Source organism: Macaca thibetana, chromosome 1, assembly GCF_024542745.1.
Source record: "Macaca thibetana thibetana isolate TM-01 chromosome 1, ASM2454274v1, whole genome shotgun sequence".
NCBI lineage: Eukaryota > Metazoa > Chordata > Mammalia > Primates > Cercopithecidae > Macaca > Macaca thibetana.
Genome location: NC_065578.1, coordinates 197,074,326 through 197,330,578, shown reverse-complemented (window position 1 = coordinate 197,330,578; position 256,253 = coordinate 197,074,326). Strand labels below are relative to the sequence as shown.

General features: G+C 42.7%; 2 protein-coding genes and 3 pseudogenes across 2 annotated transcripts; 4 read left to right on the top strand and 1 right to left on the bottom strand.

Moving 5' to 3' along the window:
• Positions 1–7,935: 7,935 nt before the first annotated feature.
• Positions 7,936–8,483, top strand: LOC126941930 (60S ribosomal protein L12-like; annotated as a pseudogene).
• A 93-nt stretch (positions 8,484–8,576) lies between these two features.
• On the top strand, positions 8,577–12,198 carry LOC126941991 (carbonic anhydrase 14-like; annotated as a pseudogene).
• Positions 12,199–29,302: 17,104 nt separating this feature from the next.
• On the bottom strand, positions 29,303–197,732 carry TMCO1 (transmembrane and coiled-coil domains 1). The gene is made up of 8 exons (XM_050768808.1): positions 197,729–197,732; positions 69,602–69,824; positions 69,110–69,187; positions 60,359–60,418; positions 55,162–55,208; positions 53,395–53,462; positions 42,725–42,869; positions 29,303–29,888 (listed from the first exon to the last, which is right to left on the bottom strand). The coding sequence occupies exons 2-8, from the start codon at positions 69,669–69,671 to the stop codon at positions 29,790–29,792; spliced, it is 567 nt and encodes a 188-aa protein (XP_050624765.1). The 5' UTR covers positions 69,672–69,824; positions 197,729–197,732; the 3' UTR covers positions 29,303–29,789.
• LOC126941971 (60S ribosomal protein L26-like) lies at positions 115,309–115,783 on the top strand (annotated as a pseudogene).
• On the top strand, positions 123,017–207,905 carry UCK2 (uridine-cytidine kinase 2). The gene is made up of 7 exons (XM_050768714.1): positions 123,017–123,449; positions 186,563–186,722; positions 187,588–187,684; positions 192,507–192,649; positions 199,470–199,567; positions 202,201–202,249; positions 203,959–207,905. The coding sequence occupies exons 1-7, from the start codon at positions 123,351–123,353 to the stop codon at positions 204,096–204,098; spliced, it is 786 nt and encodes a 261-aa protein (XP_050624671.1). The 5' UTR covers positions 123,017–123,350; the 3' UTR covers positions 204,099–207,905.
• Positions 207,906–256,253: the final 48,348 nt, after the last annotated feature.

Here is a 256,253-nt window from a genome sequence, read left to right as displayed (position 1 = left end):
TTCAAAGGCACAAAGATGCCACAAGGAGCAGAAGGAATGCCAAAAGAGAAGCACCCTTCTGTGTTGGAGGGCAGATTTGGGGGTAGAAAGAAATAGAAAAGGAGTGGAATCATTGCTAAAGGGGTAGAAGATCCAAGGAGGAAACTGCCTACCTCACAACTTGCTGAAAGCCAAACTTGGGTGCCCCTAAAGCCCCCTCCATTTCCACATTTCCTTCCCCAGACAACCAGTGGAGGAAAAGAAAAGCATCTGGATCCCCTTCGCCCGTCTCCAGGTCTCCCAAAGGAAGAAGTCCTTGGGAACCCATACTGTGTGATCCAGGGTCCTTCACTGGCCTCTCCCTCAGGTCATCCAGTTGCCAATTTGTTGCTTTGGCTTAGTTTCACCATTAGCAGTACTCTTCTTGGACACAACCTCCAGAGTAAAAGAAAATGCCGGACATGACGGCTCACAGCTGTAATCCCAGCACTTTGGGAGGCGGAAGTGAGTGGATTGCCTGAACACAGGAGTTCCAGACTACCCTGGGCAACATGGTGAGACCCCAGTCTCTACTAAAACTACAAAAAACTACAAAAAAAGCTAAGTGTGGTGGCGCACACCTCTAGTCCCAGCTACTGGGGGGTTGAAGCATGAGGATCACTTGAACCCAGGGGCAGAGGCTGCAGTGAGCCGAGATTACAACATTGCACTCCAGCCTGGGCGACAGAGCAAGACTCCATCTCCAAAAACAAAAAAAAAAAAAAAAAGAAGAAGAAAGAAAGAGAGAGTGAGAGAGAGAAGGAAATAGGGAAAGAAGGAAGGAAGGAGGGAGGGAGGGAAGGAGGGAGGGAGGGAAGGAAGGAAGGAAGGAAGGAAGGAAGGAAGGAAGGAAGGAAGGAAGGAAGGAAGGAGGGAGGGAGGGAGGGAGGGAGGGAGGGAGGGAGGGAGGGCGGGCGGGCGGGCGGGCAAGAAAGAGAAAAGATCTTTAGGGAGTACCAGCTCTTAGTCTGTCCTCTAGAACTATTAATACATCAAACACACACACACACACACACCACATTTATTTTTCTTTCCTGAACAATAGTATGTTTACTAATCTTGTAACTCCTTCAGTGGGGAGCCAGAAAACCATCCACACAAAAAGAAAGGAAAAAATTATTCAGAATCCTGTTCCTGCCCGTTTTAACGGGGCCTTTCACTTAACAATAATTTATAGATTGTATTTTATTTGAAGCCTGAGTGTCCTCACATTCTTCATATACAGAATATAATTTTCTCACTGAAGACCTAACAGGTTTCCTAATCTAGGCAGCCTGACACTAGAATTAGGTCCTTAATGAATATTTGTTGAATGAACACGAGTCAGGTGTTACAAACCAGGACTTTGAAATTGCCATGCTGATGAGGATGTCCCCTAATGCTAGTTAGGCATCTCTGCTTGGATAATCTAGTCTTTTTGATTGTTAACAACTTTTTAGGCTATAATACTCATATTTTCAAAAATAGGTTTAATTTATAAACCTGAGGTAATACGAAAGAGTATGTGAAAGTGGTCTAAAAATTAGAAAGCACTATACAGTTGCTATTATAATAAAAACGTTCATAGTTTGTAGTGCCTTCCTGTTTTTCTCAAATGAAATTCAGGGTCATTGACTCTGGAATTTGTTCTTGGAGTTGATAATTAGCTAGAGACTAAAGGGTACTGACCTTACAGAAAAACTTAGAATCTGTCTGTTATCTGAGACAGTAGCATTATATAGAAATTATTCCAACTCTTCCAAATGTATAAGATATAAAAATGAGAGATTCAGAAGGTTTTTTTTAAAAAAAAAAGGATATGATTTTTGTGTTCTAGGAAAGGGTCTCACTCTGTCATCCAGGCTGGAGTGCAGTGGTGTGATCACTGCTAACTGCAGCCTCAAGCTCCTGGGATCAATCAATCCTCCCGCTTCAGCCTCCTGAGTAGTTGGGAAGACAGGTATGTACCAGGATGCCTAATTTTTCTTATTTTCTTTTTTTTAAAGACAGGGTCTCACCATCTTGCCCAGGCTGGTCTCGAACTTCTGAGCTTAAGCAATCCTCCTGCTTCAGCCTCCCAAAGTGTTGAGATTACAGGTGTGAGCCATCGCCTGTATATACTGATATGTATATCAGTGGTTGTGTCAGTGTTTTTTCTGGGCACACACCTATAGTCCCAGCTACTCAGGAGGCTGAGGTGAGAGGATCTAAGGGGGAAGGATTGCTTGAGCCTAGGAATTTGAGACCAGCCTGGGCAACACAGTGAGACCCCAATTCTAAAAAAACTCAAAACTTTAAAAACTCAAACAAAGAGGCCAGGTCCAGTGGCTTACACCTGTAATCCCAATACTTTGGGAAGCCAAGGTGGGAGGATCACTTGAGGCCAGGAGTTCGAAACCAGCCTGGGCAAATAACAAAACCCTGTATCTACACGAAGTAAACAATAAAAAAGTACCCAGGTGTGGTGGTGCGTAACTGTGGTCCCAGCTACTTGGGAGGCTGAGGTGGGAGGATAGCTTGAGCCTGGGAGGTCGAGGCTGCAGTGAGTCATGATCACACCACTGCACTCCAGCTTGGATGACAGAACAAGACACTGGCTCAAAAAAAAAAAAAAAACCACACAAGCAAAAACCCAAGCCATTCTGGCATACCATTTAAGTTAAAGGCGTTTGAAAAATAACAGGGATGCTGAAGTGAGAGTATCACTTGAGCTCAGGAGGTTGAGGCTACAGTGAGCCATGATGGTGCCACTTCACTCCAGCCTGAACAACAGAGTGAGACCCTGACTCAAAAAAAGAAAAAAAGAAAAACAGCAGGTGCAAAAAGATCACTCTAACCTTTGTGCTGTTTCTTTTCCTTTCTTTTCTTTTCTTTTCTTTTTTTTTTTTTTTTTTTTTTTTTTTTTTGAGATAGGGTCTTACTCTTTTGCCCAGGCTGGAGTGCAGTGGCACTATCACAGCTCACTGCAGCCTCAACCTTCTGGACTCAAGCGATCCTCCCACCTCAGCCTCCCAAGTAGCTGGGACTACAGGCATGTGCCACCACACCCAGCTAATATTTGTGTTTTTTGTAGAGACAGGATCTTGCCATGTTGCCTAGGCTGGTCTTGAACACCTGGGCTCAAGTCATCTGCCCACATCGGCCTCCCATAGTGCTGAGATTACAGGCATAAGCCCGGCCTTGTGCTGTTTCTTAAATGCAAAAAATGAAATTCCCATGTGAAAGAAGCAGCATCCTTATTTTTAAGGACAAGAAGTCAAGACCAAGAGAATTCTGTACAGAACTTGTTAAAATAACTCTTACCTTTTAAGTCCTCCCACATAATTTAGTTGCTTCATCATAACTTACCACTCTTTGTCCAATTCAGTATATAAGGAACTGACTCGAACTGCTTCTTTTCTTGTGTGCCACCTAAAACTTGCATTAAATATATTTGTGCCAGGTGCGGTGGCTCATACCTGTAATCCCAGAACTTTGGGAGGCCCAGGCAGGCAGATCACCTCAGGTCGGGAGTTCAAGACCAGCCTGGTAAATATGGTGAAATCCTGTCTCTACTAAAAATACAAAAATTAGCCAGGCATGGCAGTGTGCACCTGTGATCCCAGCTACTTGGCAGGCTAAGGCAGGAGAATCGCTTGAACCCAGGAGGCAGAGGTTTCAGTGAGCCAAGATCGAGCCACCACACTCCAGCCTGGGTGACAGAGTAAGACTCTGTACAAAAAAAAAAAAAGGAAAAAGAAAAAAGAAAAGAAACAGGACACACACACACACACACACAATTTGGATGCTTTCTCCTGTTAATCTGTTTTATGTCATTTTCATTCTCTAGCCCAATCAGGAGTCTTAAGAGAGCAGAGGTGGAGTTTTGCTGTACCTACAAGCTGAATTTGCCCATATGGCTTGTTTTCTTAGGACAGAATCCTAGACGTGGAATTGCTAGGTCTAAAGATATAATTATTTTTAAACTTTTTGATACCAATTTGCAAGCAGCCTTAAAAAAAAAAAAAAAAAAAAAAGGGCCAGGTGTAATGGCTCATGCCTGTAATCCCAGCACATTGGGAGGTCGAAGCGGGCGGATCACCTGAGGTCGGGAGTTGGAGACCAGCCTGGCCAATATGGTGAAACCCCATCTCTACTAAAAATACAATAAATTAGCCGAGCATGGTGGTGGGCACCTGTAATCCCAGCTACTTGGAGGCCGAGGCAGGAGAATCGCTTGAACCCAGGAGACAGAGTTTGCAGTGAGCTGAGGTCGCGCCACTGCCCTCCAGCTTGGGCACGACAGAGCGAGACTCCATTTCTTTAAAAAAAAAAAAAGAAAGAAAGAAAAAAGAAAAAAAAAAGTCTTGTCCAACAGAGCAGGCAGCCTTTGGCTAGAGGTATTGAGGTATTGTTTACAATTAATAAAATGTACTCATATTAAGGGAACAGTGCAATAAATTTTGACAAAGGTATGTAATTACTTCATTCATGATATGCAGGGAGTTTTTTTATTATATGACTCTGTAAATATTAATCACCATTAAGCCAAGTAGTCTATTTTAATTATATTTCCTTTTTTGCACAAATTTTTTTATTTTTCCAGTTCACAATTGCTTCTGATTTTCTTATGAATACTTGACTAAGTCCTTCCACACCCTCCAACAGCTCTGTAAAACAAAGTCAATATATAATTTCTATATGGTCAAACCTATTAATTTATGTGGCTTTTTGTTTTGTTTTCCTTGAAGATACCTGTACTGGAGTTTTCCGACCTCCTCATCTACTCTGGATTGCTTGTTCTCTCCACCTGCTCCCCCACAGTTGCCCTGGGACTTGTCTTTGCTGTCATCCTAAGCATTCCCTTTGCTCTCTGCCCTGCCAATACCCTGTTTCTGGTCTTCCATGTCTTCCTCTTTCTTGGTATACTCTTTTTTTTTTTTTTTTTTTACCTTTTGTATCTGAAATTTAATGGCATTTTATTATTATTATTATTATACTTTAAGTTCTAGGGTACATGTGTACAACGTGCAGGTTTGTTACATATGTATACTTGTGCCATGTTGGTGTGCTGCACCCATCAACTCATCAGCACCCATCAACTCGTCATTTACATCAGGTATAACTCCCAATGCCATCCCTTCCCCCTCCCCCCTCCCCATAATAGGCCCTGGTGTGTGATCTTCCCCTTCCCGAGTCCAAGTGATCTCATTGTTCAGTTCCCACCTATGAGTGAGAACGTGCAGTGTTTGGTTTTCTGTTCTTGCGATAGTTTGCTGAGAATGATGGTTTCCAACTGCATCCATGTCCCTACAAAGGACACAAACTCATCCTTTTTTATGGCTGCATAGTATTCCATGGTGTATATGCGCCACATTTTCTTAATCCAGTCTGTCACTGATGGACATTTGGGTTGATTCCAAGTCTTTGCTATTGTGAATAGTGCCGCAATAAACATACGTGTACATGTGTCTTTATAGCAGCATGATTTATAATCCTTTGTGTATATACCCAGTAATGGGATGGCTGGGTCATATGGTACTTCTAGTTCTAGATCCTTGAGGAATCGCCATACTGTTTTCCATAATGGTTGAACTAGTTACAATCCCACCAACAGTGTAAAAGTGTTCCTATTTCTCCACATCCTCTCCAGCACCTGTTGTTTCCTGACTTTTTAATGATTGCCATTCTAACTGGTGTGAGATGGTATCTCATTGTGGTTTTGATTTGCATTTCTCTGATGGCCAGTGATGATGAGCATTTTTTCATGTGTCGGCTGTATGAATGTCTTCTTTTGAGAAATGTCTGTTCATATCCTTTGCCCACTTTTTAATGGGGTTGTTTTTTTCTTATAAATTTGTTTGAGTTCTTTGTAGGTTCTGGATATTAGCCCTTTGTCAGATGAGTAGATTACAAAAATTTTCTCCCATTCTGTGAGACATCTTCTAGTAGGAGCTTCCTGAGAAAGGGCACAAGGAAGGTAAATCATGTGAGACTGCCCAAATGAAAAATAGTTGTTCTCTCACATATGATTGATGATCTAGGTATGCATAGATAATTATAGTATTCAAGTTGAAAACAACATTCTTTTAGAATTTTGAATGTAGTATTCCATTATCTTCTAGTTTACAATTGCTATTGAGAAATCTAATGTGTAGGCAGTTTTTTATCTGCCTTTCCAATGTTTTTTGAGAACCCATTCTGCACCAGGCATTCAATTAGATGTTAGGAGTATACAAACCTGAATACTCCTGAATACAAACCCGAATGGTAAGAACTTAATAAGTAGCTATTGTATTATGTAGCCAGTTTCTTTCTTTTTTTTTTTTTTTTTTTTTACCTTGAGTCACAGAAAAACACAATAGAGAAATCAGAAGTTTAATGAAAGTGCTTTGGACAATTTCTAACATAAATTACAATGCAGAACTTTTAAAAAATCCCAACCTAGCCAATCTCTAAATGTCCCATATCCAATCCATTATCAAGTGTTAACATTTTTACCTTTAAAATAGATCTTCTTAAAGTATAATTAAAAAAAAATAGATCTTGATTCAGCTAAGCTATGAGGACGCAAAGACATACAGAGTGATATAATGGACTTTGGGGACTCAAGGGGAGGGTTGGGAGAAGGGTGAGGGATAAAAGGCTACACGTTGGGTACAGTGTACACTGCTTGGGTGATGGGTGCACTAAAATCTCAGAATTCACCGCTATAGAACTCATCCATGTAACCAAAAACCACTTGTACCTTAAAAGATATTGAAATTTAAAAAAAGAAGAAAAGAAGAAAGACCTTATCTTTTTACCTTAAATAGGAAGAAATCACAACAAAGAAATCCATGCTTTATTATAAAAAACAGAACAGAGATTGCGCACCATGATTAGTCAGAAAGTAGGTTCTCTTTTTATCTCTGAATTAATTAGTTTTCAGATCAGCTGCATTATCAAAGGCAAAAATAGCAACGGCATATACAGGAAGTAAATGTATTTTCTATTATATAACGGTCTAGTCCAGGGATAATATGGTGGCCCCCAAAGTATTAGGGACCGAGGCACCCTCTGTGTTCTTGTTCTGACATCCTCACATGTTAACTTCTCCATGTTCCTTGAAAGGGTGTTCTTTTTCGGCTTCTGGCAGAAGAGCTTCTGACATAGCAAGACGTGGTGATTAGTTTTCGTATCAATAATCAACATCCAAAGTGATTCTGATGCAAGTGTCCTTGGACCACATTCAAAACAATTAAGCATTGTTTCCCATGTTATGACTCTCAGAACACTAATTTTGCAAGATGCTCCGTATAAAAAGGATTCTGTTGATAAATAAGTTTGGAAAACAGTACTTAACATATCCCCGTTTTGGAAATCACAATGATTATTAGGATATTTTGAACGTAAATAAGTGCTGCAGTAAAGAAATCTGCTCAATGGCCGGGCGCGGTGGCTCAAGCCTGTAATCCCAGCACTTTGGGAGGCCAAGACGGGCGGATCACGAGGTCAGGAGATCCAGACCATCCTGGCTAACACAGTGAAACCCCGTCTCCACTAAAAAATACAAAAAAAAAAAAAAAAAAAAAAACAACTAGCCGGGCCAGGTGGCGGGCGCCTGTAGTCCCAGCTACTCGGGAGGCTGAGGCAGGAGAATGGAGAATGGCGTGAACCCGGGAGGCGGAGGTTGTAGTGAGCCGAGATCCGAACACTGCACTCCAGCCCGGGCAGCAGAGCGAGACTCCGTCTCAAAAAAAAAAAAAAAAGAAAGCTGCTCAATGTTATACAACCCAATGTTTCTCAATCTTATTTGAACTCAGCATTGTTTTTTCAGGTGACTTATTAAACTCTGTAGGAAATGCTGTTTAAGAATCAGACTGGGGACCCTTTCGGCTTTCCGCTCGGAGGAGGCCAAGGTGCAACTTTCTTTGGTCATTCCGAATCTGGGTTCATCCGACACCAGCCGCCTCCACCATGCCGCCAAAGTTCGACCCCAGCGAGATCAAAGTCGTATACCTGAGGTGCACCGGAGGTGAAGTCGGTGCCACTTCTGCGCTGGCTCCCAAGATCGGCCCCCTGGGTCTGTCTCCGAAAAAGGTTGGTGATGACATTGCCAAGGCAACAGGTGACTGGAAGGGCCTGAGGATTACAGTGAAACTGACCATTCAGAACAGACAGACCCAGATTGAGGTGGTGCCTTCTGCCTCTGCCCTGATCATCAAAGCCCTCAAGGAACCACCAAGAGACAGAAACAGAAAAACATTAAACACAGTGGGAATATCACTTTTGATGAGATCGTCAACATTGCTGGACAGATGTGGCACTGATCCTTAGCCAGAGAACTCTCTGGAATCATTAAAGAGATCCTGGGGACTGCCCAGTCTATGGGTCTATGGGCTGTAATGTTGATGGCCGCCACCCTCATGACATCATAGATGACATCAACAGTGGTGCTGTGGAATGCCCAGCCAGTTAAGCACAAAGGAAAATATTTCAATAAAGGATCATTTGACAAAAAAAAATCAGATTGGGTAAAATTGGGAAGAAATCATTAAAGTTAGCAAGTAAAGGATGTTTAGTATCTTTAAATAGAGCAATTTCAGTTGAAGGGTGAGAAGAAGGCAGACGATAATAAGTTATGGAATGAACCAGAGGTGCAGTGCATACATTGAATGTACAACTATATTTTCCAAAAGGATAGTGAAAGAAAGAAAGGTGCAACACAGCTTCACGAAGAAAAAAGTAGCCAGGAAGAGGGAGAACTTGCAAATCCAAGAGAAATAAGAACTAACTGGGTCATCAAGTGGAATGGAGACTGCAGAGGGAGATGAAGAGGAAGGGCTGAGAGAAGCCGCAAGAGACTTGTTCTGGGGACCCAGAAACCCATAAGACCCTCCTGAAAATCAAATCCCTTGGAAATGCACAGAGACACAGAGATAGCAACAAAAAAAGGGGTAAATACACTCAACATGAGGAACTCACCTCTCTCTCTGCCTCTCTCCCCATCTCTCTGTCTGTCTGCCCTAGTCTTCTAGTCTCCAAACTCCCAGTCCCCTGTGCCCCTTCCTGGGATACCATGATGTTCTTCATCATCTTGCTAGAGGTGATTTGGATCCTGGCTGCAGATGAGGGTCAACACTGGACATATGAGTGCCCACATGGTCAGGACCACTGGCCAGCCTCTTACTCTGAAGTGTGGAAACAATACACAGTCCCCCTTCAATATCCAGACAGTGCGACGATTGACCCTTAGATGACTGCTCTGCAGCTCCATGGATATGACTGGCCTGGCACTGAGCCTTTAGACCTGCACAAGAATAGCTACACAATGCAACTGTCTCTGCCCTCTACCCTGTATCTAAGTGGACTTTCCAGAAAATATGTAGCTCCCCAGCTCCACCTGCACTGGGGCCAGGATGATCCCCAGGGGGCTCAGAACACCAGATCAACAGTGAAGCCACAGTTACTGAGCTCCGCATCATGCATTATGACTCTGATTCCTGTGATAGCTTGAGTGAAGCCGCTCAGAGGCCTCAGGGCCTGACTGTCCTAGGCATCCTAATTGAGGTGAGTGAGACTAAGAATATAGCTTATGCCAGCCTGGCCAACATGCTGAAACCCCATCTCTATTAAAAATACAAAAATTAGCCAGGTGTGGTAGTGGGCACCTGTAATCCCAGCTTACCTGGGAGACTGAGGTAGGAGGAGAATCGCTTGAACCCGGGAGGCAGAGGTTGCAGTGAGCTAAGATTGCACCATGTACTCCAGCCTGGGAAACAGAGCGAGACTCAAAAAACAAAAAACAAACAAACAAAAAGGATATAGCTTATGAACACATTCTGGGTCACTTGCATGAAATCAAGCATAAAGATCAGAAGACCTCAGTGAGACAGCTGCTCCCCCGACAGCTAGGGCAGTTCTTCCTTTACAATAGCTCACTCACAACTTCCCCTTGCTAGTAGTGTGCCCTGGACAGTTTTCAGTCCAAGGGCCCGGATATCAATGGAATAGCTGGAAAAGCTTCAGGAGACATTGTTCTCCACAGAAGAGGGGCCCTCCAAGTCCTGGTACAGAACTACTGAGCCCCTCAGCCTCTCAATCAGCAATGACCTTTGCTTTTTTCATCCAGGTGGGATCCTTGTATCCTACAGGTGAAATGCTGAGCCTCGGTGTAGGAATCTTGGTTGGCTCTGTCTGACTTCTGCTGGCCGTTTTTTTCATGGCTAGAAGGATCCAGAAGAAGAGGCTGGAAAATCAGAAGAGTGTGGTCATCACCTCAGTATGAGCCACCACTGAGGCATAAACTCCCTCTCAGATACCTTGGCTATGGATGCCTTCCTCTTGTGCCTCCAGGGGTGCTTTCCCCTCATGTCTCACCACCCCGCAGGGAACCTCTAAAATGGGGTGCAGGGATTGGCCAGGATCACTGTAGGAGTAGTAGGCACTCCTTCCTCTGGACATCCCCTATAGAGAAGTATGGACCCAGGCTCTCATTCCAGGAAGAACAGCAGAGCCTTCAGCCCCTCAAAACATGTAGAAGGAGATCAGGGGATCCCTGTGTTGTTAGTGCAGAGAATAAACTATTTAATTTTAGGGGAAGTTTGAGATGTACCCCCAAAGTCCTCCACCCCCTCACCTTTATGTCCCTTTCCCTAGATATATTGCAGGATCTACCCTTAGGAGAAAGAGTTGCTGTTGGGGTTGTATATTTTTGCTCAACATATTTGGAAACTAAAGTTTCTGGAGAAAAAAAAAAGAGAGAGAGAAGAAATAACTGATGAAAAGTCCCAAAGGCAGCAAGAAAGAGGTGGGGTCAAGAGGGCAAGTAAAAATGTAAAGAGAAGAAATACTGTTTTCGTTTCCTCAAAAAAGAGAAAAGGTGAAAATATGAGTACAGATATATGTTTGGAAGTGAAGGAGCAGGGCTGGAAGAGAGCTGGTTTTCTCTGTGAAGTAGGAAGGAAAATCACCTGCTGAAAGTAAGGAGAAAAGAAAAAGGAAGATAAAGTTTTGGAACAGCACTTCTGGGAAATAACAAACTTTGCTAAGAATTAGTAAAAAGGTTGTTGAGCAATACTCAATGCTGAGTTGAATATTGAGTACATTTTTTTTCCATCCTCGCTCAGTGATCCAGTAGGAGAACAAGCAGGTGCTTGGATTCATCTAGGGTTGAGGATTAATGGGGTAATGGGGCAGAGAAAGAGGAACAAAGGACCTGAAGGCCCTTGTGACATTGAATGATAACTTAGTTTTCAATAAAAGAAAAAAAGGCCGGCGCAGTGACTCACACATGTAATCCCAGCACTTTGGGAGGGGTGGATCACCTGAGGTCAAGAGTTCGAGACCAGTGTGACCAACATGGTGAAACCCTGTCTCTAAATACAAAAAATTAGCCAGATGTGGTGGCACATGCCTGTAATCCCAGCTACTTGGGAGCCTGAGGCAGGAGAATCACTTGAACCCGGGAGGTGGAGGTTGCAGTGAGCCAAGATTGTGCCACTGCACTCCAGCCTGGGCAACAAGAGCGAAACTCTGTCTCAAAAAGAAAGAAAAGGAGAAGAATGGGGAAAAGCTAAGGTTGGAAGCATCTAAGATATGTGTGTTCAAAGAGATTGTTCAATATTTCAAAGCTTTAGGTGGTGATTACATTAATTCTTGGGAATGAATTGTTGGAGTGAAGTGGAGGGGAAGTCTGCTGCAGTAAAGGATGTCTAGGAATTGCAAAGCTAGTTTAACAAGGTATATGATGAGCAATGGCTACTTTTAAATCTTGGCTCTGTCCCTTAACAACAAATGAATTTGAACAAGTTGCTAAACCGCTAAAACTTCTGTGTCTGTTTTCTTATTTTTTTTAAAAAAGGAGCAAATTATAACTAACTGGTAGGAGCAATGTAAGAAGACAACGTATGTAGACTGGGCATGGTGGCTCATGCCTTTATTCGCAGCACTTTGGGAGGCTGAGGCAGATAGATCACTTGAGGTCAGGAGTTCGAGACCAGCCTGGCCAACATGGTGAAACCCTGGCTCTAGTAAAAATAAAAAGATTAGCCGGGAGTGGTGGCGGGTGCCTGTAATCCCAGCTACCCCAGAGGCTGAGGCAGGAGAATTGATTGAACCTGGAAGGCGGAGGTTGCAGTGAGCCAAGATTGCCTCACTGTACTCCAGCCTGGGTGACAGAGCAAGACTCATCTCAAAAAAAAAAAAAAAAAAAAAAAAAAAAAAACAACATAGGTAAAATATCTGGCACAGTAGGCTCAATAAGTAGGAGCTGCTATTACTGGACTGGTCGACTATAAGGATGTCATAGACACCTGGAATTATGGCAGAAAAGAGAACAGAAAGGAGCTGGGCATGGTTACAAGCACCAGTAATCCCAGCTGCTCAGGGGGCTAAGGCAGGAGGATCACTTGAGCCCAGGAGTTTGATGCCAGCCTTGGCAACATAGTGAGGCCCTGTCTCAAAAAAAAAAAAAATAATTTTTTTAAAAAGAAAAAAGAATATAAAGGAAAAGATTAAGCTGTGTGTTTAAGTCCTCAACAAATCTGAGGGTCCGCCTTGTAAGTTGCTAAAGGGGAGTATGGAGATTTGAGAGAACCCAGGCGATGTTAAGTCCCTGGCGGTGCCTTCTGGGAAGTACTCTCTTCTCTATCCTCCGGATTCTCATCTTAAGTGGGTATTGAAACTTCTGCTTCCAACCATGATGAAATAACTGGAACCACACTTTCCTTCCTGCCTTAAACAACTAGAAAACTGGACAAAATATGGGAAACAATGATTTATAAACATTGGACAACAGGTAGCATAAGTGGTCATCTTTGAGAGAAGGGAAACAAAGTAAGCTCTTCAAGTTTCCCAGCTCTCTACCTAAAAACAGGAAAAACAAATAGAACACAGGTGTTTCAGAGTTTAGGAAGATCAAAGCAGCTAGAATTTGTGGGGCAGCGCCAGAAAGAAGGGAACTATTGGCCGGGCGCGGTGGCTCACGCCTGTAATCCCAGCACTTTGGGAGGCTTAGGCAGGTGGATCACAAGGTCAGGAGATCGAGACCATCTTGGCTAACACGGTGAAACCCCGTCTCTATTAAAAATACAAAAAATTAGCCGGGCGTGGTGGGGGGCGCCTATAGTCCCAGCTACCCGGGAGGCTGAGGCAGGAGAATGGCGTGAACCCGGGAGGCGGAGCTTGAAGTGACCCGAGATCACACCACTGCACCCCAACCTGAGCAACAGAGCAAGACTCTGTCTCAAAAAAAAAGAAGGGAACTATTAAAAAGAGAATTTTGGATATTTGAAGAGATTCCTCCCTCTATTCTCCCTCTATTTCCCCCAGCTTTATTGAAGTATAACTGACAAGTAAAAACTGTATGTATGTAAGGTGTACATTGTGATGTTTTGATATACATATATATATTGTAAAATGATTACCATGATCAAGCTAATTAACATATCGATTACCTCACATGGTTACCATTTTCTTGTGTGTGTGGTAAGAACATTTAAGATCTACTCTCCTAGCAAATGTCAAGTATGCAATACCGTATTGTTAACTATGGGAACCATACTATACAATTAGAGCTCCAGAATTTATTCATCCTGCATAACTGGAACTTTGTACTTTATGACCAACATCTCCCCATTTCCCTCCCTCTCAGCTCCTGGAAACATCATTCTACTTGTAGAATAGGCTGAGTACTGATCTGCAGTGTTCAGCAATGAGGAAACTACCCAGGGCAAGGGGAAAAACCACCAGAAAGAAGTAGGCAGGAAAATCCCTTGACCTCATATAGGACTGGGAATAGTTTGGGTTCCCAGCAGCCAGCGTGGACAGATCTTATAATATAGGGTATTGTGTAGGGTCCTCAGAAGGCTATTGCCTCAATAATGGGGTCAAATTAGCGCTAGGCTAGTGGCTGCTCTGGGCCGCCATAACAAAGCTTAAAAGCAAGCCTCTTGTGCCTCTGCACTCCAGCCTGGGCGACAGAGCGAGACTCCATCTCAAGAAAAATAAATAAAATAAATAAAAGCAAGCCTCAGAAGAATCAAACCAATTCCAAATAACTTATCTTGTCCCAGAACAAAACTCTTGAAATATTCAAAGTAATACAACAAAGTCTATCACCTAGTAAAGTAAAATCCACAATGTCCAGGAGCCAATAAAAAATTATCAGGCATGCAAAGAAGCAGGAAAAGATAAGCCATGATCAAGAGGAAAACCAGTCAAAAGAAACAGACCCAGAAAACACACAGATGATGGAATTATTAGACAAAGATGTTAAAACAGTTGTTGTACATATACTTCCTATGCTTAAAAGCTAAAGTGTAAACATGATGAATAGGAAAATGGAAGATACATAAAAGATCCATATCGAGATGGGTCTAGAGATGAAAAATTTAGTATCTGAAATTAAAAATAAACTGAATGACATGAACAGGTAGATACTACAGAAGAAAATATTAGTGAATGTGAAGACATAGCAGTAATTTTAAAGAAACTACAGATGAAACACAGATTAAAAAAAGACTGAGAAAAAGTGAATTGAATTAGTGGGCTTTGGGGTAATATCTAGTGACTGAACAGATATGTAATTAGAGTCTCAGACGATATAGCAGTTGGGAGGTAGAAAGAAAAAATGCTGGAAGAAATAATGGTCAAAATTTTTTCCACATTCAGCCAGGCATGGTGGCTCATGACTATAATTCCAACACTTTGTGAGGCCGAGGCAAGAAGATCGCTTGAACCCAGGAGTTTGTTACCAGCCTGGGTAACATTAGTGAGACCTCCTGTCTCTAAAAGTAAAAATAAATTTAAAAATTTAAAATATATTTTCCAAATTTGATGGAAACTACAAGCTTACTGGCCCAAGAAGTTCAATGAACTTCAAGCAAAATAAACATTAAGGAAATGACACTGGGCCGGGCACAGTGGCTCACACCTGTAATCCCAGCACTTTGAGAAGCCGAGGCAGGTGGATCGCCTGAGGTCAGAGGTTCGAGACCAGCCTGGCCAACATGGTGAAACTCTGTCTCTACTAAAAATACAAAAATTAGCCAAGTGTGATGGCACATGCTTGTAATACCAGCTACTACTCAGGAGCCTGAGGCAGGAGAATCGCTTGAACCCGGGAGGCGGAAGTTGTAGTGAGCCAAAACTGCGCCACTGTACTCCAGCTTGGGTGACAGAGCGAGACTCCATCTCAAAAAAAAAGAAAGAAAGAAAGAGAGAAAGAGAGGAAGGAAGGAAGGAGGGAGGGAGGGAGGGAGGGAAGGAAGGAAGGAAGGAAGGAAGGAAGGAAGGAAGAAGGAAGGAAGGAAGGAAGGGCGGACACATCCTAATCAAAAGACCAAAAAGCTGTGAAAAGAAAAAAATTCTAAAGGAGGTGGTGAAGAATACGCCTTCTTCAAAGATTATTCAACTTTTACAGCCTGATTTCTGCAAGTTTGGGAGAACAAGATTTGCTTTATTTTAACAAAAACTTTTTAGGCCAAACTTCCTGACGTTTCTTCAGCAATACTTATATTTCAAAAGCTTACAAGACAGCCAGGCGCCATGGTTCATGCCTGTAATCCCAGCACTTTGGGAGGCCGAGGCGGGCAGATCAGAAGGTCAGGAGTTTGAGACCAGCCTGACCAATATTGTGATACCCTGTCTCTACTAAAAATACAAAAAGTAGCCGAGCCTGGTGGCGGGCGCCTGTACAGAGTCCCAGCTACTCGGGAGGGTGAGGCAGGAGAATTGCTTGAACCTGGGAGGCGGAGATTGCAGTGAGCCGAGATTGTGCCACTGCACTCCAGCCTGGGCAACAGAGTGAGATTCTGTCTCAAAAAAAAAAAAAAAAAAAAAAGCTTACAAGACATTTAATCTGTTTGCTTCTTCTATTCAGTACCATGTGCCAATCAATAGCCACAGCCAGGATTCCTTTCTAGAGAGAGTACTTAAGCCTATTTCGTTTATCTCTTTTCTTTCCTGCCCCAAACCCTCTTTTCTCAATTTAGTGTCAGTTGTCTTGAAACTATCTGAAACAATTGGGCATGATTGAAAGAAGATCTTTGCCTGACTGAAATGTCTCAGTGACAGTCCTCTGAGCTACAAGTCTTGTCTCGGCTATTACAGTACTGAAGCAGTTGGCTTTTAGAAATCTTTAAGTCCCCTGGACTCTATTCCCTTCCTTTGCTTGCAAACCAGTAGATTCTGGTGTGAGCTCATCTCTTTTTTGAACATACCTAGCCACAAACAGCCAGCAGCAGCCAACTCACAGTTACATTCTGGCTCATTCCATCTACCTTCCTAGAAGTACCAGTACCATAAGAATTGTGTCTGCTTGTCAAGTTACCACAGCAACAGTTTTACCAAATATTTTGCCATGGCATAGGAAGAGGCTCCGTCTTTCAGTCAATGATATCAGTTCCTAACCTCCTGCTTTGCATCTACTAAGCCAATCCCTATGTTTTAGGTGTTGGATTTCTAAATTAGGGTAAGTTAAGCTAGTTTATTAAACAGATCCAAAATGTAATAGTTTACACACAATAGAAATTTTTTTTGCAATTTACCTAACAGTTCAGAGACATCTAAGTAAAATGTTCAAAATCTGTAGGAGCAGGGTTGGGGAAGAGGGGACTCAGCTCCACATGGTTACTGAAAGACTCAGGCTGCCATCTTCAACACATGGTTTCCAAGGAGGCTCCCAGCATGACCCTCCCAGTCATCCAGAGAAGAAAAACAGCAAGAAGTTTTCATTGGTAAGGCATGAAATGGTTCACATCACTTCTCTTCCCATTCCAGCAGAGATAACTTAGTTGAATGCCACAAAGAACTGCAAGGGAAACTAACTATGAGAGTGAAGAATGGATTTGGCGAGCCCGAGGGCCATCTCCATCATTAGTACAGGCACTGTATCAGAGTTCTCCAGAGAAAAAGAAACAATAGGACAAAAAGACAGGGAGAGAGATTTTAAGGATCTGGCTCATGTGATTGTGGGGGCTGGCGAGTCTGAAATTAGTAGGGCTGGCTAGCAGGCTGGAGATTCAGGATAAGAGTTGAAGTTGCAGTCTTGAGTCAAATTCCACAGGGCAGCAATTTGGAAACTAAGTTAAGGTTTCTACATTGCAATCTTGAGAATTCCTTCTGCTTTAGGAGACCTCAGTCTTTGCTTGTGAGGCCTTCAGTTGATTGGATGAGGTCCATACATGTTATGAAACGTAATATGTGTTACTCAAAGTCTACTGATTGTAAATGTTTATCACATCTAAAAAATAACAGCACAGCAACATCTGGGCTGGTGTTTGACCAAATAACTGGGTCCTATAGCCTAGCTAAGTTGACACAAAGTTAACCATCATGTGACCATCACAGATAACCAAATATTGACAATGGTTACCTTTTAGAATCCAAAGTAAGGGAAGGTGCTTGAGGACAGCATAGGGAAGGAAGAGAGGCACAGATTTTTGCTTTTCATTTTATACCTTCACAGATACTTGTATTTGTACCAAATGTGTATATTGCTTTCCTTTTTAAAATTGTTATTTTTAATAAGAAAGACAGAATTTTGTGGATTGAACATGTGAGACTGAAAAGAAAAAAGGCCTTTTTTTTTTTTTTTTTTTTTTGAGACAGTCTCACTTGCTCAGGGTAGTGTGCAGTGGTGCAATCTCGGCTCACTGCAACCTCTGCCACATGGGTTCAAGCGATTCTTTTGTCTCGGCCTCCCAAGTAGCTGGGATTACAGGCACACGCCACCACACCCAGCTAATTTTTGTATTTTTAGTAGAGATAGGGTTTCGCCATGTTGGCCAGGCTAGTCTCAGACTCCTGACCTCAGGTGATCCACCCTCCTTGGCCTCTCAAAGTGCTGAGATTACAGGCATGAGCCACAGCACCCGGCCAAAAAAAGGTTTTTTGAAAAAGAGGATGAAGCAATGGGTAGCTAGGAGCACATTGACCCTGCCTCTTGGTCCTCAGACAGAGGAGCAGAGAAACAGCAGCGTCTGCTCAACAGGGCTGTGAATTATCATGGATTATCAGATATATTTGTGTAATTACATTGACATTTCCCTCATAATAAGTTTAGGTTTTTAGTTCAAGTGGTGGGAGTATTCTATGATAAAATGGAAAATCTAGCAAGTCTCAGCAAAGAACAGGGGCTGCAGAGAACACATTGAAAATTAAACAGAGCAAAGGTGAGCCAGGAAGGAGGAAGGCTTCAGCTGACTGGAGACATGTGATAAGAAAGACAATGGTCCCAGGAGAATAGGGACAAGGGGGTCAAAAGGCATGCCAGAGAGACCCTCCCGGATGTACCTGCTCTCTTTCTCTACTATTTTTAAGATTTCTCACCTTGTCGAGGGGGAAACAAAGCCTTTTATTGTTTTTTGTTGTTTTGTTTTTACATGGAAGTATATTGAGAGGCTTGAGGAGTGGCAGAAGGAGAGTCTAGGAATAAAAAGATATAATAATGCTTGCTGTGCATTTACCAGGTCTGTGTCGTCATGCTCAACCACAGGGAGCCTCCTGTTGGCCCCATTAGGGCACCCATTCTTATTTATTTATTTTTGAGACAGGTTCTCATTATCTCCCAGGCTGGAGTGCAGTGGCACAGTCTCAGCTCACTGCAGCCTCGACCTCCCTGGGCTCAGGTGATCCACCTCAGCCTCCTGAGTAGGTGGAGCTATAGGCACCTACCACCATACCTGGCTAATTTTTGTATTTTTTGTAGAGACGAGGTTTCACAATATTGCCCAGGCTGGTCTCAAACTCCTGGGCTCAAGCAGTCTGCCCACCTCGGTCTCCCAAAGTTCTAGGATTACAGGTGTGAGCTACCGCACTCAGCCCAGGGGACCCATTTTGAAGTTTCCTCAGTGTGTGATCTGCTCTACCTGTCTCCCTTCCCCTGAACCGTGGATACAAAACACTTCATTTCCCTAAAAAGCAGGCAGGGCCAATTTTCGTCACTAGGTGGCATGCGCATATAAGCAGTGAGCTGAGTTGCAAAAAAGATGAAGGAAAACTAGAAAAAGTGAACTCATTCAACAACAAAGAAGGAACTTCAAGAATGAGGTAAACGTATTTCAATTTCCTTTTTGAAATCTTTATCACCAACTTGCTTTTTTTGGTGCCCCACAACTTCAGGCTGGGTACTTGGTAGTGATAGAACTATCCCTGAACCAGGTGGCAGCAAAAAGCAAAATATGGACTAAGAAAAGCCAACAAACCAAAGGAACTAAGGGCTTAATCACCCTTTCGGGCAGCCCACTTCTATCTTGAATGGCCCCTCTAAATCATTGTGCATATTCTTCAGTATTTTTATATTATCCAAAAGTCATTCCCCCCAGTTTTTTTTTCTTTTTGAGACAGAGTTTTCTCTGTCGCCCAGGCTGGAGTGCAGTGAGGTGATCCCGGCTCACTGCAACCTCTACCTCCCGGGTTCAAGCGATTCTACTACCTCAGCCTCTCAGGTAGCTGGGATTATAGGTGCGCGCCGCCACACCCGGCTAATTTTTGTATTTTTAGTATTGACGGGGTTTCACCATGTTAGCCAGGCTGGTCTCAAACTCCTGACCTCACATAACCCGTCCACCTCGGCCTCCCAAACCGCTGGGATTACAGGCATGAGCCACTGCGCCTCACCCATTTTTTCCCTTTTCCCAGGTTTGTACAGCCCCTAATTTGTCCCAGTGTTTATCCCACATGACTAGAGCAAATCATGACTGGACGAAGGTCATATTCCCTCACAGTAATTATTTTGAACACTTACTTTTTGTAATTAGGTATTCGTTTGAGATTTATTTCTCTCCACCAGATTGGAACTCCATGAAGGTGTGATTATGCATATTTTTGGTGACCACAGTATCCCCTGGCATACCGTAGGCACCTAACATTGACCAAAAGCCTCCTAGCCTTTGCAAAGGCTTGCCTTTTTCTAATCTATGTCCATCCTGCCACCAGAGTGATCTTAAAAGGTAAATCTAGTTATACCACTTCCTGCTTGTAGTCAATGGCTTCTCAGAGATTTCAAACTAAACCCTTTTACTTATCCTGAACTGGCCTCACTACTTGCCACCTCCCCACGTGTCCCCCATGCTCCACCCATCCTAAATTACTGTTTCCTGCCTCTTTACTTTTGTGTACATTATTCGTTCTGTCTCAAATGCTTTTCCTTCAGCTTTTTTTTTTTTTTTTTTTTTTTTTTTTCCCACCCAACTTCAATAAAGCCTTCAGAACTTGGTTTTTGTCACCTCTTTCAGAAACCCTTCCTGGACCTGAGTTAGATATCCTCTTCTATGCTCCTATAACACACTGTTCATCTCTACTTACCATACTTTGTTGGTTCATTCAAAAGCCATCCTATCTATACTCTAAGACGCTTGAAAGCAAGGGTTTTATATTGCAAACTTTTGCTGACACAGTACCCAAAGTCTTCACCAAATATAATCAATGGTTTCCTTCTTTCTACCTACCTCATCATAATCATTAATGTTTATTTCCCTTCCTCCTAGAGGAAACAGACTATGTGTTATTATTAATCCCTTCACCTACCCTGGTCCTGTTGAGTTGCTCTGACATAGCTGAGAAGAATCACAATGGGGAGGTGATATTCACATCGATAGGGTGTTTAAGGATTGCGGCATATCATTTATAGAGATTATGATCCCTGTACCTATAGTCCTGTCATTTTTTAGTAGACATGAGTACTTTGTGTTATTTGAAGTCTTCTGAATGTTTTAATTTTTATTGTGCATTAATAAATCCTATCTAGTGAGATAAGCAGGAAATGGGTTTTATTTATTTTTTATTGGAGGAGAAGGTTTAAAATTAAATGGTATACCTTAAATTATCCAGTGAACATGAAGCACAACCAAGACTAGAAGAAAATGAAATGTGTTCATCCACAAGTCTAGTGCTTTATCAGCAAGATTTTACTTGATAAAGCTTTCAGACAAATGAAAATAATCTTAAGCAAAATCATCTAATTCCAATCTAGAGTCATTATAAATTAATGATTACAGGGGAAAAGAGAAAAACAAATTGTCAAATGGTTTCTTAGTGTATATAGAAAGGATATGAATCTAAATTTTTTGAACACTTCACTAATCAACTGTTTTTAGTAACGTTTCCTTATAATTTACAAAGGATCTTTACATATATTATTTTCATTTCATTTTTGTAACAGTTTTATGAGTATGCAGGCCATTGCAGGAATTATTGTTCTCTTTTGTGGAAACCGACACTCACAGTAGCTACCAGTTGTAAGATTTCTGAGCAGATTTCTACTCAGCTCACCTTTGTGTCCACAACGCCCGTAGCACAGGGTCTTGCACAGAGGTCATGCTTTAAATGTGCTTGGTGAATGGGTGAACGAATGTATGCAATTATATCATGATACAAATGTCAGGTTCTTACACTTTCTGGTCTTCCAGAAAGTATATTTGAGAAGTCATACTCTTTGCTAATGCCTTTCTGGAAAATTGGTTGTTCTTGATTATTTTCACCAAGTTATTCATTACTACAATATAGTCAAAATCTTAGATAAGTACACCACATCTAATTTAAAGTGGTCTTTGGTGCTTCAAACTTGACTTCACCCAAATTTCCTTATTCTTCAAGTTCCAAAGAGAACTTTTATTTTATTTTTTTCCAATGGGTTGCTGCCTGCTGCAACCCATTAGTGAGTGGTAAAATTAGTGGATTATGACCAAATTTTTCGAAGAATGAAATAAAATATCAAAGTGCATATAAGAGGTAAGTATTGTTTCATGGGACTTCTATATCTGGAATGCAATAATAAAAATGTATTTCTTACTGTGGGGTTGTGGTCAAAAAAGTTTGAAGACCACTGTACTAAAGTATTGCCCCATTTTGCTTAAAAATGTAAAATTTTCTCTAGAATGGAACAATTTGTCACCAGATCAAGCTTTCAGACTTTTTCTACTTTCTTGGTATGTATGACCTGTTTAAGATCCAATTGACCGTTCAGCAAATGGCTGAAATAGCTATAAACCCAAAAATCACTTTTGTATTTTAAAAAAATTATATTTAAGGATTCCTGAGAAGCCAGATGAATTTTGGAGCCAAATATAAGTTTCTGGGTTTTAAAATGTGCTTAGCCTCCATCTGCAGAAGGCCACTTGAAACTTGAAATATCATCTCTTAGTAGATTTAAGTAGACTTACTTAAGAAGTTTATCCTCTTCCCAATTCATCTGGTAACGGTGGAATAATTTTTAAGTTTCTTCTAAGATTCAAAAAGTCTTGTTAAAATATACTATTTAGACAATGAGAGTAATGTGGGAAAGCTTTGTCAAAAAATGGAATAGAGACAGTGATAATCATCTAAATGATACTCTGAAGACCCCGACTCGTCTTATGTAAAGACATTTTGAAGATCTTTTGCATGTAGGGTAACAGGTCCAGATAGGATTCAAGTTAAGCAGTTTTACATTGTAGCCCCAGTGGAGACAGCCCTACTGGGTGCTGCAGTAGAAAGAGTGTGGACCCTGAAAACTAAGGATCTGGGTTCTTCCTGGTTCTGTTACTTACTGGTGTATGATCTTGGATAAATCATGATTTGTCACCATAAAGTGGAAATAATAAAAAGATATCCTATCTCCCTCATAGGATTCCTGTGTTTGAAGAGCAAATGCCTTCAACATGCCAGGCATAGTATCAATTGCTTTACAGAATCCATCAAGAACACTATGAGGTAAAAACCTATTTATCTGACATGATTAGAACCAGTAATTTGTAGGTTAATCTAAAAAGTTAATTACAGTTATGAAAAAATACATATACACATACTTTAGACATGTTTATTTTAACTTAAAACATACAAATATATACTTGTTCACTGTTGATGTAGGGCCAAGGCCTTTTCCTTGAGTATGAGTCTACTGATTGAAATACTGTTTTTTTTTCTGCATAAACCAAAACGAAACCCATCACCTCTGATTTCCAGTTTTGGTTTCTTTAAAGTGGAGCATGAATTAAAACACTAAGAAGTAATGCTGAATCTTTCTAAATTTTTTGTTACTTTTATTAGTCTTTGTATTTCTCCAATGGCAATTATTTTTAGCAACTTTTTTTATTGTTATTCCAAGTCATTCAGCTTAATTTTCACAGAATTAATCCTTCTTTTGTATTCATATTTCATAACTTCACATATTTAGTCCATGTATTTAATTACAATAAGTAGGATAAATTATGTTACACAATTGACAGCTTATTTTTTGTATTTTTCGTAGAGATGGGGTTTCACTATGTTGGCCAGGCTGGTCTCACTGTGTTGGCCAAGCATGGTTGACAGCGTTCAGTGTGATGTGGATGCTGGTCATCAAGCTTTTCACAGGGAACTGGGAGGATCCATCTGAAGACTCAGATAAGTGGAAATCAGATAAGGGAGCTTTGACTGAGTTATTAACTCTATTTTCCAGATGAGGCTATTGAAGCTTAGAAAGTTAATTGTCCATTTTTAAATGAATGACTCATATATGAAAGGCTCTAACAGAAATACAGGGAGGAGAAATCTAACTCAACCATGTAAAAGGTGATGCTAAGTAGGAAAAGTAGGAGAAGAAAATCAGGCAAATAAGAGAAAGTACATTTCAGTCTGAGAAAACAAAGGTAGTAAAGTCCAAAAAGAACATGAAAGGCTGAGCACTGTGGCTCACGCCTGTAATCCTACCACTTTGGGAGGCTGAGGTGGGAGGATCACTTGAGCCCAGGAGTTCAAGACCATCCTGGGCAACATAGTGAGACCTCATCTCTATTTTAATAAAAATAAAAAGAACATGAAAAATGCAGAATTTAAGAAATCTGCTTAGCTAGAGGACAAGATATAGTGGGGCAGGCAGGCGCGGTGGCTTATACCTGTAATCTCAGCACTTTGGGAGGTGAAGGCGGGCAGATCATGAGGTCAGGAGATCGAGACCATCCTGACTATCATGGTGAAACCCCGTTTCTACTAGAAATACAAAAATTAGCTGGGCATGGTGGCGGCCGCCTGTAGTCCCAGCTACTCGGGAGGCTGAGGCAGGCGAATCACTTGAACCCGGGAGGCGGAGGTTGCAGTGAGCCGAGATCACCTCACTGCACTCCAGCCTGGGTGACAGGGTGAGCCTCTGTCTCAAAAAAAAAAAAAAAAAAATCATTCCCACAGCAAGATGGAGGGTGAATTGGAGTCAGGAGAACTAGAATAAAGGAGACTACCTGGTAGGCTATTGCAGAAAAATTAAGGGGACAGTGATAAGGATCTGAGTCAGTGTTGGTGACATCCCCACATGGTATTCTCTTCCCAGTAGGTCTCCTCCCTTTAGCCAACAAGTGTGAAGTGTTAAGGGGGCAATGTCACTGCAGAGCATGTCCCTGCCAGCTTCACTATTAGCTAAAAATTAAATTGTTTCTGGTAACAATTTTACCTGCCCATCTTTTCACAAATTATGGGGCTTATGACTGGTGTTAAACCCATAAGAAAACTGTTAATCTCTGCTTTATAGCTTAAATATGCTTTTTTGTGCAAAGCCTAGAAACCCATCAAAATGCTATATAAAGTAAAAGAGAAATCTCTAAAAGTTGGAAATAAAACAAATGTATGTAAATGTATATTCTGCTGGCAATAATCTTAATCATTCCAGATAACTTGAAATCTCAGTATTTGGACTGTGAACTCATAGTGTGATATACCTTACACAATCCTCCCTGTCCTCTATCCCACAAAAACAAAACTTAACCTATTTTTATTAACTATGTTGTTGGTAATGTTTATGTTAATATTCTGAGACTTCTGAGTGTATATTCTTAGCTTATACTAATGAATAATTGTGTAATATTCTAATTATATCAGCCAGGTGCTGCAAATTGGAATTCTCAGTATAGTTTGATAAAGAAGACACAGACCAAAGAAATTAAGTAAAAATTCTTTTTTACTTAAAAAAAAGTATCAGTATAACTTCATGCTGTATTTTATATTAAAACAACAACAAATAATATCGATGTTAGTCCACAGAAAGGCCTAGAAACCTAAAAACCCAGTCTCAACATTCCTAGTGCTCTGATCGCAATCGCCAAATGCCATTTTCCAGTAAAGAGGAAACAAGCCTCTTTGGAGAAACTGTTTTCTTTTTTTTTTTTTTTTGGTATATAAAATGGCTCAAATCTTTATTATTTTTAAATAGTTTAAAACATTAAGCAGTTATTATGTGCCAGGCATTGTTGTAGGCACTTGAACAACAGTATTTTTTTAATTCTCAAAATAATTCTGTGATGAAAATGTTATCTCCAACATACATGTAAAAACCAAAAAAACAGGGTAGAAAATATTAAAGTAATTTTCTCACCATCATTTACTTACTAAGTAAATCAAACCTAGGTTCATCTGACTCTAAAGCCTTTTCTGTTGATGATTATGCTCTTCTAGTGCTTAAAAACAGCATTTTTTTCCTTTAAGAAGATAAAAATCCTTTTATGTGAAGGATTAGAAAGTTTGCTAGTAGAGAACTGGAGTGGACATTCTAGGGACTAGCTTGAGCAGAGGCATGGAAGCGTGACAGGTTACAGAGAATGCTAAGTCTAATAAACCAGCCCAGCTCTATAGCATAATGAGTTTTGGGAATTATAGTCAAGTATTATTAACTCATACTTCACTATTTCCAAATGTGTTGATTATCATCCTCTCATACTAAGCTGAATTTGTCATGGCATTATCTAAATGAGTTTGCAAAGCAAAAGAAAAAAAAATTGGAGAAACTGTTTTCAAGTCATGCAGGAAATACACAAGATGAGCCTTAGAACATCTTGTTATATCACTTAGCAAGGATGCTACCAACGACAACGAGGGGCATGCAAATAGACTCAGGAGCCAAATGAAAGAGGCTCTCACTGGCCAAAAATGGGCCAATTTGAGCATTCATAAGAGAAATAACTTCAGTGGACTGAAGTACATCAAATATATTTAAATGCACGAATAGATAATGACATACACATTAATTATTCACTATTGGAGGATATTAATAAACAGCTCATTATTTTGAAGACCAAGGAGTTAAGCATTTATTCTTAATTTTCTCCCAAAAAGTAGATGAGGGGAAGTTTCTATCTAGAGGCATTTTAGATCATAAATGAAGGAATACTAGAATTAGAATACCATCATTTTTAATACCTCATTAATTAATAGATCAAAAACTCCTCACATTACAGAGACAACCAAGAGTATGAAAAAACTAGCATGCAATCACCAAAATCCAAACTAAGAAAAACTCTACAAGGTGAACAACACTTCTTCAACAAATATTGTAAGAGGGCAGAGAGATGCTGATAAACCAATAGGTGAGTGAACCCAAACCTGCAGCTTCAGCATCACCTGGGAATTTGGTAGAGATGCAAATTCCCAGACTCCACAGCAGGACTTACAGATCACCAACTCTGGAGTGGCGCCCAGCAGTTTGTGTTTGAACAAGGCTCTAGTGATTCTGATACACTCTAGTTTGAGGACCACAACAATAGAAGAAATTTAGGATGCGTATCAGCCAGCTGCAATATTCAGTACCTTATTTGGTTCCTTATTCCAAAAAACTGCCAAAACTTTTTACATCTATAGACAACATATAATATTAAGAAACTGTCCATTTTCTTAGGTGTAAAAATGGTATTAAGATTATACATATTTTTTAAAGCCCTAAAATATTTACAGATGATAAGATTTGCTTCCAAATAATACAGGAAGGGCAAAAGCAGGTGGGGTTACAGATGACACAAATTAGCTAGGAGCCAATAATTGTCAAAGGTGGAGGATGGGTTACCTAGGTGTTCTTTATTCATTCATTCTCTCCCTCTCTCTCTCTCTCTCTCTCTCTCTCTATATATATATATGTATATATAATAGTATATTTTTGAGATTTTTTTATTCTAAAATTTTTTTTAAACTCAAACTAGAATAAATTAAAACAAAAGATTATGACTTAAGCAGAATTAATCCAAAAGAAGAGAAAGTATATAGTACTTTTACTTAAAGGGCAGTATTGAAATACATAAAATAAGTATAAATAGTCTGAAAAAAACCTACTCCATACTAGTTGTGGCAAAATGCTTTTGTTTAAGAAGTAAGCGAGATCTAGATGCTCTATCAATTGTCTGATGTCATTTTAAGTAACTGGCCCCATTGGAGAAAATGACTTACCTGGGAAGAAAGAGGTCCAGTCTGGTCAAGGGCATATGAATACCTACACATATTTGTTTTCCAATTTCCAAACTAGCTTAGCTTTTAGAATGTAACCTGTTAATAAACTCAGGTTTACCATCATTTTTAAAAGTTTACCACTTTAGCATATTATGATTGCAACCTGAGTAGACTAATGCAGGTATTATTAACGGCTGTTTTTTTTTCCCTAGACAGGAGACAATCCATCTCTTACATAGGGAAAATAACCAAATTATGTGTTATGAGAGAGGTTCAGAGGCCTGTCTTGAAATGTCATCTCCAGTGATCTGGTGATGCTGTGGACCTAGAGTGTCATCCAAATAACTAGTCTTGAAATTTCTTCAGGACAAGAAATTTTTAAAAAACTAATTGTGAGGCTGCAGTAGCCCTTAATAACTCCCTGAATTTAATTGTTGTGATAGGTTTACTTCCTCTGTAATATATCTTTGTTATTGTGCTTTTAAGAATAGAGTGAATATACATAAGCAGAATGGTTTAGAAAAAAATTCAAAAGAATTTTTTAATGATATAGGGTGAATAGATATAATCTCTCCTTTTTAACTTCTCCCTCTTATTTATTCTTTAGCATGGAAACATAATTTGTATATGAAAACCTGGTCCATAAGAAATCTGATTAGAAAGCACCAACTTCAAAGCCTCAGGGTATGAGTGATAGAGTGTGCTATACATTCTCACTTTAAAAAGGTGATGGCAGAATTCTGAGGAGGGTTTCATGTTTTACTTTAGATATTTCGTATTTGTCATTATTGTTATTATAAGCATAATTTTCTTCATTATCATTCAAATTATTATTTTGCTTAGAGTGGTCAATGATATGGAGAAAAGACCATTAAAAGTCATCACCATCCATTATCAGACATCACTCTGATAAAAGTAGTCTCAAAATAGGGACTTCTGTTCCCTTTCATCTGCTTTGAGCTCCTGCTGTGTTCCCACCCATGTTGACTACTTTGTAAAAAGGAGAAAAAAAAGACAAAGTCCAACTTTAGAGAGCTCTAGTTGAGGAGATGAGGTGATGAGAAGAGAATCACCACATACCTATGAGGAGGCTGTAATAGAGAGCTTGACAGCCTGGACTGTTCGGCTTTACACTGGTTGAATTCAAATCCTGACTGCCACTCAATAGCTCTGTGATGCGGAGCAAGTTACTAACCTCCCCTGCCCCAGTTTCCTCATCTGGTAAATGAAAGTAAGAACAGTAATTACCTTGTAGAGTTGTCTTGGGATAATCCTTAACTTAGATAATCCATAAAACACTCAAATTTATCCATATATACATCCATATATTTTATTTCTCTGTTGACCACTGTTTCTTGTATCCCATACCTTTGCCTTGGGCAGACTCTTCTTTTTTGTCCTTGAAATATAACCTTTAATAATTCAATTCTCTTAGTTTTATATGTCTAAACATGTCTTTATTTTGCCTCCAATATTGTGCATAAAATTCTAAGTTGACACTTATTTTCCTCAGCACTTTGAAGATATTTTTCCACTGTCTTCTGGACTTTACGGTGCTGATAAGAAAGAAGCTTGCTGTTGGTTTAACAATGATTACTTTGAAAATTATGTGTTTTTTTCTCACTGGTAGAATATTCACATTTAAGTAGACATTTGATGAATGTGCATATTTATTGATAAGACTCCACACAGGACTCCTAATTCCATAGATTATAGGGGAGGATCATGGTACAAACATCCTCCTCCCTTATGAAGGGGCATGGCAGAAACTGAAGGCTATTGTGACTAAAAGGAAGCTCTGCAAGATTAATAACATATAACTATAACCTTGCCTCCGAGGGGGATCTAAGACTGTCCCCACAAGAATCTGAGAGACTGTAAGAGGATATGAAGAGAACAGCTGAGGACCCTTATTTTTATTTATTTATTTATATTTAATTTTTTTTTCAGACATCAGTGTTACTTGCCAAGACCCTCATTTTTAAACTCCCACGAGTTATTACGTTCCTTTCCACTCTTGCTTTCCAATTCCTACACTAGGACAAGTCTGTATTTTGAGTATATGAGTCAAGTATGGCAAAAACTACAGTACTTTAAAAACTTTTATTTTAGTCCTTCCTGGCCCATGCTAAAACTTACATCTAGAAATATGGCAAAACAAAATGAAACAGATCTCTCCTTGTACATAAAATAGCTAAAAATTTGGCCTCTTTATTGATCTTATGTCATATATTTGGCTTGAAATAAAACAACAACAAAACAAACAGTTACAATTAAGGGTTATACAAACTAAATTTTTCTTCTAAATCTCTAAATGCGCTTAGAGAGCAACTCGCAGGGCATACACAGGGCCTTGAGAGTCGGTCCCACAGAAAATACTTATGTAAATGAAACAAGAAGGATGCTATTTGCTTTTCATTACATAAATATCACCTGAACTTAACTAATCAATCCACTTATTTGATAAAAATCATCTAGGACCAAAAGCACTATCAAGTTTGCTGGGTGCCATTTTCACTCTAATCATACCCAAAAGGCCTAGAAATAATTCGAAACTAGAAAGAGGCCCAAGTAGTAAGGCTACCTGTGGCTCTTGCTGAAAAACATTTGCCAGTCTGATGTGCGTGTGTCTAGAAAGAATGATAGAAACTAAAGAGTTCTGCTTGAGTTCAGGAGAACTTCCCAGAAGGAGGTGGTGGGCCAAGAAATCCACCTGCCTGCTTGGTGGCGGCTCGTGAAGGGGCAAGGCCGAGAATCTTCTGAATGTTCTGTGAAGAAAACAGAGTAAGGATAGGGTGTTAATATCAAATATACAGAAGATGTATTTTATGTAGCTCTCAGGCAAAGGAAACTCATATAGATTAAAGGTATCATTATGACCTGCAATAGGATGATTATCACTATGTTAATTTTAAAAAGGCCTACAATGTAATGAAAATCACAGAACAGTAAAAGCCTTCCTTACCTGATGAGACCTTGGTCTACTAATGAAAGTGGTTGATTTTTTTCAAGCAGACAATGATAAAAGGAGATAATCTTTTTAACAAGAAGCATATGAAGAATATTCATTAGCTATTTCTTATGGGCATTTTCTTTGAGTATGGGTCTGCTGGCTGGATTTGTCATTACTGCACTGTCTATAATTTTCAGTTTCGGCCAGGTGTGGTGGCTCACACCTGTAATACCAGCACTTTGGGAGGCCAAGGCAGGTAGATCACTTGAGGCCAGGAGTTCAAGACCAGCTTGGACAGGATGGTAAAACCCCATCTCTACTAAAAATACAAAATAATTAGCTGAGTGTTGTGGCGTACGCCTGTAGTCCCAGCTACTCGGGAGGGTGAGGCATGAGAGTCCCTTGAACCCAGGAGGCAGAGGCTGCATGAGCCAAGATTGCACCACTGTACTCCAGCCTGGGCAGCAGAGTGAGATTCTGTCTAAAAAATCAGTTTCAGTTTCTTTACAGTGTTGAAAGTACTTAGAAACCTGCAAAGCACTCTGAGTTCAGAATTCTCTTAAATTTTCAGCACCCCCCATCTTTTTCCATTGTTTCATCTACATCTAATGCAATTTTTAAAGAAACTCACTTTTATTCAGTTTTTAAAAATGTATTTCGTTCTCATAATAATTTTTTTTTTTTTTTTTTGAGGCGGAGTCTCACTCTGTCATCCAGGCTAGAGTGCAGTGGCGCGATCTCGGCTCACAGTAACCTCTACCTCCTGGGTCAAGCGATTCTCCCTGCCTCAGCCTCCTGAGTAGCTGGGATTACAGGCGCCTGCCACCATGCCCAGCTAATTTTTGTATTTTTTTTTTTTAGTAGAGATGGGGTTTCATCTCTACTAAAAAGTTCAATTGGCCAGGCTGGTCTTGAACTCTTGACCTCAGGTGATCTGCCTGCCTCAGTCTCCTAAAGTGCTGGGATTACAGGCGTGAGCCACCATGCCTGGCCAAAACCCCTCCCCGCCCCCCCTGCTTTTTTTTTTTTAAGATGGTGTCTGGCTCTTGTCGCCCAGGCTGGGGTGCAATGGCATGATCTCAGCTCACTGTGACCTCCGCCTCCCGAGTTCAAGCAATTCTCCTGCCCCAGCCTCCCAAGTAGCTGGGATTACAGGCATGCACCACCACGACCAGCTGATTTTTGTATTTTTAGTAAAGATGAGGTTTCACCATATCAGCCAGGCTGGTCTCAAACTCCTGACCTCAAGTGATCTGCCCGCCTCAGCCTCCCAAAGTGCTGGGATTATGGGCATGAGCCACTGCGTCCAGCCAATGTAGCGTTTTATAAGAGGAAAAAAATCTTAGAGATCCTGATTATTTTTGCCCAATTCCTTCATTTTATATCTGAAGAAACTAAAACTCAGAAAGGTATGATGGACGGCTTATCCAGAATTACAAAGCTAAATTAAGAGCACAGTTAGAATTTAAACCTATTGTGTTTTGACCCTAAATCTAATGGATTCTCTTACACAGTAGTTTCTATGTTAAAGTTTTGCTCTTCAGAACAAACTCCATTCTGTGGTAGGCAGGTTTACATGCACTATTCATCCAGTAGTTACTGAGTACCTACTGGATACTATGAGAATATCCATTCCCAGGCTTCTCTGCAAGCATACACACCCTCAATCCTTCATCATGAAGAATGATGACTATTATGGATAAGAGTGTGTATTGAGGTAACACTGTTAGAATACAACAGAATGTTTAAATATGGAGGATATAACTTTAAGGACTCATCTAAATTATATTTACCATAAAATATTTCAATACATACATTCCACAATACTATAGCTCGTGCTTTAAGAAGACATCTGAAACAGGTGGAGAAAAAAATCAATCGTTAGTACATTAGGATACTTCTCCTTAGTAAAGATGGAAAATGGTGTGACTTTGTATTTCTTTTTCTGAGACGTGGTCTTGCTCTGTCACCGAGGCTGCAGTGCAGTGGTGTGGTCACAGCTCATTGCAACCTCCACTTCCCGAGCTCAAGCATTCTTCCCACCTCAGCCTTCCGAGGAGCTGGGACTACAGGCATGCCACCATATCCAGTTAATTTTTGTATTTTTAGTAGAGTCGGGGTTTTGCCATGTTGGCCACGCTGGTCTCAAACTCTTGGGCTCCAGTGATCCGCTCACCTCAGCCTCCCAAAGTGCTGGGATTATCGGGGTAGGCCACCATGCCCGGTCTACTTTGCATTATCTTTTTTTTTTTTTTTTTTTTTTTTTTTTTTGAGGCAGAGTCTCACTCTGTCGCCAGGCTGGAGTGCAGTGGTGCGATCTTGGCTCACTGCAACCTCTGCCTCCCGGGTTCAAGCGATCCTCCTGCCTCAGCCTCCCAAGTAGCAGGGACTACAGGCGTGCACCACCATGCCCAGCTAATTTTTTGTGTTTTTAGTAGAGACAGGGTTTCACTATGTTGGCCAGGATAGTCTCGATCTCTTGACTTTGTAATCCACCTGTCTCGGCCTCCCAAAGTGCTGGGATTACAGGCGTGAGCCACCATACCCTACATTACTTTTATAATAAAAATAGCTCCTTAAAGCTCACCTCCAAAAAACCCATTACACAAAGCAGTAAAAAGACCAAATGATGTCACTAATTTGCAATTTCTTTAGTTAATTAATAAGTATTTCCTGAGCACCTACAATGTATTTAGCACTAAACTAGGCATTAAGGGAAATTGCTTTAAAGATAAAATTTGAAATAGTAAGACATACAGAATTAGCTGCTGATAAACATATTTGTCTAGTTAACAAATACAGTAATATAGCCTAGAAAAAATACACAAGGGATTCTTGCTCAGTTATTCTGAAGGGTCAAATAGATGAGTCCTTATAACTTTAGAGATTAAAAACCAACATAAAAATGTTGGATGCCCTTTATAGGTTTATTGCGATTTAAAGAAGATGATTAAAAAAATAAAAAATAAATAATATTTTGAAGAAATGAGAAACTGAACTGGTAGTCTGTTGAATTTCATTTACTAACTCAAAATATTTACATGACTACTGAGGGTAAGCCACTGCTCTAGACAGGAATATCTCAAATAGCAATAGCAGCAACAAAAAAGTGTTAAAAACGAGACACTTCAGTAGCCACAGTCAAAGTACATGGAAATTCAGGCAACTCTATCCTTTCCTTGTGGCTCTTGCCACAGACCCATTTTGGGAACACTAAATTAAATGTATCAGTGTTACATTACGCAAGTATTTGTATTTTAACACAAACGCTCTGCATTTACTGCATGAAATTTTATCCTTTAGTGAAATTCTAAACTAATCTGTTTAAATTCCTATAGTCTCACGGGTGAAACCTAGGTCTTCTATTTTTCTCAGATATATTTCCCCTGCTTTCCCATCAGTAAAATCTTTGTAGGAACTAAGTGATGGTCTCAAGATGCAAGAGCCACAGGTAAAAGGACCAGAGGTCACTAACATCTCTATAGTAGTAACATCCTACATTTCTACACACTTTAAAGTTTGCAAACAGTTCTAAGGACTAGATAGTAGTCCTTAGTTATCCCTGCTGTTGAGATGAGAAAGTTGATGCAGGGAGAGGTTACAAGTCAGAAAGTGAACTGATACAACTCAAAGTGCAGTTTTCCTTTATTAAGCCACCTCTCTGTAACAGACTGTTACCTTAGGAATAAGAAAGTCACATAAAGAAGTAAAAAATAAAATAAAATATCGTATAACAGGCCTATTTTTTAAAAATCACAATTACGTTGTTAAATGAGCAAATGCTTTCTCTCTCTCTCTCTATATATATACGCACACACACACACATATATACACACACGCATACACACACACATATATATATACCCATGCACATATAAAATATAGTTGCTATGCAAAAAACCCGTGGAATGTACAATGCAAAGAATGGACCCTAATATAAACTATGGATTTGGGGGTAATAATGATATGTCAGCGTAGATTAATCAATAATAACAAACGTACCACTCTGGTGGAGAAAGTTGATAGAGGGGTGTGCTATGCATATGTGGGGGCAAGGCATATATATGAAGTCTCTGTACCTTCCACTCAATTTTGCTGTGAACCTAAAACTGTTCTAAAAAATAAGGTCTATAAAAAGGAATATAAAGTATTTAAGAATATATAGTAAGATAATAGTTGTATTAATAATAGTTGTATACTTTTTCTCATACCTTGCCTTCGCCAACTTTCTGAAATACTGCTAAGTGGAATACTTTTAAAATAAAGAAAAATATTCTTGTGGGTGCTATTTTAAAGTGAAGGTCATAGTATGAAGCGAAAAAAAAGAATAACAACAATAATAATGGTTAACAGTTACTGAGAACTTACACTCTGCAAGGCATTGTTCTAAGCACTTTATGTGTATGTTCTCATTTAAATCCTCACAACTTAATGAAGTGGACATTATTATCCTTGCATGCAGATAAGAAAAATAAGATACCAACTGTCAGGCTATAATTCAATAAATAAACTCACTGAATATCACACTGTATAACAGGCACTTTTGTAAATATTATCTCATTACATCTTTCAACAATCTCATCCATTAAACTTAACCTGACTGCTTTCCTATAATCTCTCAATTTTTCTTTCTTTCTTGAGGTCAAGTCTTCAGGCCTTGTTAATTAGCAAGATTTAGTTTAGAAATATGCATTTAGGCCAGGACTGGTGGCTCACGCCTGTAATCCCAGCACTTTGGGAGGCCGAGGCGGGTGGATCATCTGAGGTCAGGAGTTCGAGACCATGGTGAAACCTATCTCTACATGCGCCTGTAATCCTAGCTACTTGGGAGGCTGACGCAGGGGACTCATTTGAAACCTAGGAGGCAGAGGTTGTAGGAGATCGTGCCGCTGCACTCCAACCTGGGTGACAGAGCAAGACTCCATCTCAAAACAAACAAACAAAAAAAAGAAATATGCATTTAGCTAAAAGTTAGGAGTTTTAATATATAATAAAGATGCTATGAAAGAAAATACAAATGCAAAATATAGTAAGATGCAATCAAGTTTTGGAAAAATGTAAAACAATTATTTTGAATTCCTGTCCAGTCCTGCGTAACAGGGTAACAAATGAAGAGTGTATACGCAGAAGAGAAAAACAAAGGAAAACCATCTTCCTGTAATTGTGTCTTCTATTGGCAGGAAAACCAGAAAAATACCACCACAGGATTTGTGTTCTTTCCTCTTTACAAAGATTAAGAACCAGTGATCAAGAAGAGGAAGTTGTTGGTTGTTAACTGGATATTTTGGGATGACTCAGGTCAATGGCGATAAACACATTCTGTGAAATGTTATTCCTTAGTCATTTAGCTAAAATAACACACCTATGGCAATCTTCAGTTCACTCTGTTAGTTTCTCTCACATCTGGCAACCAGTCTTCACTTCCAATTAATCACAATATCTCATTAATTCCCGTAATACAATCTTTACTGTATCAACAAAGCTCTGTATAAAATCTAATCACCTCAAAACGACCCTTTTCAATATCACCAGGGCTCTCACATTATATCTAACTAGACTATTTCGGAAAAATAATGTAGAGATTAAATATTTACTAAAAAAAAACCCCGACAGTACAAGTTTGATATCACTGAAATATTATTGGGTTAGCAATCAGAAAACTTGGCTTATAGTGCTGACAAACTATACAATAAAACAACAGGAATGATCTTTTAATTTTACCAAGTCTCAATTTCCTTACTGTTAAAAAAAGAGGGTTGATTAGATCAATCATTTTCAGACCCTTAAAGCCTTTAACAATTCTTTTATTTTTTAACTTTTAAAATAAATTTCTATTCTTTTTTTTTTTTTTTTGAGACGAAGTCTCACTCTGTCGTCCAGGCTGGAGTGCAGTGGTGCAATCTTGGCTCACTGCAACCTCCACCTCCCGAGTTCAAGCAATTCTCTTCCTCAGCCTTCCAAGTAGCTGGGATTACAGGCGCCTGCCACCATGCCCAGCTAATTTTGTATTTTTAGTAGAGACAGGGTTTCACCATCTTGGCCAGGCTAGTCTTGAACTTCTGACCTCATGATCCACCTGCCTCGACCTCCCAAAGTGCTGGGATTACAGGTGTGAGCCACCGCACTCGGCCCATCTTTTTTTTTTTTTTTTTTTTTTTTTTTGCACACAAGTCACAGAGATTAAAAGAAGCTTTTTGAAAAATAAAATGTGATGTAAAAAAGCCCAATACAGAAAACAAATAAAATAAGGTAGAAAACTGAAGCTCCCTTCTGGGTCCTTCTTAACACATATATTACAGAGTAGAAATAAACATTCTGAAAGGTAAGCACATCAAATCTGCACTAGAGTAATGTCACTTCCTTTGTAATGATCAATGAATATTTTCTGTTTTAGGTTGACCAAAGGCCCTCTGTAATAGAGGTCTTTTCTGCTGGGGTCAGGGGATTAAATGACAATCTCTTTCTCTCCCTCTCACTTCCTCCTTCCTTTCCTCTTTCTCTTTCTCCCCTATCTTTCCAATGAAAATGTCCCTAGATCTCTTTTAGCTCCTTCTTTGAGGATCAATCAAGGAGAATATTCTGAATTTTAGTTTAGTACAGAGACAAAATGTTTTATTTTTTGAAAATCTCATAATGGAGGGAATAACCCCAGTCGGCACTGTGAAGAGTGTCTAAAACTCAGAATAAACTACAGTCTTACTGGTTCGAAGAACCAAAAAGCAAGGTTCAGGAAAACCACAGCTACTGAAAATAGAGAAAGAATCCTGGAAAACAGAGAGACAATGAAACAGGAGCCTCACATTTTGCGTATAAACTCTGCCCCCAAATCTCTGCTTAATTTTTTTTTTTTTTTAAGACAGAATCTTGCTGTCACCCAGGCTGGAGTGCAGTGGCGCAAACTCAGCTCACTGCAACCTCCGTCTCCCAGTTTCAAGTGATTCTCATGCCTCAGCCTCCTGAGTAGCTGGGATTACAGACGTGTACCACCAAGCACGGCTAATTTTTGTATTTTTGGTAGAGACGGGGTTTCACCATGTTGGCAATGTTGATCTCGAACTCCTGACCTCAAGTGATCTACCCACCTCGGCCTCCCAAAATGCTGGGATTACAGGCATGAGCCACCACACCTGGCTCTGCTTAATTTTTAAACTATGTGCAAGGCAGCCTATAAGCAGCCCAGTTAAGACTAAAATAACTGACCTGAGACTTCAGCTGCCATCTACCACAAAGGAGAGTTTGGAGTTTGAGTGCTGCTATGGTTTGAATGTTCGTGTCCCTTACAAATTCATATGTTGAATCCAAACTACCAAGGTGTTAGAAGGTGGAGCCTTTGGGAGGTGATTAGGTCACAAGGGTTCTGCCCTCTTTAATGGGATTAATGTCCTCTTTAAAAAAAGGTACCAGAGAGCTGCCCTGTGCCTTCCACCATGTGAGGATGCAGACAGAAGGCACTCTCTATGAAGCAGGCAGGAAACAGGCCCTCACCAGACACTGAATTTGCCTTGATTTTGGACTTCCCAGCCTCTGGAAGAGTAAGAAATCAATTTCTATTGTTTGTGGTATTTTGTTACAGTAGCCCTAATGGACTAAGACAAATGCCAGGTTAACTGCCTGCCTAAACAAAAATATCAACACTTCTTCCAAAGAATAAAAGAATCCAGAATCTCTCCAACCTATCATTTACATTATCCAGGATATGATCCAAAATTACTAAATATATCAAGAAACTGGAAAATATACTGTTACTTAAGAGAACAGGCCGGGTGCAGGGGCTCACGCCTGTAATCCCAACACTTTGGGAGGCCAAGGCAGGTGGATCACCTGAGGTCAGGTATTTGACATCAGCCAGCCTGACCAACATGGTAAAACCCGGTCTCCACTAAAATTACAAAATTAGCCTGGCATGGTGGCGGGCACCTGCAATCTCAGCTACTCAGGAGGCTGAGACAGGAGAATCACTTGAACTGGGAGGTCTAGGTTGCAGTGAGCTGAGATCACGCCACTGCACTCCAGCCTGGGAGACAAGAGCAAGACTCCATCTCAAAAAAAAAAAAAAAAAAAAAGAGAACAGGCAATGGAGTCCAAATTCCAAATGCTGGAATTAGCACAGAAGGTGTTTTTGTTTTGTTTTTCAGACAGGGTCTCGCTCTGCTGCCCAGGCATGAATGCAAAGGCGTGATCACAGCTTACCTCAAACCTGACTTCCAGGGCTCAAGCAATCCTCCCACTTAAGCCTCCATAGCCCAGCAGCTGGGACTACAGGTACATGCCACTGTGCCCGGCTAATTTTTGTATTTTTTGTAGAGACGAGATTTTGCCCTGTTATCACTTGGGCTCAAGTGAGCCTCCTGCCTCAGCTTCCTAAATGCTGAACAGGCATGAGCCACCACACCCAGCATAGCAGACAAGGTTTTTAAAGCAGCTAAATAATTATGGACATAAAATATGGCTCATAATATATTAACAAACAAGAAATCTCAGGAAGAATGCCAAATAAAGCAAAAATTCTGAAACTGAAAAATATAATACCTAAAATTCAAAAATCGTTGGATGGGCTTACGGTTAACACAGATTAGAGGAGTCTATGAACTTGAAGACAGATCAACAGAAATTATCCCATCTGAAGAACAGAAAAAAACAAGAGTAAAAAAAATTCAATGTAGCTTCAGTGTTCTGTTGGACAATACCAAAAAAGACTAATATATAAGCAACTGGTGTTCCAGAAGAAGAAGAGAGAGAGAATGAGGCAGAAAATAGTTAAAGAAATAGTGATTGAAATTTCCCTACATTTAATGAAAACCGTTAAGTCTTAGCAGGAAAAACTTTTAAAAAAATACCCTAGGCACATCATAGTCAAATTTCTGAGAACCAATCTCAAAGAGAAAATCTGAAAGTAGCTAGAGAAAAGTGACATTACTTACGAGGACACAAAGATATGAAGAACTTTTCAGAAACGATGGAGGCCAGAAAATAGGAGAAAGGCATTTAAAATGCTTAAAGGTTAAAACAAACAAAAAAGCCAACCCAGAATTCTGTGTCCAGTGAAAATATCCTTCAAGAATGAAGATAAAATAAAGATATTTTCAGATAAATGAAGAGTAAGAGAATTTGTCACCAGCAGACTTGTACTATTAGAAGCACAAGAAAGAAAAATGAAATTGCTTCATGCTATACCGTGAGGTAAAGATTCGGGCAATCCTTCTCAGTGACAAGCTTCACTTCCTGTTACATCTCACCAACAGCTCTAGATTCAGTAGTCCCTAGATCCATTACAAACGTTCATGCCTCCATGTTTCCTATGCCAAGAACACTTAAGAATGGAAAGCTGCCAGGCGCTTAGCACTTTGGGAGGCCCAGGTGGGTGGATCACCTGAGGTCAGGAGTTCAGATCAGCCTAGCCAACATGGCAAAACCCTGTCTCTATTAAAAATGCAAAAATTAGCCAGGTGTGATGGTGGGAGCCTATAATCTCAGCTACTCAGGAGGCTGAGGCAGGAGAATCACTTGAACCCGGGAGGCAGAGGTTTCAATGAGCCGAGATCGAGCCATTGCACTCCAGCCTGGGTGACAGAACAACATTCTGTCTCACAACAACAACAAAAATAAACTCAGAATTGCTCTTTGTTGCTTAAAGTGAAATATATACATTGTGGTTTATTTTATTTATTTATTTATTTATTTATTTATTTATTTATTTATTTATTTTGAGACAGAGTCTCGCTCTGTCGCCCAGGCTGGAGTGCAGTGGCACGATCTTGGCTCCCTGCAAGTTCTGCCTCCAGGTTCACACCATTCTCCTGCCTCAGTCTCCCAAGTACCTGGGACTACAGGCGCCCGCCACTACGCCCGGCTAATTTTTTTTTGTATTTTTTTAGTAGAGACAGGGTTTCACAGTGTTAGCCAGGATGGTCTCAATCTCCTGACCTCATGATCCACCCACCTCGGCCTCCCAAAGTGCTGGGATTACAGGTGTGAGCCACCGCACTTGGCGCGTTACATCGTGTTTTATTAAGATATCAACCCAAGCCACAATTTTAAAATCTGAGACTTAACAAATTAAAGAGCAATATTCCACAGAGATCAAAGGATCTGTGCTAAACCAAGAGAGATCTGTATTGTCATTACCTTAGCTTTCACTAGGATAAACTCCTGCTATGGTTTGAATGTGTCCCCGAAAAGTTCATGTGGTGGAAGTTTAATCCCTCTGCCCTCATGAATAGATTCATGTCATTATCACGGGAGTGGGTTCCTTATCACGAGTGGCTTTGCTATAAAAGTAAGCTCTCTCTGGTTCTCGCTCTTGCCCTCTCACCATGTGATGTCCTCTACCACATTATGATGCAGCAGGAAGGCCCTCAGCAGATGCCAGCACCATGCTCTTGGACTTCCTGCAGAACTGTGAGCTAAATTGTCTTTATAAATTAGCCAGGCTGTGCTATACTGTTACAGCAATAGAAAATGAGCTAAGGCAGCTCTATTACAGAGACCATTTCAAAAATTTAAGTATATACCTCAGCTAAGCAAGAGTACAACTTATTGGTGGACATAATCATTTAGCTATTCAACAAACACTTCAAACTTAGCGTGTCTTCTAACCAACATACTCTTCTTTCTTCTATTCCCAACCTCTTAGTGCAACTAGTCCCCATTTGGTCACCAAAATCAGAGACCTGAAAGTCATCTTAGTTCTTCCTTTCTCCTTCACATTAAATCAGTAAGTTCAGCTGGTTTCCCCTTCTATTTATTTCTCAATCTTGTCCCATCCTTTTCATCCCTTTCTTCACTGTTATAGTTTATAACATAATGATTTTTTGCTAGACTATTATAATAGTCCTTGGTATTTCTGTATTTTAGTCATGCTCCTCTTATAGCTAACCTTCACAATGCAGTAAGTGCCAGAAATATGTGCCAGAAAAGGAAGCCTTGAAACTTGATTGCGTTTAAAAGGAAGAAGAGGGAGGCATTCAGAAATAAGGAAAAACAGAAGCAAAAAGTACATCTGAGTGAGTGTAACATGAAAACTATTAAGCAAGCCAGAATGGGCAAAGTGCTGTATTTGTGGGGATATGATGGGATATGAATTGAGAAAAATATTAAGCAACACAATGACAAAGATCTTGGTGAGCCATGAACTATAATTCAATTTCCCATTGATTCTCACATGCGAGGGTGATAATGGTTTGAATCTGTGTCCCCACCCAAATCTCATGTCAAATTGTGTGGTTTAGCACCATCCCCCTTGGTACTGTTCTTGTGATAGTGAGTGAGTTCTCACGAGATCTGGTTGTTTAAAAGTGTGTAGTATCTCCCTCCTCTCTCTCTTATTCCTACTCTGGCCATGTGACATGCCTGCTCCCCTTCTGCATTCTGCCATGATTCTAAGTTTCCTGAGACCTCCCCAGAAGTTGAGCAGATGCTAGCATCATGCTTCCTGTACCAGCCTGCAGAGCCATAAGCCAATCAAACCTCTTGTCTTTATAAATTACCCAGTCTCAGGTATTTCTTCATAGCTATGCAAGAACAAACTAATACACAGGGCAACAAAAACTCTTCTGCCACAGACAGTATTCAGAAGGAGGGGAGAAAAAGAGAATCACTTGTGTAACAAATACTGAAAATGTTATGTTCCTATTTACTGCCTGTGCAAACCTTTCCACTACAAAGCCTGCCAAATGGCAGTATGTTCAGAAACTGAATAATGCCTTAAAATAAAGAATTATTCAGCCAGAGACCTTAATTATCTTTTTTTTTTTTTTTTTTTTTTTTTTTTTTGAGACAGGGTCTCACTCTGCTGCCCAGGCTAAAGTCCAGTGATGTAATCAAGTCTCACTGCAAACTCAAATTCCCAGGCTTTTGTGACCTTCCCACCTTGGGTAGCTGGGACTACAGGCACATGCCACCATACCCAGCTAATTGTTAAATTTTTTGTAGAGATGGAGTCTCACAATGTTGCGTAGGCTGGTCTCAAATTCCTGAGCTCAAGTGATCCTCACGCCTCAGCCTACCAACGTGCTGGAATTACAGGCATGAGCCACAGCACCCCGCCACCCTTTCACTTTCATAGTTCCATCTCAAAAGCCACTTCATTCTCTAAACCTTTCTGCCTGAACCCTTCCCCACTAATCGAATGTTATAGCTCTCTTACGGGCCTTCATAACCCTTTTACTTCCTCAGTTCTCACTCTTTTTCACTATGAATGTCAAATTACCAAGTTGGCCAAATGTAAATTCTATAACCTAAACTTTATCTCTACTGCGAATAACCTAAAATTACCACATTGTTAAACTTACTTGTGCTCCTGAGCTGCTAAACGGTGCTGGTATATAACAAAGAAATGATACTGGGAAGACCAAACGCACTCTCTACTTTTGTAGCTTTAGGCAGTTGTAATAAAGAAGGAGCCTGAGAGCTCTAAGAATGGGATGTGGAATCCATGTTTGGTTTTATCACTGCTTCTCATCCCTAAGGATCAGTCTTCTAGACCTACAGCCACTTAAAATGGCTTTTGGAAGATACACTGAAATTCTAGAATGAGCAACTGAAAGAACTCAGTAACAATGAGTAAACATTTCTAATATTTTAAAAGTAAAAGCTAATTGGTATGACAGCAAGGAAAAATATACATATTAAATGGTAGATGTGATCACTCACCTGTCGAATTGACATAGTACAGAGAATATACAGGAAAATGAAGGAACAGTCTGTGGTATCATCTCCCAGCAGATTTCGATGAGACAGTCCTTGGATGTAAGAAAGAGGGGTAAAAGGAAGCTTTGCCACCACTCTACCATCAAATCTAAAAGAAAAAAAAAAAACCAAAGAATTGTTATTTTTGGAAGACTGACAAGTTTCTTACTTCTAAAGAAGAATCTGGGACAGAAATAGAGCTTTAAGTCTCTGATCTCTGAAAAACAAAGAGAGGGTGACATGATAAAAATACACATGAACCTGATGTGCCACGATGTAAGGAAGAGCCTAGATTATTCTCATAAATCTTTTCTTAAATTAGTGGTTCTCAATTCTTTTGGTATCAAGACCCCTTTATATATTGACAAATTATTTAGGACCCTAAAAACTTTGCGTTTATGTAGCTTATAGTTGTTAATATTTACTGTATTAGAAATTTAAAATGAGAAATGTTTAATATTTATTTACATTTTTTGAGACAGAGTCTTGCTGTGTCGCCCAGACTGGAGTGCAGTGGCACAATCTTGGCTCACTGGAACCTTCGCCTCCCGGGTTCAAGTGATTCTCCTGCCTCAGCCTCCTAAGTAGTTGGGATTACAGGTGTGTGCAACCATGCCTGGCTAATTTTTGTATTTTTAGTTGAGACGGGGATTCATCATTTTGGCCAGGCTGGTCTCCAACTCCTGACCTCAGGCGATCTGCCTGCCTTGGCCTCCCAAAGTGCTGGGGTTACAGGCGTGAGCCACCGCCTCCGGCCAGAAAATCTTTTATATCTTGTAAGTCATTTAATTATATGAAGTTGAACATGCATGAGACCTTAAACCAGCAGCAAATCTGAGAAAACTTCTGATAGTTCTTTTTTTTTTTTTGAGATGGAGTCTCGCTCTGTCACCCAGGCCAGAGTGCAGTGGCACCATCTCAGCTCACTGCAACCTCTGCCTCCTGGTGCAAGCGATTCTCCTGCCTCAGCCTCCCGAGTAGCTGGGATTACAGGCGTGCACCACCACACCCAGCTAATTTTTGTATTTTTAGTAGAGGCGGGGTTTCACCATGTTGGCCTTGATGGTCTTGTTCTCTTGACCTCGTGATCTGGCCGCCTCAGCCTCCCAAAGTGCTACAGGAATAGAAGCTTGTTATAAGGAACAGAAATTGGTGTCTAGGATAATAAAGAAAAAATTTGGGAAGAGAAAAAGGAAGGTGCAAAGAGAGAGATGATTTACAATAGGTGGATTATTTCTTTAAGTGCACTTACTCTGTGACTCCAGAGGGTAGGACCACTGCTCACGAGTACAGATATAGCGAGGCATATTTGGCCCAGTAAAAGGAATTATTTTCAAACTCTAAAAACTACTCCATAAAAGTACTAGTTATCTCAGAAACCACTAAGCTCCTCATTGTTGGAAATAAAGGATGACAAATTATCTGCTAGAGACATTACTGATGAGCTTTCTGTATTGGGAGAGAAGTTATATGTTAAATGACTTTTAAGATCTCTTTCAGGCCAGGCGTGGTGGCTCACGCCTGTAATTCCAGCACTTTGGGAGGCTGAGGCAGGCGGATCACCTAAAGTCAGAAGTTCGAGACCAGCTGACCAACATGGAGAAACCCTGTCTCTACCAAAAATACAAAATTAACCAGGCATGGTGGTGCATGCCTGTAATCCCAGCTACTCGGGAGGCTGAAGCAGGAGAATCACTTGAACCCGGGAGGCGGAGGTTGTGGTGAGCCGAGATAGCGCCATTGCACTCCAGGCTGGGCAACAAGAGCCCAACTCTGTCTCAAAAAAAACAAAAACAAAAACAAAAAACTCTTTCAATTCTAATATCCTGTTATTTCAACTTTATGTAAATGATTCAGGAAGAGATGCCAGAAAGAACAATGAGAAATAAGTAGCTATATCTAGTCCTTTTTCTGGCAATCTGGGAGTTCAAGTCCTTCCCTTCTTAATCTAACCTTAGATTTTTTTCCTTAAAGCATCTGCCAGCTGTTAACAAATTTTAAGAGTGTAAGGTTATTTTTGTTTGTTTCAAACAGGGTCTCGCTCTGTTTGAAGCTGGAAAGCAGTGGTGCAGTCATGGCTTACTGCAGCCTTGACCTCGTAGGCTCAAAGAATTCTCCTGCCTCAGCCTCCCAAGAGGGTGAGATTACAGGGGCATATCACCATGCCCAGCTACTTTTTTTTTTTTTTTTTTTTTGTAGAGCCGTGGTCTTCCTATGTTGCCCAGGCTGGTCTCAAACTCCTGGCTTCAAGTGATCTTCCTGCCTCAGCCTCCCAAATTGCTGGGATTATAGGAATGAGCCACCACTCCTGGCTTACACAATCTTTTAGTATCCCTTATAGTCTTCGCCAGGCGTGGTGGCTCATGTCTCATAAACCCAGCACTTTGAGAGGTCGAGGCGGGAGGATCACTTAAAGCCATGAGTTCGAGACCAGTCGGGGCAACATGGCGAAACCCTATCTCTACCAAAAAAAAAATTAGCCAGATGTCGTGGTGCATGTCTGTAGTCCCAGATACTCAGGAGGCTGAGGTGGGGATCACTTGAGCCCAGCAGGTTGAGGCTGCAGTGAATAGTGATCACACCACTGCACTCCAGCCTGGATGACAGAGCAAGATCTGGTTTCAAAAAGAGATGATCAAAGTTAAACTTGGAGAAATTATGTTAAAGACTGAATAACTTTTGTTCAATATAATCAAAACATGTATTAGACTTTTAATTTCATATGCCAGTTTATAAAAATAGATATACAGCCTTTAACTTCTAGGTACTGACAATCTAAGACACAATATTTTTTAAAAATGTACAGGGTACAAAGACCAGAACAAAAACATGAATACAGCACTAATATTGGTAAAATATATTACGTGAACCTCCACTAGTTTGGGAAAACAAAACAAGCAAATAAAAAGCTATTGTTTGCCAGCGTTCTGAATAAGAACGTTGATGAAAATAATATACATAAAAACGAAAAAATAAGGCTGGGAGCAGTGGCTCATGCCTGTAATCCCAGCACTTTTGGAGGCTGAGGCGGGTGGATCATGAGGTCAGGATTTCGAGACCAGCCTGGCCAATATGGTGGAACCCCCTCTGTACTAAAAATATAAAAATTAGCCAGGCGTGGTGGCACGTGCCTGTAGTCCCAGCTACTTGGGAGGCTGAGGCAGAAGAATTGCTTGAACGCAGGAGGCAGAGGTTGTAGTGAGCTGAGATTGTGCCACTGCACTCCAGCCTGGGTGACAGAGATAGACTCCGTCTCAAAAAAAAAAAAACCGGCCGGGCGCGGTGGCTCAAGCCTGTAATCCCAGCACTTTGGGAGACCGAGACGGGCGGATCACGAGGTCAGCAGATCGAGACCATCCTGGCTAACACGGTGAAACCCCGTCTCTACTAAAAAATACAAAAAACTAGCCGGGCGAGGTGGCGGGCGCCTGTAGTCCCGGCTACTGGGGAGGATGAGGCAGGAGAATGGCGGGAACCCGGGAGGCGGAGCTTGCAGTGAGCTGAGATCCGGCCACAGCACTCCAGCCTGGGCGACAGAGCGAGACTCCGTCTCAAAAAAAAAAAAACGGAAAAAAAAAAATAGCCTTCTTTCCTGCCAACATATCCTTTTATAAGAAACCTGATTATAATGAAACTTTCATATAATTTTCCTCCTTGAAGATACTCTACTTGACTTCTTTGACTTATATAGCTTGGAAGACCTATATCTCTCACACACACACACACACACACACACACACACACACAGCATCTAGTATTTTATCTTATATTGATGAACTGCAAAAATAATCTGGCATTTCAATACTGGTCCAAGGTCTAATAACTTAATCACCAAATATTTGATAAGTGCTTATTATATTATTAACTCTATTAAGGATAACATATCACATATGTTTGCATATAGCTTTGAAAACCTCCATTCTCTAAAAATTTCATAAATATCATAGCAGTGATATAGGCATTCTCTTCATCTTGTTCCCATCTTTACTGCAGTATCTTTGGTATTTTACCTTCAAGTATTTAACCCTCTTCTGGTTATTCTAATTCATTGCACATTAGAACTAGAGAACAGTGATAGAGAGAAAGGAAGGGAGGGAGGGAAGAGAATTTGGGAAAGATGACAATATTATTTGTCTGATCATATGATTATCTACCTAGAAAACTAGAGAATCAAATTAAAAGCTATGAGAGTTCAGGAAGATGTCCAGTTAGAAAATAAAATCACAAAAATTGATAACCTGCTGGGCATGGTGGCTCACGCCTGTAATCCCAGCACTTTGGGAGGCTGAGGCAGGTGGATCACTTGAGGTCAGGAGCTCAAGACCACCCTGGCCAACATGGTGAAACCCCATCTCTACTAAAAATACGAAAATAAGCCAGGCATAGTGACGCATGCCTATAATCCCAGCTACTCAGGAGGATGAGGCGGAGAATCACTTGAACCTGGGAGGTAGAGGCTGCAATAAGCCAAGATCGTGCCACTGCACCCTAGTCTGGTCAACAGAGAAAAAAAAGGTAACCTACTTACATACAGTAGTAGCAAACTAGAAAATATAAAATATTACTTATACTTATTTGGAAAGAAACTACAGAAAATATATAAAATAGACTTGGCAGAAATACCATCTTTCTGGATGGGAATACTAAAAATTATAAAGGTTATTTAATATCTCAAAATTAATGTACAAATTTAATAAAATTTCAGTCAAAACTCAGAAGGGATTATTTTAGAAGAAGCTGACACTTGATTGATTCTAAAATTCATTTGAAAGAATAAGTGCGCCAGGAACAGTGAACAACACAGTTAAAAGAGAGTAGGTAGTAGGCAACGATAAGAAAATAGTTTGAAAAACAGGCTGGGGCCAAAGCATGGAATGTCATGACAGCCAGGGTAAGGAGTCTCACTAAAATCAGTAATCAGAGTTGCATGGTGATAAGTGTGGACTTTAAAGTCTAAGAGACAGGGTTAAACAACAGCTCAACATTTACTAGCTTGGAGACCTTGAGCAAGTTAAGTAACTTAAGAGTCTCATGTCCTCATCTGTAAAACAAAGATTAGAATTCTTATCTTAGAAGACTGTTAAAAGTAAAAGGGAAGGCAGGGTGCGGTGGCTCACACCTGTAATCCCAGCACTTTGGGAGGCGGAGGCAGGCGGATCACCTGAGGTCAGGAATTCAAGACCAGCCTTGCCACCATGGTGAAACCCCGTCTCTACTAAAAATACAAAAATTAGCAGGGTGTGGGGGCAGGTCCCTGTAATCTCAGCTACTCAGGAGGCTGAGGCAGGAGAATCGCTTGAACCCGGGAGGTGGAGGTTACAGTGAGCTGAGATCACGCCACTGCATTTCAGCCAGGGTGATGCAAGGAGACTCCATTAAAAAAAAAAAAAAAAAAAAGTAAAAGGGTAATACATATAAAGAGTTTAGTACAGTCCCCAACATAGGTTACTATTTAATTAGTAGCAGATAATGTTACTAGGCAATGAGTAACAGGCTTCTGAGGATGGTTAACTTAACAATGTTGGATAGAGAGGACACACCTGAGGGAGTGCAAGCAGGCTACTGTGATACCAAGCAAAAAGTAATAGCAGAGGAGAAAAAAGGAAATGATCATTGAAACTAGGATGGGAGCTGGTGCTAGGATGAATGAGAAGAAAGGAGAAAGGGATGAATGGATGACTACACAGAAAAAAGGGACTGTTAACTGAGAGGAAGAGAAGGTTGAAAGGGTCAGATTTAATCCAGTACATATCATTCAATTTGGGACAGGACAGATACAGGGTAATGTCTAGTGAAAATAAGAGGGAGAGGAAGGGAAACAAAAAAAGTTTGAATTCCCGGTGATTAGAATTGAGTACCACTAAGACATATGGATGAGAGTGCTGCTTTCACAGAGAATACGATTGGTTCCAAGTAAGTTTCAAAGCCCATGGTTGACATTAGGGTTCATTCTTGGTGTTGTATATTCTATGGGTTTGGACAAATATATAATAACATGTTATCCACCATTATAGTATCATAAAGAATAATCTCATTGCCCTAAAGAATCCTCTGTGCTCTGCCTAGTCATCCTTCCCTTCCTCCTAACTCCTGGCAACCACTGATCTTTTCACTCTCTCCATAGTTTTGCCTTTTTCATACAGCAGGAATCATACAGTGTATAGCCTTTTCAGAAGAGCTTATTCACTTAAAAATATGCATTTAAGGTTTCTCCATGTCTTTTCGTGGCTTACCAGCTCATTTCTTTTTAGCACTGAATCATATTTCATTGTTTAGTTGTACCACAGTTTGTTTATCCTTTCACCTACTGCAAGACATCTTGATTCCTTCCAACTTCTGGCAATTATGAATAAATAAACATCTGTGTACAGGTTTTTGTGTGGATCTAAGTTTTCAGTTTATTTGGGTTCACTTTCACTTTTTATTCTACATAAGTGTTTAAATTTTTTAGAAGTAAGTTTTTATATATTACTCATATAAGAAAATCATTTTGTAAAACTCCATATATGATTTTCCCCCCCATATATGATTCTGACGCACACTCCTGGTTAAGGTCCACTGCCTAAGTTTTGGGAAACTACTGATACATAATAAACAAGTCATTTCAAATCATCAGGGAAAAGATGATTTATTCAACTATGTGATATTGACAATGGTTAAAACCTTAGTAAAGTTGGAAACCAAATACCAAAATAAATTATAGATGAAACAAGTATTTAAATATAACAACTAGGCTAGGTGCAGTGGCTCATGCCTGTAACCCCAACGCTCTGGGAGGACAGAGGTGGGGATCACTGGGGCCCAGGAGTTCAAGGCTGCAGTGGGCAATGACTGCACCACTGCACTCCTGCCTGGGTAATGGAGTGAAAACCTGTTTCTAAATAAATAAATAAAGTAAATAAATAAATAAATAAAACAGGAAAAATTTTTTTTCTATAATCTGATGAGAGGAATGCATTACTTACATAATGGAAAAGAGTAACATCTTCAACAACAAAAAATATTTACCAAAAAAAGAGTTTAATAGCCTCTATATGTAAAAAACTCTTGTAAATAAAAACATAAAAAATAAACGGCAAAAAAAAGAAGGCAGGGAGCAAGTGGAGGGAATGTACTAGGAACTTAAAATTGGAAAAACATAGTAAGTATATGAAAAGATGTTAAATCTCACACAAGTTATCAAAAAATGAAAAAATTTGAAAGAAATATTTTTCAACTATTCAATTGGCAAATATTAAGCAGTTATATCATAATTCCCAGTGATGATAAGTATAAGGAGAAAGATCCATTCACAAGTACTGATGGCAATAATCTAAAGATATAAATAAAATCTTTCTAAGGAACAATATATACCAAAGTTTAACTCAAGAAATACTAGGATATACCCTAAGGGAATAATAAGTATACACTGGTATACATATTATCTGAAAAATTCTATATGATGATTAACAAAAAATCAGTTAAACAGAGTACATCCTGGCCAGGCGCAGTAGCTCACACCTGTAATCCCAGCACTTTGTGAGGCCAATGCAGGCGGATCACCTAAGGTCGTGAGTTCAAGACCAGCCTGGCCAACATGGTGAAACTCGATCTCTACTAAAAGTAAAAAAAATTAGCTGGGCGTGGTGGTGCACACCTGTAATCCCAGCTACTCAGGAGGCTAAGGCAGGAGAATGGCTTCAACCCGGGAGGCAGAGGTTGCAGTGAGCTGAGACTGGGCCATTGCGCTCCAGGCTGGGCAAAAACAGCAAAAAAAAAAAAAGTGCATCCATTCAATGAACATTATAAAGACATTTCAAAAAAGAATATGTTATAGAAATTAATATACATACCATGTTTTAAAAATTGCCCACAGATTTTTGTGTGGACAAAAATTATAGCAGGTTACAAAAATCATTCTTGTGTATTAAAGTTTATATCCAGCCTGGGCAACATAGCGAGACCTCGTCTCTACAAAAAAAATTTTAAAAATTAGCCTGGGCCAGGTGTGGTGGCTCACGCCTGTAATCGCAGCACTTTGGGAGGCTGAGGCAGGTGGATCACCTGAGGGCAGGAGTTTGAGACCTGGCCAACATGGTGAAAACCTGTCTCTACTAAAAATACAAAAATTAATCAGGCATGGTGGTGGGAGCCTGTAATCCCAGCTACCTGGGAGGCTGAGGCAGGAGAATCACTTGAACCTAGGAGGCAGAGGTTGCAGTGAGCGGAGATCACACCATTGCACTCCAGGCTGGGCAACAAGAGCGAAACTCCATCTCGAAAAAAAAAAGGAGAAGGATAGATGAGTACTGAGCCAGATCTTTAGTGTCCAGAATGTAACAAATATAAGAAGAGTATTTGAATAGTTGGAATTCTACCAATGAAGCTTACAGTTGACTATAAAACACTGCAGCATTTGGTTTGCCTGGTAATTCATGGTGATATGTATCTGAGAAATGAGATAAAGTATGACAGAGTGCAAGAGTACTGGGTTTAGAATTTTAAGATAAAAATCATGAGATGTCCAGATATCTTAGACAAGGTATTTATTCTTCCAAAGGTACCTTCCAGCTCTGAAGGTCTGTGATATCAATAATGGTTAGTTAAGTGTAAATTTTATATTAAAAACACTTTGGACAACTTTTCTAATCCCTCATCTAGATAAAAATGACCATTCCCCTTCTTTCTCCCTTACTGTACCTCACACTTATTTCTATTGTAATACCCATCAGTGTACTCATTTGTTTACCTGTCTTTTCTTCCTATAAATTTTTGATTCTACTAAGGGCAGGGATCACATTTTTTTTTTTTTTTTTTTGGAGATGGAGTCTTGTTCTGTCACCCAGGCTGGAGTGCAGTGGTGTGATCTCAACTCATTGCAACCTCCGCCCCCCGGGTTCAAGCAATTCTCCTGCCTCAGCCTCCCAAGTAGCTGAGACTACAGGTTCACACCAACACACCCAGCTATTTTTTGTATTTTTTTTTTTTTAGTAGAAATCGGGTTTCACCATATTGGTCAGGCTGGTCTTGAACTCCTGACCTCAGGTGATCCACCTGCCTCGGCCTCCCAAAGTACTGGGATTACAGGTGTGAGCCACCGCACCCAGCCATTATATTCTAATACCTAGAACAGTGCCTGGCACAAAGTACACACTTAACAGGTTGGAAGGAAAAGACAGGCTTGGGGAGGAGATGCAGGGAGAGGGAGAGTCAGACAGAAAGGAAGCTGGAGAAAAAAAGTAAGAGGAAGGGAGGGAAAGGGGAAGTGAGGAAAATTCTAATACCTGCAGTACAGTTCAGATGAGCTTTAGAAAGGTAATAAATGGACCAGGCCAGGCTCAACGCCTGTAATCCCAGCACTTTGGGAGGCCTGGGTGGGAGGATCACTTGAGGTCAGGAATTTGAGACCAGCCTGGCCAACATGGTGAAACCCCGTCTCTACTAAAAATATAAAAAGTAGGCAGGCATGGTGGCGGCCACCTGTAGTCCCAGCTACTCAGGAGGCTGAGGCAGGAGAATCGCTTGAACCTGGGAGGCAGAGGTTGCAGTGAGCTGAGGTCATGTCACTGCACTCCAGCCTGGGCGACAGAGCGAGACTCTGTCCTGAACAACAACAAAAAAAGGTAATAAATTACTATCATCTTTGGGTATTTTCTGTCAAACGCAGTTTCACAATTACTCTGGTCTGCTATATGCTGGTTTAGACAACAGTAATTTACCTTATCATTAAACAAGATTATAGTTATTAAGACTCTATTTTAAGAGGCAAAAGATCTTTATATGACTACCTTCATTTTGAAGCAGCATGTTAGTAAGCAGCTGAAAAACACAGGGAACATATTACATTCTCTACAGAGAACCCATAATGCCTAAGCCTTATGTCTTATACATAAAATACCCTCAATATTAGGAGGATAAAAAAGTTATTGTGTAATTATATTTTATAAAAATTAAATTCTGGCTGGGCATGGTCGCTCACGCCTGTAATCCCAGCACTTTGGGAGACCGAGGCAGGTGAATCACCTGAGGTTAGGAGTTTGAGACCAGCCTGACCAACATGGCAAAACCCCATCTCTACTAACATCTCTACTAAAAATACAAAAATTGTCCACGCATGGTGGCGCATGCCTGTAGTAACAGCTACTCGGGAGGCTGAGATAGGAGAATCGCTTGAATGCAGGAGACACAGGTTGCAGTGAGCCAAGATTGTGCCACTGCACTCTAGCCTGGGTGACAAAGCAAGACTCCATCTCAAAAAAAAAAAAAAAAAAAAAAACCAAAAAACAAAAATTCCCTTGACTGTGATAATTGTTTTGAAGTTATATAAGAAAATGTCCTTAGGAAATATATAGAGAAGTAATTATGGGAAACAGGGCATACAGTCTACAACATACTCTCAAATGATTAAGAAAAATACATAAATAATGTATGGATGAACACACATATAATAGAGAAAGAAAAGGGAGAAAAAGAAAAAAAGAAGTGAAGCAAAACATTAACAATTGTGAATGTAGGTAGTGGATATACTATCCTTGCAACTTTTCTTTAAGTTTGAAATTACGTCGAAATAAAATATTACCCAAAAAGTTCATGCTAACCTATTTACAAATATAGAGTAATAGTTATTAGTCAAAAGCATATAAAAGGACACTCACATAGAATTGAACATTCCCATTAGGGCAGTAAAACAAAAGCCAATCGCAAACATGGATTTCATTCGAACCTGTAATGAGACAAACAAATTGTCATTTTATACCAAAAAAACCACATCTAAAGCATATCTCAAAAGTTTTGGTTTCATGTCATTTTTTTAAAAAGTACTCCTTAGCAGTTCAAGACCAACCTGGCCAACATGGTGAAACCCCATCTCTACTAAAAATACAAAAATTAGCTAGGCGTAGTGGCAGGTGCCTGTAATCCCAGCTACTTGGGAGGCTGAGGCAGGAGAATCTCTTGAACCCGGGAGGCGGAGGTTGCAGTGAGCCGAGATTGTGCCACTGCACTCCTGCCCCGGGATACAGAGTAAGACTCTGCCTCAAAAAAAAAAAAGTACTCCTTAGCAAAAAGCTATAGTTTTATGTTGGCTAACCCACCCTTCACCTCCAATTCCTCTTCTTGCCACCCAGTGAGGAAGAATATTGGGGTGACTTTGTGGCCCAATTCTGGCCAATGAGTTAATAAGTACTGGCAAAAGGCCTCTCAGTAAGTAAAAGAGAACTATTGCACAGTTCAGGTGTCCTGTGTTAAATATATAGAAGTGAAAATCAAGCTATATAATTAGCCTATCTATGCTTTAGGAAGACATGCTCAAATAAAGCCTACTCTTAATAAATAATGAGGAAATTGGTAATGAAATCACTCTTCCTTATACTTCATGGTATGCCAGATAGTGAGAACAAAAGGTCTCTTAAAGAACAGAAAAGCCAGGCACAGTAGCTCACACCTGTAATCCCAGCACTTTGGGAGGCCAAGGCAGGTGGATGGCTTGAGCTCAGGAGTTCAAGACCAGCCTGGGCAACATAGCAAGACCCCATCTCTACAAAAAAATACAAAAATAAACCAGGCATGGTGGCACACGCCTGTAATCCAAGCTACTTGGGAGGCTGAGGTAGGAGGAGCATGAAAGCCCAGGTGGCAGAGGTTGCAGTCAGTCGAGATAGAGCCACTGTACTCCAACCTTGGTAATAGAGCAAGACTCTGTCTCAAAAAAAGAAAAAAAAAAAAAGACTGGGCAGGGTGCAGTGGCTCACACCTATAATCCCAACACTCCGGGTGGCTGGGGCAGGAGGATCCATCACTTGAGCCCAGGAATTCAAGATCAGTATGGGCAAGATGGCAAGACCTCATCTCTACAAAAAAAACATTAAAAATTAGCCAGGCATGGTGTACTCCTATAGTCCCAGCCACTTGGGAGGCTGAGACAGGAGGATCCCTAGGGCCCAAGAATTCACAGTGGCAGTGAGCTCTGATCGTACTACTACATTCCAGCCTGGGTGACAAAGCTAGACCCTGTCTCTAAAAAAGAAACAAGAACACAAGACAGTAATAAAAGCCATTTATAATGTTCCAACTCCTATATTGGGATTACACATATCACCATAAAACCAAAGATTCAGCATTAACATAAGCAAGAAAAAGAAAATAAACTACTTCATTTGAAAAAGAGGGAACTAAGAACTGTGTGAAGAGGACAAATTATGACCTCTGAGACAGTCTAAAAAAGCTATTTATAGTATTAAAATGAAGTTTAAGAGCAGGAGCATATTTTCACTTCCATTTGGTCCAGGAACACCCATGATATTATTTATAGCCTTCACAAGTGATAAATTTCTGAAAAGGTGAGTGCAACGCACTTGATGTAAATCAGTCTTTTGCTAAAAACATTATGTGGTTAACCATGAAGTTAAATTTAGGTCTCTTACCATTGATAGATCTCTGTTGTTATTCTTCAGTTTCTCTTCTTGTCTCTCTGCAATGAATTAATGAGATGGTTAATACATACAATGCTGAGCACAAAGCAGCTGTTAAATAAACTGTCACTGGTTGGTGATTACAAAAGTACTCTATCTCAATATCATTTAATAAGATGATGAAAACACCGGGGATAGTATACATTTTGTACTCAGAAGATTCAAATTCAGCAGAGCACCAAAATATTTCAATTTAAATAAATACAATCTTTAGAGTTTTTTTGAAATTACCTCTGGCATTAAATGTCTTAACTCTGTACATTAATATATATGCTTATGTTACACCAATGGGAATTGCTAGTTAATTTGTAAATACAATGATTGTACTTAGATGTCTCAAATTAGTTATCCTTCTCTTAAATTTTCTCCCTTTTTTCAATTTCTCTAAAATGGCATATAGTCTAAAATTATAAGCCAGTTGATAGGATGAACTTAAAATTCAGGTTCTAGCTGGGCAATGCCAGCACTTTGGGAGGCTGAGGTGAACACCACTTGAGGCCAGGAGTTCAAGACCATCCTGGGTAACATAGCAAGACCCTGTCTCTACAAAAAATTTACAAATTAGCCAACCATGATGGTATGCCCCTGTAGTCCCAGCTACTGGGAGGCTACAGTGGGAGGATTACTTGAGCCCAGGAGTTTGAGGCTGCACTGGGCCATGAACGCATCACTGTGCTCCAGCCTGGGCGACAGGGTAAGACTCTGTCTTAAAATAAAAAAAACAAAAAACTATGCATTCTCTAAGTAGTGAACTTTTAGAATACAACATCTATGAAATTTGAGAAAATTTCATGGAAAGAATAATCTGGAAATATGCAGAAGATACATTTATATTTAGAATGATTTATTTTCCAAGGTGACTAGCAAAAGGGAAAATTAAAAGTCAGAAAAGGAATACTCCAAAAATGGAGCTACATTTCTTGTGGCTATTGGAATAAACTAGCAGCAATGATGACATCCATCTGACCACAGAGTCAGTAGACCTTCAGCCAATCCAAATAACACAGAAAACGGCCTAGAATGAATGTATAAATTCAGGGCCCCAAATATATTAAATTTCAAAAATTTCCTCTCATATTTAAATCCAGGTCATGAAGAAAAAAGGCCAGGTGTGGTAGCCCACATCTGCAATCCCAGCTCTTTGGGAGGCTGAATTAGGAGGATTGCTTGAGCCCAGGAGTTCAAGGGCAACACAGAGAAACCCCATCTCTACAAAAAAACTTAAAAATTAGCCAGGCATGGTGGTATATGCCTATAGTCTGAGTTATTCAAGGAAGCTGAGGCAAGAGGAGTTAAGGGTTGCAGTGAGCCATGAACATGGCACTGTACTTCAGCCTGGGCTGACAGAGAGTAACCCTGCCTCAAAAACAAACACAAAACAAAACAAAACTAAAAAAGAAAAGAAAAGAGATACTTATCTCACTCAGACAAGCTTCAGAATGTCTGCCCGCCCTTTCCCACCCACCTTCTGGGGATATCTGCCTGGCATCATAGCTAGTTGAAGGGTTAGCCTCATGAAGATTTATAACATCCTCTGTCCTACTACTGCTGACCCAAGAGGCAGTCAAACCATAGGCCTATGGCATAAAAAGATCGGCTGGACCAATTAGATTCCCCTCTCAGGAATTTATGCTAGAAAATTTTGGTAAAATAAATCAATTAACTATGGGAACAGAAATAGAAAAGTTACAATATAGTACTGGCTCCAAAACTTAATTTGCCTAAGAATTATATGGACAGCTTGTTTAAAAAAAGAAAAAGAAAAAAGTAGACTCCTGGGTCCCACATCCAGAGATCCTGATTCAGTAAAGTCTGGGAGTAATACTTGGAACCCTTCATTTTTCGTAAGTATCTCAAGCAATACTGATGTAGGTAGTCTATAGATCACACTATGAAAATATTGAGATAGAACCCCAGGACACAAGCATCTGGAGCGGATATTCCTAAGGGGTTGGCGGCAGGGAAGGACACAGGGAAGGTTAGGTGAAGGCAAAAGCTGAATGCCAAAAAAATTAGTGAAATCTTACAGTGAAGATCCCTGTCTGACTTTTTCTCAAGACTTGCTCTGCTTGTAGGACTTGCTTTACCACGGTTCCTGCCTTACTGTAACCACTTAGTTCAGCTTTGCCTGAGTTTCTCATCACGTATATCCTTCAAATAAACCCTTTATGACTTCTTTATTTGGAATGCAACAAAACAAACTATATAAAATTCATATGCCAAAAGTAAATTCATTTTTCTTCTATAAGAGGGAAATGCAAAATAGCCAAAACATTTGCTTCTGAAATTAAGAACTGGGAACATCAAATCTTCAATTAAAAAGCAAAAGACACTTCCACTGCAGATTAATGGTTCTTTCAAGGATGTTATCAAAGAGCTTCACCTAGTGAAATCAATGACATTTTGCTTCTCTGGAACACTGAATATTGCTGGCTGCTTCCCTCTTACTGAAAACTCCCTTCTTTCAGAGCAGTGGCTTTACTCTTTATGCCCCCTTTTCCCCCAGATACTATATATATATTTGTAAATAAGCTCAAGTGAGGAATCTGGGCTAAGAAAAAGTAAGGGTTAGATAATAACAAAACCACAGAGGATCCGTACATAAAAATACATTTAATTGGTCCTATAAACTTGCTGGAGATGAACAGCAAATCTCATTCTAGGCTTAACAGCAGCCAATTCAAAGGAAAACAAAAATCAGTTTGAGCACAGTGTCAGTAAGATAAAATAAATCAATTACTTATGAGAACTGCCACTTTTCCTGACATTGAAAACTAATAGAAACAGTTTCCACAATTTCTTATCGAAAGACAATTGTGTAATGTTGTGGATGTTTTTTAATATATTCCATAGTAATACTATAACAAAGTGTATGATACCTGGCTGAATTTTTCATAATAAGCCTAACAATGCAAATGCCAAGGCGAAATACAGTAAAAGCATTTTATGAAGTCCAAAATAATCCAGTTTAGGTTTACAGATTTCTGATAGTCTGGCTTAATCTAAGATTAAAATGTACAAATCTAGAGAATGGATAGATCATCTTTCAAGCAATTCCTCATAAATCTTACATCTCATAATTTCTAGTAAGATTCTGATAAGCAACTCTTCATAAATACTACTTCTTTTTTTTTGCAACAAAGTTTTGCTCTTGTTGTCCAGTCTGGAGTGTAATGGCACGATCTCAGCTCACTGCAACCTTCGCCTCCCACCTGCCGGATTCAAGTGATTCTCCTGCCTCAGCCTCCCAAGTAGCTGGGATTACAGGCATGCGCCACTATGCCTGGCTAATTTTTGTATTTTTAGTAGAGATAGGGTTTCGTCATGTTGGTCAGGCCGGTATTGAACTCCTGACCTCAGGTGATCCACCCGTCTTGGTATCCCAAAGTGCTGGGACTACAGGCGTGAGCCACCACGCCCAGCCATAAATACTATTTCTTATAACTTCTGATGAGATTTTTTTTTTGGGTGAGCAAACAATTCAGGGTTGCACTCCATGTTAAGATCATTTGAATTCAGATACTCTGTGTTGCCAATTTAAGGACAGAGGATAATCTGCCTTCCATTCTTATATCCTTCCTATTCTTTATAGCAAAGGTACTTGAAAGCGTTGTCCATGTTCAATGTCTTCATTTTCTCACTGTCTGCATTCTCAATGTCTGCATTCTCTCCTTCAGCTATATGATCTGGCTTCTGTCCCCCATCATGCCACTGAAACCATTTTTGCTAAAAGCACTAATAACCTCCATTTCTTAGACATTTACCATCATCATCAGGTCCTTCCTCCTCCCTGACACTCTCCTCTCAACTTCTGTGACACTACTACTTTCCAACTTATCTGGCAATACTTTTTCAGAACTTTACTTCTTCTGTTGTTCCTTAAATTTCTGTTCCTCAAGACTCTCGGCCGACACGGTGGCTCACGCCTATAAGCCCAGCACTTGGAGAGGTTGAGGCAGGCGGATCACCTGAGGTCAGGAGTCTGAGACCAGCCTGGCTAACTTGGGGAAATCCCGTCTCTACTAAAAATACAAAAATTAGCCAGGTGTAGGGTGCATGCCTATAGTCCCAGCTACTCGTGAGGCTGAGGCAGGAAAATCGCTTGAACCCGGAAGGCGGAGGTTGCAGTGAGCCAAGATCACACCACTGCACTACAGCCTGGGAAACGAGTGACACTCCATCTCAAAAAAAAAAAAAAAAAAAAAACAAAACAAGCAAACAAACAAAAAAGTACTTATCATCCTGCATAGTAATCACTTATTTTCTGGTCTATTTTCCTTCTCTAAACACAGTTCATAAAAATAGAATCTTTTTCTACTTTGTTTCTCCAATGCTGTTAGGGGTAACTGACAAATATAGAGTAAATGTTCAATAGCATTTTCCCATAGAATTAAGTAAACAGACCACTTAAAAAACATCCAGGATCGCTATACTAACTGAAAAACTAATCAGAACAGGAACTGACATAATCTAATTGCATGGAATTCTCCCCTGGGCTGTAACAGCAGTGACCTAGGTATACAGACACAGTTTCTGAAACAAATACACAATCTCACAATAATTTTTTTCCTAATTTCAGAATCAAGAAACATCATAACATATAAAAACAAATCATATACAATCCCTATGAATTGCCTTTTGGAAACAGAATTACTTAAATTCTAAGTTACACTAAAAAACGAAAAACATATGATATGTTCATTATTTCTCCAAGTATATCAAAATTACTCAGAAAATTTCCTACCCCTTGGTGGATTTCCATCACTAGTCAATACTCAGTAAGGAAGCCATGGAAACAATGAATACAAGTAAGACTTAAGTGGAAATAATCATCTCAGATATAAAAAAAATATGCTTTTACAAACTATGCCAAAAACCCTCAGCCAAGTTCAAAAGCCACAACTGTCATTTTACAAAACTCAAATTCCAAAGCTAAGAGCAAAAATAGAGGAACTGCTTAAATTTGTCCTGTATACCTCACGAAATGGGTAAGAATCAAGTGAGATAAAGAATGCCCGTGCTTTATAAACCATAAAATCATAGAAATGTGAGTTATCACTATTAATAATTTTATTATAGTTTCGTTATCTAAGAATTAATTTTTTTCCAAGAAAAACCAAATTTCATTTTGACTAATATCTCATCTTACCTATTTTCTTTTTCTGTTGTCGACCAGCTGACTCTGTTATTGTTTCCTTCTTCTTTTCCACTGTAAACAACATAGTAACATAGTAAAAATTAACTGGACTATACCAAAGAAACAAAGGATGCTTTATTACAGCTGAACCAATGAAAAAAGCTTGCAAGAAAGTTACACAGTGACTGATTATGGTCATGATTAAGTTAACTGGTCCACTCTCACAGCTACTGATGGTAAAAGGTAGATGCAACATTCTAAGAATGAAACAACAATTCTAAGCATCATTAATCAAATACCCATAAAGAATTGTATTGATACGATCATAATGAAAACAGACCATCAGCTGAGGATGATTACCTTAGCTAGCGTCAAAGCACAATTTTCAAATTCTGCTCTCTCAGATAACTAGGTTAATTGTAATTCCATTATCTTATGACAAATGGTAGAAATTTATTCACTCAGTTATTCGTTGCCTAAATAACTCTAAGCAGATGAAAAAAATATGCTCCCTACCTTCTAAAGAATACTTTAGTCAGGGGAGATAATCAAATGACAATTACAGTAATGTGACAAGATAGATATATGCACACTGCAGGAAAATCAGGAGAGCCAGAAAAGCTAAGACCAGCCAGACGCAGTGACTCACACCTGTAACCCCAGCACTTTGGGAGGCCTAGGCGGGCGAATCACCTGAGGTCAGGAGTTTGAGACCAGCCTGGCCAACATATAGTGAAACCCCATCTCTACTAAAAAACATACAAAACTGAGCTGGGCGTAGTGGCATATGCCTGTAATTCCAGCTGTGTGGGAAGCTGAGGCAGGAGAATCACTTGAACCCAGAAGGTGGAGGTTGCAGTGAGTCAAGATCGCACCATTCCACTCCAGTCTGGGCGACAGAGCGAGACTCTGTCTCTCAAAAAAAAAAAAAAAAAAAAAGACCAATTTTTCTGATGCATTTCAATTACTATCAAGATTACATAACAATAAGCTTTTGAAAAAGAAATAGTGGACCAGGCGCGGTGGTTTACACCTGTAATCCCAGCGCTTTGGAAGGCCAAGGCAGGTGGATCACGAGGTCAAGAGATCCAGACCATCCTGGCCAACATGGTGAAAACCCATCTCTACTAAAAATACAAAAATTAGCTGCGCGTGGTGGCACATGCCTGTAGTCCCAGCTACTTGGGAGGCAGAGGCAAGAGAATTGCTTGAACCCGGGAGGCAGAAGTTGCAGTGAGCCAAGATCTCACCACTGCACTCCAGTCTGGCGACAGAGCGAGACTCCATCTCAAAAAAAAAAAAAAAAAAAAAAAGGAAAAGAAAAGAAAAAGAAAAAGAAATAGTATAACGTATTTATATTATATTTTCTATCTTTAATCTCCTGTAAATGGACTAGGGATATGTCAAAAATTGCCTTTACTTAGTTTATTTATATTACCTGTTACCCATATTACTTTAGTATGCTAATAGCAAACAGTACGGTTAAAGTATCATTTCTAAAACCTACATTAAAGAGAATTAGCAGGTAGAACTCTTTCCCTTAGTACAAGAAGTCTGTCCCTGAATTCTAAAAGCAAAATTAGTATCACTGCTTTTATCTAAGAATTGTAAAATTCAATTTGACTCCAATATTGCAAATGAAATTTAAAGGGTTGGCCAAAATAAAATATGTGATTTATGTGATTTGTGTGTGTGTGTGTGTGTGTGTGTGTGTGTGTGTGTGTGTGTATGTGTGTACAGTTTATGTATGTTCTGGGAGACTGAGTAACAGATACTGTTCTAGGTAAACAAAAAGATAAAGAGATAGGCCAGGCATGGTGGCTCACACCTGTAATCCCAGCACTTTGGGAGGGTGAAACCGGAAGACTGCTTGAGCCCAGGAGTTTGGGATCAGCCTGGGCAACATGGCAAGACTCTGTCTCTATAAAAAATTTAAAAATTAGCTGAGTGTGGTGGCACATGCCTATAGTCCCAGCTACTCAGAAGGCTGAGGCAGGAGGAGCTCTTGAGCCTAGGAGCTTGAGGCTGCAGTGAGCTGTGTTTGCTCCACTGCACTCCAGCCTATGAGAGAGAGAAATCCTGTTGCCAAAATAAAATAAAATAAAACACAACATCATGTATATGGAAAGAGCGAGAGAAAGATTTTGAATGAACATACTAGTGAGAGATCATAAAAGAAAAATGTCAAATTTCACATTTTAAGATGTTATAAAAACAACATTTTATGTTGGGTGCAGTGGCTCAGGTCTGTAAGCCCAGCACTCTGAGAGGCCAAGATGGGAGGATTGTTGCAGTTCAGGAGTTCGAGATCAGCATGGGCAACATGGCGAAACCTCGTCTCTACCAAAACTACAAAATCAGCCAGCCATGGTGGTGCACTCCTGTGGTGCCAGCTGCTCAGGAGGCTGAGATGAGAGGATCACAGGAGCCCAGGAAGTCGACACTGCAGTGAGCCATGATTGGTCCACTGCACTCCAACCTGGGTGACACAGTGAAACCCTGTCTCAAAAAAATAAATAAATAAAAAATAAACATTTTTATTAAAATGTTATAAGGATAACATTTCAAAAGACAAAATGGATTTAGAAAACACTTAATGTTTTATTCTTTATCATTACTATTAAACAAAGAAACAAAAATATTTCTTTCCCACCCCAGAAGGACTGTAACACAACTACTTGGCATTTAATCGTGACTACATAGAAAACAGGGCAATAAAAAGACAGAAGGCTACAGAATAGAAACATAAGACAATTTCATAAACATTAGTCTGGTCTTCTAGCAGACCAGATTGAGACTAGATAAACTGTTTTTAGGGATACATTAATCTAATGTTTTTCAAACTTCATGAGGTTGTGATGAAACCTTGGTGTGTTGATATTTATTCATCAGAATCTTACCTGACAACAAGAAGTAGAAATGTCAGAGTTGACAAAAATAAAAGATGTCTACTATGAAACGCATTTCTGTCCATGACCTGGTATTCCTGCATTCTGAATTCCAGAGTTCTGCCAAACAGTTTATAGATTGTTCTAAAAGATTTATCCTATTTTACCGTAAATAACATAACTCATACTTCACAGCAATTTATACTTAGTAAATGCTCTCAAATAAACAAATGTGTTACAAGAATCAAGTTATATATACTGTACTGTAATCGTTCTCATTTATTGAAGTATCCTTTCATTAGTATATATTATAATAGTAACACAATAAAAGGAGACCCACTGATATTCAGAGTACATCTATAAGCCCAGTGACCATCTGAGTCAACCAACTCACTACCTTTAAGAAAGCATTTTCTTTTGCTAAAGGCAGCTCAGTAGGACTGCTTTTTGGATATCAGTATTCTTTTAAAAATGCCAAGGACCAGATCAGCACAAGCAAAGTAACCTATATCAAATTCTGATTCAAACCTCTTTATATTTTTTGATGTTCTTCAAAAACCCTATAAACTTCCCTTGCTTAAATTCATACTAAGTATCAGAAGGAATTCTGTATTTGCAATTAAGACATTTGTTCAAAGAGGAAATTTACCGTATGTTTTTCCTTTTTAATATTCCTCATGCTAAATATAATAGCTGTGCATTTGATTATACATTCCAGAGACAGAATTTGTGGCCGCTCATTTTATATTGTACTTGCTATGGTAAACTCAACACATAGCAAGCAATCAAATATTTCAATTGATCATATAAAAAAAAAATAATACATGCTTACTGAGTTTTGGTAGATTATCCGGAGTAGGGGACCTAAGACCACAAAAAATGCCATGAGTCATTCCAATCATCAACCTACCTCATACTTACCTTCAAAGGAAGTATATGAAGAAATTATAGTAAAATTGCAACTATAGACGTGTAAACTGGCAAATGTATTACTTTGTTTTGTTTTTGTTCAAGATTGGATCTCACTCTGTCACCTAGGCTGGAATGCAGTGGCCCAATTTCCCATCTCTGCTCACTGCAAACTCCACCTCCTGAGCTCAAGCAATCCTCCCACCTCAGCCTCCCAAGTAGTTGGGACCACAGACACACGCCACCGTGTCAGGCTAATTTTTTGTATGTTTTGTAGAGATGGGGTTTTGCCATGTTGCCCAGGCTGGTCTTTTTTTTTTTTTTTTTTTTTTTTTTTTTTTTTTGAGACGGAGTCTCGCTCTGTCGCCCAGGCTGGAGTGCAGTGGCGCGATCTCGGCTCACTGCAAGCTCCGCCTCCCGGGTTCACGCCATTCTCCTGCCTCAGCCTCCCGAGTAGCTGGGACTACAGGCGCCCACAACCGCGCCCGGCTAATTTTTTGTATTTTTAGTAGAGACGGGGTTTCACCGTGGTCTCGATCTCCTGACCTTGTGATCCGCCCGCCTCGGCCTCCAAAGTGCTGGGATTACAGGCGTGAGCCACCGCGCCCGGCTGCCCAGGCTGGTCTTGAACTCCTGAGCTCAAGCAATCTACCTGCCTCAGCCTCCCAAAGTGTTGGGATTACAGGTGTAAGCCACTGCGCCTGGCCTCAACGGTATTACTTTTGCAGTGTACAGTGAAGGAGACTTCATTTATTTCTATAATGTAAATAATTAAAGACAAGGCAATATTGTAGATACCAGTGAAGCTCAAAATCTATAGGGCAAATCCATATTATATAAATATTTACGGTATGAGTATATTCAAACAAATTTGAAGCTAAATTTGTTTTGTATTTCATAAAACTACTCAATGATATAAATGACATGAAGAAATGTATACAGGGATGCCACTGCGTGCTGCTAACTAGCATAGGATCGATCATAGCAGAACAATTTTTCACAAAGAATACATGTGATGTTATGCTATACAGATAATTTATTCAATATACATTTATCAAGTATCTAATATGTGCCAGGCACTGCATTAGATACTGTGGATACAATGGCCTTTGTCCTCATAGAAATTACAGTTTTGTTGAGGAGAGACACATTACCATGATGACCATAATCATATATAGGTAAAACTGCAATTGTTACAAACACTCTAAGGAGAGGTATGTGGATAAATCATAAACTATGATAGGAAGATTTGGCCCCATCTGGGAGACTGGATAAGATCTGAAGAATGTGTAGGATTTTACTAAACAAAATGAGAAGGGAAAATTATTCCAGATAGGAGGAACAACAGATACAAAGTGCCTGTAGTAGGAAACCATAAGACTAGCCCAGAGGACAGAAAAAAGGCATGAATGAATAGAGAATAGGGAGCAAAAGAGAACATGATACAAGACGTAGCCAGGAGAAGGAAGGGTGGTGCCATACCGTGCTGGACCTTACAGGCCACATGTTCATCCTAAAGCAATTGTGAAGAAATTGAAAGGTTTTAAGAAGGACAAGTAACATAATCAGATTTGTGTTTTAAAACATTACCCTAGATGCATTATAGGGGACAAATTTGAGTGGGTGCAGGTGGACCAGAGAGGAGGTTACTGCAGCAGATTAAATGAAATATAATAGAAGTTTAGACTAGGTGGTGGTAGGAGAAATGGAGAGATGTGAAATGATCTGAAAACTAATCAGGAAAACAGGAATAGGGCTTGGTAACGGACTGCATATATGGGGCAAAAGAAGAAAGCATTCAAATCAATAAATGTTTATTAAACATTCACTATGTGCCAGTCAGTGTTCTAGGTAAACAGGATACATAGGTAACAACAACAAAGAACCCTGCCCTAGTGGAGTTTTCATTCTAGCAGGTAGAAATACACAACAAACAATAATATGATAAATAAGTAAATCATACAGTATATTAGAAAGTAATAAAAGCAACAGAAAAAAATAGAGCAGGGTAAGGAATATTAGGAGTAGGGGAGATTGGCAGGTTGCAGGGTTTTTTTGTTTTGTTTTTTTTTTTTTTGAGACGGAGTCTTGCTCTGTCCCCCAAGCTGGAGTGCAGTGGCATGATGTTGGCTCACTGCAAGCTCTGCCTCCCGGGATCATGCCATTCTCCTGCCTCAGCCTCCTGAGTAGCTGGGACTACAGGCGCCCGCCACCGCGCCCGGCTCATTTTTTGTATTTTTAGTAGAGACAGGGTTTCACCGTGGTCTTGATCTCCTGACCTTGTGATCCACCCGCCTCGGCCTCCCAAAGTGCTGGGATTACAGGCGTGAGCCACCGCGCCCGGCCTGCAGTTTCAAATAGAGTGGTCAACTTAAGCATCAGGGGTGATGTTGGAAAAAAGATTTGAATAAGGTAATAGGATTAGCCCAGCACATACTGTAGGGAAGAACATTTCTAGGCAGAAGGAACAACCACTAGAAAGGTCTCAGCACAGTATGGCCAGTATGTGTAAAGAACAGCAAGTTGGACAGTGTGGGTAAAGTAGGGTAAGTGAGAAGAAAGAGTATCAGAGTGGTAAAAAGGAAGCTCTGTAGGCCATTATAAGGATGCTGGCTTTTCTGCTGAGTGAAAGGGACATGACCTAATAGGCTTTTAAAAAGATTATTCTGGCTGTCATCTTGAGAACAGACTTCAGGAAGACAGGAACGCTTGTTGGAGACTGTTGCAATAATCCACCCAAAAGATCACAGTGCTTAGACCACAGTGGTTAACACTGGAGCTAATGAAAAATGGTCAAATTCTGGGTATCGGAAGCTCTCTGAACCTTTACTGGTTTAGGGTATTTCCCCAAAAAGGAGACCCCACAGTATCTGCAGACAAACTAGATGTGGGTTTTAAGAAGAGTAAAAGATAACTGCCCAAGAATTATGGCCTGAGCAAGTGGAAGGACAGAAATGCCATAGACCAAGATAAAGAAGGTTACAAATGACACAGGCTTAGACATGAGGAACAAGTATTCAATTTGGGACGTGTTGGGATTGAGATGTCCACCAAACATTCTAGCTGAGATAACAAATTCATGCATGGATATGTGAATCTTGCATTAAGGAGAGAGGGTTACATATATTTGGGAGTCACTGGCCAATACAGCTGAAAGATAAGTTCACCAAGGAAGTGAATGTAGAGAAAAAACCTAAATTTCATGTCACCCCCAACAACAGGAGGTCAAGAAATGAAACCAACAAGTAAACTGCAGAAGAATGATCAGTAAGGGCTGGGCACTGTGGTTCATGCCTGTAAATCCCAGCACTTTGGGAGGCCTAACCAGGATGATCGCTTGAGCCCAGGAGTTTGAGATCAGCCCTGACAACAGAGCAAGACCTCATCTCTCCAAAATATTAGCCAGTCATGGTGGCGTGCGTCTGTAGACCCAGCTACTCAGGAGTCTGAGGCAGGAGGATCGCTTAAGCCTGGGAGGTCCAGGGTGCAATGAGCTGTGGGGGGTGACAGAGTGAGACCCTGTCTCAAAAAAAAAAAATTAAATTACAAAGTAAAAAATAAAAAAAGGATGACCAGGAAGATGGAGAGCAGCAAAACTGAGAGTATGGTATCCTGGAAGCCAAATTAATAAAGCATATCAAGGTTTCTGGTTTACACTACTGGAAGCATGGAGGTACCCATCACCAAAATAGGGAAATCCTGGAAGAGTATCTTGTTTGTGAAGGTAAAGATAAGGAGTTTGGCTCAGATATGCTGAGGTACATAATCAACATTGAGTAAATGAAGGAACAGTAAGCTGTAATTTTAAAAGCCTGAGTCTGGTCTCTATTCTTTGTTTGCTCTGTGACGTAAGTTGTCATTATCATCCTGAGGCTCAGTTTTCTTTCCTATGACATGGAAGTAATATTTATACGAGTGACCACAAATGGTTGCTGTGTGGATCAAATGTGGTAATTTAAGAAAAAAACTTCAAATCCCTATGAAGATATAAGAAAAAGTCACAGAATACAGAAAATTGTAGGAATTCTAAGAAACAAAAGTTATATTTAATCCTTATAAGGGAGAAAAGAACAGAGAAAACTAAATCAGGCCCATAAGGAACCATTCACCTTGTACCTTTAGCTGAGTCCTGTGGAATTCCTGCTTTATTTCAAAGGTAACAAACCCTTCTTGTTTTTAATCTTTTCCTCAAACACCTCTTCAACTTCCTAACCCAACTGAAACTTGGCTTATCTCTGAAGACACCACTTACCTTGACACCCGTCATAACGACCTATTATCCTCCAAACATGCCTTAAATGTTAAGATTTCCGTATTTTTGCTCATATGTTATTTCCTTTACCTGGAATTTCCTTTCCCCATTTCATTCTCTATCCAAATTCCAACTATCCACAAGGAACTGCAAGGCCATCAGCATTATGAAGGCTACCATGGTTCCGCACAACTGAATGAAACCTCTTCTTCTTTTTCTAAAGACAAGTCTCACTCTATTGCCCAGGAGGCAGTGTAGTGACACCATCGTGGCCCACTGTGGCCTCAACCTCCTGGGCTCAAGGGATCTTCATGCTTCAGTCTCCCAAATAGCTGGGACTATAGGCGTGTACCACCATACCCAGCTAATTTTTTTTTTGTAGAGATGAGGTCTCCCTATGTTACCCTGGCTGGTGTCAAACCCCTAGGTTCAGTCCTGCCTCAGCCTTCCAAAGTGCTGGGATTAACAGGAGTAAGCCACTGCGCCAGGCTGAACCTCTTTTTAGAACCACCACAGCACAAAACGTGTATCTGCCACGTCCCCCACTTCTCTCTAGTTGGTATTACACATTTTGCATAAAAGTCTTCTATTTCTAAATAGGCTTCAAGTCAGGTTCATCTTTCTACCAGCTGGTGCTCTTAAAATATTTACTGTGAACATGGACTTAATGAGCTTGACGTGTTGAAATTATTTCTAATGTGTTGTCATACTCACATTTTTTACTCTGTTTTTCCACTTCTGCCTTCAGTCTCTTGTACTTGTCTGTTCTGTAAACCAGGACCCAGGTTATGCCTAAAACATTAAAAGCAACATGTTAATAGAGAAATGACTGGAACGATCACAGCAAACTATTAGAGGTTACTGTTGGAGAAGGAGGGATTCCAACTTTTTGCTTTGTATTTACCCATAGTTAACTTTTTTCAAAGGCTAATACAACTGACTCTTCAGCCAAAACAACAGTAACATGATGTGAAGGTGTCTCCACAATTACACAAGTGAAATCTACCTGAGACCAAAGAAAACTCGGCAATCGACTCCACACTCCCCTCCCGCTCCTGTTCACGAGTTGCCCAGAGATCCCCTGGAGTACAGTAGATGAGCGTCTCTAGCAAGTAAGGCTCGCGATCTTTCCCCTGGAGGCACAAGGGACCCCGGGGCCCTTCCTCCCGGGGACTGATCAAACGTCTGAGAAATAGCCGCTCTCACCTTCTGCGAGCAAAGCCGTGCACACAGAGATAAAAACGATGAGGAGAGTGTCTGCGAACATAGTGCTCATCTCGCACCTTCGTCCCTGCACTCCCACCCGCCAGGGGGAAAGCGCTCTAGAGCCAGTAAAAGTGAAGCGAAAACGGCTTCCGTAGAGTCCACCACCACCGAGTAACAGACCAACTCTGACAGCCCGAAGACAGCACTTCCGCTTCCGGGGCACAGCACCGGAAAGGCTCGTGTCTGAGAACGGTGTGGCCACGAGAATCTAGAGGAAACGAACCCGCAAGTCACTGGAGCTGAAGCCTGGTACTCAGGCCGAATCTCGCGAGAATTAGAACTATTTCAGACCCAGAGCAGGATAGCGGCGGCGGCGAACTTTGCCCGGTAGTTTTTACTGATTGGGGTGCTGGCGCGCGCCTTTTTCTTGGCCAGAATCCAGTAATTGGGATAGTCTTGGCTTCCACCTCAGCCGCACTTCTGTGATCGTAATATTAGTTTAGCTTGGGTTTGCCGTGAAGTAAGAAGTCTGACTTCCGCAAACGTACTGAACGCCTGGGTGTAGGTGCCAGGGCAAGGACGTGCAGCTGGGGCCGCGAAATGAGTTAGTTGTGGGCCGCTGGCCTCAAGGAGCGAATGTCAGCGCGAGGAGAAGCAGCTTGTGCATACGCTTTGATAAGGGTTTTAATAGAGGTATTACCACAGTGCTACGTGACACGGTTGAGAGGTTGGTCAGAAGAAACTAACGAAAAGAATTGAATTAGTGCCTTAGGGGAGTAGGAGTGCTTTTGGAGAAAGCAAAGGACTTTCTAGGCAAAGTGGAAGTCAAAGCATGGATGCCTGAAAATTCATAGTGTGATAGTGCAGTGAGTAAGTAATGTGTCTAGAGAAGGGGTCATAAATCCAGATGCCTAGATTAGCGAGAGAATATAAATTACGTTATGCAAGCTGAGCCTAAAAAAATGGTGGAAGGTACTATGATGGATAAGGGAGCATTAAGTTCATCTGAAAGGAGAATTTGATACCCAAATCCAACGCATTTCTCTAGGAGAATGAGCACCCAGTTTCTGAGATGACTTCGTTTCTCAGGAAAATCCAGAAATCCTGGGTTTTATGTGAAACTTCAATATACATGCTGGTAACTAATTAAATTTTTAAAATGCCTCAGCAGCGTGGTTTCAGCCATTGTAGACGGTTTCAGCTTTTTCAGACTGGGGTGTGTGTGTGAGAGAGAGAGAGTGAGTGAGAAAACCTGGAAGCTGGCGCCGGGCGCGGTGGCTTACGCCTGTAATCCCAGCACTTTGGGAGGCCGAGGCGGGCGGATCACAAGGTCAGGAGATCGAGACCATCCTGGCTAACACGGTGAAACCCTGTCTCTACTAAAAATACAAAAAATTAGACGGGCGTGGTGGCGGGCACCTGTAGTCCCAGCTACTCGGGAGGCTGAGGCAGTAGAGTGGCGTGAACCCAGAGGCGGAGCTTGCAGTGAGTTGAAATGGCACCACTGCACTCCAGCCTGAACGACAGTTCGAGACTCCGTCTCAAAAAAAAAAAACAAAACCTGGAAGCTGGCTGAGCTGTATCCTCTTGTACTTCCTATCATTGGTGGGTTTTGTTTTTTGTTTTTTGTTTTTTTGAGATGGAGTTTCACTCTTGTTGCCCAGGCTGGAGTGCAGTAGCACAGTCTCGGCTCACTGCAACCTCTGCCTCCAGGTTCAAGCGATTCTCCTGCCTCAGCCTCCCGAGTAGCTGGCACTACAGGCACCCACCTCCACACTCCGCTAATTTTTGTATTTTCAGTAGAGAGGGGGTTTCGCCATGTTGGCCCAGTTGGTCTTGAACTCCTGACCTCAGATCCACCCACCTCGGCCTCCCAAAGTGCTGGGAATACAGACGTGAGCCACCGCGCCCAGCCCTCATTGGTTCTTTTAAACCCTACTGTACTTAACTATGTAATTCTCCTAAACACTACTTTTGACCTTTTTTTAGCTTTATGTGCATTTCTTGTCTCCTAGGCTTAGCAGCAGAGACCCTATCTTCTTTTTAAGAAATATTATTGAGCTTCTATTGTATGTCAAGAACAGTGGTAAGCACTGTAGGGTCAAAAGGATGGTTAAGAGAATATTCCTGACTTCCAAGGGCCCAGGGAGATTATACAATATAATAAGATTATAGGTATTATAGAGATTCTTATAACGTTGAGGAGAACAAGATGTGTTCTTCCTGGGGAGTTGGAAAGGTTTCAAAAAGATCATATTTGAGCTAGACGTTGATTTGAGCAGTTCAGACAAGGATAGATTTTTATTCACCTTTGTATCACCCAGGGTAAGTACTGAGATAACAGTAAGAGCATGATCTTGGAAATCGACCTGATTTTAAATTCTGGCTCTGCCAGTTACTTGACAGCAATCCTAGAACCTGTTGTTTAGCATCTTTGAGCCTTAAAGATGGTGGTAGCATCAGCTGCATAAAATTGTTATGAAGATTGAATGAGGAAGAGTATATTATAAAGCATTTCAAGCAGTGCTTGGCACACACAATTCATCAAATTCGACATGCTATTCATTGTAAGATGCATCATTATTTTACTACTAAAAAGGAAAAAATAATTAAACCATGACACACCGTTGATTGTAAGATGAATCCCATTCAGAGATGTTAAAATATGAACAAATAAGAAAATATGAAATATATTAATAAACAGTTAAGTTATTCCTGTGTAAATGTTTGCAGCCATGGACTGCTAGGATACACTTCTAGGGTCATGATGTCATGACACTATGCCCCTTGTTTAAGAACAGTGCTAGAGACAAGTTCAGATAATATCTTTTCTAGATTCAACTAGTTTTCTTTGTCATATTCCCAAATTCTCTAAGCTCTCAGTTGTACTATCTAATTTTTAGATTTCAAAGTTTTCCCCATGAGGACCGCTCTCCCAAAGCTCATGACCTCCTCCGGTCTCTAGTACAATAGCAAGACTTTTGTCCTGGGACTTAATTTTACTATTCTCTTGAACCCACATGTTTTTTCTAGTTTATACTTGATGTTGTGGTACATCTTCAAGTAACTTTCTGTGAAAGGTGAATGGGAGCTAAGCCTGTTCTTATGTTATTAGTAGAATTAGTAATAATAATATTGTTGTTGCTTTGGGGTTTTGTGTTGTAGAGACAGGGTCTCTGTTGCCCAGGCTGGGTCTCAAACTCTGGGGCTCAAAGCATTCCTCCTGCTTCAGCCTCCCAACGTGTTAGGATTACAGGAATGAGCCACCATGCCCAGCCAATACTGTGCTTCATTTATTTTTATTTATTTATTTAGTTAGTTAGTTATTTTATTTTTGAGATGGGATCTCACTCTGTCGCCCAGGCTGGAGTGCAGTGGCACAATTTTAGTTCACTGCAATCTCCACCTCCTGAGTTCAAGCAATTCTCCTGCCTTAGGCTCCTGAGTAGCTGGGTTTACAGGCATGCACCGCCACACCCAGCTAATTTTTGTATTTTTAGTAGAGGCAGGGTTTCAACTTTTTGGCCAGGCTGGTCTTGATCTCCTGACCTCAGGTGATTCATCCACCTCGGTCTCCCAAAGTGCTTGGATTACAGGCATGAGCCACCATGCCCGGCCCAATACTGTTCTTTAAATACACAGTACTAAGCTAGGTATTGTAAAAGACTGTAAGAGAATTATAAATCCCTGCTTACACTCAGGTTTGAAACAATATGAACTTTACCTTTCAATTTTAGTCCCACTACATGTAAGCTACCTTATTTTTAGCAAGTTATTTAATTTATCTGAGCCTCATTGTTTTAAATCTGTAAAGTATAAGTACAAATATCTACCTTCAAGAACTACTGTGAGGTTTTTATAGGGTTGAGAACAAAGTTCTGGAGTCAGACTACCTGTCTTCAAATCCTGGCTTCTCCATTTAACTAGATGTGCAGTTTCAGGCAAATTACTTCACTATACCATGCCTTGGTTTTTCTGGAGTGTAAAATGTCATAATAGTATGTAAATTTAAAGGATTTTATTTTTTTTTAAGTATGTAAGGAAAGTGTTTAGAAGGTCCATGGTCTGTCTGTTCTTGTTACATGGCCAGTAACACATTACTGTTATGTTCTTTTTACTGGCTATATTCAACCACTGAGCACATAATACTTGAACTAATTTTCTTTTTTTATTCATTTTCCCTGGGCTCATTTCTTCAGTAGCTTCAGTTACCATTTATCTGCTGATAATGCATAAAATCTTATCTGAGCCCAAGTTCTTTCCAGTTTCAGGCCTAATAGTTAGCCGCCCACTGAAAATTTCCATTTGGATATACCAAAATCAATCTGTTGTGTTCTTTTCCCCAAACTGCAATATTCCCTTATTCTCTTAATGAGTAGCACCACCATCTAACTGGTTTTCAAGCCAAAAATAAGGGAACTATCCTCAGTAACTCCCTCTTTATCTCACATGTTTACTTTGCAAGTTTCATAGATTTCCCCCTTTTCATATCTTTTTTTCACATCTTTCAGTCCCCTCTAGTACACCTCAATTCAGTTCGTCATTATCTCCACTTGTATTACAGCTTTCTAACTGGTCTCCACTTGTATACCCAATTCTGTCCCCTTCAGGCCATTCTTCTCATTTAGGCAGTAGTGATCTTTGTCAAATACAAAGATGACTGAGTGTGGAAGATTGGGAAGAAGAAGGAGTTAGGGGCAGCTCCCAAACTTTTTTCTTGGATACCTGAACAAATTCATATCAGAAAACAGGAAAGGAATCAGGTTTTTATGAGAAGATTTCTTTCCCACTGGGCTAGTAGGACTAGATGAAGACCTTCAGAAACCCTGGGCACTGAGAAGATCATGAGGTCTCTTCCCAAATATAATTAAAATACTAAGGTGAAATATATTTTTAATTATTATTTTTGAAATCTTATTTTTTCTAAATGTTTTCCCTCTGAGTCCATGTGTGTATGCCCTAAATACATGTTTCATCTGCTGGTTGGATAATCCTGTACTGTTGTGTTTTTTTTTTAGAGACAGGGTCTTGCTGTGTCATCCAGTCTGGAATGCAGTGACTCGATCATAGCTCACTATGACCTTGAACTCCCAGGCTAAAGCAGTCCTCAAGCAATCCTTCCACCTCAGCCTCCTGAGTAGCTAGGAGTAGCTGATTAGTGTGTGCAACCACGCCCAGCTAATTTGTGTATGTGTGTGCATGTGTGTGCATGTGTGTGCACGTGCATAGAGCTATGGGTCTCACTATGTTGCTTAGGCTAGTCTTGAACTCCTGTCAAGCAGTCTTCCTGCCTTGACCTCTCAAAGCAGTGGGATTATAGGTGTGAGCCACTGTTCCTGGCTGAGCACTGTTTCTTTAGGACAGAGACTGTGTTCATTGTTGCATCTTCAGCTTTTGGAACATGGTCAAGGACAGAGAAGTTGCACAATTTGTATTTATTGAATGAACGAATGATACCTTTGGGAGAGAAGATAGTGGGTTGGAGAAATATCTTGAAAGAATTGGAAATTTTAGGTAGACCTTGAAGAAAAGGTGAAATTCAATTAGGACACAAGCAGTGATTAAAAGCATTGAGTTGGGAACAAAGTGGTAGGATGTGGGAGTTAGTGTGTAGTAAAAACAACTAAAATATAGAAAGAGATTATATATTTGATAGAAATAGGATTGACTAAAGTGAATCCAGGTTGTATCTGTAAGAGGTCCATGGTTGAACTTTATTTTTTTTGTTTTTGAGACAGGGTCTCACTCTGTTATCTAGGCTGGAGTACAGTGGCATGATCTCAGCTCACTACAGCCTCCGCCTCCCAGTTTCAATTGATTCTCCTGCCTCAGCCTCCCATGCAGGGATTACAGGCCTGCACCACCACACCTGGCTAATTTTCGTATTTTTAGTAGAGACGGGGTTTCACCATGTTGGCCAGGCTGGTCTTGAACTCCTGACCTCAAGTGATCCACCCACCTCGGCCTTCCAGAGTGCTGGGATTACAGGCCTGAGCCACTGTGCCCAGCCAACTTTATTTATTTTTGAGAAGGGGTCTTGTTCTGTCGCCTAGGCTGGAGTGCAGTGGTGCAATCATGGCTCGCTGCAGCCTTGGCCTCCCACCTCAGTCTCCTGAGTAGCTGGGACTACAGGTGTGCACCACCACACCCGGCTAATTTTTGTATTTTTTGTAGAGATGGTGTTTAGCCATCTTACCCAAGCTGGTCTCAAACTCCTGGCCTCAAGTTATCCACCCATCTGGGCCTCCTACAGTGCTGGGATTACAGGGATGAGACACCATGCCCAGACTAATGGTTGAACTTCAGGAGAGCCATACATCTTCTCCTGATAATGCATGCAAAACTTCATGTGTGCATTTTTTTCTGAGTTGAAGTTTTGTAGTATTCATCCAATTCTCAAAGGTGTTTATAAACCAATAAAGGTTAAGAATCATTTATGTTGTGCATTTGAAAGACTAATAGAAAGGCTTAAGATTAATGCTGTAGCAAATTAGTCTTCAAAAACTTTCTACTACAGCACTCATTAGGAACAGAAGAGAGGGAATGAGACCCTAAGATTTAGAGATGAAGTCTGAAACTTAGGACTTTATATTTATCCTAACATCCTATGTAAATGTTACTATTATGGCACTGGTATTAATGCTTCCTTATAAAAAGATATTCCACCTCATCAGTGATCAGGGAACCATATTTGGGACCAGTCTGTTCAATGGGCAAAAATTAAAGAGGCCATCATATTGGAAAGGAAGAGGTAAAATGATTTGTTTACAGACAATATGATGTTTTATGTACAAAACCCTAGAGATTGCACCCAAAAAACCCTGTTAGAACTAAAAAACAAAGTTGCAGGATGTAAAATCACACAAAATTTAGTTGCATTTCAATGTAAAATTTAAAAAGGAAATTTTAAAATTCCATTTACAATAACATCAAAACTAAAATACTTATGAATAAATTTAACCAAAGAGGCAAAAAACTTGTATACTGAAAACTATAAATGTTGCTGGAAGAAATTAAAGATACACAAATAAGTAGAATGATGCACTGTGTTCATAGATTGAAACACTTAATCTTAAAATGTTAATACTACTCAAAGTGATCTACAGATTCATTATGTAATCCCTGTCAAACTCCCACTGACGTTTTTCAGAAATAGAAAAATTCATCCTAAAATTTATATGAAAACTCAAAGTACCCCAAATAGCCAAAACAATTTTGCAAGAGAACAGAGCTGAAGGTCTCACACTTCTTGATTTCAAAATTTAACTATAAAGCTACAGTAATCAAAACACTGTAGTTGGGCGGGTGTGGTGGCTTACACCTGTAATCCCAGCACTTTGGGAGGCTGAGGTGGGCAGATCACGAGGTCAGGAGATCGAGACCATCCTGACTAATGTAGTGAAACCCCGTCTCTACTGAAAATACAAAAAAAAAAATAGCCGGGCGTGGTGGCAGGCACCTGTAGTCCCAGCTATTCGGGAGGCTGAGGCAGGAGAATGGCGTGAACCTGGGAGGCAGAGCTTGCAGTGAGCTGAGATGACACCACTGCACTCCAGCCTGGGCAACAGAGCGAGACTCCATCTCAAAAAAAAAAAAAAAAAAAAAAAAAAAAACACCACTGTAGTCCTGGCATAAAGACAGACATATAAAATAAAGAACCCAGAAATAAATCCTCACATATATGATCAATTGATTTTTGACAAGGCTGTCAAGACCAGTCAATCAATGGAGAAAGGATATCCAGTTTTCCCCATTTCTACATGTGGAAATCCAGTTTTCCCAATACCATTTATTGAAAAGATAATCTAAATGATAAATCTAAATATCTAAAAAATAAATAAAAGATATATGATCTAAAAATATCCAGTTTTTTTGGCCACGTGCAGTGGCTCACACCTGTAATCCTAACACTTTGGGAGGCTGAGATGGGTAGATCACTTGAGGTCAGGAGTTCAAGACCAGCCTGGCCAACATGGTGAAACCCTATCTCTACTATAAATGCAAAAATTAGCTGGGTATGGTAGCGGGCACCAGTAATCCCAGCTACTCAAGAGGCAGAGGCTCGAGAATCGCTTGAATCCAGGAGGTGGAGGTTGCAGTGAGCGAAGATCATGCCACTGCACTCCAATCTGGGTGACAGAGCAAGACTCTGATTCAAAAAAAAAAAAAAAAAGATATCCAGTTTCCCAACACCATTTATCTTTTCAATAAATGGTGAATTTTGCACGTGGATAATCCAGTTTTCCCAAGATTTATCTTTAAGATAGCCACAGGCAAAATTAACTCAAAATGGATCAAAGACTTAAATGGAAGTGCTAAAACTCTTAGAAGAAATCGGGAAAACCTTCATGACATTGGATTTGGCAATGATTTATTGAATATAACAGCAAAAGCAAAGGCAACAAAAATAAATTGGACTTTATCAAAGTTAAAAATTTTTATTCATCACAGGATACAACAGAGCAAAAAGGCAACTCATGGAATGGGAGAAATATTTACAAAGCATTTATCTGGTAAGGGATTAAAATCCATTATAAAAACATTTTAAAATCCTTCAACTTACTAAAAAAAAAAATTCAAAAATGGGCAAAGGATTTAATCAAAGGTTTCTCCAAAGAAGATAAACAAATGGCCAATAAGCCCATGAAAAGATGGTCAACTTAACTAATTAGGGAGTTGCAAATCAAACCACTTCACACTCATTAGGATGGCAATTATTAAAAAAACAAAACAGGGCCAGCTCAGGGGCTCACACTTGTAATCCCAGCACTTTGGGAGACCGAGGTGGGTGGATCACGAGGTCAGGAGTTCAAGACCAGCCTGACCAATGTGGTGAAACCCTGTCTCTACTAAAAATACAGAAATTATCTGGGTGTGGTGGCATGTGCCTATAATCCTAGCTTCTCAGGAGGCTGAGGCAGGAGAATGGCTTGAACCCCGGAGGCTGAGGTTGCAGTTAGCCGAGATCATACCACCGCACTCCAGCCTGGGCAACAGACTGAGACTCTGTCTCAGAAAAACAACAACAACAACAACAAAAACAAGTATTAGTGAAGAAGTGAAGAAAGTCAACCCCTTGTGCATTGCTGGGGTAAATGTAAAAATGATACAGTCAGGATGGAAAATCAGTATGATTGTTCCTCAAAAAATTAAACATAAGGTCAGGCACAGTGGTTCACGCTTATAATCCCAGCATGTAGGGAGGTTGAGGCAGGTGGAGCGCGTGAGCCCAGAAGTTTTTGATCACCCTGGGCAACATGGCAAAACCCTGTCTCTACCAAAAATACAAAAATTAGCCAGGTGTAATAATACATGCCTGTAGTCCCAGCTACTCAGGAGGCTGAGGTGGGAGGATCACCTGTGCCCAGGAGGTTGAGGCTGCAGTGAGCCATGAGGATGTCACTGCACTAAATAAAGAATTACTATAGGATCCAGCAATTCCACTTCCAGGTATCTACCCTAAAGAACTGAAAGCAGGGACTTCAACAGATATTTGTATATCTATGTTCATGGCAGCATTATTCACAGTAGCCAAAAGGTATCCCAAGTGTCCACCAATGGATGAATGGATAAAAGAATATTCTTGAAACCATATTCTTGAAACCTTAAAAACCTGAGCTAGTTTTTCAAGTTAACTTTGGAATGCCCTTGGCCGAGAGAAGGGTTCCATTCTGGTGGCTGTGGGGTGGAGGGCAGGGGGTGGTTGTGCTTATAATTTTATTTTTGGTTTACACAGGTATCTAAAGTAGTCATATACATTGGGACAAAAAATGGGGTATCATTCTGCCTTGAGAAATTCTGACATGTGTTATAACATGGATGAACTTTGAAGATACGCTAAGTGAGATAAGCTAGCCACAAAAGAACAAATAGTGTATGATTTCTGTAATATCAGGTGTAAACTAAAAGTATCCAAGACAGATCTCAATCCATTTAGGAAGTTTATTTTGCCCGGGTTAAGGATGTGCCTGTGATACAGCCTCAAGTGGTCCCAAGGTGGTGGGGGTACAACTTGCTTTTATACATTTTAGAGAGTCATGAGACATCAATCAATACATGTAAGATGTACATTGGTTTGGTCTGGAAAGGCAGGACAACTTGAAACTGGGGCTTCCAGGTCATAGGTAGATTTTAAAATTTTCTGATCAGCAATTGGTTGAAAGAGTTATCAATAGAAAGGAGTGTCTCAGTTACAGTAAGAGGTTGTGGAGACAAAGGTTTTATCATGCAGATTAAGTCTCCAAGTGGCAGGCTTCAGAGAGAATAGACTGTAAATGTTTCGTATCAGACTTTAAGAGTCTGTTCTATCAGTAACTCCAAAAGAGAGCAGGGTATAATTAGGCATATCCAGCTCCCCACTCCCATAATCACCTGAGCTAGTTTTTCAAGTTAACTTTGGAATGCCCTTGGCTGAGAGAAGGGTTCCATTCTGATGGCTGTGGGGGGCGGGGGGCAGGGGGCGGTGGTGCTTATAATTTTATTTTTGGTTTACACAGGTATCCAGAGTAGTCATATACATTGGGACAAAAAAATAGAATGGTGGTTTCTTAGGCTGGAGGAGGGGAGAATGGAGAGTTATTTTTAGATACAGATGGATTTATTTTTTTTTTTTTGAGATGGCATCTCAGTGTCGCCTAGGCTGGAGTGCAGTGGTGCAATCTCGGCTCACTGCAACCTCTACTTACTGGGTTCTCCCACCTCAGCTTCCCAAGTAGCTGGGATTACAGGCATGAGCCACCACACCCAGCTAGTTTTTATATTTTTAGTAGAGACAGGGTTTCACCATGTTGACCAGGCTGGTCATGAACTGCTGACCTCCTGTGATCTGCCCGCCTCGGCCTCCCAAAGTGTTGGGATTACAGGCGTGAGCCACTGCGCCCGGCCTAGATACAGAATTTCAGTTGAGGAAGATAAGTTCTGGAAATGGATGGTGGTAATGATTGTATAGCAGTGTGCATGTACAGAATGTCTCTGAACTATATACTTAAAAATGTTTAAAATGGTAAACCTGATATATATATATGTGTGTGTGTGTGTGTATATATGTTAAAGAAATGTTTAAAGTTGGCCCATATCTGGAGGATACAGATTATCACAATATCTTAATCATTGCTGGTAGGAGTGTAAATTGGTACAGCCCTTTTGGAACAATTTGGCATTATCCTGTAAAGATAAACATTTGCATGCCCTTTGACCTGCCATTTTGTTCCTAGGCATATACATAAAAGAAACTTTTTTTTTCTTTTTTTGAGACAGAGTTTGCTCTGTTGTCTAAGCTTGAATAAAGTGGTGCAATCACAGCTCATTGCCTCCTTGATCTTCGGGCCTCCAGCTATCCTCCCACTTTACCCTGCTAGTAGCTGGGACTACAGGTGCATGCCACCATGCCCAGCGAATTTTTTTGTGGGGGGGGGTAGAGGCAGGGTTTCACTATTGTATTAGTTCGTTTTTATGCTGCTGATAAAGACATACCCAAAACTAGAAACGAAAACAGGTTTAATTGGACTTGCAGTTCCACATGGCTGGGGAGACCTCAGAAACTCAGCAGGAGGGCCGGGCGCGGTGGCTCACGCCTGTAATCCCAGCACTTTGGGAGGCCGAGGCGGGCGGATCACAAGGTCAGGAGATCGAGACCACGGTGAAACCCCGTCTCTACTAAAAATACAAAAAAAAAATTAGCCGGGCGTGGTGGCGGGCGCCTGTAGTCCCAGCTACTCAGGAGGCTGAGGCAGGAGAATGGCATGAACCCGGGAGGCGGAGCTTGCAGTGAGCCGAGATCGCGCCACTGCACTCCAGCCTGGGCGACAGAGCGAGACTCCGTCTCAAAAAAAAAAAAAAAAGAAAAGAAACTCAGCAGGAGACAAAAAGCACTTCTTTTTTTTTGTTTTTTTGAGACAGAGTCTCGCTTTGTCACCAGGCTGGAGTGCAGTGGCGTGATCTCGGCTCACTGCAACCTCGGCCTCCTGGGTTCAAGCAATTCTTCTGCCTCAGCTTTCCGAGGAGCTGGGACTACAGGCACACGCCACCATGCCCAGCTAATTTTTGTATTTTTAGTAGAGACAAGGTTTCACCATGATGGCCAGGCTAGTCTCGATCTCCTGACCTTGTGGTCTGCTCACCTCAGCCTCCCAAAGTGCTGATTACAGGCGTGAGCCATCGCACCCGGCCAAGAGCACTTCTTACATGGCAGCGGCAAGAGAAAAATGAGGAAGAAGTAAAAGTGGAAACTCCTGATAAAACTATCAGATCTCGTGAGACTTATTCACTATCACGAGAATAGCACAGAAAAGACTTGCCCCCATGATTCAATTACCTCCCCTTGGGTCCCTCCCACAACACGGAGGAAATCTGGGAGATACAATTCAAGTTGAGATTTGGGTGGGGACACAGCCAAACCATATTAACTATCTTGCCCAAGCTGGTCTTTTTTTTTTTTTTTTTTTTTGAGACGGAGTCTCGCTGTGTCTCCCAGGCTGGAGTGCAGTGGCGTGATCTCGGCTCACTGCAAGCTCCGCCTCCCGGGTTCACGCCATTCTCCCGCCTCAGCCTCCCAAGTAGCTGAGACTACAGGCGCCCGCCACCACGCCCGGCTAGTTTTTTGTATTTTTAGTAGAGACGGGGTTTCACCATGTTAGCCAGGATAGTCTCGATCTCCTGACCTCGTGATCCACCCGCCTCGGCCTCCCAAAGTGCTGGGATTACAGGCTTGAGCCACCGCGCCCGGCCCCAAGCTGGTCTTGAACTCCTGGGCTGAAGTGATCCTCCTGCCTTAGCCTCCCAAAGTGCTGGGATTACAGGAATGAGCCACTGTGCCCAGTTCAAAAAAACTTTTTAACAAGTATCAGGTCGCGCATACAAGAGTGTTCATGTGAGCACTCTTTATAATACCAAAACCTGAAAACAACCCAAATGCCCACTAACAGGCAAGGGAATAGACAAATTAATTAGAAGCTCCTGGAGGACGGGGACCACCTCTACAAAAAATAAAAAATCTGTACCCATCTCACACAGTGTCCCAGGGCCCTGCGGGGCAGTGGAGGTGCACCTGTAAATAAATAAGGCTATATTTATATCCACTCCAAGTGAATGTACCATAATTATATGCCATAATGTGGATTAATCCTATCAATATAGTATTAAGTGAAAAGCATATGTCCTTAAAGATTACATATAAAGTCAATAACATCTAAACACCCCTGCCCCACAAAAAAATCCACTGTTTTTGAATATATTCACATTAAAAGGGAAAACCAGAGAATGATGATTTCAGTAGTGTTACCTTGGAATAAGGAAGAAGCTGGGTGATACAACTGAAGATCAAAGAGGTGAACATGAATGGAAATTCATTTCCTAGTTTTCATGTTGGTGGTAATGTCATGGGTATTTGTTGTATTACTTTAAATGAATAATGAATGAATGAATGAATGAATGAATGGAGGGTCTTGAATGCAACAACAATGAGAATGTGTCATGAACCAAGAATAATGATGTATCTAATTCTATGCATCTGAGCTCAAAATTTTTTTCGTTTTTACTTTCTGTATCTGATATAAATAAGGGGAAAGATGGTGGGGGAGGAGTGATGTTTTAAATTACTCATCATCAAATAAAATGGATACTCTGGAAAAATGTGTCACATTTCTCCTGTGGTTTCTAGTACCCTCTGACCAACTGCCACTTTTGCCTGGGCATTTAAGCATCCCAATTTTAGGAGATTGGTGATAGTGGAAAGTCAGTGAAACATCTTAAGCTTGTATAAGAATTTTGCAAAACAAACAGTGTTTCTTTAAAAAAAAAATTAGTTTGGAAGCCTTATATCAGATAGATTCATTTGGGAGAGAAATCACATTCAGGGAAACCAACTATTAGGCTGTCACCATAACACAATTTTTAATGAGGAATCCCTTGACCAAGTAAGTAGTATCAGCAGAAATTAAGAAGAAAGAGCAAATCCAAGAGCATTGGTGGTTCATAGAATTAAAGATATCGTGGTTCTTAGAATTAAACAAGATGTGCCAGTTATAAACAAACAAAATAATTAAAAGATGAAGTGAATAAGAGAATACATCAACAAGTCTAAGGTTTCTATCAGGGGCATTTCAAGATCTTATATGACCTTACACAAGTCTCTTTAGAAAAAGAATACATAATTAGGAGTCAAAATTAGGTACAAAAGTAAATATTTATTTAGAAGGGGCTAATGCAAATGAGCAGCCCACTCATTTGTTTAATTTTAACAAATGTCTGAAGTTTCATGTTATTAACTTCATGGTAAATTTGTCTCTGGATTTTAACCTGATACTGTGACAAGCCTACCATAGAGTGGTTGGGAAGACCTCCTTCACTGGGAAAGGAAAATATAAAAACTTCAGTTTGACTAAACTTTCATGATCTTAGAGTCAGAAAGAGGTCTTAGAAAATGCATAAATACCTAAATAAATCCACATTCCTTTTCTCATGCATGAGTTGAGGCAGTCTTAATAGAAGCCTAAAATCTGAGGTGACCTTGCACATTACAAATACACACTGTCGTGCTTACTGGATATTCCCATGATACATTGTTGGCCAATAATCCACTTTTGCTCACTGTTTAAACTCTTACCTTTCACCTTAGTGATTTACTCTGCTGCCAAAAAGACACTGATTTTATTCACACAGAAACACAAATACCATAAGCAACACTGTTGAATGTTCAGAGCTTCAGGTCCCTGACTCTAGGCCTTTTCAGGAGCTCCATCTCAAATTGACCTACACATCTATCACAGGGCCTGTTCTATAATGGATACTCAAAAATATTTGCGAAAGAGATGAAATGCATGCTCTGTATATGAAAGCACAGGAGACCAGGCACAGTGGCTCCTGCCTGCAATCCCAGCAGTTTCGGAGGCTGAGGCAGGTGGATTATTTGAGGCCAGGAGTTTGAAACCAGCCTGGGCAACAAGATGAAACCTCGTCTCTACTAAAAATACAAAAATTAGCAGGGCATGGGGGTGGGTGACTGTAATCCCAGCTACTTGGGAAGCTGAGGAACAAGAATCGCTTGAACCCGGGAGGCGGAGGTTGCAGCGAACCAAGATCAAGCAACTGCACTCCAGCCTGAGCAACAGAGTGAGACTGTCTTGTAAGAAGGAAGGGAGGGAGGAAGGAAGGGAGGGAGAAGAGGGAGGGAGGGAGGGAGGGAGGGAGGGAGGAAGGAAGGAAGGAAGGAAGGAAGGAAGGAAGGAAGGAAGGAAGGAAGGAAGGAAGGAAGGAAGGAAGGAAGGGCAGGGAGGGAGGGAGGAAAGGAAGGAAGGGGAATTTTTCACTTTCTCTTAGTGTGGTACAGATAACGTATGCTTTCCCAGTTAGAGGGAAATGACTCTAAAAGGCTAGCCAAACTTCTTTCATTCACTTCAATATGATTCTCTCTTTTTTCTGTGGTCTGTTCTCAGTGTTCTCTCTTGAACCCCATGGGAATCATTTTTTTCATGTGTTCTGAACATGGAGAAAGGTCAATTGACTAATTCAGATAAAACCTCCTGAAGTGACAATACCATAACGATCTTACCTCAATGTGAGGCCTGATCTTCAACTTTGAAAGTTTAGAAAATTCATTATATGGGTTCATATGATAGTGATCAGCCTCCAAATTTAATTGAAAGAAAGTGACTTTATCAATGGCATTAAGACTAATGCTTACCACATAGTAGGTGCTCAGTAACTGTTGGTTAAATTAATGACTAAAAGAAGAGACAATTACATGAAAGTTGGTTGGAGATAACAGATACTTTAGTATATACATAGAGGACTTTTGAAAAGCTGGAAAAATAGGTCAAACTTTGAATTGCAGATAAACACAAATCCAAACTTTATTCAGAAGACAGTAGGAATGGGGCCTTTGAAGATTTTAGAGCCAAAAGAAGTGACATGATCAAAGTGGCGCCTTAGGAAAATTAATTTGGCAGTACAATTCAGGATGGATGGCAGGTTAGCAGACTATTATTGAAGTATAGGCATATAGAAAACAAGAGCCAGAACTGGGGTGTTATTGGAAAAAAAAAAAAAAAGACAAATACAAGAAACTAGAAAACTAATTCACGGGACTAATTTGACATGGTTTGGAGGATAGGAAAAGAAGAGAAACGATGAAAATTATTCGTATTTCTAGAGTAGCAGATGGAAGAATGGATCTGTAACAACAACAAAAAAACATAAGCTCAGCTTGGTCTTGTATGCTCTTTGTCAATGTTTTTATTTATCCCCTTCGTTAAATCCCTGTCCAATTCCCTTTTCAGAATCTTTCCTACCTCTCTCACATCATTTACCACATTGGAGGTCATCTCATTTTTATTCAATAACCACACTTCTTTCTTCTCAGACATGTAATTTATGGTAAATTCTCTCTCTTGCCCTTGGGTTTTCATTTTGGACAGTTTCTAGTGTTTTCACTAATAGAGTGTTACTTTTATCCAGTGTATTTTTCAGCTAAGAAATTGTAGTTTTCATTTCTAGGAGTTCAATTTGGGTCTTTTTAATATCTTTCCTGTCTCTACTTAACCATATTTAGTCTTTCCTCTAGCTTTTTCACAGTATGAAATGCAGTTATAATACGGTTTTATACTGTTTTTAACTACATTCCTTTATCCAAAAATCTCAACTAACTCCAAGTCGGATATGTATCAGAAAAAAACCATATAAAGGCACATTATAATCAGATTGCTGACCACTACTAATGAAGAGAAAATTGAACAACAGTTAGAAGAAGTAAAGATTAGCCGATCATGGTGGCTCATACTGTAATCCCAGCACTTTGGGAGGCTGAGGCAGGAGAATGGCTTGAGCCCAGGAGTTCAAAACCAGCCTGGCAACATAGTGAGACCCTGTCTCTACAAAAAACTTAAAATTTTATTTTATTTTATTTTATTTTATTTTATTTTTTTTTTTTGAGACGGAGTCTCGCTCTGTCGCCCAGGCTGGAGTGCACTGGCCGGATCTCAGCTCACTGCAAGCCCCGCCTCCCGGGTTCACGCCATTCTCCTGCCTCAGCCTCCCGAGTGGCTGGGACTACAGGCGCCCGCCACCTCGCCCGGCTAATTTTTTTGTATTTTTTAGTAGAGACGGGGTTTCACCGTGTTAGCCAGCATGGTCTCAATCTCCTGACCTCGTGATCCGCCCATCTCGGCCTCCCAAAGTGCTGGGATTACAGGCTTGAGCCACTGCGCCCGGCCAAAAAATTTAAAATTTTAATAATTAGCCAGGTGTGGTAGTCTTGGCTATTCAGGAGGCTGTGGCAGGAGGATCGCTTGAGCCCAAGATTTTGAGGCTGCAGTGAGCTATGATCACACCACTGCACTCCAGCCTAGGTGACAGCAAGATACAGACTCTTAAAAAATTAAAATTATAAATAAATAAATACATGTATATGCATTTGATTCAGAGCTTCAAAATATATGAAGGAAAAACTTATAGATCTGAAGGAAAAATAGATAAATCCACATTTATACCTAGATAACAAGTAGACAGAAAATCCACAAGGACATAAAAGACTTGAAAAATGTTATTAGCAAAATGGATTTTAGATCTAAATGTAAAAAAATGAAATCATATAAGCCCTAGGAAAAAAACAGGATGAATTCCTTTAGAACTAGGAGAAGGGAAAATCTTTTCTTAATTATTATTCAAAATCAGAAGAAATCATAATAAAGGCTGACAATTTTTAAAACATAAGGATTAAAGTAAAAAACATTTGCATGGGTATAGAAAGCACCATAAGCATGGCAAAATACAAATGAAAAACAGAAGATAATTGCAGCTTGTACCACAGACAAAAGGCTGATTTGCCTTAAAAACTGAGATGATTAGGCCGGGCGCGGTGGCTCAAGCCTGTAATCCCAGCACTTTGGGAGGCCGAGACGGGCGGATCACGAGGTCGGGAGATCGAGACCATCCTGGCTAACACGGTGAAACCCCGTCTCTACTAAAAAAATACAAAAAACTAGCTGGGCGAGGTGGCGGGCGCCTGTAGTCCCAGCTACTCGGGAGGCTGAGGCAGGAGAATGGCGTGAACCCGGGAGGCGGAGCTTGCAGTGAGCTGAGATCCGGCCACTGCACTCCAGCCTGGGCGGCAGAGCGAGACTCCGTCTCAAAAAAAAAAAAAAAAAAAAAAAAAAAAAAACTGAGATGATTACACTAAAAGTATGATAGGACAATGGATAAAATTCACAAATAGTTCACAAAAAAAGATAGCAAATGTTTCTTAAATATATGAAAAGATAATTGAGCTCACTCGTAGTAAGAGAAAGTCCATTGAAAGCAACACTAAGACATTCCTTAGCTATCATTTTATCTCAACTATCAAACTGTCAGAAATCCAAAAATGTGACAGCACATTCTGTTAGCATGGCTGTGAATTATCAGCCACTCTCATACATTACCAATGGCAATGCAAAATTATACAACCCCATGCAAGAGAATTAGCATTATCTAATTAAATTATATATGCCAATGAACTTTCAGGAAACTACCTTGAGGAGACATTTCCATATATAAAAATATATTTCAAAGATGTTTCATTGTAACATAATTTGTGATAGCAATGGATTAGAAACAACCTAAATGCCCATCAGTACGGGATTATTGAATAAGCTCTAGTATTCACTAGTTAACTCAGAGCTTGAATTTAGCATCACTAAACCTGACATAATGTGCCTTCTGGTAAGATGTATTATGAAATACATAGCATTACCTATAAAGAATTCTTGTCAAGCTCGTTTTCATCTGAATTTAATCAAGATTTTAGGCTTAACTCCTAGTTTTCAAGAAATATAGAGGATACAGGGATTAGATAGTGACACCAGGAAGAAGTAATTAGACAAATCCAGAATGTGGTGCTTTCCACAAGAAAATAGGTCTACTCACTTAAAAAAAAAAAACCAATGTTACGAAGAAAAAAAAGTGAGGATATGTTCTAGATTTTATAAGCCTGAAAAGACAAAAAAGTGCTATGAGAGAAACTTCATTAGTTCTTGTTCATATTAAGCATGTATAAGAAATATTTTGGGGACAATTGGGGAAATTGAAATACAGACTGAAAGATGATTTTAGGGAATTCATATTGTGGTTATATAGGGGTATGTCCTTATCCTTACAACAGGCATATTATAGCATTTAGGGTGAAGTTTGATGTCTGCAGTTTATTTTAAAATGACTCCAAAAAAGTGAGAAAAAGCAGATATTGCAAAAAATGCTAGTAATTATTGGATCTAGGTGATATAGGCTTGTTCATTGTATTGTTCTCTCAACTTTTCTGTTTGAACGTTTTTATTAAAATATTGAAATTTTTCACTATTATTAGTCTAAGTGGAGGTTTTTTCTTCTCTATCTTGTAGGCACTTTGTGAAGCCTTTCAATCCGAGGACTTTCACCTTTCTTTACTTCTAGGATATTCTTGTCATTTCTCCAGATATTCCCCCCCTCCATTTTTTTTTCTGTCTTGGATTCATGTTGCATATATTGGTTTCAACATTACCATTTCCTGACTCCATATGGTTTTTCTTTTATGTTTTACCTTAAAAATTTTTTTTTAAAAGGTTCTTCGTAGCGTTTCCGACCTTATTTCCCAGCTCACAAGTTTGTTCTTTGGATTTACTCATTTTTCACATACTCCTTTCATTGAGTGCTTTTCTTTCAATCATTATATGTTTGAGTCCCAACATAATTTTCTTGTTCTTTTTTCCTTTTCCCAATATCCTCTCTTAACTCTTTAAGGATATTTAATGTTTGCTTTAAATTCTTGTTCTCTTTGGTCTATTAATTCTCTGTTAGAATATTTCATTTTGTTTTTCCTGTACAATGCCTGTACTCCTCAGATGTTTCGACTGGAGCATCTCCTATTATCTGCCCATCACCCCCACTTCACCCCCTATTGGGGAACTCTGCCCCTTGTGGAAGCTTGCTTCTCTGCTCTGCTGTCTCCGAAGAGCTGCCTTCTTGCATTCACTTGAGGTGAGGCGAGGTGGGGAAGGATCCAGAGGAAACAATTGGAGCCAACTAGTCTGCCTGCACCTGTAATTACCTTACCTCCTCCAGGTTCTTTTCTTCTTCTTCTTTTTTTTTTTTTTTTTTTTTTTGATGGAGTTTTGCTCTTGTTGCCCAGGCTGGAGTGCAATGGCACAATCTCGGCTCACTGCAACCTCTGCCTCCCGGGTTCAAGCGATTCTCCTGCCTCAACCTCCCGAGTAGCTGGGATTACAGGCATGCACCACCATGCCTAGCTAATTTTGTAATTTTAGTAGAGACGGGGTTTCTCCATGTTGGTCAGGCTGGTCTTAAACGCCTGACCTCAGGTGATCTGCCCGCCTCGGCCTCCCAAAGTGCTGGAATTACAGGCGTGAGCCACTGTGCCCAGCCCTCCTCCTCCAGGTTCTAACACTGCCCCAATATTGCCCTGACACTAGCCTGGTGCTGGTATTACTGATATTTTTCTTCCACACAGTAGAGAAAGTGTAAGCAATGATGTGCCCAGTTCAATGTAGGGGAGAAAGAAAAAGACAAACACAAGTAAATTCTCATCTGGAATATCTATTTTCATGACACTGGCGCTCTTACTTGTTCAGACTGCCATTTCCTTCCATTCAGAAACTGGTAAGACTCTTTTTACTCCCAAAGGTTTCTTACAGTAAGCATCCTCACAGCTGGGTTGAAGGGGGAAGACATGGTAATTTTCTGTCTTGTCCCCAAAAGGTCATTTTTGCAAGATATTTTACTTTTTTTTTTTTTTTTTTGTCCACTCAGAGACAGAGCCTCACTCTGTTGCCCAGGCTGAAGTACAGTGGTGCAATCTTGGGCTCACTACAGCCTTGAATTCCCAATCTTAAGCTATCCTCCCACATCAGCCTCCTCAGTAGCTGGAAATACAGGCACACACCACCACTTCTGGCTAATTTTTAAATTTTTTTGTAGAGATGAGGTCTCACTATGTTGCCCTGGCTGGTCTCGAACTCCTGGGCTCAAGCAATCCTTCTGCCTTTGCCTCCCAAAGTGCTGGGATTACACGTGTGAGCCACTGCACCTGGCAGTAATTGTTTTTAAATGCAGAATAATCTGTGCATATGCTACGTGTGTGTGTGTGTGTGTGTGTGTGTTATGCATAGACTATCTTAAGAAAACATGAGAAACCAGTAAGAGTGACTGCCTTTGGGGAGGAACAATGGAAGACACATGGGAAAGATTTACTTTTTTCCTGTATACTCTTCAGTATTATTTATTTCTTTTACCTTGTGCACATATTACCTATTCTCTGTCTATATGTATTTTTTTATTTTACTTTACAATTTTTCTTTACCATTTCTGAAACCTAAAATAACTGGTAAATGGGAGGAGTGGGATGATGTTGGAAGATGATAAATTTAGTTTAGAGAAGTATTTAAATATGGGTTTGTTACTTGCATATATAGAAACATATAAAAGTAAGAGTTTAAAAATGTTTGTTCTAGTCTTCATTTACCTAAAGGCTTACATGTTGCCTATTTAAAATTGGTCTAAGGGTTACAGAGAACTAAAAATTAGATTGGATCTAACAGTTACGCTTTTTGTGTTTCTAAATGATTTTATACTTTTCATCATGTAATCTGCCTTTTCTATGAACTTTGCACCTCTGGCCATACCAGGTTTTGTTTCTGTGACTTTTCATTCCGACCACAGATGTTGCTGTTACTCTTGCATATATAACCTATAAACATGCTGAAATAGCCCAAATTTTTAAAACTGTATATAATTTAAGATTTCTTCCTGAAACATGGTAGACCTTGTCAGTCCCCTGCCCACCTTTGGGTCTGACTATTGTATTTATGCCAGCAACTTCCCAGGTGCTGAAGATCTTCTGGCAACAGAAGCCTCTGCCCCTTTAGGGAGGCCAATCAGCAAATGAAGAGAATTAAGGTCTCTTGGGAAAAGCCCTGAACCAATGACTGGCAGAGTTGGGTTATAAACACCCCAACATCCTTCCCAGGTGGGATAACTCAGAAATACTTATTTTCACTGACTCTCAGAGTTCCGTTTAACCACAGTGACAACTGGCTTCATAACTTGGTGGCCTTCCCTTCCCTTTTTCAGTTTCCCACATTCTTCTAGTGGTATTTTCTGGAATCTCCTCCAAAATAAACTATTTACACTCAAATCCTTATCTCAAGGTCTGTTTGTGGGGAATCTGAATTAACACATAAGAGCTGAAATCAGGTGAGATATACTATCCTAGATGCTTTTAGAGCTATCAAATATCAGAAGAGAAGGAGGCCTTAGGGATTGTTTATTCTTTTTTTTTCTTTTCATTTGTTAATGATTTCATTACTTTCATCCCAGAGAAGCTAAGGAAGGGATTGTTTATTCTAATCAAGCCATATTGCTCAGTATGGGATGTTTGTAGGCCTGGCATGGTGGCTCATGCCAGTAATCGCAACAATTTGGGAGGCTGAAGCTTGAGGATCCCTTGAGGCTAAGAGTTTTGAGACCAGCCTGGGCAACACAGGGAGCCTTCTCTCTACAAAAATAAATAAATTAATTAATTAAAATAAATAATGGGAGGTTTGTAAAGTGATTTTCTATAAACAGATGCTTATTTTTAGTGCACTTGCATTATAATAGGAGAAGTAATGTTTTGCCTATTAATTCAACAAGTATGTATGGGTGTGGGATTACTATGTAAGGTGTCCTGTTAGGCTCTAAAATTGATACAAAGATTAAGAAAGTGACCTTGCCAGGCACAGTGGCTCACACTTGTAATTCCCAACACTGGGAGGCCAAGGTGGGCAGATCGCTTGAGCCCAGGAGTTCAAGACCAGGCTGAGCAACATGGCAAAACCCTGTCTCTACGAAATATACAAAAAGTAGTTGGCGTCATGGCATGTGCTTGTGGTCCCAGCTACTTGGGAGGCTGAGGCAGGAGGATCATTTGAGCCCTACAGTCAAATGTTGTAGTGAGCCAAGATCATGCCACTACACTTTAGCCTGGGTAACAGAGCCAGACCCTGTTCCCCCCATCCCTTTCACCCCAAAAAATGACCTCTTATCCTAAAGGCATTCATAGGCTAGTGCTAGGGGAAAAAATTCTGCAAGGTAGAATATTCAGAGGTGCATGCAAAATGCTGTAGGTGTTTTAAGGAAGAAAAAAATTCTATGCAGCTAGAGAGAATCACAAAGAAGGTGGCATATAAATTTTAATTTCAATAGGTGTGATGAGAAAAGGTCCTTTCGATGAGGGAAAGCACTGGGTGTATTTAGGAAATGGTAAGCATAGCCTCATTACTGGGGTGTTGGTATGTACAAGGAAAAAGTGAAAAATAAAACCAGAAAGGCTTGAATACCAAACTAAGGAATTTGGTCTTAATTTGCTAGGTTTTGAAGGCCATCAGAGCTTACTTTTAAAACAGGCATTAGAGGCTGGGCGTGGCAGCTCACACCTGTAATTCCAGCACTTTGGGAGGCCGAGGTGGGTGGATCAGTTGAGGCCAGGAGCTTGAGACCAGCCTGGCCAACATGGTGAAAACCCATCTCTACTAAACATACAAAAATTAGCCAGGCGTGGTGGTGCATACCTGTAATCCCAGCTACTCAGGAGGCTGAGGCACAAGAATCGCTTGAAACCGGGAGGTAGAGGTTGTAGTGAGCCAAGATTGCGCCAGTGCATTCCAGCCTGGTGACAGAGCAAGACTCTGTTTCGAAAAAAAAAAAGAAGAAGAAGAAGAAGGAGAAGGAGAAGGGAAGCATTAGAGGGCCTGGTGGAATAGAAGATAAAAGAAACTTGCAGAGACATGTTAGAAGTTTCAAAAATAATAGAAGAAAAAGTGGATATCAATGGAAAGCTTGAAATTCTCTGTTCTTTCCTGATTGAAAGAACTTAGACAACCCTCCTTAATTTGAATAGATATCTTCTGATATATTATTCTGTGTCAGTATGGATTTTGGGATCTGTAACTAAGTTTGCTTAAAGTAGAGCACTGAACAATAATCAAGGCAATGATTTAAGAAATAAACTGGGCACAGTGTGTATGCTTATAGTCCTGACTACTCAGGAAGCTGCCGCAGGAGGATCGCTTAAGTCCAGGAACTCGAGTCCTGCCTGAGTAACATAGCAAGACCCTATCTCTGAAAATAAATAATAATACATTTTAAAAATAAGCAAATAAGATTTAAAAAACAGTAACACTTCAAGGAAAGAAAAAGGACCTTAAACACTTACACACTTCTGGTGAGAGCTGAAATTGGGTTAAACATTTAAAAGCAATATAGCAGGATGTAGCAGAGGCTTTAAAAACATGTATACCCTTTGGGACAGGTGCAGTGGCTCACACCTGTAATCTCAGCACTTTGGGTGGCTGAGGTGGGAGGATCACTTGAGTCCAGAAGTTAGAGACCAGCTTGAGCAACATAGGGAGACCCTGTCTCCACAAATAATAAAAAATTAGCCAGGTGTGTTGGTGCACACCTGTAGTCCCAGCTAGTTACTTAGGAAGCTGAGGTAGGAGAACTGCTTGAGCCCAGGAAGTTGAGGCTTCAGTGTGCTATGATCATGCCACAGCACTCAGCTTCAGCAACAAAGAACCTGTCTGAAACAAATATACATACCCTTTGATTCAATAAAAGAAAACAATCACGCAGATGGTCCAAGAAGCATATTTGAGGGTGTTTTTACATTCTTACCTAATTAAAAAGAAAGAATGTCTAAATTTTTTTTTTAAAAAAGCACTGGCCGGCTGGGCATGGTGGCTTACGCCTGTAATCCCAGCACTTTGGGAGGCCAAGGCGGGCAGATCATGAGGTCAGGAATTCGAGACCAGCCTGACCAACATGGTGAAATCTCGTCTCTACTAAAAATACAAAAATTAGCCAGGTGTGGCTGCGCATGCCTGTAATCCCAGTTATTCAGGAGGCTGAGGCAGGAGAATTGCTTGAACCGGGGAGGCAGAGGTTGAAGTGAGTCGAGATCACATTGCTGCACGTCAGCCTGGGTGACAGAGTGAGACTCCGTCTCAAAAAAAAAAAAAAAGCACTGGCCAAATACAGTAAATTTACACAAGGGAATACTTTTCAGTGTTAGTAATGATATAAATGCATATTAATTGCATTGAATGTTCACCATACATTGTATCATCTTGGTTCATTGGTAAATATGTGTTAGAACAGCTTTTGCTTCTTAGTGCAATCTTGCAATTGTGGTGACTTGGTTAATGAAACCTTGGCTTGAAAAGACCTCTTTTGGCCGGGCGCGGTGGCTCAAGCCTGTAATCCCAGCACTTTGGGAGGCCGAGACGGGCGAATCACGAGGTCAGGAGATCGAGACCATCCTGGTTAACACGGTGAAACCTCGTCTCTACTAAAAATACAAAAAACTAGCCGGGCGAGGTGGCGGGCGCCTGTAGTCCCAGCTACTCGGGAGACTGAGGCAGGAGAATGGCGTAAACCTGGGAGGCGGAGCTTGCAGTGAGCTGAGATCCGGCCACTGTACTCCAACCTGGGCGGCAGAGCGAGACTCCGTCTCAAAAAAAAAAAAAAAAAAGACCTCTTTTAAGTCAAAGTAATCTACATATGAAACAATCCCTATCAAAATTCCAATGGCATTTTTTTGCAGAAATAAAATAATTCATATAAAATCTCAAGGAATCTCAAATAGCCAAAACAATTTTTTAAAAAAAGAAGAGCAAGGTCAAAAGATTCAAACTTCATGATTTCAAAGCATGTTCCAAAGTTACAGTAATTAAAACAGTGTGGTGCTGACATAAGGATGACAAGTAGACCAGTGAAATAAGGCAACCAAGAAATAAATCCTCCCATAGGTGGCCAAATAATCTTAAACAAGGGTGCCAAGAACACTCAATGGGGTAAAGACTGTCTTCAAATAGTGTTGTGAAAACTGAATCTTCACATGTCAAGGAATTATGTTGGGGTTGGGTGCTATGTTTCATGCCTGTAATCCTAGTTCTTCATATGACCAAGGTAGGAGGATTGCTTGAGGCCAGGAATTCAAGACCAGCTTGAGCAACATAGGGAGACCCCATCTCTCCCAAAAAAAAAAAAAAAAAGGTGGGCATGGTGGCACACACCTGTAGTCTCAGCTATTTGAAAGGCTGAAGTGGGAGGACTGCTTGAAACTGGGACGTCAAAGTGTCAGTAAGTGGTGATTGTGCTACTGCATTCCAGCCTATGTGACAGAGTGAGACCCTGAAAAAAAAGACAGACAGACAGAAAGAGAGAGAGAGAGAGAGAGAGAAAGAGAAGAGGATAGAAGAGAAGGGAAAAGAAGAGAAGAGAAGAGAAAAAAAAGAAGAGAAGAGAAAAAGGACCTTATATTTAGGTCCTTACATTTAAGGACCTAAAACTAATAAACTCCTACAAGAAAATGTGGGGGGAAGCTTCATGACATTGGACTTGGCAATGATTTCTAGGATATAACACCAAAAGCACAGACAACAAAAGCAAAAATAGACAAATGGGACTACATCAAACTTAAAAACGTTTGTGTATCAAAGAACACAATTAACAGAGTGAAAAAGGCAACCTACAGAATGGGAGAAAAAATTTGCAAATCATATATTTGAGAAGGTGTGTTAAAGCAAACTAAATGTGGCCTGAGAAGGACTACGTACTTCTATATTTGGGTTCTGATAACCTAACTTAATAGGTGGACAAGATTGAAAACCTAACTTAGCAGTATGCACCTGTAACAATAGCTGAGTCTTGGCCAATCCCAGCAACCATACTTCAACCACTCATACACTGCTGAATGTTCAAACCGTATTCAAGTAAGTCAAATGCTGAGCTATAACCAATCCAGTTGTTTCTGTACTTCACTTCTGATTTCTGTATGTCACTTCCCTTTCTTTGTCTATAAATTTGTTCTGACCATGAGGTATCCCTGAAGTCTCTCTGAATCTGCTGTGATCTGGGGGCTGCCCGATTTGCAAATTGTTAATTGCTCAATTAAACTCCTTTAAATTTAATTTGGCTGAAGTTTTTATTTTAATAGGTGTTAATATCCAAAATATATAAAGTACTCCTATAATTCAACAACAAAAAGTGATATAACTCCATTACAGAATGAGCAAAGTACTATGGAAAACAGTTTGGAGATTTCCCAAAGAACTTAGAACTACCATTTGACTCAGCAATCTCATTACTAGATATATACCCAGAGGAATATAAATCGTTCTACCATAGACACATGCACGTGTATGTTCATCACAGCACTATTCACAATAGCAAAGACATGAAATCAACCTAAGTGTCCATCAGGGGTGGACTGGATAAAGAAAATGTGGTACACATATACCATGGAATACTATGGAGCCGTAAAAAAGAATGAGATTGGTGTGGCTGGCAAGATGGCCGAATAGGAACAGCTCTGGTCTGCAGCTCCCAGTGAGATCAACATAGAAGGCGGGTGATTTCTGCATTTCCAACTGAGGTACCCGGGTCATGTCATAGGGACTGTTTAGACAGTGGGCACAGCCCATGGAGGGTGAGCCGAAGCAGGGTGGGGAATCACCTTACCTGGGAAGTGCAAGGGGTCAGGGAACTCCCTCCCCTAGCCAAGGGAAGCTGTGAGGGACTGTGCCTTGAGGAATGGTGCATTCTGGCCCAGATACTACACTTACTCATGGTCATCACAACCCACAGACCAGGATATTCCCCTGGGTGCCTATACCACCATGGCCCCAGTTTCAAGCAAAAAACTGGGCAGCCATTTGGGCAGACACTGAACTAGCTGCAGGAGTTGTTTTTTGTTTTTCCATACCCCCATAGCGCCTGGAACGCCAGTGAGACAGAACCATTCGCTTCCCTGGAAAGGGGGCTGAAGCCAGGGAACCAAGTGGTCTAGCTCAGCAGACCCCACCCCCACAGAGCCTAGCAAGCTAAGATCCACTGGCTTGAAATTCTGGCTGCCAGCATAGCAATCTGAAGTTGACCTGGGATGGTTAAGCTTGGTAGGGGGAGGGGCGTCCACCATTACTGAGGCTTGAGTAGGCAGTTTTCCCTTCACAGTGTAAACAAAGCCACTGGGAAGTTTGAAATGTTCATCGCAGCTAGCCAGACTAATAAAGAACTAATAAAGACTAATAAAGAAGAAAAGAGAGAAGAATCAAATAGACACAATGAGAAATGATAATGGGAACATCATCACTGATCCCACAGAAATACAAACTACCATTAGAGAATACTATAAACACCTCTTCACAAATAAACTAGAAAATCTAAAGAAATGAATAAATTCCTGGACACATGCACCCTTCCAAGACTAAACCAGGAAGAAGTTGAATCCCTGAAGAGACCAATAACAAGTTCTGAAATTGAGGCAGTAATTAATAGCCTACCAACCAAAAAAAGTCCAGGACCAGATGGATTCACAGCTGAATTCTACCAAGGTACAAAGAGGAGCTGGTACCATTCCTTCTGAAATTATTCCAAACAATAGAAAAAGAAAGACTCCTCCCTAATTCATTTTACCAGGCCAGTATCATCCTCATACCAAAACCTGGCAGAGACACAACAAAAAAAGAAAATTTCAGGCCAATATCCCTGATGAACATCGATGTGAAAATCCTCAATAAAATACTGGCAAACCAAATCCAACAGCACATCAAAAAGCTTATCCACCACGATCAAGTCGGCTTCATCCCTGGGATGCAAGGCTGATTCAACATACTCAAATCAATAAACGTAATCTATCACATAAACAGAACCAATGACAAAAACCATACAATTATTTCAATAGATGCAGAAAAGGCCTTCGATAGAATTCAACACCCCTTTGTGTTAAAAACTCTCAATAAACGAGGTATTGATGGAACATATCTCAAAATAATAAGAGCTGTTTATGACAAACCCACAACCAATATCATACTGAATGGGCAAAAGCTGGAAGCATTCCCTTTGAAAATTGTCACAAGACAAGGATGCTCTCTGTCATCACTGCCATTCAACATGGTATTGGAAGTTCTGACCAGGGTAATTAGGCAAGAGAAAGAAGTAAGGTGTATTCAAATAGGAAGAGAGGAAGTCAAATTGACTCTGTTTGCAGATGACATGATTGTATATTTAGAAAACCCCATAGTCTTAGCCCCAAATCTCCTTAAGTTGATAAGCAACTTCAGCAAAGTCTCAGGATACAAAATCAATGTGCAAGCATTCCTATACACCAATAACAGGCAAACAGCCAAATCATGAGTGAACTCCCATTCACAATTGCTACAAAGAGAATAAAATACCTAGGAATACAACTTACAAGGATGTGAAGAACCTCTTCAAGGAGAACTACAAACCACTGCTTAAGGAAATAAGAGAGGACATAAAGAAATGGAAAAAACATTCCATGCTCATGGATAGGAAGAATCAATATCATGAAAATGGCCATACTGCCCAAAGTAATTTATAGATTCAATGCTATCCCCATCAAACTACCATTCACTTTTTTCACAGAATTAGAAAAAGCTACTTTAAAGTTCATATGGAACCAAAAAAGAGCCCACATTGCCAAGACAATCCTAAGCAAAAAGAACAAAGCTGGAGGCATCACACTACCTGACTTCAAACTATACTACAAGGCTACAGTAACCAAAACAGCATGGTACTGGTACCAAAACAGAGATATAGACCAATGGAACAGAACAGAGGCCTCAGAGATAACACCACACATCTACAACCATCTGATCTTTGACAAACCTGACAAAAAAAACAACAGGGAAGGTATTCCCTGTTTAATAAATGATGCTGGGAAAACTGGCTAGCCATATGAAGAAAACTGAAACTGGACCCCTTCCTTACACCTTACACAAAAATTAATTCAAGATAGATTAAAGACTTAAACGTAACACCTAAAACCATAAAAACCCTAAAAGAAAACCTAGGCAATACCATTCAGGACATAAGCATTGGCAAAGACTTCATGACTAAAACACCAAAAGCAATGGTGACAAAAACCAAAATTGACAACTGGGATCTAATTAAACTAAAGAGCTTCTGCACAGCAAAATAAACTACCATCAGAGTCAACAGGCAACCTACAGAATGGGAGAAAATTTTTGCAATCTACCCATCTGACAAAGGGCTAATATCCAGAATCTACAAAGAACTTAAACAAATTTACAAGAAAAAGTCAAACAACCCTATGAAAAAGTGGGTGAAGGATATGAGCAGACACTTCTCAAAAGAAGACATTTATGCAGCCAACAGACACATGAAAAAATGCTCATCATCACTGGCCATCAGAGAAATGGAAATCAAAACCACAATGAGATACCATCTCACACCAGTTAGAATAGCAATCATTAAAAAGTCAGGAAACAACAGGTGCTGGAGAGGATGTGGAGAAATAGGAACACTTTTACACTGTTGGTGGGAGTGTAAACTAGTTCAACCATTGTGGAAAACAGTGTGGCGATTCCTCAAGGATCTAGAACTAGAAATACCATGTAACCCAGCCATCCCATTACTGGGTATATACCCAAAGGATTATAAATCACGCTGCTATAAAGACACATGCACACATATGTTTATTGCAGCACTATTCACAATAGCAAAGACTTGGAACCAACCCAAATGTCCATCAATGACAGACTGGATTAAGAAAATGTGGCACATATACACCACAGAATACTACGCAGCCATAAAAAAGGATGAGTTTATGTCTTTTGTAGGTACATGGATGAAGTTGGAAACCATCATTCTCAGCAAACTATCACAAGGACAGAAAACCAAACACTGCATGTTCTCACCCGTTGGTGGGAACTGAACAATGAGAACACTTGGACACAGGAAGGGGGCCTGACATGGGGTGGGGTGGCGGGGAGGGATAGCATTAGGAGATATACCTAATGTAAATGATGAGTTAATGGGTGCAGCACACCAACATGGCACATGTACACATATGTAAGAAACCTGCATGTTGTGCACATGTACCCTAGAACTTAAAGTATAATTAAAAAACTATTGATAAAAATTTAAAAAAATTAAAAATAGAATGATCCAGCAATTGCACTACTGGGTATACCTTCAAAAAGATTAAGGGAGCGGTCTTGAAGAGATATTTACACACCCATATTCATAGCTGTACTATACACTATTCCTGGAAGTGGAAGCGACCCAAATGTTCATTGATGATGAATAGAGGAAAAAAATGTGGTACACACACACACACACACACACAGAGAAATATTATTCAGCTTTAAAATGGAAGACAATCTTACCACATGCTACAACATGGATGAAACTTGAGGACATTATACTAAGTGAAATAAGCCAGTAACAAAACACAAATACTGTGTGATTCCACTCATATACCTAAAGTAGTCAAATTTATAGAAACAGTAGAAGGGTGGCTACCAGGGGCTGGGAAAGGGGCGAAAAAGCGAGTTGTTGTTTAATGGGTATACAGTTTCAGAATTGCAAGGTGAGAAAGTTTTGGAGATCTGTTTTTCTGTTTTACAATAATGTAAAAAAAAAATGGAGCAGTACTGAATTGTAAAGTTAAAAAATGGTTACACTGGTAGGTTTAATGTTTTATATATATAATATAATATAATATATATAACATCTAATATATAACATAATATATAATATAAAATATGTAATATATAATAATATATATAAACATGGTGAAACCCTATCTCTACTAAAAAAAAACCAAATATATATATATATAAATTTTACCACAATAAAAAAGAAAAAAATTAATTGACCATATATGTGAGGGTCTAATTCTCAGCTCTCAAAAAAAAGGCTTTGTTAAAAACAGTGTATACATGGCTGGGAATGGTGGCTCACAACTGTAATCCCAGGACTTTGGGAGGCCAAGGCGGGTGGATCACCTGAATTCAGGAGTTCGAGACCAGCCAGGCCAACATGGTGAAACCCCATCTCTACTTAAAAATTCAAAAATTAGCTGGGTGTGGTGGTGGGCGCCCTGTAGTCCCAGCTACTCGGGAGGCTGATGCAGGAGAATCGCTTGAAGCGGGAGGTAGCGGCTGCAGTGAGCCGAGATAGTGCCATTGCACTCCATCCTGGGGGAAAAGAGCGAGACTCCGTCTCAAAACAAAAACAAAAACAAAACAGTGTATACATTATACATAGAAAGACATCTAGAATACTGACAGTAACTTGTAATTTATTGCCAATATTCTGGATCTTACATAGGATGGCAGATGTTTATCAATTAAATAAATAATAAGAGGGTCCATGATGACAAGTTACAAAATAAGGGTTATGGTTAGTTCAAAATCTGTATGATTGAAGTCCATTAAAATACTTTTAAAAAGAGGACTGGACAGAGTGGCTCACACCTGTAATTCCAGCACTTTGGGAGGGTGAGGTGGGAGAATCACTTGAGGCCAGGAGTTCAAGACCAGCCTGGGCAACACAGAAAGGCCCTGTCAAGAAAGAAAAGAAAAGAAGCATAGAAAGAAAAGAAAAGAAAAGAAAGGAAGGAAATGGAAAAACATATAGGTGGTTATACACTGAAGTGTTAACTGTAGTTATCTCTAACTGGAGTCTTAAGATGATTGTGTCTCTTTATTATATTTTAAATCAGATTTCCTAATTTGTCTGCAATTGTATATTATATAATGAGGAAACAATGAAGGTCAATGTAATAAAATTTAAGATTAAAAAATACTCAACAATAACAACAGGGAAGCCTTACTCTCTTAAATAAACAAAAGACGTGCTGGCCAATTATGCTCCTTTGTAGTGCATTACACTGATTCCATGTAGAATATAGCCAAAACATTTCTATGAACAATGGATAGATTATATTAGGTTTGACTCATTTCACCTATGCCAGGCCACTTTTGCACAATACTTAGAGAAAATGCCAAGTTGTTCAAATATTGTTCAAAAGGAAGGAAGCAGTTCCCCCAACTACTAGGAAATAAGTATTAAGCCATTTGGCAAACCTTTTTCTTGGTTGTAAGGTGTTATTTATATAGAGAGGTATTTGAATGTACCTACTTTTTTAGGGAAAGGAGAATTTCTAACTGTTATTACTTTATTTTAAATAAAGGAGAGCTGTGGATATAACTATAATAATTTAAAATTTCCAAATTTTGAATAACCAAGCTGAAAGGTTATTTTAAAACATTGAAATTGCTCTGACACTTGTCTGTATTCTCTTGTATTCCCTAGTATTTTCCCAAGCATTATATTTCCATGTCATTGCTTGCATCAATGGCTGTCCTTTCCAGACTGTAAGCTCAGTAAGAGTAGAGATGATATTTTTCTTACTGGCACATAATAGGAAATTGATATTTAATGTCATAATGTATAAATGGAGTATAGCGAGACTCTGTCTTTACAAAAGCATTCTTAAAAAAATAGATGGAGGCTAGACGTGGTAGCTCACGCCTGTAATCCCAGCATTTTGGGAGGCCAAGGCAGGCGGATCACTTGAGTCCAGGAGTTTGAGATCAGCCTGGGCAACATGGGAAAACACCATCTCTACAAAAAATACAAAATTAGCCAACCATGGTGGCATGGGCCTGTAGTCCCAGCTACTTCCAGAGCTGAGGTGGGAGGATCACTTGAGCCCAGGAGGCGGAGGTTGCAGTGAACCAAGATCACACCACTGCATTCCAGTCTGGGCAATAGAGCGAGATCACATCTCTTAAAAAAAAAAAAAAAGAGTGTATAAATGAATTAATGGATAGAGATCTCATTAAAGCTAGGAAATAAAGGGTAGGAGTTTTACATTTAAGACTTGAGGTTTAGAGTGAAATGTTTAAGTTTGCATTTGACACTAATCAGTTGCAGTAAATGAAATGCCAGTCTAAGGATACACTACTAAAAGTTCCTATCAGATGCAAGAATGTCGAGAAAAGTGGCAGATAAGCTACAATGTTATAATCATAAAAATTCAGAGCTAGGAAGGATCTTAGAACATTGAAAAGTCAAATTCTTCATTTTGTAGGTGAATAAATTGAAGGCAATACAATTTAAATAACTTATACGATCACACAGTTATTGGCAGAACTAGACCCTGAGCCAGATCTCCTGACTTGCTGGTCAAGTTCTCTTTCCTCTAGACTCAAAAAAAGATTGGCTATTACTTACATCCATACAAAGAGGGTCAGCATATTCTTTGAACATGTTGGTCCAGATTGCTTCCTCAGCCACAAAGACCAACACAAATTTGGGATTATGAAGGGCATTTTTAACACAAAAGGAAATAAGAGCCACACCTGGAACACTGTATGTAGTTTCTGTCCCCTTACCTGAGAAAAGATACACTATGGCTAGAGGAGGGCCACAGGAGGAAAAGAAACTGATCTGAGAGTTGGAAAGATCCAGAATAAAATGAAAGCGTTCTGCTGTTTCAGTCAGAGATGTTCAAAGGAAATGCAGTTGTTAGGTCTGCACCCAAATCTTCTGAAGTTATCACCTAGAAGAATATCAGACCCTTCCACAAAATAGCCCTGGATGCCATTGTCAGATGACCTACCATGAACCCATAAGACTGATCCAGTCTTATAACTCATATGGCCTTATTTACAAATATCTTTGTCTTATCATTACAAACTCTACTTTGTTCCCAGAAGTACCACTAAAAGAGAGGGGGTTCTTTGTAGGTTCTGGATATTAGCCCTTTGTCAGATGGGTAGATTGCAAAAATTTTCTCCCATTCTGTAGGTTGCCTATTCACTGTGATGGTAGTTTCTTTTGCTGTGCAGAAGCTCTTTAGTTTAATTAGATCCCATTTGTCAATTTTGACTTTTGTTGCTGTTGCTTTTGGTGTTTTAGACATGAAGTCCTTGCCCATGCCTGTGTCCTGAATGGTATTACCTAGGTTTTCTTCTCGGGTTTTTAATGGTTTTAGGTCTAACATTTAAGTCTCTAATCCATCTTGAATTAATTTTCGTATAAGGAGTAAGGAAAGGATCCAGTTTCAACTTTCTACTTATGGCTAGCCAATTTTCCCAGCACCATTTATTAAATAGGGAATCCTCTCCCCATTTCTTGTTTTTGTCAGGTTTGTCAAAGATCAGATGGCTGTAGATGTGTGGTATTATTTCTAAGGGCATCAAAAAGTGGGCAAAGAATGTGAACAGACACTTCTCAAAAGAAGACATTTATGCAGCCAACAGACACATGAAAAAATGCTCATCATCACTCGCCATCAGAGAAATGGAAATCAAAACCACAATGAGATACCATCTCACACCAGTTAGAATGGTAATCATTAAAAAATCAGGAAACAACAGGTGCTGGAGAGGATGTGGAGAAATAGGAACACTTTTACACTGTTGGTGGGAGTGTAAACTAGTTCAACCATTGTGGAAAACAGTGTGGCGATTCCTCAAGGATCTAGAACTAGAAATACCATGTGACCCAGCCATCCCATTACTGGGTATATACCCAAAGGATTATAAGTCATGCTGCTATAAAGACACATGCACACATATGTTTATTGCGGCACTATTCACAATAGCAAAGACTTGGAATCAACCCAAATGTCCATCAATGACAGACTGGATTAAGAAAATGTGGCGCATATACACCATGGAATACTATGCAGACATAAAAAAGGATGAGTTCGTGTCCTTTGTGGGGACATGGATGCAGCTGGAAACCATCATTCTCAGCAAACTATTGCAAGAACAGAAAACCAAATACCACATGTTCTCACTCATAGGTGGGAAATGAACAATGAGATCACTTGGACACAGGAAGGGGAACATCACACACCCGGTCCTATTGTTGGGAGGGGGTAGGGGGGAGGGATAGCATTAGGAGATTCTATGCAAACATAACCATTCACATTCTTATGCAGGATTTTGGGGTGGGGGGAGGGATTTTGTTATGTTTTAACATAGCATGTTAATTTTTAAGATAAAATGCAAATATTAAAAAAAGGATTAGGGTTTATCTTAAAGTGCTGTACTGTTATAATACAGTTGGGGACAAGAATAAAGTTATTGAATTAATAATTGCATTAAAAAAAAAAGAGAGGGGGAAATGAAGTTGTTTTCACTGGTGACCATTAGTGGTGCTGCAGATGTCAACAGGATGACAGTTATCTGGAGACACTCTAGTGTTGATCTTTTTTTTTTTTTTTTTTTTTTTTTTTTTTTTTTTTTGAGATGGAGTCTGGCTCTGTCGCCCAGGCTGGAGTGCAGTGGCCGGATCTCAGCTCGCTGCAAGCTCCGCCTCCCGGGTTTACGCCATTCTCCTGCCTCAGCCTCCCGAGTAGCTGGGACTACAGGCGCCCGCCACCTCGCCCGGCTAATTTTTTTGTATTTTTTAGTAGAGACGGGGTTTCACCGTGTTAGCCAGGATGGTCTCGATCTCCTGACCTCGTGATCCGCCCGTCTCGGCCTCCCAAAAGTGCTGGGATTACAGGCTTGAGGCACCGCGCCCGGCCTGTTGATCATTTCATTCCAAATCTTGGATTGGTAAGATGAGACACATCTCCCCCTCAATCATAACTATCAACTAATGATGCCTTTTATTCATTTTCTCCTTTTGGCATGCATGGCAGTTTTATGCCTGTGAATATTTTCCGGTTTAAGTATATCTTGATTTATAATAGCAATAGAGGAAATTTTTTCTTATAATAGTGTTAGAATATTCAAAGGATGTTTGGTGCATGCCAAAATAAAAAAAAATGAATTGTGTCCTTGTTTCACATCTTTATTATGTCCCAGCTCTTATTTGAAGTTATCAGATTTCAATCTTCAGCTTTCTTTTCTTTTCTTTTCTTTTTCTTTTTTTTTTTTTTTTGAGACGGAGTCTCGCTCTGTCGCCGGGCTGGAGTGCAGTGGCCGGACCTCAGCTCACTGCAAGCTCCGCCTCCCGGGTTCCCGCCATTCTCCTGCCTCAGCCTCCCGAGTAGCTGGGACCACAGGCGCCCGCCACCTCGCCCGGCTAGTTTTTTGTATTTTTAGTAGAGACGGGGTTTCACCGTATTAGCCAGGATGGTCTCGATCTCCTGACCTCGTGATCCGCCCGTCTCGGCCTCCCAAAGTGCTGGGATTACAGGCTTGAGCCACCGCGCCCGGCCCAGCTTTCTTTTCCCTAGGTTTATTTCTTCTTTAATCTTCTCTTTTGTGTTTAGATTTTTATTTTCTTTTTCCAAAATTTTTTACATGCTAATATTTATTTTCACATTTATTTGCAAGTTTAAATGTTTTTACGTGATTAATATGTACACTTTTTGTTAGATAGTGAAAACTGACTCAACTCTTCTAGTAGTGAGCGGTTATTCTAAAACAACTTTGCAAATATGAAATGTTAAAAGCTAAGCTAACACTAACTTGCTCATAATGATGATCTCTAAGGGCAAGTATTAAAGGGAACTTTCTCATTCAATACAAAATATTCCGGCCAGGCAGTGGCTCATGCCTGTAATCCCAGCACTTTGAGAGGCCCAGGTGGGAGGATAGCTTGAAGCCAGGAGTTCAAGACTAGGCTGTTCAACATAGTGAGACCCCCATCCCCCTCCAACACACATACAAAAATTAGATGGGCACAACAGCGCGTAACTGTAGTCCCAACTACTCGGGAGGCTGAGGCAGGAGAATTGCCTGAGCCCAGGAGTTTGAGGTTGCAGTGAGGTATGATTTTACCACTGCACTCCAGCCTGGATAATAAAGTGAGACCCTGTCTCAAAACAATTTCTGCATTATTTAGTTTTTTTTAAAATACAAAACATATATAACATTTTGTGCTAAAAAAAATTATGATAAATTATTAGGGGTCTGCTTTTAACTTGGACTAGTGTAACTCCTTCATGCAATAAACTGAAAAAAAAATTGTTAATATTAAACATGAGATGTTTATCAATAGAAAGCTAACATCAATAAATATGCTTCTCAATGTGAATAGGTCTCTCAGGACCTCTCCCAAGACAGCAGAATACCTTTTGTCTCCTTGTAAGAGTTAATTTGCTAGACTAAGTAACACTAAGTTACTATAGACTAAGTAACGCTAAGTTACTATAGAGAAGCATTTCTTTTTTTTTTTTTTTTTTTTTTTTGAGACGGAGTCTCGCTCTGTCGCCCAGGCTGGAGTGCTGTGGCCGGATCTCAGCTCACTGCAAGCTCCGCCTCCCGGGTTCCCGCCATTCTCCTGCCTCAGCCTCCCGAGTAGCTGGGACTACAGGCGCCCGCCACCTCACCCGGCTAGTTTTTTGTATTTTTTAGTAGAGACGGGGTTTCACCGTGTTAGCCAGGATGGTCTCGATCTCCTGACCTCGTGATCCACTCGTCTCGGCCTCCCAAAGTGCTGGGATTACAGGCTTGAGCCACCGCGCCCGGCCTTAGAGAAGCATTTCTTAAGGTGAGATCCATGGAACATTAATTTTGCTGCTTGGTACTGGACATATCAGAAAAAAAGATTTTGTCATTTCGTAAATTTGGTAAAACATGGTCTAAACAAAGATAAATGTGCTTATTATTATTAACATTTGTTAGTCTATTAAATGCACTAATACACATTGTGACTCTGAGAAATTAAAGTGGGAATGGAGTGCAGTATGTAGGGTTTTCCAAACTCATTTGTTCCTAGTATCCTAGTATCCCTTTCCCTCCCAGGACCACTGTTCCAAGGAGCACATTTTGGGAAACATTGCTTAGGAAAGAGTTGTTTGCATACTGAGGGGTATGCTTACTTATTACAGGATACTCTAGTACTTATTAGAGGATACGGCATACTGAGGGGTATTCTTTATTTAAGACCTTTTTTTTTTTTTTTTTTTTTGGAAACAGGTTCTTGCTCTGCCGCCCAGGCTGGAGTACAGTGGGCAATCTCGAAATCTCGGCCCACTGCAACCTCCGCCTCCTGGGCTCAAGTGATTCTCCTGCCTCAGCTTCCCGAGTAGCTGGGATTGCAGGCGTATGCTACCACGCCCGGCTAATTTTTGTATTTTTAGTAGAGACGGGGTTTCACCATGTTGGCCAGGCTGGTCTGGAACTTCTGACCTCAGATGATCCGCCTGCCATGGCCTCCCAAAGTGCTAGGATTACAGGTGTAAACCACCGTGCCCGGCTGGGTATTCTTACTTATTACAGGATTTATCCATATCTAGCCATTGCACATAGTTTTTGAGCCAGATCTAAATTAATTAAACTATGGATTTTTCAAATATTAAACCTTACATTTTTTGAATAAACAAAATTTGATAGTGATGATTTATCCTTTTATGTATTGTGAGATTTGGTTTGTTAAAATTGTGTTCAGAATTTTTACATTTTGGCTGAGTGCAGCGGCTCACACCGGTAATCTTAGCACTTTGGGAGGCTGAGGTGTGAGGAATGCTTGAGTCCAGGAGTTTGAGATCAGCCTGGGCAACATAATGAGACTCTCATCTCTGAAAACTAAATAAAATAAACAAGAAGGGGCCGGGCGTGGTGGCTCATGCCCGTAATCCCATCATTTTGGAAGGCCAAGGCGGGTGGATCACCTGAAGTCAGGAGTTCAAGACCAGCCTGGCCAACATGGTGAAATCCTGTCTCTACTAAACATACAAAAATTAGATGGGCATGGTGGCAGGTGCCTGCAATCCCAGCTACTCAGGAGGCTGAGGCAGGAGAACTGTTTGAACCCAGGAGGTGGAGGTTGCAGTGAGCCGAGATGGCGCCACTGCATTCCAGCCTGGGCGATAGAGCAAGACTCCATCTCAAAAAAATAAAAATTAAAAAATAAATAAATAAAACAAGAATTTTTACATTTTATTCTCATAGGAGAGATTGGCCTTTAATTTTCTATTCTTGTAATATGTTGTCAGGTTTTGGCATTAAAGTTACACTGGTCTCATAACTTGAGTTGTGAAATGTTTCATCTTCTCTCTGGTAGAGTCTGTATAATCTTGGCATTAACTCTCCTTTGAATGTTTGGTCAAATTCGCTGGCAAAAGTGGGGCCTGGAATTTTATTTTGTTGTATTTTATTTCATTGGAAACTTTTCCATCTTGGAGTTCATTTCTGTAAAAGGAGTCAGACTCCATTCAGCATGAGGGGCAAAACCCCATAGTCTTGCCAGCAATAAATGGTGCACTTAGTTGGGTACGAATAGGAAAAATGCATAGCTCTGCCAGCTTAAGAATGAGGTTTTGTTCAAAGCAAGTGGTGGGGCATACCACTGTAGAGCCACCAGTGGTTGCGCATCAGAGATGCAGATTCTGCCATTTAAATCCGGACGGGGGAAAAACCCAACAACCATTAAAAATAGAAAACAGAATTCAGAGTTGCTGCAATATATCACCTAAAATGTTCAGTTTTTTACCAGAAATTACTAGACATGCAAAAACCAGGAAAGTAGGATCCATATACAGGGGGAAAAAAAGCACTTAGTAAAACTGACTCTGAGTGGGCCCAGATTTTAGTTTTTACAGGCAAACACTTCAAAGCAGCTATTATAAATATGTTCAAATAATTTTTTTTTTTTTTTTTTTTTTGAGACAGAGACTCACTCTGTCACCCAGGATGGAGTGCAGTGATGCGATCTCGGCTCACTGCAACATCTGCTTCCTGGGTTCTGGCAATTCTTTTGCTTCAGCCTCCCAAGTAGCTAGATTACAGGCACATGCCACCACGCCTGGCTGATTTTTGTATTTTTAGTAGAGACAGGGTTTCGCCATGTTGGCCAGGCTGGTCTGGAACTCCTGACCTCAAGTGATCCACCCGCCTCAGCCTCCCAAAGAGCTGGGATTATAGGCATGAGCCACAGGACCTGGCTGTTCAATTAATTTTTAAAATGCTAACGATAAATCAACAAAAAGGAAATCTAAATAGGGACATAGTATTAAAAAAACAAAAACAAAAACGAAGGTGAGGTGTGGTGGCTCACGCCTGTAATCCTGGCACTTTGGGAGGCCGAGGCAAGCAGATCACGAGGTCAGGAGTTCGAGACCAGCCTGACCAACACGGTGAAACCCCATCTCTACCAAAAATACAAAAAGCAGCCGGGCATGCTGGTGAGTGCCTGTAATCCCAGCTACTCAGGAAACTGAGGCAGGAGAATCACTTGAGCCCAGGAGGTGGAGGTTGCAGTGAGCCAAGATCGTGCCACTGCACTCCAACCTGGGCGACAGAGCAAGACTCCGTCTCAAAAAAAAAAAAAAAAAAAAAAGAAAAAAAAGAAAAAACACAAACCAAATGGAAATTCTATACTTGAAAACTACAATAACTCACATGACAAATTCATACACTGAAGTCAACAGCAAATTTGAGTTGACAGAAGAAAGAATAACTGAATTTGAAGATAGACTAACAGAAATTATCCAATCCAAGGAGAGACCAAAAAAAAAAATTGAAGGAAAAATACAGCCTTGAAGACCATGGAGTCAAGCATTTCAGCTTATGTATAATAATAATATCAGAAGAAGAGACAGAAAAGAGTAGAAAAAATCTCTGAAGAAATAATGGCTGAAAATTTCTCAATTTAATGAAAAACCTTAATTTACATATACAAAAAGCTTGATGAAACTTGAATAGAATAAACAAAAAAGAACCACACCTAGACATACCATAGTCAAATTTCTGAGAGCCAAAGACAAAGAGAAAAATCTCTCTCTCTCTCTCTCTTTTTTTTTTTTTCAAGACAGAGTCTTGCTCTGTTGCCCAGGCTGGAATGCAGTGGTACAGTCTTGGCTCACTGCAACCTCCACCTCCCAGGTTCAAGTGATTTTCCTGCCTCAGCCTCCTGAGTAGCTGGGACTACAGGTGCACGCCACCTTGCTGGGCTAATTTTTATATTTTTAGCGAGACTCTGTCTCAAAAAAAAAAAAAAATAGCAATTATAAATATATATGTACCTAACAAGCCCCAAAATACATGAAGCAAAAAGCCTGACATGATTGAAAAGAAAAATAGACAATGCACTTCACCCTCAGCATCTGGTGGCCAGGAGACGTGCCTCAAAGACCTTCACTTACAAGGAACAACATAATTGACCAAAAGCCCAGCTAGTGTACTCTAAGATCAACTGCTTCATTTGCTTGCTGGCCATGCTTCCACTAGGCTACTATCAGCCAATGACTGCATGTAGCTGGAATGCTAAGGCAGCCTCATTCCCGGGAGATATGGGGCTCTTCGGATTATCAAAAACTTTGACTCGAGGACAACAGCTTTGCTGAAACTTTCTTATTCTGCATAGTAGTCTAGGATGCTTCTACCCGACCTTGCTTCTCTCTCTCCTTCATTCAGATGTACGCTTGTATTGTAGTTTGATGACTTCTCCAGTTCCTTCTCTAATTTTTCTCATAATCACCTCCCCTAATAAAATCTTTGTATACTTAATGCTATCTTGGTGTCTGCTTCTTTTTTTTTTTTTTTTTTTTTTGAGACGGAGTCTCGCTCTGTAGCCCAGGCTGGAGTTCAGTGGCCGGATCTCAGCTCACTGCAAGCTCCGCCTCCCGGGTTCACGCCATTCTCCTGCCTCAGCCTCCCGAGTAGCTGGGACTACAGGCGCTGCCACCTCGCCCGGCTATTTTTTGTATTTCTTAGTAGAGACGGGGTTTCACCGTGTTAGCCAGGATGGTCTCGATCTCCTGACCTCGTGATCCGCCCATCTTGGCCTCCCAAAGTGCTGGGATTACAGGCTTGAGCCACCGCGCCCGGCCGGTGTCTGCTTCTTAAAACGTCCAGACTAACACAAATGGTTCCAGGAGTGAGCTAAGAAAATAGGCGGTAAGATGGGGACTTGGCTCACTTAGGACTAGCTCACCTACTGCCTAGCAAATGAAAAGGATGCTGTTGTGGTTGTGAAGTGGGGCATGGCACAAGGTTGAGGCTCAGAGGCTAAAGATTTCACTAGTGGTAATGTAGGAAAATGCATCCCTAGAGGGGAATGCTGATGGAAGAGAATGCTGTAGCAGGAGCAATATTTCAGGCCTTTCAAAAATACGGAGAAACAATGCTTTCAAGTACAGTGGAGTTGGGAGTTGGCTGGTTGCTGCTAAGTTGTAGTGATACAACTACATAAGGATAATGAGAGACTGAGGACACTTAATAATAATCAGCCGACATGGTGGCTCACCCTGTAATCCCAGCACATTGGGAGGCTGAAGCAGGCAGATCACTTGAGATCAGGAGTTTGAGACCAGCCTGGCCAACATGGTGAAACTCTGTCTCTACTGAAAACACACACAAAAAAAATTAGCCAGGCATCATGGCACGTGCCTGTAATCCCAGCTACTCAGGAGGCTGAGGCAGGAGAATCGCTTGAACCCAGGAGGTGGAGAATGCAGTAAGCCAAGATCATGCCATTGCACTCCAGCCTGGGAGACACAGGGAGACTCCATCTCAAACAAACAAACAACCAATCAGTTAATGATTAAGTGTGAGATTCAGAACCGGTGTGGTAGCTTACAAAGAGGCCCTTATCTCTTCCAGTAGAAGGGCAGGCACATTTCAGCAGCAGGCTGAAGACTTAATATGTAGAGTCTTAGAGCTCCATAGTTTTTGCATTGCTCAGTCAAAGCAGTAGTGAAGATCAGGGCTTGGTGATAAAAACCTGAGATCCTAAGATGTGGGTGAGAAGGCTTTGAAGAGTCTGGTCTCTGCAACCACTGTGCCCCTGGACCCTCTGGGTTTACAGAGGTACCTTATCTTTCTTAAAAAGAGCTAGCACTTTGGCTGTGCTGGAAATCGGTGCCCTCCTCTGATGCTGCCCTTACCCCCACCTCCTCTCCTGCCTACCAGGCTGACAACTGGGGCTGTGCTGGGCCTGATAAGGGAGAAAAGAGACTATGTACTTAAAAAAATGGCAAGGGCTGGGCACGGTGACTCAAGCCTGTAATCCCAGCACTTGAGGAGGCCGAGGCGGGCAGACCACAAGGTCAGGAGATCGAGACCATCCTGGCTAACACAATGAAATCCCGTCTCTACTAAAAATACAAAAAATTAGCCAGGCGTGGTGGCATGCGTCTGTAGTCCCAGCTATTCAGGAGGCTAAGGCAGGAGAATCACTTGAACCCAGGAGACAGAGGTTGCAGCGAGCCAAGATTGCACCACTGCACTCCAGCCTGGGAGACAGATGGAGATTCCATCTTAAAAAAAAAAAAAAAAAAAAAAAAAGACAAGACTTAGCAGGAGTCAGGGGATTATTCCTGGGATTAGCATTTGAGGATGTTTAATCAAGGATGTCAGAATGGAAGACTGGATAAGCAAGAATTCACTGATGTGGGGGTACTTTCTCAGGACAAAAGATTTAATAGTCTACCAGGAGCTCCGGGAGATGGGGCAAAGTTGCTGCAAGGATTTAAGAAGCCTGGTAAAAACAATGGCCAAATCTCAGGGAAATGGAAATATCTGCCTTGCCCTGCCAAACCACAGAAGAAGGTGGGCGTGCCGAAACTGATATGTAAGGCAACAAGACCAGCCAGATAATTATGTTCCATTGGAAGGCCTGAAGGACACACTGCTCAAGCCATCAGGAACAGGTTGGAAGAGAGGTACCACTGATCCTAAGAAATTTGGTGGTGGCTCTCCTCTGCAGGCCAGGGCTGATCTAAGAGAAGAGGTCAGTGTTGGGTTTATTAACATCCATTGAAATGATGGGTCTCAAAGTAGTAGAAGTATGTCTCTTAAGCAATGGAATGGCAAAATAAGGTTTTTTGTTGTTGATGATGATGATAATTTCATTAAATCAGGTAATTTGTTACACATTCTGAAAGTTGAATTAAAAATGAAATCTGGAGAGAAAAATAGGAATAATCTTTAGAGGAGTTCAACTTTTGACTAGAGCTGATTAAGTCATTTATTATTATTTTAAAATAAAGGTTATTTTATTCTATTGTATTCTTATTATAATTTAATGTCATATTGATTTTATATTTTCTTGTATTCTACTTTATAAACTTCCAGTTTGGGGCTAGGAAAAATGCTGCTGAATGATGTCCTAGAGCTTTTATTTAGATGTTAATCAAGATGACTATGTTCTCTTGGCTAACATTGGTTAATAGCTTAACATTTAAAATGCTATATCCCAGGCCGGGCGCGGTGGCTCAAGCCTGTAATCCCAGCACTTTGGGAGGCCGAGACGGGCGGATCACGAGGTCAGGAGCTCGAGACCATCCTGGCTAACACGGTGAAACCCCGTCTCTACTAAATAATACAAAAAGCTAGCTGGGCGACGTGGCGGGCGCCTGTAGTCCCAGCTACTTCGGAGGCTGAGGCAGGAGAATGGCGTAAACCTAGGAGGTGGAGTTTGCAGTGAGCTGAGATCCGGCCACTGCACTGCAGCCCGGGCGACAGAGCGAGACTCCGTCTCAAAAAAAAAAAAAAATGCTATATCTCTTTAAAAATTTTTTATCCCTTTAACCTCTTTTATATCTTAAGATACAAAATATATATGTGTATATTTACAGATATAGATACACGCCTATATACACATTTACATGTATACAAAATATGTATGTATGCATATGTGTGTGTGTATATATATAGCACTTTGGGAGGAAATATATATATATTTATATATATATATCTATACACACACACACACACACGCACACACACACAGTACATAGGCCAGGCATGGTGGCTCACACCTGTGATCCCAGAGCTTTGGGAGGATCACGTGAGGCCAGGAGTTCAAAACCAGCCTGGGCAACATAGTGAAACCCTGTCTGTACAAAAAATAAAAAAATTACTGAGCATGGTGGTGCATGCCTGTAGTCCTAGCTACTTGGGAGTCTGAGGCAGGAGGATTGCTTGGGGCCAGGAGTTTGAGGTTACAGTGAGCTATGATCACACCACTGCACTTCAGTCTGGGTGACAGAGCGGCCAAAATGAAGTTCAATCCCTTTGTGACTTCCGACCGAAGCAAAAATCGCAAAAGGCATTTCAATGCACCTTCCCACATTCACAGGAAGATTATGTCTTCCCCTCTTTCCAAAGAGCTGAGACTGAAGTACAACATGTGATTCATGCCCATCCAAAAGGATGATGAAGTTCAGGTTGTATGAGGACACTAAAGGGTTAGCAAATTGGTAAAGTAGTCCAGGTTTACAGGAAGAAATACGTCATCTACACTGAATGGGTGCAGTGGGAAAAGGCTAATGGCACAACTGTCCACATAGGCATTCACCCCAGAAAGGTTATCACTAGGCTAAAACTCGGCAAAGACCGCGAAAAGATCCTTGAACGGAAAGCCAAATCTCCCCAAGTAGGAAAGAAAAAGGGCAAATACCAGGAAGAAACAACTGATAAGATGCAGGAATGAAGTAATCTTATATACAAGTTTTGATTAAAACTTGAAACAGACAAAAAAAGAAAAGATATAGGCTGGGTACAGTGGCTAACATCTGTAATCTCAGCACTCTGGCAGGCTGAGGTGGACAGATTGCTAGAGTCTAGGGGTTTGAGGTCGGCCTGGGCAACACGGCAAAACCCTGTCTCTATAAAAAATACAAAAATCAGCCCCGTGTGGTGGCACGCAAATGTATTCCCAGCCACTTGCGACACTGAGGTGGGAGGATCGCTTGAGCCCAGGAGGCAGAGGTTGCAGTGAGCTGAGATTGTACTGCTGCACCCCTGCCTGGGTGACATAGCAAGACCCTGTCTCAAAAAAAAAAAAAAAAAAAAATGTGTGTGTGTATATATATACACACACACACACATATATATAATGCAGATGTATATATATAAAATGTAGATACATATAATATAAATATATGTAATGTAGATATATACATAGATGCAGATACAGATATACACATAATTTTTAAATCTTATTTCTCTAGTTCTGATGACTTAACCAGCTGAAGATCTTGCAAACTCTCTCAGGAGAGGTATCCAGGGATCAAACCAGTCTCTTCCACGACCCTGAAAGGAGAACTTGCTTAACTGACTCTCTCTCTTCAGTTCAAGGCCTTTCCAGTTACGCCACGGTTTCTTAATCAAGGTTCTTTGGAGTTCTTCATGAATGGGTTTCTTGAGATCTCTGAACCCTTTCGAGTTATCCTCAACATTCTATCTGTGGGTGCATACACAGTGTTTTCCTGGGGAATCTGTTGCTTTTGTTTGCTTCTCAGTGTCTCTGACTAAAAATATTTCTGAAACACTAGCATTCATCACTTGAAGCCTTAGGCCTCCTGGCCACCAGGAACAGCTATAATTTCATTCTGAAGGAAAAGCGAACTAATCTTCTCTCCTAATGACCTGGGGAGAGTTCGCTTCAAGACACCAAAGTAACTTTTAGTAACATACCATGAACACTGAGCAAAAACTAATCCACCTAATCTCCTTTGGCTTCCAACATCACTTGGCACCTCAGCGCATCATCTTGAGGAAAGTCAAACCTGCCATTCTTGGCCACCAGTTCAAATATAAGCCACTAGACTAAATGTAACTACTTGTCTGACATTGACGCCATCAGCAGTACCATCCTCTGCTTCTCCTCTTCACAATCACCGGAGCTCTGAGACTAGGGTGAGGCAATGTAGGTATGAAGGAGCTGCTCCTTTCCCACCCTGCACTTGTACTTGCTCAACCCAAGAGTCGGTGCTTCCTCACTTTTTGCACTCTAGGCACATCCCTTGTCTCACCCTAATCCCAGCTCTGTGTCACCAACTATAATGCATCCATTATGTTCTGATGGAAAGAGCATCAGCCACAGGAGGAGGGAAGAGGTACTAGTAGATTATCTGCAGAGACAGTAACCTAAGAACTAATTAGGGAAAATGAAGGAAGTCATTGCAGAAAAGTGGGATAGCAACGATTTAGTCTGGTGACAGGAAAAGAAGTAAAGGATCAGATATGGGTCTAGGTGAACAGGATGAAGCCAAACAGCTTAGAACATGGTGAATAAAACATGGATTCTGGGGCCTGCTCTTATCAGGTGCTGGTAACTGGCTGGGCAAGACAACAGAACTCTCGACTTTATCTCAGCCTGTTTTCAAAGAATCATGTTATAAAGTGTCCTGGTATGGGGAAGGGAGAGAAAAATCAGAAAATCTCTATAGAACTAAAATCTGTATGTTAATTTTTTCAATTCTGTGAAGGCTTTTTCTTATGAGATTTCTGAAGCTGGGCCAACTAAAATTTAAGGGCCCTTGAATGACTGTTATCTTTGCTGAGAGAGGGTGTATGTTAAATTCCACCAAATTAATAACCTATATTTGCGTAATGTCTTACAGGTTACTACGTTCTCTGACGCTGTCTTTTTAAATCTCAGTCATTTCTCTTTGCTTTTTGCCCATTTCGGTTCCCATTTCCTAAAACTCTTTCTTCTAGCCTGGTTGACACTGATTATTTTTTTAAAAACAGCTTTATTAAGATATAATTCACATACCATGCAATTCACCAATTTAAATTGTACAATTCAATGGTTTTTACTCTATTCAAAGTTGTACAACCATCACGACAATTTTAAAACATTTCCTTCACCCTGAAAGAAATCTTGGACCCATTAGCAGTCTCTCTCCATTTCCCCCACTAATCTCCCTAGCCATAGGCAGCCACAAATCTACATTGGAGGGGGCCCATTCTGGACATTAATTTTTAATTGTTATTCGAAAGTGCCCCTGTAATCTCAGCACTTTGGGAGGCCAAGGCGGGAGGATCACTTGAGACCAGGAGTTCGGGACCAGCGTGGGCAACATGGCAAAACTCCGTCTCTACAAAAAATACAAAAATTAGCCAGGCGTGGTGGTGCGCATCTGTAGTCCCAGCTCCTTGGGAGGCTGAGGTGGGAGGATCACTTGGGCCTGGGGAGGTCAAGGCTGCAAGTGAGCTATGATCATGCCACTGCATTCCAGTCTGGGTAACAGAGTGAGACCCTGTTTCAAAAAGGGAAAAAAAAAAAAGTGCCCTTGGGGATTAGGAAGTCTTATTTTTGGAAGTCCTGACCCCTAAATGGTGGACATGTGTGATAAATCAGAGAGCTGTGACAGAAATAGCTGGGGAAGGGGAAATAGTATTTATTTAACAACTACTATGTACTAATGTATATCATTACTTTCACAGCCATCCTATGAAAGAGGTATCATTTAGCAGTTGAAGAAGCTGAGGTTTATAGAAATTATGTAACCTGGCCTGGTGTGGTGGCTCGTGCCTATAATCCCAGCACTTTGGGAAGCTGAGGTGGGCAGATAGCTTGAGCTCAGGAGTTCAAGACCAGCCAGGGCACCATGGTGAAACCCTATCTCTACCAAAAGTACAAAAATCAGCCAGTCGTGGCGGCTGGTGCCTGTCGTCCCAGCTACTTTGGGGGCTGAGGCGGGAGGACTGCTTGAGCCCAGGAGGCGGAGGTTGCAGTGAGCCAAAATAGCACCACTGCACTATAGCCTGGGCAACAGAGTAAGACTCTGTCTCAAAAAAAAAAAAAAAAAAAAAAAAAAAAGAAGAAAAAATAATTATGTAACCTGTCAAAGGTTATAAAGTTAGTAACAAAGCAAGATTATAAATCTTTGTTTTCTGACTAAAACTTATTCATCTTCTTTGCACCAGAACAGGGGTTCTCGCACTTTGGTGGGCATGAGAATCACCTGGAAGGCTTATAAAACACAGAATGTGGAGCTCCACACACAGAGTTTCTGATTTACTAATTTTGGCGTGGTGCTTAAGCGTTTGCATTCCCAGATGCTGCTGCTGCTGGTCTGACACTGCACTCTGTTGTGCTGCCTAACAGTACCTGAGAATGAATTGATTAAGGTCACAGAGCTGGATGTGACTGATTAAGGTCAGAGAGCTTTAACATCATCCAGCCGTCTTTTCGTAACAGTGCTTATGATCTGACAAAGCAATTGCTGATTGATAAAAGGTGGAAAGTAATTAGAAAGGTAATACAGAGAACGAAAATGCTTCGGATACATGATGAGGTGTGATAACATCTATTTTTCTGGCTGGGGAATGAGATAAAAAAACAGAGAATTGATCATGGTGCGTGAAGCACCTAGAGTTAGAACACTTCAGTTGGGTGCAAAATGTAACGTTCCTTGTCTAGTTCAGAACCCATGGCTACTTAAGGGGAGAAGGCAGGCAGACAAAGGACTGTCAACAGCAATGTCTCTTATTGTTCTTTGGCTACAGCTGCACTTGCATACTCATGCTGACTTCATCCCCAAATGTTAACTAGGCCAGAACTTGATCAGACTGAAATCTGTAAAAGAAAAAAAAAATCATCACAGATACCAAGAAAATGTATTTCCTTGGATCTGTTCTAACTCTGAATTTTGTCAAAAATTTCGATTTTTTTTAAGTAGGAGGGGAAGGAGGACAGTTCAAAATCACTTAATTCAGAATCTGCAGTGTAATTGTTATGGTAAGCTCAAATGCGATTTGAACATTCCTAGCTATGGGATTTGGTGACCAAGCTCCCAAGAGAGGATGACACAGCACAGGGAACAGCACAGGCAGCCTGCCTTGCTTTGTAGGGGGCAGAGATGTGAAAGTCCTTGTTGAGGTCACTGGAGCTGAGAGTACTCTTCATAATTTAAATGGACACGGGTAATTTCCTTATATGTAGGCAAGCCAGCCCTAGGGATAGGAAAGAGAAAGAAAAACAGGGAGTACAGAGTACAGATGGCTGCCCTCTGCTAATTAGGCCTTACCTTTATATAGAATGCTTTTGATTTTTTCAGACACTTTCATGTATATTAACTCATGCACAGAGGTCAAATATTATAATTATTAAACAAAGTGCAGAGAAGTATGGAGAATTAACTCAGTTAATGAATTAGCTCAACTAGGTAATAGGTGTATCTAATACTAGGATTAGACGGGGACAGTCACTCTGGAATTCCAGGAAAATGAAACATTCAGAAATAAGTGTAGTATCCACATTAATGCTATCAAGGGAACAAGCCTTTCCTTCCAAAGTGACAGAAATGAAGTTTACTTGTTGGTGTCTTCTTACTTCATATTCATTCATTTGTTCATTCATTTACCATGTACTAAATGCTTCCCACTTGCTTGTCATTCTGCTCAGTGGGCCTGGGAGATGAAGAAATGAGACATTATCTTTTTCCATTTATTGAGGCCCTACAAGGTGCCAGAAACTGTTCTAGGTGTTAGGGCTATAGTTTTATATATATATGTATACACACACACACACACACACACACACACACACATATATAAATGTATAAGCCAGTGTGGAGTTAAGTCAATTAAAATTAACAAAGCAAAAGGAAATAAATCCTATAATAAAAATGCCTTGATGGATAGAGGGATGGGTAGATGACCAGTTATGTTTTAAAGCAAGTATATATATGGTACGATGTTTATAATGATAGAGTCTAGGTGGTGGGTATATTGGTGTTTGCTGTAAAATCTTTCAACTGTGCTTGAAAATTTTTATGATAAAATATTATGGAAGAAACACTATAGGAATGACAAGGAAGGTGCAGATTTGAGAAAAGTTTATGAAAGACATGACATTCTTCCATTTTTTTAAGAGACAATCGATAGAGGAGTGCAATGGCATGATCACAACTGCAACCTCGAACTCCTGGGCTCAAGTGATCCTCCTGCCTCAATATCTGGTGTAGCTGGGACTACAGGTGTGCACCTGTGTTTGAAGAAAAAAGGTCCATGCCCAGCTAATTTTTATACTTTTTGTGGAGATGGGGGTCTCGTTATGTTGCCCAGGCTGGTCTCGAACTCCTAGTCTCAAATGATCCTCACTCTTCTGCCTCCCAAGATGTTGGGATTACAGACATGAGCCACCCCACTGGGCTTTGGCATTCCTTTATCCTCCTCTTCTTCTCCTTAACTACCTAATATCCCCAAGCTAACCCTCAGTTGTAGGTTCAACTTCCAAATTCCAATGGGTTATAAAGAGTTCTACAAAAGTCCATGACGACTAATAAATCTATCTAGTAGAGAAAAGACCTTTTGGAGAAGAGGCTAACTCTAGGACCACCTAAAACTCACCCACTCCATAGCTATTTGGTAAGGCACACCTTTAGGAAACTTCACCTAAATGCCTGCTTTTGGGTACCAGGTAGTGGCCACTCTCCCCATCTTTGTTTCCTGTCTGAGCTGCTACAGAGTTTGATGTTAGATGGTGACATAAAATACAGTTATCCCTAGATATATGCGGAGGGACTGGTCCCAGGACAGTCTACATGTAACCAAATCCACACATAAAGTCCCACAGTCAGCCCTGGGGAACCTGCACAAATACTGTATTTTCCATATGCCTTTGGTTAAAAAAAAAAAGCTGCATAAAAGTGAACCTCCCAGTTTGAACCTGTGTTGTTCGTCAACTGTAATTTAAAAGTGAAAAAAGGTTTGTGTTTTCTGGTATCCTTTTTTGTTTGTTTGCTTGTTTGTTTTTTGACACAGGCTCTGGCTCTGCTGACCAGGCTGGAGGGCAGTGGGGCAATCATGGCTCACTGCAGCCTCGATTTCCCTGGCTTGAGAGAAAATTATTTTTTTCAAAATAATTTTCAATTTAAGGTAATTTACTAAGTTTCAAAAGATAATGCTATCGACGTAAATTCTGTTTTAGATTGTAGGCCCCATCAGCTCATTGATACCAGTCCCAAGTTCAGATAAGAAGAGACTGGAAGTTACTAGGCTAGTCCTGCCTCTCTCACGTATGTCCCAGCAAAACTTCTCTTTCCAGTTTCAGCCCTTTAGAGACCTTTTTTCTTCAAACACTAATATAGGGCTTAGACTGTACCAGCACTGTTCTGCGAACTTTACATATACGAATTCATTTCATTCTCACAAAAATCCTGGGAGGTATTTGCCATTATTATTCCCATTTAACAGATGAGAGCACTGAAGCACAGAGAGGTTAAGTAACTTGCTCAGGGACCTGGATGTGAATGCAGAAATCTGGCTCCAGAGGTGGAGTCTGAAACTGCCTTTCTAAGTGACTGATTGCCAATCTCTGGAAAATCAGTTCAATTGAAGGTATTAATGGATCAAAATGTCAGTATGTTTTCAGATACCCTAACTCCATAGGAAGCTCAGTGTATGGGATCTGAGATACTGTAGTTTAGAAGGGAATTGCTTTTCCAAGGGAGGGCACCCTTCAGATAAGCCCCTCAAACTGCCCTTCTGTAGAGTCGCACGAGGACAGGCCTGCTAAAAAGGATGGCGCTGGGGGGTTTCCAAGACAGGAAATATCTAAAGCCAGAGGCTGACATATTATCTTGGCGAACGGGAGAAGGGAAAAAGAACCCTCATTTTTTGGAAACACAAGTTTTTAGTCTGGATAATGGGTAAATGACATTAACTCTTTGTTCCACCCTAATCTTCCAAGCTTGCTCAAATTTTGCTTCTCAAACCTGGGCCATTCCTTCTTATTCAATTTGCCTATTAATTCCTTCAAGCTTTTTATCCCTTCTGAAATAGGTGGTAGCATACCAAATTGAAACACAGAACAGCCTGTTTCTTTCCCGCAGGGTCCGCTAGGGCGCGTCGGAGAAAGGGTTAACCGGGCGGGTGGGAGGGAGGGTCCGGCTCACACCTTTCGCAGAGACCTCGGGCGGCGGCGGGGCCCGGGAGGGGCGGAGGCTGGGGCCAGACGCCTCGCCGCCTCCGCCTCGGCGAATAGCAGCGCGCTGCCCGCCCGGATTGGAGCAGCAGCATCACGCTGACCTCTGCCTGGGATGTAAACCGGCCCGGCCGCTGCGGGCAAAGGAAGGCTCTTGGCTCCTCCGGGAAACCCAGCCCCATCACCCGGCTCTGAGCGGCTCGCAGGCGAGCGGCAGCAGCCTCGGCCCCGGCAGCGCCCAGCGGCGGCTGCGGGAAGCGGAGGGAGGCCGACGCGGGCGCGGGCGGGGAGCGTGCGTCCGTTCGCACAGGCAGCGGGAGGAGGGGCGGCGCGAACCATGGCCGGGGACAGCGAGCAGACCCTGCAGAACCACCAGCAGCCCAACGGCGGCGAGCCCTTCCTTATCGGCGTCAGCGGGGGAACGGCCAGCGGCAAGGTACGGCGGGGCCCCAAGCCGCGCTCCCCTCCCGGCTCCGGTCCCGGCGGCGCATGTGGCCGGCGGCCGCGGGCCATGTCAGTTGCTGCAGCCACCGCGTGGCTCGCGCGCCTCCGCTCCCGGCCGCGCTCCAGCGCCGAGTGCGCCCCGCGCGGCCTGGGGGCGCTGCGGCGGGGGCGGGCGAAGACTCGGGCCATGGAGGTTCTGGGGGTACGCGGCTACGATCGCAGGGCTGGAGTGCTCCCCTCGCTTTTCTCCCCCTGCGTTAATAACTCGTGGCCGGGGTCCTATGGGGGAAGGGCAGGGAAGCGGATGCTTATTGTTTTGCAAGTCCAGCGTTGGGGGAGAGGGCTTTCCGCAGGACCCCCTACGAACCCCCGATGGCCCCCCCACCCCCCCACCCCAGCCCCGGTCTGGCACAGACGTGTTTGCCCAGCGGCGCAGCCCGGTGCTGAGGGCGGAGCGAGCCGGGAAGCGCGGCCGGGAGGGCGAGGGTGGCGGGAACGCGCGAGGCGGCATCCCGGGGAAGGGGAGCCCCGTTTGGGGCTGCACTCAAGGGCTGGGGATTACAGGGGTTTCCGGCTAAAAGCCTGAGAGCCAAATAGGTGTGCCGTGACATTAATGAAACGGTAATAGTAGGGGCTTCTGTTTTTTAAGGTTATGAGAGGAAACGTGGTCGACTTCAATGAGAAAGTTGTACTGGCTCCATGCTCTTCGGTGTCCGGGACGTACGCGTCTTGGATCCACGGAAGGGGGTCATCGTATGGGCGTCTGACACTCTTAGGAGCCTGTTTCCTTTGTTTTATCAGCAAGGCAAGAAGAGACGAGGGAAATGACTTCCTAGCTTTACCCGGGGCTTTTTCTGCAGGTGGAGAAGGGTGGAGTCCTCCTAGATGCTTCTTTTCTTTGCTCCCCTAACAGCCTTTAAGATGTGGCTACTTGTTTTTCCCACCGTTTAACACCCTCCAACTTCATTTGGAGCACGGGTTCCTCAGGGGACCCTGAGAGCTGGGTGCTGGTGTGCGGGTTTGGAGAGGCGGGATGATGCTTCCCCGGGCTGGGGAGAGCAGAGCAGGAAGGCTGGTTGGCGCCATGAGGAAAGAGCCACGAGGTTTTCGCTCCCGAACCGACGCGTCCGTAGCCCCTCCTCCATTTTGGTTTTACGTTTTTCCCTCCAGGTCTGGACGACTTTAGCGCAAGGAGCCCAGCTAGACACGGCGGCTGGCCCTGGGGAACTTCTTTATTGATGAAGTTAATCTCGTCCCTAGCTCCCAGGGTTAGGAATCGGCCTGCTTTAGGTCCTGAAGTTTCTGTTCTGTGTGCTCCCTGGTTGAAGGCTTTTAAAAAAAATTTGTAATTTTTGAATGTATTCTTTACTATGACTTATACTGGTAATTCAAAGCAAAACCAGAATGCTAGCCCTTTCAGAAAGCTTTACCTGTTCTTTTAGAATTATTTTTGCCCTTCTGGCATTCGCCTGTTGGATTGAGAGCTTTTGTGTGTGTGTGTGTGTGTGTGTGTGTGTGTGTGTTCGTGGCTGTTTTCCCAGCTCTCCTAGCACAGTGCCTGCCTGGCATGTAGTGGGGTCCAGATTTTAAGCTGAGGTCCAGTCCTCCTAAGGTGGGGAGGAGACGTAAACTTGCATATGAGCTTTTAGAAACAAAATGACCTTGGTAATCGTCTAAATAATTTAGTTACCATCAGGGTGAAAACTGCCACCCTAGAAGGTGAATAACTCTGTTCTTCTTGTTGTGTATTTCTCAGTCGTCACCTGTTCTAACTTGATAATCAGTACAAGCTTTTGGTGTTACTTGGGTAAAGTGTGGAATGGGAATAGTGGTGAGCCAATATGGGAGTAGCTAATTCTCTGCCTCCTAAAGTGCTGGGGTTACGGGTATGAGCCACTACCCGGGCTGGCTTTTTAATCTTTATTTTTTGTAGCGACTAGGTCACCATGTTGCCCAAGCTTGTTTGTACATTTTTGACATACAATTGATTGTTTGTCATCCTTTAAGATTGTTGATATTTTTGTTATTAAAAAAATCCAAGACTGGGCCTGGTGGCTCACGCCTGTAATCCCAGCATTTTGGGAGGTGGAGGCAGGAGGATTGCTTGAGCCCAGGAGTTTGAGACCAGCCTGGGCAACACAGTGAGACCCCGTCTGTATAAAATGAAAATTGTGGTGGGTTGAGAAAGTTATTTTGACCTATGTTAAAAACCAGATTCTCAGCTTGGACAACATAGTGAGACTTGTTCTCTACAAAAATAAAAAAATTATCCAGGTGCGGTGTTGCATGTTTAGAGGCTGAGGTGGGAGGATTGGTTGAGCATGGGAGGTCGAGGCTGCAGTGAGCTGTGATTGTGCCACTGCACTCCAGCCTGGGTGACAGAGCAAGACCTGTCTCAAACAAAAACCAAAAAAGATTATGGCTGGGTACAGTGGCTCACACCTCTAGTCCCAGCACTTTGGGAGGCCAAGACAGGAGGATGACTTCAGAACCAGCCTGGGCAACAGAGAGAGACCTTGTCTCTAAAAAAAAAATAAAAATTAGCCATGTATGGTGGTTTGTTCCACCAGCTACTCAGGAGGCTGAGGCAGGAGGATGGCTTGAGCCTAGGACTTGGAGGCTGCAGTGAGCTTTAGTGCCACTGTACTCCAGACTGGGCAATGTAGCAAGACCCCATCTCAAAACCAAATGAAACCAGATTCTCATTTTTCCCCCTAAAGGACAGGTGTAGTGACAACACTAAAAGGGGGGAAAAAACCCAGGCTAAACTTCTTTGCCTGCATACATACCTGTGACTTTTAGGTATCGTTCTGTTTCCTTTTTATTGCCTGTTTCTTGTTCCTGTGACCTCTTCATTGGACAACTGAAATAGCCTCTGAATCTGTTCCATTACACTGTCATCAGAATGGTCTTCCTTAGGAATAGCTCTGGTTGTGCCATTTTCCTTTTCGGAAACCTTGGGTAAGTCCCCATTGCTCAGTACAGGTCAAATACATCAGTACAGTACAAATCCCCTTGGCCCCTGAACGTGGTCCCAGGCTATTTATTGTTTTTATTTTTATTTTATTTTTTATTGAGATGGAGTCTCACTCTGTCACTCAGGCTGGAGTGCAGTGGTGCCATCTTGGCTTACTGCATCCTCCACCTCCCGGGTTCAAGCAATTCTCCTGCCTCAGCCTCCCGAGTAGCTGGGATTATAGGCATGTGCCACCACGCCTGGCTAGTTTTTTTGTATTTTTAGTAGAGGTGGGGGGGGTTTCACCATGTTGGCCAGGCTGGTCTCGAACTCCTGACCTCAGGTGATCTGCCTGCCTCGGCCTCCCAAAGTGTTGGGATTACATGCATGAGCCACCATGCCCGACCTTATTTTTCTATACAGCCAAATGCACACAGACCATCTTATTGAACTGCCTTCACTTAACATTTTGCTCAGTCGTCTTCTTTTTGGAATGGCCTTTAGGCTTTTTAAGGCTCAACTCTGTTAATACTTCCTCGAGGGAGCTCTGTTACCTATTTCCTTAATGAGAATTATTTTTTTTTCTTCTGCTTCCATAGACTTACCATATCTTTCTTGGCTTATGCTTATTTGTTGACTGCTTCTTCCATTAGAGTATGTGTTCTGTGAGAGAATACTTTTTCTTAACCTGTTTAAGTGCTTGGGATTGAGGGGAAATAAGGATTTTAAGGAACCATGAGAGAAGGTCTCTGTCCTTAGCAGTTTACTGTTTCTAAATTTCTTCCACTGTTTTTATCACCACGTCACTTTATCATTAAAGCATTTGATTATCTATTCCCTTTGAAGTCAGGCACCAGTCTTCCCTACTGGTAGATGACAATGGAAGATGAGGTTAGGGGAACTTTTGACTTAGTGATAGGACTGGGATTGGGATCTAGGGTTTTATTTTTTATTTTTTATTTATTTTTGGGACAGAGCCTTGCTCTGTCACCCAGGCTGGAGTGCAGGGGTGCGATCTTGGCTCACTGCAACCCCAGCGATTCTCCTGCCTCAGCCTCCCGAGTAGCTGGGATTACAGGTGCCCACCACAATGTCTGGTTAATTTTTGTATTTTTAGTAGAGACGGGGTTTCACCGTGTTGGCCAGGCTGGTCTCGGTCTCCTGACCTCATGATCCGCCTCGGCCTCCCAAAGTGCTGAGATTACAGGTGTGAGCCTCTGCACCCGGCCAGTTTTTTTTTTCCTTCTTAAAATCTGTATCTGTTTTGAACTTTCTCCACAAGCAGTGGCCTCTTCGTGTGAGTATTTTTAGGGAGGTTGGCCTGCGTGTGACCAATATAGGACACGAGAGGAGATGCCGTCCCCTCTGAGGTGTGGACTGCCACCTCAGTGCAGCTTGGCCATGAGTCAGCATCTGCTTTTGGAGTGCTTCAGAATGTGCTCTGGACCCGTGTCGGCTCCCACTGCCCTGTTCTGGAACCTCGGTCGCCATCCCCATCCAGCCAGATCACGTTATTCCACACCCTCCTATCAGGTGTTCCCGGGACTGTGGGGCTGGTTTGTTCCTTCTGCTGTTTTTCTCAGAGCTGGCATTGTGTGTTTTCCATCACCTCAAACTGCTGCCATGGCGGGGAAGGCCTGGTGTGATCTGGCCCTTGGGACCTCCTTCCCTTTCCCCCTCTAGCTAGTACAGCCACACCCACTCTCGGCATGGCAGGCTTTCCCCCAGCCAAGGATGTCCGCACTTGCTCTCTGCTCTGCCTGAAACTCCAGCTTTTTCACCGAGCCATGCCTAGCAGGATATCTGGTAGAATGAAGAAACCCTGGGTCCTGCTGCCTCCAGTAGTTCCCCTCCTGCTGCCTTTCCTCAGGCTGTATTTCTTCTTTGTTCCTTGAGTGTCTTTGAAGTATGGTTTCTGATGCTCACTCTGTCTGTGGTCACCTACCAGTTCACTACATAGCATTTGCTTTCATGTCATTTCTTTGTCAAATCTTGCTTTTATGAGGTTCTGTGGTGGGGACGGATTGTCTTTGGGAATTTCACTGCTGAAGACCTGACCTTTTTTGCTTGGTAGTGGTGCTGTTGGAACTACTTACGGTCTCTAAATCTTAGACTTGTATTTCAGTATTTTAAAATCCATAAAAAAGGGTTGAGGGTATGCTTTTATATGCGAGTGTGTATGCATATGTCTGTATGCTTTCATGTCCATTAAACCATTTCAGTCATTAAGCTGATTTGTCATGAAAGCATTTGATCTTTTCATCATATATATAAAATATATAAGCATAACCCATATATAATTATGACATACAAAGTAGGAATAAAAAAAGAAAAAGGAAACATTTAGAAACATAATTTCTTTAATAGTATAAAATCTTTCGATTATTATTATTATTTTTTTTTTTTGAGACGGAGTCTCGCTGTGTCTCCCAGGCTGGAGTGCAGTGGCGTGATCTCGGCTCACTGCAAGCTCCGCCTCCTGGGTTCACGCCATTCTCCCGCCTCAGCCTCCCAAGTAGCTGAGACTACAGGCGCCCGCCACCACGACCGGCTAGTTTTTTGTATTTTTAGTAGAGACGGGGTTTCACCATGTTAGCCAGGATAGTCTCGATCTCCTGACCTTGTGATCCACCCGCCTCGGCCTCCCAAAGTGCTGGGATTACAGGCTTGAGCCACCGCGCCCGGCCTCGATTATTATTAAAATATTATTTGTGACTGAAGATTGAAAGATGTTTTGTTTTTAAAAATCTTGTTTAATACTTGGTGATTCTTGGATGGCCTTGGTGGTGGTAGTTTTGGTGATCATTCAAGACTGAAGGTTTTGTTCTAAGTTTAGTCTTCTGAATTTTTATTTAATGATTGTCATATTTGAAAAAGTTACCCCTAAAAACATCCAAGTAGAGGAAAGTTATCATTTTATAGTACTTACTAAATCATGATGTTCCCATCCTCCAATTATGCTATGACTTTTCTTTAAAACGAGCTAGAATATGTTCATCTTGTAGTCCTAGCTACTTGGGAGGCTCAAGTGGGAGGATTGCCTGAGCCCTAGGAGGTTGAGACTGGAGTGAGTCTTAATCCCACCATTGCAATCCAACCTGGGCGACAGAGCGAGACCCTATCTCAGAAAAAACAAAAAAAGTTCCATTAGTACACGATTTAATATAATAACCTGAAAAATATAAAGAACCATATAAAGCCCTCCAGCATTAGACTTTCAGGCCTCATAAGCGGTAATTTGATTAGATGAGGGGGCAATGGTTCTAAATGTATGCTTGAGAATTTTGAACAATGAGAGAAGGTAACAACTCTGAAAACAATTTGCTTTGCCAACTTGCTATGAGCAATACTCTTTCCATAAGATGAGTTTTTTCTTTCTTTTTTTGTTTTTTTTTTAAAGCAGTTGTTTTTACTTGGTTTCTCCCTGTGAAACTATAGGAAAGGTGTCAGTGTTTCTGTGAAAGCCCACACTTGACCTTCAGTACCCTATGGGACAGGGGACCAGCAAGCAGTACTTTTTATTCCTGTGATATGTAGTGTTTGGCAAGAATTTTGCCTGACACATACATGGCAGAAACATAAAAATTTTGTGTGGGTTGTAGAGTTGTGCTTCTTTATTTCCTTATTCAGCCCATAAGTATGCTATTTGGTCTGACATTTTTACCTTTTTTTTTGGCTGACTAGCAGGGAGCAAGGGCTGTTTTGTCATCTCAGCTAGCATGCTGTGCTTTCCCTTGCCTGTCTTGTAGAAGTCCAAAGTTCCGTGTCTCTGGGATTGCTTTTCCTTGGGAGTGGAGATGAGTACTGTCTTTGCCTTTCGCAGGCTTCTAGTCTCCTAGGCTGTCTAGATAAAGCTTGTGGTAGAATGGGCTGACAACAGTGCTGATTTTGGACTATGGTCTAAAAGACGTTTTTGCATTCATAACCACTAAGAGAATTTTGGAGAATTCTTCATCCCATTTTGCACATATAATACATATATTTTTATATGTTATAAAATATAATATATTTTGTATGTTATAAAATGTTTTTATGTTATAAAATATATATATTTAAAATTAGTTATTATTATTATTGTTTTAGAGACTGTGTCTCACTATGTTGCCCAGGTTGGCATGAACTCCTGGCCTCAAGCAGTCCTCCTGTCTTGGCCTCCCAAAGTGCTGGGACTACAGGCATGAGCCACTGTACTGGGCCCCATCACATATTTTTGACATCAGTTTTTTTCATTGTAAGTAAGGAGTTGAAAAGGAAGTAATTTCTGATATATTGTAAATATACACTTAAAAACAACAATTGTTTCATTTTTTTAAATTATCCGATGAGTTCTAACTACTGTAATAATTTGACCTATTGTCATACATTTTAAAACCTGTAGATGAACAAGCTCTTATTTGAGTCAGAAATGTTCACTTTTCTTTTTTCCTCAATCATTTCAGTTCTGCTTCCCCTGCAAAATATTAATTTAATTTCATTTTTTTATGCTTGAAAATATTTTATTTGTCACTCTATCATATGTGACAAAAGTATACATTAAAATTTTATTTCCTGTTCTCAGAATCTAGGTATTTATTTCTTTTGGATTGCATTACTACTGTACTTATTAGTACAAAATTCACCAAAACAAATGGATACCGCCGGGCGTGGTGGCTCACGCCTGTAATCCCAGCACTTTTGAGAGGCCGAGGCAGGTGGATTACCTAAGGTCAGGAATTTAAGACCAGCCTGGCCAACATGGGGAAACCCCATCTCTACTAAAAATACAAAAATTAGCTGGGCGTGGTGTCGGGTGCCTGTAATCCCAGCTACTTGGGAGGCTGGGGCAACAGACTAGCTTGAACCTAGGAGGCAGAGGTTGCAGTGAGCCGAGATTGCGCCACTGCACTCCAGCCCGGGTGACAAGAGCAAGACTCTGTCTTAAAAAAAAAAAAAAAAAAAAAACCAAATGGATATCTTATACATTTTTTTTTTTGGAAGAAAGCATCTTGATGAGATAGAGCCTTCCACCCCGAATTATTTGATGATTCTGTGGATAATTACTATTTAATACTAGAATAAGATTTTTCATTTGTATAGCTCTAAGCTTTAAGGAACCCTGTTGACATAAATAAGTAGATGGAAATGGAAGGAATATTGTTATATCAAGGTCAATCAGACTCAGTTTTTACCTTTGAAATTATATGTCAAAATACAGTGGATTTTTATGAATCAACTAGCTTGCCATTCATCTCCTCTAATTTTGTAGAAAGCAGGAAAACTGGAAACCTCCAGACCTGTAAAAGGAATTGTTATTCCATCATTAAGTCATTCATCTTCCAGTATCAGCTTGAGTATCTTAGATCACCCTTTTGCATGGATTCAGAATGGAGGGGTGATGGGCCTTTATTTTGTAAAACGAGAGAAGCCGGATTGTGAAAGGGTGTCCCTGCTTTCACTTGGCTCGGGAAGTTTTCACGTACCCTAGTTTGAAGACAACTGATTTAGGTAGCTTGGTGTCTTAGTCTGTTTTGTGCTGCTGTAGCAGAATACCTGATAATGAACAGAAATGTATTTCTCACAGTTCTGGAGGCTAAGGAGTCCAAGATTGAGGGTCTGACACCTGGCCTTTTTGCTGTGTCATGGTCATCCCATCCTGGAAGGCAGAAGGGCAAGGGGTGGGGGTGGGGAGGAGAGAAAGTGCGTGTCCTCACGCACAAGAGGTTCAAACAAGGTTCCTTTTGTAAGGAACCCGCCCCTGTCATAACGAATCTGCTCACATGATAAGGGCATTAATCCAGTTCATGAGGGTGGTGCCTCCAAGATCCAAACACCTTCCATCAGGCCCCACTTCCTAACACTGCCACATTGAGCATCAAGTTTTCAACACATGAACTTTAGACGACACTTTCAAACCACAGCACTTGTGTTCCAGCCCACTGTTGCCACTTACTTATTAAGTATCTGTATATTCATCTACAGAAGAGGGTCCTTACAGCCCTTGCATTTTCACAGTTCTGTAACTAGCCTTGAGTATCCTATGATTGTTACCACTGGCCACATAAAGTACTTCTTGAATCTGAACCTGTGTAAGTGGTAGACATTTATAAGCTTTCTTTGGTGGGATTCTGAAAGACTGACATCCTCTGCCATTTGCTAACGTTCATCTCAACTGGATACCGGTTAGATTTCCTGAAGGTCCTGGTACCCTGTATGCTTACTGTCACTTGCAAACCTTTGCAGGTGTTGCTGTTTGCTGTTTTTGGGTCCTCCTCTTCTATGTTGCTAAAGCATCCTAAACAGACCTCAGTTACAGAAATTTTTTTCCCTGCCCTGTGTGGTCCTTGCTTGTTTAGTCTATCTTTAGGCTGAGCTCTCAGGATCAGGGACTTTGTTTTACCTCACTATTGCCTGAAGGTAACACATGTCCAAAAACAGGAAGGATGAGGAGGTTCCCAAATGTTTGTTGAATAACCAAATATTAAGTATTTTTTTTTCCAAACTCCGTGTATCATAGGAATTTCAACATGTCCAGTATTGAACTCCTCATCTCACCCCTTAAACATGCTCAATCTTTAACCTTCACCATCTCAGTTGATGACAGCTTCATCTTTCTAGTTGCTCAGGCCTAAAACCTCAGGGTTATCCTTGACTACTCTTTCTTTCTTCTGTAGTCTCAGACTGTCTAGAGAGAACTTACAACGAATGGCTGGTAAGAGTGCTGACTTTGGACTGTAGTCTTCAAACATGTTTGCATTCATAATTGCTAAGTCACTTGGATCCAGTCCATTAAGAAATCCTGTTGGCCCTGCCTTCACAACGTATCTGCAGTCTGAGCACTTTTCTACTCCTTTGCTTCTACCCTGGTCCAGGTCATCATTCATCATCTGTCAGTTGCATCATTGCAGTTGTCTCCTGACCCATCTCCCTCTTCCTTCTTTGTATACATGTTGTATTCTCATAACAGCCGGAGTGATCCTGTTAAAATGAAAGTTGGATAATTCCCTGCTCTGATACAACCCTGCAGTGGCTTCCCATTTTACTCCTAGTAAATTAAGTCTACAACAAGATGGGGAGGGCTCTACAAATGGGTCCTTTGCACGGGCTGTTCATTCTGCCAGGGCATCTCTTGATACCAGTGTCATAACCACCTTTCCTCCTTCAAGTGTTGCTCACATGTCTCCTTCTCATGATCACTATTTAAAATTGTAAACATTACACACTCAAATATCTGTTGAATGGTTGAAGAATGAATTACTTTGCTCAGTTACCGCTTCTAATACTAGTTTTAACATTAAACCTGTTGCTGGGGGATGTGGATAGTTGTCCCTTTGCTGTTCACATTTGTATTTCCTTCTGGGGTACCATCACCTGGATAAGATTGCTGGCACGTTGTCAGTCACTGAGCTTGGTCTTGTAAGTGTGCATGCTAGATGGCTTAGATGCCTGTTTAATGGTGCATTAAAAAAAAATCAGGCTGGGTGCGGTGGCTCATGCATGTAATCGCAGCACTTTGGGAGGCCGGGATGGGTAGATCATCTGAGGTCAGGAGTTCCAGACCAGCCTGACCAATGTGGTAAAATCCCATCTCTACTAAAAATACAAAAATTAGCTGGGCATGGTGGCGGGTGCCTGTAATCTCAGCTACTTGGGAGGCTGAGGCAGGAGAATCACTTGAACCAGGGAGGCAGAAGTTGCAGTGAGATCATGCCACTGCACTCCAGCCTGGGTGACAGAGCGAGACTTCGTCTCAAAAAAAAAATAAATAAATAAAAAAGAAAAAAAAATCAGAGAGTGACTTTAACTTAAACTTTTAACCTTAAATTCTTATTGTCATGCTCTTAAAGAACTGTCACCTATTTTGTTTAACTTAATACTTTTAATTGAGGTAAGATACGCTTTTTTTATTAGTCGGTGGCTACATTTTTCTCTACCTCCTTTTGTAGAGAAAGGAAACGTTTGAGAGCAGAAGGAATAGAATATTGAGTGATACACAGTGTTTGAAAGAGAGGTAGTGAATACTCTTCAGGAAGGAAATGCAAGCTGAGGGAGCCCTCCTTGTCTGACTACAGAGGGAGGACACAAGCTGAAGTGGGCATGAGATTGGCCATTTGGTTTCTGGAGGAAGGGGTCAGGAGACATCCGTTGTTAAGGTGGAAAAACTTGTGTTTTGGATGTGTCTTCTGGGAAGAACTCAGTCCTAGCCTGCCATGAGGCTCTGCTTGCTAAGTCTTGGTGGAGTATAAGGTGTTTTTTTGGTGTGATAGAATTGAAGCTTTATAATGTCTCCACTTCGGGTTAGGATTGAGAATCCCTGGTTTGTTCAGAAAATGCTTCCTTGAGGTAAGCCCAGGAAGCTTGATGGAGTGGAGAACATGCGTGGGTTTTGGAGTCAGCCAGGCTTGTGTTAACATTCCTGCTTGGCCACTTCTTTTTTTTTTTTCTCTTTTTGAGACGAAGTCTCGCTGTGTCGCCCAGGCTGGGGTGCAGTGGCGCAATCTCAGCTCACTGCAAGCTCCGCCTCCCGGGTTCACGCCATTCTTCTGCCTCAGCCTCCGAGTAGCTGGGACTACAGGTGCCCGCCACCACGCCCGGCTAGTTTTTTTTTTTTTTATATTTTTAGTAGAGACGGGGTTTCATCATGTTAGCCAGGATGGTCTCGATCTCCTGAGCTCGTGATCCACCCGCCTCGGCCTCCCAAAGTGCTGGGATTACAGGCTTGAGCCACCGCGCCCGGCCCCTGCTTGGCCACTTCTAATCTGTTTCTTCTGAACCTGTTCCTCCATCTGTGAAAAGGAGATGATGTCTGGTTTGGAGAGGTGTTGGGGTTAAACGATAAAATGTATGTAGAGGTATATGCTTCTGCAGTGGGCCGGTCACTTGCCAGTACCGTGATTCATGTTCTGTGCAGACGTGCTGTCAGAACAGGCTCATTGGCCAACCTTCCCTCCCTACCCCTGCCCCAGACGGAGTCCTGCTGTGTTGTCCAGCCTGGAGTGTGGTGCGATCTCGGCCCACTGCAGCCTCTGCCGGGTTCAAGCAGTTCTCCTGCCTCAGCCTCCCAAATAGCTGGGATTACAGGTGCCTGCCACCACACCCAGCTAATTTTTGTATTTTTGGTAGAGATGGGGTTTCACCATGTTGGCCAGGCTGGTCTCGAACTCCAGACCTCAGGTGATCTACCCACCTCAGCCTCCCAAAGTGCTGGGATTGCAGGCGTGAGCCGCCGCGCCTGGCTCTTATTGCTTCTTTAACCCAGATCACAAATTGCAGTTTTTGAAGCATCCACCCCTTCCTGCTCCTGAAAGAAAAGGTCCATGTCTTTGTTCATTCAGCCATTCATTCAGTAAATATGTGTTGATTACTTACAGTGTGTCAGACACTTGTGAGGTGCTGGGAACACAGCAGTGCATTAGAGAAAGGCCCTGACCTCAGGGAGCTTGTATGTTTAGGTCTGACTCATCTGTGTTAATCCAGTGCCCAGTGTCATGGTAGGTGTTTAAGCGTCTGCCAAACTGCATTAAGTAATACTCCCTTTACTGGTTTCCTGTAGCAGTCATTCTCTTGTGTCATGGTTGGCTGTTTACACTTGACTTCCAGATTCCAGGATCCTGGAGTGTCAGTTATTCCTCTTGTGTCCCCAGTCTGGTGCACAGGAGGGCTTCAGTGTGATTGTTGAAAGTGTGCTAAATGCCAAGTAAATGCTCCAGCGATTAAGTGCTGTCACAGGTCGAGAGGAGTCAGAAAGTGTTAATGACTGTGCTACAGCTTTTCTTGCTAAAGTCACCAGTAATCACCTAGTCTGTAAATCCCGTTCAAGCTGTAGATTCTTTGCCTTGACTTTCTGTAACACTTGACAGTGCCCTTGTCCTCTGGGAAACTTTTCTTGGTTTCACTGCTCTTGGCTGGTTGGCTTTCTTCACTCTCACCATTTTTCTCAGTCATCCCTGGGCCCTTTTCTGCTTATGGCTGTGTCATGCCTCAGAATCCCCTTCTTGGTTCACTGGTTTTTCCCCCTCCCTATTCTGTATTCTCCATTTGTCAGTGATTTGAAGATTGGCTGTTTCCTGCCTTGAGTCCTTTCCTGGGTTTCTTTCTCATTTATTCAGCTGTCACTGGGCATTTCCACATCATGTTCTTAACCAGCGTTTATCCAGAATGAGACTCCTGACAATACCCTGCCTCCTCCTGTTCCCAGCCACAGACCTGCTGCTCTACCTGTATTTTCTCTCCACACAGATGCACAAGACAGAAACCTTACAGTCATCTCTCTCACTCCTGCACTTCCACATTCTCCCACATCCATCCCGTCTCCTGGTGCAGTCAGTCTTCCTTTCTGAATTTCTCTTGAAATAATTTCTCCTCCCAATCCGCATCCATATTTCCTGCCTGAATGACTCTCCACTGACTGATTTCCCAGCTGCCAATCTGGACCACCTCCAAAACGTTCTCTACATTGCTGCTGGAGTGATCTTTTAAAAATGCATCTCCGATGCTGCCTGTCCTTCCTGTACATTCTTCAGTAGCTCTTCTTTGCCTTCAGTCTTGCCGTCATCCTTTTCTTCCAGCTAAGCCACAGGAGGCTTAGTCCCTCTAGCCTTGCTTCCTGTCACTCCCTTCTTGCCATATCGGTCCTCCCCCACCCTGAGTTGTCAGCACTTCCAGTTCCCAGCTCTTGAGAGCTCACCTCCAGACTACTGCACGTGTTGATGCTGCTGCTTCTGATGTGCCTCTTTTGTGTGGTCACTTTTACTCATCCTTCAAACACCTCTTCACCTGTCACTTCCCCTAGGAAGTGTTCTGTCAGTTCACTGCAGTCTGAATTGAGGTTTGCATCCTGTGTTTTTCTTTCTCTAACACCCCATGCTTTTCTCTTCTCAGTAGACTGAGTTTAGGGTCACTGTCTTTATCTCTGTCCGTTGTGCCTAGAATATTGTAGCTGCTCACACATACTTGAGTGAATGTATTCAAGTCTTTTTTTTGAAACCACGATTGTGAGATTGGTTTACCTGGGAGTTCATCTGGGTCTTTTTTGTTTCTCATTCTCATATCAGAATTTAAGATTTGAAAACTTAATTTCACATGTATAGTTTTGGGAAAAAAGTCATCTTTAAATGAATGCTACATTTATAGCAAAAATTAGGGACATGACTGAGTTTCAAGAAGTCGTTAGCCACATTTTTTGAGGGATGGTACAGGCTTTTAACTTACTAGAAAGGACAACTTTTGGTTGGGCTTGGTGACTCAACGCCTGTAATCCCAGCACTTTGGGAGGTCAAGGTGGGAGGATTACTTGAGGCTGGGAGTTGGAGACCAGCCTGGCAGCAGAGTAGAACCCCCATCTCTACAAAAAATAACTGATTAGCCAGGTGTGGTGGCATGCACCTATAATACGAGCTACTGAGGAGGCTGAGATAGGAGGATCTGTGGAGCCCAGGAGTTTGAGGGTGACAGATGGAGAGACCCTATCTAAAAAAGAGGAGAACAACCTTTATCATGTTTTGCCACTTTTTATTCTTAATCAGAAGTAACATATGTTCTTGTAAAATGTTGATTTAATACTAGTGGAGTGCCTACTGCAACTCTTGATTCCACTGCCTTATTTTTTTCTTATATCACTGATATCATTTGAAATAATTTTGCATGTGTTTATTGTTTATCTCTTTTCAGTGTATTTCTTTTGGTAACAGCTGATACTTCCTGAGCACTAACTATATACTAAGTGCTATTGTAAGTGTTTTATTTGTATTAATGCCTTTATTTCCTCTCACAGCCCCTTCAGGTAAGGTACTCTAATTATCCCCAATTTCAACACAGGAAGACTGCAGCCCCAAGGCGTTAAGTACCCACTGTGCCATAGCAGAGTGCCAGGTGGGGCTGGCATTTAAACTCCTGGCTTCGGAGTCCAAAAAACCTACTCTGCTCCATTGAATCTCAATGCAAGCCTGAAAGGGCACATATGCCTTCTCCTGCAGTGCCTGCACCTAGAATGGCTCCCTCCTCATAGTTGACATTCAGTGTGGATGAACACGAGGTATTCCAAGTAAGAAGTAAAAATAAAATCCTTCAGCACCTGTGGTACTGTGATATAATAAGAAATACGTATTTGGTCTCATTCCTGGCACAAAGCTCCTAAAACCCTTGTGGATAGGGGCATTAGGAGAACCTCTTGTTCTAATGTGTTCCTGACAGCCCCCAAAACCTTTGTAATTTCCTGGGTGATAACAGCTCCTAAATCCCTTAGAATTTCCCAGGTGATAGGAGCATCTTTTGTTCTAACAAGATAACTGTGGTGGGCTCCTAGATAGCCAGGATGGTGGCTGGTTGCCAGGGGAACCAGCTATGTGATTATGGTGTTAGAACTTTCAGTTCCATGCCCCTGACCTCTGGGGAGGTGAGAGGGAGAGGGGGGCTAAAGGTCGAGCTGATGACTAATGGCAGCATTGTGATCAATGATGCGTATATAATGAAGTTTTCAGAAAACCCCAAAAGGACAGTTTTTGAATGAGCATCTAGATAGCAGAACAGGTGGGAGTTCCTGGAGGGTGACTGCCTCGAGAGGGTGTGGAAGCTTTGCGCCCTTCCCACATGCCTCGCCCTTTGCGTCTTTTTAATCTGGCTGTTCCTCTGTTTCCTTTGTAATCTTTATAATAAATTATAAATTGTTCCCTTTATGATAAATGGGTAAACATTTATTATGAGCTCAGTGAGCCACGCTAGCAAATTAATCGAGCCTAAGGAGGGGTCATGAGAACCCTGATTTAAAAGCCTCTGTCAGAAGCACAAGTCACAACCTGGGACTTGCCATTGGCATCTGAAGTACGGGGCAGTCTTGGGGACTGAGCCCTCAGCCTGTGGGATCTGGCGCTCTGTCTAGGTAGATCGTGTCAGAATTGAATTACAGGACACCCAGCTGGTGTCTGCTGGTGAACTGGTTGGTTGCTGGTGGGGAGAAATCCCCACACATTTTGGTGACCAGAGGTGGAATATTCTCTGCACAGTAGAGGGTAGGAAAGGCACTTTGGTGTTTTTTCTGTATCTTCTTGGCTCACTCTTCCTCAGAGGTTAGTTGCTATAATTTGTTTTCCTCATAAAGCTTTTCCTTTTCAATTACAAATATATATTTATGCACAGATGAAGTACTTATAAAATGAATGTTACCTCTCTTGGGAAACAGACTTTTTTTTCTTCACAACTCTTTGGAGAGCATGTCCCTTGAGATGTGACATTATTTTAGCTTTGTAACAATTAACTGGATCTGAGTTGTTTTACATCAGCTGAATATCAGTCTCCTTGCGATCTGGGAAATATTTAAGTCTCATCAGCAGTATTTTGGGGAAAGGGGTGCTCCTGCAGATGGCAGCTGCTGTTTTCTGTTTGTTTGTTCATTGATTGATTGGTTGGGACAGGGTCTCGCTCTGTTGCCCAGGATGGAGTACAGTGGCATGATCACTGCTCACTGCAGCTTCAACTTGCTGGACCCAAACAATCCTCCTGCCGCCGCCTCCTGAGTAGCTGGTACTATAGGAGTGTGCCACCATGCCCAGCTAATTTTAAAATTCTTTTTAGAGATGGAGTGTCACTTTTTTGCCCAGGCTGATCTTGAACTCTACACTCCAGTGATCCTCCCGCCTTGGCCTCCGAAAGTGTTGGGGTTACAAGTGTGAGCCACTGCACCCAGCATTCTGTGCTTTCTCACTGGATGTCATGCCCTGCAAAGAAAGTTGACCAGGTGCAGTGGCTTATGCTTGTAATTCCAGTGCTTTGGGAGGCCGAGGTGGGATGATCACTTGAGCCCAGGAGTTCCAGACCAGCTTGAGCAACACAGTGAGACCTTGTCTCTACAGAAAATTAAGAAAGAAAGTAAAAACATTAGCTGAGTGTGGCACCTGTAGCCTAGCTAGCCACTCTGGAGACTGAGGTGGGAGGATCACTTGAGCCCAGTAGTTTGAGGTTAGAGTGAGCTATGATTGTGCCACTGTGCTCCAACATTGGCAGTAGGGTGAGACTTTGTCTCTAAAGACACACAACAATTTAAAATTTATTTAATGTCCCTAGATTCCTACAGGTATTGAATTCCTATGGGTATGGGATTTTGACTGTGGTCTTTTCCTAGTTTCTATAACTGTGCTGATAAGGAAAAAGAGACTGCCCTTTTTTAAAAAAACAAAACAAAATATCTGAAAGTTGGTCAAGTCTTATCTTTCCTTCTGTTTCCCTCTGATGGTAGCAGACAGTTTACCTGTAGGGCAAGAGTTTTTAGATTAGCCTGGGATCCATGGATAGGCTTCAGAAGGGCTATCTATCTTATGAAACTACACATAGAGTTTTGTTAAGTGTGCATTTCACATTTCACTGGGGAGAGTGTTTCATGCCAGATCCCAGGTTGAGGATAAGCACGAATCCTTTTTGATATAGGTGTATTCTTTGTCAAGTTGGCAACAAGGATCCTGGAAGCTGACTTGATTTAGGAATTAGAACGTGTTTTTCCTTTTTATTCCTATTCCCAGAAAATTATACCAGTGGGAATAAAATGAGAGAGGGCAGTTTGGACTGTTCCTCAGTGAAGAACAGGGGTTCATACTCATCAGGTGGATGTATGGGCTCAGCCTGTATATGGGGGCACCTGTTCAGATTAAATCTCATGTTGTCGTATAACAGCAATGTCATGACTGCCTTTGTCCCCTTGTGAGCTTTGTATCATGTAGAGTGGAGATAGCTCACACCCTTATTTAACTGGCCATTTTTATTTTCAGATGCTGCTGCTGTGAAGTGTATGTGTACTTGTATATTGTTAAAAATTTAACATATAAATTATTACTTTGGTAAGAGTTAAAAAAAAAAGTATATAGTATAAAAAGACAAATCACACCGTCTAAGTGCTGCCACTTCCTAGTGAAATGATCTTGGGCAAAGTTACTTGCTGTGTGTCAGTTTTCCTCATCAATAAAATGGGTACCAAAGTAGTACCTGCCCATATTGTGAGGATTGTAAAGATTACATACAATAATAAATAATATGGAAAAGGCAATTGAAATGTTTTCTGGTATATGGAAAACAGGCAATAATTATCTCTTTTGATGGTGATGGTATTGATAACAATAATGATACCTAGAAAGGCCTGTAACCAAAAATCAGTAGTCCTTCCTTCTTTACCCCATCCCATGTTTTAGAAACAACCACTTTTAAATCCTCTAGCTATTTCTTTTATCTCCAAATTTGAAAAAATTACATTTTCTTAATTTGCATCACCCCCTCAACCTCGACTATGTTAAGCCTCTTTATTGACTTTCTCTTTTAGAAGATCAGATCAGGTTTTTAGTTTTTTCTAGAGACAGAATCTCACTGTGTTGCCCAGGCTGGAGTGCAGTGGCTATTCACAGACATCATCATAGTGCATCCTTGAACTCCTGGCCTCAAGCACTCCTCCTGCCTCATCCTTCAGAGTAGATAGGGCTACAGGCATATGCCACCATTCCCAGCTTGAAGATTAGGGTTTTTTTGTTTGTTTGTTTTTTGAGACTGAGTCTTGCTCTGTCACCCAGGCTGGAGTGCAGTGGCGTACTCTTGGCCCACTATCTCTGCCTCCTGGGTTCAGAGTTTCACCATGTTGGCCAGGCTGCTCTCGAACTCCTAACCTCAAGTGATCCGCCCACCTTGGCCTCCCAAAGTGCTAGGATTTACAGCCTTGAGCCACTGCACCCGGCGGAAGATAAGGTTTTAAGTGACACCTCCTGCTTCCCTACACTTTTCTTCATCTTCTGACGCAATTATATCAAGTTTTGGTTAAATAGACATTTAGTGTTAACATAATGATCATATGAACATTTAACTGCTAATCTGAGTTGAAAAAGTTGGGGGAAATATTGTTTGTTGATTTTAATTATGAGTGAAGTTAAAGGTTGTCATGTGGTTGTAGCTTATTTAGGTTTATTTTATGACTTGCTCATTTTTCTCCTCAGATACTCAATTTTACCTTATTGGTTTGTACAAGCAGTCTGGACTCAGAAAGTATTGGTGGAGGTTGAACTTCTTGAAGAAACATTGAGCTTTTGCTGGGCGTGGTGGCTCACGCCTGTAATCCTAGCACTTTGGGAGGCCAGTGCAGGAGGACTGCTTGAGGCCAGGAGTTTGAGACCAGCCTGGCCAACATGGTGAAAACCCATCTCTACTAAAAATACAAAAATGAGCCGGGTATGTTGACGTGTATCTGTAGTCCCAGCTACTTGGGAGGCTGAGGCAGGAGAATCGCTTGAATCCGCTGAGGCGGAGGTTGTAGTGAGCTGAGATCGTGCCACTGCCCTCCGGCCTGGATGACAGAGCGAGACTCTTGTCTCCAAAAAAAAAAAAAAAAAAAAAAAAAAAAACCAAAACACACACACCAAAAAAAAACACCTGAGCTTTACATCCATAGATGAGGAGTTTGGAGTAGAAATAGATGACCTCTTATCTGTGTCAGCTTTTGATACTATCTGCCTTTCATGTCTTTATTCTTCTTAGGTTGTCATCTTAGCTAAGGCTTTCTACCCATAGAAATAAGCCCACCATATTTCAGAAAACGTGGTGGGTCATAGGAAAGCACTCAGATGGGACAACCTAGTTGGATTTGGTACAAAATGAGCCAGATGTGGGAAAAGGCAAATTAACATGATTATGAAAAGTAAGAATGGTGGAGCTGGGTGCGGTGGCTCAGGCCTGTAATCCCAGTTTGGGAGGCTGAGGTGAGAGGGTTGCTTGAGGCCTGGAGTTTGAGATCAGCTTGGGCAACAAAGTGAAACCCCATTTTTAAAAAAAGATAGTAGGGAAGAGCAGAGGTTTCTTGAAAGTGCACTCAACAAAAGGATTAGGCTGATCTAATAGTTGGCATGTCAGTATTGATACAGTTTTCCTTGGTACAGTCTACCCAGAGTGGGGGAAGGGGCAGAGCATAAGGATAGAGGGGGGAGTAGTGGTTTTGTGGATGTCAGGTGTTTACCACCAAACTAGATGGAGGTGGTCAGGTGGTGGAGAGCTTCTGCTCTGAGAACCTGACCGAGAAGCAAAACATTGTCTCTGCGTAGAGTGGACTCGGGACCAAAGCAGATTTCTCTGTGGGGCTATAGTGAATGAAACTGTCCTGAAGCCAGCCTGGTCTAGGGTATTCTGGCCTCTAAGATTGAGAGGGATGGTGGGCAGGGCAGTGGGCCAGAGGTGAAGTGAGATGAGGAAGGCCAAGCCCTTTTCTCCTGAGGAAGCCAGTGCTAGGGCACCAATTATAGTTTTACACAATGCCAGCTTCCAGCCTGCATAGAGAAACATGAAATTTCTGCTTAAAACGGAGTTCCTTTTTCCATTTTTGGCTCTAAACTTTTTGTGTTGGGAGTTAGGAACCAATTTTGGAGAGTGATTGTAGTGAGGGAATCTGGAAAACCTGTGAAAATGGAAAAGCTCGTTTTAGACAGGAAAAATCTGTCTCTTGGAATGAGTAGCAGAGGGTTTTCTTGCTCAAGGTAGTTTTCCTTTCTGTTCTTGGTGTGGTGCCTGACTCCACATTTTTCACCCAGCTCTTAAACAGGTTTTGCTGAGTAGCTGCAGGCAAGTCATCTTCTCTGTAAATTAGATGTAGTTAATAACACCTGTTACTCAGAGAGTGACTGGATTAACAGGTAAGAGTTTGGACTGGAGTGACCCAGAAATGGTATGAAATAGTGAGAAGAACCTGAGATCACTAGATGTCCCAGAGAAGACACCTTCCTTAGATCTCAGTTGAGGAGACTGAACTAAACAGCCTTTGTTCATTAAAAAAATTTTTTTTTATTTTTATTTATTTTGAGACAGAATTTTGCTCTTGTTGCCCAGGCTGGAGTGCGTGTTGCGATCTTGGCTCACCACAACCTCCACCTCCTGGGTTCAAGCGATTCTCCTGCCTCAGCCTCCTGAGAAGCTGGGATTACAGGCATGCGCCACCACACCTGGCTAATTTTGTATTTTAAGTAGAGATGGGGTTTCTCCATGTTGGTCAGGCTGGTCTCGAACTCCCGATCTCAGGTGATCCGTCTGCCTCAGCCTCTCAAAGTCCTGGGATTTTAGGCGTGAGCCACCGCACCTAGCCTTATTTTTTAATTTTTAAATTTTTCTTAGAGACAAGGTCTTGCTCTGTTGCTCAGGGTGGAGTGCAGTGGCGTGATCACAGCTCTCTGCAGCCTTGAACTCCTGGGCTGAAACCATCCTCCTGCCTCAACCTCCCAAGTAGCTGGGCCTGCAAGTTGCACATGCCACCACATGTGACTAATTTAAAAAAAATTTTTTTTTTTTTTTGAGACAGAGTCTGGCTCTGTCACTCAGGCTGGAGTGCAGTGGTGCAATCTCGGCTCCCTGCAAGCCCCACCTCCTGGGTTCACGCCATTCTCCTGCCTCAGCCTCCCAAGTCGCTGGGACTACAGGTGCCCACCACCACGCCCGGCTGATTTTTTTTTTTTTTGTAGTTTTAGTAGAGACGGGGTTTCACTGTCTTAGCCAGGATGGTCTTGATCTCCTGACCTCGTGATCCGCCCGCCTTGGCCTCCCAAAGTGCTGGGATTACAAGCGTAAGCCACCGCGACCAGCCTTCAATTTTTTTTTTGTAGAGATTGGGTCTCGCTATGTTGCTTGGACTCCTGGGCTTAAGCAATCCTCCCACTTTGCTCTCCCAGTGCTGGGATTACAGGCGTGAGCCATTGCACCCAGCCTAATCAGCCTGTGAAGTCCCTTCCAGGTCACACAGGGTGAATCTCGGGAAGGCAGACTGGAGATTCTGCTCCTTCTGTTATCTCTGTCTCATCTTTAGAGCTGGTCCAGTGCACCTGGGTGTCTCTGAGATCATGCGCCCCCAGGGGCAGCAGTAGTGAGAAAGACGGTTGTGAAAGGCGCATTGTCATGATAGTTTTTCTTTCTGTGGTTTATCCTTATTTCCTGGCTTCGCCCACAAACACAGATTCTCAGCCTCTTTCTTGCCTTTGTCTTATTTTCTTTTGAAAATTTATTTGGAAGCCCTCATTTTGTGCCCATGTTTTTTTTTCCTGGATCTGGATGTGGTTCATAGGAGTGACCTCAGCCCAACATGAGTACCTTGTGTCGATAGTCTGGCTAATTTAACATTCTGAAAGACCTCCTTATAGCCTAATAAGAATCAAAGTCAAGCTGGTAAAGCTACTGTTGCTACTCTGTGCATGCTGCTCCCCCGCCCCTGCAATATTTATTAAAATGTGACCGTCTCAGAGCCCAAGGCTTGAAGCTGCTTATGGATTTTTTTTCTTCTAAAAAAAAAAGAAAAAAAAAACAGGATACATGTGCAGAATGTGCAGGTTTGTTATATAGGTATATGTGTGCCATGGTGGTTTGCTGCACCTATTGACTCGTCCTCTAAGTTCCCTCCCCTCCCACCCCCAACAGGCTCTGGTGTGTGTTCCCCTCCCTGTGTCCATGGGTTCTCATTGTTTAACTTGCACTTACGAGTGAGAACACGCGGTATTTGGATTTCTGTTCCTGTGTTAGTTTACTGAGGATGATGGCTTCCAGCTTCACCCATGTCCCTGCAAAGGACATTATCTCATTCGTTTTTATGGCTGCACAGTATTTCATGGTGTATATGTAACACGTTTTCTTTATCCAGTCTATCATTGATGGGCATCTGGGTTGGTTCCAAGTCTTTGCTATTGTAAATAGTGCTGCACTACACATATGTGTACATGTGTCTATACTAGAATGATTTATATTCCTTTGGGTATATGCACTGTAATGGGATTGCTGGGTCAAATGGTATTTCTGGTTCAAGATCCTTGAAGAATCACCATACTGTCTTCCATAATGATTGAACTAATTACAACAAAAGCCAAAATTGATAAGTGGGATCTAATTAAACTAAAGAGCTTCTGCACAGCAAAAGAAACTATCATCAGAATGAACAGGCAGCCTACAGAATGGGAGAAAATTTTTGCAATCCACCCATCTGACAAAGGTCTAACATAGAATTTATAAGGAACTTAAACAAATTTACAAGAAGAAAGCAACCCCATCAAAAAGTGGAGAAAGGATATGAACAGACACTTCTTGAAAGAAGACATTTATGTGGCCAACAAACATGAGAAAAAGCTCAACATCACTGATCATCAGAGAAATGCAAATCAAAACCACAGTGAGATACCACCTCACACCAGTCAGAATGGCGATTATTAAAAAGTCAGCAGACAGTGGATGCTGGCGAGACTGCGGAGAAGTGGGAATGCTTTTACACTGTTGGTAGGAATGTAAATTAGTGCTTATGGTTTTTAAAAGGCTTCCAGGGCAGGGGACCCATATATTTAGTCCCATAGAACACATCTCTTAACCTACCTCTTAGCATTTCATCTATCCTTCCTTATATAAGTTATTTCTCCTGGAGTTGGGACAGGAGGTGGCTTGTTATTTGGGTAGAAAGGAGAAAGAATGGGTGGGTATGTGGACAAACGGCGTGGGGAAATAGATGGCATGGGAAGTGTTGCCACAGCTCTCTGGAAACTACTTGAGTATTATGATTAATGGATGGTCAAACATCTCTCAAATATTAAAGAGTGGTCTTCCCTTAAAGGTTATTGTTCCCAAGGTTATCCCTCTCTTGGTGCCCTGGCTCTGGTTTCTTTTCTTCTAAGTTGCCCCTTTGATTACTTGTCATGTGAATATCAAGGCCTGATCCTTCTTCTGTGTGAGTTCCAAGGGGCCGCCTTCCCGTGGAGTTTTGCAGAATCATATGTGTCATAGAGAACAGGTTTTAATATTGGGCTGCTGTTAGGCTTTAGGGCTAGTGCCAAGAGGCCCCAGAAAGAGCTGAACCTACTGATGAGGCCCTTCCCAAATCTAATCAGAGATGGGGGAAAATTTGGGTGCTGGGAAGAGCAGATCATCTCAGTGATTTTAATGCCCACCTTTATTTGCAAAGTGAAAGGATAAATATATTTCCCTATTGTATTTCCTGCCCTTCACTTGTCAGGCATATTTGATATATTTTTTTGTTTTCATTTAAAAAAATGCCATAAAAACCAGGTCAAATATGCCAAATATTTATTTTTTAAAAAGTAGGCCAAGTATTATATCTTTCTGCTAAATCTAGTGGATTCTCTCTCGCCTACCCCCTCTCCAAACAGGTGTTTGCAGAAAGGCTTTTTTTTTTTTTTCCCCCCCCAGGAAGGATCTTTACCCAGAAAGGAATTTTAAACCTCAGAGTTGTTCTGCTTCACATCAGTGCTTTCCTCACTGAATGTCATCCTTAGCCAGAATGTATTTCATAGAGTGTTCCTCCTCTTTACACTTTCCATCCTTTGATGCCTTCTGACCCATGAAAATGATGAAAAGTATTTGTTTCGGGCCCCTAGTATTACCAGGTTTAGGCACTATTGCTATCCTGCATCTTTTTCATTCTTATCTCTGTGCTGTAATTCTATCTCCCTTCTTGAGTATTTCACAACTGGAGACAAGTGAGTTTCTTCCCTAGAACTCTTAACTTACCCTAAGTATAAAGGTCTGGGTAGACACTCAAGGGCTTTTGGAATGTCCACTCATGGGAGCAGCTGTATTTTGTTACTAGAATATAAAGACCTCATCTTTCAAAATTTCTTTCTTAACAGTTTTAGATTCTTGGATGCTGAACGTTCACCAGTTCTTTCAACTAGATCTGTGTAGTCAGAATTTCATGCTCTTTGGGAAGTCTGAGAACGTTTAGGTGCCATTCCTACCTCCTCTCATTTTGGGGTTCAGATTGTGAGTCCGAATGCCTGTTGAGACTTTCTGAGAGCATAGGAAGCACTGGAGCAGCGGGCTCTGGAGTGGGTTCACCAGGCACCTCAGAGCACAGTAGCAGGCTGAGATGTCTGTGTGACCCCACACAAAAAGACTGTCTGGGAGTTGGAAACCGCTTCTCCCCGTGTGTTGCTTCCTGCTGCTGGACGTGTGTCGCCACAGTAGGAGGGGCGATGGAGAACCAATTATGTCTGCTCCTTGGATATTAGTTAACCTCATTCAGATGATTCTAGGTGTCCCATGGGGAAGTAAACTGATTTCCCGGGTTTTGCTGTAGGACCTGATTAGTCACATACTGCAGAGAACCAACATGTAGCATAAGGCGCCATTGCCAGCCTGACCAGTGTAGTAGGAAACTGGGTCCCACTTCCGCAGCCCCCAGCCCTGTCTTCTAGAGTTAGACTGTGCATTGCTCACTAGGCTTCCTTTTTTAAAAATAAATAAATAAATATGTCTTTTGGATCTCTTTAGATTAGAAAAAATCTGTATTTGACTTTCCTATGTTTGTCCTGATTTCATTCAGTCCTTCACTCTGAAGCAGCTCCCCCACCCTCCCCACTTAGCTCCTATCTTACTTCACCGTATCTTTTCTAGTCCTTAAATACTACCTTCCATGCCTTGTTCTGGTCCTCGAAATCTTTCCTTTATTCTCCTGTTTTTCCTACCAATCCCCAACTCGAACAGAACCCTACTGTAGGAGAACATAACTGAGGAGAATTTAACTGGGTTTGAATAATTAAATAAATTCCCGTATGAAGGTATAATAAATAATTTTCTAGATACTTTGTACACATGACACTGAAAAGAGAGGGATAGATTCTATAAAGTAGCTCACTGGGGGAAAATTACCATTGCTACATTTTCAGCCTTAAATTGTAAGGAGTGCAGATGGTTAGCCAGCCTGTGTTTCTCCCACCCACCTTCGTTTTAAACTGTCTTACCCTAGAGAGATGGATGCTTATAAAGTAAATGAAAAAGACTTTACCTTTAGAATGACATAGATTGTGATTGACAGGTCCAGGTAGCTCTTAGTATGTGAAGGGGAATAACAATGTGTTAGGCTTTCTTAATTCATTCCATAAACACCTATTCCTAGTTCTTGTCTGAATCTCCATTTATTTTGCAGCAAAGATGTCCCCAAATAAGATGGTTATATATAGCAACAGATTCTACTTCCTCACATCTTGTTTCAGGACAGCTCACTCAGTTTTTTTAACACATTTCAGTGGGCCCAGAATCCATCGTGGCAGGAAGTCAAACTGTTTTTACATGTATATTCGGTCACTTCCCAGTTTTTTCATTTTTTTTTTTTCTTGCAAGCTCTTTCTGTCCGGGCTGAGACCCACATACGTCTCAGCCAGCTGAGTTGGACATTCCCGGGTTTCTGTTGGTGTCTGAACATGTGCAGAGCAGAAGAGTATGTGCTACTTGAATCTTGCTGTGCGTGAGCTGCTGGAAGTTGCTGTGTCTGACTGGTGTGTAGAAGCTGGGGCTACTGTGATGGGGAACATGAATGTTCGAGGAGTACAGGTGGATGTGGGGTGGGGACGAGAGCTTGTGCATCGTTACAGAGCCAGCCTGGCCCTTTGGAGACTTGGAACCGCGTTTCCGTGTCCTGGCCAGTGTGAACCCTTGGGAAAAGTTGCAGAGTAGAGAAATCCAAATACACTGAATCTGTTCTCTGCTTGGCCTTTTTACACCCTGGTGCAAATTGACTAACCTGTGGTTTTTGATAATCTCTGTCCAGTGGTTGGGAATCTGTCCTGTCTATAGCATCTGAGTGTTGTGAGAATAAAATGTGAAAGTAAGTATGAAAATATTTATAAACCATAAAGAACTCCCCCATGATAAAGTGATGTGTGTCTTCCAGTGTAGAAGGTTTTATCTTTTCTTTATCTGTATATATAAAAAACATTTATTACATATTATAAGATACATATGTCTGCACTTAGATGATAAAACTAAGGCCCAGAAATGAAAGTATCTTCCCAAGCTCACACAACTAATCAATGGCATAGTCAGTGCTTGAATATTCTCTTTGAATTCTGATATCTAGTAAGCTCATTGGGGCCCATTGAAGCAGTAGCCAAATTATGGTACTAAGTACTATCTGATACATTAATTTATTCAGCAAACATTAAGTGCCTGTTGTATGTATCCCCAGCTCCTGGTATTTTGGGTGTTAGGTGAATTTTGTTTGTTATTAAAATTTCCTCCCCCCACCCCCACCTCACAAGTAACTTGTAATGAGCTTCAGAGGCATTTAGCTTTTAAAAAAAAAATCTTCATCCCTCTTTTTAACCACACTGCCCTTGGTTCTTACACTACCCTTGGTTCTTAGTCTAAAAATTTAGTTGACATTCCTGTGTGTTTTTATCTTGCAGTTGGTCGGAGGGTTATTTATTAGGAACAGAGATTTCGTATGATTTCAGTAAGTGAACCAGGAGTTGTGATACATGATTATATTAAATTGCTTATGGTTAGTTTTTCAGAAGGTGATTTAATTGTTAACCTTCCTAAGTCTTCAGTCTTCGGCTTATCCAGTGGGAGCTGGAAAGCTTTAATAGGTAAGTTTATTGGAACACACTTCCAGAGTCAAATGTCACTCTTGGCAGCTGCAGATGTCAACTGGGACAAGTATTCAGAGCCTGAGAATTAAGGATATATGTTAAATATGGCCCTCAGGCGGCCACAGGTTTTTTTTTTTTGCAAACATGTTGACACAGATGAGGCTCAGAAGACAGGCATACATGTGTCTTGCCTTCATTCTCTGCAGAGAGAATGTTTTTAGGGGCTTGGGAAAGTATTTCAACTCCAAGAGAGGACTCATAGTTACTAGAATCTTCACATCTGCTTTCTCAAGTGATCTTGAGTCAACCACAGTCTTGTGGGGTAGATGGTATTATTCACCCCTCCTTTGTTACCTATTAACATGACAAAACTAAGACTCAGAGAGGAAGTGCCTTCCCCCAGCACATGCAGGTAGTCAGTGGCACATCCAGTACTTGAACCCTTTTCTCTCTGAATCATGCTTTGTACTAAGCTGATCAGGGTCCACTGTAGCAGTAGGTGACTTACGGTACTAAGTACCATCTGATACATTAATTTATTCAGCCAACATTGAGTGTCTGTTGTATCGCTAGTACTTGGCATTGCAAAGATGAGTAAGGCAGTAGACAGATAACTGACATAACCCATGACAGTGCAGTTGCGTAAGTGGCATGATACGGAGTGCAGAGTACTGTGGGGATACCCATGAGGGAGCCACAATTGCCTAGAGTGGGGAGTTGGAGGAGGCAGATGACAGGAGGTAATGACTGAGCTGGAGTTGGAGGGATGAGCAGGAGTTAGGCAGATTGCAAAGGGGTGTGCAGGCACACGCAGAGTGGCATTTGCAGACAGAATCGGAGGGCTTGGAACAGCAGTGTGCGCTCACACCCGGTACGTAGCAGGAGCGAGAGGCAGGAACAGCAGTTTGAGGCCAGCTTGACAGCCCTGGGTGTGAAGCGAAGCATTTGAATGATGTCCCATTACCACTGTATACCACATGTCCTTCCCCTGCAGCTCTGGCTGACATCTGTCATTCCACCCTACTCCTGCTGGCCTTACTTTCTCCCTTTTACCTCTCTCAACATTTGCTTTAGGCTGTCAGTGTTTACTGCACCCCATAAAAGGTTAGATCCTCCCAGCAGGACAGATCTGACTACTAGGAGAGACTGTGTCTGCTGGGGGGATTGAGAGAATTGGTACAGAAGGAGTTTTGTGGATCATGACATCTAGAATTAGCACTTTGGGAAAGAGGGAGTAAGCATGGTAGTAGGATTGGAGAAAGGTGTTTTTCCTTTCAGACCATTACAAAAACTCATGAGTTCAGGATATATCAGATGTGTGAATAAGGCGGATGTTTGAAGACCCCATTAGCATGTAGTGAGTTTATAGCCACTGTGCAAGATGCTTCTTAGAGATTGATAGTTCATGCACTTTTATCCCGAGGTGCGAGGTCCTAGATCTCTGTCATAGTGGAGAGAGTAGAGGCTCAGAAAGGTTAAATAACCTGCCTGAAGTTGCTCAGCCAGCAAGATATGGAACCAAGGATTCGCATGTGGGGCGGCCAACCTCTTCCTCCATACCCCGTGCCTCCTATGTGTGTAGGTGGGTCTGTCAGTACCACCCTGGGTGTTCCACAGAATGGCTGTGGTTCCCAGTCCGCCCCATTGGGAGCCTCGCCTACAATAGCTCGATTTGCTGACAGGTGAACAAACAAGCAGCCAGCTGCTCTGATAGGCCTGGGAACTTGTCCCTGGAGAGAATGCCCAAGTCCAGAAAGGTTATGCCGGGTCATGAAGCAGAAATGTCTGGACATGTCACACAGTCTGCTGAGCCAGCAGTGCCTACTTCATAGCCCTTTCTGTAGGACCCCTGTGTTGACTCCCTGCCTGGTACTTATCCCTTAGCCCAGGAGAGGCCCCGTGGGAGGAGGGAGAGTTGCAGCGACTTCTGGACTCCTGGACTCTGGGAACTTCCCCTTCCCAGTCTCTGAGAAGATGTTCACAGTGACCTGGCCAGGGTCATTGCAAGAAAGAAGATGGAATGCTGATGGGGCAAGGGTGACGGGGAAGCCAGGTATTCCAACTGTGTTCAAAGCAGTGACAATTACTGTGGGAGTGGGTTCTGTTTTATATACTCATCAATCTGAGGCCTTCAGGGACTGTTTTGTTAGCTACATGACTGTTGAAAGGACTGCGTAAACCAGGAATCAAATTCTGTAGATTGGCATCTGCTGGATAAATAATCTGCTGGGATTGCTACAACATGTTTAATAACCGTGTTTTGAAGAATGAAAAAGATAAGACAGTTCACTGAGTTGCAACGTTTATGACACAGGGAATGGAGGACTGTAATTAAATCTACATAAAAAGGCCATGTTTTCCAAGTGTACTTTGAACTTCTTGGGGCAGGTGTTCTGAGTGGGTGCATCATCTCATTTTTCCCGGCAGAGGAGGCTGCTGGCAACCTGGGAATGGAGGTTAACAACGTTTGTTACCCCTGAAGTTTCTGGATGTCTAGAGGAGGACCCCCTGCCCCCGCCCCAGTCCAGAGCTGTTGTCTCCTTCCTGTGTTGGAGACTTGCTGCCGGTCCTCCACTGATGTCTGAGTTGGTTAACCTTAACTGAACCCCTTAACTTTCCTTGTTATATGTATTCCAGCTGTCAGTGAAGTGACATTCTGCCCTCTGGGGCAGAACCCTCTCCTGCATTTCAGACCTAAATAGCACCCTGTCAGAAAGATCAGTGGGGCCGGGCACCGTGGCTCACGTCTGTAATCCTAGCACTTTGGGAGGCCAAGGCGGGTGGATCAGCTGAGCCCAGGAATTTGAGAACATCCTAGGCAACATGGTAAAACTCTTATCTGTACAAGAAAACCACAAAAAATTAGCAGGGTGTGGTGGTGCATGCCTGTGGTCCTAGCTACTGGGCAGGGAGGAGTGGGGAGAAGCTGAGGTAGAAGAGAATCACTTGAGCCCAGGAGTTGAAGGCTGAAGTAAGTCATGAGTGAGACCTGTCTCAAAAAAGATCAATGGGTTGGAAGTGAAAGTCTCTTCCCAAACTCAACTCTGGGGAAGAAGCTCTTGCCTTCTCTGGCCCTCCCCTGTTCGTTCACCTTGTCCACCCTGCCTTGCCCATCACAGCAGGCCTCCCGTTCCACTGCAGTACTCCTCCCCACTAGTCTCCATGTGCAGGACCAGTCTTTACTCTTTTTTGGGTTGCTGTTTGCGTCAGGGCTCACAGCTTTGAAGGAGGCTCAAGCAAGCATCCTATTTTGCTATAGTCCAGACCGCTGGACGTTGATAAGTCCCCGCCTTAACTCTGTGCACACAGTTGCACTGCGGGGCTGATTCAGGATGCCCAGCCTGTGTCCCACTGCTTGTTTTCAGGCTGTGTTGGTCACACCTGCCTGCTGCCTTTCAGGATCACCTTCTTAGTTCTTTGTATCCACCTTTGTCCCTGCTCTCCACAGCCTTGTCTTGAAGGCCACATGCCACACCTTTGAAGCTGCCCTCTTCCTGTTGAAGCCTTCCTTGCTTTTCCATTTGCTTTTCTACTGTTGACAAAAGTAGAGGGGATTATGACCTAGGGTAATAATTCATCTCCCTGCAGTTGTGCATGATGTTTGTGTGGAGTGAATTCTTTTTTTTTTTTTGAGACAGGGTCCCACTTTTTCAGACAGGAGTGCAGTGGTGCAATCGCAGCTCACTGCAGCTTTGACCTCCCAGGCTCAGGTGATTCTCCCACCTCAGCCTCCCAAGTAGCTGGGACTACAGGTGCACACCACCGCACCTGGCTAATTTTTTGTATTTTTAGTAGAGACAGGGTTTCAACATGTTGGTCAGGCTGGTCTGGAACTCCTGAGCTCAAGTGATTCATACATCTCAGCCTCCTGAAGTTCTGGGATTACAGGTGTGAGCCACAGCGCCCCGCCCCAGAGTGAATTCTTAACCTTATCTCACATCTGTTTGCTATTCTTGACTCCTTTGTTTCTGTTATAATCTTTAGAGCTGTGGTGGTCAACTCCAAGAGAGTAGGGACCAAGTCTACATGATTTGTGATACTTTATTGGGAGGAAGTATAATACTTGAAACTGCTTTGTTGAGAAAAAGAAAAGAAAGCATCTGTCCAGTCTGCTATAATAAAATAGCTTGGACTGGGTAATTTATAAACAACAGGAATTTATAGCTCACAATTCTGGAGTCTATGAAGCCCAAGTTCAAGGCACCAGTAGATTCAGTGTCTGGTGGGGGCCCATTCTCTGCTTCATAGTTAGTGCCTTTTATGGTCCTCACATGGTGGAAAGGGCAAAAGGGCTCCCCCAAGTCTCTTTTAAAAGGGCGCTAATTCCATTCATCAGGGCCCAGCCTTCATGACCTAATCACCCCCCAGAGGTCCCACCTCTTAACGCTATTGTTTTGTGGATTAAGTTTCAACACATTGAAACTTAATCCATTTTAGGGGGACACAGGCATGGCAGCCTTAGCAGCAACTTGTCATATAGTTTGTATCCTAAAAACAGTAAAACTCAATAGCTCTGGTTTCTTGAGTGTTTATTACATGCCTACTAAGATAGACATTCCCTACCTGGCCATTTTACAGATGAAGGAACTCAGGTTAAAGGAGGGTAACAACCTTGCCCAAGGTCAGACAGCACATCTGGATTCAGACACCAGCTTGTGTGACTCAGGCTTATTTTTCTCTTCACCATGCCAACCCTGCCTCTAGCAAAATACATGCCGATTTCATGATACCACTTTTAATTTCAGCAAATTATGTTATCATTTACAGTTCACTGATAATTAGCTGGAAGGTCCTTGGAAGGTAGAAGGGGTTCTGATCATCATTTTTTATTCTTTCATGACTTCCACTTGAAGGTCCTTGCTTACTGAAATGAAAGCCATAAGTCCTCTCATCACCCTTGGTAGAAGGGTGCTAAATCATCCTTGCTAAATACTTGATTGAAGCTGTTAGTCATCTGGTTTGGCTCTCATCAATCTCTTTGTTCATATGCACAGTCTCTTAATCTCCGTTTTCCCTTTCTTGAGAGTACGGTAGTCTCAGATGAGAAACTTCTCTAAAGCTAATTTCTTCACCCCAGTCCTGGAGTGTCTGTTCATGCTGCATTCTAAACAAGTGAAGAGCAAAGTTGCTCTTGCTAAGGCAGCCAGGGTCAGAACAGTGCTGCTTCCAGATCAGAAAACATCCATAGGGTGTAGTCTGGCCCACTCTTGATGCAGGCACAAGGCAGAGACGAATGGAGATGACGGGAGGTCCTTTGGTGTAAAAACCTCATCTGCCTGGAGCCTCAGGGTTAGCAGTGTTTCACAGCCCGTCTGAAGTGCCAGCACTTGGGAAAACTTCAGAGAGAGATGTTTGGGAAGTATTTCAAGCACTGCTTTGTGTCCTTAAGGAACAGTGAGTGAATGGCCCGCTGCAGGCTGAGTCTGATGTCAGTTTTTTTTTTTTTTTTTTTTTTTTTTTTTGAGACGGAGTCTTGCTCTGTCGCCCAGGCTGGAGTGCAGTGGCTGGATCTCGGCTCACTGCAAGCTCCGCCTCCCGGGTTCACGCCATTCTCCTGCCTCAGCCTCCCGAGTAGCTGGGACTACAGGCGCCCGCCAGCTCGCCCGGCTAGTTTTTTGTACTTTTTAGTAGAGACGGGGTTTCACCGTGTTAGCCAGGATGGTCTCGATCTCCTGACCTCGTGATCCGCCCGTCTCGGCCTCCCAAAGTGCTGGGATTACAGGCTTGAGCCACCGCGCCCGGCCTGATGTCAGTTTTTGACTTCCGTATAGTAGCACATCAGGTGGCAGCTGGCTGCAGCCCAGCCCCCACTGACTTTAGGGCCAGCCAAGTGGGTTCTAGTTTCAGCCCACAGGTCTTATGTCGTTGCCGAGGAACCTTTACAAGACACTTAAACCCTTAGTTTCCTCTTGTAAATGAAAATTTTAAAAAGTGCCTGACACAGAGAGAGAGGCCATCAACAAATGCTGGATACCTTCCCTTTCACTTCCCTTTTTATGGTTTTTGAAGTTTGGAAAAGAAGCTTGTTAGATTTGTGTATAGAAATAAAGAATAAATAATAGGACTTCCCTAGGTAGAAAAGAAAAACTATTTTTTTAGGGATTTTGTTAGGCATTTGCCTACTTAGAGATCATTCTGGTGGTCTGGTTCTCAGCTGTCCCCAGCCAGATGGGGAACATCGGAAACATATTATGTGCGAGCCAGTGGGTCCAGAGACAGCTATTGTGATGTCCATCAGAGGACACTGTCTTCTCCAGTGCCAGGTACCAGGTGTACTAAAGATCTGCTTTGCAGATTGACCCTGATAAGGATTTATGCACTTGAGGGCTCATCTCTGGAGACACACGGAAAATTAGCAAGGCAGAGGTTTGGAGTAAAGAAGTCTGCACAGAGTGAGCAGGTTGTATGTTGGAGAACAAGCCATGTTGGCCATTTGTTGTGAATGGTGTGAGGAAAAATGCTTCAGAAATATAGGCTTTGCTGGATCTGCAAGCACCAGCATTTTTGGTGTTCTTTTTTACTTCAGTTTTAGATTAGAAGCAGTATTGTTTCCTGATTTTGTTAAGCAGATCTTCAATATTTCATCAGCGGTATGGGTTAAGTTGGCACTAGAAACTATGCTGGGAACTACCCGTTTGTCTGGGAAAATGTGTTCCCAGTATTGCACAGTGAGTGAACTTTTCGATGGCAGTGTGTTTGTAAGTTGGGGACTGCCTGTAGGGCATTTTGTAAAGAAGAGAACATTCTTTTCAAACCAAGGGCTTCTGAGAGATAAAGGGAGTTGTCATTGGAACCAGATGCTAAAAAAGCTTGCTTGAAATTAGTTTTGATTTTACCTTAGTACAGTTGAGCCAAAATAACCTCCAGCAGGGTGTTCTTGCAATACAAAATATTAGCAGTAGACTCATGGAGGTCATCTAGTGGTTCCTGATTGCGAGTTTACGGACTGATTTGGTTTGTGATGAAAATTACATTCTCTGAAATTTATATAGAAAGCATGTATTATATATCACTTATATAATGTATTTGTTAAATATGGCAATCACCTTATGTGTTTTACAAAAAGTCATGTAGTTTTTTAATAGTTCCTGCCTTATTTTTTTTTTCCTTTTTTTTTTTTTAAGATGGAGTTTTGCTCTGCAATCTCGGCTCACTGTAACGTCCACCTCCTGGGTTCAAGCTATTCTCCTGCCTCAGCTTTCCAAGTAGCTGGGATTACAGGCGCCTGCCACCATACCTGGCTAATTTTTGTATTTTTAGTAGAGACAGGCTTTTGCCATGTTGGTCAGGCTGGTCTCGAACTCTTGACCTCAGGTGATTCCACCTGCCTTGGCCTCCCAAAGTGCTAGGATTACAGGCATGAGCCAACATGCCCGGCCAGGTCCTGCCTTATTTTTCAATATCCAGGTACATGATTCCACATATCAGGGTCCTAGATCTGCCACCTCTTGTGCATTCTTTGGCTTTTGTGATGGTCACACCCAGGGTGCCAAGTGAGAATAGATTTTTAAAAAATGACATTTCAGAAACAAACGTTTCATTATTTTTTATAGGTGTCAGTATATTGTGTATGGGGTTTAGGATTTCACCTCATTATGCTTCAGCCTGATTATTGGGTATATAAAAAGTAATTAGAATAGAATAGTATAAAGAAGAAAAAACTTTCATGACCCAAACCTAACCATTAACTAACAGTTAACACTGTTACAATTCTTTCTAAACTTTAAAAAATATATGTATGGAACCTATATGTATAAGTAAGGTTTTAGGTAAAAAGGTTTTGGATAAAATTGAGATTTTAGTTTTATTTAATTTTTATTTTTTAGAGACACAGTCTTACTCTTTCACTCAGGCATGATCATAGCTCACTGCAGCCCCGAACTCCTGGACTTAAGTGATCCTCCCACCTCAGCCTCCTGAGTGTCCAGGACTACAGAGGTGAGCCACCATGCCTGGCTAATTTTTATTTTTTCTACTTTTTGTAGAGATGAGGGTCTCACTGTGTTGCCCAGGTTGGTCTTGAACTCCTGACCTCAATTGATCCTCCCATCCTAGCTCCCAGAGTATTGGAATTACAGATGTTAGCCACTGTGCCTGGCCAAAATTGAGATTTTATACACACACACACACACACACACACAAACACACTTTTGATAATGTATCCTGAACATCTCCTGTATTACCAAATATTATTCTCAAACATGTCCTTTGGTATACACATCACATCATATGTGTAGCGTACTAAAACTTACAGCCCCATTATTGGTGACCATGTAGTTTGTTAATCCACTTTTGTGCAATGACGGGCATCTTCCTAAGTTAATTTTTTGTTCTTTAATTATCTCCTTAGGATAAATTCCTAGAAGTGGAATTCATTGGTTAAAAGACTAGACGTTTTTTATACTCCTGCCAAACTGGTGTGCAGAATTCTTGGTGCTTGCTGTTGGCAGCACTGTGAGTAGTTTCCCAGATGCAGTGTGTTGCAGGGGTGACAGTACTGAAAGGCCCCCCACCCCCTGCAAAGCATGGCAAGTGCAACAGCAAGATCTGCGATGGCAAACACCAGGAAGACAGTCATTCCCATCATCTTTTGACATTGCTTTTTTCCCCATTTTTTTGGGAGGACAATTGGTGTTCTTTGTCAATTCAGCCATATTTATTTCTTTTTTTTAAAAAATGTACCAAGATAGACTTCCTATATTATATTGCCTTTTTAAACGCCTTTCTCGCACAAAAAAGAGAGCTACCGACAGACTGTCCATTCCGTTTCAGTAGGACGCTCTTCAAACAAAGCCAGTACCATGAGGATACAGTAAAGGAGGTCTGAAATGAGCATGCCCCTGATCACCAGCCAAGCACTCTGATGACAGAGCTTGGAAGCCAGGGTCTGGGGTAAGCTAACTGGGATAACCACAGTCGTTAACGACAGATTACGGAGGAACACTCGCACAATGAGACTTTGCTTTCATCAACAGTGACAGAACTCAGGCCAGTTCTTTTGATTCTAAAAAAGTGTGAGATCAAGCCCAATGCTTACCACCTGCTAAGCAGAAAGATCTGATCCCCTTTCCCAAACCAGTTATTTGATGTGAGGCTGGAAATGGAAGAAGGGCGTCTAAAACTGAGTGGTGGGCTAGGTAGTATGGGGAATAGGGAGAGGAAGAAAGGGAAGAGCAGGGAGCAAAGGTACTTTCAGGGAGCAGTATTTTAAGTCTTCCTGCAAGAGGAAGTTAACTGGGAGATTGGAGTATAGGCTGTGCTCTTAGCATATACCAGGAAGTAAACACCTCTTAGGAGGCTGGCTTGAAGTTGTGAATTAGTAATGCAAGCTATTGATTTTTTTAAAAGTATTTGTTAAGAGTGAATTGATTTCTATAACTGTGAAAATGGCTGTAGGACAAGGTCTCCCCTGCCCAATTGTGGTTTCAGGTGCTACTTTTCACCACTTTGAACCTGGAGGACATCTTGGTTTTAGAGACTACCTGAAAAATGTGACTTAGGTTCATTGTACTTTTATTGAGGGCTTGGCGCTGGAATAAGTGTACACAGATTGCTAACATAAGATCCCCGCCCTTGATATATTCAGTTTAGTGGCAGTGAGAGGAATAATATAAATAGATAATTTTATTGTTCTGGCAAAATATACATAAAATTTATTTTCAAGTTTAGAGTTCTGTGGTAAGCTCATGTTATGCAACCGTCACCACCATTTATTTCCAAAGCTGTTTCGTCTTCTCTAACTTACACTGTGTATCTGTTAAACAATAATTCCTCCTCATCCCCAGGCCCTGACAACCACCACTCTACTTTCTGACTCAGAATTGGACTATTCTAGATACTTTAGTTAAGTGGAATTGAGAGGTGACAACATGCTAGCAGCACTTGCTCTCGGCACCTCCTCAGCCTCGATGTCTACTCTGGCGGAGCTTGAGGAGCCCTTCCACACACCACGACACTGTGGGAGCCCCTCTCTGGGCTGGCGGAGGCCAGAGCCAGCTCCCTCTACTTGCTGGGAGGTGTGGAGGGAGAGGCGTGGGTGGAAATCAGGGCTGTGCGTGGCGCTTGTGGGCCGGCCAGCGTGAGTTTCGGGTGGGCGTGGGCTCGGTGGGCCCCGCACTCGGAGCAGCCGCGTTGAGGGGCTTAGCACCCGGGCCAGCAGCTGCGGAGGGTGCAGCGGTTCCCCCAGCAGTGCTGCCGCCAGCGCTGCACTCGAATTCTCACCGGGCCGCAGCTGCCTTCCCATGGGGCAGGGCTTGGGACCTCAGCCCACCTTGCCTGAGCCTCCCCAGAGTACTGCCCCCTGCTCTGTGGCGCTTGGTCCCATCAACCGCCCAAGGGCTGAGGAGTGCAGGCGCAGGGCAGGGGACTGACTGGCAGCTGCGCCTGCAGCCCTGGACTGGGATCCACTAGGTGAAGCCAGCTGGGCTCCTGAGTCTAGTAGGGACTTGGAGAACCTTTATGTCTAGCTAAGGGATTGTAAATACACCAATCAGCACCTTGTATCTAGCTCAAGGTTTGTAACTATACCAATCAGTACTCTGTATCTAGCTAACCTAGTGGGGACTTGGAGAACTTTTCTGTCTAGCACTCCGTGTCTTGCTGAAGGATTGTAAACACACCAATCAGCACTGTGTGTCTAGCTCAGGGATTGTAAATGCACCAATCAGCACTCTGTCAAAATGGGCCAATCAGCTCTCTGTGAAATAGGCCAATCAGCTCTCTGTAAAATGGACCAATCAGCAGGATGTGGGTGGGGCCAGATAAGGGAATAAACGCAGCCTGCCAGAGCCAGCTAGCAACAACTCTCTAGGGCCCTCTTTTTTTCTTTGGGTCTTTGCAATGAATCTTGCTGCTGCTTGCTCTTTGGGTTTGCCCTGCCTTTGTGAGCTGTAACACTCACAGCAAAGGTCTGCAGCTTCACTCCTGAGGCCAGCAAGACTACCAACCCAGAGGGAGAAATGAACAACTCTGGAAGGGAGGAACGCAACAACTCTGGACGTGCTGCCTTCAGAGCTGTAATACTCACCGTGAAGGTGTGCAGCTTCACTCCTGAAGCCAGCCAGACCACGAACCCACCAGAAGGAAGAAACTCCAAACACGTCCGAACATCAGAAGGGACAAACTCTGGACACACCATCTTTAAGAACTGTAACACTCACTGTGAGGGTCGGCGGCTTCATTCTTGAAGTCAGTGAGACCAAGAACCCAACAGTTCGGAACACAGAATCACACACCATTTGCCTTTTGGTGATTGGCTAATTTTACTTAACATAATTCTTCAAGACTCATCATACTGTATTGTATGTCAGAACTGTCTTTTTGAGGCTACATATCATTGTATGTATATATCAGTTTATTCAATGGACACTGGATTATTTTCACCTTTTGACTATTGTGAGTAATGCTCTTATGAACATGAGTGTATACAAATACATAACTCGGAGGTATTGTGGGTTCGGTTGCAGACCACGGCAATAAAGTGAATATCGTAAAGTGTCACACAATTTTGTTTTGTTTCTTTTCCAGTGCACATAGAAGTTATGTTTACACTATACTATAGTCAGTTGAGTATGCAGTAGCATTATGTCTAAAAAAATTGTAGAGACCTTAATTTTAAAATGCTTTATTGCCAATGGTCATCTGAGCCTTCAGCAAATTGTAATCTTTTTGCTGGTGGAGTGTCTTGCCTTGATATTGGTGCCTGCTGACTGATTATGGTGGTTGCTGAAGGCTAGGGTGGCTGTTGCAATTTCTTAAAGTCAACAATGAAGTTTGCCATGTTGACTCTTCCGTTCATGAAATATTTCTCTGTTTTGTGTAATACTGTTTGAGGCATTTTGCCCATGGTCAAACTTCTTTCAAAGTGGGAGTCAATTTTACCATTCAACCAAGCAATCAAAAAATAAAAAATAAAAAAAATAAACATCAGTTCTCTTAAACCCTGCAACTACTTTATCAACTAAGCTTATGGAATATTCTAAATCTTTTGTTAGCATTTCAACAATGCCTACAGCATCTTCAGCATTAGCTTCCATCTCAAGAAACTACTTTCATAAGAAGAAACTTGTTTATCATAAGAAGAAACTCCTTATTTGTTCACATTTTATTATGAGATTGCAACAATTCAGTCACATCTTCAGGTTCCACTTGTAATTCTAGTTCTTTTGCTATTTCCACTACATCTGCAGTGACTTACTACATTGAAGTCTTGAACCCCTCAACATCATCCATGAAGCTTGGAATCTACTTCTTCCAAACTCCTGTTAATGTTGATATTTTCACCTCCTCCCATGAATCACAAATGTTGTTAATGGCATTTAGAATGGTGTATCCTTTCTAGAAGGTTTTCGGTTTACTTTGCCCAGATCCGCCAGAATCATCACTTTGGCAGCTATAGCCTTACAAAATGTATTTCTTTACAACTTGAAAGTCAAAATCACTCTTTGATCCATGGGCTGCAGAAGGGATGTTGTGTAGGCAGGCATGAGAATAACGTTAATCTCCTTGTACATTCCCATCAGAGCTCTTGGGTGACTAGGTGCATTGCTGATGAGCAGTAATATTTTGAAAGGAGTCTTTTTTTCTGAGCGATAGGTTTCAACAGTGGGATTCAAATATTCAGTAAATCATGCTGTAATGAGATGTGTTGCCATACTGGCTTTGTTGTTCCATTTACAGAGAGCACAGGCAGAGTAGATAGAGCATACAAGGGCCTTAGGATGTTTGGAATGGTAAATGAGCATTGCCTTCAATTTAAAGTCACCAGCTGTATTAGCCTCTAACAAGAGAGCCATCCTGTTCTTTGAAGCTTTGAAGTCAGGCATTGACTTCTCTAGTTGTGAAAGTCCTAGATGGCATCATATTTTAATAGAAGGCTGTTTCTTCTACATTGAAAAAATCTTTAGCGTAGCTGCCTTCATCAGTTATTTTAGCTAGATCTTCTGGATAACTCGCTATAGCTTCTACATCAGCACTTGCTGCTTCATCTAGCACAATATGTTAGGGATACCGTTTCTTAAGCCTCATGATCCAGCCTCTGTTAGCTTCAAACTTTTCTTGTGTGACTTCCTCCTCTGTCTCAGCCTTCACAGAATTGAAGAGAGTTAGGGCCTTGCTCTGGATTAGGCTTTGGTTCAAGGGAATGTTGTGGCTGGTTTGATCTTCTATCCAGACCAAACTTTCTCCGTATCAGTAATAAGGCTGTTTTGCTTTCTTGTCATTCATGTGTTCACCGGAGTGGTACTTTTAATTGCCTTCATGAACTTTTTCTTTGCATTCATATCTTGGCTGACTCCTTGGCATAAGAGGCCTAGCTTTTGACCTATCTTGGCTTTCATCATGCCTTCCTCACTTCTCACTAAGCTTAATTATTTCTAGCCATTGATTTACAGTTAGAGACATGTGAGTCTTACTTGAACACTTAGAGGCCATCGTAGGGTATTAATTGGCCTAACTTCAATATTGTTGTGTTGCAGGAAATCATAGGGAGGCCTGAGAAGAGGGAGATAGACAGTGGAATGCTTCAGTCAGTGGAACAGTCAGAACATATACATTAATGGATCCAATTTGCCATTTTACATGGGCGTGATTGGTGGCACCCCAAAACAATTTCTGTGGGGAAAACAAAGATCAGACTGTTACTGTGTCTATATAGAAAGAAGTAGACATAAGAGACTCCATTTTGTTCTGTATTTGAGATGCTGTTAATCTGTAACACAACCCCCAACTTTGTCCTTTCAAGACACATGTGCCGTGGTGACTCAAGGTTTAACAGATTTGGGCTGTGCAGGGTGTGCTTTGTTAAACAAGTGCCTGAAGGCAGCCTGCTGGTTAAAAGTCATCACCATTCTCTTATCTCAAGTACCGAGGGACACATACACTGCGGAAGGTCAGAAGGTCGCAGGGACCTCTGCCTAGGAAAACTAGGTATTGTCCAAGGTTTCTCCCCGTGTGATAGTCTGAAATATGGCCTCGTGGGAAGGGAAAGACCTAATCATCCCCCAGCCTGACACCTGTAAAGGATCTGTGCTGAGGAGGACTAGTATAAGAGGAAAGAAGGCCTCTTGGTAGTTGAGATAGAGAAAAGCATCTGTCTCCTGCCCGTCCCTGGGCAATGGAACATCGCGGTGTAAAACCCAGTTGTATGTTCTATTTACTGAGAAAGGAGAAAACCACGTTAGGGTTAGGGCTGAAGGTGGGACATGCTAGCGGCAATGCTGCTGTTTATGCACTAAAAAGGTTTATGGAGATGTTTGCATATGCATATCAAGGCACAGCACTTTTCCTTAAATTATTCATGTCACAGAGATCTTTATTCATGTGTCTTATTGCTGACCTTCTCCCTACTCTGATCCTATTATCATGCCACTTCCTCTTTTCCAAGATGGTAAAGATAACAATCAATAAATACTGAGGGAACTCAGAGACCAGCGTCCTCTGTACGCTGAGCGCCGGTCCCCTGGGCCCACTTTTTCTTTCTCTTTGTCTCTGTGTCTCATTTCTTTTCTCAAGTCTCTCGTTCCACCTAGCAAGAAACGCCCACAGGTGTGGAGGGGCAAGCCACCCCTTCAGTTACAATAGTAATAGCAAAGATCACTGATCACATCACCATAACATATATTATAATAATGAAAATGTGTGAGATACTGTGAAAATTACCAACATGTAACACGGAGATACAAAGTGAGCACATGCTGTTTGAAAAATAGTATTAACAAGACGTGCTCCACACAGGGTTGCCACAAACCTTCAATTTGTTTAAAAAAAAAAAGTATCTGTGAAGCACAGTGAAATGAAGTATGCCTGTATCTACTTGAGTTTCTACTTTCAGTTCTTTTGGGTACATCCCCACAACTGGTATTGCTGGGTCATATGGTAATTCTATAGTTTTTTGAGGAGTTTCTATACTGTTTTCTACAGTGGCTGTACCAGTTTACATTCCTGCCAGCAGTACACAAGAATTCCTTTTCTTTGCATGCTTGCTGACACTTGTTATTTCCAGTTTCTTGCTTTAAAAAAAAAAAAAATTAATTGCTATCCTAATGGGTATGAAAGAGCATCTCATCATGGGCCTTTTTTTTTTTTTTTTTTAAGAGATAGGGTCTTGCTCTGTCACTCAGGCTGGAGTGCGGTGTCGTGATCATAGCTCACTGCAGGCCCACGCCTTCCAAAGTGCTGGGATTATAGGCGTGAGCCACCACCAGCTAATTTTTAAAAACTTTTTTGTGGAGGTCTTGCAGTGTTGCCCAGGCTATTCTTGAACTCTCAGCCTTAAGCAATCCTCCTGCCTTGGCCTCCTAAAGCACAGGAATTATATTAATAGGTTGAGCCACTGTGCCTGGCAAAAGATGAAGTCCATCTTACCTATTTTTTTCTTTTGTTGCCTGTGCTTTCAGTATTACATGTAAGAAATCATTGCCAAATCCAATGTCATGATGCTTTATTTCTATTTTTTCTCTTAAGACTTATAGTTTTAGCCCTTAAAACAGGTATTTGATCTGTTTTGAGGTGGTGTTTTTGTTTTTTGTTTTATGTATGGTGTAAAGTAAAGAAAGTTCTAACTTCTTTTTTTTTTTTTTGGCATGTGAATGTCCAGTTTTCCCAGTACCATTTGCTGGACGATAATTTTAATATGTGAATGAAGATACTTCTGCTCACAGGAGATTTTGAGCCTAAGTATCTGGCTGCAGGGTTCTGCTTTAATATGTAGGAGGAAGAGATTCAAGCCTCTCGCTCTATCACCGGCAGACAGCACACTATAGGGAGCTTCCCTGAGGGAACTTTCTGTGTACTGTTTCCTAGAAATCTGTAGGAACCATTTCAAGTGACATGGAAGGAGGTTATTAAGGTAGGACTAGAAACATGTATTTATCGTGCTTTTTAATATCCAGTCTTCAGTTATATATGTGTTATTATTTTACAGAAGGCTTCATTGGACAAAAATTCCTTGTTAGTCTTTTTTTTAAAGAAGGAGTTTCACTCTGTTGCCCCAGCTGGGGTGCAGTGGCGCGATCTTGGCTCACTGCAACCTCCGCCTTCCAGGTTCAAGCCATTCTCCTGCCTCAGCCTCCCAAGTAGCTGAGATTACAGGCATGCACCACCATGCCTGGCTAATTTTTGTATTTTTAGTAGAGTCGGAGTTTCACCATGTTGACCAGGCTGGGCGTGACCTCCTGACCTCAAGTGATCCGCCAGCCTTGGCCCTCCCAAAGTGCTGGGATTACAGGCGTGAGCCACCTCGCCTGGCCCGTTAGTCTTTAGTATGGTGTTCTTTTTGTGTAGGGGGAGTGAATTTTGTGTGTGTGCGTGCACGTTTGCTTATTGTAGCTATTTCTCATGGTATGGAAAAAAACAGGATTTCATACTCTTAACAGGATACCCTGCACGAGGTGGGAAAATATACCTTGTGTTTTAAAGAAAAATAGTTTAACAAATGGCTTTCATCTGTGATGTACTCCAGACTTGCTGCCGCTTCATGCTCTTCCAATTGTGCCACAGGCCTGATCCCTTAGCATGTGTGCAGCTGTGGGCTAGAGGGTTGAAAGCGGTCCTGTTTCTCTTTCCTGGTGAACTCCACAGGGACACAGCTGCAGGTCTTTTTGTAACGCTCTGTATATGCACAGGAAGTCCCTTACAACCCACTCTGTTAGATCTCATTTCCTTTTCGGTTATTTGCCCTCTGTGCTCTCCGGGTGTCAGCCTGGCCTGCCTTTTCAGGGTTCAAGGAGTTGCTGGATTGGTGCCCTCTTGTGGTCTGCCTTTGATGTGTTTGGGATTTTGGGAGCTGAAGGCAAAGAAACCATAAGTGAGCCACCGAGGAGTAAGGAAGACATGACATTGAGATAACATAGGGAAGTTAAAAAAAAAAAAGTCTTTGGGTGAGGAAATTGTTTCTGAATATAACATGATAAAATCAGTTTAGGTTAATCAGTTTAACTGTATCAATAAGAAATTTCTTTGCAAAACACTAAATAAAAAGACAGCTAACTAGAAAGAATTTGTGATACAAACGAGAAATGGCCAGTTTTCTTAATATATAAAGAGCTTTTATAAATCAATAGGAAATAAAAGACCAATAACTCAACAGACAAGTGCAGATAGGATATCAACAAACCAGTTTCAGAAGAACAGAAGCCTTTTAGGCATATACATAATCTTTTTTTCTCTCTCTCTCTTTTTGCCAGCTGCTCTAGCCAGTTTACTTATTTTTTATTTTTATTTCTTTGAGACAGGGTCTTGCTCTTGTCACAAAGGCTGGAGTATAGTGGTGCAATCTCAGCTCACTGCAAACTCCACCTCCTACGTTCAAGCGATTCTCCTGCTTCAGCCTCCAAAATAGCTGGGATCATAGGTGTGTACCACTATGCCCAGCTAATTTTTGTAGTTTTAGTAGAGACGGGGTTTTGCCATGTTGGCCAGACTGGTCTTGAATTCTGACCTCAAGTGATCTGCCCGCCTTGGCCTCTCAAAGTGCTGGGATTACAGGTGTGAGCCACCGTGCCTGGCCATCTTTTAGGCATATAAAAGATGTTTACCCTCACTTAAAATAGGAAGGCAAATTAAACAGACCAAAGGTTAGATATTGTTAAGAGTAAGGGGGAAGTAGTACAGTATATATAAATCGATGGTGGGGGCTAGCTGGGCATATGTATGGAAATTTTGAAAAATGCAGATTCTTTGCCCTAGCAAATCCACTACTGGAAATCTATTCTACAAATATGTATGTATGTCCATACATTAAGTTCATTTTAGAAAAAGTTGAGACATAATTTATGTCTGTCAATGGAGGACTAGCTACAGTTCCTTCATATAATGGAATACGTTGAAGCCCTTGAAAAGGAAGCAGTCTTAAAAGTATTGACAGGAAAATCTTTGAGATACATAAGTGAATGAAGGTGCAGACAGCATGTATTAGTGTCTGTGTTTGAAAAAATTCATTCACACGTGGTTTTATATGTAGGGACTGTCTCTGAAGGGATGTACGTGAAACTGAAAACAGTAGCTGCCAGAGAAGTGATCAGCAATCTGGCTGGGAGATAGAGTAGGAAGGAGACAGGCTTTGTGCCTTATACTATTTTGTACCTTGTGAATTTTGCATCATGTTGGAGATGCAGAAACCAACCTCCTTGAAAAGGGCAGTCGAGAGAAGTAGAGTAAGATATTTATTCAGCGCAATGTTAATTATAAAAAGTAAAGTAAGTAGAAAGACCAGGGTAGGATCTACCAAAAAACAAACCAACAAACACAGAAAAGAAAACAAAAAAAAAAACCCCAGAATTTCATGTCTGGTTTTAGGTTGCCAAGATTTAATAATGAAGAAAGGACAGATTATAGAATTCTGAGATAGAGAATAGAGAGATAAAAATAAAATGTAATTATCTTAAAAGAAGTCAGTATACAATTGACTGAATTTACTTCACCCCTTACTAGAGGAATATCTTTCCCACCCAGGGCGGGAAGAAACTGATGGCCACCATCTTGGAGACAAGCTACCATGCATGCATATAAACATGGAAAATTGCTTGCCAGAATGGTAGCTACATTTATTTCTAGCAGTAGGACTTAGCCAATCATTTCTTTCTTTTACTTGTACTTTTTAGAAAGCAATTATTACGTTCATTTTTTAATAATGAGAAAAAGTGAAGCTTTCCATTTCTGTGTAATTCTTTGTATTTTCCTGACCTTCTCTTTTTTCACTTCCTGCAGTGTGAAAACCCTTTCTCCCATTGGGCTGTCTTGGTTCATCATCAGTAAAACTTCCGTATTCTCAACCCTTTCTTTTGAGTGTCCTTTACCTTTTCTGTCAAAAACTTACTCTTTCCTGATTTCCCTGTTTTCCCTGCCAGGCCTTGGAGAAGCTTTTCCCACATGCTGCTTATATTTGGGCCTTAGTGCCTAGAGGTGGGAGGTGGTGCTTCCTTCTTACTTCCTATTTCTTTCAGACCATTCTCCCTCCCTTCCTCCTGCCTAAAACCCCAGCTTTGGATGTCACATTACCAGAGCCACTCACTACTCCTGAGCTATTTCTCTGTGATTTTATCTCCTACCTTACTGTCTCTTTCTTTCCAATATCATTCCTTCCTTTAGTTCTTGGCAATTTCAGTGTAAACATAGGTAATCGACTTTAGCCATTATCTCTCTGTACCTTAGACCTTATCATTACCAGTAATTGCAGTCCTCCATAACCTTAATTTAATGCATCCCATCCTCTGAGGACAACCTTCTATTTTATGAATTTACTTCTCTACTACTTTTATTTTAAAAACAAAAGAGACAACGGTAGATGGAAACTTGATTCTGCCTTTATAAGCACTGATTGTCTGTGCTCCACAATAACCTGGGCCATTTCCTGGACCACCCAGCCTGCTTCTTGAGGGAATGCTTTGTGATTTTGATTGTTTATAGATATTATGCTGGACCCCTGTTGACTCCAGTAGGGATGACACCATGTTTGAGAGACTGAAGAAAAGACCTGGAAATACCGAAAGAGACATAGGGTTTATTTGGGGGACTCTCATACAGAGCTGTCCAGTGACGATGGGCTTGGCAGGAAGCATGCTGCTACCTTTTGTAAAAAACATGTAGAGTATATAGCATTTTCGTTTAGCATCCTCCACCTGGCAGCCTCCCAAAACAAAGGGTCTTCATCCCCTGCATTAAAAGGGGTAGGCCAGGGGTTTGGATGTCTTTAATAGATAAAGAATGAATCTCCAGGTTGGCCACTCGGATTTCTCAGCCTGGAACTCCAAACCAACACTCTTCTCATTCTTAGGATATGCTTCAGTTATGGCTATCAGGTGCCTCTGCCATACAACAGAAATTTTTTTTTTTTTTTTTTTAACGTAAGAATTCCTTTTCTTCCATCTATACGTTGTTAAAATGGAAGATTTTTTTTTTTTTTTTTCTTTTTTTACCAAGGACATGAAAAGCCTTGCAGTTGCTTGGGCATGCTAGGAGAGGGTGCTGTCCTTTGCCCTGGTGTTTTCTTAGGTGGCCGTGGCAGGAACACCAACTCTAAGGAAATGGGTGCTTTTTCTTTCTTTCCTGGAACATAATGTATAATCACTAGTGTGTTGTTTTAATTGTGTAATGTGGTTTAATAGTATGATAATGTAGTTTTGTGCTGTTTTATAGATGTGAAGAAAATAAAACTAATGGGAATGAATCAGTGATGAAGTTTTCAACTGAGTTACCAAAAAAAAAAAAAAAGCTTCTTAATGGAATTTCCTGGAAAGATTTGTCTAAATGAAAATTTGGTGGATCTTAAAGAAGATAATAATTTTTATTGAACATATAGTTTGTGCTAGCCACTATCTTAGGCATGTAGCTTATTAACACTTACGGCCCATTTCTGGAGTGGATATGGTTACCTACAGTTTAAAACAAGGATGCCAGTGTTCTAAGAGGTTGAGTTGCCTGAGATATCACTAGTGTGGTAGAGTCAAGAATCAAGCCAGGTCCTGTGTGCCCTGCTCAGCCTGACTGTAAAGGACTATGTAGGGAAACTCTCTGAAACCACGTTTTTCCTCTACTCTCACACCACAACAGTTAACACAGAAGACTTCTGTGACCAATTGTGGTGAGAGAGGGGGGATTTCCTCCCACAGCTAGGCACAGACACCAGTTGAGTGTCCTCCAATTTACTTGCTACACTATTTACCTGGAGAGTGTCAAATCCCACAGGTTGGACACTCAAGTCTCTAAGACTGCCCGTGCCCCCTGTAGACATGCAAACCTGAGCTTCTGGAACTTCTGACTTCAGGTTGGGATTCCCATAACCTACCCCCTCTTTGGGTTTGATTAATTTGCTGGAGTGGCTCACAGAACTCAGGGAAACACGTATGTTTACTGGTTTATTATAAAGGATATTTTGCAAAGGACACAGAGGAAGAGACGCATAGGGCAAGGCCTGGGGAAAGAGGTGTGGAGTTTCCAGCCCCTCCCTGGTGTGCCACCCTCCAGGAACCCCCAGGTGTTCAGCTCTCCGGAAACTCCGTGCACCCAGCCCTCTTGGATTTTTTGAAAGCGTTCCTTCCTACAATGCTCAGCCCTCTCAGGGGAGGGTTTGAGACCCACAATCTGAAAGGTGCGGAAAGATTAGATTCCTGCCTCGTGCCAGGTGAAAGGAAGGCAGGAAAGAGATTCTGTTTCCTGAGGCCTAACACACCCAACAGTATCACAAAAGATTGTAACAAGGGCTGTGGGAGTTATGAACCAGGAACCGTGGCTGAAAACCATTATAAATCATAACACCACAAGGACCTATATTTTGCTTTTTAGAACATTGTAGTAGGTGGGTAGTTTTCATCCGTCTTGCTTCTTGAAATCCATCTTGCCCAGAAGTTTATTGGGCATCTCTATGGAAACACAACACCTCTCTTAAATGGCAATTTCACACATCTGCAGCCTAATAATTGCTACTCATTTTGAAGACCCTGAAGCACACCACTGGATCTGGAAGTGACTTCTTAGTCACCAAGGAAACAGTAGATTAAGTCCTGTGCTCAGTATAGTTTTACTTCTAAGTTGAGTATTTAGTAAGTATGATAAATTATTAACCAGGATATTTGATGAGGTAGACACGCCTATATTCCAGACAGCAGCGGTTTACCATTAGAGCAAACAGAACACACCAGGAAAAATTCTGCAGGACAAGTTTGTAAAATGGAATGATACATCTTTATGACATACATCCTCTGCAAGGAGATAAAAACAGTGTATGTACAGAGTGTACATAAATAAAATTTGAAGAAAGTACTCACATCCTCTGTGATTTAAAAAAAAGAAATTGAATATACCCATTAAAAAAGTGACAGGTGTATTAGTTTTCTATGCCTATAGTAATAAGTTACTACAATCTCGATGACTTAAAATGACAGAAATTCATTCTCTTTTAGTGCTGGAGGCTGTAAGACTGAAATTTAGGTGTGGACAGCATTGACCTCTTCCGGAAGATCTGAAGGAGACACATGCCTCCATCCTGTCTCCCAGCTTCTGCTGCTATTCCTTGCATCACCCCAGTCTCTACTTTCACCTTTACATGGCTTTCCCTCGTGTCACTCTGTCTTCACTTTTTCTGTTTCTTAGAAGGACACGTGTCATTGGGTTTAGGGCCCACTCTGATTCAGGATGATCTCATCGCATGATCTTTAACTTAATTACATGTGCAAAGACCTTTTTTCCAAATAAGGTCACATTTTGAGGTTGGGGGAGTTAGAACATGATTGTGTATTTTGGGGGGCAACAATGTAACCCTCTTATAGCTCGTCCACTGGCCCCCCAAAATTTGTACTGTGTGCAGAATACGTTCACCTCATCCCAATTAATTATTAACACTGCTTTGTGAGGAAAAATTAAGAATTTTGAAAAGTGAGAGGCTAAATTTCAGGGGTAAATAAAAAGACAAATGGCAGAAGATGGATGGTCGCTAATCTTTTTTTTAGATAAACATTTTGTTTTGAGATAGTTGTAGGTTCACAAACACTTGTAAGAAATAATACAGAGAGATCCCATGTTACAAAAGACACCAGGATGTTGACATTGACACAGTGAAGATACAGAACATTTCCATCACTGCTGCTGTTTTGCTGTTTATTACCTGCCCTGGATTTCCTGCCCCTCCGCCACTCCCTGTCCCTAACCCTGGTCCACCACGAATCTGTTCCACAATTTTATATAAATATAGCCATACTGTGTGTAACCTTTTGGAATTGCCTTTTCTTACTCAGCACAGTTCTCTGGAGATTCCTGCAGGTTGTTGTGTATCAGCAGTTGTTCCTTTCTATTGCTGAGTAATAGTCCATCGTATGGATATACCATAGTTTAACCATTGGCCTAATGAAGGCCATCTGGGTGGTTTCTAATTTTCGGCTCTAACAAAGCTTATGTGAACATTTGTGTATATATTTTTGTGTGACTGTGTTTTCATCTCTGTGGGATGAGTACAATTGCTGGATCATATGGTAGTTTAGTTGCATGTTTGTTATTTTTTTAATACGCTTTTTTAAAGAGCAGTTTTAAGTTCCTAGCAAAATTGAGTAAAAGATAGAGATTTCTCTGATTCCCCTTGGCCCGACACATGCACAACCTCCCCCATTATCAACACACCCCCCATCAGAGAAGTATGTTGGTCCTGGTCACGAACCTACATTATCACATCCTTATCAACAAGTTCATAGTTGACATTAGGGTTCACTCTTGGTGTTGTACATTCAGTAGGTTTGACAAATGTATAATAACATGTTATCCACCATTATAGCATCATACAGAATAGTTTCACTGCCCTAAAAAAATCCTCTGTGCTCTGCCTATTCATCCCTGCCTTTCCCCTAACCCCTGGCAACCACCGATATCATTGTTGTCCCTATAGTTTTACCTTTTTTAGAATGTCGTATACTGTAGTTGAAATCATACAGTATGTGACCTTTTCAGATTAGCTTCTTTCACTTAGCAATATGCATTTAAGGTTTCTCAATGTCTTTTCATGGCTTGCCAGCTCATTTCTTTTTTTTTCTTTTCTTTTTTTTTTTTCTTTTTTTGAGACAGAGTCTCGCTCTGCCACCTGGGCTGGAGTGTAATGGCGCGATCTCGGCTCACTGCAGCCTCCACCTCCCGGGTTCAACTGATTCTCCTGCCTCAGCCTCCCGAGTAGCTGGGACTGCAGGCATGTGCCATTACACCCAGCTAATTTTTGTATTTTTAGTTGAGACAGGGTTTCACCATGTTGGCCAGGGTGGTCTCGATCTCCTAACCTCATGATCCGCATGCCTCGGCCTCCCAAAATACTAGGATTACAGGCGTGAGCCACCACGTCCGCTGCCAGCTCATTTCTTTTTGGCACTGAATCACATTACATTGTCTAGCTGTACCACAGTTTACTCATTTACCTACTTTAGTACATCTTGGTTGCTTGCTTCCAAGTTTTGGCAATTATGAATAAAGCTTCTTAAATACCATGTGCAGGTTTTTGTATGAACATACATTTTAAACTCCTTTGGGTAAATACCAAGGAACATGGGTGCTGGATTGTATGGTAAGACTGTTTAGTTTTATGGGAAACTGCCAAATTGTCTTCCAAAGTGGCTATACCATTTTGCAGTCCCAGCAATGAGTGAGAGTTCCTGTTGCTCCACATCCTTGTCAGCACTTGGTGTTGTCAGTGTTCTACATTTTGGCCATTTTAATAGGTATGTAGTGGTACCTTGTTTTAATTTGCATTTCCCTGATGACAATAGATGTGGAACATCTCTTCATATGCTTATATGTCGTCTATATGTCTTCTTTGGTGAAGTGTCTGTTAAGGTCTTTAGACCATTTTTTGTCAGGTTTGTTTCTTACTGTTGAATTTTAACAGTTTTGTGTTTTTATTTTTTGGTATATTTTGGATAATAACCTCTTTCAGGCATGCCTTTTGCAAATTATTCTCCCAGACTGTAGCTTGTTGTCATTCTCTTGGCAGGGTCTTTTGCAGAGCAGACCACCATGCCTGGGTTGAGGTTCATTTTTTTGGTCAATGGATATCCATTCAGTTGCTTCAGCACCATTTCTTGAAAAGGCTGTCCTTCCTCCACTGAATTGCATTTGCATCTTTGTCATATCAGTTACTTATATTTGTGTGGGTCTGAAATAAGAGATTGGCCCATATCTACTGATTATTGTGTCGGTTTCACAAATTAATAAAAGAAAATCATCATATTCATAGGACGTTTGCTTTTTATTATTTAATATTATTATTTTGTCAGTAGTAGATTAGCCCTGAAAATTTATGATGACTTTCAGTGTGATGAACTTACTCCTCCTTGTACAGGAACATGGTCTGTGTGGCTTTGGGAGTTCTTTTTTTTTCTCTTTTTTGATTCTTGGAGTTTTGGGGCCCCGGAGATGGTGGTGATGAATGATGAATTCAGCAAAACTTAGAAAGGAACAGTCGAGGGAATTGAGACAGCCAATAGAGGACTTGAACCCCTTTCTTCAAATGCTATGAGGAATAAATAATAAGATTGGTTTTCAAAGATGTGAAAGAGACTCTCAAAAAGGAAGGGAAGTGGGTGCTTGGCATTGCTTTCTCTTTCCTTCCCCTGTTGCTCTGTATTTGGGCATTAGATGTGGGTGCTGGAGGAGAAATTAAGAAGAAATTTTAAAAAATCTTGATAACTAGACAGTCTGATTTCTGATTTTCCAGTTTGGATAAGCATTACTACATGGAAGAATTAACTAAAATATACTTTGTACAACAAAGCACTGTTGTGCTGTTACATCCACATTAAATGTTTACTCATGTGTGGCCTGCAATTTGGAAAGATTCAGCAGAGGATCCAACTGGCACATTGTGCTCTCTTGATCTATTCAGTTTTTTAAAGACAGAGGAAAGTCAGCTTTCGTTTTGTGTCTCATACCCAAGGACTTCAGTTCTTTCTTTCAGTCCATAATTTCTGTAATAAGCGTATTATCTTTGCTCAGTAGACCAGTCCCTAGCAAATGGGTGGGTTTTGGCGTGTCACCCAGGATAAGGGGCCCAGTTTGTTGTTTTTCACTATCCCAATTTGCCTCTTAACGCTCAAGTAAAAGGGGAAAGAAATAGACCCAGCCTCACTTGCACCCACAAGTCAGTAATAATTAATCTTCTAGCAGGTCTCCTCTTTGTTTCTACCTCTTGGAGAGGGCATCATAAGCGGCAGTTCACCAAAGTTAGCAACAAGCCTGGATCTATTCAGGTTTTTTTGGTGCGTGCGCATGCGCGCGCGCGTGTGTGTGTGTGTGTGTGTGTGTGTGTGTGTGAGTGAGTGAGTGAGATGCCTTTTGTGTTTGTCCTGTGGGGACAAGTACAAAGTAGGATCCATAGATTCCATATTCAGCCTTAGCATAAAGACTGAAATTAATTACTATTCTTTATGGAATAATTTTAATTCAATTGCGAGGGATACATTGCCCCTTGAATCTCAAGCATAGCCCTATTTTGTCTTTGCTTGGTGGTAGCTGTTAACCAGGCTCTGGGTGAGCGTAGAACTTGGTCTCACATAAGCCGTGTAGACACCTCTTTGCCTTTTTGTTTAAGATGATGTAGCAGGCTAGGCGTGCTCCCAGCACTATGGGAGGCCGAGGCGTGTGGATCACTTTGGGTCAGGAGTTTGAGACCAGCCTGGCTAACATGTTGAAACCCCATCTCTACTAAAAATGCAAAAAATTTGCTGGGTGTAGTGGTGCACACCTATAGTCCCAGCTACTCGTTAAGGCAGACGAATTGTTTGAACCTGGGAGGCGGAGGTTGCAGTGAGCTGAGATCACTCCACTATACTCCAGCCTGGGTGACAGAGTGAGACTCCGTCTCAATAAAATTAAAAAAAAAAAAAAAAAAAAAGATGATGTAGAAGAACCATAGTTCTCATTTTTGGCCAATTTGCCTTCCAGATTTTCTCCGTCATGTTTACCTATACCTTTTATGTGGTTATAGTCAGAGTATTTGTACTATATTCTCCATTATCTCCTGTCCTCATATTTATTTATTTACTCAGGGTGTTTTCTTATTTTCCCCCTATCTTGATCAATTTCACCGTAAGTTTGTTACTGGGCAAGAGGGTAGACATGTTGATTCTTACTCTACTGCTTTTTAAAATGGGTTTACCAGTTCACAGCACAACAGCCGGCATGAGTGTACCAGTTTTGATGTGGTAAAGTTTTAAACAGTTGGTCTCCTCATTTCTGCTCCCGAAAGCACCCACGTGGGCTCATGTGTTTCCCAGAGGATTAATCCCAACCCCCTTAAGCATGGACTTAGACACCATTTTCAACCAAAGGATGAGCTGTAGGGGATCAGAAGTGACCTACCTTTCTCTTTTCTTGATGAAATATTTATCAGAAAAATCAACTTCTAAGAAAGTCCAACAAACATGTGCTTTGCAGAGCCCCTCAGGGAGTAAATTACAGAGCCTTGCTGAGAATGTTTTGCTCCTGGTGGTTCCAGTGTATTCAGTGTACACATGTTGGCTTGTGGCTCTTTTCTCATCAGAAGATTTCCATCCCCTTCTGATGAGGTGGCAAGACAAGCCAAAGCAGTTGTGTGGTGGCGAAGAGCACGCATCCTGAAGCCAGCCCACCTGACTTTGAAGACAGGCTCAACTGTTTTTCAGACGTTTGACTTTGGTCTGAGTCACTTAATCTGCTTCTCTGACTCAGTTTCTTCTTATGTAAAATAGGGATAATAAGAATACCCACTTCATAGAGTTGATTTGAGGATTAAATATAACCAAGTATATATGAAGCCCTTAGAATAGTTCCTGGCATATAGCATGTTTTGTGTGTTAGCTATTATTATCATCACTCAGTTAATTTTGAACCACTTAATTTCCAGGTGCTGGTGAGTCTAAAGAGCAGAGCCAAACATGTAATTACATAAACCCAGAAGCGAATGTTTCAAATGTCTTTTCTAGTAATAGAGCTTAATGAGATTGGCACTTTAGGGAAAAGTCCTAGGAACCCGTTTATGTTGGTGACTGTTGATCAACCAGAAGATTTCTCAGACGCAGTCTAACATCTGCGTCTTTCTAGGCTGGACTACCTTTGCTGCACCAGCAGATGGATCAGGAGTTAAAACTGGGAGCTTCTGTTGTGGGGAATCTTCGTCTTCTACTGTTAATAGCCTTTTGGGTTTCCCTCTCCTGGGTACTACTTTTCTCTATGGAGAGCTTGGTCTGTGGCACAAACAGGTGCTGAAAGGGGGAAGATACACCTCTGGGTAAATATCTGGAGGTAGGCAGGTGACAGAGTGCCCAGTGGTCTGGGGACACTGGTTCAGGCGAATGTTCATCACCTTACCCTTTAAAACTCACATGGAAATGGCTTGGCTGATAAGTTACTTGTGGTTCCTGGGATAATTAAGGCAGCCTGATAGACCAGGACAAAGGATTTCCTCAGCTTTCCAGAGAACATTTCTACCAAGAGCCATGTACTAAGGAGTGCTGGTTATGTGGGTGTTGACATCAGTATTAGTATCACTTCTGTTGAAAGTGACAGAAAACTTCTAAAACAGGGTGTAAAGATAGTCTACCTCATTCTTTCAGAATGTTTGTGCTGCTGTAACAAAATACCTGATACTGTGTAATTCATGAAGAACAGAAATTTATTTCTCACAATTCCGGAGGCTGGGAAGTCCAACATCAAGGTAGTGGCAGGGTTGGTGTCTGGTGAGGGCTGCTGTCTGCTTCCAAGGATGCACCTGGTTGCTGAATCCTCTGGAGGGGACTAATGCAGTGTCCTCACATGGCAGAAGAGCAGAAGAGAATGAATCCACTCCCTCAAGCCCTTTCATAAGGGGCCTCATCACCTCCTAAAGGCCCACCTTCTAGTACAATCACATCAGCAGTTAAGTTTCAGCATTTCAGCATGTGAATTTTGCGGGGGACACATTTAGACCTTAGCACTCACTCTTTTTTTTTTTTTTTGAGACGGAGTCTCGCTCTGTCACCAGGCTGGAGTGCAGTGGCGCGATCTCAGCTCACTGTAACCTCTGCCTCCCGGGTTCAAGCGATCCTCCTGCCTCGGCCTCCCAAGTAGTTGGGACTACAGGCACATGCCACCACGCCCAGCTAATTTTTTGTATTTTTAGTAGAGATGGGGTTTCACTATGTTGGCCAGGATGGTCTCGATCTCTTGACCTCGTGATCCGCCTGTCTCGGCCTCTCAAAGTGCTGGGATTAGAGGTGTGAAGCACTCACTCTTAATGGCTCTCAGCTCTAATTGTTTGAATCTTGGGCTTTTATTTAGCTGCTCTCCAATCCTTAGCATGATAGCAATGCTGCAAGGTGGCTGCTTGAGCTTCAGCTATCAAGTCTTCATTTGAGTCAACAGGAAAGAATGTCAAAAAAGGCAACAGTTGCATAGTCATGAGGAACTGCAAAGGAGGCTGAAAATGCATTTTGTGTGCCCAGCTAAAATTCAAGGACCGATGGCTCGAGCCCAGGAGTTTGAGGTTGCAGTGAGCTAAGATCACACAACTTCAAAAAAGACTTCTGATAAATTTGGACATTTCTGTTTAACAGACATTTGGGAGACACACCCCCACCCCCCACCCCAGGTGCCTGAGAAGAAAAACTTAATCACACTCTTGGTCCTTATGCTCCAAAAGCTCTTCGGTTATTTGATTGACCCATGGCTGCTTTTTGGTACTGGAGAGAGAGCCTTATTAGTAATTTAGTGAGTTTCTAATTTAGATCCTGTATGTGATGGGGTGGGTGGGTGGTGGTGATTATATTGTAGCTAGGAGCTCCTAGTCAGCAATGCATGGGGTCTAGGGCCATCCGTGACTTCAAGAATCGATGGCCTAGGGCAGCCCACTTGGGTCCCCTTACACACTGTGGAAGCTTTGTTCTTTTGCTTTTCACAATAAATCTTTCTGCCGGGGGTGGGGGGCGGGGGCGGGGAGGGGGGAAGAATAGATGGCCTTGCAGATATTCTGGGGAAGCATTTGAGTGACATCTCTCTGTTGTGCCACTTAACCAGTTGAATAGGAAGTTGAGCCAGCAGGTTTGAACCTTGTTCTTAGTTTTAAACCAGGGCAAATTACTGGTGCTTTGGTTTTCTAATGCTTGTAAATTAGAGCTTCTGAGCCTTGTGGGGAGCAACCCCTACCCACAAAGGAGTGATGTAATGTCTGGGGGCCGCGATGGTTTCTTCCTTTGAGATGGATACCATATAAGCTAGTGGTGATACTTACTTAATGATAGTGACAGGGAAAGCTACTGCCAAGAGTAATTGATGTGACCCACACATAGTCCCAGAGCCAAGGAGCTAGATGGGGTCTTCCTGCCTGAGGAAGCCAAGCTTCTGGCGTTCGGGCATTCTTCTCTGCTGTGATGTTTCCCATCCTGGAAAGCAGGAAGGAAATGATTAATCAGTGTGCCTCACCTGGAGCTGATTGGCTGTGGTTGCTAAGTTTTCCTCCCTCTGAGCAGCCCTCCCTGTGATTCTGAAGCAGCTCATCCAGAGTGTTACAACAGACATCTTGATGGGATTCAAAAATGTTGGGCAGCATGGTTATCTGGTCTTCTTCTGTAAGGATGACTGTGAGATGTGCCAGCCCATTCCTTTAGGGACACACCCAGCCCGACGCCCTCCCGAGGGCTGCGCTGCTCTGAGCTGTCCAGGCTTGGGCTATGTCAGGTTCTGAGCACTGAAGTGTAGTGGAGGGTATATGACAAAGAGGCGTCAGAGCTGATTGCCCTGCTTGTTTTCTTTTACTCATCCAGTGGTCTTGGAACTGGACAAGAGGATTTTGTGGATTAGATCCTGGAAGACACACACTAGAACTAGCATAGCAAGATTGTGTCTAGGCTGTCAGAGCCACCTCCAGAGTGAGAACGAGTTTCGAGAACTATCCTTTCTGTAGCAATACAGGAACCTGTGCTGGCTCAACAGCTGCCCTTTTGGAAACTGCCAGCTGAAGGGGCCTGTTGATAAGCTGTTGACTGCTACTGTGGCTTCCCAAATGGGAGGTCTCTGCTAAAGGAGTTCATTGTTCAGCATGTCTAGTGGACCCTGGCTCCTAACAGCTGGATTCTTTTGAACATAATAAACATTTCTAGAACAGGTTTTCTTGGTGGGCTTTTAGCTTCCTTTTAATAGGCACATCACTTGCCTGCCTTTAGTTCTAGAAGTTCAACATAAATGTTGACTTTAATGATGCAGTGGGACAAAACAGTATTATATTTCTCATCAGTTCCCTCCCTGTCTCCCTTCCCCTGTCATTGTTTTCCAGAGTTAGAGTACGTTTATGGAGAATATTGGGGTGGATGCCAAAGCGGCTTATGTTCTAAAATCGTGAAAAGAATTGTGCAGTTGGAGTTAGACCTGTGGTTTGAGACTCAGCTTTGGGACTGAGCAAATCATTTCATGGGATCAGTTTTCTAAGCTTCAATTTCCTCATTAGGAAAAAAGAAGACAAAGTAATATTTCTTTGTAATAGAATTAAATGAGATAATGTCTTCAGAATGCCATATAAGTAAAGAAATTGTGAATCACCTGCACTGATTTCTTCCATAGGTTTTTTTTTTCCTTTCTGAAAATACCTTGTATTGACCTTCGCCTAACTTTGTATTTGGACAACAGGCCACAGTCCTAGCAGACCTTTAACCCTCCTGACTCCAATTTCAGTAATGTGTTAGAAGTGGCAGGGACAGAATATATTCTGGATTCATTACACTAAATATAGAGATATATACAAAACGAGGCTGAACTCACACTCCAGTGGGCGGTGTCAGTTTGCCTGTGAGACAGCGCCATGCAGCTGCAGCCACTAAGTGTCTAGGCACTGGAGACGGACTGCTGGAGTGGGAATCCTGGCTCCATTCGACCTCTCTTTGCCTCCATGTTTGCCATCTGTGGTGTGAGTGTGATAATAATTCCCATCACATAAGCTTGTGGTATGCACATGAGATCATTTTGAAGTACTGAGCCTAGTACCCAGCATATAGAAAGAAATGGGGCTTTTATTATAGTAATACTAATTTTTAATTGTGGTAAAATACACACAACATAAAATTTACCATCGTAACCATCTTTACGTGTACATCTCGGTGGTGTTGAGTATATTCACATTATTGGATGGCCAAATTCCAGAACCCTTTTATTGTGTAAAACAGAATAAGACAAAGTATATCCATTCAACAACTCTTCATTTTCCCCTCCCCTCAGCCCCTGGCAACCGCCATTTAACTTTCTGTTTCTGTGAATTTGACTACTTTACATAGTGGAATCGTATGGTATTTGTCTTTTTGTGACTGTTAGTATAATGATTAAGTCTTAGCCCACTGTAACAGTTGTACCCTTTCATGTTTTAGATTTCTGTAGGCTCAGGATTGCCTGCCTTCTCAAACCCTGGTTATTGGTGGATTATTTCTCTTTCTTTTCTTTTTTCTCTCCTATTTTTTAGAGATAGTCTTGCTTTGTTGCCCAGGCTGAAGTGCAGTGGCATGATCATAGCTCACTGCAGCCTTGATCTCCTGGGCTCAAGCAGTCCTCCTGCTTTAGCCTGCCACACGTAGCTGGGACCACAGGCACAAACATCATGCCTAGATAATTTTTGAATTTTTGTAGAGGTGGGGTCTCACAGTGTTGCCCACCCTGGGCTTGAACTCCTGGGCTCAAGTGATCCTCCTGCCCTAGCCTCTCAAATCACTGGGATTATAGGTGCACGCCACTGTGCCCAGCTGAATTATTCTTAAGGAACAAGATGACACTTCAGAGCTCAATTTCATCCTTTTGAAGAGAGGGGCAGGATTAGGCAAAAGGAGAACACAGAAATGATAGTGAAAGAGATACAGAGGTGAGCATTAAGTAAGCAAAAGAGCATTTATTCAGGGCAGAGTAGAGTTTCTTTGTGGGATTCCTTCTTCCCTCTCTGCCTTCTTCCCTACCAGGTAAAAATTCAAACCTACACAGTAATAGAGAGGATGATATAACCAAACCCTAGGGACCTGTCAGCCAGATTCAACAGTTACCAGATTTTTTAGGGCCCATTTGTAACATGGCCCAGGTGGAAGAAAATGCCTAAAAAATCTAGATTAACCTAGAGGCAGGTGTTTCTTTGCTTATTTGTGCAATTTTATTTATGTCCTTCCTGATAAAGGGCTTCTTCTGCCTTGGGACTTCTTACTGTCTAAGGTTGAGGTAAAGAGCCAGGACTCTATGAAACCGAGTTACTTTAACTTCATCCATGCAGGAGAGCACATGTGGCTTCTAAGGGTGGTCATAATGGAGTGTTTGGCGCAGGGCCTGTTGCCTAGTAAGTAATCATTTACACTGTCAGCAATGGTGGTGTGTTTGTAGAAGGGAAGGGTCACCAGCCAGGTCCTTGAAAACACGGGACTGAGATGTGCAGCTGGGGGTCAACACAGTTATACTGTATCATTGATCAAGGATTGGGATGAACGCTGATTTTCTAGAATTGCACCTACTGTATGTTCATTATCCCATTTTACTGGCCATTGTACAGGTTCTATCCTCGATTGTGCTGAGTTAAGGGAAACAGTTGTTTATCTGCAAAATTAGGTAGTGTAACTTTTTAATATGCTTTTTTGATGGTGATGGGATTGCCATTTACATTAAAAACCTTTTATGGGTTTTAAGTATAAATAAAAATACCACAATTTGAATAACTAGAGAATATATATTTGGCTTCATGGATCACTTTGTTGTTTTTGTTCTTTGGAATTCTAGGAGGAATTCTGTCTACTAATAAAGGCTGTAGACTTTACCCTCCTATAACCTTAGTATATAAGAAACGTCCTAAGATAGATGCCTGGGAGGAAAAGGAAATTGAGGGCCTACAGATGTTTAAAAACTTATAGTTTATAATTGCATAGAGCCTTTGATTTCTCCACCTCCCCCCCCCCCCCCGTCCCCATCCATCTGTAGTACCCAGAGAGCCTTTGGTTTTGTTGTAATATTTTCACTTTTGAATCTAGTTTATCATATGAATCTGTTTTCTGTTACATTTTGGGGCATGGGAGGATCTGCGTTCCCAAAATCCAGAGTAGTTTTAAATGTTTTTCTGCGTCAATATGCAAAAGTATCATGAAAGCAAAATAAATTGAAAATAATTGAGTCAAAATATTATTGTTCCTCCAAAGATCCTTACTTAGTCGTGTGTCACAACTTGTATAACAGGACGTATTTTGCAAACCTGTTTAGTTTGCACTGACTTGTGCAACAGGAATGGCCAGTTTTCCTTATGCCCAGGGCAGTCAAACACAACTTTATAAGAATTGTAACTTTAAAAGATTTCATGTTTTGTGTGTGTGTGTGTGTGTGTGTTGTTGTTAAAATCAGTTGGTGAAATAAATTCAATAGTAAAACTTCTAAGATTGAGTCATTAAACCTCTAAATATGCTGGGAGTTTTTTCTGTTCTATTCTGTTCTTTTTTTTTTTTGGATACAGTCTCACTCTGTTGCCCAGGCTGGAGTACATGGCACGATCTCAGCTGACTGCAACTTCCGTGTATTGGGTTCAGGCGATTTTCCTGGCTCAGCCTTCCGAGTAGCTGGGACTACAGGCATGTGCCACCATGCCCGGCTAATTTTTGTATTTTTAGTAGAGGCAGGGTTTGACCATGTTGGCCAGGCTAGTCTCAAACTCCTGACTTCAGGTGATCCACCCACCTTGGCCTCTTAAACTGTGGGATTATAGGCATGAGCCACCGTGCCTAGCCTAAATATGCTGTTTTTCATCTCTATTATCCGGTCAACCAGTTTCTTTCCTCCTTTTTTGGAGACAGGGTCTCACTGTGTTGCCCAGGCCGGTCTCAAATTCCTAACCTCAAGCAATCCACCCCCCTCAGTCTCCCAAAGTTCTGGGATTACAGGCATGAGCCACCGTGCCTGGCAGGTCAACTAGTTTAATTAGAAGACTTGGGTTATGTCTTCTACAGCTTATGTAATATAGACATGTTTATTTTTAAATTAACCTTTGTATGAAATGAAAAAAGAAATCAGTTATTTGATAAATACAATCCTTCACTGCCTCATTCTGTTGAATGCACTTGTTTCATAATTTTCCTTTTATGAAGAGCATATGTTATCGAAGGGAAAAAAGGGGCAGATACATATATTACTATGTTTTTTCTTTTTTTTTTTAATTTTAGGATACATGTATTACTAACAACACACACAAAGCATGTAGGTTTGAGTTCATTTGGAATTGTGTTCTCCACTCTTGGTTGGGATACCCCTAAGTTGTTTTAGATGTTGGTGGTGTTTGTGTTCTTTGTCACCCTGTCTATGGTGGCACACATTTGTGAAAAGGCCACCTGGTTTACTGTAGGTGTGGAGAAGTCCATGGCTGTGGACTGGAGCAAAAGTAACCAACAGAAGTAGGATTAACGCTGTGAGCATAGCCTCCTGCTAACTAGCTGAGCTTTCTGGCCGTGGTTTTTGGTTCTATTGAAATAAAGAGATGTGCAGGGGCTGAGTGGCGTTCCATGCGTGTGCGGTCACCTTGTGATTCCAAGACGCTGTGGCCCCTCAGCACATCCTCACCGTGCCCTCATTCTACTTTCTGCTGCTGCTGCCTTTTTTGTCTGTCTATACCAGGGTGCAAGCAGGCAGGATCAGTTAGCCCTACCTTTATCAGTGGCTTTCGGAAAGGATCTTCTGGAGGAGGAGGTGGTGTGTGCTACCCTCCTTCCCTCACCATCACTGCAAGTACCTGAGAGTAGTAAGTTGTGTTAAGGAAAGGGAGGAAGGGACTTTGGGGATCCTAAGACTTCTCTGTCACAGGCGTGTCAGGTGGACTCTTCTCTATTAGCCTTTTCTTTCTTTCTTTTTTTTTAAATTTAACTTTTAAGTTCAGGGGTTTGTTATATAGGTAAACTTGTGTCATGGGGGCTTGTTGTACAGATTATTTCATCACCCAGGTATTAAGCCTAGTACCCATTAGTTATTTTTTCTTATCCTCTGCCTCCTCCCACCCGCCACCTCCAGCAGGCCCCAGTGTGTATTGTTCCCCTCCCTGTGTCCATGTATTCTCATCATTTAGCTCCCACTTATAAGTGAGAACATGTGGTATTTGGTTTTCTCTTCCTGCGTTAGTTTGCTGAGGATAGTGTTCTCTAGCTCCATCCACGTTCCCGCATAACACATGATCTTGTTCTTTTTATGGCTGCATCCCTTAGCCCTTTAACTCATCATGCGTGACAGCTGCCTTTGAATTCTTCCTTCCATAGCCCCTTCTTGTAAGGTGTGCATCAGCTTAGTTACTCCGGGGACTTCCTCTGTACCACACATGCCCTTTCTCTTATTCCTGGGTGCTCTCTTCTCTCCTCACAGTCTTCCGTGTGTGCTAAGATCGTGCAGCTCCTGGGGCAGAATGAGGTGGACTATCGCCAGAAGCAGGTGGTCATCCTGAGCCAGGATAGCTTCTACCGTGTTCTCACCTCGGAACAGAAGGCCAAAGCCCTGAAGGGCCAGTTCAACTTTGACCACCCGGGTGAGTCGGGGTGTTAAAGGGGGTATGTGTGTGTATTGGTGTAGGGGGGAATATTTTTATTTTGCTCATGAGGAAGTTGCTTAACCTCTCAGAATCTTACTTCTATCTAGAACGTAGGGACTTGATAAACTACCTTGCAGTGTTATTGTGGGGCTTATGTGAAAGAAGGAATTTTCAGATGCTTCATGTAGTGCTTGGCTCATTAAATACTGATTGAATCTGTATCTGAACAAAGGTGATTTTGTATGAGCCTGGGACTCAAGATGGGCCAGACGTGGGGTCGAACATACAGAGCTGGTCCTTCTGCTGCCTCTGTTCTGAGGCAGCCGTCGTCAGACCCTCCTCCCCACGTGGACATGTGTGTTCAACCCGCTCTGTGGCAGAGAGGGAGGTGGAGGGGCAGGGTGGCTGCCAGAATGGTTTTTGCCCTGCAGCCCTAGATCAGCACACTGCTCCTTTAGCTGGCTTGGGTTTCTTAAAATTGTTAGAAGCAAACCGTGGCATGGTGCCTATTGTGCGCACTCCCCCAGTCACGGGTGTGCTTTCCAGGTTAGTTTAGCATGTGCCAATCCTAGGATGATAACAGCTAAACTTGGAGAGGGGAAAGACCTGTCTGAAGTCAGGGATGGAATGTCAAAGGAGAAAAAAAAGAAATCTGTTTGTCAGAACTCATGTATACACCCTATTTTGAGATACAGGGAGCTTCCATTCTGCTTTGGGTAAAAATCCAGCTTTTTAGGGGGCAGTATGATTACCTTTAAAGTATGATGTGCCCATATACATGTTTATGAGGATGTCCTGTGTATGATTATAGGAGATACTATTTTAAAATTAAGAAACATTTTAACAATTTGATATTTTTCAGATGCCTTTGACAATGAACTCATTCTCAAAACACTCAAAGAAATCACTGAAGGGAAAACAGTCCAGATCCCCGTGTATGACTTCGTCTCCCATTCCCGGTAAGTAAGCTGTTCTGGGCCAGGGATGACACCCGCTGCTCCCCAGAGCATCCCTGGTCTGCACTGAGACCTCCTTCCTTACCTCCTGCACTTCAGACCTCTGTCCTACCCCTGCCTAATGCCATTCCAGCCGGTCAATGGAGTGAGTGGTGGCAGCAGTGTGTGCTGTGGGATTGCAGAGGTTGGGGAGTTCATCTGGGCGCTTCCTGGAACAGTCCTGTTGTCACGATTCCTTAACTCCGAAGGATGGGATCGTGATTTGAGCTTGAGGGACTGTATGTGCGTTCTGATCCACATTCCAGTGCTGTTGTTCCTGGAACAAGATGTAAGGGGAGGGGTAGAGGAAGGGCAGGAAGAAGAACAAAGAAAACTGTTCTTTCTGCTGTCCTGGTTTACTTGGGATTGGACAATGTGGAGAGGCACGAGGTCACCAGACTGTGATCTCAGAATTAACCAAGCCCTCCAGAAAGCTGCTCAGTGGAATCAAAGCAGTCCTTTCCAGTGAAACCTCAGTTTTAGTGCTCCTGATTAGGAATAGAGGAGCGGCCACACTTCCACCTCATCCTCCTTCCCTCTGAGTGGTGGGAATGGGCTTCTAGAGGATTGCACTCCTGCTGGCCAGACCCCAAGCTCCTTCAGAGCTGCACAGAGCGTCTCAGACCTCAAGGTAGAATACACACATCTTCCCGTGAGTCTGAACTAGAGAGCGTAGTGAAGATTTGGTTGCAGGAGGAAGATGAGAAAGAGAGAGAGAATGAGCATGCATGTGTGTGCATTGAGGTGTAGAGGGGGCTGTTTTGGTGCTTACCTCCATGCCTCACCAGAATCTTCTGAAACACTTCCTTCTATGGGCCAGGTTCTTCTGTGTAGGAGAGAGAAGAGTAAAGATCAGGATACCATCCTCACGCTTCCCGTGTCAGTCTGTTTTCCTAACCCAACCACTGCAGATCATGGAGGAATGAATGAAGGCATTTAGTATAGGATTTGGAGCTTACATGAACATTAGGGCTGGGAGACTGAAGACCTGGAAGTTTGTAGCCAGAGAATCAGACAAAATAGTCCCCACTGACTCTAGCCTGAGGCACTGGAGCAGAAGCTGGGGTTCATGGAAAAGTCCAAGAAACCCCCACGTCTGGGTTTGCAGCCTCAATCTAGGAGCTTGTGGACTGTTTGCAAAGTTTCCCTGTCTCATTATTACCATCTCCTGAATATCGTGGATTTTGCTTCACTCTCACCTTGTAAGTCTCTTGTTGGCGCAGTAACCCGGAAGCCTGTGGGGAAAGGGATTCTGAGAATTGTAGTTCTCCCTTAGGGGGAAGTGCTGGTGGTGTCAAGAGACATTCCAGCCCACCACTTCCCAGGTGAAGAGTTAAAATGCAGCATGATGGCTAAGGCAAGGGCCTGCAGAAGAATGTAAAGGAGGGAGGAAGAGCAGGGGATTCAGAGCAGGTTGTATGGAGGAAGTGATATTTAAGCTTTAGATAGGAAAGGATAAGAAGTTGTTTGGGAAAAGGATTTCCAAGGTGCTGGGCATTTCAGAGCTGGGCACAGATCAGCTTGGTCAGGGCCCGGCAGAGGAGAGGTTTGGAGGAATGGGAGTGGGTGTGTGGGAAGGCAGGCAGGCCTCAGGTCATGAAAGGCCATAGGCGGCAGGGCCAGGAGCACAAACATTTTGTCAGTAGGGAGCTACAGACGGCTCTACTGTGGTAGTGGAAAGGTCATTGTGGTGGCAGGAGGAGAGAGTATCTGCAATGCCGTTTGTGAAGACGCCTTTGGAACAGCCCCAGTGAGAGACGAATAAGGGCCTGAAAGAAGGCAGTGGAACTGAGCGTGGTTGACGGAAGCCAGGGCCTGCCCAGTGCAGTCTAGGAGTGGAGGAGAGAAGTTGAAGACCTCATGCAGCACGAGTTCCATCAAATTCATAGGCCAACGAGAGAAAATGCTGGTAGAATTCCCAGTGCAGACATATTTCACGTTTCCTCCTGATTTATCTCATACCTTATATTTTAAAACCTTGTTCTTTAGTGGCTTAAAGCTCATGTCTTAGAAACTGTCACTGATCACGCTAGACCCATAGCCACCCCCTTCCCACCTCCCTGCAAATCTTAAGGGCCACTTAATTGGACATCGAGCCATTCAGGGTTAACTGATTCCATCCCACCCATGGGCGTTTGGTACAGATAAAAATTTGCTCGGCTAAAATGAAGAAGATGCTTACTTGTTGCCATTACACTTCTCTGAGCATCCTTTTCCCCATAAGCCAAATGAGATGGTTAGACTGGGTTATCTCAAATGATCTAATCGGCTAGTTTCTTTTTGGGACTTCCCATCCAGACCCTAAATTCCTAAGTGGTATATTAAGCCAGGTATGACTCCTTGCACATTCTGGTCTAGTAGTTGCTCGATAAATTTGTTGTTGTTTTTTAAAAACTCTGAGCTCTTATGACAGTTTTTAGACCTGCATGTGGACTTGGGAAATGATTAATTCTAACTTTCTTAAGGCACCAGCAACAAATGAGGCAGTTCATTTTCTCCTTCTGAAGGAAACCCACTTTTCCTTTTTAGTATTTATCAATTAGGCATCCTAAAATGCTGTTAATATCTAGTGTCAGTACAGATTGAACATCCCTAATCTAAAAATCCAAAATGTGAAATGCTCCAAAATCTGAAACTTTCTGAGTGCCCATGTGATGTTCAAAGGAAATGCTCGTTGGAGCATTTCAGAGTTTGGATTTTCATATTAGGGATGCTCATTGTAGATCCTTTCTCCCCCTGCCATATTAGGGATGCCGTAAATATAATGCAAATATTCCAAAATCTGAAAAAAATTCAAAAATCCTAAACACCTAAGCATTTCATATAACGGATACTCAACCTGTATATGTAAACTTAGTGCAGCCATTGTGTTCTCTGTTAGTGTGTTCAAGTGGAATCTCGCATGTACATTCACTTCATTTTTAGACAGAGTGCTCCCATCCTCTCCTTGGTGTAGGGCAGTTGCCTAGAGAGCGGCTCACTATTTACCCATTGGTCCTGTTTTCTGAACTCTTCTAGGTTGCCTTCTTATCCGCAATGGGCACACCATTTTCTGGCGGCTGACATTCCTCTAGACTGGTGCTTCTTCACCATGGCCGCATGTTAGAAATATCTTGGGAGCTTCTAAATAGCATTGAAGTTCTAGCTCCACTTCAGACTTGTGAAATCAGAGCTCCTGGGGGGTAGGATCCAGGTAGGGATATTTTTATAAGCTTCCCAGATGGTTCTGATATGCATCTCAGATACACCACAATTCTAGGGCATTTCCTAATCCTAGTCCTTTTCTCCCGTCTTCCCTGCACTGTTCTGCCACTTGCTAGCTGGGTACCCCAACAGTGCCTGCCTTAAAACTCATACACAAGCCCGGTGTCCAAGCTAAGAAGGCATCAGGGAGTGTTTGTGGGAAGGAGTTCCAATGGCACCCTCTTGAGCTGGCCGTTGATAACTGACCTCCTTATGCTCGCCCAGATGGAACTACTGTTTTAAGAGACTTTATTTGGTTTGCCAGTGTGCTAATGGAAAAACTTGAGATGATGATTATTACTCTATTTTCAGTGAATTTTGAGCAAGAGGCAGTTGGTGACATGTAAGGTGGGCATAGGACAGAGTCAAAAGACAAAATACAGTGAAAGCTGCAGCAAGGCAGAGCTGAGCACAAGCAGGGCCATCTGTGTAAGCCCATCACCGAACCGTTTAGCAATGTTTCACCCTTCTTGCTTTTTGAAAAGGCGTGTTGGCTGGGCTTGGTAGCTCATGCCTGTAATCCTAGCACTTTGGGAGGCTGAGGTGGGTGAGTTGCATGAGTCCGGGAGTTAGAGACCAGCCTGGGCAACATGGTGAAACCCCGTTTCTACTAAAAATACAAAAATTAGCCTGACGTGGTGGTGTGCATCTGTACTCCTAGACACTTAGGGGGCTGAGGCGGGAGGATCTCCTGAGCCTGGGAAGTTGAGGCTGCAGTGAGTCCAAGATTGTGCCACTCTCACTCCAGCCTCCTGGATGACAAAGTGAGACCCTGTCTCCAAAAACAAAAAAGAGAAAGAAAAGTCATGTTTACAATTAGTGCCTGCCCTAGGCTTCCCAACCATGTGGGTTAGGTGGATGAAGTCATGCATATTTCTGCTTTATTGATAAGGAAGAGCAGCTCTAGGGAGCTCAGGATTGACCTGTGGCCACTGCATTGGCTTGGGGTAGAGCCAGACCAGACAGACCTCGGGATTCTGTATTTCCTCACAAATGCTTTCTCGTCTGTATCCTCTTTCCCAAAACTTTTATTTTCCCTCCTTCCCTTCCCCTCCCCTTCTGTCCTTTCCTCCCTCCTTTTCAGCTGCCTCAGGACTGGCGGGGAGGGGGTGGGGTTGTTGAGAGAAAACTGTAAGTTTCTGTTTTTAAAGTTCAGAGTGTTAGGTTCCATAAATGCCAGGCATGAGAGCATTCTGGAGACGCCTTCAGAGAAAAAAAGAAATCACATCTGTTTTTGTCTGCCTTTATTCTTCATTCAACAGCAGGTTTTTTTGATTCCAAGGAGAAGGATGTCTGCCCTGTATTTCTGTTTCATGGTGAAAGCTCAGAAGAAGTGGTCACAGGAGACCTTTGTCCCAGCCGTGATCACCCTTGGCTCTTTGGTGGTGGTGTAAGGCTGTATTAGCCGAGTCTTGAGCTCCTGCTTGAAGTCTGTGGGGGCAAGGAACTCAGAACCCAGCCCAGCCAGATGTTCTGGCCCTTGTTCTCTGACCCTTGCTAGCCCCTGCCTGGCTTGGCCCATTATCTGCTCTGTGCTTTACAGGAAGGAGGAGACAGTTACTGTCTATCCCGCCGACGTGGTGCTCTTTGAAGGGATCCTGGCCTTCTACTCCCAGGAGGTACGAGACCTGTTCCAGATGAAGCTTTTTGTGGATACAGATGCGGACACCCGGCTCTCCCGCAGAGGTGCGTTCTAAAAGCCCCAGGTGGCCCTGTTGGTGGCCACCTCGAGGGCAGAGGACCTGGGAGCCTATGACAGGACCCCACCCCCCGCCCCCCGAGTCTGAAGCCCATGCCTTCCCTGAGGCAGCTGTGTGTCGCATGGTCCAGCGGCTGCGTCAATCCAGCCCCTGGATATCCTGCTGCCCAGACACTTGGTGACATTTGAGAAGGGATTAGTCACTTACTGTTTGGGATAACGAAAGACTTGTGAGGTCAGAGACTAAATAAGACATTGATGTCTGGTTTTGCTGGGAAAAGTTTGATTAAATGCTTAGTTCCTTGCAATTTGTGCACAAGACATCAAAATGAAGATGCTCTGATTTGGGGAACTAACTGTAGGACCCCTGAGGACAGGATCCCCTGTGCCTAAAGCGCTGGGCAGCTCATCCTGTTAGCCTGCTTCTCTAGCCCTTTATTTTCCAGCAGGCTTTATGGAGGCATTACCACTCTTTCCAGTCAGCTCAGGAGGGAAGTCAGCTGTGCCCTCCGCAGGCCGTGCTGAGGGTGGGCCTGCCCGTGCTAAGTCCGCCATGCCTGCGTGCTGAAGGTACAGCGATGCCCCTTGGTAGAGGAGCCCAGCCTGTGAACTGAGCTCTCTAGGGTATTAAGCAGAGAGTCTGCTTCTACCAGGAAGGAGAGATTGGGAGGCTTCATGGAGGAAGAGGGGTTGGGACTTGGATGTGGTGTAGCAGGGTGGCGATATAGGCAACCCATGAAGGTGCACAGCACAGATGTACAGACAGTGGCTTGTTCTGAGAATGGCAGGAACCTGGAATGTTCAGAGCATTGTACGAAGAGACACGAGAAAGCAGGTTGGGGTCTGGTGTTAGAGACTGAGATCTCTAGTCTGGGTCTCGGTGGGCAAGGGAAAGCTACTCTGAAGTTCTGAGCAAGGCAAGTGAAGTGGCCACTGTTCTGTGTTGGACACTGGTGCTGACAGAGGAAGTGTAAGTGAAGCCTGTAGCTGGAGCAGCTCTTTGGAGACGGCTCTGCTGATCTAGACACGAGGCAGGGGTGTGGTCCTTAGGTGGGTGGGAGAGGGGAGCAGAGTTGAGATGAGAAGAGTATTAGCAGAGTTAGATGACCAGGACCCAGCAAGGGCAGTGGGTGGGGGTGACTGAATAGAGGAATGAAAGGTGAGAAGGTTTGAGTCTCCGATGTGTGAAAGAGGCAGGGAGACACAGGAAATGACGAGGTTAGCTCCTAGTCACAGGACACATTATTGACAGTTTCAGATTTTATAAGCTCTATCCCAGAGACCTCTGACTTCAAAGTCTGGGTACTTTTCTCCTTTCGGTTCATGAAACAGATCTGTAGTTTATCCCATTTAGCACTGTAATTGTAAGGACTATTAATGAGACCAGTATAACCTATAGAAACAAGTCCTGAGCTTGGCCCTTCTAAGTAGTAATAGATATGCATGCTGTTAAGTCAGTCGGAGCTACATCCTGCTCCCACGTGGGGTGGGGACAGTTAGTTTTGTGTGATGGAAAAAAGAATGGAATGGGAGGGGCCTTTTAGTTCTAGCAGAGCTCCTCCCAGCTAGCTTTGTGACTAGGCTCTTGCGCCACCCCGGCTTGGGTTTCTTTATGGATAATGCAGGGCAGACAGGCCTGCTTTTAGTGTCACGACTTTGGCTGGGTAAGACTTGCATAGATAATTGAACCCTGAGCCTGACGGCCCCTCATGCTTCTACCCCAGGGCCTGGCTTGTCACCTTAATCCACAAACTCAGGCCCTACTTTGGTTGATCTGCTCAGTGTCCGTGTCAGCTTGTCAAATTAGAGAGGTAGCGTGATACACAGGGACAGATAAATTTTGGAGTCAGGTGAGCTGGGCTGAGATCCTGGTTTGACCACTTACTAGATGTGTGACCTTGGGCAGATTGTGTTTAAACTTCTTTGTATCTCATTTTCTTATTAGAATGTGGTCTTAGGGTTGGTACTTCTGCCGTAGTTGTGAAGATGAGAGGTAATGCAGGTAAAATGCCTGGTGATGCATAAGTCGATAAATATCTATGTGGCAGATCAGAAATCTGCTTCTGCCGAAGGGGTTGGTGCTGTTCATTTTCTGAATTTTCTGACAAGACTGGTTAGGTCCTTCAAGGGGATCTGCTCAGGTAATGTCCTCAGGAGCTGGTGATGTCCAGGCTGATGCCATCACTAGTCCAGCAGTGGTACTCAGTGTCAGGGATGCAGTGCTGCTGAGGGAGGCCTCACAGCAGGGAGTGCAAGAACCAGCACAGGAGATTGGAACCAAGTTTTGAGCAGCAGCAATGACGCTGGAAATAAAGTGCATCCTAGTGTCTAATTCAAACAGATCATCACGGTGTGGGTTCAACAGAACATTTTCCCTTCCTTTCTTGCACGGGATTCTTGTGTGAAATGGGAGCAGTTCCTATAGTGGTGCTGGCCCTCTCCTGGGGTTTCTTAGGGCCAGCTCTGCCTCTCCGCCTTCTCTGAACAGGCTGCCTGGGCAAGGCTCTGCTTTCTCATTTCAGATCTGCTGACTTCACATGTCACCTACTGCCGAGTCACTTTCCTGATGGACTCATGGGACTTTTCTGCATGCTATTTCTACAAATTCATTCTCTCTCCACGTAGGACAAAAAATATGCTTGGCATGTGCTTTGTGGAGTGCGGGGGTGCTGGGGTAGGGAGGCTGGTTAGTCAGAAGCAGCTGTTGAGTGAGCTTGAACATTCCTGGAGACTTGAGTTAGCTCCATGATCTTACCCGTCTGTCACATCCTCCTGGGCATGTGACCTCCACATTCTGAGTTGACCCTCATGTGGGAGAAATCTGTATTTGAGTAAAGCAGCTCTAGAGACTACCTCCTTCCTGATGGAAACCCTTGACATTCTAGGGATTGGTTTCTAGCCTCGTTTGCCTTCATCTTCTCTCTCAGCCCTTAATACAGGGACAGGGAAGAAGCGGGGCAGGGAGATTTAGGATGGCTGATCCCTCATCTTCCTCATGCATCATTCTCTGGTTCACATAGAATTAGGGCTGTACTGGGCCTAGGGAGATTCAGCCTGTTCATTTACTATAGAGTAGCACATTTCCTCATCAGATTTTTAAAGTGATTGACTTCACCATTGAGGAATTGTCTTTATTTTGGGTCCTTCTAAGTTTTGTTCTTGGTTTTTGGCTAACCAGAAAGAGCACATCTGGGTTTGGAAGGGCTGACATGGAAGCCCAGCAGGGAATGTGGGCAGACTTGTAGCTTCCTGCCCTGTACCCTGTCCTCCGAAAGGGCCTGTCCTGGCCCAGCAAACGTGCTGGGGTCAGAGCAGTGATGGAGGAGCTGGTTTTTGAGCCCCTGGGGTTTCCAGTTTGTGCCAAGACCTTGTTTTGACTCAGTCCTTGGCGCAGCCCTGTTTCCTAACTCTGCCTGGGGAGCAGGGCCTTTCAGTGCAGGGAGGTGGCTGGCCCTCTGTTGTTCTTGGCTCAGGGAGGCCCAGTCTGCCTGAGGTGATCGTTCTATCGGAGGTTCTTGGGGAGCAGAGGTGGGCAAGGCCTTTTGATGTTGCGTGTTCCCAGTGTCTGGGCAACATTCTGACCCATTCCCCATTTGCTTTTCTAGCATAGAAGCTGTAGTGAGACTCTTCCTTGTCTTTCTCCTTCTCCCTCCTCACGTTTGTTGTCCCATGTGCTTGTGGCCTGCTCTCCCTTACTGTGTGGCACCCCGCCCTTCCAGCTGCCCTGCAGGACTCCTTTTTCCCTTTGCTCACCCTGCTCAGCTGGGTCTGACCTGCTTACCTGAATTCGAGGTTCCCGCCCTCCCATGGCGTTGAGCAGCTCTGTCAGGGAGGCACCACCCTCCCAGCGTGCCCTCAGTTTCTGTTGTGGTCGTAATAATCATAGAACACATGCTTATTGAACATGTGCTAAGGCGCCAGCTATGGGTGCTGAAGAATTTTATGCACATCTCTGTATTCCTGAATAGTAATATTTATATTTGTTTATTAAATTAATATTTATGAGGAAGGTACCATTGTTGTTCCTGTTTTATAGTTAGGGAACTTAAGATTCATAGAGGTTAAAGTCACTTGTCCAAGGTCACAGAAGTAGGAGTTATTGGGGTCAGGATTCAGGTCCAGGGCAGTTTCCCCCGCCCCGAGCCCACAGAGGTAGAACAAAAAGCAGCTTTTGGGCTGTAGAAGCTTCACTGTGATTTACCTCCTCTTCCTACTTTCTGCATGACCAGCTTCCTCTTGCCAATGACAAAACAACTGAAGCCACCAGGTCTATAGAAGGAAGGGGGCTGAAGGCCCAGGCTGGGCAGTAGGAGGACTACGTGACAGGGTGTGGACGTGCACTGTGTGTGCGTGCGTGTGTGCACGTGTGTTTGTATGTGTGCACGTGTGTGTGCGCACGTGTGCTGGGAGAAGGACAAAGCTTCCTCCAGTGCTAAAGCCTTCGGCAATTGTCTGAAAAGCATGTGTTGCGAAACAATCCTAGCATCAGGCGTTTGGAGAGCTTTAAGTAAAAGCTGCCCAAGCACGCACAGAGTGCTTGTGTGTTTGTTTTTTCCTAGCTGTGATACCTTTTTGATCTGATTTCCTTTTTTCTTTGGGCTTTATCTGGAGATGTGTGAAGAATTGGAGGCCGCGCTGGCTGTGTGTTTTGGCAGTGCTACTCTGGTTAGCCACGTGTGCCGGAGCTCTGGGGACTTTTGGGGGGTGAGCCACGTGGCAGCTCCTCAGGGCTCCTTCTTGGCGAGTCTCCCAGCAGATCTGCCAGAGCAGCAGGTCGGCAGCAGGAGCCCAGGGCCAGCGTTGCAGGGGTGGGGAAAACCATTTCCTGGCTGGAGAAGGCTGCTGCCGGGCTGGGTGGGCAAGTCCTGACACATTAGCGACCAACCAACTGTTTTATTACCAGGTCTCCCATGGAGAAAACACTTCGTAAATCGGGGAGCTGTTACAAAAGTCAAATAGCAGCATCATTAGTGCCCGGCTTTCTGGAAATGTGGATTTCCTGGCAATTTTCTAGCCTTCTCATCTTCTAGACTTCCTGTCAGCCTGGATCATAGCCATGACAGCCTCCCCGTTCCCTGCCCTCTCTGTGCGTGCATCTGTGCATGTGTGTATAAAGACAGAACTATTTAGACACATGGCTTTCAGAAGTTCCGTCACAGATATACCCCATGTTCGTTTACAGTGAGTTTCACCCCACCCTTGAGTCTGTTCACTGAGAAGTGGTTGGGAAAGAGCTGAAGAGCCACTACAAATGATTGTAGATGGATGCGGTAACTTTTTGGGGTGAAAGATTTAGCAGCTCAGATGATAAGATTAAATTAAGATAACATTTACAAATGATATCTGCAAAGGGAGGCAGTTTTAATTAAGAGAGTCTCCTTCCAAACTCCCCACTCATGGGGAAACTAAGGCTCATGTGCAGCGGCAGAACCAGGGTGATCAGTCTTCTATTTATTGACAGAAGATTCTATTTAATAAAGAGTGTATGGGCTGCCTGTAATTCCAGCACTTTGGGAGGCCGAGGCAGAAGAATTCAAGACTAGCCTGGGCAACAAAGCAAGACGCTGTGTCTACAGAAAAAAAAAAAAAAAAACGGCTCACACCTGTAATTCCCAGCACATTGGGAGGCTGAGGCAGGCAGATCATGAGGTCAGGAGATCGAGATCATCCTGGCTAACACAGTGAAACCCTGTCTCTACTAAAAATGTAAAATAAATCAGCCAGGTGTGCTGGCAGGTGCCTGTAGTCCCAGCTACTCAGGAGGCTGAGGCAGAAGAATTGCTTGAACCTGGGAGGCAGAGGTTGCAGTGAGCCAAGATTGCGGCACTGCACTCCAGCCTGGGCGACAGAGTGATGAGACTCTGTCTCAAAAACAAACAACAACAACAAAAAACCATTAGTCCATTGAGGTTGTGTGTGCCTGTAGTGCCAGCTACTTGGGAGGTTGAGGTGGGAGGATCGCTTGCTAGAGCCCAGGAGGTTGAGGCTGTAGTGAGCTATGACTGTGCTACTGCACTCCAGCCTGTGTGACAGAGCGAGACACCTTGTCTTAAAAGAAAAAACACTTTTAAAGAAAAAAAAAAGGAATGGTAAAAGCCCCTGGATAAAACTGAGCAGGGGGAAGAAGGTAGAAGACAGAAGATGGTGAGTTTGTTGTCAGTTTGGGCTTCATCAGCGCCAGCCCACCATTCTCTAGACCATGGTTTTCTTATCTTTCACTGAGTGATTTTTTTTTTTTTTTTTTGTGGCAAACCTCTGTGTTTGAGGTAGGTGGAAATGGTTAACCATGGCTGGGTCCTCTGCCTGGCCTGGGCTCCATGCTGCAGAGGGAGCATGGGTGGGAGCTGGGAGCAGTGAGCTGAGCAGCGGGTCGCTGGACTTCTGAACACAGGTAAGTGCATGCAAGGAGGCAGCGTGCAACCCAGCCCTCCGTGGGCCCAGATTGCTTCCTGCTAACAGTGAGCTCTCCAGGGCTGCCCTGCTTTTTTTTTTTTTTAAATTCACACTGAAATTTTGTTTGGATCAAATGTTGCTTAAAACAAGAAGGCTGTTGGCCTCCATGGACAACCTTTTGTTTCAAAGAGCATTGTTATCATTGCCACGTTTGACCATTGTAAGATGTCAGAATGTAACTTGTCTTTTTCGAAGCCGCTGCTGATCTGCTCTTGGTCAGGCCTCTCAGGATTCCAGCTTGAGAATCATCTAGAGTAATTGTGGAGCCTGTGGGAGCTAGGTCCACCCCATGAAGGGCGGGTGTGCGCTGGCTCCTACACCGTTTTTTGATTCTTCTTTTCCCTTCTCTTACAGTATTAAGGGACATCAGCGAGAGAGGCAGGGATCTTGAACAGATTTTATCTCAGTACATTACATTCGTCAAGCCTGCCTTTGAGGAATTCTGCTTGCCAGTGAGTTGTGTTCTCGGTTTGTTTTTGTTGCATGTAGAATTTAAAATGCGATGATACAAATGAAGGTATGCAAGTTGGTGGAGCTCCCCTGCCCGAATCTCACTCCTCTCTCTGAGTGATCCTCTGTCCCGAAGTCCTAAGAGAGGGCAGCCCTTGGCCCTTGTGTCCTCTGTGTTCTCCAGGAGCCCTGTCCTGCTGTTCTTTCTTTGGGTAGCCCTGTAGGGTCCTGCCAGTCCTTAGGCAGGTCATTTAATTCCCAGCTAGTTCTAGACTTCTTGCTTGGTGGGATCATGGTATGAGACTCTTTACTGAGGGTGTATCATATCCAAGGAGAGTCCTCAGCCATTTGGATCTCTGAAGGGCCTGCAGTGGGTGAAGTATGGATGCACTGGGTCCTATGCCCCGAGGTGTTCCCCTCTGAGCCTCTCCCGCCATCACTGGTGAGCCCTGCTTTGAGCTTGTCTTTAGCTCCCATTTGGGGACTGTCACGCCTTACTGGAATAAGCTTCCTTCCCTTCACCCTTGCAGACGCACCAGTCCTTCCTGTGGCAGCTAGGAATTCTCTAGTGAGGTGGCTTTCAGAGAAGGAAGAACGGAGGGAGTTGGCCCTCAGCCCAGGAAAGACAGGAAGGGGCATGTTGAGGGAAGGATACCAGAGACAAGAGGTGTGGTGTGGTGGGGCTGCAGAAGGAGAAGTATTTAACTCAGGAGAATCCTACTGAGTCACTGAGTCTTCTCCAGCTTGGCCAAACCATGGTCTGGCTCCTTAATTATTTATAGTTAAGCTCTGAGATGAGGAGGAAGGGTAGGAAGAGGTTGGGACTTAACCTGGTCTTGGTTGAGATATACTGGGAAGGCTGGAATCTCTGAAGACAATGAGAATAGATTTAGAGTAAGACTGGGTATTGGAATTTCCCTGTTTATTCTAATAAACTTCATTCTTTTTCTTCTGGGAAAATATGATCCTCAAACTCTTTGTTTCTTCAAGGATATTAGTAGCTTTTACAATAACCCATACTTGACTTTGGTTTTAGATGCGGGACAGATGGACTTTTTGAGCCAACTGAGTAAGGTTGATGCCCTATCCATTATCCTGGAGACTACTGGGTTACAAGAGTAGGTTACTGGGAAGAGACCAGAGAGGGCTAAGGAGCGATGAACTTCTTTCCACCCATTTATCTATCTGAGGACCCCTCCTGTTATTTTTGACTTAATAAGAATACAAGATGAATTTATTATTGGAAATCAATTATAGTTAACTGTCAGTTTTCTGCTGTTTAACTTAGTTGTAACAAAGCTAAAATTTCTGCATAGACATTTTCTGAGTTATTTCTGCTTGCTCCCACTGTCCAGCCACTGTTTGCTCAGGGAAGATCAGCTCATTCCCATGTAAGCCAGGAACTTGGACCTGATCAATGTCTGCTCAGTTTGACTTGGGTTTGGGGCTGACACCGTTGCCTTTCAGCAATCCTAGGGTGGAAGCTGCGCAGAATAAGAAGCCCACACGCTTGAGGTGTGGTTTATATGGTCTTATGCTAGACTGAGTTTATATACCAGGATGTAGTTATTTGTAGAATGGTCTACAAGATCTCAGTAAATTTGGAGCAACAAAAAAGAAATATGCCTCTTTGTGGCCTTTCTTTTTTAAAAAATTTGGGTAATAACAGAACCTATGAACTGGTCGTCAGTGAAGAATACTTTTTCTGGTTTTACCCTGTGCTAGGAGTGAACATTGTCATGTTTTAGACTATGCGTAAAAGTCTGAGGTGAACCAGTCCCCTGGAAAGTTTGGATTTTTCTAGTTCATATTTGTCCTAGTGGAATAGAGGCAATTAAGTGTTTGGCTTCAAAGACCATGTTCTCTGCATAGGTCGTAAGCTGAAACAGTGTTAAGCATTAGAAATGAGAACTTGGTTGGGAGCAGTGGCTCACGCCTGTAATCCTGAGACTTTAGGAGGCCCAGGTGGGTGGATCGCTGGAGCCCAGGAGTTTGAGACCAGCCTGGGCAACATGGTAATACCCCCTCTCTATAAAAAATAACAAAAAGTAGCTGGGTGTGGTGACGGGTGCCTGTAGTCCCAGCTACTCAGAGGCTGAGGTGGGACGATCTACCCAACTCAGGAGGTCAAGGCTGCAGTGAGCTGTGATGATGCCACTGCACTCCAGCCTGGGTGACAGAGTGAGACACTGTCTTAAAAAAATAGAAAAAGAGTGAGAGAGAACTTGAATAAAAGCTAAATTCTTGTAATGTAGATAAAGTGGATAAAAATCCATTGTAGATAATTATAAATTGAATTATGAATTGATTTTGGATTAACCACTCAGTCTAGACCATTTTTCCCTCACTGATACATAAAAGTCTTCAGTCCTTTGTTCTCATTTTCCTCATTCCCTGCTTATCTTCTTTCATTCACAATTCAGCTAAACAAGGCACTTCCTTAGGTTTCCCCAAATTTCTATTAATAGATGCATTCACTGTGAAGTTGTAAACAATATTATATTTGAAGCCTTAAAAGCTGCCCCTCTCGGCTCGCTAGTATGAAGGCTGCCCTTTCTTCATGTTCCCTTGGAGAGGGGCTTGCGCCAGTTGTCTCTGAACTGTGTTAATGCATTTTAACTGTCTTTCTCCACAGACAAAGAAGTATGCTGATGTGATCATCCCTAGAGGTGCAGACAATCTAGGTGAGTCCCGGCGGAGTGTCATCCTGGAGTATAACGTCTGCCCTTTGTCAGTCATAATTTGGGGCAGGACGTGGTGACCATACAGGGCTCTGCAGACCTGGCTGCCCTGCTTGTCTGTGATTGTGAGCCAGCAGAACCTTTCCACCTACATGTCTGGCCTCGGGAACAGATCGCTGGGTGTAGGCACCCTCGTGTTATGGGGACAGACAGGCACTTGTGCTTCTCTGGCAGAAATAGAGGGCTGTAGATTACCTTTTACTATCACTTCCCAATGATGACACTTGGATACTTTGCTTCTGAGGCCACCTTTTAGCAAAAGTAGATTCCCTCGATCTAATTTAGAGTGACCTGCCATCACGGTAGCTCTTTCTAAAGGGAGCTCATTGCTACCGTTATTGTACTTATTTTTCATTTTATTGTATTTTACTTTAGAGACAAGGTCTTGCTCTGTCACCCAGACTGAAGTGCAGTAGCACAGTCACAGCTCATTTGCAGCCTCCAGCTCCTGAGCTCAAGTGATTCTCCTGCCACAGCCTCCCGGTAGCTGGGACTACAGGCGTGCACCACCATGCTCTGCTAATTTTTAAAAAATGTTTTTGTAGAGATGGTTTTATTATGTTGCCTAAGCTGGTCTAAAACTCCTACCTCAAGCGACTGTCCCACCTCAGCCTCCCAAAGTGTTAGGATTATAGGCATGAGCCATAGCACCTGGCCCCATTGTTTTATTTTTTTGGCTTGTCTAGGAAGTATGAATGTCTCTGGACTAGGCATAGTGTGGCAGAGTTGATCTGTAAGATGGGACCTGGTTTCTTCATTCTCTTTAGAATTTATTTAATTTTCCCTTCTTTTGAAAAGATTATTTATTGAGCTGTTTGGAGTAAGTTATAGCAGTAAATATTTAACCCTGTATTTTTTAAGAACAAAGGCATTCTTTTTCATCACCGCAATGCAGTCATTAAATCCAAGACACTTACCATTGATACGACCTCTTTTAACCTGGAGATGTTCCCTATCTTTTGTTTTTTTTTAAACACATTTTTGAAGCATACAGGCCCATTGTTTGGTAGAATGGTCCTCAATTTGAGTGTGTCTTTTGCTTTCTTATGATTGGATTCATGAGCTTATGTAATCTGAAGGAATTATCCCCGGAGAGAGATGGCGTGGTCCTCTTTGTTTATCACATCAGAGAGCATTTGATGTGTATTCCATTTTTGGTGATGTTAGATTGACCTCTTGGTTGAGGTATATAATTTATTTCTAATGCTAAGAAAAGATAGCTCTCTCTGTTATGTGGTTTGGAGGGACAGAGGGCCTTCCATGGGGATGCTCTGTCTTAGGATGGAAAACTGGAAGGTTTCCTGGTGGAAAGGTCTCATAGCTAATTGATGTGGCAGAACCATGGCTGGTTAGCACGTCTGCAGAATTTGGCCCAAGTGCTTCATCCAGTGGTGACTGATCATCTCCTGATAAGATACCTATTCCTTAAGGGCTTACTCTGTGCTAAGCATTGTCTGTCTTAGCCCTCCTGCAAAGGAGAGGGATCATATTAGCCCAGGCAGAGCCACTGGGAAGTTGGATGACTTGCCTGCAAGTGGCAGAGCCACTTCCCTGGAAGTCTTTCAGCTGTGGTTCCTGCGTGCCCTTTCCCCAGACAGACTCCCTGCACCCGTGCCTGCACCCATAACGCTCTGCTGGTCTCTGCCCCACAGTGGCCATCAATCTCATCGTGCAGCACATCCAGGACATCCTGAATGGAGGGCCCTCCAAACGGCAGACCAATGGCTGTCTCAACGGCTACACCCCTTCACGCAAGAGGCAGGCATCGGAGTCCAGCAGCAGGCCGCATTGACCCGTCTCCATCGGACCCCAGCCCCTATCTCCAGGAGACAGAGGAGGGGTCAGGAGGCATTGCTCATCTGTACATACTGTTTCCTATGACATTACTGTATTTAAGAAAACACCATGGAGATGAAATGCCTTTGATTTTTTTTTTTTTTCTTTTTGTACTTCGGAACGACAAAATGAAACGGAACTTGACCCTGAGCTTAAATAACAAAACTGTGCCAACTACTACTGGTGATGCCTAATTATGAATCCAACGTGTAACCAGTTATAAATACATATATATATAAAAGGATCTATTTTTGTGTAAATGTACAAATACTGTAAAGCTGTTTGCCATAAGTATTTTGCAGGAGGGTCTGTACTTGAGTCTTTTAGGACTGGAGCTGGAATTTCACCAAGGGGAAATTGCCTGTTGTGTCCCAGGGCGGGGAGGCTCGGGCATCTGTGAGAGACGGGGAGGGTGGCTAAGGTCCCATTGCTCTTGAGTGCCCCGTGGAACTCGATGGGAGTGGGGTTGGAAAACCTTGATTGCCTCCTCTGTCACATACCACTCTTGGAGCTGGAACTTAGTGATATGACAATGAGAGATACTCTTTTTTCTTTTCTTTTCTTTTCTTTTTTTTTTTTTTGAGTTGAAATTAGGTAAAACCTCAACTCAAAAATCAAACTCAGGGAAGAGGCCCACTGAGGAGAACAAGTCTTCTGCACTTGCTTCCTGCCCGGCTCCCACCCTCTCGCCTCTGGCTGCTTGGATAGCTTGGTGACTCCTTCCTCACCCTCCTGCTTCTCCGTCTCTCCAAGAAGCCAGAGCTGCCTCTTTCCTTCCCTGGAAGAGATTTTATGGGATCGCTTCCTGATAGAAGATGGAAAGGAGAGGGCAGAACTGTGCCTGCTGTCATATCTGAAGAATCACTGGTTCTTTCTGCTCCCCAGGGACGTAACTGATCTGACTCCTTGGGCTTTTTCCTGTATTGTGGAATATAGAGTGCCCCATTGCAGGCTGGGCGTGGGTGAGGGCTTCGGTAACTGACGCCGGCAGCAGCGCCTCACAAGCTGGCAGGGGAGCTCTGTAGTTTCTGTTTCCTGGAGGTTTGCAGTGAGGTGAGGAGAGTAACTTCGGTCAGGGATTCTCGCTAGCAGCATCACGGCCAGGATGATTTACTTACTTGCAATACCACCTAGTGGATATGGCAGCTGCAGAGCAGAAAGGGGGCTCGGAAAAGCAGTTTTTAAAAAGTATTTAAAAGGAGAGTATTTAAATCATAGGTACCTAGGTTGGAGTCTGAGGTTGAAATATTTGGGGTGGAGATTTTTAGCTTTCCTGAGAGCCGCTGCTTGGTGGCAGTGTTTTCTCTGGAAGTACAGATTCCTGACATTCTGGGTGGAGGGGAGCCCAAGTGAGCCTAAAGGAGGTCTGATTATAGAGTCCCGAGCCTCAGTTTCTGACCACAGAAGAGCCAGAGATTTTCATTTCATTGTTGACCACCCTAGTGCTTGGTGGACTGTGCCCTTAGCTGTCCCACTGTGGCTGCCATTGCCAGAAACATTTTGGAGAACCTTCTCTTTACATTGCTCTCAGAGCCTGTGCGAGCCATTCAGGTAAATTGGTCTCCGTTACTACCTGGTCACACCAAATTTCCCCCTCAGATTCAGCACCATCCAGTCTGATTCCCCTTCTCTGGGTTCAGTTTGACTCTAAATCTGTTTTGCTATTTTAGAAGAGTCAAACCTAGTCCCCAACAGAGCTTGCCACCCGGAGACTTTCAGGAGACCATGCAGGCTCTGAAAGGAGCTCCCAGTCACAGCAGCTGCCTACTTGGAGCAAAGGAAGGCTCCCAAGATGCCTCCTTTGAAAGCCAGAGCTCAACAGGATGGCTGAGTTCTGGAGTGTGTGTTCAGGATCAATCATTATTATCCTTGTAGTCATGGCTTGATCTGTTCTGAGATGAAGCAGGGAATGCAGGCCTGGGTTAGCATCCTGAGGACACAGGGCCCCTGGCCTTGACGGCACTGGGCCGTGCTCAGGTGAAGCCCACCCCTGTCTGGGAGAGCCTTGGCCTTTCAGTGGGCAGCATGCTCAACTTTACTTGAAGCTCCCAGGTGCCAAACCATTTAGTGCCTTGGCTGTTTATCCCACTGCCTTGGAAGATGGACTCGTCTCATCTCTGAGCCTTTACCTAGCTGCTTCCTCATTTACCTGTGGTGTTGGGACCAAGCCTCCAGTATCTCTGAGTAGGCCACTCCTAGCTTGGAAACAGCTATAAGGGCTGCCCTGCCCCTTGTCAAATGATCACCAATTCTTGGTGGCTTGGCTGGGGACACAGAACAGTGTCTGCTGGGGTCTGCGACACCATGTCTGGAACAAGGAAGGGATAGAAGGCTCTACCCCTCTGTGGCAGCCCAGCATTTAGCCAACTCTGTATCTGAACTTGAGCTTTCTAGGAACAAACAATGGTCTTAGTTTTTTAAGAGCCTCTGGGTCTCTGATTCCATGGAGAGTTAGGAGTAGAATTATTACACCAGAAACCATGACATTTGCCATCAAGGTACTCTTTGCTGTTCAGGGTGGAGGCACAGATGAGCAGAGTGGGGTGATGTGGGTTGTATGTGCATGCAAGTCCCCTGGCTCCAGAGCCATCCAGTGGTGCTCGGTTCTCTCTTCCTGCCCAGGTATTATGTGTGGACCAAGTGTTTAGGAAACAAGCCCAGAAGCATTATGTCACAGGAAGGCCTGGCCTCACACTCCTTCACACTAATGAGCCGTCTACTGACCCAAGTTTCTTATTCTTGGGCAACCTGGGACCACTGAGCAGAGAGATGGGAGTCTATGTAAGAAGGATGCAAGTGTCCTTTGATTTGGAGCGGACAGAGCAGGTCCTTGCAAAGGCAGTGGGTTAAACAACGGGATGTCTGTGCGACGGGCCGGGGGAGGAGGGCAGAGACAGGGTCTCCAGTTCACCTTGCCGCAGAACTAGCCTAATCATCCCTGCTTCTGGTCTTGGCCACTTGGCCATCATGGGGAAGTTGACTCCCCGCCTTACTTGGACTTGGAGCTGGATACTTGTGGGCACACCCTGGGTGGGTTGCCAGCATTTCATTAGGCCGCTGGCTCGGGCCGGAGGCTTGTGTACACTTCAGAGCAGTCGGGCAGCAGGAGGGCCGGAAGCCTGGTTGGTTTGTATATGATCTCTCTTGCTGCTCTCGTGCACTTCCCTTGATTTAGCAACCTTGACCTGCACTGGCCCCCATGGCTGTTGGAGGGAAGTAGCCTCTTGCAGGGAAATACTTTCCTCTGCCCTGGAATCTCCTATGTGCCTGTTAAAGATTCCAGGGCCAAGAACTGGGCAGGCTGAGGAGCAGCTAGGTAGGTGGGTTATGGGGTTCAGGACTGCTTCTGGAAGGGACCGCCTGTACTTCTGTACCACCGTTGCCCTTTACACTTTGCTCAGGGTGGGGTAGGGGAAGCATTCAAACAAAACAAGGAAGGGAACTGTCTGGCAAAGGCATAAGTGGATGCATCCAGAGCTCAGTCCCCTTTCATCTTTTGTCTCTGGACGTTCTGCTGCCCTCCTCATACTGGGGACTGGCATTCCAGGTCAGCTTGGCTGTGGTCTTAGAGGCAGGGAGTGCCTACCCAGTCCTGCCTCAGGAGCAGGGTGAGTAGCTAAATACAGACTTAGGCTTTTTTTCCCCCCCCTTTAAGATGCTTGCTCCTCTCCCTTTTCTTTTTACCATCCAACCTTTATTGTTAGTGGTTACAAAGTGACCACATATTATGTACTTTGCTGTAAATAAAGACAAACAAAAAGGATCCGGCTTTCGCCTTCTGTGTGATGCTTGGCCCAGAGCAGCGACCGAATCCTGGCTGTGAAGCCCGAGTGGCTCCAGAAGGGCCATGCTGTGCATATGCGGTATAGATGTCACTGGGCCTGCTGTCATGAAGCCCTCATGATCCTGGGGTGTATGTGGGGCAGACCCCAGGCCTCACCTGGGCTCAGATACCGGTTCAGGTAGTGGACTTGCAGTTCTTGTCAAGTGGGAAGCCCGGGCCAGGGTTTCTGGAAGCCTTTGGTTCTTAGGACATTCTGGCGCTGTGTTCCCCCTATGCTATCCAGTTTACCTGGCCTCTGCCCCATTGCCTTCCTTAGGCTGGTGACCCAGCCCCTTCCTTGCTCAAACAAACCCATTTAAAGTAAACTTTTTTGAGGGAGGTGGGTGGAAGATGAGGAAAGTTTACATTATAACAACACAAAACAGTTGCATGTTGCCCACACGCTGTGAATGGATGTATATGTATGTTCATCCCTGTTTTTCAAAGACCTAGGCCGCCCACCAAAAATAGAAAAATGATTGGCTTTTGTCAGGGTGTGGTGGCTCATGCCTGTAATCCCAGCACTTTGAGAGGCTGGGGAAGGAGGACTGCTTGAGGCCAGGAGTTCGAGACCAGCCTGGGCAAGAGGGTGAAACCCCATCTCTACTAAACAAAAATTAGCTAGGTGTGGTGATGCATGCCTGTAATCCTAGCTACTCGGGAGGCTGAAGCACGAGGATCACTTGAACTCAGGAGGCAGAAATTGCAGTAAGCCGAGATCGCACCACTGCACACCAATGCAACAGAGCAAGACTGTCAAAAAAAAAAAAAAAATGGCTTTTATGCTCTTTGTGGCGCCCTATCCCCTATCAACTTGCCACCTTTCGTAGCTTCTCATTCATCTCTTCCACCACTGCCTGCCAGGCACCCAATGACTGTCATTGATGGGCAGAGCCATTTTCTTTCTAGCCACTAGTTCCACTCTGACAGGTACAACCCCATCTGTGAATTTAGCAGGTTTTTAACAGGATCTGTCCTCAGAAGGTGGCTATTTTAAGCAACCCTCAGGTGCTCCTGCAAGAGCTAATGTAAGCATTGTCAGCTTCTGGCAAGTGAAGACGTTGTGAGTCACAGTAAGTGGCTTGCCTGATGTCACACAGGCAGTGGTCATGCAAGGCGGTGCTTAGCTGTGGTTCAGTTTCCCTCTGCACTGCTCGCAATCTCACCTGTCCCAAGCCGACCACCTCTGGACTTTGATGTTTTGCTTGGGATGCCACTTGGTTCTCACTGTGTGTTTCTGCACCTTTGTTGTAGTTGGAGGGGACTGTGGTGCAGGCCAGTGATGCCCCGGAGTCGATTTTTTATTTTTGTCTCCCTACCCTTGTGTCACAACATCCTCTGAGCCATCCTTCAGCTCCATAGCTAGGAGGAGATGCCTGTTTGACTAGTGCTGCTTTAATCAGACCCTTAATTGGGGCAGATTAAAAGAAACCTGTTAGGACCTGCTGAAAGATTTTAAATAAGGGGTGGAGAAGGAGACTTGAGATGTGGGAAAGTGCTTTGAGAGGATGGAACCAGAGATGGAGTTCTGTTATTTGGTGCTGGGGGGGATGTTTAGATTTCTATTTTAAAGCAGACCATAATCAGATCACTTTCTAAACCCAGAATGAAGTAAAGCTACTTGCTAGATTTTGGATTTTGTGTGGGTGTGTGTGTTTGCATGTATATAGATACACACACACATACATATGCTTATAATTTGTTCATGAACTAAAATAACAAAATACCAAGTAAAAAATTTGAATTAGGACTAAACCCAAGATATATATTCTCAATTAAATGAATGGAGGTGAGGGGCAGGAGAATATGAAGTTGTGCCTTATACATACTCCCTTTTCATATAGTCATATCCATGCTTAGCATTGCCTTTTCTTACTGAGGATGTGTTTGGACTAGATCCAATGGTGCCTATGACATGGTGCCTAGAATGAAAATGGTGCAGGGTTTAATGCAGTGTTCACTGAATTCTGACTGTTCTGGTCCAGGGAAAACCACCAGGGCCTCTGCCTAAATTGCTCACATGTGATGGTGGAATTCTGTGCTGAAAAGCCCAGGAGTTTTTCACCCAAGATAATTGTAGTTGTGGATGTTCTCAAGATTTCTCTTTATAATGGCATATACTTTCTCTTCTGTTTCTGAAATTTCCAGCTTGCATTGTAATGTTCACATTCAACGTATCCAGCTCTCGTTACACTTTCATTTTATCCTTAAAACAGTCCTGCGAAATATATAAGGAATGTGGTCATGCTCCAGTTTTACTGAGAAGGCAATGATTTAAACCCAAAGCAACTGCTGGGAAGTAGGACACGCTGTATAGTCAGGTTGTCTGGTGTGTGCCTGCCATCTAATGGTGGGATTCAGATTGCCACAGGAAGGTTGTTTTGGGTTGCTGAACTTGGCATATGCTTGGCTACCATGGTTTGTAAGAGAGTTGTTGGAGTGTCCCTAGAAGTCTTTGTTGTTGTTTTTTTTTTTTTCTGGAAAAAATTGCAGGTCTATGCTGTTCCCCAGGTGGGTCTTGAACTTCTGGGCTCAAGGGATGGATCCTCCTGCCTCAGCCTCCCAAGTAGCTGGGACTATAGGCATGCACCACGGCACCTGGCTTTTGGAAAATCTTAAAGTCTTCACTAGGGGAGATGGAAGCTGACCCTCTTAATTCTCTATTGCTACCATCTGTTGCAGTGGTGCCGCAAGATGGCCATCGTAATCAGTGGGTGAGCTTGTTTAAAAACTTGAGTGGGATCCATTCCTGAGAATTCTAGGGAGGGAATGTGTTTTTTAGACAGGGTCTCACTCTTGCCCAGGCTGGAGTGCAGTGGCATGGTCATGCCTCATTGCAACCTCAGATTCCTGGTCTCAAGTGATCCTCCCACCTAAACCTCCTGAGTAGCTGTGACTACAGGTGTGCACCACCATGCCCAACTATTTTTTGATTTTTGTAGAGATGGGGTTTCGCCATGTTGGGGAGGGAATCTTTTATAACAAACTGGACAGGTGAATCGGATGGACAGGCAGGGTTGGAAACGAGGGGCCTTGTGTATTTAACCATATAGACCATTAAAATCTGTGGTGTTCGTTGCGTTGGGGATCCCATTTCTCCCAGAAATGTCCTATGTGTTGCTTAAGGACCTCCCCTGCCTGCATGGAGACTGGAAAGAGGGTTTCGAGGCTGCCCCTAAGCCCATTCAAAGTCAGCACCGTTCTGTAAGGTTGTCAGATCCCAGGAGGCTCTGGGCTGGAATTTTCCTGGGAATGTTCCTTAGGACATCTGCTAGAGCTGGGGTGCTTTTAGAAGTTAGCGAGCCCAGTGGTCTTCAAACATGTTTTGGCTGTGGATCCCTTCAGGAAGTCTTACCTGAAGTTTCAATGTGGAAATCAGAGGGAAGCAAAGCTGTGTGGTTGAAACTGGCAAGGAGGGGTCTGGAGCCTCCCCTTAGCCTCTCCCTTGAGCTTGGAAACCATTTAAACCCAGGCTTCTCTTTTCACAGATGATGAAATAGACCCAGAAACAAAGTGACTGGGTCAAGATCCCATCGTTGGGCTGTAGGTCTGCAGTGGATTGGATTAGGACAGAGTTGGCTTGGGAAAGAATACCTAAACTAGACTTCTCAGCGGCCACTGCTAGAGCCCTGCCCCTAGGCTGAACTCAGCTGTTGCAGAGAACATTTTAGTAAAACCAAAGCAGGATATTTTGATCAGACATCAAATGGGTTTTAGAGCTTAGCCTACCCCTGGAGCTCTGTGCCTCGCAGGCTGAGATGCACCCATTTCTGGGCCTTTTGCCATCCCGATGCCCACTTTGGGGTGAGGCCGTGATATGGAAGTTGGGTTCGAGGATGGCGTAAGGAAGGATATTTGTTGCCCATATTATTTAGTAATTTTAAAGGGATCCTACAATTTAATGGTGTGTGTTTCACCATTTCTTCAAAATAGTGAAAGTCAAAAAGTCCTGGCATCAAAACGAAAGGGTCTGATATTGTGTTCTCTGATTCCTCAGCTAAAGGGGCTACCTAGGGGGTCAGACAAACTGAGGGACACTTGGCATCTTTAGCAGGACAGTCTGCATCGTACCTGGAACCCCTTTAGGCCCAGTGTCCGCTTCTACTCAGGATGTTCTGGTACCCTGGCTGATGAAAATACCCCATCTTTGTCAGTTGGGGTTTATATACATACATTTTGTGGGGGAGCGCCAGGAACCCCTCTAGCAGGCTACAGAAGGACCCCTTCTCCAAATGTTTTTACATACATGAAATAACACCCCACAAATATCAAAGGAAATAAATTGCAATGCGGTTACCAAAACATAAAGGCAAATCTGGGATGTAGTAAGATATGTGTTGCTTTATTAACATATCAAATAACAAGATCTAGCAGCAGATCTAATATCTACCAAAATTGTGTGGTAGTGATGCACCTGAGTGATATTTTGCAATTCTGTAACAATATGTTATGAAAGTAAGTGATTTCTGTGGTTGACAAACAAATACAGTCAATATTTCTATGATGCCTACAAATTGCCTTCATAATGGAAGGGCATGATAAATTTCAGTTAGAGACTAGAGAAAAGATAGATGTCATTTTTCAAGTTCATGGATTACCTGAATTCTGCTCAGTGCTTTATCCTCAGATTATGAAGCCCTGTCCAGATCCAATCATCCTGGTCACCTGGAGACTAAGGCAGACCGAAGGTTTTCCTCTTTACCCCGCATGTGGAATGAGCTAAGCCTCAGTCAGTGGTGCTAGGCTTCTTGTGAGATGATTGTACTGGCTCTGGCCTGTAGAAATGAAATGAGCATTCCACATTTAAAATGTTCTTGAAATCACATTGAAAAGAGTAAAAAACAGGACTGGGTGCAGTGGCTCATGCCTGTAATCAGTGCTTTGGGAGGCCAAGGTGGGAGGATGGTTTGAGGCCAGGACTTTGAGACCAGCTTGGGCAACATAGTAAGACTCCTGGCATCGTGGTGCGCACCTATAGTCCTACTCGGGTGGCTCATGTGGGACGATCACTTGAGCCCAAGAGTTTGAGACTGAGGGAGCTTTGATCACACCACTGTACTCCTGCCTGAGTGACAGAATGAGACCCTGTCACACACACACAAAAACAAAACAAAAAACCCAAAACAGGTGAAATTTATTTTTGCGTTATATTTTATTTATATAAACTATCCAAAATATTATTTTAATATGTAATTAATGTAAAATTATTCATGAGATTTTTACATGCTTTTTTTGGTACGGCATCTTTGGCGTGTCTATTTTGCATTCACGGCACATCTCAATCTGGACTAACCACATATCAAGGGGCTCAATGGCCACATGGCTAGTGGCCATGCCATTGGGCAGCACTGGTCAATATAGTTAGAATGATACCATGTCAGGGCTGGGCAAGGCTGCAGTTGAATCCTATTTTTTTTACCTAAGGGGAAATTGGGGTTCAGAGAAAGAAGGTGATTTGTCCAAGGTCATGGTTAGCTAGAGAGCAAGGCTTTGGTTAGGCCCTGGTCTAGTGGATGTTCTACCATCACGCTGCCTTTTGGTAAAGGTTATGTTTTTCTAGCCCTGAGTCTGATGGAAGGCCTGAGTCTTTCAGGAGAAGCCCAGGCTTTGGGGGTTCCACCTCTGAAAGCCCAGTGATGAAAGATGCCACAAAGACAGTTAACCAGAGCTGAGGAGAGGAAAGCCTGGAACATGAAAGGCTTCAGGGGATATAGTAATGGGAGATGGGGTCACCTCATAGCAGGAAGAGTAAATGCTGGTTAAGGAATGGGTGAAGAGAAAGTGAATCTTTCTCAAAGAAATCCAGGGTGGAGAGAAGTAAACAGTAAGTTGTCAAAAAGAAATATGATAAACTGGCAAAATATTTGCAATGATATTGAATAGATGGGAACACTAACATTAAAGTCCCTTTATTCCACAGAGGCCAAGAGGAGATGATTGGAATGAGTGGAAGGTGGAAATGACTGGTAATCAAAGGAAAAGAGGAGGAAATGGCAGAATGCTCTAGTTCTTACCTAAAAACAGATAAGGGAAGACGCCAGGGAATTGTCCTTTTCCTTGCATCTCCATCATCTACCCCGAGACTCCACTCTGACAGCTCGCTTGTCCATGGCACTGTGGGTGTGTATGGCGAGTGGCCTCTTCTGCACTGGCAGCTCCTCGAGAGCCCGGAGCATGTCTGGCTCCTCTTAGCGTCCCCAACATGTGGGATGGCAGGTTCCTGCTGCAGAGGAGGTGCTTGGCAAGCATTTGAAAGACAAATGGGAATAAAGGAGTGAGTGACTGAGGGAGAGCTGTTCTGCAGCCGGGACAGGCACAGGGTCGGGCCCTCGCTCTACTCTCAATGCCCCACTGTTTCCTGGGGACATTTGTAGATTGCTCGCTTCTGTCAGTCCTCTTCGTCTGAGAAATGAGAGCGTCACCTCTGCCCTCCTCAATTTAGTGGTTTTGAAGACCATGTGAAATAGTCGGTATAACATGCATTGGAGGCAAAAAAAACTATAACACCAACATATACTGTGTTACTTATTTTCAGTACAAAGTGCAACTGGGCCAAAGTGGTATTAAGAATTGATCGAGTTCAGCCTCGACCAATGTATTTGTAAGGAAAATAAGATGTCCACACACAAAGCCAGAAAGCAGATTAGAGCAGATGAGAACAGCAAAGTGGATTCAGGGAATCAAAGCCTGTGTCAGCCAGGCTTGGGGCAATGTCTGCGAGCTAGCAGGAAGCATGAAGACAATGTTCACTCAAGGCGTCAGCTTGTCATAAGACCTAAGCGCCCCAGTGTCAGAGAAGTAGCCCCACCATACTGAGCATCACTGAGGGAGGCTCTTTCAGTGAGGATTAGGTTCAATGGCACATAATAGAAAAACAAAAGAACCAAAACAACTGGCTTAGGCAAGGTAGAAGTTGACTTTACTCACAGAAGTCTAGGGTTTGGAAGTCCGGAACTAATACGGCGGTTTCATCATATCGTAAGGGACTCAGGCTTCCGTTCCTATCATCAGCGCTTGGTTGATGTTTTCAAAGTCACTTTTTGGTCTGAAAAGGCTGCTGGAGTCACAGTCAGCAGCTCTTCATTCTATACGGAAGGAGGAAGAGATGAGGGGCATGCTTTATTCCTGTTAAGGAAGACTTTCCAGAAACACCACATGACACTTCTGCTTACATCTCTTTGGCCGGAACTTAGTCTAGGTCTACACCTACCTCCTAGGGAGGTTGGGAAATGTGATTCTTTTAGTTGACTGCATTCCTACCCTGAATAAAAGAAGAAATGTGCAAAGATAATATAAGCAAAAAGAAACAGTCAAGCATGACAAGCACTCAGTCAATGACATCTGTTAATATAATTTTATTTTATTTTTACATTTATTATTTTAAAAAACAGCTTTATTGAGGTATAAAGGGCATAAAATAAACTACACATATTTAAAGTGTTTAATTTGATAAATTTGACGTATGTATCCACCTGTGAAACCATCACCATAATCAAGATAATGAACATATCCATCGCCTCCTAAAGTTTCCGCATGCTCCTTCGTCATCCTCCCTCCTACACCAGGGAACCACTGACCTGCCTTCTTCTCACTAGAGATTACTTTGTGTTCTATAGAATTGTATATAAGTGGAATCATATAGTGTGTACTCATTTTCTTTTTGTTTGGCTTTTTTTTTACTCAGCACAATTTTGTGATTCATCCATGTTGTGTGTATCAACGTTTCTCTCATTGTTTTGGAGGAGGGTTGTTTGTTTTCTTATTGAGTTTTTTTTTTTTTTTTTTTTTTTTTCCATTAAGAGAGATGTGGTTTTGCCCTATTGCCCAGGCTTGTTTTGAACTCCTGGCCTCAAGTGATCCTCCTGCCTCAGCCTCCCAAAGTGCTGGGATTACAGATATGAGCCACCATACCTGGACTTCCTTACTGAGTTCTGAGAGTTCTTTATGTATTCTGGATACAAGTCATTTTCAAATTTATACTTTGCAAATATTTTCTCTTATTCTGTGGCTTGTCTTTCTTTTCTTAAATGACATTGTCTTTTAGAAAGCTCTTGTTTTAAATTTTGATGAAGTCTGACTTACCAATTTTGGTTTGGTGCCATAGCTAATAAATCTTTGCTTAATTTAATGTCACTTTTTTTTTTCTGAGATGGAGTCTCGCTCTGTTGCCCAGGCTGGAGTGCAGTGGCGCGATCTTGGCTCACTGCAGCCTCCACTTCCCAGGTTCAAGCGATTCTTCTGCCTCAGCCTCCTGAGTAGCTGGGACTACAGGTGCACGCCACCACACCCGGCTAATAATTTTGTATTTTTAGTAGAGACGGGGTTTCACCATGTTGGTCAGGTGGGTCTCGAACTCCTGACCTCGTGATCTGCTCACCTGGGCCTTCCAAAGTGCTGGGATTACAAGCGTGAACCACCACGCCCAGCCAGTGGTTTTTGCTTGTTTGTTTGTTTATTTGTTTGTTTTGATGGAATCTCGCTCTTTTCCCCCGGCTAGAGTGCGGTAGCATGATCTCAGGTTACTGCAACCTCCACCTCCTAGGTTCAAGCCATTCTGCTGCCTCAGCCTCCTGAGTAGCTGGGATTACAGGCGCCCACCACCACTACTAATTTTTGTAGTTTTAGTAGAAACAGGTTTCACTATGTTGGCTAGGCTGGTCTTGAACTCCTGACGTCAAGTGATCTGCTTGCCTTTGCCTCCCAAAGTGCTGGGATTACAGGTGTGAGCCACCACTCCTAGCCACAAAAATTTTTCTCTTGTGTTGTCTTCTGAAAGTTTTATAGTTTTAGGTGTTTGTTTTTTTTTTTTTTTTGAGTTAATTTTTTTTTTTTTTTTTCATTCTGTCACCCAGGCTGGAGTACAGTGATGCAATTATGGCTCACTACAGCCTTGATCTCCTGGGTTCAAGTGATTCTCCTGCTTCAGCCTCCTGAGTAGCTGGGATTGCAGCTGTGCAACACAATGCCTGGCTAAGTTTTTGATTTTTTGATACAAGGTCTTACTATGTTGTCTAGGCTGGTCTCAAACTCCTGAGCTAAAGCAATCCTTCTGCCTCATCTTCCTGAAGTGCTGAGATTACTGGCCTGAAACACTGCTCCTGGTAAGTTAATTTTTTAAGATGGTGTGAGGTAATAGATGGAAGTTCATTTTTTACATGTGATATCCATGTGTTTTAGCACCATAATTGAAGACTGTCCTTTCTCTTTTGAATTGCCTTTGCACCTTTGTGAAAAAGTCATTTGTCCATATATGTGGGTCTGTTTCTAGACTCTGTTCCATTGTTTTGTCTGTCTTGACATCTATACCACACTGTCTTAATTACTGTAGCTTTATAATAAATCTTGAAATCTAGTAGTGTCAGCTCTCCAACTTTATTCTTTGTCAAAATCGTTTTGGCTGTTCTGTGTTCTTTGCAATTCTATATAAATTTTAAAGAATCAGCTTGTCGATTTCTACAAAAAATGCTGGGACTTTAATTGGGATGATGTCGAATTCATAGATCAATTTGGGGACAGCTGACATTTTAACAGTGTTATGTCTTTTGATTTATGAACAAGATATATCTGTCCATTTATTTTAGTCTTTAAAAGTGTCAGCAATGTTTTATTGTTTTCAATGTATAAGTCTTATATGTCTTTTATCAGATGTATCCCTACATAGTTTATATTTTATGATGCTGTTGTAAATAGTGTTTTTTTAAAAGTCCAACTTACGATTGTTTGTTGCAAGTATATAAAAATACAATTGATTTTTATATATTGGTCTTTTATTCTGCGATCTTGCTAAATTCACTGTTTTTAGAGTGGTGTTAGAAGAGAGCAGAGAGAAAACAGTGGTTCAACCTACCATGTTTAACCAAAAGTTGAGATTTTTATGTTCACTTTTATCCTCTTTTTAGGTGTGAAAATTACACAATATATTTTTCTTACTTCAGTGGCCATCTTTTAAAATTGACATGTATAGTTGACAAAATCTGAATTTAATCAGTATTTCTCTCCTCTTCCTAAACAACATGAAAGCTTTGAAAGCTTAAACTCTGACCTCTCTGTCTATCTTACATGTTATTGGTGTTAAGTATTATAGTTCCACCTTGCTTTTATATTCCTGACATTAGTTACGATTACGGTTTTATCCTGTCAGTGCTCATTTAGATTTTCCCAGATTATTACTAATGACTTTGTTCACTACGTTATTTTGCATTGTCAATCTTGGTGATGGATTCAGTTTTCTTCATAACACACATTTTCCCATAATTCTTTGGCAGAAGTATTAGTGGGACACTCTTTGTTGGAAAATACCTTTATGTTACCCTCATTCTTGAGTTATAACTTAGCTGTTTCTCTCAACATTTTGAATAGATTGGACTTCTGTTTTCTGTCTTTTAAAAAGACTTCTCTTTGATGTATTGCAATTTCTTATGATGTGTTGAGATGTGGATTTATTTTTATTTATCCTACTTAGGACTTGTTCTTCCTGAAGGCAAGATCTATGTGTTTCATCTATTCTAGAAATTTTATAGCTATTATCTTTTCTAGTGTTGCCTTCTCACCTTTCTCTCTATTTTCTATCTTTTGATCTGTGGTTCCATGTACATAGGACCTTTTGTTCTTTCCTCTAAATCTCTTATTCTCTTATTTTATTTTTAATCTGTTTTTTGTTTGTTTGTTTGAGACGGGGTCTCACTCTATTGCCCAGGCTGAAATGCAGCAGAGTGATCACGGCTTGCTGCAGCCTCAACCTCCTGGGCTCAAGTGATCCTCCCACCTCAGCCTCCTAAGTAGCTGGGACCACAGGTGTGAGCCACCATGCCCAGTTAATTTTTGTATTTTTTTGTAGAGGTAGGGTTTCACTATGTTGCCCAGGCTGGTCTTGCACTCCTGGACTCAAGTGATTTACCTGTCTTGTCCTTGCAAAGTGATGGGATTATTGGTATGTACCACTGTGCCCTGCCTTATTTTTAATCTTTTTATGTCTCAAGCTACATTGTAGCTAAGCTCCTTAGATCATTTCCAATTTAGTTACTCTCTTCAGCCATGTTTAGTTTGCTGTTTAAAACTTACCAACTTTTTAATTTCAATGACCATATTTTTAGCTTTTAGAAAAACCATTTCATTATAGTCCAAATCAGCTTGTTGATTTTTGTTTTAAATTGCTATTCTTGGCCCTTGTCTAATGTCATTTTCTTGTATGCTCAGCTATGCATTAAGCAGGACTTCATTATTATTATTTTTTGTATTTTATCTAGAACTTCTAGGTATTTTGTAGCAGGAAGGTTTTCTGGTTATCTGAACCATGATGATGAAAAAAAAAAGTGTCTCATTGGTTTTTTCAAACTTTCTCCTCCAGAGAAATTCTGCTTTGTTCACAGCGTCAAATGTTCCTTGGAATTCTAAAACTTCCATTGTTCTGTGTATGTGAAGCATGCTGGGATGCCTGGGTGGTGGAGTGTGGTTACTTCACATGAAACTGTGGGCTTCTTTAAGGTCAGGAACTGTGAAATGTGTTTTTCCTGTATCTCACGTGTCCTGGCAGGGTACTTGCCACGTAGTCAGTGCCTGATAAACAGTTGGCTGATTTCCTTATTTAACTTTTGCTTTAGAGCCAGACACCTCGCTAGCTGAGATGCACATGTTTTTTGTTTTGTTTTGTTTTTTGAGATGGAGTCTCGCTCTGTCGCCAGGCTGGAGTGCAGTGGTGCAGTCTCGGCTCACGGCAACCTCCGCCTCCCGGGTGCAAGCGATTCTCGTGCCTCAGCCTCCTGAGCAGCTGGGATTACAGGCATCTGCAACCACGCCCAGCTAATTTTTGTATTTTTAGTAGAAACGGGGTTTCACCATGTAGGCCAGGATGGTCTGGATCTCTTGACCTCGTGATCCACTCGCCTCGGCCTCCCAAAGTCCTGGGATTACAGGCGTGAGACACCGCGGCCGGCCTGAGTTGCACATGTATTTTTAAAGAGTTCCATTGATAACTGAGTTTTTCCGGACCAGAACGTGGACTGTGGCCTAGGCATGGCAGTGCCTCCTGATTGGCTTTGGAAACTCAGGTTCATCTGTAGGCTGTTATTCTTAAAACTGGCCACTAGAGGGTGAGAATGAGCCACAGCACAGCAAAGTCCTGTTTCAACCTTCAGAACAGCTGGAGGACAGTCAATTCAAACACACTAGAGAGCACCTATCATGTGCCAGGTACTGTGCCAAAACCCCCCCTGCCTTCCAGGACCTCATAAATGGCCAGTGGCCCCTCACATATAGACACAACTCTTGTATAAGGCAGAATGGAACGTGCACGAAGAGGTACAATCCCAACTCGTAGATCTAGGGGGGTCTCAAGAAGGAGGACTTGTGGGTGTCTCTCCTGTAGAACTCAGATTGGTCAATCTGTGAGAAGGAAGCTTACAGGACCTGCACCATCCACCCTCTCAGTCTCAGTCTCACCCACCTCTTCATACACCTGTTTCATGTGCATATGGCTTTACTGCTGCCTGCTAGAGACCACCCAGGCTTTGCAGCAGACTATTTGCATGACCCTGGACTAACCACTCTCTAATCTTGAATCTCTTTATTTAGGGATGATAATACCAAGTCCTTTCTACTTCATAGGATTGTGTCAGATTTAAGCGAAGTAATGAAGATCAAAGTAATTTTGAAAATTCATCAGTGCCATATATTTATGAAGCTTTAAAATAATTGTTAATATACATTTCCCTAAACTGCCCTCAGAGCTTAGGAAGTTTGGGTCCACCATGGGCATTTACTGAATTAATCAGAATGTAAACTCTTGCAGAAGAGGAGACGCACAGTAAGCCGAGATATACCAGGCAGGTTCGGACAAATGTCAGAGCCAGGAAACAGCAGTGTCATTAAAGTGTGAGCTGAACACTGTGCTCTGACGCTCTCTGGGGAGGTGTCAGCCTGGCATCCAAGAAGGGTGGCCCTGTGGGAGGGTTATGCTCCAGCCTGTGGAGAGAGGCACTTTTCTTTCCCAGGCAGGGACCCTGAGGAAGAGGAGATTAAGAATGGGTGGGGCATGATGCTGCCCTAATCCCTGACATAAGCTCCCAAGAAGAAGAGCCACGGTCACTTTTCAGGACCAATAAAGGAACTGAATGGTAGAGAGAACTTTGCCATCCTCTCTCATGCTTGAGGAAAGGAGACTGACCCCTTCTCAAGCTGGTGGGAGATTTAAAGCGCCTGTTCATGATCCGTGGGATGAGCGGGGAGGAGGAAAGACTGGAAATGTCAGTCACCGTGCTCATCGCCTGCTGCACCGAAGAGCACCCCAGTGAGATCCTCACGGCCGTTTTCTTTCAGAGTCTATTTTTAAAAAGTCTTTATTGATTTGATCAAACTGGTGTTTTTAAAACTTCAGTTAAGGTGAGCTTTCCATGCACACACATTGGTGTGTGTGTGTATGTGTGTGTGTCAGGGGGCTGCTGGGGTGGGAATGGGGACCAAAGAGAGACTATTTTAGAAGAGCATCCCTCTGAGAGGGTTTTAACTTGTTCTCTGCTATTTTGTGTTAGAGATTTATTTGATCATGCAGTCAACAACAGCACCAACAGTACCATCTGGTTTGCTGATAGACATTTTTTTTTCTTTCTCAGCTTTTATTTTGGAATTGGGGGTACATGTGCAGGTTTGTTACAAAGGTATATTGTGTGATGCTGAGGTTTGGGGTATGACTGAATCCATCACCCAGGTAGAGAGCATAGTACCCAATGTGTAGTTTTTCAGCCCCTGTGCCCCCCCTCCATCCCTCCTCTAATATTCCCCAGTGTCTGTTGTTGCCATTTTTATGTCCATGTATGTGCAATGTTTAGCTCCCACTTATAAGTGAGAACATGTGGTATTTGGTTTTCTGTATCACTTAGGATAATGGCCTCTAGCTGCATCTATGTTGATGCAAAGGACATGATTTTTTTTTTTTTTTTTTTTCTGAGACAGAGTCTTGCTCTGCCCCCCAGGCTGGAGTGCAGTGGCGCCATCTCGGCTCACTGCAAGCTCCTTCTCCCAGGTTCACACCATTCTCCTGCCTCAGCCTCCTGAATAACTGGGACTATGGGCACCCACCACCATGCCCGGTTAATTTTTTGTATTTTTAGTAGAGACAGGGTTTCACCATGTTAGCCAGGATGGTCTCAATCTCCTGACCTCATGATCCATCTGCCTTGGCCTCCCAAAGTGCTGGGATTAAGGCGTGATCCACTGCACCTGGCCAATTTTGTTTTTTTTATGGCTGTGTAGTATTCCATGGTGCATATGTACATTTTCTTTATCCAGTCCACTGTTGATGGGCACCTGGGTTGATTCCATGTTTTTGCTATTGTAAATAGCACCGCAGTGAACACATGGGTGCATGTGTCCTTTTGGTAGAATGGTTTATTTTCCTTTGGGCATATATCCAGTAATGGGATTGCTGGGTCAAATAGTAGCTCAGCCTAACTTCTTTGAGAAATCTACAAACTGCTCTCTACAGTGGCTGGACTAATATGCCAGCAGCATGTAAGTGTTCCCTTTTCTCCGCAGCCTTACTAGCATCTGTTATTTTTTGACTTTTTAACAAAAGTCACTCTGACAGACGAGAGATAATATCTCACTGTGGTTTTGATTTGCATTGCTCTGATGATTGGTGGTGTTGTGCATTTTGTCATATGTTTGTTGGCTGCTTGTATGTCTTCTTTTTAGAAGTGTTTGTCCATGTCCTCTCTCCACTTTTAATGAGGTTATTTGCTTTTTGCTTGTTGATTTAAGTTTTGTATAAATTTTGGGTCTTAGACCTTTGTTGGATGCATAGTTTGGGAATATTTTGTTCCATTCTGTAGGTTGTCTGTTTACTTCCTTGATGGTTTCTCTTGCCGTGCAGAAGCTCTTTAGTTTAATTAGGTCCCTCTTGTCAATTTTTGTTTTTGTTGCAGTTGCTTTTGAGGACTTAGTCATAAATTCTTTGCCAAGGCCAATATTGAGAAGGGTATTACCTAGGCTTTCTTCTAGGATTCTTATAGCTGGAGGTCTTAGATTTAAGTCATTGATCCATCTTGAGTTATTTTTTGTATGTTGTGATAGGTAGGGGTCCATTCTTTTACATATGAATAGCCAGTCATCCCAGCACCATTTATTGAATAGGGAGTGTTTTCTCCATCATTTATTTTTGTTGAATTTGCTAATAGACATTTGATAATACAGAACTTGGATACGACTTTTGGACACACTTAGATGTGGAGATTTTTCTCTTGGTTGCATTCGTGTGTGTGTGAGAATAAGGAGAAAGGACTAATACATGGTCACCTCTGCTGCTGTAGCAGCAAGGAGAATCTGGCAGAGGTAGACTCTCTCTCTCTCTCTGTGTGTGTGTGTGTGTGTGTGTGTGTGTGTGTGTGTGTGTAAGTGTTGGCCATGACATATTGACACATCCTGTAATGACACTAACCTCCCATGTGCTTGTCATTCTCCAATGTGCTAGGCTTCAAAACTTCACCAGGGGGCGCAATTGTAATTTCTCCCATTCATTTCATTCATCAGCCATTTATCTAGTTAGCCTCTACTGTATGCCTGTCACTGAAATGCATTGTTTTGTTTTAAACCTCATTTGAATCCTGTGAGGTAGATTGAATTACCCCTCTTTCCATAAAGGGAATTGAGCTTTAGGAGAGGTTAAGTAAATGACGTCGTCAGCAATACATGGAGAAGCCGGAATTTGAACCCGTGTTTTTCTGCCTGCAGAATGTAAACCCAATACCCTTACACCCTGCTGCCTCTCCCATGTCATGCTATCTCAAAGATTGAGTTCTGTTCTCCAACCCTCTCCCTCTTGGATATCTTTACAGTACTTGGCTCTCCACTGAGCTAGCCCATGGAAGTCCCTGTTCACCTGACAAGCAGGTGAGCACCTCGGCCCTTAGCCTGGGTTTGTGTTTCCTTATAATATCCCCATTTGAGACCTTGTCATTCACATCTGCATTTTATTTATCATTATTATTTTTGAGATAGAGTTTCACTGTGTTGCCCACGCTAGAGTGCAGTGGTGTGATCTTGGCTCACTGCCACCTCTACCTCCCAAGTTCAAGCAATTCTCCTGCCTCAGCCTCCTGAGTAGCTGGGATTACAGGCACTCTCCACCATGCCCAGCTAATTTTTGTATTTCAGTAGAAACGGGTTAAACCCTGTTGGCCAGGTTGGTCTCAAACTCTTGGCCTTAGGTGATTTGCCTGCCTCAGCTTCCCAAAGTGCTGGGATTACAGGTGTGAGCCATCACGCCCAGCTGATATCTGCATTTTAAAGGCACTTTTCCAACTTAGATGTTATGGAAGCATCCACTTTTCATTTTACCTGTCTCTGTGGCTTGTCCTAAGTCTCCCTTAAGGTGGCTGTTCCCTAAACTCAGAGTGACTTTTGAGAGGAGGGATGCTGCCTCTGAGAGGGACAACCCTTTAAGCTATTTCCAGTTAGCATTACAGCACCCCAGTCAGGACTGTCTGGCGAGAAGAGCAGAGTCTTGCTGGAGGCCACTTGAGGAAGTTAGAAGTCCATCTTGACCTGAATGATGGGACAGAGGAAAGAGAAGGCTTCCTGAGAGGAGAGTGGTCAGCAAAGGCTGGGACCATGGAATTCTGTATGAAGATTTGGCTAAAATATGGGGTGAAGGCAAGTGGCAGATGGGCTGAGGCTTATGTGACTTAGGGCTTCAAAGGAGCCCAAGTTAATCATTTTCTCAGCACAATTTATGCTTATGTTTTGCTTTTGTTTCGGACCACGAGCCAGGAGTGGGATAGAGGGGTGGGAGTGAGTCTTGAGTCTTATTATCCAGTTGACAAACTGAAGTCTATTTTTTTTTTTTTTTTTTTTTTGGTAATGACTATAGAGTTTTCTTCACATTTCACAGATTGAAACCCTTTACTTTGAGAATATGGCTAAATCTGCTCAAAGATACTGCCCAGAGCTATTGATTTGCTCTCTCCAAAAGGACATTCTTGTCATTAAATCATATTTTCCTAAAGATGGGATGTAGCAAACCTCGTTGACTACAGCCTAGTGCATAGCCAGCTCCTTGAGCTCAGGAAGGGCCTCTCCCACACTGGACACAGGTGGCTCCCTCACTTGTTTCCAGAGGTCCTCTTTAGAGCTAGCACCTGTCTCCCATAAGCCCCCCCAAGGAGATTCAAGGAGAACAGCACAGAATGGGATGCAGCTGGGGAAAACAAGCTTGGCAATCCTGCACAGACCGTATCAGACTGCAGCCATCCACCTATTACTGTCTGTACTACAGATCCTGGCCACAGACCTGGATGCAAAGCTAAACTCCAAAAACTAGTCTATGGAGTTAAAAGTCAGGATAGTGCTTACTGCAGGGAGAAGGGAAGGGAAGGGGTTGGGGAGGGGCATGAGAGGAGCTTCAGAATGGTAAGATTCTGTTTCTTGATCTGGGTGGTAGTGACTGGGTGTGTTCTCTTTGTGATACTCTCTCGAGCTGTACACTTAGGATTTGCGATCTTTTCTGTAAAATATTTCAATAAAAGACATTTATTTTTTAAAAATCCAAGTTTCACTGCTTACTAATTGTATAATCTTGGACCAGTCACTTAGGCTGTCTGAGCCTCAGTTTCTTCATCCCACATGATGGGGCTGTGATAATGCCTGCCTCACAGTGTGGTGAGGAACACGTGAGTGAATGCCTACAGGCTCTCAGTGCAGGGCTTGGCACATTGCTCAGTAAACACTAGTTGTGTCTGCTGTAGCTTCTGTTGCTCAGGATGCACTAGACTGCTCCCTGCATGGGTCTACTCTGCTTCCATGCCCTTTCCCATCTCCAGGTCTCTGCTCACACACTGCCCTACCTGATCTTCTCCCCCTGGACCCCCATCACCAAATTGCATTCAGGGCACACACTGAAGACTCTTTTCCTCACCCTGGGTTTATCCTTTGCTTTAGCCTTTGTTTATCCTGTGTCCCCGCAGCCCCTGGTGAACAATCTACTGGACCCTTAATTTATCCCCATCTCTCTCTACCACCAGGCTAGGAGCACAGCCCTCTGTAGTATATAGCTTGGTATTGCAGCAAGCACCTGGCAAGCTCTTGCTCAGGGATATTGATTGAAATGCAGCATCACCGGCTTCTCTGTGGGATATGTGGTGTGGTTCCCTGAATGGGAGGATTTGAGATGCCTCCCCCCAGAGTTGTTCCTTTGTTCCACCATCTTGCGTTAAAGTGCCATGTTGTGTTTTCACTACTGGGAAAATATCATTTGAAAAATACACAGCAAGTGTTAGATGGTGTATCTGGCCTGCCATCTTGACAGGAGAAGGGTGAGGAATCAGGGATGGATCCGTGGCTGGGGCTAGGTCCTGGCTCGGACGTTTGGTGGTGTTTGGTGCATCCAATGTAGAGATCCCAGGCCAGGGTCAGGGAGCTGCTTCCAGAGTGGGTTCAGGTCTTGTTAACTGGATACACTACACCTGGTGCATTCATCCTCCCTTCCTACTTCTGGGCTCTGGGCTTCCTTTTTTTTTTTTTTTTTTCTGGGGACAATAACTATCCTGCTGCCTTCACAATACATCCAGAATCCAACCACCTCTCAACATTTCCACTGCTTACCCTTTGGTGCAAACCACCATTATGTGCCAGATGAAATTCTGTAATAGCTTCATAACTGGACTAGGCTCCCTGTTTCCATTATTGCCCTTTGTAGCCTGTTCTCCCCATAACAGCCATAGCCATATTTAAAAAATGTAAATTTGATCAAGTTACTCACTGGTTTGATAATCCCCCAGTTTCTGACACACTGAAGAATAAAACCCAGTGTTTTTTGTGATCAACTAGACTATGTATCACCACTATCCATGCCCCATAACTCCCTACTAACTCTAAGACCTCACCTCCTACCCTTCTCCTTCTTGCTGTTTTTTAGTCGCAATGCCTTACTTGACAGGACTTGGCTGGTACTTGATGACTGCATTGCTTCCTTCTTGGGAACTTTGCATTGGCCGTTCCCTCTGCCTGGAATGTTCTTCCCCTGATAGTCACACTTGCTCACTGTACTGGGTCTCTGCTGGATGTGACACTCACAGCAGCCATCCTTGAATGGTCTATCCCTTAACCCTGATTTAGTTTTTCATTGAATTTATCTGTTTTAGTCTCTATCTGTGTACTTGCCTTTCCTCTATGGATAGTTCTTCTGGGTCTGTCTCTTTGCCAGAATGTAAGCAGGGACTTATGTCATTTCCTACTGCGTCCTGAGGATCTAGAAGATGGTCTAGCACAGCGCAGTGCTCGATAGAAGTTTACTGAGTGGATAAGTGAATGTAGTGAGATAGTGAAGTGAAGAGTATAAGCATGACCCCTTGGTTGAGATAGTTGCTGTCCCATACCTCTGCCTCCAACCGCAGCAAAGTCACTTGTCTTTTAGCCAGGCCCTGGTATTCCCCAGACTAGTGATGAGAGCCTGGAATCAACTAATTGGCTTCAGATCCCAGCTCTGCAGTTTATTGGGTGTGTGGGCTTAGGTAAGTTGCTTCATCTCTTTGAGCCTTAGTGCCCTCTTCTGTAATAAGTAATAGCCACAGCTCTTGTACATGTATATTGGAGATAAAAATGGTATACTCCATGATACCAGGCAGGGCTTGGAGGAGTGATGCCCAGAGGCCCAGCTGTCCTGCATCAGGGTTTGACCTTCTGACTTGCAGGTAGACTTGCTACCTGGATCTGGACTGTGATTTTTGTCAGGGCACCCCTGAACTATTTTCATTCCTGCATGGACACAGACGGTGCCTTACTGCTGGACCTCTTTCTCCAATTGCTGTAGCTACACTCTACAGGCTAGGGCTTTGCAGGGCCAGAAGGCCTGTGATGCCTTCTGCTTTCACATGTGCATTCAGGAGAGACATACCAGGAAGCCCCCTTGGCCCCAAATCTAATCCATGTTCTTCAGTTTGGCTCTATTAATAAGACTGATCTTCCTTCCTTCCTTCCTTCCTTCCTTCCTTCCTTCCTTCCTTCCCTCCTTCCCTCCTTCCCTCCTTCCCTCCTTCCCTCCTTCCCTCCTTCCCTCCTTCCCTCCTTCCCTCCTTCCCTCCTTCCCTCCTTCCCTCCTTCCCTCCTTCCTTCCTTCCTTCCTTCCTTCCTTCCTTCCTTCCTTCCTTCCTTCCTTCCTTCCTTTTCTTTCTTTTCTTTCTTCACGAACTCTCGCTCTGTCGCCCAGGCTGGAGTACAGTGGCGTGATCTCTGTTCACTGCAAACTCCACCTTCCGGGTTCACGCCATTCTCCTGCCTCAGCCTCCCGAGTAGCTGGACTAATTTTTTTTTTTGTATTTTTGGTAGATTTCACTGTGTTAGCCAGGATGGTCTCTCGGTCTCCTGACCTTGTGATCTGTCCACCTCAGCCTCCCAAAATGCTGGGATTACAGGCGTGAGCCACCACACCCGGCCAAGACTGATTGATTTTAAAAAACGTACTCTGTCTCAATTTAGTCTTTTTATTTTTATTTTTTAAAATCATGTTTCTCCTCTCAGAACTCGGGAGGAGAAGACAGGAGTATTATTTACTGGGCTCCTGAATGCATAATCTTATTCGACCTTCATAACAACTCTGTGAAGTAGGTGGGTATTGGTTGCCTTCCCATTTTTCAGCTGAGTCAACTGAGGCTTAGAGATGACATGTCCTGAATAAGGTCACCCGTACAAGTGGCAGAGCTGGGAGTCACACCTGAATCACCAAGCACCAAACCCAGGGCCTCTCCAATTTTACTACGGGTGTGTAAGGGTGTGGAGGGCTTGATTCGGTCATCACTTAGTTCAGGGGAGGGGGCAGTGGAGGCCTTGATCAGCAGTCAGTCCTGGAGCTGGCAGGGGTGTAGTAGTCAAAGGCACTGGATCTGAGACACGGGAATCCAAGGCCGGCTTGGGGAGGTGTGTGGTGGGGTTGGGGTGGAGGAGAGTGGCACAGTGTCAGGGATGCAGAGAAAGGGCGGGAGGGAGCCCTCCCAGCTGCCCTGAGGGAGAGCTGAGGGAACGCATTAGCCCGAGCCCTTGCTTAATTGGGAGCCCCAGCTGAGGCTAAGCTGCCTCGCCAGAGGGAAGACAGGCAGGGGGCCCTGAAAGCTGTGAGCCCTTCCTGCTGCAGTAGAAAGGAAGCAAGGAGCAGCCTAGGGGGAAAAAGGCTTGAGTAGGAAATAGAAAAATAGCTCTTGGGAAATCAAAAACGTTTCCAGGTCTAGGAAAGGCCACCCTTTTCTCTCAAGCACATCATACCCATCCCGCTCACCCCCGCCCTGCAACTGTTGCTTCCCAGTGGGGCAACATGAAGGTGGCTGTTAAAATGCAAATGTGACCCGGGAGGGCAGACACATGAAGGCGCTATACCAGCTGTTAGCCGGAAACTGGCTTCAGTTGGCCAGCTTAGCTTCAGCGAGCCCCGCTTCCCCAGGCAGGGCTTGGAGAAGTGATGCTGAGGGCCCGCTGTCCTGCATCAGGGTCTGGCCTTCGGACTCGCAGATAGAGTTGACCTGGGTCTGGACTGTGATTCCTGTCAGGGGACACCTGAACAGTTTTCATTCCTGTGTGGGCACAGGCTGCGCCTTGCTGCTGGACCTCTTTCTCCAATTGCTGTAGCTATACTCACAGGCTGGGGCTTTGAGGGGCAAGGAGGGAAAGTGAGGGAGTAGGTTCAGCACAGGTATTAGAGGAGGCCTCACTTGTCTGGGCTTCCTAACCCCAAAGTTTATCAGGAGGCCATCACATGGGGGCAAAGAGCTGGCTTCTCATGGATGATGGGGCATGTGATTTTAGGAAAATCCTGGGTCTTTTGCTAGCTGTGTGACACTTAGGAAAGTCCCTTAAAGCTCTCTTGTCCACAGATTCCTCATTTGCAAAAATCTGCCTAAATAATACCTACCTCTTATGGTTATTGTGACCTTAGCAGCCTATTGTGGCAGGAAACAAATGTTTTCCTCCCCGTATCTGACCTTTTGTCCCCTGTGTTGTTCCCTGGTGCTGCAACTTTCTGTATCCATCATTCCCCGGGGTTTAAAAAATAGCCTCCAGAAGACCTATACGAAAAATGTGAATATATGTTTACCGAATCAATGTTTCAGAGGAATGACACCAGCAAATCAGTATCGTCTGATCCCAGCCCTGGGGAAGAGTGTGTCACATTTAATCAGACATGGGAGTGGGTCCAGGGAGAAAGTGACAAAGGCGGGGTAATCTCTGAAAAGACCACGAATGCTGGGGGTTCCCTTGGGAGAAGGGGCAACAGGGAGAGGAAGTCCAGGGGACTGGGGTGCTGGAAGAAAGGAGGCAGACTAGGGCAGGCTGGCTCATGGCTGCTGGCCCCCTGACAGAACCCATGATGTGGGGCCTGTAGAGGCTCAGACTGACCTGCCATGTTGACCAGCCAGAGCTCACAGCCATTGTCTAAATGGAGCCTTCACCAGAAAGTCCTCTTTGGCCCTTGGGAGTCCTGAGCCTGGGTCTGGCAGTCTGCTGCAGAGCCAATCACTCGACACCTGTGCCCAGAGAGCTGCTGTGTCCCCTCTGCCCTGCACAGTCCCTGGCACAAATGGGGCCTGCTCCATATATCCACTGATGAATGAGATACATCCTGCCCTCCCCTCTACCAGCTGGGAGTTCTCAGCTGACTGTGGTTCACCAGCTCCCAGTTCCCTGCCCACCCAACAGGATTGGGCATCTGACACCAGCCAGCCTCACCTCCTTTTTTAGTCACACTGAGTAACTTTGTCTTCTGCAATGTACTGCTCAGAGTAATGAAATAGTCATAATAAAACCCTTAATATTTAAAGCTCAGGGAGCTGCGGCCCACACCATATTAAGCAAAAAATAATTCATCCTGAAGAAGGCCTCACTGACTCCATTTCCTCTGCTTTGGGCTGCCTGGCTTGTTGGAGCTTTTCTTTGTGAGTGGATTGGAGGCTGCAGTTGACTGATCTCTTAGGGAGGGGGAGCACTTATTAATTTATCTAAGGTAAATTCAACAAGAAATGTTGAGGTCAGGCCAGGCGTGGTGGCTCACACCTGTAATCCCAGCACTTTGGGAGGCTGAGGCGGATAGATCATCAGAGGTCAAGAGTTCAAGACCAGCCTGACCAACATGGTGAAACCCTGTCTCTACTAAATATACAAAATTAGCCAGGTGTGGTGGCGCATGCCTGTAATCTCAGCAACTTGGGAGGCTGAAGCAGGAGAATCACTTGAACTCAGGAGGTGGAGGTTGCAATGAGCCAAGATTGCACCATTGCCCTCCAGCCTGGACAACAAGAGCGAAACTCCATCTTGAAAAAAAAAAAAGTTGAGGTCCTACCATGAACCAGCAGGGCAGGGATTATGGTCTGTTCTCTTCACTGCAATAGCCCCGGTGCTTAACATGGTGCTGGTCCATAGTTGGGGTCAATAACATAGGCTGCCTCATGCATCAAGCCTCACAGCAACCTGTGAAGTACTTGTATCATTCTCATTTACAGATTGTAAACCAAGGCTTCCAGAGGTGAAGTGACTTCCCCAGCGTCACTCAGAGAAGTGGGCAAGCTGGGAGGTGAGGGTGCGTGTATTCACTCCCTAGGTCGCCTGGATTAATAGGGACAGTTTTTCTGTGCTGTTTCGTGTGAGAAGAATGGAGGGGTTGGGTGAGGAGTCTCACTGTGTGCCATCTCATGGGCCCGCCAACATGTCATCCTAGAAAGACAGCTGTTTTTCTTTGCCTGGTAGCTGTTTCCTTGTACATGGTTCTGACATTTAATGGGTCATTTGTGGGGAACAAAAATGGAGGGCCGGGGGGGCAACAAAACTGGGTGTAAACTGTCCTTCCATTGCTTTGCTTTTAGCCTCAGGAGAAGAAGGGCTGTTAGTTTTATTTAAAAGTGGATCCACCTACACACAGGGCCAGGTGTACCGGGAATGTTCTTTAAGATGGAGTTGATTTCCCCATCGATTTTTGCCTCATCTCAAGATCTAAAGCTGTCACAGGGGAAATATGCCAGTTCCTACCTTGGAACCAACAAGTTCTGGCTGTGTTGGGTGTTTTAGAATGAGGAGTCATGGCCTCCGGTGTGTGGGCAGTGGGAGAGGCAAGGCGTGCTGGAACTGCAAGGATCTGAGTCATGAAGACCAGCGGTTCTCCAAGTGCATCCTGGGAACATGCTAGCAATGCAAAGGCACAGGCCCCATCCAGACTCACTGATGCAGAAACTCTGGGGAGGGGCCTTGCAATCAGTGCTTTAGCAGATCCTCCAGGTGATTCTGATGCACGCTCAAGTTTGAGAACGACTGATCTAGACTAAGGTTTCTCAGCAGCAGTGCTATTGATATTTTGGACCAGGTAATTCTTTGTTGTGGTGACTGGCCTGTGCATTGTAGGATGTTAGCAGCTTCCCTGGCCTCTACCCACTAGATGCCAGTAGATCTGCCTTCCAGTTGTAACAACCAAAACTGTCTACAGACATTGCCTAATGTCCGCCTGTGGGTCAAAATCGTCCCTGTTTTGAGAACCAAGGATCCAGACCCGTGCTTCTCAAAATACAGTCCGTGGTCCAGTAAGCGTCTGCCTCATCTAGAACTTTGTTAGAAGTGAAGACTCTTGAGGCCCACTCCAAATCTACTGACTCAGAAACTGCATTTTAACAAGGTCCTCAGGTGATTCATATGCAGTTAGAATTGACAAGCGCTGACCTAAACCAACTTCTTCAGTTTACAAGTGAGGAGATGGCTTTCCAGAGGGCAGATCACCTACTCAAGGTCATGTCTCCTGAATCCTGCACATGTAAGTCTTTGCATTCATTTACGGTGGTTATTTGTGAAATTAGGAGAGCTACCCACATGGATCCTGAGGCTAAGATTTGCAGAGGGCTTTGTGGTAGGGGCCAGCGTAGGCAGGAGCCAGAGCTTTTACACACTATGGAAATAGCAATCGCTGTAGTTGCCAATCCTTACAGTAGTTTTGAGGAGAACTGGTCAGTTATTTTGTAGGATGCCCTCAATTGGGATTTATCTGATTTTTTTCCTCATGATTAGACTAGGGTATGGGTTTTTGGGAGGAAGACCAGAGGACAAAGTATTGTTTTCATCATATCATAGGTCAATTTTTGTATTTTCCCCAAGTAATTGATTACATTTTCTTGAAAACAAAATGGTCAGGTACCTCAGCACCCAACCACCAGCACAGTAACTTTACTTTGCCTTGTTGAATGCAAAGTAAATCTTATATAATACAGCGCTTTTGAACTGTCCCAGAATTTCCTGCTTAGAGCCTCTCATGGCCAATAAAAACCAGCCAGGCAATATTAGAGCTGAGATTTCATGCAAAGTCCCACCTTTCTTTTATTAATGGAGAGTGATAGGCATAGCCCTTCTCTAATGGGCAGCCAACCGCTCAGCAATTTTCCTTTTATGGCTCCCATTCCTGATCATTGCACCCACCTAATTAGTCAGGTTGACAACAGGCTCCTGGAGAACAAAAATGCAGCCACTGATTCCAGGATAAAGGCAGTGAGAGGGATGTAAAACCGTAGTAGGAGGGAGGTCTCTGAGTGGTGCATTCTGACCAGGTTACTTTTTTTGTTTGAGATGGAGTTTTGCTCTTGTCACCCATGCTGGAGTGCGATGGCGTGATCTCGGCTCACTGCAACCTCTGCCTACCAGGTTCAAGCAATTCTCCTGCCTCAATCTGCTGAGTAGTGGGATTACAGGCACCTGCCAAACGCCCAGCTAATTTTTGTATTTTTAGCAGAGACGGGGTTTTGCCATGTTGGCCAGGCTGGTCTTAAACTCCTGACCTCAGGTGATCCACCTGCCTCGGCCTAGAATTACAGGTGTGAGCCACCACACCCAGCCTTGACCAGGTTTCTTTAGGTACTTTGGTCAGAATCTTAATCCAGGTGTGGCATTGACTGCTTGGGGAATTCTCTCCATTAGAACAGATTGTTTGACATTATTATGAATTTCCAAACACTCCAACAGCTACTTCTTACAACACCCTCTCATGCATACTCTGCAAGACAGACAGACACACACACACACACACACACACACACACAGATGTCTCCCCTACTGGCCTGCCAGATTTTGCAAAATTTCCTTTGTTTGAAGAAACGGCATTGAGTTAAGGTAGTAAAAGTCTCTGCTAAAGTGCAAGTGTTGTGTAAACCCAGGGTATTCTTTTTCTACTGCTGTTGTAACAAATTACCACAAACTTAGGAACTTAAAATTACACAAATTTATTATCCTACAGTCTAGAGTCAAAAGTCTGAAATGGGTCTTACAGGCTATAATCAAGATGTTTGGCAGGGATGTGTTCCTTCTGGAAGCTCTGGGAAGAATTGAATTTCTTGCCTTTCCTAGCTTCTGGAGGCTGCCTGCCTTCCTTGGCTTCCACCTTCCTCCATCTTCAGGTGCATGACTCTTAATTGTGTGATTCTGCTTCCATCATCACATCTTCCCTTTGACTTTGACGCTTCTACTTCTCTCTTACAAGGACCCTTGCGATTACATTGACCCACACAGTGAATCTGGGATCATCTCCCATCTCAAGATCCTTAACTTATTCAGATCTGCAAAATGCCGTTGTAATTTTTTTTTTTTTTTTTTTTTTTTTTTTTTGAGACGGAGTCTCACTCTGTTGCCCAGACTGGAGTGCAGGGGCGCAATCTCCACTCACTGCAAGCTCTGCCTCCCAGGTTCAGGCCATTCTTCTGCCTCAGCCTCTCAAGTAGCTGGGACTACAGGTGCCTGCCACCACATCCAGCTAATTTTTTTTGTATTTTTTTCAGTAGAGACAGGGTTTCACCATGTTAGCCAGGATGGTCTCCATCTCCTGACCTCGTGATCCGCCTGCCTTGGCCTCTGAAAGTGCTGGAATTACAGGTGTGAGCCACCATGCCAGCAACATATTTCAACAGGTAAGATAACATATTCATAAGTTCTAAGCATTAGGATGTGGATATTTTTGGGGGGAGGCAGGAGCATTATTTGGCCTACCATACCTAATTCGCTCTTCTGTTAAATGCAGATGATAATAACTATTATTAAGTGCTAAACTGTGAGTACTAAAATAGACGTTACATGTCATTTGTTTGGCACAGGCTCTGGCACACAGTAAGCCCTGAGCACTGGTTGACTAATTAGTGGGGAGAGGGACTGAGCAGGTTGAGAATATGGGAGTTGTCTAGGGCAGGAGAGATACAAGTGGGGTGTTGCTCTGAACAGGTGCTGGGTGATATTGGTGGGAAAGTAAGTGTGCAGAGTTGTGTAAGTTGCACCAAGAGGAGGGAAGAGGGAGAGACCACTGAAAAGCATTGTTTTCTTAGCTGTTTTGACTGCAACATTTTTTCTCCAGACTCCCTCATCTCTTGATTGAGGATAGCTGGTCTCTAATGTCCCTGAAAATCGCCCCTCCGCCCAATTGTCTTTACTCCGCACCCCTCTGTGGCCCCATTTAAGTCCTGCTCTTCTTCAAGGTCTGGCGCAAACACTACCTCCTCCAAGAAGTTTTTCCTAGTCATTTAGTAATCACGGTCATTTCTGCTCCTCCATTGCCAATCGTGCTTAATTCTAAGACTGGTGTGCAGTGCCCTAGTCTAGTTTTCCCAATTAGATCATAAAACACTTTGTTGTACTACTATGTTACTTGCAGTGCCATTTCAAAAACTGAACTCCTCTCCACTCCCCTTTGCAATTCCACCATCAACCTACAAATTCTTTTTCTGCTTAAAGGCTCCTCCTTTTACCATCTCCTAAGCATGAAACTTTGTTGTTGTTGTTGGCAAAAAAACCCCATTATTTTCTTTTAAAATAAAATGTACAACCAAAAAAGCTCAGGGCCTGGAGCAGTAGGGAAGATAGGGGTATACAAGGGAGCCCATTTCAGGGGAGGGACCTGGGGATATGATCCCTCCACCCCATACCTTTTAAAAGAGGGGAAGTCTATAAGCCAGAAACTTTAGAAGGGAAGGGAAATACATGCTGTGCTGGTGCTTTTTCTGGAATGGGTCATCCTTTAGGTACAGAACACCACCTCCATCGGTGACATCAGAACCACAGACTGGCAGAGCCCTTGGAAATCACATAACACACCCATTCCCCATCACACACATGGACACACTGAGGCTCAGATAGGGAAGGGTATGCACCCTACGGCACACCCCAAATCAAAGAGGCGAGGTCAGGACTAGACCACCTGAGCAGCTTTGGCAGGGGACTGTGGCCCCAGGCCTGGATATGCACAGTAGATCATGAGATACATCAGCCATGTGAATGATCTTGTGAAGAGAAATGGCTGTGATTGTCAGGGAGCAGCCACTGCCCAGGGGTGCCTGACCTCAGCAAAAGGCGGCTATGTAAAGGCCAAAAACTGGATGGTGGTCATGAGCCTCTCGACTCTTTTCAGTACCAAATGGTGGAGGTCTCTGCTAGCTCAGCTTCTTGGGGCCTCTCAGGTAGGGTTGCTGTTGCTTGAGGGCCGGGGATAGGCCAGCAGCACTGGAGTCAGCCTTGGCTTCTGCCCTTCTGTCTCACCCCACCTGTGTCTTCAGTAGGGACGAGAGAGGACGCCGGGTGGGGAAGAAGTAGAGTAGTATCTTGGTTCTGACTTCCCGGCAGTGGGCTGCCTCCTCCCAAGCAGGATTGAAGGGTTCAGAATAGCTTTCCCTCAGGTCAAGAGGGTCTGCTCTTCGCCCCGGAAGTCCCACCAGGCCGCTATGTGGGATCCTATGTTGGTTAGGAGATAGCATACTCCAGGCTGGCAAAGACGGTGCACACCCCAGCCTAGCAATACACGTGCCCAAAGTAGACGGCCAGTGCCCAGAAGGGGACGTGTTGACCATGCAGAGCCACTGTTCCAGCCTGGGACTTGCCTCCGTGTGCTTCTCGGTCAGCCGGAGAACGCGGGTGAGACGCATGCGACCAAGGAGCACAATGAAAGCATTTTCGGGACCGTGAGGTCCTCGGAGGAGATTTGAGCGAGCAAGGGCCAGCACGAGCTCTCCACGCCGCCGAGGCCGAAGTCGAAGGGGTAGAGCGGGAGGTAGCAGGAACACTGGGAGGGGCAGCCGGGTCAGTGGCTGCAGGAGGCTCAGGCCACCCAGCAGACCGGTGGAAACGCCACGCGCAGCGCTGGGGCGCATCTGCGCCCATGGCCCAACTCCGCGAGGGCAGCAGATGGGCACCCAAGCAGTGGCAGCCAGGACGCAGGGGGAACCCGGGCCGGGCTGAGGGGCGGGAACGTCTAAGCATAAAACTTGCCACTTATTTAGCCTGTATTCCTTGTCTCTGATAATCCCGCAGAACAAAGTCTTCATGATTCTTTCTTCTTAGCAAAAACACCAGGTGATTTGCATACTGAGGCGGATTTGGGAAAACACTGACGTAATTAATGGTAGAGCAGCCTTGAGAATCAGGCCTCCATCTAGTGCTACCTTTAAGGAAACACATAACCTTGGGGAAGTGGCCGCCTTCTTCCGTCTGCATTTTTCTTGTGTGTATTACCGCAATTGCTTTTGCAGCAACCTAATAAAATGAGAGTATTGGGCTGGATAGTCAGGAAGGGTCCTTTGAGCTCTTGAGCCTTCCTGTCTGTATGTTAAACTCACTTAGTGTTAAGGCCTCATTCTCAGGCCTGCTTATCGCCCTCTTATCCCTGTTGGAGGTGGGAGAGGACAGAACTGTCTTTCAGACATCTTAAGTTAAGCCCAGGCTCTGTGCAGAGGATGAAATTACTGATTACAGAGCAATTTGTTCAGGAGACCCTGAAGATAATTAGCAAGAGAAGAGTCAGTGCGTCTTGAATGGAGTTCTTCTAATCCCTTAGGCATTGATCAGTCAATTCTGTGAGCACTACACTAGCTGGTTAGGACTTCGACTTGGGGAACTAAATGCAAGAGCTTCACAGGCACTAAATAAGCACTTGCAAGAAGACAAATTTAGTTTCACTTGGGGGATGCTTGATGCCCAAGAGAAATGACTGCCATGCCATTTAATTCTCTTCTCATTTAACATTCATTGAGGTGAACATTTTTGAACCCTGGGACATAGGAGATACTGTCAGTAGCAAAAGTGACTATGCCACCTTCCCTCCCCTCAGGGAAGTTTCAACACAGTGGAAGAGACAGACCGATCAAAACTGCAATACAAAGCGAAATGTAAAATGGAGTAAGTGAGGCACCCCCAAAGTGCTACGGGATTGAGAAGAAGGTGAGCTCTGAGTTGGTTGGGGTCATGCTGACTCCAGAAGGATGGCTGGGTGTGCAGTCACCACAACGGAATGAGAGGACACTTGAATTGGATGGGATGGCATGAGCAAAATCACAAAAGAGGGACAGTCTGGGGCAAAAGAGAAAGTGGATGATGGTCGATTTGCCTAGATCACAGCACTCTACACACTACAAAACAGAATTAGAAAAATATATCAGGTTCAGCTTGTTTGAAACTTGAAAAGATGTTGGGCTTAATTTACTGGCAGTGAGGAGACACTCGGGGTTTCTTTTTGACATAGGAATAGCATGATGTGCATTATGTATGTAGAGTTGCACATTAACAAAATATTAACAAATGAAAGGAATGCATTCCCATCTGGTTCTTCTGAGATGAAACCAAGAAGCTATACAAAAGAAAAGGGTTGCAGAGTTTCACGCTCCCCGTAGTTCTGTGAAAAGTAAGAATTGGCAACGCCTAGCTCCATGCCACTGTTCTGGATTCTCCAATGATTCCCTGGGCTGGTGGAATCAGAGAGGTGTGACAAGAAGCTGTTTTCCCCAAACGACTCAGCTGCCAGGTGTTACATGCATCTGGCTTAGGAAAAACAACCACATGGAGATCTGTTTGTTACTCAGAGTTCCCTCTAGGTGGCCAGAAACATTCCCTAAAGTAGTTAAATGAAAGAAAGAGAGAAGGTCAGAAAAAGCATTCACAAATACTGAGCTGCTTAGCTGTGCATGTGGAAGCGTGTTCAGGGGGAGAAAAGCCTAATCCTTCAGGTCCCTATCTGTTGAGGGTCTGGTGAAGATTCTGGGAAGTGGGAGTAAGTAACATTCACATTGATAAGATAAAAATAAGACAATCACAAAACCAAACATGTTTACTAATAAGTAGTCCTTTGTATTGTGGATGTGCTTGCTGCAATTCCCTCTGTGTATTGCTTGTCGTAAGAGAAAAATGATGGAAGGACACAGAAAGACTGAAGAGAGGTATGCTTAAAATTGGGCAGGAGAGGCCGGGCGCGGTCACACCTGTAATCCCAGCACTTTGGGAGGCCGAGGCGGGCAGATCACGAGGTCAGGAGATCGAGACCATCCTGGCTAACACGGTGAAATCCCGTCTCTACTAAAAAAAAAAAAACCAAAAAATTATCCGGGTGTGGTGGCAGGCACCTGCAGTCCCAACTACTCGGGAGGCTGAGGCAGGAGAATGGCTTGAACCTGAGAGGCGGAGCTTGCAGTGAGCCAAGATTGCGCCACTGCACTCCAGCCTGGGCGACAGAGTGAGACTCTGTCTCAGAAAAAAAAAAAAAAAAAAAAAAAAAATTGGGCAGGAGAAATACCAGCACCCATCCACTGAGTCTTGGTGGGCTCTGTGAAATGCCTCATCATTTCTGGATGCTCCAGAACTGGCTGACACAGGCTGCCCTGATGGACACAGGGATATGAGGTGCCTGGAGGCTTCAGAGACACTTATGAAATGTCATTCTAGAGCTAGTTAACTCTAAAGACGACAGGGAGTGTAAGTTAAAACTGCTCAAATCAATAGCCAGGCACAGCGAAACATGCCTGTAGTCCTAGCTACTCAGGAGGAGACTTAAGTCCAGAAATTCAAGACCAGTCTGGGCAACATAGCAAGACCAGTCTCTTTTTTTTTTTTTTTTTTTTTTTTTTTTTGGCGGAGTCTCGCTCTGTGGCCCAGGCTGGAGTGCAGTGGCCGGATCTCAGCTCACTGCAAGCTCCGCCTCCCGGGTTCACGCCATTCTCCTGCCTCAGCCTCCCGAGTAGCTGGGACTACAGGCGCCCGCTACCTCGCCCGGCTAGATTTTTGTATTTTTTAGTAGAGACGGGGTTTCACTGTGTTAGCCAGGATGGTCTTGATCTCCTGACCTCGTGATCCGCCCATCTCGGCCTCCCAAAGTGCTGGGATTACAGGCTTGAGCCACCACGCCCGGCCTAAGACCAGTCTCTTAAAAAAGGTTACTTAAATCACAAGGAGAGCCAGAGTTCATTTAAACTAGTGATTTTAAAAACTTTGATAAGGGCAAATGATTGTTACCAGAATTACGTGGGGCATTTATAAAACTTTTCACTACAGAAGAATTGAAACACATACAGAATAAACAAGAGTGATGTCACTGAAAATGACTAAGTAGGGAACTTAGAAAATCTGTTTCCATTAAAGCAGTGATTTAACTGGCAAAAACTGTCAGAATCAAATTTTTCAGAACTCTGGAATCTAATTTTAAAAAGTTACAACAAGCAGGCGAATGCTGGTTGAATGAATGAAGAAAGAAGCTGCTGAATTTTGGGAAGAGAGCACTGAGTTGTTTTAACTTACTCACCAAGCCCTACTCCGTTCTGTAGCAGCTGTGAAGACAGTGATCTATATTCCTGGAAAAGGTTGCTGGTACTAGCAGGAGCAGTGCTCTTCTTATTTTCAAAGAATTGTGGTTATGTGTTTTAAGCTGCCTGGCGGCTCCCTGAAAGATAGGCTCAGGGCTTCCCTTTGTTTCTCTTGACTTGGATCTTTCTCAGGGCTGAAGTGGCTCATTGAAGGCATTTAAAAGCTGCAGCCACCTGTGGCAGGGGATAAAAGTCAGGGGGAGCAGTAGATGGGAAATCCTGGGAAGGAAGAGGCAGCTAGGGAAGGAGATACTTGGGGGAGTAAGGGCTTTGAAAAGCTCCTGTGCATACTGAGGAATCTAGAAGGCCACCATGTGCTCAGGGCTGGACACATGCCCAAGGAAGACCTGAGGAGATCCCATGCTTTCACTTCTGGCTGACCTGTAGGTTCCCTGAAAGCAGGAAGTGAAGGCTAAGGCAGAATCAATCGTAAATGGCCTGTGTTTGAAGAAGTGCCCCATCACAGAACCAATATACAAAGACCGGGAGGATAGTTTTTCATTTTTCCTTTTTCTTTGGCTCCAGGTGTTTAAGGACACCTCTGTCATCTCACTAGCTGACCACTAAACTAACAGAATAGAGACTTCAGTGGCCATGCATGACAAAGCATACAGTCTTTACACACACACTGAACAATAAACACAATGGTATATGAATCCATCATCCTGCTCCCACAATTATCAACATTTGGCCAATTCTTGTTTCATGTATCCTGTGACTCCACTTGATTTTATTGTTATCTTTTTACAGTTTCTTTAAAGGTAATATTTGTATACATTGAAGATAAATAATACCTTTTAATAAATGAATACAAAATGTATTTATATATATTTTAAGTAGTCAGTTTTGACAAATGAATATGTATGCTTCTATAATCCCCATTTCTACCAGGATATAGAACTTTTCCTTCTTCTTGGAAAGTTTCCTCATGACCTTTCCAGTAACTCCCCTAGGATTTATTATTTTTCATACTGCCTATGTTCCAATCCCTTGCTTGCCTTATTGGCCCTCCCTCCTGAGACTGTCAATCACTGCCTTAGGGAGCCACTGTTATTCGTGGGAACATGGGAGGCCTCTTATGCATCTGCCTGGCCAATCCACTGTTCCATGTAACAAGTAGAGCAAATACTCATGAAAGCTTTGGGGGAAAAGGCCAGAGGTGAGTAGTACCCCTAACAGATGTGGAGGTTCCTAGATGATGTCATTGTAGAGTGTGGCTGCTGATGGTGGTGGGAACGGCAACAGTAGCAGCAGCAAGAGGCTTCTGAACGAGGAACCCTCCATGGAATGTTTGGCAGGAGCTTTCAGAATGGTTTGATTCCTCAAGACTCTGCACATGCCAGTCCCTTGTCCTGTATCACTGGATATTATCAGGTTGCTTCTTATACATTCTTTTAGAAATCTCAGCTAGACTCCTGATTAGACCAGATACCCTCCTTTTTGTTCCCACTTTGCATTTCTATTATGATGCCATGTCATATTAAAACTGTGAGTGTGTTGGTGCCCTGGAATAGATGTAAACTTTTTGAAGTCAGAACTGGGGGCTTATGTATCTGTGGATTTTCAGCCTCTAGACTGCTTATATGTAGTAAGCACAGAATATGTGTTTTGAAAATAGATTTCGGTTACAAATGAGGCCTTTCACCTTACACCTCAGAGCACCGGCCATTTTGTGGACTAACACTTTTCCCTATCTATTGGAGAGTTGTGTTGTAAGAGCATGTCATTTACCACAAGGGGAGCTTGACCTGACTATGGGTCTGAATTAGTTTTGATGAGGTTTGGGATGTGTGTGCCAAAAATAGCTATTTTTTTTTTACAAGAATAACCACTTATTAAAGTAGATACAGAACACTTGTTTGGCCAAATTTTAATACTGCTTTACATGTTTTCTCTTTGTGAAACGATTCTTATTACATTTATAACCAAAAATGTCAACTGATAACGGATTTAATTTTCAATGTCAAGCACACAGTTGATAATCTTGAGGGGAAAATACATCAAAGGCATATATACAATTATAGAAGTTCTTATTGTACATGTAGCATGAAAGATATATTTTATTACTTTTTTACATATTCTAGAAGACATTCCATTGAAGGTAAATAAATTGAAACTGTTCTGGTGCTTTCAGGTCCTTCACTTTCTTTTTTGTGATAAGAAAATCCAAAATTAATTAATGCTGAATTTCTCATCGTACATTTATCTAAAAACAGTAAAAAAAAAAAAAAAACTTGGAAGACTGTAGATTTGTTAATTTAGTCGTGTTATAGTGGCTCATCATTAATTGACTGCTGGGGATACCTGCTAGAGAAGGGAAAAAAATTGGAGAAAATTCCTCTAGTTATTTAAATCTGGTAAAGAAATAAAAGAAATACAAAGATAGTTGCAAAGCCACATGATGCTAAAAATAGCTAATTCTGAAGCCTGATGCTTAGTCACTTTTATACCTTCTGCAAAGTGCCAAGCATGTCAGAAGCACCACCAAGGCCAGCACTGCCCCATCCAAGGCCAACTGGGCTCATGGTGCTCCACCCTGAAGGAGACCTCATGGTTTCCCCATCTTCTCCCCCACATAAACCATCATCCCTGGGGAATGTGTCTGTGTAAGCCCCAGCTTGGGGCATGCTTCTGCTCATCAGTGAGGAGCCTGGTCCTTCAGGCTGATAAAGGATCTCATTGCATTTATCAAAGAGTGACCTTTGTTCACCTTCCATTCTGATTCCTTTTGAAAAGTTCCTGGCTTCCTCTTCCAGCCTGTAGCAGGGAGCTGGCTGCCAGGCAATGTCTGAGTAGGCTTGAGGAGACTGGCCGAGCAGGGTAAATAGAAGGTTGTGGGGAAGTTATTTTTGGTCATTTATGGTTGAGAGGTGTCTTAGCCTGAATTTCTTAGGAAACAGAACCTGAAGCAAAGCTCATGAGCTCATGCTCTATAGAGGTGCAGGAGTACGATTCCAGGGAAGTGAGAGTGAGGGAAGAGGGGAAATGAGATGGGAATGAGAAAAAGCAAATACAAAGAGTTGTGTTACCAAACTGGCTACAGTTTAACCAAGAAGCCCAGCTATTGCTCCATCAAATGGTGGGTCTCGGGAGAGGCTGAACAGAAACACTGTGTTTGGGAGCAGTCTGTTGGGAGGAGGGGAGAACTGATCCACTGTCTCCTCCCTATCTTCCCACTCTGATCAGCCAAGGTTCTTCCCCATGGGGCCTTAGCCCCTTCGTATTTCTAGGTTGTGTTACGTGGACCCTCTGGGCAGCCGCTGGGGAAGGCAGAACTCATAAGGTAGACCATGGTGAGCTAGTGGCCCACCCTTCCTGCCTGCCTGTAGCAGAAGCCTCAGGGGCCCTCCAGTGTGTGTGCCTAGGAGATTGGGGCGGGGGGTGTTCCATGGATCCTGCAGTGTGGGGAATGGGATGCACAAAGTCTGACATGTGAGGTGTGAGGTGACCTACCACGTTGTGTCTTGAGTGACATGGGAGACTGGAAGCAGCTGCAGGAGCAAGCCCAGCAGAAAGCCCAGCAGACTGTGCAGGTGAAGAACTACAATGATATGGCCTCTGCTATGACGATAATATGGAAGCTCCATGAATCTTTATATAACCAACCAAATCCTCCTCTCTGTGGCCTAAAAGAATGTGGTAGTGCCAGGCAAGCCTTCTGGAAGATCACCAGTAACACCGACCAGGAATAAGTGGCTAAAGTCATCTCAGGACACATACAAACTAGATCCTTTATAAGAAGTATGAGCATAGGGAGTGTGGTGGTTAGCAGAAGACAGAAAGAAGGGGGAACCTGTGCACAGTGGCGTATGCCTGTAATCCCAGCACTTTGGAAGGCCTAGGTGGGAAGATTAGTTGAGGTCAGGAGTTTGAGGCTACAGTGAGCTATGATTCACCACTGCTCTCCAGCCTGGGTGACAGAGCCAGACCCTGTCTCTAAAAATGAATGAATGAATGAATAAAAAAGCAAATAAATAAATGAATAGACACACACACACACACACACACACAAAAGTGGGGTCTGGCTCCTTCAGAGAGCAAAGGATGCTATTGTGTTTGTACTCTGCCACTTACATATATTTTGTGAGCTCCCACAAGTCTGGCACCATTTTCAGGTTGTGGCACTGAGTGCAGCATCTGGCATACACTAGAAACTGTGCAAATGAAATGGGCAAGAGACAAAACGAGTCTACCTAGGAAAAAGCCCTCCACAGTATCTAAGCAGGGTAAATGACCCCGGTGCAGATGGAGACCAGCCTTGCTTTCCAGAGCCATGAAGGGAAGGCTCATCCCTGTGCTGGTGGCTGCCTGTGTGAAGTTGTGATTTAGAGAATTTTATAGCCCTGTTTTCAGATGTTCACTCACTGTTTACTGCTCTGCTGCTAATAAACATCTTGTCATAATGATAAACGGGGCAACTCGAGGGGGACGTGGGAGCCATGTTTAAAGAGCCTTGTGTTCTGCAGAATACCAACCCTGCCTGTGGATCAGAAAGCCCCACATTTATTTTTAAAAATCTATCTTTATTGTTGATGTGACTGAAATCCAAGAGAGGCAAACCCTGTAACTTTGTTGGAAACCTCCAAAGGGAGGGGCCCCAGGGGCTGCAGGGAGCTGTCCAGGGTTCTGTGGCTGGGGAGAGAATGGCACAGCGGCCTCTGGACACTGTGGGGCATTCTTCCAGAGTTTGTGGTAAGCGTTGGTTATCAGGAAACAGGAAGCCTCCTTGGGGACAGATTTCCCAAGGTTCCCAAACTGAGATGCCACACTCCTCAGTGCCCAGGTATGTGGTCAGAATATGAGTTGAGACAACTGGGGAAAGCCTGGCCCTCATGGTGCAGTAAAAGATGCTTCAGGCAATGATAAAGATTTCCCCTAGTACCAATGCTTTTGTGTTGCAGAGATGGTGCCACATGCCACCACCCTGTGGGTTCAGTCTTCTGTTGACACCCTCTTAGCCCTTCTTCAGGTGCCCCTCCTTCTCCTTCCTCCTCTCTTTTCCTCCCCTCCTCATGTCCTTCCCATCCTTCTCCTTTCCTTTCTACCACACCCTCGCTTCACACCTGCTGCACAGTGGAAGGCTGAGATGGGACAAGGGCCAGGATACAGAGGCCACTTGCAGGTGGGCATTGTGTTGTTTATGATAGGAGGAAAGAAAGCATCCACAGGAAAGTGAAAAGCTTCAAAGTGACTGGCTGTTGGGAAGAGGCCAGTTTGGGCTTGCCAACTTTGAATTCAGGCAGCTGGTGAACTGCCTGTTGCCCATGACATTGGCATTTCGAGTAATGAGGAAAATGTAGAGAGATGTCAGTCCACTTTATATTAGAGAGGCAATAGGCCTCAATTCTTTGAATTGAGGGTTTCATTTGAAAATGAGAAGAGATACGTTTTATTCTGATACTCACATCCAAGATGAAAAGAGAAAGCTATATGTTCTCAGCAGGAACTCGGTGCTTCAGGTGGCAGAATTCTTTGGTTCAGGAAACCTCTCGGCATCCCTGTGTGTAGGGTTAAGTCTTGTCTGAGTCCAGAGAGACAGTCAGCTTGTACAGTCATAACTCAGGGGCCTGGGTTCTTTCTTCAAGTCTCACGCAGCAACACGCAGCTCCTGGGCAGGGTCAGCACACTTCTAGAGGCAGAGGCCAATGTTCTAGCTATCTTCTAGCACTACAATGATGTGGCTGTGCTGTGCAGGTGAAGAACTACAATGATGTGGCAAAAACTTGGAGGCAAGAGAAACTATCTTCTAGCACTACAAACACAGTTCAACTAATAGTAGACTCAGCTGGGTTAAAAAACATATTTTTTTGGATACTTAAATATTCTTGGGAAGGACTAAGACTCACACTGAAATGCAGAGTTCCTTGGCATTTTTTATGCAGAGAAGCTGAGACTCTGGGGCCTCCTTCCAGTTGGAATGGCACAGGGGATGCAGGGAAGGAGGCAGCTGCTTTCCTCTGGCACCAAGACTTTTGAGATGCTGGCAAGCTCTAGGTCCTACCTTGATCCCAGAGGCAGGCTGAAATTTCCATAGCTCTGGAGCTACAGGAAAAAAGAATTGCTGGCAACCTCTGGCTTTACCTTTTAATGTTTTGGCAACATGGTGTAAGAACACAGGCTTTTATGTTCAAATCTCAGCTTCCCTACTTCATAGGTAGGAAAGTTACTCATCTTTGTCTATCAAATAAGAAGAAGGTGTGACCCCCTAATGTGTCATGGGATTCAGTGAAGTAGCATATTGTAAACAGCAGGTACACAGTAGCCCCATGTCCAGTTTAGATTCTCAGCAGAGAAATAAATCAAACTCTCTATCAATAATGATAATTTTCTTCTCTCCAAACTGATGCTTCTTATTTATGTCTTACATCTTATTGAATTGTCTAGAATTTTATAAACAAAATAATAAACCACGATAGAAATAATGGGGATCTTTGTTTGGGGCCTCTTGTATTTTACAGCTAAAAATAAAGTCAGTTGGAAAGAGAATCTCTTCATCATATTGAGAAATGACTCATCTATTCTCGCATTTAAAAATGTTTATTTAGAATGCATTTGAATCTTATTAAATGCTCTATTGAAATAATCATATGCCTTTTTTGTTTTTGTTTTTGTTTTTAGACAGAGTCTCGTTCTGTCACTCAGCTGGAGTGCAGTGGTGCAATCTTGGCTCACTGCAACCTCTGCCCCCTGGGTTCGAGATTCTGATGCCTCAGCCTCCCAAGTAGCTGGGATTATAGGCATGCACCACCATGCCCAGCTAATTTTTCTATTTTTCTTAGAGACAGGATTTTACCATGTTGGCCAAGCTGGTCTCAAATGCCTGACCTCAAGTGATCTGCCCACCTCAGCCTCCCAAAGTGCTGGGATTACAGGCATGAGCCACTGTGCCCAGCCAGTCATATACTTTTGTCATAGACAGTCATATGCTGCAAAATGATGTTTCAGTCAAGGGCAGACCACATATACTATAGTGGTCTCATAAGATTATAATATTTTAGCAGTCCTTTTTCTGTGTTTAGATAGGTTTAGGTATACAAGTACCTACCATTGTGTTACAGTTGCCTACAGTATTCAGTATAGTAATATGCTGTACAGGTTTGTAGCCTGGGAACATCAGGCTCTACCATATACCCAAGGTGTGTAGTAGGCTTTACCATCTAAGTTTGTGTAAGCACATTCTATGATGATTGCATAATGACAAAATCGCCTAATGATACATTTCTTTTTTGTTTGTTTGAGATGGATTCTCACTCTGTTGCCTAGGCTGGAGATTAAAGACATGATCTGAGCTCACTGCAATCTCCGCCTCCTGGGTTCAAGTGATTCTCCCACCTCAGCCTCCCAAGTAGCAGGGACTAAAGGTGCACATCACCATACCTAGCTAATTTTTGTATTTTTAGTAGAGACGGGGTTTTGCCATGTTGGCCAGGTTGGTCTTGAACTCCTGACCTCAAGTGATCTGCCCACCTCAGCCTCCCAAAGTGCATTACACGTATGAGCCACCACGCTTGCCCCCTAACGATATATTTCTCAGAACGTATTCCTGTCATTAAGTGATATGTGACTGATAAGTGGTGATAAGGCATATTCACAGATTTATTAGTGTTGGACTAGCCTTATATTTATGGGATAAACTTTGCTGTATCATAGGAGATTATTTTTTTAATGTACCGAACCCATTCGTAATATTTCAACTTGTTCTTCTGTCTCTACTCTTTTAGTCCAAACTCTACACAGCGGCCAGACTTATTTCTAAAGTGTAAATCAGATCAAGTCACTCCCTTGCCTAAACACCTTCAATGATTTACCATTGTAATGGGAATAAAAGAACTTCCTATCATAGCCTGTAAGATCTTTTATTCTCTGACTCCCACCCAACTCTCTTTTCACACTCCCCCTGGTTCCATCCAATGGCACTGGCTTTGAGCATGCCAGCCTTACTCTGTCACAGAGCAATGTTCTTCTCCCAGACTTTTTCTGGACTATTACTTTCTCATTATTTGTAACCCAACTCAAACGCTGCCCTCTTAGAGAGGCTCTTCCTGAGCTTTCTAGTTAGGCAGCTTTGTAATACCTTTTGATTGTATTATCCTATCTTATTTTCTTAGAATTTTCCCATACCTGAGCTTATATTACTTTGTTTATGCCCTAATTGTCTGTCTCCTCCCACTAGGATGTATGTGCCTTGAGAGCATGGATTTCTGGTCTGTCGGGCTCATTGCTCCTCAGAAATTCTGCCTAGTGAATGATGGGTGCTTAATAAATATATTTACAATAAGAATGACCTATTATATTCCCTTTTAATTTTTGGTCCTTTGTCTGGTTTTCCAAGAACTTCAAAGCCTTAATTGGATACCTTCTTATCCTTTTCTGTGCCTGGGATCAGCTTACATGACACAGGACCCTCAGAGTGGAAATGGGACCTTATGGATTAGTTTCCTGACTTGTTCAGTGCAGGAAGCCTTCTGTCCCATCCTGGCAGATGACTCTCCAGTCTCTGAAGATTTTTCTTGTTTTTTTTGAGATGAGGTTTTGCTCTTGTTGCCCAGGCTGGAGTGCAATGGTGTGATCTTGGCTCACTGCAACCTCCACCTCCTGTGTTCAAGCAGTTCTCCTGCCTCAGCCTCCTGAGTAGCTGGGATTACAGGCTACCACCACCACGCCTGGCATAATTTTTTGTATGTTTTTAGTAGAGATGGGATTTCACCATGTTGGCCAGGCTGGTCTCAAGCTCCTGACCTCGGGTGATCCACCTGTCTCGGCCTCCCAAAGTGCTGGGATCACCCAGCATCTGAAGATTTTTCTAGGAGCTGGTATGTGTATGGAATTGCTCTCCTTCCAGTTTTAGCCCTAAGATCTTCTCTTTACTTTTCTGGGGGAAAATCATTGCAATGGGAGACCTGATGACTTTTCGAGACCAAGGGTATGAAGACATAAAGAGAGCCATAGGGAGATGTCTAATTGGAGTGATCTCTTGTCCACCATAAACGTCTCTGGGCCGTGAAAGGAAGCCCTGGAGGTAGCCAACCTCCCCAAGACCGAATGAAGTCCCTATAGTGTGCCCTTTGTTTAGTTCGGAGATTCTTGTTCTAAAAATTCTTGTTCTAAAAATATATACTGAACTTCCCTTTTCTTTTATGCATTTATTAAGTCTTTCTTTCTTTCTCTCAAAAACATTTTGCTATGTATCCATGGCCTTTGAGGTCCTGGGGACAATAGAAAGGAAGTAAACAACAACAATAAAAATGATCTAGGTGACTACCCACCTCTGCAAAGGAATTTCCCATTTGGTGGCATAATTCTTACTGATGTCTCTGCTTTGTTTTTCCTCTTGATTTTGAGCCCCTGGATGAGGGCTGGTGGCTTATTGTCTTTGAATGTCACTGTCTATCAGAGAGCAAGGACTGGATTCATATTGGTTAAAGGACCCCTGTTTTGGATCACCAGTGACATCAAGGGTATGTGTGTGGCACACCAGGAGAAATCATAGGCTCCTGAGTCATTTGAACTAAGGTTTGAACCTTGAAGCTGTTATCTACTGCCTGAGTGATCTTGGGTGTGTTGCTTTTATATTTTCTAAGCTTTAGGGCTGTTTTTCATGCAAAATGGAGATCATAAAACCTATATCTTATAGGCTTGTAGGGAGGATTAACCAAAAAATGGTTTGTAAAGTGCCTGCACTTAGTAGGTGCCCCGTGACCCATAGTCACTAATATTAATCTTCCATGTTCTCCCAAGACCTCCAAGCAGGGCTCAGTTTATTTATCCTGTTAATTATCATCAGCAAGGAGGCCTCCCAACCTCCTCATTGGGCGTAATTACCCAAGTGAAGTCATCCACAGGGAGTGGAGCTGCCATCTGCTCTAAGGCCTCCCAGGCTGGGCCTCCCCTCCCACTTCTGGAGCCCAGGAACAGATGTGGGAGGCTGAGCAGGCAAGACTTCCGTTGCTGTGGTTAGCAGCTGAATTTCTGGAATCTCCGCTAACAGCTCAAATCAGAAAGCTAGAGCAGCTGTACATTTCCCTGGAGCCTGCCAGGGCTTTATACATGTGTGTAGGAAGCCCCTTTTCTTCTTCCTCCCCTCCTCACCAACTTTTTTTTTTCTTTAATTACTGAAATTTTATGTCAATGGTGATGATATAGGAAAGTGCAGAGGGAGAGGGTGACAGTGAGGGTGCAGCAGGTTGGGACCCAGCAAAATGATCTTTGGGGTCTAATACCCTTTGTCTCCAGGAGATCCATGGTGTAGAAGGAGCAGCAGTAAACAGGGAATCAGGAGGTCTGGAGTTGGGAACCAGCATTTTTGTTAATGCATCTGGGGCTGCGGCAAGTCACTTCACATATCTTGGGCTCTGCATTCTCATACATGTGATAAGGACTGGACCTAGATGAGTTCCAAGATCTTTTCTGTAAAGATCCAAGTTCTCTTTCTGTATTTCTGGGTCTCTTTCTGTAAAGGTCCATGTTCTCTTTCTGTATTTCTGGGTCTCTTCCTACATGATGCCAACAATGGGACAGTGTCCCTGAGCCTATGCTCCATTTCCTGGATTGGCCTCTGGTTACTGAATCTTCTATGATGTGTTAGATGATGGAAGTTGTCACATAAACTTATTTTCATTGTCCTAAGGGCCTTTCTCGGACAGATATAGTATTTTCAAACATACAAGATAGGTTTTCTAACATTGGAAATTCAAACAGTGTACAGAGCGTTGGGGGAGACTATGTATGTGTGACAGATCGAGCCAGGGCTGGAGGGGCGTGGTGAGAAGAGCGAAGCCCTGCCAGCCAACCCTTAGATCTTCTACGGCCATTATGTTCAGACATACGTGTTACCATGTGTGGCCTGACTGACGCTTTGTTCTAACACAATGGCTGTCACTCATTGAATACCTGTTGTGTATCAGGCATTGCTCCGGCTAGTCTCTAATCCTCATAGGAACCCTGCAAGGAGGGAGTTACAGTATTTATCACTTACAGCTTCAGATATTCTCAAGTACCCCAGAGGTCCATGTGTGGTGCAGCAACCTGCAATGTTGAGTTTGCTCCATTTGCTGAGAGGCTGGGTGCAGAGGGAAATTACCTGCCTGGTGAGGGAGGCTTGCTCACTGCTCAATGCCTGCACCTCGACCCCTGAGAACTCATGACTCTTGAAATAATAGTTTAGTTCTTTGGTGGAAAATGGCCTCTGAAAAAAAGCCAGTTACTAGTGTTGAGGATGTAGGTGAAAAGAAAATAATGAAGGCCAAGAAGGTGGACCAGAAAATAGAAATTTGAGATAAAAACTGGAAGGTCAGATTTAGCAGTGGCTCAGATTCATAATGCAACTGAGAGAGCTCACCACCTTTTCTATATAGAAATGAGACAAAGTGATTCAAAGGCGCTGTAAGGAACGTTCCAGCCTGTGCAAATGATAACCTTTGACTACCATGTGGAAGGCACTCAAAATGCAGGTTACATGAAGGGTGGGTTACAGAGGTCAATGAGCCCCAAAGCCCCGTTCTCAAGGAGTTTATGTCTAGCAGAAACACAGACAAATAAATGGCCAAATATTCTAGAAAATTCTATAAGATAAATACCCATGACTGGGATGCTTAAAGGGCTACCAGAATTCACAGGATTCATTTCTAACTTAGGTCATTCAGGAAGGCCTCTTGGAGGAGGGATTTGTTAAGCTAGATTTTATAAGGTTAGCAGGATTTAGACGGGAGGAGGGCATTTTGGGCAAAGGGACTAGCATGAGACAAGGTCTGCTTGTTAGATGATCTGGATATGGCTGGCGCATGGTAGACAGACCAATTTGGCTTTAGTGTAGAATTCATGGAAGTATTATTAAAGAAAAGCCTAGAGGAATAAGTGCTCTGCTTTATAGGAAAGTCTCAAGTGCCAGCCTAGGGAGTTTGGGTGGGCTATATTATGCTGTAAAAACAAATAAGTCTAAAACCTCAGAAGCTTAAATCGACAAAGTTCAATTTTTGCTCATGCTACAAGTCCATCCCAGGTCAGCAGGAAGCCTGCTTCCTGTCCTCTTCACTCCAGGGTCATGCCGATGGAGCTCACACCTTCTGAAATGTACTTTGAGACAGTTGGAGGGAGAAGACATGGAAATTTGCACATCAGTACTTAAAGGCTTCCACTTAAAAGTAGCGTGTCAGCCGGGTGCGGTGGCTCACGTCTGTAATCCCAGCACTTTGGGAGGCTAAGGCGGGTGGACCTCTTGAGGTCAAGAGTTTGAGACCAGTCTGGCCAACATGGTGAAACCCCGTCGCTACTAAAAATACAAAAATTAGCTAGGCATGGTGGCATGTGCCTATGATGTCAGCTACTCAGGAGGGTGAGATGTGAGAATTACTTGAACCTGGGAGATGGAGGTTGCAGTGAGCAGAAATCACATGGGAAAGACATTCCCACCATGGGCCTGGAACAAAGAGGACTGGGATATCGGGGAAAATCATTGATTGCCACAAGTAGAGAGGGTGTGGGTGGGCTTCTAAGCTTTTGTATCTGACAGTGACATGTGACCCCTCGAGCTTCCTGCTTCATAGGTACATCATCGTTCATACTGAACGCACTGAAATGGCTTGCTCCGTGTTGGTCTCCCAGGGATCAGGTCTTATTCATCTTTGTTCTTCAGTGGTCCATGGATTGGGTGCTTAAGCGAGATTTGTGATATAGATAAATGAATTTATTTTTTGAAGGATGGATTTGGAGAGAGGATAGATTGGAGCCTGAGGAAGTCAATTATTATATTTCTCCCAGTTAAGTCTGAAGAAAGATACTCTCTGCAGAGCTGTTTTGGCCTTTTTATTGGGAAACATTTTGTCACTCAAAGCTAATAATTAGAAATAAAGCAAAATACTTATTTTGTTAATAATTAGAAATAAAGCAATCAGTGCTAATAATTACAAATAAAGCAAAATACTTACTTCTTGGAAACCTGAGAATTGCCTCTTGCCGTGCTCTTCTCTAAGGGGCCTGTGCGCAATTTCCCCATAGAGTGAAACATTTGGAAATTGTTCCAATCAGTTTGGTGTGTCTGGAGTGCTGGCCTTTTTCCTGTCCCTTGTCTAATGGGTACATGAGTCTGGTAGCTTCTGGCTCCAGAAGGATTGATGTGGTCAGCTTTGGCAGTGACAACTCATAAGATCAAAGTGTCTTTTGAAAACAGCATTGCTACTGACAGCCCCAAGCTTGATTAGATTGTGACTGGATTAGAGGGCCCCAGTGCAATTAGCTGCTTCTCTAGCTTCCCCTCCTTCCATGGTGGGCAGAGGCTGCCATGCAGAGCCAGATGCAGGCAGGGGTATAAATCCCCTCTTCTTGTGTGGGGGATAATTTGATTTCTGTCTAGTCAAAGGCCCTGCTTGGGCTGCCTGTGTCACAGTCTGTGTTACTCTCTGTTTTTTTGGCAGCCCCAGCAGCATAATATTTCTGCCTGCCACAGAGAAGCTTTGGTTAAGAGCAAGGGCAGGGGCAATGCAACCTGGGGTTGGGGTCCAGCCTCAGGGGAGAAGACGGATGAGGGGGAAGATGGCAGGGAAGGGATGTAAGGGAAAGTAAGGCTGAAGAGAGCCTAGCTCATTCCAGAGGAGCTGTTAAAAACCTCTGTATCTGAGATTCCTGCATCAGGTCTACTAGATATAAAACTCAAAGATGTAGAACTTGTACTGGGGAGGAGAAAAGACAATATATATATTTTTTGGTACAATTGTGAGCGGTAGAAGTCACATACCTCAGGAGTAAGGGACTCACAGCTCTAGTCTTACCTCTGCTTCTTACTAGCTGTCTGGTCCCAGGAGAGTCATTTCACATCACTGACATTTGTTTTCATCATCTGTAAGACCAGACAGTTGGACTAGATGAGCTCTAAAGTCCTTTTGGGACTGGTATTCCATGAGTCTGTTTGGTAAGTATTAGTAGGGCCTGTAATGCCCTATTTAAAATTTTATAAAGGCAGGCATGGTGGCTCACACCTGTAATCCCATCACTTTGGGAGGCCAAGGTGGGTGGATCACTTGAGGTCAGGAGTTCGAGATCAGCCTGGCCAACATGGTGAAACTTTGTCTCCACTAAAAATATAAAACAAAAACAAGCCAGTCATGGTGACGCCCTATAGTCCCAGCTACTCAGGAGGCCGAGGTGGGAGGATCGCTTGAACTTGGGAGGTCAAGGCTGCAGACAGCCGAGATTGCTCCACTGCACTCCAGCATGGGTGACAGAGTGAGACTCTATCTCAAAAAAAAAATAACCAATTTATTGGTTAAAAGTTAACCAATAAATTTGAGTTAAAAATAGCCATTTATTGGTTAAAAGTTAACCAATAAATTTGAGTTAAGGCTAAATTTCCCCATCTATAAAGTAGGAATAAATATAGTACCTATTTCATAGAGTTATTGAGAAATTTAAATTAGGTAATACATAGAAAGTACTTACATAGGACTTGTTCTGTAGTAACTGCTTAAATACAATAGCTATTGTTGTTGTTATTAGTATTATGAGACTGTCCACATATATGCCCATTTGACCAAATGACAAGTAGAAAAATATACATTGAATTCTTACTGAACATGTGCAGCATGCCCAGCACTCTAGTGGCTCTAGGGGATTGCAATATGTAAGAGCTACCCTGTTCTTGCTGGGCAGATAAGATAAAAAAAAAAAAATCTGGAACTCTTAAATAGCACTGAGAGGCTGTGTGTACTCAATGACTAGGCTCAGTAATGCAGAAGTTCAGAGAAGATTTGGAGAATTTGGAGAGGGCTTCACAGAAGGAGTGAGACTTGAAGGATAAGCAGATTTTAGGGGAGGGGATGGAGTGGACATTTCGAGCGAAGAGAAAGGCAATGACACGAATGCAGTGAACGTGGTGGGTGAGATGCAGTCCTTTCCACCCTATATGTGTGTGAAGAGTCTTCTTTCATTCCTGATGTATTAGTCGAGCCTGCTCACTATTAGCTTGCTCATAACCTTCCTGGAGCTGGGACTTGTGTGTGTGTGAACATATTTGTGTTCTTGTGTGTTGCTGTTTTAGAATCTGTCAAAAATATGGATGACTCCCTTCCTAGGGCCAAGTCTTATTTAATTCTTTGAATTTCAACAAGATAGGCATTTCAGGAAGTCAAGAGATTGTTAGAAGGTTCACACTGTTCCTTTATTCCTTTTCCAACCCAGCATCGAGCAATAGTCAGATATTATTTGTACTTCTTCCAGGCTTTCGTTAAAGGTGGAATTTCCTCAAGTGTCTGAACAGTCTGGGGCTCTTGAAGGCAAATCCAGGCAGATCTGCTCACAGTTCACAGTCAGGCTTTGTGGGCACAATTAGCACTGGTGGAGGTGGTGGTGACAGTGGGAAGGGGTCATGACACCACTTATTGCCTTCCCTGGGGCAGAAATCATGGGCTTGTCATGCATTGAATTATAACTCTCTTGCCTCAATTGGGATGCTAATAGAAGCATAAAGATCAAGCCAGCCTGGTTTCTAAATAAAGAGGCTCAGAAGACATTCTGTCATTGTTACATTTTCTTCCTTTTCAGACAGCCTGTCTTCAGGGAAATGGGCACCTGATGCTGGTTAATTTACTTAAGAACAATAGACAGGATCATCTTCAATTTCATCTGTTTCCTAAGAGAAAGGAAAAAAGTCACTTTTTTGTAATATCAGAAATTCTGAGGATCTTCCTTAATGTTCTGTCAC

Excerpts from the sequence above, each read along its gene's own strand:
- TMCO1 (XM_050768808.1), bottom strand. The coding sequence starts at position 69,671 with ATGAGCACTATGTTCGCAGACACTCTCCTCATCGTTTTTATCTCTGTG. Across the intron at positions 60,419-69,109 it reads GGAAAAACAGAGTAAAAAAT|TGGAAAAGAAGAAGGAAACA; the intron begins GTGAGTATGACA and ends TGTTGTTTACAG. Across the intron at positions 55,209-60,358 it reads ACAACAGAAAAAGAAAATAG|AGAGACAAGAAGAGAAACTG; the intron begins GTAAGATGAGAT and ends AATTCATTGCAG.
- UCK2 (XM_050768714.1), top strand. The coding sequence starts at position 123,351 with ATGGCCGGGGACAGCGAGCAGACCCTGCAGAACCACCAGCAGCCCAAC. Across the intron at positions 123,450-186,562 it reads GGGGAACGGCCAGCGGCAAG|TCTTCCGTGTGTGCTAAGAT; the intron begins GTACGGCGGGGC and ends CTCTCCTCACAG. Across the intron at positions 202,250-203,958 it reads TAGAGGTGCAGACAATCTAG|TGGCCATCAATCTCATCGTG; the intron begins GTGAGTCCCGGC and ends TCTGCCCCACAG.